This window comes from Cricetulus griseus, chromosome 7 (assembly GCF_003668045.3).
Source record: "Cricetulus griseus strain 17A/GY chromosome 7, alternate assembly CriGri-PICRH-1.0, whole genome shotgun sequence".
Taxonomy (NCBI): domain Eukaryota; kingdom Metazoa; phylum Chordata; class Mammalia; order Rodentia; family Cricetidae; genus Cricetulus; species Cricetulus griseus.
In genome coordinates, this window is record NC_048600.1 from 83,222,088 (window position 1) to 83,466,937 (window position 244,850).

General features: G+C 48.3%; 10 protein-coding genes across 14 annotated transcripts; 2 read left to right on the plus strand and 8 right to left on the minus strand.

Annotated features, from left to right (window-relative positions):
• The first annotated feature begins 327 nt into the window (after positions 1–327).
• Positions 328–28,383, plus strand: LOC103159087 (N-alpha-acetyltransferase 38, NatC auxiliary subunit). Of its 2 annotated transcripts, XM_035447828.1 has the most exons (5): positions 328–433; positions 785–871; positions 27,417–27,679; positions 27,888–28,071; positions 28,223–28,383. In XM_035447828.1, the coding sequence occupies exons 3-5, from the start codon at positions 27,599–27,601 to the stop codon at positions 28,333–28,335; spliced, it is 378 nt and encodes a 125-aa protein (XP_035303719.1). In that variant the 5' UTR covers positions 328–433; positions 785–871; positions 27,417–27,598; the 3' UTR covers positions 28,336–28,383. The 2 variants fall into 2 exon arrangements, with proteins under 2 accessions (XP_035303719.1, XP_027282835.1); XM_027427034.2 differs by lacking the exons at positions 328–433; positions 785–871 and having other exon boundaries at positions 27,247–27,679.
• Positions 23,000–27,151, minus strand: LOC100755925 (cytochrome b5 domain-containing protein 1). Its single transcript, XM_027427032.2, has 4 exons — positions 26,857–27,151; positions 26,696–26,772; positions 26,336–26,554; positions 23,000–25,781 (listed from the first exon to the last, which is right to left on the minus strand). The coding sequence occupies exons 1-4, from the start codon at positions 27,014–27,016 to the stop codon at positions 25,551–25,553; spliced, it is 687 nt and encodes a 228-aa protein (XP_027282833.1). The 5' UTR covers positions 27,017–27,151; the 3' UTR covers positions 23,000–25,550.
• Positions 28,384–28,718: 335 nt separating the features above from the next.
• On the minus strand, positions 28,719–30,069 carry Kdm6b (lysine demethylase 6B). The gene is made up of 2 exons (XM_027427033.2): positions 29,662–30,069; positions 28,719–29,519 (listed from the first exon to the last, which is right to left on the minus strand). The coding sequence occupies exons 1-2, from the start codon at positions 29,869–29,871 to the stop codon at positions 29,250–29,252; spliced, it is 480 nt and encodes a 159-aa protein (XP_027282834.1). The 5' UTR covers positions 29,872–30,069; the 3' UTR covers positions 28,719–29,249.
• An 88-nt stretch (positions 30,070–30,157) lies between these two features.
• Kdm6b (lysine demethylase 6B) lies at positions 30,158–47,395 on the minus strand. The gene is given in 25 exon segments (XM_035447827.1): positions 30,158–31,450; positions 31,550–31,720; positions 31,808–31,934; positions 32,330–32,471; positions 32,624–32,811; positions 32,896–33,010; positions 33,149–33,297; positions 33,392–33,463; positions 33,547–33,611; positions 33,713–33,918; positions 34,781–34,886; positions 34,992–35,118; positions 35,222–37,392; positions 37,479–37,841; positions 37,931–38,089; positions 38,091–38,135; positions 38,219–38,380; positions 38,460–38,552; positions 38,643–38,862; positions 38,960–39,058; positions 39,256–39,397; positions 39,487–39,630; positions 39,898–40,015; positions 44,751–44,862; positions 47,254–47,395. Coding segments are annotated over 21 exon segments (4,941 nt in total). The 5' UTR covers positions 39,393–39,397; positions 39,487–39,630; positions 39,898–40,015; positions 44,751–44,862; positions 47,254–47,395; the 3' UTR covers positions 30,158–31,426.
• A 4,782-nt stretch (positions 47,396–52,177) lies between these two features.
• Positions 52,178–161,917, minus strand: Dnah2 (dynein axonemal heavy chain 2). Its single transcript, XM_035448122.1, has 84 exons — positions 161,729–161,917; positions 149,727–149,897; positions 145,796–146,024; positions 143,077–143,187; positions 142,683–142,921; positions 140,531–140,722; positions 138,787–138,992; positions 137,986–138,115; positions 137,581–137,763; positions 136,511–136,725; positions 124,585–124,731; positions 122,839–122,995; positions 122,040–122,279; positions 121,269–121,457; positions 119,974–120,121; positions 118,627–118,819; positions 116,186–116,386; positions 115,779–115,935; positions 115,237–115,411; positions 114,409–114,572; positions 111,994–112,155; positions 111,789–111,892; positions 109,235–109,391; positions 108,836–108,918; positions 108,550–108,730; positions 107,917–108,055; positions 104,375–104,592; positions 103,815–103,916; positions 103,198–103,323; positions 102,824–102,934; positions 102,342–102,530; positions 101,818–101,921; positions 101,532–101,721; positions 100,889–101,069; positions 99,658–99,785; positions 99,170–99,322; positions 98,822–98,947; positions 91,474–91,692; positions 91,161–91,278; positions 90,813–90,949; positions 89,504–89,641; positions 89,263–89,421; positions 85,739–85,891; positions 85,457–85,548; positions 84,941–85,139; positions 84,580–84,804; positions 83,573–83,677; positions 82,043–82,231; positions 80,652–80,737; positions 80,381–80,511; positions 80,066–80,215; positions 79,441–79,608; positions 79,046–79,206; positions 78,643–78,782; positions 77,287–77,419; positions 77,050–77,189; positions 75,159–75,369; positions 74,919–75,035; positions 74,588–74,729; positions 73,181–73,350; positions 72,924–73,040; positions 68,524–68,688; positions 67,934–68,059; positions 67,671–67,819; positions 67,531–67,597; positions 67,257–67,407; positions 66,913–67,061; positions 66,620–66,753; positions 66,299–66,443; positions 65,979–66,178; positions 63,283–63,409; positions 61,439–61,625; positions 61,138–61,286; positions 60,872–61,055; positions 60,100–60,290; positions 55,578–55,769; positions 55,224–55,408; positions 54,601–54,829; positions 54,374–54,525; positions 54,161–54,275; positions 52,940–53,116; positions 52,782–52,856; positions 52,470–52,620; positions 52,178–52,375 (listed from the first exon to the last, which is right to left on the minus strand). The coding sequence occupies exons 1-84, from the start codon at positions 161,915–161,917 to the stop codon at positions 52,221–52,223; spliced, it is 13,245 nt and encodes a 4,414-aa protein (XP_035304013.1). The 3' UTR covers positions 52,178–52,220.
• A 9,809-nt stretch (positions 161,918–171,726) lies between these two features.
• On the minus strand, positions 171,727–176,513 carry Efnb3 (ephrin B3). Its single transcript, XM_027427028.2, has 5 exons — positions 176,369–176,513; positions 173,973–174,265; positions 173,724–173,816; positions 173,499–173,603; positions 171,727–173,069 (listed from the first exon to the last, which is right to left on the minus strand). Exons 1-5 carry the CDS (start codon positions 176,488–176,490, stop codon positions 172,660–172,662), a joined length of 1,023 nt encoding a protein of 340 aa, XP_027282829.1. The 5' UTR covers positions 176,491–176,513; the 3' UTR covers positions 171,727–172,659.
• A 1,925-nt stretch (positions 176,514–178,438) lies between these two features.
• Positions 178,439–199,562, minus strand: Wrap53 (WD repeat containing antisense to TP53). 2 transcript variants are annotated; one of them, XM_027427026.2, is made up of 11 exons: positions 199,432–199,562; positions 197,811–198,206; positions 197,590–197,688; positions 196,721–196,832; positions 180,648–180,736; positions 180,354–180,444; positions 180,116–180,248; positions 179,318–179,526; positions 179,063–179,166; positions 178,813–178,947; positions 178,439–178,705 (listed from the first exon to the last, which is right to left on the minus strand). In XM_027427026.2, exons 1-11 carry the CDS (start codon positions 199,503–199,505, stop codon positions 178,459–178,461), a joined length of 1,689 nt encoding a protein of 562 aa, XP_027282827.1. In that variant the 5' UTR covers positions 199,506–199,562; the 3' UTR covers positions 178,439–178,458. The 2 variants fall into 2 exon arrangements, with proteins under 2 accessions (XP_027282827.1, XP_027282828.1); XM_027427027.2 differs by having other exon boundaries at positions 178,561–178,705; positions 178,818–178,947.
• On the plus strand, positions 199,546–211,484 carry Tp53 (tumor protein p53). Its single transcript, NM_001243976.1, has 11 exons — positions 199,546–199,636; positions 205,896–205,997; positions 206,278–206,299; positions 206,397–206,675; positions 207,485–207,668; positions 207,750–207,862; positions 208,510–208,619; positions 208,829–208,965; positions 209,056–209,129; positions 210,189–210,295; positions 210,868–211,484. Exons 2-11 carry the CDS (start codon positions 205,924–205,926, stop codon positions 210,947–210,949), a joined length of 1,182 nt encoding a protein of 393 aa, NP_001230905.1. The 5' UTR covers positions 199,546–199,636; positions 205,896–205,923; the 3' UTR covers positions 210,950–211,484.
• A 9,810-nt stretch (positions 211,485–221,294) lies between these two features.
• Atp1b2 (ATPase Na+/K+ transporting subunit beta 2) lies at positions 221,295–225,581 on the minus strand. The gene is made up of 7 exons (XM_027427025.2): positions 225,470–225,581; positions 223,589–223,717; positions 223,134–223,238; positions 222,831–223,036; positions 222,562–222,618; positions 221,616–221,714; positions 221,295–221,506 (listed from the first exon to the last, which is right to left on the minus strand). Exons 1-7 carry the CDS (start codon positions 225,579–225,581, stop codon positions 221,342–221,344), a joined length of 873 nt encoding a protein of 290 aa, XP_027282826.1. The 3' UTR covers positions 221,295–221,341.
• An 11,341-nt stretch (positions 225,582–236,922) lies between these two features.
• Shbg (sex hormone binding globulin) lies at positions 236,923–240,635 on the minus strand. Of its 3 annotated transcripts, none has more exons than XM_035448335.1 (8): positions 240,540–240,635; positions 240,084–240,175; positions 239,541–239,730; positions 239,064–239,225; positions 238,726–238,831; positions 238,464–238,600; positions 237,936–238,143; positions 236,923–237,173 (listed from the first exon to the last, which is right to left on the minus strand). In XM_035448335.1, exons 1-8 carry the CDS (start codon positions 240,633–240,635, stop codon positions 237,025–237,027), a joined length of 1,140 nt encoding a protein of 379 aa, XP_035304226.1. In that variant the 3' UTR covers positions 236,923–237,024. The 3 variants fall into 3 exon arrangements, with proteins under 3 accessions (XP_035304226.1, XP_027281989.1, XP_035304227.1); XM_027426188.2 differs by having other exon boundaries at positions 238,726–238,885; XM_035448336.1 differs by lacking the exons at positions 237,936–238,143; positions 238,464–238,600 and having other exon boundaries at positions 238,726–238,885.
• Between the last annotated feature and the right edge of the window lie 4,215 nt (positions 240,636–244,850).

Here is a 244,850-nt window from a genome sequence, read left to right on the forward strand (position 1 = left end):
TATTGAGAGAGAGGGAGTGTGTGTGTGTGTGTGTGTGTGTGTGTGTGTGTTGGGGGGCATGAAGGATTTCTGCATAAAACAAAAATGGCTGCTGTGACTTAACTCCCCCCTTATAAAAATATTTGGGGGGGGGCATTAATCAGTACTCATGCTCAGTCTGACATCAGCATAAATTGTTAAAGGTTAACTAGTTAGATACTAGTCCAACTAGATTGAATTTTTCTTTTCTTTACTAGTCTTGTTCCTCCCCCCACCTCCCTTCTCTAAAGAAAAGCCTTTTTTTTTTTTTTTCTGAATACTTCAGAAGGGAGTGGTTTGATGTGAAGGTTTTTTTTTTTTCTTTCCCTTCAGGCATTGAAAAGGAAAAAGATGAAATATATGTTTATATATAACTCTCTACATACCTCATTGAAGTCAAAATGCATTTAATTGTGTACGTATCTTTTAAATGAGAAGCAGTACTGGATTTTTTTTTCTTCTTTCTTAAAAAAAAGTGACAGAAATCCTAGTGACTTTTGGGGGAGAGATATGAATAGATACGATGATTGAGTTTTTTCAAAGGAGTCCATGTTTGATTCTCTCCTTCGCCCAGCCTTTGCAGGGTTTTATAATTGTTGTAAATTTTATCTCTACTCTTTCCCTTTTCCCCTCCCCCAGTTGCCTGCTTGTAAAATCGTCTGACTTGAGAAATTAATTTGGGGATAAATAGGACAGATTTTTAGAATAAAGAGGAAAGAGTCAAATCTGGAGATTGTGAAATTCGTTTCTCTTTTCCCTGTTTCAGTGTACGTGTCTTCCTCCACCATCCTCATCACTGATAAAGTGGAAGAAACTGAGGCACTGGGAGAAAGTAGCCGGGAAAAGCAATGAGGTAGGAGGGCAGCCAGGGCTTTCATTGAACTGGCTGACCAGTAATTCCCAACTGGATCCCAATGTTTATCTTAAAGTTGTACCAGGGGTCAGATGGATAGTTGACAAGGAGTCCAGAAGTAAGTTTTGCCTACAGAGGTTTGACAGCGCCTAGAATAAAACTTGCCAAGAAGCAAAGGAAGAAGGGCAGATAGCCTGGTCTGCCTTCTTTTTGTTCTTTGCTCTTTTCTTCCTCTACTTTCCTCCCATTCTTTTGATCTGTCTTGTTGCTTCCCATCCCTGGCCTGGGGGAAAGCATCTCCTGGGTCATTTCTCTACTGCCCCTCAGCTTTGCAAAGCTCACAAGGACCCCAAGGAGAAGGTAGGCAACAGCCAAGAAAGTATTGGTGACAAAGGGATAGTCTACAAATTTTTGTTTACAATGCTAAAATGTTTATTGACGTTCTTCTATTCCCTGCACACACACACACCCCCACATATGCACACTAGCACTTTTTTGAACATTGTTTTCTGTCTTTTTTTTCTTTCTTAATATGGAATTCTCTTGCCTATGGTCCCATATTGTCCCCGTCCATGCTCTCTCTCAATCTCATCACTAGTCTGGGCTCCTCTGTAGGTGCACTTTATTCCTTACTGAGACATCTCTCTCTTACCTTTGGCTCTAAGGGCTTTATCATTTCTTTAGTGACTTCCCATCTCTGGCTTCTGTTGATCTCTCTCTCTTCCTGCCGGTGAGTGCATGGGGCTCTGCCTGCCGTGTGCCTCATCCCCCTTTTTCTGGCCCGAGTACATGTGTGTGCAGCATCCTAAGACTGAGAAAGGTGTCTACACATGTGTGGGCCACATTGCATAGCAAGTGGCAGGGGTCCCTTGTGCCCTCTCCTGTGCTAGGCACCTCTGCCTGCCTGCCAGCCACCTGTGTCGTGTTCTGAGGCAGCAGGTGTCTGAGGCAGCGGGCGATGGGCCTTCCTGTGCAGGCGTACATCATGGGCTGTTTACCTCTGGACTTGTCCATCTGCCCTGCCCTGCCCTGCCCTGCCCCCTTTCCTGCCTCACCACCACCCGCTCTGCCTGTCAGCACTTGCTTTTGCTTCCTGGTGACCTCACCTTGTCCTGCCTGCCTCTCTACCTGCTTGCTTCTGCTATGGTGTCTGCCTGCCTGCCTGCCTGTCTGTCTGTTCCTCCCTCACTGACTGGCAGTTTCTTTCTCTCCCTGGTTGTCTGTCTGCTTCTCTGGCTGTTTGCCCACCACTCTCTCTCTAGCCATCTGTCTGCCCGCCTGCCTGTCTCTGTCACTTTAAAGCCTGAATCTCTTGGTTTGTCTACCTTCCAGGACTTGCCACAATTTCCCATAATGGTTTGCCTCTCATCTTGACCTTGTACTTGTTTCTGCTCCTGCCTCTCCGCTAAGTTCGTCACCTGTCTCCACCTCCTTTTAGCTGTGCCCTCTCGCCTGTCTATCTTGCTGGCTGCTGCGCTCCCACTGCTTAATGTTTGTGTCTTCTCATTCTGCTTGTCAGCTTTGCCTCCCTTGGCTTCCAAGGGTGGTGTCCACAACCCACCAGTGGGGTTAGCTGTCTCCCAGGCCTTGCGGTCCTCCCTTGCCTTAAGGTCTGGCCTCCATTCATAACGCATTCCTTACCCCGCCTGCCTTCACATTTGTCTCCTTTTTAATTACTCTTTCTACCTTGCTGCCTTCATAGGAAGTCTGCCTGCCTTAGTCTTTTTGTTGGCTTCCCAGGCTCTATTTTCATGGCTTTTCACTGTCTGCTTAGCAGGTTCTGGCTGTCCACATCTCTGCTTGCTTTTCTTTCTGTTTGTTTGTTTTAGGTGTTTTCCCCAGTCAACTTTCAAAGTAGACATAAACATGATATGAAATTCTAAAAGTGTGAAACCTATACTATAAAAAGTAGGTCTCAGGGGCTAGAGAGACCACTTAGTAATTAAGAACATTGGTTGCTCTTCCAGAGGACCCAGGTTTTGGTTCCCAGTACTAACACAGTGGCTGACAAATGTCTTTAACTCTAGTTTCAGGGAATACAACACCCTCTTCTGGTGTCTATGGGTACTGCACACATGATATGCATACACTGAGGTAAAATACCAATATACATAACAAATAAAAATTAGGAGAGATGGTTCATCTGTCAAAAGCACTTGTTGCTCTTGCAGAGGACTTGGGTTTGGTTCCCAGCACCCACATGGTAGCTCACACCACCCTTTTGTAACTCGAGTTCCAAGGAATTCAGCACCTCCTTCTGACCACCAAAAGCACTAGGCACACATGTGGAGCGCATACATACATGCAGCAAAATCACTCATACACATCAAATAAATAAATAAATGCTTTTTTGAGATAAAACTAATGAAGAAAAAAAAGTAAGTCTCCTATATACCCTTCTGTACTCCCATTACTTTTTGCTGTTTCTCGCCTCTCTCCCAGGTTTGCTAGGAAGTCTGTCATTTGTCAGTCCTATCTTTACCAGGATCACCACTTCTCTTTCCGATTCTATTTTTTTTAAAAGATTCATATATTTATTTTTTTATTCTTTTTTTTTTTTTTTTTTTGGTTTTTCGAGACAAGGTTTCTCTGTGTAGCTTTGGAGCCTATCCTGGCACTCGCTCTGGAGACCAGACTGGCCTCGAATTCACAGAGATCCTCCTGCCTCTGCCTCCCGAGTGCTGGGATTAAAGGCATGTGCCACCAACGCCCGGCCATATATTTATTATTATGTATACAGTATTCTGCCCTCATGTATGTATGCCTGCGCGCCAGAAGAGAGCACCAGATCTCATTACGGATAGTTGTGAGCCACCAAGCGGGTGCTGGGAATTGAACTCGGAACCTCTGGAAGAGCAGCCAGTGTTCTTAACCTCTGAGCCATCTCTCCAGCCACCTCTGATTATACTTTGTAAGTATGACAGAGACAGATGTCTTTTTAATTGACTCGTTGCTCTTTGCTTGCTTTTTCTACCAAAACAATGCTTAGGAAGGGCTTACTCTCCACTATCTGTTCTATTCACCCTGGTGAGTTATCTGGATGACAGCAGGCCCTTGTCAGTCTGTTCACTACAGTGTGTGTTCTGAAAAGACATGAGCACACTGGAAGTACTGACCTGCTGCGGCAGTGCAGGTGGACTTCGTAAGGGCAGTCAGGGTGTAAACTGTTTTCATGCAGGTAAAGTAGGTGCTTTTCTTGTCTAGACTTACGTCAGTACAATTTTTGTCTTTTCTGCTTTTAGGAAGACAAGTCTAGCTATGTAGCCCAGGCTGGCTTTGACTGGAAGATGTTCCTGAGCCTCCCAAGTGCACATGTGTAGGCATGCACCCGCCATGCCTGGGCCTGTCATGTGTAGGCATGCACCTGCCATGCCTAAGCCTATACTACATGAACTCTTTCAGAGGCCTGTGATTCTGGATCTTTTTGAGTTATTGACTTAGGACCAAGAAATTTGCCTTCTTCCTTATCTAAAACATTTGTTCTTTATTACAACTCCTTTCCCCTACCCTACATCATACCCTTTCTTCTAGCTCCGTTCCATGGGTCTTAGAGTCAAGGACTGGGCGGTAACCAGGTCTGTTTTTGAGAAGACGATAAGACTTCTCCATTCAATGCACACTGTTCTTTCATTTTGCTTCTTAAATGGCCTGTGTTCCTGGATTTAAAACTCTTTTAGCCTCTCTCACTTCTTGGTTCTGTCTTTTCTCTGTCTGTCTGTCTTCCTTTCCTGACCAGCTACCTCCCTGCTTGTATGGCCTACAGCCCTCGTCATCCCTGTTGGATTGTCCATTTGCTGCAGTCATGCATGTCCCATTGCTTGGTAAAGGATGAGGCACTGTGTTTGCAAAAGACATTACTGTCTTCCTCCTTACCTCTTTCTTCCATTATCTTTTTCTTCACTCTCTCTCTCCCTCTCTTTGCTTGACTGCATTTGTCTTAGAAGTATTCCTACTTCTCACAGTCATTTCTTTTTCCTTGCTAGTCTATTTTCCTGCCATCCTCTATCTGCTCAGTTCTCAACTCTCTCCTTCTATGTATCCATGTATGCAGATTCCTCTGTATTTCTTTTCTCTGTTTGTCCTCTCTGTCCTGATGCCTTTTATCTGTGCCTGTATGTTTCACTGTCTCTAGCTGCCTGTCCCCCTGCTATCAATTTCAGTGTGGGCCTCAATGCTCTCTTTCTATACTTCCAAAAATAAGAAGGCTGAAATCCCTTGTAACTAGCTGGTGGAGATTACTTCTTGTTTTTTATTTGTTCAGGTGAGAACAAGGAATGTACAGATATGTAGTTACCAAATGCAAACTAGAAGTTGATGGACCTTCCCATTGTAAAATAATGAACAAGGAAAAGCATTGAGATTCCCAAGCCAATAATAAGATTATTTAAAGCAAAATCAAGAAATGTATCTAAAGCAATAGTTACAAACCTTTCAGATTATAAAAAGTTATAAAGTATTTTTCTAGAAAAATGACAGGTACTCTTTTAAAGGGAAGAGAAAATCCAGCTCTTTGCAAACAAACTTCATCACAGGCCTCCCTGTGCGGCGCTGGGGAGATAGCTCAGGCAGAAAACTACTCGCCGAACAAACATGAGGACACTAGTTCCATCTCCAGCACTCACTTAAAAACCTGTGTGTGTGTGTGTGTGTGTGTGTGTGTGTGTGTGTGTGTACATAAAATATCATGTATGCATTCATAGTGTTAGGGAGACTTCCAGACCTGTGACCCCAAGTTAAAAGCCTGATACAAGAGACAGACAAGCCTGTGGATGTGCACAATGGACATTTTTGCATCTATGATTTTCAATCCAAGAAAATATTAAAGAGATACATAATTACCTTCTGAAGTAAATCTTACAGATAACAGTGAAAGACAGGCAGATGCACAGGGTATTCTAGACCTAATCATTGAGTTTTAGTGATGAAAGGTCATCTAAGTCATTGATTCCTAAATTGTACTTCCCTGGAAAAGTTTTTCCTTACTCTGAGACTTTATATATATTAAAAATATATTTATACAAAATATATAAGATATATGTATATTACATACACACACATTAGGCTGGCTTCACAAAGATCCACCAGCCTCTGAGTCCTAAGTGCTGGGATTAATGGTGAATGCCACCACATCTGGCCTAATTTGGTCATCCATATGTAGTATAGCAAAGAAAAATCACACAAATTTTCACAAATGCAAGCAAAAATTGAACATGCTTGTTTGTCTGATGCAGCAGGGGAGAACCCTGCATAGAAATTTAGTTTCTCCTGCCCTTCTGACTAAGTCAGGTACTTGATGCATGAGCAGACTTGTGTTCTCAGCTCTGGGACAGGGAGTGGGAAGAACCCTAGCACCTGACAGCTAGCTACCTTAGTCTAGTTAGCAAGTCCCAGGTCCTAGTGAGAAACCCTACCTCAAAACCTTGGTAGGCAGAAAACCTTGGCCTCTGGCCTCCACACACACCAGCATACATGTGTGTGCATAATTTTACACAATACACATATACAATAGTCATAATATTTTTATTTAAAACAGTAAATGATAATATTAAAATGAACATTTATCTATCATTCAACATATTAAATATTACTGATAACTTTAAAACTTCATGTAGGGGCTGGCGAAATAGCTTGGCAGTTAATACCACTTACTGCTCTTGCAAAGGACCTGGATTCATTTACTAGTACATAACGTGGCACATCATAGCTATCTATGACTCCAGTTCCAGCAGATCCAATGCCCTCTTCTAGCCTCCCCGGTCTCCTGCATAGAAGTGGTGCTTATACGAGCATGCAAACATACATACACATAAATAAAAAAATAATAAATAAAATTGAAAAACCTCATTGGTACTTAACTGTTTCTACACATCCCCATCCTTCACTGCCACCAGAATTTTGTTCTTAAAATTTTCTTGTTTGGGGGGCTGGAGAGATGGCTCAGAGGTTAAGAGCACTGACTGCTCTTCCAGAGGTCCTGAGTTCAATTCCCAGCAACCATGTGGTGGCTCATGACCATCCGTTATGAGATCTGGTGCCCTTTTCTAGTGTGCAGATATACATGGAAACAGAATATTGTATACATAACAAATAAATAAAATCTTAAAAAAAAATTTTGTTTGGAGGCTAGAAAGGTGGCTCAGTGGTTAAGAGCACTGGCTGTGCTTCCAGAGGCCCTGGGTTCATTTCCCAGCACCCACATGGTAACTAACAACCATCTGCAACTCCAGTTCAAGGGGACCAGCACCCTCTTCTGGCCTCTATGAAAACCAGGCATACACATGGAACACAGACATACATTCAGGCAAACACCTTACACATAAAATAATTTTAAAAATTAAAATTTTTTCCTTCACATCTGTAACTTTAAAAAAAAATTATTATTTAGTGGGGGGGTGCGCATGCACACACACATGCATGTACCCCTCATGCTCTAGCACATATGTGTAACCCAGAAGACAACTTGCAGAATTCAGTTTTCTTTCCACCATGAGTGGTCCTGGGATTGAACTTACAGTTCATCAGGCCTGGCAACAAGCCCTACTGAACCATCTCATAGTCCATTGTAACTTCTTAACTTTTAAAAATTTCTAGTCTGACCAGGCGTTGGTGGCACAGGCCTTTAATCCCAGCACTCAGGAGACAGAGGCAGGCCGATCTTTGTGAGTTCGAGGCCAGCCTGGTCTCCAGAGCGAGTACCTGGATAGGCTCCAAAGCTACACAGAGAAACCCTGTCTAGAAAAAAAAAAAAAATTCTAGTCTAAAGGAAAGTCTGAAAGAATACAGTATTCATGTACCCCCTCAGATAGACTTAACTGATTGCTAATATTCTGTACTTTGGCGATGGGTGTGCTGGCTAATTTTATACCAGCTTGACACAGGCTAGAGTCATTTGATAAAAGCAAACCTCAGCTGAGAAAACACCCTCACCAGACCGGCCTGTGAGCAAGGATGTGGTGCATTTTCTCAATTAGTGATTGACGTGTGGGCCCAGCTCACAGTGGGCTGTGCCATCCCTGGCCTGGAAGGAGTAAGCCATGGCCTCTCCGTCAGTTCCTGCCTCACATTCCTGCCCTGTTTGGGTTCCTCTCTTTCTTCCCTGAGTGATGGACTGTCATGTGGAAATGTAAGCTGAAAGTTCTCAAGTTCTCCAGGCCTTTTTATCACAGCCCTGGGAAACTGGTGTCGAAGCCCTAAGACAATGGACAGGTTCTTGTGATCCAATCTTAAGTGACTAAATACTAAATTGTACATGTAATATAATTCCAACCATGTAGTAAAATGTTACAATAATTAAAGGGTTAATAATGATTTTCACAGACATATGCATTATTTTTGTTTTCTTTTTTATTTAATTTGCATTAGTATTTTGTCTGTATGTATGTCTGTATGAAGGTGTCAGATCTTGGAGTTACAGACAGTTAGTTGTTAGCTGCCATGTGGGTGCTGGGAATTGAACCAGAGACCTTTGGAAGAATACTCAGTGCTCTTAACTGCTGAGCCATCTCTCCAGCCCCCTATTTTTGTTTTCTAGATACTTATATGTCTCTCCTTAGAATTTTCTCTAGAGTATATATTCTTTTTTTAAAAAAAAAAAGATTTTATTTATTTATTATGTATACAGCATTCTGCTTCCATGTATATCTGCACACCAGAAGAGGGCACCTGATCTCATAACGGATGGTTGTGAGCCACCATGTGGTTGCTGGGAATTGAACTGAGGACCTTTGGAAGAGCAGTCAGTGCTCTTAACCTCTGAGCCATCTCTCTAGCCCTGGAGTATATATTCTATGATGAAAAATAAAATTATGTTTGCGGGGGGAGTGGGTGGGATTTGGAAGATCTGGCACAAGCTCAGTGCTAGAGTACTGGATTCAATACCTGAACCAGATCATATATCTGAGGGAAGTTTTTATGTGTGCTAGCCAGTGACTACACTGAGCTACAGCCCCATCCTAGGAGAATATAATTTTAGATCCAGGGTTCTTTCCAAATTCCCTATTAAAATTCTTGTATTAAAAACCTGCATTCCTTGAAGGCTCCCGAAGCCTTGCTCAGATCCCCAACTTCTCTCCCTTTGAGGTTAGTTTTGAGGCCAGTGGGATTGCTCAGTGGGTACTTGCAGCCTCAAGGCCTCAGTTGTTGCCATGGTGTATGCACCCACAGTATGCACACACACATTTACAAATGAAACACATAAATAACTATAATTCTAAATGAGAAAGACAATTCATTTTCATAATCTCCCTATTACCAAGTTTTTACCTCTTGATCACTCCCTGTATTCCCTGGATATTGAACCCTGGCCCCATGCTGCCATTGCCTCGTCACCTGACTTTGTAGACCCTGATTTCATGGCTTCTGGGGACCTTCCTCTGTCACACTCAGGGTGCTCCCAATCTTCTGCAGTATGAAAGAGAGGACACCCACTTTAGTCACGCTTTCTGCCCTGCTTTCTCATGTACTTACCCCCCATTGTTCTTTGACCCATGAAATTGTCCTTTGCTTTAATTCCAAATTTTCTCCTGACTTCACCTTTGTCTACCAGCCTGAATTCCCATGGTGAATCTCTTAGCCACTCTTTACCCTGCCAGTGTGCCAGGCTTCTCATTTATCTTCCTGCAAACCACTATCCTTGGATCCTTGGTTGTTTACCATTAAGGTGCAAAGTGCTGCAGTCCACCCGTGATGTCAGACTAAGTCCCTCAGGAATGTTTTCCTAACCAGCTTCCTTTGTGAGTCAATGTGCACCATGGTAGCTTTTTAGATTTTTATTTTCAAAATATTTTAGTTTTGATAATATCTATGTCTGTGTGCACATTAGTGCAGGTGCCTGCAGAGGCCAGAGGCATTATAGCCTCTGGAGCTGGAGTTGAGGTGATTGTGAGCCACCCACTGTGGGTGCTGGGAATGGAGCAGAGTCCTCTGTGACAGCAGTATGTGTTACTGATCACTCAGCCACAAGGGCACCTTAAAACCATCCTCAAATCCGCATTCCTTAAGTAAGTCTGTCCACTTCCAGAGGGCAGAGTGAAGGAGAAAGACAGGTCTAGGCAGAGTGGTGCACATCTGTAGTCCCTGTACTTGGGAAGTGAAAGCAGGAAGATCAAGAATGAAAGGCCATCCAGAGCTACCCAGAAAAACTGAGGCCAACCTGGTTAAGACCCTGCCCTAAAACAGAAGAGGAGGGGGGAAGCATAGGTAGGGAGAGTGTTAAAAGTGGAAAATTAAAGTCTGAGGGTTCTAAATTCAAGACCAGTCTAAATTACAGAACAAAACCCTGCTTCAAAAAAGGAGCCTTTTCTGATTAATCTGCTATTATTAGTAATTAAAAATGTTAAATGAGCCGGGAGTTTGTGGCACACGCCTTTAGTCCCAGCACTCAGGAGGCAGAGGCAGGAGGATCTCTGTGAGTTCGAGGCTAGCATGGTCTACAGAGAAAGTTCCAGGACAAGTTCCAAAGCAATACAGAGAGACCCTGTCTCAAAAAACAAAAACAAACAAACAAACAAAAAATGTTTAAATGAGCCAGGCATGGTGACACACACCTTTAATCCTAGTACTCAGGAAGCAGAGGTAGACAGATCTCAGAGAGTTTGAGGCCAGCCAGGTCTACATGGCTACTTGCAGGCCAGCCAAGGTTGCAAAGTGAGAATCTGTCTGAAAAAAAAAAAAATTTAAGTAGAAATTTAGAGAATGGAGAGAGAGGTGGCTCTGCGGTTGGGAGCAAGTCCTTCCAGAGGAGTTGATTCCATTCCAAGAACCCACTTTGTAACTTCCAGCCCCCATGGACACTGCACAGACATACATGTAGGCAAAACACATATATACATAAATAAATACAATTTAAAAAAATAATTTTAAATGAACAAAAATGAAATACAGCAAGTAGTTTTTCTGACCTTGAGTATGAAAAAGCATTTAGATACAATGAGCAAAGCCATAGAGGAGCATCTTATACATTTAACTTAATAAAACCAAAATTTACAGTGATCATGCCTGCCTTTTATCCCAGCACTGGGGAGGCAGAGGCAGGCAGATCTATGAGTTCAAGGCCAGCCTGGTCTACAGAATGAGTTCCAGGACAGCCAGGGCTACACACAGTGAGACACTGTCTGGGGGGGAAGAAATAGACTTTGCCCAGGAAATGATGAAATTGCAAAAATTGTTTCAAGGGCCAGAGAAGCACCATAGTAGCAATTTGTAGAGAAAGCAGCATATTGCAGAACTGGCCCAGCAAAGCTCTTCCTATCTCTACAGTGGCCAGGAAGCTGTAGGGTCAGCAGCTGGTTTCAGAATCCCTCTTAACAGTATAAAGTGACAGGATTCAATAAGTGGAAAGGACAGTTATGAGGGAAGTAGTGAGCTAATGTCTGCTTGCTTAGAAATGGGGCCTCACTGTACTGCCTAGGGTGTTCTAAACTTGAGAGTTGCGGTGAGCCTCCTGCCTCAGCTTCCTAAATAGCTGGGAACTATAGGGGTACACCATCACACCTGGCTTCCTTCCTTCTTTGAGATAGGGTCTCACTATTGTAAACCCTGATTGGCCAGCCTTGAACTCTCAGAGATCCATCTGCCTCTGCCTCCATTGAACTTCATGTCCAGCTGTTGCCTTGACCTCTGCCAGCAATGGGATGGATGGACCAAAAGGTTAAGACACAATCCTCATGACCCATTCAGTAGAAGGGGAAAACCAATACCCTACAAATGCATGCTTTGGCAATGCTCCCCTCCACACAAATTAATAAATGAAATATGATTTTAAAAATTCAAGACCTCATAGAAATCTATAACAACAAAAATATCATTAGAAAAGTTCAAGAATATGTTCTATAGATGAAATGAGATTAGTTACACTTTGTGTTCAGGCTCGTCCCTAAGTAAGTCTTAGGGTGTACCTCACTACTTCCAGTACCTTACACAGCAGTAACCCTCACAATCTTCATTTTACAGATAAGGAAACTGAGGCCAAAGTAAAGTCCAAGGTCACAGGCTAGAACTATTTAGAGGTAAAGCAGGCTTTTCTATAGCCAAACTCAAGGGCCTCTCTCCAGATCTGAATTGCCTGACTACCAGCATAGAAACTGATGCCAGCTGGGCGGTGGTAATGCATGCCTTTAATCCCAGCACTGCAGAGGCAGAGGCAGGTGGATCTCTGTGAGTTTGAGGCCAGCCTGGTCTACAGAGCGAGTTCCAGGACAGCTGGTGCTGTTACACAGAGAAACCCTGTCTCAAAAAACCAAAAAGAAAGAAAGAAAGAAACTAATTATCCCTATACAAAATTGAGTTGTACTTTATGTACAAATATTTTATTAATAAAATAATTTATTATACAGATTAGGCATCTCTAATATGATAATTAAGATATTTCAAAATCTAAGACTTGAATATCAACATGATACCCTCAGCAAAAATGTTGACACTCTATGAATGTTGCATTAAATTACCTTCAGGCTATGTCTGTAAGAAATATGAAACATAAGTGTCTTTTGAGTTTGGATGATTCCATACCCAAGATCTTTCATAATATATATGCAAATATCCCACAATCTAAAAACATCCCTAATCTCACAGTTTGTCCCAAGCTTTTGGGAAAAGGGATATCCTGCAGTTTGCTGTTGCCTGGCTGTCTGGAAATGCCTGGCTTCTGTTGTCGGGTCCCTCTGTCCCAGCAGAATTGCCTGGCACCTTTCCCAGCTGGTCAGCTACCCTGCAGTGTAGACTCCAGATGTGTCCCAATACTTGCTAATGCCAGCTGGCTTCCTCCTACTTCTGCAATTGCTCTTAGCCCTTTTTACTATCTAGCTTGCTGTATTGGAGAAGCAAGTTAATGCCAGATTAAAGTAGATATATTTTGTTTGTTTGGTTGGTTGTTTTTTGTTTTGTTTTGTTTTGTTTTTCAAGACAGGGTTTCTCTGTGTAGCTTTGGAGCCTATCCTGGCACTCGCTCTGGAGACCAGGCTGGCCTCGAACTCACAGAAATCCACCTGCCTCTGCCTCCCGAGTGCTGGGATTAAAGGCGTGCACCACCAACGCCCGGCTAAAGTAGATATATTTTATATAGTTTATATTTTTAAAAACTAGTTTTTTAAGATTCTATATTCAGGGCTGGAGAGATGGCTCAGAGGTTAAGAGCACTGACTGCTCTTCCAGAGGTCCTGAGTTCAATTCCCAGCAACCACATGGTGGCTCACAACCACCTCTTATGAGATCTGGTGCCCTCTTCTGCTGTTCACATATACATGGAAGCAGAATGTTGTATATATAATAAATAAATTTTTAAAAAATCTTAAAAAAGATTCTATATTCAAAAACTCTATAACCCCTGAAATCCATCACAGAGTCAGTAATGTAGTTACCCTGTACTCGTAAGGAGAGAGCGTCAGAGCCAGAAAGGTAGACAAACCCTGCCACTTACTAACTTTACCCCCTCCCCCAACAGGCTCCTTAGTCCTCCAGTGTCATCTCTTCTGTCTGAAGGCCAGCCTGCCTCACCCTGTAGTGAGCTGACTGACAAAAAGCACCACCTGGAGGAGTAGACACTAGAATTGGTAGTTGTTCTAAATAATCCAATTCACTAGAAGACAGTGCCCACTTCAGAGGGATTCCTTTTAAAGGATTCCAGGGTGAGAGGATTCGTGACTGTGAATGAAACAAAAACACCCTAATTTAAGGTGCAAGAGATGAACTTCAGTTACTATTATTCCCAGGAATTGGTCCATTTCCTTGCTCTGCTTCATTTTGCATAAAACCCAACTCTGACAGGACATGAAATAACCATATTTAACTTGACTCAGTAATTCTCAGACACAAATACTGTTTGGTTGGAAATAGAAAGTTAGTTACAGATATGCTCTACTAATTCCCTAATCATGACAGATGTTCCTGGATGCTAGATATTGCCAAATCTCGGGAATTTCCAAGAGACACATTTGTTACAGAAGAATGACTAGCATAAAGAACTACAAAGAAACTGGAGATGGCCGAATGTTTTCAAGGACCTTCAGGATGATGGGCGTCTGTCTCTCCATAACTTATTTGACCTCAGCTGCATATAAGGAGCTATATGCAGCTAGTCCAGGCCATGCTAGGGTTATGCCTGTAGCCCTGGCTGTCACTGTCTGTTGTCCCTCCCTTGTGGCTGAAGAAATGGCTTTTAAGGAGAGTATTGTGTACATAGTTATTAAGCAAAAGCATTTCTCCCGGGTTGGAGAAATGGCTCAGCCCTTAAAAGCGCTGACTGCTCTTTCAGAGGTCCTGAGTTCAATTCCCAGCAACCACATGGTGTCTCACAACCATCTATAGTGAAACCTGGTGCCCTCTTCTGGCCAGCAGGCATACATGCAGGCAGAAGACTATACAAAAATAAATAAATAAATAAATAAGCATTCCTCCCTTCTAAGAAGTAGCTGGATGTTTTCTAACACCCTGTGCTTTCCCATGCAGCTGCAGTCTGGCTTCTGTAACAGACACTATCCAGGTGCTGCTTGCTAAATCCACAGATACCTCAGTCATCTTATCACTGGACCTCTGCCCAACCTTTGACACTCCTGCCTCAAGTGCACTCCAGCGTCCATGGTACCCTCCACCCAGCTCTTTCTCCTCCCTGGCTCTGCTCTGTGAGTGTCCTTTTCATCCTCCTGGCTTAGGCACTGATCCTGCCAGGATCTCTGCTCAGATCTCTTTACTCACCAGGTGACTCATCCTGTAGCTTGGCTACAGCTACTGCTGGCCAGGAATTCCTGGCTGAACTGACCCAGAGCTCCAGTCCCAAATATTTTCATGTCACAAAGTTACCACAGACAGTTAACTAACCCTCCTCTTCCAGCCCTCCTCCTCTTGCCACTGGATTCACCATCGTCCCGGCCTCTCAGGCCACACAGACCCTTGGGTGTCATTCATGGCTCTTCCTTACCTCTGACATCTACCAGGTAAATTGCTCTAACTTTAGTCCTCCTCTGGTCTCCACAGTCCTGGTGCTGGCTGCCCTCATTTCTTTCCAAGTTGTTTAGGCTCCCAGTCTCTCCCACTGTCCCCTACTCTATTCTATTCTCTATTGACATTGTAGCCATTTACAAATGCTTATCTGACTGTATTTGGTGTTGCAAACCTTTAACCCCAGCATTGGTAAGGCAATCAGTCCAGTCTCTGAGTTTGAGGCCAGCCTAGTCTACATCAGAATTCCAGGCTATATAGTGAGATTATCTCAAAACCAAACAAACAACCCCCCTCAAATAAATGTGGGGCCTGCAGATGGCTTAGCAGGTAATGTAAAAAATAATTGTAATGAAAATCTAAAAATGTCCTTCCCCTTATAAAGCTCTTAACTCTGAATTGTATACTTTAAAGGGATAAATTTTGTTATTTATATATTTCATGTCAGTTGTTTATAAAAAGCAAAATAGAACTGGGCGTTGGTGGCGCACGCCTTTCATCCTAGCACTTGGGAGGTAGAGGCAGGCAGATCTCTGTGAGTTTGAGGCCAGCCTGGTCTCCAGAGCAAGTTCTAGGACAGCCAGGGCCACACAGAGGAAACCCTGTCTTAAAATAAATAAAGTAAAAGCAAACTGAAACCCTCGCCTGATTTAGGAAACCTCCCATGACCTGGCCTGGCTTCGCTTTGCCCTCCCTCCACTGCACTGCCTATGCTCTTGACCATCTACCCTCTCACCGCTGCAGTTTGTACTCCTCTCCACCTGCCCGCTTACCCTCTCCCTAGGCAAACACCTCCTTGTCCTTCAGGTCTCAGCTTGGGATGACATTTCTCCAGAAAGCCTCCCCTGGTCCCCACAGAAAGTGATCGGTATTGCTGCCGTATGTCTCTTGTGTAGCATTGATTACATATTTGTTCATTCTTGTGGGTATTTGTTGAATACCTGCTCTGGACTAGGTACTGGGTGAGGTGCTGAGCGTTTGGTGATAAGTGAGAGATATGCTCTCTATTCTTTTAAGTTCTAAGAAGGGAGAAAGGTAGACAGGAAACTACATTATGGGGGCTGGTGATGTAGCTCAGTTGATAGAGCATTTACTTAGCATGGGCAAAGCCCTGAGTTCAAATCCCATGCACTGCATAAAACCCTGGTATTTTGGTACATACTTGTAATCCAACACTGGGAGGTAGAGACAGGAGGACCAGAAGTTCAAGGTCAGGGCCTTTATGATGATGGCTCAACAGGTAAAAGTAGCTACTAAGCAAGCCTGTGACCTAGATCCAGTCTCCCAATCCTCTGATCTCCACATATCCCTTAACCCATATACATACCCTGATACACACCAATAATAATCATTATATAGTTTTTCACAAACACCCTAATCCCAACACTCAAGAAGTAGAAGCAGGTGGATCTCTATGAGCTCAAGGCCAGCCTGGTATATAGAGTGGGTTCCAGGACAGCCAGGGCTACACAGAGAAAGCCTGTCCAAAAAACCAAAAGGAAAAAATAAATATCAGTTATCTAACTGGGCTACACTGAGACTTTATCTAACAAACAAACAACCAGTGTAATAGAGGCTAAAGAAATGGCTTCAGTGGTAAACGGACTGCTGTGCACACATGAAGACCTGCATTTGGATCCTTAATGCCTACACTAAAAGTCAGGCATGGCATCCTGTGCCTGTAATCCCAGCAATGAGAAGGTAGATCCTGGAGCTCACTGGTATAGGCAAATCATGAGCTCCAGTTTCAGAGAGAGACACTATCCCAAAAAATAGGGGAAAGGAGCTGGAGAGAGGGATGGTTCAGGAGTTGAGAGCACTTGTTACTCTTCCAGAGGACCTGAGTTTGATTCCCAGCACCAACATGACAACTCATAACCATCTGTAGCTCCAGTTCCAGGGAATCTGACTCCTTCTAGACACCTCCTTCTGGCCTTTGAGGACACTGAACACATGTAGCCATTAACAGACATGTGGGTACTGAGAATTGAACCTTGTCCTCTGGCAGAGCAGCCAGTGTCCTTAACTGCTGAGCCATCTCTCCTACTTCTAAAAGCAGTAGGAAGCCTCTGAAAACTCTAAAAAGGAGGAGTTTAAACTCTTCCTAACTACTGCAAAGTGGAAGTATGATGGCAAGTTTAAAAGGTCCCAAACTTCTCTGAATCCCCTAAGAAATTTCTTTTTCAAGACAAGGTCTCACTATGTAGACAAGACTGGCCTCAAACTCTCAGAGGTCTGCCTGCCTCTGTCTCCTGAGTTCACCATGCCTGGCTCCTACTAAACCCTTAACTCTTCAGCTCCTCAAGGGTAGGAATTGGGTCTTTGGTATCCATAATCCAGTGCTCTCTATGCCTGGCTCATCAAGTTGTCATTTTAATGAATTAATTAAGTAAACAATGCAGACAAGATTCAAAATGAGGTTTTCAAGAAAAGTCCAAGTCAGTTATCAACACTCTACTTTCCCCACACTGCTCTCCAGAGATGACCTCTCTGCCCCCCCCCCCAAGGCTGGGTCAGATGCTTTAACCCTTTGCTCTAATAAACATATGGTGGTTTGTATTTTCTTTTCTTTTTCTTTCTTTCGTTTGTTTTTTATTTTTTGTTGTTTTGTTTTGTTGTGTAGCCTTGACTGTCCTGGAACCTGCTCTGTAGACCAGGATGGCCTTGAACTCAAGAAATTTGCCTGCCTCTGCCTCCCAAGTGCTAGAATTAGAGACATTTGCCAACATTGCCTGGCCCTGTTTTCCAAAAACAGCCATAATAATTGTGGTGGTTTGAATGAAAATGATCTCCCATAGGCCCATAAGGAGTTGTACTAGTAGGAGGTATGGCCTAGTAGAAGTAAGTGTGGCTTTGTTGGAGGAATTATGCCACTGGGGTAGGTTTGAGGTTTCAGAAGCTCAACCAGGCCCAGTGTCACTCTTCCTGCTACTTGCAAATACTGATGTAGTTCTCTTGGCTAACTCTCCAGCACCATGTCTGCCTGCATGCTGCCATATGCCTTGACAATAATGGATTAAGCCTCAGAACTGTAAGCCAGCCCTAATTAAATGTTTTCCTATATAAGAGTTGCCATGGGTGCTGGAGAGATGGCTCAGCAGTTAAGTGCACTGACTGCTCTTCCAGAGGACCTGGGTTCAATTTCCAGCACCCACATGACAGCTCACAACTGTCTAACTCCAGTTCCAGAGGATCTGACCCTCACACCAATGCACATAAAATTCAAACAAAGAGTTGTCGTGGTCCAGGTATCTCTTCACAGCAGTAGAAACTCTAAGACAGTCTTATCTCATACCCAATGTGTTCTTCTGTTGGTTTTAATTTTTGAGACAGAGTCTCATGTAGTTCAGGCTGACTTTGTACTCACTAGCTGTGCTTAGCCTTAACCTCCTTATCCTCCTGACTCCACTTCCCGAGTTCCAGGGTAACAAGTCTGCACATCATGCCCAGTTCACATGTTCTTACAATGTCATATAGACACTCCCCACCGAAAGATAAGGTCCTCTTTCCTCCCCTTGAATTTGAATCTGAAGAAATATGATCCATCTTCACTATGATTCTTTGGAGGCTCACTCACTCCTGGAACCCAGCTATGATGCAGTGAGGTAGCCCAGGCTTCCCTGTGTAGAAGTGTATGAGGAAGAAAGAGGTCCTTTCTCCAGGGCTGGGATGTAGCTCAGTGGAAGAGCATTTGCCTAGAATATTGGAAGTCCTGTATTCGATGCCACAGCACTGAATAAAAAACAATTAAGAAAATGGAACCTCCAGCTTCCAGAAATCCACCCAGCTCACACATTTGGATGTAGAAATGAGCTGTCTTACTTCATTCTGCCTGAGTTGCAGACCTACTAGCAAAGTAAGTGATGGAGATTGTTAAGGTGCTCCACCTAGGGATGGTTTGTTAAAAGCCTCAGGTAAGTGGGCAGCACCCTGTGTTTGCCCTGCAGTTGGGGGGGTTACTCAGTGTCTAGGGATTGGACTACAACTGTTTTGGCTCAAAGCCCAGCTCTGCCAGTCAGTTAGTTGTATGACACCTCAGTGCTTCCATGTCCTTTCATCAGTATAAATTTAAAAAGTTGGAACGTGTGATTGCACACACCTTATCAGCCTTTACCATAGAGCGTTCCAAGCCAGCCAGGGCTACAAAGTGAGATTCTGTTTCAAGAAAACAAATGAAAAAAGTCATGCCTACCTCTTAAGTTTATTGAAAGCATGCTATTAAATGCAGAGACAAATGCATAAGTAAATCATTCTCATGTTTTGTGTACATATAATATATATGTATATATAATAACTTTAGTTCTGTCTCCAATGATTGTGCTGGGTTCAGTGGCTTACACCTATAATTCTAGCCCTGAGTGGGGTGAATGCCAAAGGATCAGGGGGTTAAGCCCTGCTTCAGTTGCACAGTAAGTTTCAAGGCCTGCTGGACTACATAAGATTATCTTTAAAAAACCAGAAACTATGCAATGATCTTTTGTGGGCTGGTGAAGTGGCTTACCAGACAAAGGCACATGCTGCCAAGTCGGAGAACCTGCTGTGATCTCCAGGACCCACATGCAGGTTGTCCTCTGTCCTGCACATTTGTGTTGTTACATGTCCAAACCCATGTCTATAGCTAGGCATTACACATAAATAAGAATGTAATACAACCTTTAAAAAGACAAATGATCTCTTCCACTTATTCACCCCACTAGAGTGTAAACCCAAGTAAAGTGGGAATGTTTTCTCATTCATCGTTACAACCCCAATACCTGGAACAGACATAGAGTACAAGTTATCTTTGTTAACAAATGGATGCGTAGTACATTTTATACTGTTGGTAAATGGAAGATTTCATTGGTTCCTATTCAGTGTCCATTCTTTTGTTTAGGGTATCATAAAATACTGTCCCAGATTCCTTTGTACCTCTGCAATGTAATTCACTTCCCATAAATAAAACCTAGTCCCATGGCTGGGCTAGGATGGCTGATGACTTTAATTCCAACACCCAGGAAGCATAGTTGAGAGGGGCTTGTGAGTCAAGGCCAGCCTGATCTATATGGAGAGCTCCAGTCAGTCAGAGCTACACAGTGAGACCCTGTCTCAAAAACAATAACAACAAAATTCCAAAGCATAGGTTTGCTAAAAATGTTGAAATCTTGCCTTCTTGATATAGGCACTGTCCTTTCTTCTGTCCCACATTGCCTGAAATACAGGCTAGAAACAGTGTAGCCAAAACGTTGATGGGATGGGGATTAAAAGGGGAGAGAAGACACTTATGACTCTGATGATCTGGTAGAATCATGGTTTCACTAACTGCAGACCTCTGGTTATGTGGATAAATAAAATCTTTGTAGTTAACTTGAACAGCCAGCTTTGATACGGACAAGTCTAAGCAGTCATCCTCCCCACTGCCCAGTAAAAGGGCCAGGTTGGTCTAATAGTGCACAAGTTACTTACCACACAAATTTCAGTGGTGGTGATTAGGTAGGAAGGGACACTTGACTTGGGCTCACATGGACTTAAAAGTGGGAGTTGTGTGTAATTTCATTCTTTTTTAAAATTTTCAAATTTTTTACTTGTATGTATGAGTGTTTTGCCTACATGTATGCATGTACACCACCTGTGTGCCTTGTCCCCTCAGAGGCCAGAAGAGAGCATCATGTCTCCCGGAACTGGAGTTATAGATGCTTGTAAACTACCATGCAGCTACTGGGAATTAAGCCTGGGTCCTCTGCAAGATCAATAAGTTCTCTAAACTGCTGAGCCATCTCTTCATCCCCATACTGTTCATTCTTGAAATAAGCATTTATTTGTTAAAATTCTATGTCAGGCATTATGTGGTTACTGGGGATACAGGTGACAGCTGAGTTCCCACTAAACAATAGCTCTCAGGGGGCACTAGATGGCACCGCTCTGGGCAAGAAAGAGACATGATTCTGGCAGACTAAAACCTTGTTCCTTATCTGTCTGCTTTATTCCTATCCCCACTTTAGTGGTCTCCTCTCACTCACTCCACACATCAGCTTTGTTTTATAGTGTTTCCCGTGTGCCTAAAATGTCCATATCCGATGCTTTTCCTATCTGTTTGTACTTTGAAGTTTTCATCTCCAAGACAAGGGTTTCAAACAATGCTTTCTGGTCGACCTATCATAAAGTGGCTGTTCTCCTAATAACAACACAACGGTGTACACTCTGCAGATGCAGCTCTAGAGCTGGAGCATCAAAGTTACCCAGATGTCACAACTGAGGCTGTATAGTCTCCAGCAAAAAAAGAGCTAGACACCCCCTGCAGCTACAAGGCACAGCCAGGTCAAAAAAGCTCCAGGACAGCAGTGAAATACTTCAGACCTGTCATTAATGCCAAAGATTAACACTTTGAAATTTCTGCCAGGGGAACACAGTAAATATGATATGGATTGACATAAATCATGAAGACTGGTGCCAGGCTGCCCGTTTGCTAGTTACATTTGAGGCTTTTAAAGTTTTGTTATTTTTGTATGAGTGTAACTACTATTTTAGGCAGGTGCTTGGAATCTTTGGGGAATCTGTTGGAAATTACACACACACACACACACACACACACACACACGTATTCAGAAAGTTTCAAGATATCCAGGTGACTTACCATGAGGTATGGAACCCTTTTCTATACAATACTTGGTATTTTAACTACAAGGAATATATGCTTATTATCCCCAGTGAAGTGTATCACAAGCAGCTTGTAGAAAAGTGCCAGCTGAGTCCTTTGAAGCTGATGGAGGTGACTGAGGTCGGCCACTCTTAGCATTCTGTCTCTCACCCCATCTACTTTCAGCAGACACAATCCGTCACCACAAAAGGACTTGTACCCTACACCCATGTTCTGTTTGCTTCCTACCTCTCAGCTTACAGTCACATATTCCTCACGTCAAGTATGTAGTCTTAGAACAAGACAGCAGCTACTGGAAAGCCTGTAACAAGCTAAGTAACAGGTCTTAACAGATGAGCAAAACTCATGTGTCTTCATTGTCCCTGTTGCCGCTCTCACAGTCTCCCCTCTTTCACCACCATCTTCTTTAGTAAAAACTCCTTTTGAGCTATGTGTCCTGGTTGTTTTACCATCTTGACACAAGCTAGAACTATCTAGGAAGAGAAGCCTGAGTTTAGAAAACACAACAGGCAAGTCTGTAGGATATTGTTTAATGAATGACTGACGTTGGAAGCCCCAGTCCCCTGGGAGTGCCACTCCTGGGCCAGCAGTCCTGAGATGCATATATATATAAAAAAAAAAAAAAGCAGGCTTGTGGGTGATAGTGGAGCACGCCTTTAATCCCAGCAGCTGCTCAAGTCCACTATTCATGTCATCCCACGATGACTTCGAGATTCGTGTGTGTGTGTGTGTGTGTGTGTGTGTGTGTGTGTGTGTGTGTGTGTTCGCTGAAGAAAAGGTGTCAGAGCCTTAGAGCTAGAGTTACAGACGGCTGTTAGTCACTATGTGAGTCCTGGGAATGGAACCCTGATCTCTAGAAGAGCAGTCAGCATTCTTAACCAGTCATCTGCCTCATTAGTGGCTTTTATTTTTTTCTAATTAAAAAGCTTTTTTTGAGACAGGGTTTCTCTGTGTAATAGCCTTGGCTGTAGACCAGGCTGGCCTCGTCGAACTCTGAGAGATCCACCTGCTCTGCCTCCTGAGTGCTGGGATTAAAGGCGTGTGTCCATTACCACTTCTTTGAAGTTGGGTTTCACGTTCCTCTCTCCCTGACTCTTTAGTCATTAGAGCCACCTGGTGGCCACAGGGGAAATCACAGGTGTATTACCCCCAACTATCTCTGGTGCCAGAGTCTGCAGAGTAATCTGGAGTCTTGACTCTGTGGAAGAAAAAAACAAACGACAATAACAACAAAAAAATCTACGGGTGGATCCAGGTGATGGTGGCGCACACCTTTAATCCCAGCACTGGAGAGGCAGAGGCAGGTGGATCTCTGAGTTCAACCAGCCTAGTCTACAAGAGCTAGTTCCAGGACAGCCTCCAAAGCCAGAGAAACCCTGTCTTGGAAAAAAAAAAAGAAAGAAAGAAAAAAGAAAAGAAAGCAAAAGAAAAGAAAAAAGAAAAATTTAAGGGTGGAGATCTAGGCACAGGGCTGGGCATCCTACTATCTCCTAGTCCCACTTTGCCTTCAGGACACAATGTTACACCCACTAGTTATTACAGACAGATGAATTCCTTGATACCTGAGTTCATTTGGTCACATTTATTGGGCAGCAGCTATGTGCTCAGTAATGAGAATACAGCAGTGAATGAGACCTGCCCTTACGAGCTTACATTCTAGCAGCCAGGCATTGGAGTCCACTCACATCATCCTATAGTGATAATAAGAACACTGGAAAGTAGAAGGGTGCAGTGGAAAGCTGGGAGAACACTTTCTGTTTTAAGTGATGCAATAAGAGACTTCATGATCAGAAGGCCACCCAGGATGTACAGGTCACGGGACAAAGAGGACTGCTAGGGAAGGACATTTGCAAGGAAGGCAGGGCCTGACTTATGCAAGGCTTCTTGAATTTAGAGCTTTATTCCAAAATTGTGAAAACCCTACTGAAGATCTGAGGCAGAAAGTAAAACGTTTACATTCGTCAAGGCAGAAGTCGAAATGGAAAAATACTGAGACAAAGGTTATTTTATTACACAAAAACAGATTCCAAAGATTTTAGGGACAGAATTGATGAGAGCTTAGGCATGTAGGGAAAGGAGTGTGTTTCTAACAAGTTCTGAAGTAGGCAGGTGGATCTCTATGAGTTCCAACAGAGTAAGACCCCGCCTCCCCATAAAAGGATGCTTTGGAAGAGAGACAAGTTTGGGCAAAATAAGTGCATCCCAGAAGTGCATGTCCTGAGGATGCCATGAGAGGAACATGCCTTTGGTGCTCAAATAGTTTAGGACTTAGAAGAATAAAAAAGAATACACCGAAGGTTGCCAGGTGGTGGTGGCGCATGCCTTTAATCCCAGCACTTGGAGACAGAGGCAGGCGGATCTCTGTGAGTTTGAGGCCAGCCTGGTCTACAGAGCAGTTCCAGGATAGGCTCCAAAGCCACAGAGAAACCCTGTCTTGGAAACAACAGCAAAAAAAAATACACATAAGGTCATTTCAGAGACGACTAAACATCGTGATTGGCTGATCCAAACAATGTATGGATTTTTAGGTTGCAGGAGACTATGTGAAAGTCCTTAGCATTAGTGGATTCAGAAACCGCTGAAATCAACAGGGTTGGTCCCACAGTTACCCTCAGGAAACAATGCAGCCCACCCAGTGTCTCATGGAAATCACATTACCCTCCACTGGAGCCTGAGGCCACAGCTGGGAAGAGGTATTCCTTGATTTGTGTTCGCCGCTGCTGCTGCTGCTGCTGCTGCAGCAGGGAAGTCAACATCACTTATTCTGGGTCTGTCCATCAGTCCATCTGTGTGTCGTCACCACCTCACCTCCCACCCCCACCCCAGCCAAGGTTTCTGTGTGTAACAGCTCTGGCTATCCTAGAACTAACTTTGTTGACGAGGCTGGTCTCGAACTCCTGGAGATCTGCCTGCCTCTGCCTCCCCAGTGCTGGGATTCAAGTCACCATGCCTGGCTCAATTTATCCGTTATTCTTAATTCCCCTCCCCTGCTAAGGATTAAGGGAACCAAATCTAGCCAACAAGCCTGCTCTTTAGAGTCAACCATCTTTTCAAGTCAACCCTGTTTTCCTTGCTTCTGTAAATGTGAGAGAAAAGGAAAAAGAAAGTACCCCCTTTTGGGTCCCTCACTACAGTGTCCTGATCTACAGGCCCTTTCCTATTCTGGCTTTTCCTGGAGTCAGTAAATATCTATCTTGTTGCCCCCAGTCAGAAATCTTACTGTAACATTAACAAAGAAGCGGCCTCGTAGCTAATGCTTGGCTGAAATCCAGCCTCCCTGCCTCTGTCCCTAGAGCTCTGCTAATTAACTCCCTTCAATAGAGTAAATGTTGACAACACAATAGGTTACATTCCCCATTGTGTAGCAAGCCTAGGACAAGCTCACATACCAAAAACATGGTTTGAGAGCAGCCATCAGAAATGTTAGCATTGGGTGAAACTACTGAGGATGTCCCTTTACACTGAAAAGAGCCTGACTTTCAAAGTTGGGCAGGCTTGTGGATTTGCATTGTGGCTCTTAGGTTTCTAATGTGCTTTTGTGCTACTGAACCTCTCTAGACTCCTAAGGAACTGTCTGTGAAACAGCATTACCAGCATTCATTCACCTATAGGATGCATAAAACTCTCAGCATAATTTCTATCCTGAATTGACTGATAGCCATTCACTTTTCCTGCCAACCACCTTTAGAAAGGGAATTGACCAACCAACCATAGTTGGTGATAGGAATTTCTGGATCCTGTCTTTGTAAACCCCATCTTCCTGCAAACATCTCAAAAAGCTCTTCCATCCCTTCATTCCCATGTGTCTTTCTCTTACTATTAAAGAGTTCTGCCTGAAATCTACCTCCTCTACACAATCCAACTGAAATACCCTAGGTCTCTTCCTATCATTTATAGGGATTAATTCTCTCCTAGTATCCCCACTAATATTCTCTGAGCAAATCATAGAGGCGCTAGGGATAAGGGTCCTTACATTTCAGAAGGGTACAAGAACCATAGGCCAGTTTCCAGAGGGCAATAGAGGTCTAGGCCAGGCCCTACAGACCCATGCCTCTTTACCTCAAGGCACAGAAAGAGGCAAACCCAAATATGTCTACATGCACATCTCCTTTGCTAAAGCTCTGTGAGGTCATCATTGAAGTAGAGCAGTACTGCAGGGATATGAAGTGTGCTATCCAAATTAAGATAGTCAAACTCTTCTGCTTCGTCTCGGATCCCATTTTCTTCCAGGTTTTGATCCATGTTCAGATTCTTCCCATCATATTTCCACGTATAGCTGGCAGCATGTGCATTATAGGGGAGGTATCGGTGTAGGATTTCCCACATTGATTCCAGAGCCCCCACCTAAAGAACACACAAGCATTCACCTCTAGAATTCTGTATGGAACATACACACACACTCCCCAAAGGCCAGGAGAAGGGCCCTGTGCCTAGCTTCTTTAGGATTTTCTCTAAGGAAACTGGGGGGAATACCAGAAGTGAATCAGTTCCCCTAAACCGCAGAGCTTGAATCAGAGTGCCCCATTAGCAGATAGTACCCTTCAGGCACCCCATAGTCCCAGAGAAGTAAAGTTGAGGCTCCAGCACACAATAAAGACACCAGAGTCCTACCACTTCTAACAAACAAATGGCTCAACAGAGTCAAAGCCAGTCACCTGCAGTTCACTAAACTAAGAGTCCCGCTGCTGTCTGTAACAGCATAGATGCCCTTCCAAGATGTGCTGGCCTGGACCTATGAAGGAGACTGGTAGCTGTGATCCAAACATACTTCTAGAATTTCCAACCCTGGGAACCTGGGTCATTTGCTTTCCTCTGTCATGACAATGTGAAAGGAAGAAACACAGCTTCCAGAGTGATTTCGGGTTCCCACTAGCCTGTCCCCAGACACCAGATCTCACCTTCAGTGTGTGCTCCTGCGACGTAAGAGTGTTAATAATACGGATGTTCCGGGTCCTGGCAGACAGCCGCCCCACCTGGTAATTCGGCCCCTTCCACCAGGGCTTCCCGAAGTCATTGGCCCAGTCTGAGCGAGGCAGCGGAGGTGGGACGTGCACGAAGCGGCCCCGCGGGGTGCGGTATCTCAAGCAACCCGTCAACGGATCTATGTGCTTGCGAATCTTTAAAAGCGAGTGTTTAGAGCGGGGAGGCGGGGGGCAATCACTACGCCGGGTTCTGGTTATTTATTCCTCCCCGCCGTCCCTACCCTATCGCTGCTCTCCCGCGCCGCTCCCCCAGCCCCACATTCCAACAGAACTTACGTCTTTGGTCTTCGGATCGAACCAGTGACTAATGTCCTGGCCTGCAACTTCCAGAATGGGTTTCAGCAGGAGGTCTCCTGCAGAGGGGGAGCGGCCGTTTAACCCGGGCGCCCAAGAGCCAAAACCAGCTCCCCCGCCCCTCGCCCACGCGCGCCCCCTACCTTTGAACTCCTGCACCAGCGGCGTCAGATCGTACACAAAGCCCAGGTAAGACACCCAGAGGTCCTCGGGCTGGTTGTGCTCCGCTACTTCGGACGGCGTGTAATACCGACGCTGAAAATAGTCAAAGTCTGGCCCCGCCACTAGGCCCCGGCGCATCATGGCTCCTGTTCTACAAGGCTGCTTTGGCTACTTGCTTGCTCCACGGCAGTCTGAAAACTACCAGGTTCAGGAGCTTCCCAGAGTGCGTTTGCGGCTAACATGGAAACCATTGTCCTTTTCCGGCCACCGTCCGCCGAGGTTAACCTGCGTCAGCAGGGCGGGGTTCGGGTTGCTTGTGTCCACCGGAAACACATTCTTGGTTCCGGCACCGAGCATAGTGTTGTTGAACTCCTTCCTACAGAAAGTGAAGACGATCCGGTTGGGAGTGGAGTCTAGGCTACACGAGTCATTTAGGAGTAACAGGAAACCAGGATGGAAGGTTTTCAAATTTCAGGCATTTCTAAAGGCCGTGTAAGAAAGTTCAGGTAAAGTTCTCGCGATATTCTTGTAATTACCCTAGTAGGCATCCATGAACCTGGGCTGAAAAAATAAAGTCTCGCGAGATCTCTGAAGTGGCGGACCCGGAGACGCGGAGGAGTTGTGATCTCACGAAAGGGAAGAGCCTGGGAGCACTCGCGAGATCTGAACACCCGACCCAAAACGCTCTTAGGAAGTTTAAGGCCCGAGGAGGTCCCAGGGCCAATGGCCGGAGCTGGGCCGACCATGCTGCTACGAGAGGAGAACGGCTGTTGCAGTCGGCGTCAGAGCAGCTCCAGCGCCGGGGTCAGCGTGGGCTTGGGTTCTGGAGGAGCAGTCGGGGAGCGACCTTGGGCGGGGAGGGGCGGGGCGGGGTGGAGAGGATGGAAAAGAAAACTACAATTCCCAGCGGCCCTCGCGGCACCGCCCGCAGCCCGGGGGCTGCTGGGAGTTGTGGTTCGACGGGCGTGCAGCCGAGACTGTGCACGCCTCAAATCGTGTCCGGCCCTAGCAGGACTCTGACGGGGAACAGGAGGACTCGCCGGCTGCGCGTGCCCGGCAGCAGCTAGAGGCGTTGCTCAACAAGACCATGCGCATCCGTATGACAGATGGAAGGACACTAGTCGGCTGCTTCCTGTGCACCGATCGCGACTGTAATGTCATCCTGGGCTCTGCGCAGGAATTCCTCAAGCCGTCTGGTCAGTGTCCCGGGAAAACGCGCCTCCTCGGGAATGCGGCGTACACTCACCGCAGGGCACTTCCTCTTGCGGGCCTTACCGTGCACCCCTTATTTTCCGGGGCGAGACTGATGATTACCTGCCGTTCTGATGCTCTGACCCTTTTTTCCAGATTCATTTTCTGCGGGAGAACCCCGTGTGCTGGGTCTGGCCATGGTACCAGGACATCACATCGTTTCTATTGAAGTCCAAAGGGAGAGCCTGGCGGCAGCCCCGTATCTCTGACCACAATCGCACTTCCCTTTGAGACCATTAAACCCTATGACCAAAGCGGCCCGTGTCTGTGTGTGGGTCCGATGTCAGGGCAGGGATAGCACACCACCCCCTTACCCTGAGAGAAAGAAGGTTTATCTGAGTTCAGATGCTTCCTCAACCCGCCCCCTCAGCAGGCCATAGGGTGGGCCCCTGCATCTTCCCTCCCACGCCGCTGCTCCGCATTGTAGCGGGAGGGGTGTCATCCTGCTCCGGAAGACCCATTGTTTCCCACCCCGGCCTGGCAACACTCAGTTCCTTTAAGCTGGGGTCAGAGAACGGGCTCGGGTCCCCAAGGGGAGCTGGGTAGGCAGCTGAAGCAAGGCCCCCTCTGTGCTATTAATGGAGAAGTGACTTCGGGGTCAGGGTCAGAACTCTGGGGTCTAACCAGGAAGAACGGGCTAACGCGATAAGGGAGAGGCAGGATGCTCTGGTCTGCCCATTTGTAGTCTCCGGGATTTGTTCCCTGCTCCTGAGCCCTGGGCAAGAACGATTATATATACGTATCGCCCCTGTATTCACAGAGCACATTCATTCCACACATTTTTTATTATTTGTGATGTCTTCTCTAGCCCTGTCCCTCAGTCCCGTAAATTAATTAGAGGAACTGCACCAGCAAAGGAAGGCACTTAGTCCAGCTCTCCTATTTACGCTGGGGAGGGAAAGAAGATGTGCAGGGTCCAGCCCAAACCTTCAGGATTCAAATGAGATTTTCTGGGGCATTTTCGCCAGCACTGGGTCCACAGGTGATGCTGTTCCATCAAAGGGATGCCAAGACCTGACTCAGGCAGTGGTAAGGAGCAGCACAGGGCAGAATATCCCTGGGCTGGCTTCAAGTCCTTTCGCGACCAGGAGAACAATCGACAGAATTCTTGATTCAACGCACCTCAAACCCAGACCTTTCCCGGTGTGGGAACTGCCCGGGACCCTGGTGAGGCCGGGATTTGCTTCGGCTGTGGGATGCGCCGGCGCCTGTAGAGGGCTCGGCTGTAGGGTACTAGGCAGTCGGCCAGGCGGAGGCGCAGGCAGAGGCGGCGGTAGGTGGCCAAGGCAAGCACAAGTAGCGGCACCAGCAGCAGGAATCCAGTGACCAACAGGGCCGTGAAGCCTGGGTCCCGCAGATGGGCGGTGCAAGGGGGTGCCTGGGAACGCAGGAACTGTGCAGATATGAGACATCAGACTCTAGCCCAGCGAGCCACACTGCCCCGGAGGGACACAGCCCAGGTCGGGAGGTTGTGGCTCAAAGACACCACACCACCACCATACATGCATGCATACCCCTTGGGGCCCCATGCTTACCTGGGAATGGCAGAGAAAGCCGAAGCCCAACATGGTGACAGCGGGTAGCAAGATGGTCCCCAGGACTAGTGCCAACAGGAGAAGATTGAAGACAGCCACCAGTAGATTCTGGGCCGTTACGAGTACTGCACAGGCCCAGCAATCCAGGGGGTCCCGGGGTTCTGGGCCGCCAGTGAGAACCGAACGTTGGGCTCCGGGGACCTCCGCCATGGCCTGGCTGGTTCCCGCCCCGCATGGCTGCAGCCCTTATAGCCCTCTTTCCTGCCCCTCCCCCGGTACAGCCTCTCCCCACCCCACCCCCAACTACCTTATCCTGGAATGCAGCTCTAGGATTAGGCATCCTCATCCCAAGGAGCAGACCGTGGCTCTGGACATTCCACAGGCGCCTCCGGGGAGGGGCTCGCCACCACCAGGTCTGCGCTGCCCTGCCCTCCCATCAATCAGTTTCCCGACTCTTCAACTGATACGCTTTACAACCATCATCAAAACACAAGGCTTTTTTTTTTCCTGCTTTTATTTTTAATATTAATATTCTCACACAAAAATCACCGAAAATAGGGTAGGGTTGGGAAGACCTCTCTGCCCCTGGGGCAGAGAGACAGTGCAGTGCGAGGGGGGCGGGACTGCAAACCCCCCACCCCTCCGCAGCCCCAGCAGGAGAAAACGAACTAAGAAAATGAAAATAAAGCCCCAGAGAAACTCACCCCAGGGTGTCCCTGCCCCATCGAGGCCCTGCCCTGGGCTGTTTCACGCCTTTAAAAAAAGGGGGGTGAGGGTAGAGGTGTCCAACGCTTTTTAAATTGGCCGAGGCTGGGGAGGACAGGGTTCCTTTTCCTCATAGTTCTTTCTTTAAAACTTTTATTTTTTATTTTATTTATTTATTTTTTTACAAAATACCATTTCAGTTCCCACTTCTTCCCCTACAGTACAGGAGTCGCTCACCCTCAGGTGGGGTTGGGGTCGGGTTGGGAGTGGGGGTACTGGTCCAAGAAAGTGCAGGACGTAGGGGAGGGGAGCGGGTTTGAGCACCATGAGAGCCCGGCTGGAGCCGCGGGCGGGCGGAGACGGACGGGCCAAGCCCGGACATATACTGGGGCGCAAGGAGAGCCCAGGAGCGGGCCTCCCAGAGGCAGGAGGGATGGCTTGGGGGTGCAGGAGGTCGGGTTTTCCCCCAAAAAAATGAATAAATAGAGGTGAGTGGGACTGTTATAAATTAAAAACAAAAAAAGAACAAAAATACAAATCATAACCAAGTGAATAAACAGAGACATATACAGGGATCACAGCTAGCATTGGAAGTAAAAAAAGGAGGTCCCGGGGGAGGGGTAAAGCCCATAGAAAGAATCTCATTAAAAACCTCGGCTGCCAACGTCTATGTACACAACGAGCCGCGAACGTCTGCGCCGGCGGGCGGCGGGCGGGCGGGCGCGCGGCGGGCAGGCTTGAGGGAACCCGTATGTGACCCCCGCCGCCGCCGCCGGAGCCTGGTCCTTGTGTCTGTTGCTAGAAAGGCCAAAGTCGGTGAGGGGAGGCGCTGGTGGGCGAGGGGCTGCCAGCCCCCTCCCCGTCTCCCATTTTTTTTCCTTTTTTTCCTCGTATTTGTTAAAAAATTTTCTTAATAAATTAAGTGAGGGGAGCTGCCAATAAGGGTGGAAGGGCTGTGCCCGACCCCCTTCCCGGCCAGAGGCGGGACCTAGGTCCAGCCCAGGCGTGTGCTGGTGGCCCCGCCGCGCCCTGCGTGGGCGGGCGAGCGGGGCGTCCGGCCTCATCGCGACGTGCTGGCGGGAGCCTGCGGGAAGAAGCCAAGCGGGTGCCTTCAGTGGTGGGCGGGTGGGAGTGGCCGGCCGCTCCCGAGCCCCCTCCGGAGGAACCCCGTGCTCTCTCTCACCAGCGTGAAGGCATCGTAGGCCTGCGCCAGCTCCTCGGTGCGGTACTGCTCTAGCACCACCACGCCCTGTAGGCCCGCGCTGCGGCGGCGCGCACAGCCCTCGCAGTGCACCAGGTACGTGTTTCGGCTGCCGTTCTCACTCGTAACGAACAGGATGTTGAACACCTCCACCTAGCCAGGAAGAAGGGGGCCGTCACCTGGAAGGAGGCCCACCCTAGGCACCTTCAGGACGCGGTAGAGCCCACACTTAATACTTACATCACATTCGTTGCAGTAGTAGGCAGGTTCGTCCTTGACGCGGCCTTGGTAGGCGATTTTCTTCCCTGCCCGCACCAGGCTCTCCCGTTGCACCTGGCAGTGCTTCATTGACTGCAGGAGGCAGAACCTGGGGAAGAGCCAAAGATAGTAAGTAGTATTGAGACAGCCTCCAGAGGAGATGATGTGCCAAGGCTGCTGGGGCAGATGGGCGGGGGCTGGGCTCCCAACTCCTTAGCCCATGCACTTCCTTCCCTCTGCAGCCCTCCCTTTTCATTTGAGTTGCATTTCCTGTCTTGAATATGTCACATTTGACTGAGCGCGCGTGTGTACACGTGCGTGCGCTTGCACCACAGAAACAAAGGCTATGAGATGAGAATAGGGGTTTTGTCAACCTCCTCAGCACAGTAGCTTCTGTGAACACATTACAGACATGGATGAAGACACAGGGGAAGAGGGAGGGAGAGTCAGGAAGAACGCGGGTAGGAAGGAGGAGATGGGGTGCTAACCAAACAGGGGCCTCACTTGATCATCTTGAACAAGTCAGGATCGCTGATTTTGACCGTTCGAGCTACGTTCCAGGACACATGAATCATGGGCACGATGGATTTGACGTTCTTCACCTCGTTCCATTCGTATCGCTCTAGGGCTAGCTGGTACTGATAAGCTGCAGGCCAGAGGAAGTCACTAAGGATTTTCAGACAGCCCCTGGCCCCTTCTTCCGGCAGGCCTTGTGACTGTCCAGACCCACCTCTCCCCAACAGGGCTCACTCCTCATGCCCTTCCCTATACCATGATGACTCAACCCCACCCTCTTACCAGTGAGGGGCCCCACGTTCCAGGCAATGTTGTTGCACCAGCCAGTAGCCTGCACCCAGTGCACAGTCCCTGCATTAATCCACACAAGGTCTCCAGGGCGCTGCACGAAGCGGTAAACAGGAATATTGGACGCATAGAGGTCATCCAAGATTGGCCACCAGGAACCAGTCAAGTAGTCCACACCATGCCTGTAGAGTGGGCAGCCACAGGGTCAGGTGAGAGACCCAAGGACCCGATGGGATGGGGCGACTGACAAAAAGGGTGGTGCGCACCGATCGCAGAAGGCGCTGATAGTCTCCCAGTAGTGCTCATGCACTGCAAACCACTCACAGTCCCCGGGGCCAATGTTGATGTTGACAGAGCAGAAATTGTTATTCTCTTGGTGGCCTGTAGAGGGAGACAGAACGTCACGGATCTGTCTGATGCAAGCCTGCACCCACGATAACCCTGCCCTTTGCCCTCACTGGCTAACAGCTAAGCACTGAGTGCGCACTTCCCGCACCGTGCTCAGGGTGAGAAGCACACCTGGCGTTCGGCTGCCAGGGACCTTCATGTATAGCTGCACAGTGTTCATGCCCAGGATGGTGTGGCCCACATGGCTGAGCATATTGCCTGTGGATGTTACCCGCATGAAGGCGGGCAGCTTCAGCAGCTCCTGTAGCTGGGGCTTCCACCTGTGAACACAGAAATGCCAACAGAGTGAGAGGGTATCCCAGACCAGTACCTAGCAGGGTTTCATCCCAACTTCACTGGTGTAGCCTCACTGACCTTTTGGCATCAGACAGGTCGATGTTAGTGCCAAACTTGATGATATGATGGTTCTTGGGGTCTGGTGCACTGCTGCTGGGGCAAAAGCAGAGAGCTTGTTGGCGAACCAAAGGAGCAAAAGAGCAAAGCCAGAAGGGTCAACATTTATACTTTACCTAGGAGGGGTTCCTGTAGTGCTGTCTGGTTCCTCTGACTCCTCGTCCTCACTCTCCTTCTCTTCCTGCTTGGTCGGACAGGTAGACAGGTCTAGGTCAGTGACTTCCTGATGCCCACTGAAGTCAGACCCCAGCACCCTTGTTACTACTTGGGCATGACCCTCACCTGCAGTGACTCCTGGAAGGATGAAGCCTGGTACTGTGCGTACTTGGCGATGGTGGTGTGTGAACGGGAGCTCTCACAGGGCCAGATCTGCCTTGTACCTGTCAGGTCCCAGTTCTCATCTGAGGGCTGCTGCACTTGGGTGCGGACCTCCACTGTATGTTCCCCACTTGCTTCCACCAGTGTCTTGGTGGAGAAAAGGCCTAAGTCTGTAAGGGAGAGCCAAACAGAATGTCATTCAGGAAAGTTGGCCCAACTCATCCTTTCCCTTCCAACTGGCCAGGCCTCTGATGAAGTGGACATAGATGGGGCAGAACGCAGCACCAAGAATCCCAGCCCCAGGAAGCTGTCAAGGCTGCCTTCTTTGGGTCCTCCCCAGCCCCATTCTTCAACTTCAGGCCTCTGTCTCTCAACTAGAACTCTCAGACTGCAATCAATGAAGGGCAAGTGGCCACTGCAGCAAATGAAAGATGCAGCAGTAGAGCTTGAAATGTCCCTCAAATCACTCAACGGGAGGAGAGAAAGATGCAAGGGTATAAAGGAAACAAGCAATGACCTTTACATTTCTACATAGTCTCCCCTAGTTTTATGCTGTTTAAATTTTTGTACAGTAAAAGATGGAAAAAGAAAAAAGCCAAACCATGGATCAGAAGTCGTCTATGATCCATTCTTTTCATACATTTTGGTTTTTGGAGGCAGGGTTTCTCTGTGTAGCCCTGACTGTCCTGGAACTCACTCTATAGACCAGGTTGGCCTTGAACTCAGAGACCTGCCTGCCTCTGTCTCCAGAGTGCTGGGATTAAAGGTGTGTGCCTGACTCATTCTTTTCATTCTTAAACTCCAGCCACTCCTGAGATCCATCTTCCCATGTGTCACTTCTGGGAACAGAAATGACAGATGAGAAAATCTTAAGGCTGGCTGGCACACCACTCAGAGAGAGCCCTTCTCAAACATGGCCTGTGCATGATTCTGCGGCAAGTCTGAAAGCATTGGTGTGGGGGGGGGGATCTCAAAGGGCTCCACATATCACAACCCTTACAGTCTTGTGCATCCGCCTCCCCCCAGACTCACTGAGCCGAAGTGAACCAGCCAGGCCCCTGATCACGGTGATGGGGTTTCGAGGGTCTGTACAGAATTGTAGCAGCACTGGTGAGAAGGCATCCCGTTTGCTCTCCAACTAAGACAACCAGGAGATACTGGGTCAGAGCCTTTTCCCAGGCTCTAAGTACCCCAATGCAACCCTTCTGGGAAGGGTGGTTCTGGGGACAGACGACATACGTACATAGATGCTGGGTGTAGGGGGGTTGAGTTTTTCCCGGGGCAGCTTCTCCTCAGTGTTGATCTTCGGTTTCACAGACTGGGCAGGGGAAAGGTAGGACTCCCTAAATTTCCCTTTCACCTTGGCATTCCTGTGAGAAGACCACAGAAGAAGGTCAGAAACATGGGGTAATGAGCAGGAGCCTATCCCCCAAAACAAGTGGGCAGCTTTGTGTATTATAGCCCCCAACTCACTTGCTGGCACGCATGACATCAGCAGCACAGTGGCTGATGGTGAGGTCTGCCATGCGAAGCCGCCGCTCTTCCACCTCAGAGGCAATAAAGGTTTCCTTGTCACCACTCTCTACCTTGATGAGCCTGATCTTCAGCTCCTTGGGAGGCCCCTCACTAAGTGACCGGAGCTTCAGCATATCTGCCCGGCTCACACCTGGGGGCCCTGGAGCTTCCTCGCGAGTCTTCTTCCCAGGGACAGGGGCTGATGGGGGTGTTGGCTGAGCAGAGGGTGCAGGAGCAGGTGGGGGCGTTGGAGCTGTGGGGGTCTTGACTTTGGAAGCCCCACCTGGATCAGACCGGGCTTTCTCCCGGCCCTGGATTTCTTCACTCTGCAAGTCCAGGTTCCCCAGCACCCTTCGGCTCTTTTCTTTGGGAGCCTTGGCCTTGGCCTTGGCCCTCCCCTCACGGGGCCGACGACCCACACTGTCCCTACAGGCCCGTCTGTGGCGCCGATGCTCCTTCTGCCGACGCTTGCCACTACCTGCACCTGCTCCTGCCACCCCGCCACTCTCCTCCTTAGCCTGTGCAGGAGGCAGTAGTGGCTCAGTCCCACTGTCCACTGGGTCTGCTATGTCCACTGGGTCTACAGGATTGGCAGCACTCCGGCCCACTCGCTCTACAAGGGTCTCACAAGCCCTACTGATCTCTTCTAGCACCTCAGACTCAGAACGAGCAGGGGGCAGCGGCAGAGGTGGGGGCAGCTGGGCAGGGGTCACAGGGCCTGGTGCTGACTCTTCACCTGCCCTGCGCTCCCGGGCCCAAGGCCCGCCTGAGGTAGAGAACTGAGATGACGAGGAAACAGAGGGCTTGGGGGAGCCCTGGGCGCTAGGGGCCATTGAAGTGGGTGGTGGGGCGGTAGCACCTGATGCAGGACTAGGGGAATACTGAGTGGTGGGCAAGGACCCGGGCCTGCTCGAAACAGCTGCTCCAGTCCCCCGGTAACAGTACTTTTGTCCCTCGAGAACAGAGGCCAATGATTTGAGCAGGCTGGCTGGGCTGGCTGGTGGAGGTGGTGGGGGCTGTGACTGGGGAGGTGGAGGAAACTTGGCTAGAGGCGGAGGTGGTGGTAGGGCTGGTGGTGGCTTCTTCTCCTCTTCTTGGATGGTGGTTGTGGTGGTAGTGGTGGTGGCGGTGGCGGTGGTGGCAGCAGCAGTGGTGGTTGGGGCTGTGTCACTGGGAAATGGAGGCTGTAGAGATGCAAAGGGCTCTTTGAGTGGGGGTGGGGGAACCACGCCTGCCTCCTGTTGCTGCTGTTCCTCCTCCTTTCGAATGGATTCATCCAGCATCTTCATGATGTTAGCTAGCCCATCAGGTAGGATCTTGAATTCAGCTGGCTCTTCAAACTGGTCCTCCAATGGAGTTGGTGGAAAATCAAAGAGCCTCGGGCCTCGGGCAGGCAGCTCTCCAACCCCAGGTGGCACAGGCTGGGGGGCTTTACTCAGAGAGCCTGGGGGTGGCCCCTGCCCCACCTCGGGGGTCTTTGGGAAGGAGACCCTGGGCCGGGGGCTCTCCGAGCGCCTGAAGCTTCCTGAGGTATTTTGGTGGCAAGAGGAGGGAGGGGCTGGAGGCAGGGCAAGAGTCAGTGGTGGAAGAGGTGGGTCCTGGGAGCTCAGTGTCGGGCTAGAAGGCCTGGGAAGGGGGTCTATACTTCTGGACAGATAGGGGGGTGGAGGGAAGGGCACAGGCCCAGTAGGACTACTGCTATGGTTGCTGCTGCTGCTGCTGCTGGTGGTGGTGGTGGTGGTGGTGGTGGTTGGGGGCGTGGAGGGGGTATGCGAATCCTGAGTGCCCACAGAAAAGCGGGGGGTTGGAGGCCCCAAGAAGCCATCACGGTGGGGAAGGGGAGGACGGGGTGGTCCCTCAGCACCAAAGAAGAGCTCCCCTAAGATCTCTCCATCCTCTCGGGCTGAGCGGCAGGCTGAGCCTTTCATCCAAGCAGGGGGTGGTGGAGGGCGTAAGAGGCGAGGACAGGAGAGTGGAGGGGATGATGGGGTCCCAGGTGGTAGGGATAAGTGGGGAGTGGCAGCAGGGGCTGTCAAAAATGGTTTCCGACTGCTGTGAGCCGAGGGCCCCAGGCGGGCCTGGTGAGGGGAAATCTCCAGCGCAGGAGTTTGGTAATGGTCAGCGCCAGGCTGGAAGTATAGAGTGAGAAGATCAGAGTACTGTTCTAGCCCCTTCAGACACCTCCACCCACCTTCAGCCCAAGGTCATCACATACAATGCCTGGGCTCGGCTCCACACCCCGAAGACCAGTGTTGTTACTGCTGCTGCTGCTGCTGCTGCTGCTACTGCTGCTGCTGCTGGTGCCGAGGAGGCCAGGGGGCCGGGAAGGGGCGTAAGGCACGCAGGCGGTAGATGCTGCTGGTGAAACGCTGGAGTCCATCCGCGACCTCTGAACTCTGCTCTCTCTAAGGTCACTTCCGGGGGGACGGGTGGCAGGCAGGCAGCCATGGCTCTCTGCTCCTGGGGGTCGGGGACCTGGACCAAGGGGTGTGGCTGGGACCAACCGGTGGCTGGGTGGATGAGCAGTGTAGGCAGGAGCTGGGTATGGATATGGGTGAGGCAGCGAGTGCCGCTGCTCCTATAGGAGATAAGTGAGGTCAAAGTGAGGAATGGGAGAGAGAGAACTTACAGGAGGTCAAAGGTGACAGGTATTAGAGAGGGGCTCACCTGGCGCTCTGGGGGTGCTGAACCCTTGCGCTCGGGGCCCCAAGCATCTCCATGCAGGGTATTCCACAGCCCTGGCTTAGTCAGCTGAAATGGAGGGCTAATAGCCAGGCCAGGCAGCGGTGGTGGGGGGTGGGGTGGCGGTGGTGGTGCGGTGGTGGTGTGGTAATGGTGGTGGGGGGAGTGGCAGACCTGGAGGAAGGCCAGCCTAGAAGAGAAGAGAGTGTGACAATCCTACTCCTGGCCCCAGTCCTGCATCCTCTCTGCCCGCTGACCCACCTACAATCACACCTGTTCAGAGCTGCAGCCTCTCCTCCGCTTGCCTCCAGGGCTAAGGCCCTCCTCTCCTGAGGGGCCTGAGAGTGCTGCAGGAGGCATAGGCTGTACCACGGGGGGTTCAGCAGATCGCTTCACTGGAGGACCCCCTCGCTTAGCCCCATAGTTCCGTTTGTGCTGAAAACAAACAGAGAGATGATGATGAGCCCCAGCCCACCACGACTCCCTTCCCTGATGCACTGAGCTTCAGCCTCACCTCAAGGTGCAGCAAATTCCATACTTGCTCCAGGGGGGGCAGGACCTTGGCTCGGTGCTGACAGGAGCCAGCATGAAAATTCCAGAGCTGGGCCTAAGGGCATCAAAAGACAGAATTAAGATGAACTGGGAACACTGGGCTAGAAAGCACAATCTCAGCCACCTGTAACCCGCCTCATCCCACCTGCTGCAGTCGGCCAATTCGGGGCCCCAGCTCAGCGAAGCTTCCTCCATATCGAAGGGCCCTGTGGTAGCAGCATATGGCCTCCTCACTGTCATGCTCTGACTCATACAATTGTCCAAGCTGTTCCCATAACCCTGGCTGGGCTGGCTCCCGGAGCAATGCCTGCACACAGCCATGCAGGGATTCCAACTTCCCATGGAGGGGTCTTGGGGCGGGTGTCCTACAAAGTAGAAGGAGTTGGGAGTGATCAGGCTTAGGGGAACATTTCAAGGCCCCAGTTTTACCTCCAATCCCACAACTTTGAATCCCCCACTTACCCAGGAGCATAATAGGGTTTGTTTGGGTGCCCGGAGCTACTGCCATGTGAAGGGGGTAAAGGAGCAGGGAGTGGGGGCTGCCCAATGCTGGCAGAGCATCTATAAAGAGAAAAGGTCTGTTATGTATTGCCAGAAGTAATCTTGCTCCCTAGAAAGGAGGAGTCAGAGAGAATAAGAGCAGGTGAGGCTGGTGTCTGGGCCCACAACATAATAGACACTTGTGGAAAAGGTCAGAAATGGATAGAGACGACCAGGAGAGAAATGCCTGGAGATAGGACTCATGGCCCGATTCTCACCTGCCTCCAGGCAGCCATGAGCTTCGAGGAGGAGGATGGGGTGGGCAGGAGCTCCAAGCCCCAGCACAGCTCAAGCCCCCAAGGGCAAAGGCTTCCCGTGCAGAGCGGGCCCCTGGAGGGTCCACTGCCCGATGCATCCAGCCTAAGTCAGGGACAAGAGATCTTGCTGTAACAGGAAGACAAAACTTCCAGCTGTATATTCAGCTAAACCAGCCCCAATCTTTTCCTTACCAGGTCAGCAGTGGCCCCAGGAGCCCTGGAGATGGGGCACACCCCCCTGCCCCAGCTCTCTGGCACGATGGTCCAGCTCCAATTGCTCTTAACAAGAGTGCACACTGTTTCCAGGTGGCAGCCTCTGGCCTTCCACAACCAATTCTACAGAAAGAAGAAAAGTACACTGAGCTTGCCAGCAGAGTCAGGGCCCAAAGGCTGGTCTGAATTGTTTGAGCAGGAAGACAGAGGGCAGGGAGCCGGCGCAGACACCGGCATAAGGAACCCCTAGAAGCCCGCAAACGGAGAACACAGGAATATGGGACAGGTAGCGGGGAAGGAGTCAGCAATAGGTACAACCCAGACTCTGCACTGTCTGTCAGGCTTCCAATCCTGAGCCACTAGGGCAAACTACCGCGCGCGGCTGCTTACCCAGCCTCCGTGGGAGCCTCCTCTCACAGCTTCAAAAGCTTCAGAGATTCAACCAATCACAAGACGTCTCTCTCCCCAGAAAGCCAATCATCACCCTTGTCTCCGCCTCAGTAACAGCCTGGCAGGAACCAATAGGAGAGAGGTGAGCCGAGCACTCGGCGGCCACCGGAGGAGGGGCGGCAGGGCCGGTCAGACAGGCTCGCCCTAGGGTGACCCCGATGTGACCCCAAGGTCTCACCTAGGGTCCACATCTCAGATCAGAAACCAGTGGCCCGCAGGGCAGTAACCTCAAGCTGGCTAAGACCCACGCTAGTGAGGATGGGGAAATCATTCACTAGCCGGCCTGAGGACAAGTCTCACACATCCACCCAACTGGCAATGGTCCTCAGCAGACTGTTCAAGTCGTCCTCTGTCTATCCACCCCAAGGACGGACCGCAGACCAATGCAAATCCCAGACAAAGGCAACGCTCCCCCTCCTCACTCCTATTACCCAGCGACAGACTCTCCACTCGATCAGCCCGGTAGAACTGCTTAGGTCTAGCAATCACAGCAAATCCGGCACCCAGGCCCGCCCGCGCTCCTCTCTCAGAAAGGTCCACTTACAGCGGCGGACCCAGTCCTAAATCATGGTCAAGTCCCCAGTCTCATACCAAGTTCCTCCAGCTCCTCCACTCTCCCTGGGTCTGAGTCTTCAACACCGGTCGGCCCCCTAAGCCAGTACCCCCTAGCCTTCCAACTTCTGGGAAGCCGCGCACCGTGGAGCGGCCCTCTCGCGTGGCTCCTGTATCCTCTGTGCCCTTTCCCCGCCGGGGCCACGCGGTTCCCCACGGCCCACGTGGCCCCCACCCCCCCAAGGGAGGGGGGATTTCGGGGGTTGCCCGTGACGTGGCTACTTGCGCAGCGGAAGCGATGTGTGTAAGGGGGGGTCCTTCGGGAGGGAGAGAAGAGGGCGGGGCCCAACAGGCAGTGACATCACCCCTGTCCCACTCTCACCGCCTACTCCCTTAAAGAACCCAGAACCCGTTTCACTTCCTCCTTCACGCCACCCCCCCTTACTCCTTCCCGTCGAGGCTGACTGGACTCACAACGGACACAGTCCTCCCCTCTGCTAGGCACATTCCCTTAAGTCCCAGCTTTCCCTTCTCGACTCTGAGAGCCCAGAAGCTGCTTCCCTGTGCATACCCCAGGTCCCGGCAGGTAGAGACCAGGCTCCGCTCCCGGGATCGGCCCATTGAGAGTCTAGAGTACAAAGAGCGGCGAGAGGCGAGTGTCGAGTACAAAGCCGCGGGGGCGGGGCTAGCGCTCCAGCTGGAGAAAGCGCCGGGCAGGAAGCCGGGGGAGAGCGAGCGCGCGGCGAGGGGTTGGGGGCGGCTGGAAAGTTCGCCTCGGCCGAGAAGTCTGCACTGTGGGGAAATTTCCACCCAGCCCACAAAGGCAGAAGGGTTTCTGGCGAAAACAATCTTCCCTCCCGCTGGGGCAAGGTCATCAGTTCGTGAAAAGTGTTTGGACCCTACAGAATCCCGCAGGCTACTCGGTCCGAGACCTGGTGGGAGCTTGCGCTCCGCGGACTCCACAGTTCACGCGGAGCTCCAGTCAGAACTCTCCTGAGGCTTCAGCCCGTCAGTTACCAAGCTCTGAGACACATACAACGCCAGTGTGGTCAAGTGAAGCCCAAACTGGCTGCCCTAGTCAAGCCCTGAGGGGGGCCAAGGGACCAGACGTGGACAAACGGCAGCTCGGGATACCAGATGTCAGAGAAGCAGACACCCTGCGAAGGAAGCGGTGCCCAGAACGCTGCTAGTTACCAGGAAATGCAGCTTCCCCTTCTGCGATGATGACACTTCCCCTCTGCCACTTCCCCTTTCCCACGGGGAACTGACTCAGCTTTCCCTAAACTAGCGAGTTCCGTCCCTCCAGCCCTTCTCATCTTCAGCCTTTATCCACAACCACCCACGACGACACCGTGGACTGCAGAGCGCTCCAGAACAAAACTTCCTGTACCCTAAGCATAATCTTCGCCAACCACTACGGATCTGTGTCCCCACCAGGGACGCAGGCGCCTGACTTCCCATCCGCCCCACGAACAAAGCCTTTCTCAGGGTCTGAATCAGGCTTGGGGTGGGGGAGAGTGAGTCACTCAGAAAACCATCCCCTGTTCCCACTGACTCAGCCCCCGCCTCCCTCAACTCACACAGACAGACAGTCAGAGGCAGACACAACTCCTCAGCCCACACACTGCTCACCACCGGTCCCGCGGAATTTCCCCTCTGTCTCCCTCAGGACGGCCCCACCCCGCGCAGGGCAGCCCAGCCGCCACACTCACACCTGTTCCTCAGTCGCCACCGCGGCCGCCGGCTGGCTCGCCGTCCACTCTCACCTACACTCTCGCTTTGAGGCAGGAATGGCCCTCCCCGACTCCCAGCGCTCGTACTAACCAAGGGGAGGGGGCAACCAGGGACAAGCACAAAGACAGACACCCATAGACTCCTCGAAGACAGACGGAAGGTAGACGCACACGTCCACGGCCAGCCTGGGAGGCCGACACACTTCAGAGGCTGACAATCCAGCCTCCCCAACCCGACCTACAGCCCCAAAAGCCGGCCGCCCAGAAAGGGTTAATTCCACTTGGGTCTAAACCACGCCCTCTCCATCCGGGCACTCCCGGCAAAGCCAAGCTCCGCCTCCTGCATCCGGGATCTGGACCCTAGGACTTTAACCGACCCCCTCCCCCTTAAGTCCCAGGAGAGAAGCACTCCATCAATCACACCCACTTAACTCTCTCTGGGCTTGGGGCAGGAGAGCCCCTCCGCGCAGCTCCCGGGACGCGGGGTATAGGAGGGACGCTTGGCACGAGGCCTGCGATCCGCAAGCAGACACTGGACGGCCAAAGACACCAGACCCCGCAGACCGGTTTTTCCTGAGCATGCTTTTAGCCGGCACGCACCGGCTGGAAGGTGGGGCCGATCCAGGACCGACCCCCGGGGTTCCCATTCTTTTGCTGTCTTCTTTCGGCGTGGCGGAAGCTATGAAGTTACCGGCTCGCTTCTCACCTGGGAGAGCCGGAGGGAGAGGGAGGGCCGCGGGCTGAGGCTCCGCAGTGACTCAGCCACCCGGGCAGGCCGCCCGCCCGGGATTCCCTTCCCCAGCCTTCCCCAGCCTTCCCCCGCCGCCAGCCCCTCCCCGCCCCCATCGAGAAGTGACAGTGCTGGCCCCGGCGCGCTGGCCCGCTATGTGTCACTGCAGGCGTTGTGTCTGCCTCTGACTGGGCGCTGTGTTCACCAGTCAGTCTAACAGTGTCGGCTGTGTGTGGGTCCCGGTGTCTGTGTGCACCTGCATTATCTGCTTATCTTGTCTCCCTCGGTGCCTGTGTCTGGCGCGTTCCTGTCATTATCCCTGTCTACATGACTCCGCGAGGCTGTCTCTGTCTGTGTGTCTGGTTGGCTCCTGTCTCAGTCTTTTGTCTGGGTCTGCCTCTGCATCACTGTGGTGATCACGTGTGTCTGTGCACATGCCCTTCTGTGTTTGCCTTCACGTTCTCGAACAGAGCCAGGGAAACAGTGGAGGCAGGCTTGAGGGGCTCTCTTAACTCCCCTGAATCCCGACTTCCTACTGGGTCAGCGATCCTTCTGTTTAGTCAATTATTTGGGGGTCAGTCTGCCTTCAATCAAGTTCAGTCCCATTCCTCAGCATCCTCACTTAATCTTAACAGTTTCCTGCAGCGACCATGATGGAAACTGCTAGCATTTATTAAATGTTAGACACTATGCTAAACCCTTTACATGCATCTTTTAACTCTTCCCCAAAACCTGGCATGGGAGGTACTTAGTTACCCTATGTTGCAAATGAGGGAACTTAACCAAGGTCATTCTGCAAGTGAGGGGACAAGCGGGGCTTATTTCGTTCTCCCTTGATTTTTATCCTCACAGGCTGCCTCCTAGATCAGCCTTCCACTCTGTTACTCTCCCAAATGTCTCATATCCTCTAGAGAAGGTGTGGGCAGGAGGCTCTACAACAGATCTCGGCCGTAGGTTTCTTGGCAGGGAAGCAGTACATTCACTTAAAACATTCATTCAACACAAGTCTACAAAGGCACCCCAATGTGCAAACCATCATACTAAACAGGACAGATAGGAAAAAACAGTCCTATTCAAGAAATTCAATGAGTAATGGGGGAAAGCAATGAAGAATTGGGGAACTCAAGTTTCCAACTTAGGGAAAACTCCGTTCTACTGGGGAGGAAAGAAAGACAAAGAAGAACCTCAGAAAGAGAACTGGTGGCGGCAGAAGGTCTGGGGAGAGCACAAGAGTTGAGTTAGGTATGCAAAGCAATCTACGGTGTGTCATGGTGAGGATGGGTCAAGGAAGATCAGAGAGGTGAGATTCCAAGATGGTCATGACAAGCACGAGCTAGCTGTATGGTAGTGGTCCCAACATCTCCCCACATTAATTCCCAAGCACTTCTTATAAGCATGGCAATTCCCTCCTATGGAAGAAAAGCCTTCCCTTTCATAGGAAGAAATTTCACTGGGGGATCTCACATCTACTTTCAGTCTGTAAACCCTAGCTTCCTTCAGTTAGCAAATGAGTTGTAGCACTGGGGGTCTCGGGTAAGAGATTTCCAGGTAATAGAGAGGCTGCTGAAGTACAGGGATAAACCATTCCTAGGAGATAGAGGGGAGCTCCATAAACCCGGAGGGCTGAACCATTCAAGCATGGCATGTTGGGGGAGGCTCAGAGTTGGACTGGACCATTCTGATGAGTGGGCATGAACCAAATCATAGCAAAGATCTTCAAACATGCAGTGAAGAGTTGGACTTGGGGGAAGGAGGTGACACTCAGCAGCCAAGCTTACCAGATGGAGTTTGAAGTGTTCAGTCACATTGGAACAATCACCCCAGCAGTGGGGTGCAGCAGAAGTCGTGGAGTGGGTAGTGCTATGGGGCTGGCATGGTGCCTGGGGGAACCTAAAAGAGAAAATTTCAGTTAGAGGTGGGGTCTCCCATGATGGAGGAGTTCCCTTGTGTTCCTCGCCCCCTCACTGAGGAGAAACCTGGCTCTAGAGGTCAGATGAGATGAGAGAACCAGTTTCCATGGCAACCTGGAAAAAAGCCATCCTCCAACCTTCCCCTCAAGAGGCAGCCTGGTTCAGGTGGTAAAGGGGGGCATGCTGTGGCACCTGAGTAAGTCTACAATGGACACCAATCCATGATCCTGCTTCTGACTGGACCCAGAGTAGGCTCAGTTACAGCAGACACCCACAGCCAAGCCAGCCTTAGTTCTGACCCCAGGGCATTGGACCCTAGGCCTTCAGCTCTGCTTCCTTCCACCCAGGAGTTCCTCCCCAACCTTAACTAGACACCAGATAGTCAACCCCACCCTTTGGACTCTGACCCTTCCTGTTCCCTTAGGCTGGTATAGGCAGGTCCTGGCAAGTGGCACAGGTGGCCAGACAAGATGAACGGGCCCAACAGGGAGGAGCCTTCCTTGCAACAACTGTGACTCTGGGCCTGAGCGGGGGAAGTAGCCTCTGCAGCAGGCTCCCTCCATGTCACCTCCAATGCCATATCCTGTTTCCCCATCACCTCCTTCCTCTGTGTGGCCCAAGAAGGTGACAGGGACCCACCCCCTCCCTTTCCAGTCCTTAGATACAAAGAGCTAGGTCTATTGATACAAGTCTAGGGACAAGAATCAGGTGTTGATACAGGGGTCAGATCTCAGTCAACCCTCACCTCAGACTCACTCCTCAAGGACCTATGTTTTCCATTCTCCTGGCCCCAAGACCCAGACACTTGGGCTCTCTGCCTGGCCTCTCCATTTCCTGGCATTCCAGCCCCCATCTTTCCCCCTGCTCCAGAGACTTAGGCCTCTGGCCCCCAGTCTCCATGATGCAATGTGCTGCAAGCTTTTGTAGCTGCTGATGACACCGCCCCCAGGGAGGTGTTATTTCTGACCTAAGCAAGGCCCTTAAGGGGCAGTGGTCAGCTGCAGGCTGAGAAAGCCAGATTGCCAAGGTCCTTCTGCTGGAGAAAAATGCTAGAGGCTGCAACCCTTCAGGACAGGGAGGCAAATTCAGGACTAAGGTGCTTCCTCAGCAGTTGACAGCATTTGTGGAGGTGGGGTGTGCTGGAAAGGGTCTAACCTAGTGGGGAGAAGGGAGGCCTCAGGCAGCCAAGAGGGTCAGAAGGGTGGGTCTATGATGGGTGTCTGGACACCAGAGGGGGGGAGGGCCAACAGCCATTTAAAGGGCCAGCCTCAGAACTTTAATCCCTTACCAGCCTTGGCCCCAAGCAGGAGGCTGTAATTCATCTGTCCAACAGCTGGGGTGGGGGTAGGGGGGCATGTGGATGAGAAGGAGGGGCTGAGGCCTACTTGTGCAGATAACCAAACAACAAAAGGGAAGCTGAAAGGCCAACTCCAAAGTGCTCAGGTCACCCTGCTGGCCTGCAGATCTGCCAGTGGCCCCCACCTGGTGGCCCACAGATTCTGTGGTTTGGACTCAAAGATTCTTGGTCATAGAGTCAAAGGACTCAAAGATGGGGTTCTGGAGAAAGCCCAGACTCAGCACCCTCAGGGCAGGCTGTCAAGCCCTTCTTGCACCTTTCCAGCCACAGCCTCTGTACTGCAGACCTGCAGGCCCAGTACCAGACAGCCTCAAATGCCCTGCTCACCAGCCAAGCGTCTGTAGACACAGCCTGCCAGCACAGAGTGGCAGTGGCCACACCAAGGCTGTCCCTTTAAATCATTACCACCCCTGACGGTGTGGACAAATCAAGGGCCCTGCCCCCCAGGCAGGCAGCTAGCCACCTCCCCACCCCACCCCCCAGTCCCCAGAAATGTAAGGGCCATTTAAAGGGACATCAGAGAGGCAGCCTGGTCTCTAAGAGATCCCTACCCCCTCCTCACACACACACACAGCCCCTGTCTCCAGCAACACATAACCCCCCTTCCTCTCCAGAGGGCCCCCCAAATTCCGGTTTTCTCTCACCCCTAGAGACAGCTACAAGGAGAATGGGGCAAGGGAGCCTGGGGGGAGCCATTAGAGGGTAAGGACTCCCTCCTCCCTTAGAGCCCCTGGAGACAGGTCGGAAGAAGCCAGCCTGAGAAACAGCGAGACAGAACCCCAAAAGGTGCCTCGGGCAGAACAGGGGAGCACACACTGTGGGGTTGGGGGAAGGGAGTCAGGCTGCACGAGACAGAGGGTGGCGGAGCCAGCAGGCGACAAGCCCAACTCGGGGAAATGGAACAAGGAGGGCTAGGGGAAAAGGCAAGGCCGGGAGAATCGGGGAGACAGAAAGGGGTCCTGGAGGGTGTAGAAGAAAATACGACAAGGGGAGGGAGAGCCAGGCTGGGGTTACCTGCTGGGTGTCTGTCCCCCGGCGGTGCCCCCAGAGTCCGGGTAGGGAGGGGGGAAGCAGCAGGGGGGGAGTGGGGCTGGGGGGCGGGGGAGACGGTCCCTCCTCTGCCTCCTAGGCCTGCCCCGGCGCTTGCAGCCTCTGCCTCCCTCCCTCCTCCTCCCCGTCCCTGAGTCCCGGAGTCAAACAAAGAACTGTAGCAGGCTCTCCCCAACCCCTCCCTCCCTCCTCCTCCTCCTCGTCCTCCTCCTCCTCCTCCACCTCCTCCTCCCCCCTCCCTCCCCACCAGCAGGCTCCCTCCTCCTCCCTTCCGGTCTCTTCCTTTAACTACCCGCTCCCCCAGCCTCCCCCCACTAGTCTCTCTCCACCCACCCACCCCAACCCTTTACACACCCCTTTGGCCTAGCCATGTCCCCGCTAGGGAAACTGTGGAGTCCCTTTGCAAAATGAAAGGCTCCAGAGAGCAACATGGGAAGGAAACAGGGTATGGCTTGAAAATCATAAGCCACAACATAATTATTTTAACAGCCAAAGGAATAGTCTTAGCTATTTTTTAGGAGGGGAAAAATAAACCTAAAAAAAAAAAAATACAAATCTGACTAAAGCCCACGTCAAATAAGGTACATAAAGTAGTCGAGGCTAATTCCTAACACTCCCCCCACACACACAAACACACACACCCCACACACACACAACAGTTAGCAAAACTCTCCACGCTTCTCTACACAATCCCTAGTGATGGCTACTTAGAATAGGTCCCCCCCCACTATAATAACTAATATCATTTAATAATGTATTTCATGACACTCATTCAGTATTAATTTTATGCCAATCACTGTGCTTAAGTGCTTTGCATAAATTATTTCAACAACTCCCTCCCATCGGCTAAAAGATAGGAATTGATATTTAAATGTCCCAGATTAAGGATAGGAGGCTCTGAGAGGTAATGACCTTTCCAAGTCTCATTTATCCGCAGAGCTGAGATTAGAATCCAGGTTTGAGCTGACAGTCCAAGTTCTAAGGCATATGAAAGGAGACACTAATACCATCCATCACCAACTCCAAGACTTAATAGAGAAGGGCAGCCATAGATATCACTCAATTCCTCTCTCAAAAGGGGGCAATGCCAGAAGCTGATCCACCTACCTACACAGATAAAGAGCTTGACTTTTCAGCCTAACACTTTCCTCAGTTTGATGAGAGAAGATGAAGCGAGTGTCAGGGATGGGCTGGTGTGTATCCCCCCCGGCCCCCCCTCGTACAGCTCTCCTCTTAGGGGCAGCTGTCTTGCAACTACACCCACTTCAACTAAAGATGGGAAAGGGGCAACATGACACTGGGCCATGCAGCAGGTGGGAAAGTAAAAAGACTTCTAGGAGACTCTTCCAAGGGCGCGTGCGGGGGTGGGGAGGGAAAGAAAATTTAAGAGGAACTTTTTCTCTGGCAATCTAGAAAAAAAAAAAAAATGACCCAGAATTCTCTCAACCCAGGAAAGGAGCAAAGTCTTTTAAACCACACCACACCCGCGCCCCTCCCCCTCACAAAACTCCAGGCCAGGGTTTCCCACCTGCAGGATGCTAATGCCAAGGGAAAGGGAAAGGGGAAAGAGATGGCACGGGAATGGAACGGGACTCCGGGCCGAGGTGGGAGGGAATGGAAAGGGGAGGAGATCGAATTGCCTGGCAACCGTCCCGGGGCACGTGCACTGGTGACATCATCCCAGGCCACCTCTAACACAGACCTTTGACTCCTACCAGGGCGAAGAAGCCGCTGACTGGCTAAGTTTCCTGGGAAAATAACTATAGGAATTCTGGGAACCCCAAAAGGAGACGAAGGAGGGAACCCAGGAGTCCTGCCTTTATCTATATTAACCCCAGCAGGACTAATCCTAGGGAATCCGGTCATTCGCCTGCCTCCTCCTCTCCGCCTCCAGCCTTGACCTCCCAACCCACATTTCTGACTGTCCCGACACGCCCCTTAGAGATACTGTGCCTTCTTTCTTCTGGACTTGATCCCTGGTTAGGGGCAGGAGACTAGGGACAGGGCACTCGGTCCCGAGGGACTCCGTCTGCTATCTGCGGGATCCCCTGTGCCCCAGCTGGCCGCCAGCCGGAATCTGTCTGGGTCCCCAACTCTCCCGCCCCTCCCGTGCTGTTCCAGGGCGGAGTCTGTGGAGTTGAAATCAGGACACGCCGAGAGGAAGTTATATAACCCTCTGGAGAAGCAGAGAAGGACAAGTGGAGACAGGGACAGACAAGACAGTCCGAAAGGAGCCAAGGGAGGTGCAAAGAACACAAGAGCGAGCTAGAAGGAAATGTTAGGGAATGGGAGGGAAAGATTTCGTTTGCCTCTCAAAAAGCAGGAATTCACAAGAAAAAAAAATGGACATGACGACCCTCTGGCCAAGAAAGTCATCTGGATCACCAGGGGCTTCTCACAGTGTCCTGCCGGGTCACTAACCGCAGCTAGGCCTAGGCGGGTGAAGCCTCGGAAATGGGTGCTTGTACCCACCTCCCTCTTTTCTTTTGTGGAAACAACTAAGCTAGAGCTCGGGAAAGCCGCGACTGAGCCTAGGGGGCCCGGAAACCACAGCTCCGCCCAGCCCACCTGGGAGCTTTGGGGCGCCAGCTGGGGTGGCGGTTGGGAACACAGGTAGCCGGCCTTCCCACAAGAGACTGACATAAAACAGTCGACTCTCGGCTAAAGAGCGCAGACCCACCCAGACGTCTGGGCCCGCAGGGGTTGAGATACGCAGCACTGGACTAGTTTGCAAACACAGACAGAAGACCAAAGGCGAGGGGAGGGGGGAAAACGACACGCCGCGCAGGCGCAAGGGACAGCCTGGGCGCGTGCGGTGAAGAGGGTGTACTGGGAGCGATGCGTGTGGGAGTGCACGTGCAGATCCTGGGTAGCCACCGCCTCCCCTCCTTCCACCTACTCTCTCTCCCTCTTCCGAGGCTCTCTATAATGCCAGCTCCCCATTGGTCACTAGAGCCCTGACGTAGGCGACGTCCGCTACAGTGGATTGGGCAGGACAGAGAGTTTGGGAATCTGGCGGTGGACGCTCGTTGGCCTGTTACTCTGGCAACTGAGCAAACAACGCAGACAAGCGACCGAGATCCGACCTGAGCTAGTTTCTGGGTCCTGCCTTACTCTGGATGACTAAGGAGTCGCTTCTGTAGCATCTCGGTTCGTTGCGTCTCTTTCTTTGTCTCGGGTTCTCATCGCCCGGAGGCTAGGTGTTCTGCTTTCGACCTTCCCCACACTCCAGCCCCCACCTCAAGACACGGTCACCAGCCACAACAGGCCGGAATGGATCTGCAGCTTAGGGGCCCACCGCATGCCCCTTTACCACTGTTTATTCTAGGCCGAAAAAGCGTAGACCGAGAATCTAGCCCTGTCCCCAGCTTCTGCCCTTTACCTATATGCTTACAATTTCCTGGGACGGGGGTGGGGATGGGGGTGGGTGCCAGACGGGCGACAGGAAATCAAAGAACCTCAGCGCACCTTTCTTACAGGCTGGGTCACAACTCCATCCCCCAACCGGCAAGTCGGGTGGGCGTCTCATCTTCGCCATCTCGTGGTTACGTGGAAAAGGTTCAGCCCGGAAACAAGGCCAGAGCCCAGCGAAGGCTAGGGAACTGAACACGGAGAAGTGGGGACAGCACAGGGGACTAGGGGAACCAACCAGACGAGGCCGAGAGCAGAGGGTCTGGTGGGGTGGGGTGAGCTGGGAAACGCTACCGCTCCTGGTAGGATAGTGAAGGTTGAAAATACACACACATCTCACCAGGGAAAGAGCTGGAAGGAGCCTTCAAGTAGCCCGTAACTGGAGGCTCACTGTGCCTGATCGCGTCTGATTTCAATGGGCCTTCGCCTAGCCTTAGACCTAACTGTAAACTGCCCTGGAGTCCTGTTCCACAGGATTGCTGAGCCCCGCCCTAGTGTAAGTCCCCATCCCAAAGGGGACTGGGAGTACTTTCAGGCCCTCTTGACCTTTGGAACCAAGACCAGTTTTTCTGATACCTTTGCCTTATTCAATTCTGGGAGACCTGGATGTCCTACGCCCCAACTTTGCCCAAATGCCCATCCCTAGCCAGGCCCCTCCAGGGTCTGACGTCCCGCCCCCTGCACGGAGATGGCTTCCTTCTTTGCAAAAGCTCCTGCGGGTCCCCATTACCTGGTTCTGGGGGTCCCAGATATTCAAGATCCGCAAGACCTCCTGGGGGTCGAGCGGGCCCCCCCTCTCCCAGATAGGGACTGGGGGGGCCGCTCCACCCCGTGGCGCAGTTTGATTTTCCAACACAAACACCCGTACCCGCCCCCCTTCCCCAACCCCGCCCCCGAATCATGGCCCCGCCCCTTCGCGCTGAACTCCCTCTCTCCTGCTCCGCTCCGCCCCGCCCTCAGTCCTGCTCGCCTCGGCTCTGGTGTCAGACAAGGATTCCGAGTCACGATTGCAAGGCTTCCGGTGCAGTGTAAAGAGCCCATTTCGGACCTTTGCCTGACAAATCTCTATTCCGTTTGGATCCCCCGCCCTTCCAAAGAAAGCTCCTCCCCGCCTGCTCAAGCCCTTCCCCCGAGACTTAGTCACACCCCTTTAGGTCAAGTGGGCGAGTAGTTCAAGGCCACGCCTCCCGCCCTCTAGAGGCCACCCACTTCCCTGTCTCCCTTCTTGCTGTAGCAGCTCCTACCCACAAGTAAATCCCAGCTTCTCTCCTCCGGTTTCCTCCACCCCCAACACACACAAAATCACCACCATTCCATTGAGAGACTTTGGATCTTGGGTTTGCACGTGTTTTACTGTGCTGAGCTCCAATACTTAGTCTTACACCTTTACGGCTAGCGCCACTGGGTACCTTCAGGGCGCCATTATATGCTAGATTCAGCTAAGATTAAAGCCGGAGATCCAGCTTTAGGTCAAAGTCTTAGGGCTCCCGACCCTCTACGGCAGGAAGCGGGGATGCTCATCAGTTGTCCAGACTCATCAGTAGAGCAGTGCCCCTCTTAATCCAGTGATCAGATGTCATGGCTCCAGATCGGAGATCGATGCCTATGACAAAGGAGGCCCGATCTGTGCTGCCTGCCCGGTTGGGATAGTAATAGCAGGGACAGGAGTACATGCCTAGGGTAAAGGAAAGGACCGTCAGATTCTGGAACCCGGAAGATCAAGGCAGGTGCATTTGAAAACTGGACAAGGGATGGGGACAGTTTCCCACCCTTGGCACTTTTCTTGCGGCTCTCTGCTGGACGGAAGTGGATGGTGGGCATGAGGAAGACCAGTTGCATGGGCTCTGCCTCCACTAGACAAGAATTCTTCCGGTCCCAGCCAGCACCCTCTAGGTACAGGCCCCGAACCCAGACACCATCCTGGGGAGAGATACAGATTTAGCGGAAATGTAGATCCAACGTTGTCAGTTAGTTGTTGACCTAACTCCCCTATTCTCTAACGCCGTTCTCTTCCCACTTTTTCTTCCATTTTCCTCCTCCACCTGACTTTTTGCTCAGATGCCCAAGCTTCTGACTCCCACCTTAGGTGGATACACCAGGTTGCTGTCATCCACAGTGGAAACTATGAACTCCCAAGAGAGACAGTCCACCGAAATCTGCGAGGTGAAGGTGACAATGAGAGATGCCCCCCCCCCAAGGACAAAAAACACATCCCCATCCCACCATACAGACTGCTCACATTGTTTTGGCGAGCAGAAGCCTGCAGCACAGCAGTGAGGAAGCCAGTGGGGAAAGTGAAGCCAGACAGCCAGAAGATAACAGGAGGGTGGGCTCGACTGGCCCACAGCTCAAACTGTTCCACACGCACAGCCAGGTCCCGGGTCCATGAAGCCAAAGGCTTTTGGGAGGGATATGCCTGAGAGAGGATGGGTTTGCTTGTTCCGTGATGTTTTCACGTCCTCATTAAGAACACCTAGGGCCAGCTCTACAAGGACCATGCAGAATCAGCTCCTGCTGGTACCAAAAATTAACTCCCAAGAGAAAAGCATACAATAACGACTACTCGTTAATAACAATACCATCAGCCAGGCGTTGGTGGCGCATGCCTTTAATCCCAGCACTCGGGAGGCAGAGGCAGGCAGATCTCTGTGAGTTCGAGGCTAGCCTGGTCTCCAGAGTGAGTGCCAGGATAAGGCTCCAAAGCTACACAGAGAAATCCTATCTCAAAAAACCAAAAAAAAAAAAAAAAAATACTATCACTACAGATTATCCTTTACCCAAAATGCTTAGGGCCAGAGGTGTCTCAGATTTCTCATTGGTTTCTGGGGTGTGTGTGGAATATTTATTTGCCTACAACTACTGGATCGGCGCCTACTCACCACCTACATCAATGATTATTTCTGTGACCAGAGTCTATCTAACAACTCCCATGTACCGGTGAGGGAGGTAGCACTGAGGAAGGGGTAGAGGAATATAAACAGACTAGGGGACTGGATCGAGTGGGGTGTGTGTGTGTGTGTGTGTGAGTGTGAATGTGTGGTGTGTGTGTGTGTGTGTGTGTGTGTGTGTGTGTGTGTGTGTGTGAGTTGCAGAACTTGAAGGGCTTCGGTGTCAAGCCCAGACCCCAATCTCAGTTTCGGTTGATAACTGAAACCTATTGAGCATCATGTTTGCCACTCAGAATGTTCCAGATTTCAGATGTTTGGATTAGGGATGCTTGCTCTGTAATAAGCGGGTACCTATTGAGTACTATGTACAGTCCTGGGGGCGGGGGGAGGTCTTTGAAATAGAAGTTAATGTGAATGCATTTTATACATTAATAAGTTCCGCAGAGCCAGATGTCAACACCTTGAACCTGTCTAGATTGGAACCCCGGGTTCTCTAAAGGCTGCTATATGCCTCTTGAGAACGAAGTGAAGAAAGAGGTTCCAGGTTAGGATTGACGGTGGCAGGATCTTGCCTTTCCCCAGAGTGGAGGAACATGGGCATCAAAGATGCAGTTGAAAATCTCTTCCAGGCTTGTTGACATGACGATGAGCCCCTGGATGCCCTTCTCTAAGTCTGTCAGGGATAACCTGGGTGGAATGAATTGGTTAAAGAGGTTTTGGTCTAGGAGAACCACCCCAGCCTTTCTCCTTCCCTCCCACATTCTACAGTGCTCCTTTCATCTTACAGGATGGTCCTCATCAGCTTGTTGTATCTCTGGATCTCCTGCAGGAGGACCACATTGAGTGGGGAGGGGTCAAGAGCCAACAACTTTCGGGTCCCCTCATAGTCGATCATCTCAGGGATCTTCTGCTTCACGTCAGCAGCTAACTCAAGGACCTGAGGAGACAGGAGCTTGGTGTCGGCTGCCCTTCCTCAGCATCCTCCATCCCACAGGGCAACCTCTGTTCCTACCTTCTCTTCTCGGCTCTGGCCACCAACTCTGGTGGGTGTGATTTGGGGTTGCAAGGAAAGCAGAGTCTCAAAGAGGGTCCGAGCCTCAGTGATCTGGGAGGCCACATCAGCATTGGGGTGCTGCCCAAAGGCCTCGGGGGGATCCATGCTGGGCAGCAAGCTGATATATTCTTTGTAAGCGGCCATACCCCCATCCTTCGGGATGAAATAAGTGTCCAGTACAGACAACCTGGGCAGCCATAGCAGAGAATTACCACATTGCAGAACTTGAAGGGCTTCAGTGTCAAGCCCAGACCCCAATCTCAATGCTTTCCCATTTGTCTAAGTCATGGCTCTTGCTCTCCCTCCCAATTCCACAATTTCCATCTTCTCCCAACCTCCTAGTCTCTACAACACACACACACACACACACACACACACACACACACACACACACACACACACACACACACACACACACACACACACACACACCACACACACACACCACACACACACACACACACACACCACACACACACACACCACACACACACACCCCCCCACACACACACACACCACTCGATCCAGTCCCCTAGTCTGTTTATATTCCTCTACCCCTTCCTCAATGCTACCTCCCTCACCGGTACATGGGAGTTGTTAGACTCTGGTCACAGAAATAATCATTGATGTAGGTGGTGAGTAGACGCCGATCCCAGTCATCTGTGACATGCCCACCATAGTTGACGCCGGCAATGAGGTACTTCAGTGCGTCCCAGGGTGTCTCCTCATACTCATCCAAATAGAGGCTCAGGAGGTTCTCTGACACCTGTGTGTGGTCCCAACCCAAGCCCCCAGCCCCATACAGTTATGGCAAGAACTCTCCCAATGGGGCTTTAACATCAGCTTTCTGGCAGCCAACATTCCCTCAAAAGAGCCAAGGAGAAAGAAGTATGAGAAGAAAGGGCTGCCATGGGAGACCCCTGGTTAGCACAAACCTCGAAGTCAGAGTCATTGAAGCCATAGATGATATTCCAGCCAAGCTGTAAAAACTTTTTGCGCTCAAGTAATATAGAGTGGAAGAAACAGAGGCCAAAAAGCAGCTTCTTATACTTGGCAGGTTTGGAGCAGCGAGTAAACTGTGCTTCCGTCAACAGTTGATACAGACGTGTCATGTTGGCCTTTAGACCCTGAGGACAACGCAGTACAGGGCGACATTTGTCGTGCTTGACTCTGCTGCCAGCAGCATTGTGGAGGGGCAGTTGTGGAAGGGGCCCTGGCTGAAGGAGTGAGTGGAAGCCCAGTACTAGACTCTGATCTGCATGCCAATATTATACTCATTCACAGGGTGGGTACCTCTCGGTAGCTACTGCATATGCTACTGGTAATCCTTCTCCCACACACCATTTATTATTTATTTTGGTGGGTAGTACTGGACATTGAACCTTGAGCCTTAACATGTGAGGCAATCATTCTGCCACTGGGCTATATCCTCAGCCACTCCCTCCCATGTCTGGAGACAAGTTCTCATTGTGTAGCTCTGGCTGGCCTGGAATTCCTATGTAGATTAGGTGGACCTGGAATGCACAGATCTCCTCCTGCCTCCTCCTCTATAGTGATAGGATTACAGATATATGCCATAGCACCCAACCCTGTCTCCATGTTTGAGTCTCTCAACCATGATGCCCTCCAGGAATGGACCAATTCAATTTGCAAGTGCCAGAAAATATGAATGAAGACAGAAGTATATACCTATAGTTAGTTTCTCATTGACATTTGTTTTGTTTTATTTCAATGCGGGGCAATGAACGTCAAAGCCTTGTTCAAGCCAGGAAAATATTCTACCATTGACCTATACTGTCAGTCCACAGAAACTGAGAATTTTTTTTCTTTGAAATGTATGGAATTGCAAGTCTGTGGGTACACTTGGGAGACCAAGGTAGGAGGAGAAAAGAAGGAAAAGAAAAAAAAAGACACCCCAAAAACATGTCACTAGATAGATTAGTGAGAAAAGACACTTTAAAGAAATGTTTCCAGGGTTGGAGAGATTGCTCAGAGGTTAAGAGCACTGACTGCTCTTCCAGAGGTCCTGAGTTCAATTCCCAGCAACTACATGGTGGCTCACAACCATCCGTTATGAGACCTGATGCCCTCTTCTGGTGTGCAGATATACATGGAAGCAGAATGTTGTATACATAATAAATAAATAAATAAAAAGAAATGTTTCCAAAAAAGCTAATGTTCTCTTTCTCCCTCTCTTTATATTTTTAAAAGCTTTATTTCATTTCATATGTGAATGCTTTGTCTGCATGAATATATGCACACCACATGCCTTCGTGGTGCCTATGGAGGTCAGAAGTGGTATCAGGTCTCCTGGCACTGGAGTTAGGATGGTTGTGAGCCACCACGTAGGTGATGGGAACTGAACCCAAGTCCTCTGCAAGAGCAACAAGTGTCCTTAACTGCCGAGTCATTTCTACAGTCCCCTAGGTTCCCTTCTTGTTTTATTTTTGCTTTTTAAGACAGAACCTTTTTTTCTTTTGTTTTGGACTTTTGGGATTTTTTTGTTTTTGTCTTGGTTTTTGGTTTTTCGAGTCAGGGTTTCTGTGTGTAGCCCTGGCTATCCTAGAAATCATTCTATAGACTAGGCTGTCCTCAAACTCAGATTCACCTGCTTCTGCCTCTCGAATGCAATGGATTAAAGGCGTGCACCGCCACCGCCTAGCTAAGACCTCTTCTGTCACTTAGGCTGGCCTTGAATTTACAGAAATCCTTTGTCTGTTTCCTGAGTACTAAGATTATAGGTATTCTCCAGCACGGCATAGACTGGGAGGTGTTGGTACTCTAGGCCTGTAACCCCAGCATTCAGTAAGTAGAGGCAGGAAGATGGGGAGTTCAAAGTCATTTCAGAGACAGGGGTGTCTGAGGTGTGGATGTCAGAGGACAGTTTAAGGGAGTTTATTTTCTCCATCCATCATGTTGGTCCAGGGGATTAAATTTAAGTGACCAGGTCTGGCAGCAAAATGCCTTTCCCCACGGAGCCATCGCACATGTCAAGAAATCACCTTGAACTATTCTCATTAGGTTTAGCAGATGTCGGGGAGGACCAACATCTGCAGCAAGGAGGCTTTCTTGGAAACTTCTCATAGGCACTTATGAGCACTGATGCTGGCCCAAGAAATGAGTTTTCAAAGAAAAGAGAATGAAAGATGGTTCAGTGGGTAAAGATACTTAGCACCAAGCTAATGACCTGAATTCAAAATTAGAACCCACATGGTGGAGCCAGGCAGTGGAGGCACTCGCCTTTAATCCCAGCACTCGAGAGGCAGAGGTAGGTGAATCTCTGTGAGTTTGAGGCCAGCCTGGTCTACAGAGTGAGTTCCAGTACAGCCTCCAGAGCTACAGAGAAACCCTGTGTTGGGGGGTACCCACATAGTGGAAGATAAAACTGACTTTTGCACTGTCATTATCTTATGGCATTAAAATTCATGCCACACCACAGCATAAGCATTCTCCCCCATACACACAAAATAAATAAACAAATGTTTAAAAATAAAAGATACTGAAGTGGACAGCTCAATGGTAGAGTGTGCATCTAGCATGTTCTGGTTCTGAGTTCAATTCCCAGTCTTGTTCAAAAAGGGAGGGCAGTATTTTTATTATATGGGTGACAGATTTATAAAATATTTGACATTTAAAAAATATGTACAAGCCAGGCAGTGGTGTTGCACGCCTTTAATCCCAGCACTTGAGAGGCAGAGGAAGGCAGATCTCAGTGAGACCAGCCTGGTCTACAAAGTGAGTTCCAGGACAGCTAGGGCTACACAAAGAAACGCTGTCTCAAAGATACGGAAAAAAGCTGGGCGTTGGTGGCACACGCCTTTAATCCCAGCACTGGGGATAATCCCAGCACTGGGGAGGCAGAGGCAGGCGGATCTCTGTGAGTTCAAGGCCAGCCTGGTCTCCAGAGCAAGAGCCAGGATGAGAGAGATAGAGATAGAGATAGAGAGAGAGAGAGAGAGAGAGAGAGAGAGAGAGAGAGAGAGAGAGAAAATACTTTTGATGGCAGAAAAAAATGAGCCTAAAACACTCCTGGCCACACACCTAGGGGAGCACATTTGGGGGGTAGAGGCAGGAGGATCAGGAATTCATTGTTATCTTTAGTTATATAGTGAGTTCAAGATCAGTCTAAACTACATGAGACCCCTCCCCCCAAGGACCAGGCTGGCCTCGAACTCAGCAAGATCCAATTGCTTCTGCCTCCCAAGTACTGGGATTAAAGGCGTGTGCCACCACCTGGCTGACCCTGTCTCATTTTTAAATAAACGTCAACTTTTTATTTCTTCCCTGGCCTAGGGGTGGAATCCCCCACCCCACCCAGGAAGCTGGGATCAAAGGTATGTACCACCACCCGCCAGTGCCTTATTTTTATTTTATGTGTATGTATGCCTACATGTATGTATGTGTGCCACATGCATGCAGTGCCTATGCAAGCCAGAAGAGGGTGTTGGGTCCCCTAGGACTGGTTGTGAGCCACCATGTGAGTGCTGGGAATGAAGCAGTCAATGTTCTTAACCACTGAGCCATTTCTTCAGCCGTGTCTCTATGGGGTTTTGTTTTGTTTTGTTTTGTTTTTTGTTTTATATACATTGGCAAAAAAAAAAAAAAAGAATCTTGATCTCAAACTAAGAGCAATAAAAAAGCTACCAAAATAAGCAAACCAGGCATGGCAGTAGCTTCACCCACCTGAAATCCCAGTACCTATGCGTCTGAGGCAATATGATAGCAAGTTTGAGGCCAGCCTGGGCTACACAGCAAAACCCAGTCTCAACCAACCAACAGCTGGGCATGTATCTCAGTAGCTCAATAGCACAGCAATTTCCTTGCGAGGCCCCGAGTCCTATCATAACAAACAACACACCCTTCCAAGTAGCTTACGTGGGGGTCTGTGGGTATGAGAATGCTGTGACAAGAACAGATCTTAAAGGGTCAGTGTTGCTATATTCAGTTATCACTGGATTCAGCCATGAACCCGTGAAATTAGAGATGAGACTCTCAAGAGAGCTGGAAGAAAGGAGGGAGAATGAGGCTGAGGAACTATGTGGTATGAACTTGAGAAGACAAAGCTATCCCAGGAGGCAGGAGTTTCCTTGATGTGATAGGATGGATACAGGAATTCACACCCAGAGTGTGCCTCTGGGTGCTGACTTATTCTTTGGGGCTCAGTGTCCTGCCTGGAAAGTAAGAGTAGCAGCTCTTACCTGATGGGTGAGTGTGAAATGAGTTGATAATGGTGTTAGACTGGAGGTTGGCATATAGCAATCACTCAGAAATGTTATTTACGTTGCCACACAGAAGAGAGGTGGAGGGTTTTTGTTTTTTGTTTTTTTCTTTACAAAAACAACCAAAGTCAACAAAAGGTGTGTTATCATTAAGGCTGGGGCCTGCCTTCGGTACCAAGGAGAAGAAAGGCAAGCTGAGCTGCCACCACAAGTAACGCTGGCTCTGTGGCCACCGTACCTTTGGTGGCTCTGTGGTCATCTTGATGCTGGCCTGCAGGATGGAGATTGGGAAGTCTGGGTGAGGACTAGAGCTGAGCCAGAGACGGAAGGAAGGGTGAGGGTCCTCCACCTGCAGTTGCTCCACCAGCTTGTCCAGATTCGGCATCCACGACAGTGACAGGTGGCAGTTTGCCAGGAACACCCAGTGTCCTGCAAGGAGGTGCCAGGGACAACGGGAATAGTTCCTCAAGCTTTCTGACCCACACACTTTGTACTTGGTGGCAACGGGGTTGGTGTCATATGTCAAGTGTTACTTCTGGGGTTTCTGAAAAACTGGAACCGCAATCCCAGTAATGGGGTTGAGGTTGGAGGTTCTGGGGAAGGTGACTGGGGCTGAGTAGTGGAAGGAGATGGATGCTGTGCTGGCTAGTTTTATGTCAACTTGACACAAGCTAGAATCATCAGAGAGAAGGGAGCCTCAGTTGTGAAAATAAAATCAGGCTGTAAGCAAGCCTGTGGGGAATTTTCTTAAATATTGATGGGGGAGGGCCGAGTGGGACTACCTCTGGGCTGGTGGTCCTGGGTTCTGAGCAAGCCAGTAAGCAGCACCCCAGATGGCCTCTGCATCAGCTCCTGCCTCCAGGTTCCTGCCCTGTATGAGTTCCTGCCCTCGATGCTTTTGATGATAAACTTGTTGTATGGAACTGTGAGTGACATAAACCCTTTCCTCCCCAAGTTGCTTTTGGACATGGTGTTTCATCACTGCAACAGTAGCTAAGACAGTTACTAACCCTGTTTCACACCATCTCGTAGGAGACGAGCAGCAATGGGAGCCTGGCCCTGGCCCAGGGACAGGGCATGGAAGCGCTGGGCCATGCCTGTGTTTTCTGCCAGCTGAAGCAGAGCACTGGTGGGGTCCACGCCGGGAGACAGGATGAATACCAGTGGGGACCGTGGGGTAGAATCCTCCATCACCTGGAAGCACAAGGATTGGTCTCAGAACAGGGGGTGGGGGAGGCTACAGCAGGGCGTTGCGCAAAAAGGCAGAGCCACTGACCAATTTCATGTTTAGCACAGGCGGTTCAATGAATCGAGAGCCAAGGTTGGAGACAATGAAAGAAGTAACACAGAAGGACACACGGTCCTGGCGCAGGGAGCGGACGATCAGCATCCTCTGCATCTCATTGCAGGCATTTTCCCACTCACCTGGAGACACGCAAACAACTGCCCTCAGAGTGAGCCTGGAGAAAATCTGAGCCCAGGGAGACCTCCAGGGCTGCCTTTGTGAGGGGAGCTGGGGTAGGGGCAGGGTATAAAGGGAAGGACAGACAGGCTGTAGGGAGGCAGAGGCTGGGCACCTGGCAGCATGGCCTTCTCAGGGCCAGAGTTGGTATACCACAGGTGCCAGTCCCGAGGGTACTGCTCAAAGGAGTTCATGAGTCCGTGGAAGTTGGTCAGTTTGTCCAGCTCTGTGATGTTATCCCAGTAGGCATCTGCTAGCCAACTAGTACATGGGTTGTCCATTTGGCCTTCCCGATCCAGAACCTTGGGAAAAGAAGAGAGAAGAAAGATGCCTGGATCCTCGAAAGAAAGAAGAGTTACTGAACTGGGCATGGTGGCCCACGACTTCAGTCCCAGCACTTGGGAGGCACAGGCAGGTGGATCTCTGTGAGTTCGAGGTCAGCCTGATCTACACCAGACAGCCAGGGCTACACCAGAGAAACCCTGTCTCAAAAACAAAACAACAACAAAAGAGTTACTGATTCTAAACATTCCTAAAACAAAACGACAACAAAAAAAAAATGACAGATGTTTGTTGTAACAGCTATGCCAACTACCCCGATATTATCATTTTACACACACACACACACACACACACACACACGCACGCACACGCACACGCACACGCACACGCACACGCATGCACGCTCGCGTGCGTATTTAAATGCCTCATAGTAAGCCAGACATGGTGCCCGTCACCAAAGTACCCAGGCTGAGACAAAAGAACTACCAGGAATTCAAGGCTAGCCTGAACTATAGAATGAGTTTTAGGCTAGCCTGAGCTATAAAGAGTCTTAAATTTTTAGATTAAAAAAAAGTCACACTATAGCCAAAATAACTGTATAATTGCTATGTTTTAATTAAAAATAAAACATGATATTTTAAGTCATCTCCCCCACCTGTCTGTGTGTGTGTGTGTGTGTGTGTGTGTGTGTGTGTGTGTGTGTGTGCGCGCGCGCGCATGCCTGCGTGTATCTCCAGTGTTGGTCTTGTATGAAACAGAATGAATGCTGAATAAAGAGATGGATACAGGAATCCAAGATGGATGCGAAGCCACCTTTCCTGAGGCCTAGATAGGGATGGGGGTGGTGTATTACTGAGCCCATAATAGTTGAAGTTTAGGAAGCTGGTGCCCTCTGGTGGTTTAGTGGCAGAAACAGCTCCAAAGCTACTCAAGGTAGACTCCTTACTTAACTGCTCCACTCTGTTCATATAGTCATTCTTTTAAATCACAACTTGGAACTTTTTTCCTTGGTATGTGTGCACAGGTATGTGTGTGGTATGTGTGTCTGTGGTGCATGCATGTGAGCGTGCAAGCATAAGGGAGACCAGAGAATGATGTTGGGTGTCTCCCTCTAGCATTCTCTTGAGACAATTATCTCTCCCTGTGGGAAGCTTGCCAATTAGGCTAGGACAGCTGGATAGTAAACTCCCAGGACCCCATCTGTCCTTCACCCCCATGCTGGAGTTACAAGTACAGGTGGCCTCACCTGACTTTTTTTTTTTTTCCTTGTCTGTTTTTTGAGACAGAGTTTCTTTATGTAGCCTGGGCAGTACTAGACCAGGCTGGCTTCAAACTCACAGAGCTCCACCTGCCTCTGTTTCCCAAGTACTGGGATTGAAGGCACTACTACTGGGTAGTGTGCCACTACCACCTGGCTCTCAGCTGACTTTTTCTTTATTTCTTTTCTTTTCTTTTTGTGAGAGAACCAAGTATTCGTGGGTCATAGGTAAGAGGTGTGCCAATGACCAGGAATCAGACAGTGAGCCAGCCCCACACCCCCCAGGGTGCTAACTGTAACCTGTTCCTAGCATGGTTTTTCCTCAGATCACTTAGCGAAGCCTTAGAGGCACTGCTGAATCTGGAGTCCTCATCACAACTGCTTCCATCCACCTTTGACTGCCATGCTGACCAACTCACCACACCCCCACGAAGAAAGAAGTTGTATTCGTCCATGTTGAGCTTTCCAGAAGTTTCCAGGATTTTGGCACACATGTGAAAACTGAACAGTAGTTTGTGGCGCTCAAAGAGGGTACGGCAGGTATACCTAGGAGAGAAGCACAAAGGAGATGGAGGAATGGGGTGACATGGGGTGAGCTGCCTTACACTCACTGTGTAAAGGTCACACACAGAAGGACTGTAGTCAGCATCTAACCCAAACCTCCTGGAAACGACCAAGGACTCAGGGACCTTGAGAGACTGACATAATTGTCCTGGAGTTCACCGGTAACTAGGCATTCAGTTCCATTAAAAAACAAAGCATTGCTTATTCCCTATCTTGCTGGACACTCAGTAGTCCTGAAGATAAGTAAACTACAGTCTCTGTCCTTGAGGAAGTCATGGCCCAGCAGAAAGGACATATGCTGTGATATGGGGTCCTAGAGGAAGTCAAGATAAGCCACAGTGAGTCCTACACGGAGGTGGGAGTGGCATCGAGGGAATGTGAGGCACACTGTCCTGCTGTGCCTCGTTCCCTTAGAAACATCCTGGGAGGGGCTGGAGAGATGGCTGGCTCGATGGTTAAGCACTCATTGCCCTTTCAAAGGACCCAGGTTTGATTCCCAGCACCCACATGGCAGCTCACAACTTTCTATAAGTCTAGTTCCAGGGGAACCTGACACCCTCACATAGGCACAAATGTAGGCAAAACACCAATGCACATAAAATAAAGATCTTGAGAGCAGGTGCCATGATGTGTGTGGGGACTATCCAAAGGCAGGGAGAAGGGGGAATTGGGTGTTTCAGGGACAACACACAGCATCATGAATGCCAGGGGAAAAGGACTTGGGGTGAAAGTCAACAGTGCTGCCCAGGCAGCTGGCATGAAGCAGGGGCAGGTGGGCTTTGGGGATCATTCAAGATATGACAACCACTTGAAGGGACCAGCTCCCCATTTTGGCAGCCATAACAGCCGAACACGTGCTTTTCTGACCTTGCCTTGGTCACTAGAGGTTAGGTGCCTGCCTCGTGACAAGGGACCAATCAGAAGTTAGCTGGTGGCGCTATGCTTTACGGCTCTGGGTGTGCTTTACAGACAAGTGCACAACAATGACACACAGAGCAAAGCAACCACCCTGGGAGGGCCTATGGGCCATAACAACCAGTTGGCCAATCAACACAGGGCAAGCCCTCCAAGCCTGGAGGCACACCAATCCTGAGCCTGTGCGTACCCCTAGACACTCCCCTTACGCTGCCCTACAAGATCTCTCTGCAGCCAGTTCGAGCTGTCTTTGCTAGCCATCTGCCATGGCGGGTGGGTGAAAGACCTGAGCTAACATGGGGTTAGCTCGTTAAACAATAAAGCCTCATGCAGTTTGCAGCAAGTTTTCAAATCTGCCTGGTGATTAGGGTGACTGCGGTCCTGGGCTGAGACCCAGGAGGCCTGAGTTTTCCGGGGGTCTAACACACTGAAGGGGCAACAAGGTTTATGTCTGGAAGTCTGACACCAGCAACTGGAGAACACACTAGGAGAGACACAGCAGCAGGGGAACCCATGAGGGGAACGTAGAGCCATCCATGTGAAAATATGCACTAAGGCCCAGCCCTGGTGGTCAGGAGACAACGGGGAGGGAGAAGTGATCAGAAATAGACATAAGCAGAACCCAGCAACCAATGGAGCTGGGAGAATAAAGAGTAACTCCAAGTTGCTGATGTGAGTGATGGGGTTAGTGGGTGTGCCATTTAGGGATGAGGGCTCTGGCAGAAGAAGGCAGATCACAAAGTTTATCTGAAATAAGCAGGACTTGAGGGGTCTGTAGGGAAGTCCAGGTAGAGAAGTCAGATGCTAAAGAGAGAGAGAGAGAGAGAGAGAGAGAGAGAGAGAGAGAGAGAGAGAGAGAGAGAGAAGTCAGGTGCTGTTCAAAGTGTGAACCATAGGAATGGCATGATGGCTCAGCAGGTAAAGGAGCTTGCTGCCAAGCCTGGTGGCCCAAATTTGATCCCTGGAGCCCATAAACTGGAAGGAGAGAATGGACTCTTGCAATTTGTCCTCTGATCTTCACAAACTTGCCATGGCACATATGTGAGTGCCACCCACTATAAAGTAATTAATAAATGAATGTAGGTTTTTAAAACAACAAAAGACATTCCATAGATCAGGATCTACAGCTCCCAAGAAGCTTATTAGAGATAGAATCACAGACCCTGACCCAAACCTGAATCCTGATCTCTGTGTGTGTGGCTGTGTGGCTGTGTGTGGCGCTGTGAACATGCTCATATGTGGATGGGTGGATGGCACGTATGCACAATGCATGTGGAGGGTGAATGACTTCCTTCAACTGCTGTCCACTTCATTTTTTGAGGCAGGATCTCTCACTGAACCTAGAACTCCATCAATTCAGCTAGACCTGCTGCCTGGAAAGTTTCAGGGATCTTGTCTTACCTCCATAGTGCTGGGATTACAGGCACACACCACTATACCCAACTTTTGATGTGGGAGCACAGGATCTGAATTCAAGCCTTCCTGCTTGCGCAGCAAGCAATTTACTCACTGAGCAATTTCCCAGCCCACTCCCAATCTGTATTTAACTCCCCCACCAGAGTGGCACTGTGTCTCATGGAACTAGGGAGGTTTCAGCCAGCCACTTGATCCCCTGCCTTGTGCATGGCCATCAGACCTGTAGACAGCATAGGTATGATAGTCGTTCAGATATTCAATGCGGTCCTCCAGCTTAGTGCTTCGATGGCTCTTGTCAATGCTGAGTACAAAGAGGCCGATGTAGGCATCCAGCGAGAACTGGTACATGGGGTCAATGCGACCCATGTCATTGAGCACGAAGAACAGCACTGAAGCCCGCTGGGCACACGGACGGTAAGCCTGTAGGGGTCCATAAGAGTCAGGGCCACAGCTCAGGAAGGAAAGGGTCTCAAGTCAGCATGATCTTACTTGTTTCTTGGTAGCTGGTCAGGGACCAGACTGGAGGGTACAGAAGTTTACCTCTCTGGCCAAGTCAATGTTGATCTCTGTGGTCTCACTGGTCTCTAGTTGCTCTGTCACCTCAGAGGCTGTTATCTTGGATGTCTGAAGGGTGTTCACCAGCTGCACATCATCTAGCAGAGAACCTGTGGCCTCATTCAGCAAACTAGGAGGAAGCCAAGAGACACATGGATTAAGGCGTTTGGAAGACTGGAGGGAAAGGACTCTTGTTGGCTCTGTAGGGTACCAGTTGCACCAGTGAGTAGACTGGTTGGATGCCTATTGGGAGCAGGCCTGGTGGGTGGGGTTGGGGTGGTGTGGGGATGAGGATGACATACTCACCGGAGGATCTCATCCTCAAGTTCTTTGAGCTTTCTCTTCCCAGCGGCAATGTTGATGACCAGCGAATCCTTCTGCTCCTCCAGCTCGGGACGCTCCTTCCGAACCACAATGCCCAGCAGTTGGGCTTCCAGGCCCTGAGAAGGCCCAGACTCAGAGTGAGGGTCCCATGCCTGTGGTCCCTCACCTGCCACCCTTTTAGACCTCCCAACCCCCAGCTCAAGCTTGGCTTTTTCCTTGTGTTTGTTACAGACTGAAGCCTATCCAGCTTCACCCTCACACCAGCCCTTACCTACCTGCTCCTTGACAGCAAAGTTGACAATGGTGGTCTTAGCCGAGGTCTCTGGGCTATAGTGGGGGTTGGAGAGCTTTGTGGTGAGGTAGAAACGGAAATTGGGATTGTATTCCACCTCCTTGTCACCAATGCGCATTAACAACCGGCCACCTGTGCTCACAAAGCATCAAGGGCAAGAGTCTCATATTACAGGTGAGGGCTGACCCAGTCCCCACTAACTCAACCCGCCCTACAGGCTTCACTGAGGCCTAATTCATGGGGACACAGATCAAGAGCTCCCTTTCCACCCTAGTATGCTACTTGGGTAGTCTTCAGGATCAGCCCACAACAAGCCTAGGCTCTGACCAATTCGAGCTACAGATTTGTTGAGCACTGGGTTGAGTGTGGGGTCCAGATATTCCGGCACATTCTGAAGTAGCACTGGAAATCCAAACTGGATGGCATTTTCTAGAATTCGAAGGTAATCGAGCATCTGCAGGTCGATGACCTTAAGGCCCTAGAGAGCAAGGAGATGGATGGAAGCAGCTTGGAGGAACACAATAGCTAAGAACAGGACCTTGAGAAGAAACTAGGCTTGGGAGACTCCAGGGGCAACCCAAACCACTGCCCCACCTAGTACCTGGTTTCCTTCCATGTTCTTAATCCACTTGAGGGCTTGGGCCTGAGGATCAATCATGAGGGCCCACCTGAGAGGGAAAGCCTCAGTCAGAAGACAGGCCCTGCTCCTCTTCTGCCTCTCACACCCCTAACTGTTCTCACCTGTTGCCCCTGGTGACAATGATGCCATTCTCCGTGGAGAAGGCATCTGAGGGCAAGCCCTGGATGTTCCAGTCCCGAACTTTGGTAGGGTTGGACAGAAAGCTATCAATGGCAAAGCGAGGTGAACAGGGAACCTGAAGCGACCGGATCTGGGGGGAGAAGAACCCTCAGACTCAGCAGGAGTTGAGCAGTTCTGCCTCTTGCTTGCACCTCTTCCCGAGCATACCCCTAGTGCTCCCTTTTCACACCTGGGCTCTTCTCACCTTCTTGATCCAGATTTGATTGACAATCTCATCCCGGTAGTTGGTCAAAAAGGGTCCCATGTAGGACAAGAAGGCAGCTGCGATCAGACAGTCACCCACTAGGTAGCCCAGATCCTCCTCCAGGCCCTGGTATACAGTAGGGGGGTGTAAGTGTGAGGGACCCCAGACCTTTGGAGATAGTTGAAATGCTTTGAAAGATAATCTCCTTTGATTCTGGTCTGGATCAAAGCTAGTCTTCCCTTTCTAAAGCCCTGCACTCTGAGACTTCTAATTATCTACTGATAAGATCTAACCCTTTCAGGAGCCAGGAGCTCAGGGAGATAGAGACAAGTTGGCCCCTGTCTGTCATCTTTTAGGAAGACAAACTATAACAAGAGGTTTAGTGTGCCTTCCAGCTCCCTCAAGGAACCCACCGCTAGTGGACAGGATGCTGTTCCTTGTACATTCTCACCAAATCTGACAAGGGGGGAAAGACGCCCACTGTCTACTCTTGGATTTTCGATGACCATTGCCTCTCAGTGGACATGGGGATGGTCTCTTGAATCAGATGGGCTGCTTGAGAGGACAGCCACTGTTAGAGCCCACCTCACCTGCACAGTCTCTTCCCAACGGGCCTTTTCACCAGCTAGCCCAGACACCAACATTCCTGCTCGCTCCAGCTTCAGCTCCATCTCTTCAGATTTCTTGCGAAGCTCCTCCTTCTGTGCCAGCTTCTCATCGTACTGTTTCTTCAGCATCTCCAGTTTCTCTGCTACCTAGGAATGATTGGCACATGGGGGATAGAATACACAGGCCTCAAGGGTAGATTGTTTTAGGTCAAATTCTGACTTTGTCACTTGAAAGTGCCTGCCCTTTGGGTCAATTGATGTCTCTGAGGGCCAGTGACTTGAGTCAGTCCTCTAAAGGCTGTACACATGTACACACACACACAACAAACACACACGCACGCACGCACGCACGCACGCAGGCACGCACGCACGCACGCAGCACACAAAGTGGAGGTGCACATCTGGAATCCCAGAACTACTGGAGAGATGGGAGGTAGAAAGAGGAGAGTCACCCAGAAGCTCTAAAGCCAGCTGCATCACCAGGGTAGGAGAGGAGGCCAGGACCCTAGAAGCCTGTCCTCTGGCCTCTAGACGAAAGCTGTGTACACGCTCACACTCACATATGTCACACAGTTCACGTCTTTTGAGGCTCTGCTTCCTCGTGTATAATATAAGAGTAATCCTACCAGACGGAAGTGAGACAAGGAGTGAGGGATGTATATTATGTCAGACGAGCTTCGTTAACCTTCCTTCCTTCCTTCCTTCCTTCCTTCCTTCCTTCCTTCCTTCCTCCTCTTAGAGCCCAGAATCTACCTACTAATGAAACTCACATCTAGGCAGAAGATAAAGACCTCATGAAACATGATGAGCTACATCAGAGGCTGAGACGTGCAGTAACTCGGTGTTAGAGGGCATGGCCAGGCCTGCCCTGGGTTCAGCCTCCAGTGCAGCGGGAAATCAGGAGCGCGGCTTGGTCTCACAACACTTCTGGACACTGACCAGTGACGCCAACAGCAACTTCCATTTAGAACTCTTGAAAGTAGTTTTCCAGTGGGAAGCCAAGCATGGTGCGATAGCCTGGAAATCTAGCACTTGGGTGGCTGAGGCAGAATGATCACCAGTTCAAGGCCAGCCTGAGATATATATAGATGGTTCTGGGCCAGCCTGGGTTACACAAGTGAGCATGTTCTCAAAAAGAGATGCATGAGATTAGCACCCCTAAAAAGCAGGCTCTGCTATCAATGGTGGCTGCTACTTGTAACTATAGAGCTTAAGAGGAACCAGGCGTTGGTGGCGCACGCCTTTAATCCCAGCACTCGGGAGGCAGAGGCACGTGGATCTCTGTGAGTTCGAGACCAGCCTGGTCTATAAGAGCTAGTTCCAGGTCAGCCTCCAAAGCCACAGAGAAAACCCTGTCTCAAAAAACAAAAAACAAAACAAAACAAAAAAAAAAGAGTTTAAGAGGCAGTGGCAGGAGAATCTCTGAAAGTTCAAGACCAGCCTATTCTACCTAGGGAGCTACAGGCTATAAAGTGGGACTACCTCAAAACAGAAAAATAAGGGTCCGGGAGAGGAGGAGAGAGAAAGAGAAGGAAAAAAAAAAAAGCAATGGCAGCAACAATAGCAGCTTCTTGGCCATCCCAGGCCAGCAAGATGTCTCACTAGGTAAAGGCCCTTGATGACACACTTGACAACTCCAGTTCACTCCCTGAAGCCCATAGGATGGTAGGGAAGGAGCAACTCCTGTGAGCTGTCCTCTGATGTCCACATGTACACACACACACACACACACACACACACACACACACACACACACACACACGACTGGACAAGTGGCTTAGCAGTTAAGAGCACATACTGCTCTTTCAGCATCCATGGCAGGGCAGCTCACCACCCCAGAAAGATCTGACACCTCTGGCCTCTGGCAATGGCATTCCCCTTCAAATACCCACATACATGCACACAAACACTGTTTGTTTGTTTGTTTGTTTGTTTGAATTATTTGAGAGGCTGAGGGAGGAAAACAACAAATTCAAGGATTCAGGTCCGAAGAGTGAGTTTAAGGCCAGCCTGAGCAATGTAATGGAGAACCTATCAAAATAAATAAAAACACTTACCAAGGGCTAGAGGGCTGGGAACACAGCTCATTTGTAGAGTGCTTGCCTAGCATGCACCAAGCCTTAAGTTTGACCCCCAGCACCAAATAAACCAGGCAATGCAGCACCCACCTATATTCAGCATTTGGGAGTTGGAGGTAGGAGGATCAGGAGAGTTCAAGGTTATCCTTGGCTGTACATCAAGTTCAAGGCTGGCCTGGGTCACAGGAGGCTCTGCCTCAATAAATAAAACAAGCAGGCATCTGGCTCTTAAATTTTGCAACCTTGATCAGCAGTAAGGGGAAAATGCTGGTTTTCCCCATCTGTTTACTGTTTTGTTTTGAGACAGGGCCCACATCATGTTGTTCAGGCTAGGCTTGAATATCTGGAACCAAATGATCCTCCTGTCTGAGATGCCGTTGCACACAGCTCTCCTGTCCACTTCCTCTTACCAATTAGTGTTCTTGAGTACATGTGGCTCATCCACTAAGAGTCCTAACATTGTGAACTCTGTTTGTCCATGAAATGAATCATTTGCAGAAAGCTCCAGAGGTTCCATTGTTTAAACATAAAGGAATGACTTAAGTACTTGGCCCAGGATATGACTCATCTGGGAGAGAAACCTTGCCAAGTGGGTTGCCTCACCTATGGCTATGACCTCCTGGAAAAGAGTCAGTAGGAGAGAAGGCTTTGGGAGAGTTAGGAGGGGGTTATGACCACAGAATGGAGTGATGGAGATGTGTGCACAGATGGAAACCTATTCTCCCATCCTGGATGAGTTGTCTGCACAGGCCAAACCACAAGAGAGCTTGGGGACATCTGTACTTCTGACAGTAAAAATGACTGTGATGGGAAAAGACAGAGACCAGCTATGGACAGGGCATCAAAGAGTCACAAACCTGGTGCCTGTCCTAGCTCTGCTGGTAATTAACCTATAGGTAATAAAAATGCCCCAAATAGCATGTGCAATGTAAAAACAATGTGTGTTTGTGTTCTTAGTCACTGTTCTATTGCTGTGAAGAGACACTGTGGCTAAGGCAGCTGAAAGAAGAAAGCATTTAATGGGGAGCTTCCTTGAACTTTTAGAGGGACAATCTGTGATCATCATGGTGAAAAGCAGTGGATGACAGCTGTACATCCTGGTCCATAGGCAGCAGACAGAGAGAAGGAGAGAGAGGCATAGAGGAGAGGAGGAGGGGAGGGGAGGGGAGGGAGGGGAGGAGGGGAGGGGGAGAGGGGGAGAGGGGGAGGGGGAGGGAGAGGAGACTGACTTGCCTGGCATAGGCTTTTGAAACCTCAAAGCCTGCCCACAGTGACACAGTTCCTCCAACATGGCCATACCTCCTAATCCTTCTAATCCTTTCAAAGAGTTCCACTCCCTGGTGACTAAGCATTCAAATATATGAGTCTATGGGGGCCGATCTCATTCAAACCACCACAAGTCAGTATGTACGTGTACTTGTGTCTGTGTGTATGCACACAAGCACTGATATTAACATAGCTAATCTTTGGAAGGATGGAGGAATTTTGTACAGATTGGCTGCTTTCACAGAGGGAAGTTAGATGCTACGGACCAAAAGGTGGGAAGACTTTTTGTTGTGTATTCTTCTGTAACTTTGAATTGCAAATTGATTTCAACGTGAGTATATTATCTAGGGATGAAGTTGTATGTATTATCTTTTTGTTGTTGTTGAGACAGGATCTCTCTGTGTAGCCCTGGTTATCTTGGAACTCACTATGTAGACCAGGCTGGCCTCCAACTCACAGGGATATGCTTGCCTTTTCTCCTGGGTGCTGGCATTAAATACATGTGCTACCACACCTAGAATATTATCTATTAAACCTATGACTTAAAAAAGAATCAAATGAAAGACAAGGAGAATTCTGAATTCTTTTGATAGTGGCACTTGACTGTTCTTCATGGTTTAAAAGTCGTTTAAAAATCCTGTAGGAAGTCGTCTCTCTTGTCTACCCTGCCCTTAGTAACTCACCCCCACGGCTTCTAGAAAGCTCTACCCCCGCCAATTACAGACACCCCTACTGTTCCAGGCCCACACTTGCCATCTTGACCCTACTGACCCATTCCCTCGCTGAAGACTGACTCACTCGCTACCCACATGCCATCAGTCAATATCCCCAAACCTATTCCAAGGCTGTGACAGGGGTAACTTGGACTCTGGGACAAAAGTGCCCTGTGACCCACAAAGACAACAAGCCCTAGGAGCCTTTTGCATCCTACGCAGGGGAGCGAGTTCAATACTGTAAGACAGCAGAGGTGGGCACAGAATGAAGGTGATAGAGTCAGACAGAGGAGGAAGGGCTCCAGAAGACCAGAATGAAGCTCACCTCCCGAAGCTTTTCCTGGGCCTCAGCTAGAGCTGCTTGCTTCTCTTGAAGCTGGGCTATGGCGGCATTCATTCGGATCCGCTTGGGCTCTACCACTCGGTACAGACGCCCATACAACTGTGGGAAGACAGCCAGGCTCCAGGGTCCCCCATCACCCACCCACCCACCAAGCACCTTCCTTCTGATCTTTGTCTGCCACCCCCCAGCTTATCCAGGACTGTCCCCTCGGGTCCCCACCCATTTTGGTCACCACCTACCTCCATGGCCCGCACCCACATGCAGAGGGACTTAGCAGCCAGGGAGACTCTGCCAATAATATCAGGCTGGAAGTCAGGCTGGGCACAGTAGGCTCCGATCTTCTTCAGCACCTTATCTGAGATGTTGTCTTTATCAAAGTGGATCAGCGACTTGATGAAGTTCTGTTCACCTGTGGCATGACATTTTGAGGCCTCAGCCAGAGGGCCAAATCCCGTTCTCCTTGCCCAGCTCCAAAGCCAAGATATGTGATGACCCCTTCTGATCTTGCTCCTTCTACTTGCTGGCACCCTCTTGGCCCCCAGGGCCTTTTCAATCTCCCCTGCCTCATCACCCACTCCTTTCCCTTAATAAACTCAGCTAAATCACTAAACCCAGCATTCTTTCTACGTGCTTTGTACTCTCTTCTGGACAAAAACTGCCAGACTAGCCGGGCATTGGTGGTGCACGCCTTTAATCCCAGCACTCGGGAGGCAGAGGCAGGTGGATCTCTGTGAGTTCGAGACCAGCCTGGTCTACAAGAGCTAGTTCCAGGACAGCCTCCAAAGCCACAGAGAAACCCTGTCTCGAAAAACCAAAAAAAAAAAAAAAAAAAAAAAAACTGCCAGACAGAGAAAGCCACAGAATGAAAATAGTGTCCCGAGGCCAAACAGATGGCTCAGTCAGTAAAGTGCTTGAGACACACTCATGAAGATCTAAGTCTGAGCCCCCAAAACATAAGTAGAAAGGTAGGCATGGTAGCAAGTACCTATAATCCCAGCACTGGGGAGGCAGAGACTGGAAGGTCTCCCGAGTGCCCAGGTCAGTCACTCTAGGTAACCAGAGACCCCAGGTCACTGTCAGATACCCTGTCTCAAAAACAAAACAGGTGAATGGTTCCTGAGGAACAACACCCAAGACTGACTTTTGGACTTTGTAGACACACACACACACACACACACACACACACATACACACATACACACACACACACTGGGAAATATACACAAAGAAAGTGTAAGGAAGTAAGACAGAGAGAGAAAAGAAGAGTCATTTCTCGTTTTCTATTCTTGCCTCTGTGGGGACATAGAGACATTCCTGTCCTTGGCTCTTGCTGTGCATTCTCTTTGCTTCAGAACAATTTTCTTTTGATTGCAGTGAGAGGAGCCAGTTTCTTCTCCTTACTCCCAAAGAATCCTAATGGGTGCTGGGGCTTCTCTTAACCTCTGTGCTCCTGGGGGTGGGGGGGTTCTCTGCGGTACCTCAGGCAACCTTGCAGAAGGCCTGGGTGGGTGTCTCTGTGGTACCTGGGCGGGGGTGGTCTCTGCACTACCTCAGGTGGCCCTTGCAGAAGGCCTGATGAACTGTATATACTTGATCAACAAACACCAGACAAATGGAAGTCTCTTCTCACAGTGCCCTCTGCTTACCAAGCTGCCGCTTTGCCTCTGCCCATGTGGGTTCATTGCCACGCAGAATCATGACTGCCTGCATTACAATCTCCACCTGGGCGGGAGGTCTTCCGTAGGACTTGATCTCACCTATATCCTTCTTGTTCAGAGACTCCAGAGCCTGGGAAGATGAATGGATTAACTGAGAGAACTGGGCAGGAGTCAGCTCAGATAGCAAGATGGGTCTTTCCTGGACACAGAGCCAACTGAGGTGCCACCTCCCCATTTCCCACCTCCCCAGGGACTCTGAGGGCAAAGAAGGCTGGTCCCATTCCCACTCCTGGCACCATCTGGTGCCAGCCTCTGGTACCCGCATGGCTTCTTCAAGGGCTGGCAGTGCCTCCTCTAGATCCTTCTGGGCATTGTCTGCTAGTGCCTGACACTTGACTTCCTCAATAGCAATCTTCTCGCTATGGGCAGTGACAGCCTAGAGATGAAAAGAAGATACAAGGCTTTGTCTTCGTCTTGATCAAAGGTGAGAAGGATGAATGAATAGAAAACCAAGGAGGAGGTGAGAAGAGGAGTGGGTGCAGGGGGCAGGGCCACCGACCTTCTGCTGCTCATCGGCTTCCCGCTTCTGCTGCACGATGATGACCAGATACTCTTCGCACTGTTTCTGGAACTCGGCCACCTTTCTCTTGGCTTCTTCCAGCTCCAGAGACATCACTTCTACTTTTTCCCTAGTTTCATCAATCTTAAACAATCCAGTCCGCAGCTTATTGGTTTGGTCCAGCAGCTCCTGCCGCTTTTCTGCCAGAAGCCTGCAGAGGAGCAGTGGTAAGCTGCAAGTCTGGAGAGGCTCAGAGGAAGGAGGTGTCTTACTCCTTCAGTGTTTCAGTTTCTCTCTTCCGTCGGTGGCCACTGTCTGCGCTCACAGACAGACATACAGCCTGCTTCTTGCCTTTACATAGCCTGGTCAGGTCTTTGTCACTTCCAACAAATTTCCCACAGTCTTCTTACCCCGATTCTCTGTCCTCCACACCATTCTAACACATCACTCCCTCTGCCTGGGTATCTCCCACAGCTCCCACCGTGCAGCAGGCAGCTGGGCCACAATGGTCCGGAAAACACGAATCCACCCAAAGGGGCAAGTGAGTCCTACTCCAGCTTCTTTCTCTCTCTGTGGGAATCAATGGGAACCCAGTCCTCCTACTCTTCTGTTTAAAGAGAAGCTAAAAATCTGGATTTAAAAAAAAAATTGTGGGTATTTCCTGGACTAAAGGGTTTATCAAAATGATTCGTGGGGCTGGAGAGATGACTCAGCAGTTAGGAGCACCGACTGGTCTTCCAGAGGACTCAGGTTCAATTCCCAGCACCCACATGACAGCTCACAGTCATAACTCCAGTTCCACGGCATCTGACACCTCACACCAATGCACATAAAATTAACTTCAAAAACCTGATTGACAAATAGAAAGAAAAAGGCAGAATGTTGGTCTGTATGTCCAGAAAGAAAAGGGCTCACCGGTATATTACTCTAAAATAGTGCCTAGCACATAGTAGGTGCTTAAAAAGAAATACATGGTAAGTGGGTGAGTTGACATTAAGTCATTCTTACAAATTGCTTCCCCCCCCACAACTTTGATCAAAATACTCAATCCTGGTAAGTGTAATGGGTCATATGCTTGTAATTCCAGCATTAGGAAGGTTGAGGCAGAAGGACTGCTATGAATTTGAGGTTATATCCTCTGCTACATAGTGAGTTGAAAGCCAGACTGTGCTATGTATGTGAGAAACTGTCTCAAGAAAAGTCAAATAAGATACAATATCCTTTACAATAAGCCAGCAATATTGTTCCTCTGATTTCTACACCACTTAGCTCAGCTAAGCTGAGGACTGACAAGACACCCAGGTAAAACAGTATGGGGTTCAGTCTCCGCAGCTGGTACCCAAGACCTCAACCTGTAGCATCTGATTCTAACTCCAGGTGGACAGTGTAGGATTGGTTATTTCTGAGACAGGGACCTTGTATGAAGCCACACTGTCCTGGAATTCATAATTTTCCTATGTCAGCCTTCCTAGCGCAGGGAATTTATAAGCATGTATCTCTACACCCAGCTATTTCATAAAAATGGTCAGTCTAAGAGACATTAGAGGGAGAGACAGAAGGGTTACAAATATTAGAGTAAGCTCCCAGCTAACTTTATGTGGTCTGAAAAATATAGAGAAACACCATCCCAGTAAATAAGGACAATCAGGATATAGAGGCATTGGAGCCTCGGGGACATGACTGGGGGCTCTAGAAAAGGCCTTCCCAATAGAAGTCCCTCCTCTCATTAACTTCCAGGGAACAACTAAGACCCTCCGTGACTCTGCCATCCCTCCTTAGTGCCCATGTCCTCCAGCCTGTCCCTCTGGCCAGATACTGGGTATCATTTCACCAGCCAACACCTTTGAAGGATGCCACCCCCATGGCCCTCCTTGTCTCCCAGTTTCCATACTTTTTATATCCAGACACGAGCTCCAGGTAGTTTGTGGGTGTGACATAATTGTATCTCCGAAGTTCCAGCAGCATCTTCTGGGAATACTGAGCCACGGACCAGTGCATGGTGACAAAGATCTGGGCCACCTTCTTGTGGATCTGAAGCCAACAAAACAGAATGCAAGATACAGGGTGTGGACCAGGGAACGGAGGGAAGGTGTGGGCGTGGCAAAAGTGTCAGGAGGGAAGGGCTCACATTCTCATGTGTCCCCAAGTCCACTCCTATGATGTACTTCTCAGCCACTTCTAGCAAGGCCTCCTTGGGCCACTCTGAGAACCAGTTGATGGTTGTGCAGTTCACCAAGGCTGGGTATTGGCGAATCCAGTTCCTAGAGAGAAGGGGAGGACATTAAGTCTCCTCGCAGATGCTCTCAGCTTTCTAACACATGCCCACCCACCTTACAGAAACCGGGGGCCCCATCCTGCTCCTCCTATCTGTTCATGCAGGGTTACCTCCCCACAGACAGCTCAGCACAACATTTGAGAAATGGTCTTGGAAAAGAAACAAAAGAAATGGTCTCAGATCAAAAAGGCCTAGATCCACGTTTTCTAGGTGTTGCTCTAACAAGGATCTAACATGCTCTAACATCAGTTTCCTCCTCTCAAGAGGGGTTCACAGTATGTACTAAGTTTGTTGGGAATTCGGTGGGGTAGCCCAAGAAGAAAGCTTAGCATGGCACCACCGTGATAAATGCACCATATGCCATAAATTAAAAACATAAGCAAAATGGTAACCTGCTTTGCCTCGCCCTCCTCCTAAGTTTATTTTGGTTTGATTTTTAAATTTTTTTATTTATTTTTATTTTATGTGCATTGGTGTTTTGCCTGCATGTATGTCCGTGTGAGAGTGGAACTGGAATTGGAGTCACACAGACAGCAGTGAGCTGTCGTGTGGGGACCGGGAATTGGACCCCGGTCCTCTGGAAGAGCAGACTCTCCAGCCCTAATTTTTTTTTTTTTTTAAAAGACAGGGTCTCACATATAGCTCTGGCTACCCTGAATCTCAGCGTGGTCTCAAATTTGCAGCAATCTTCTTGCTTCAGCCTTCCAAGTTCTGAAATTATAGGTGTGTATTGTCACACCCAACCTGTTCCTTCTAGTTTTGATTGTCTTGAGATACCTAGTCATACCAAGAATGGATAAAAAATTTTGTTATGTATGCATTACTATGTGATTCTGTTCATCCTTTTATCAAAAAGGATAAAATAGTCCTATGATACAATACGGATGAAACCTGAGGACATTATAGAAGTGAAATAATAAGTCACAAAAGGGCAAATACTGCACCATTCCACTTGTATGAGGTCATCAAAAGTCATCAAGTTCACAGAGATGGAATTTGAAGCTGGGAGAGGGGAGTTATGCTCTACGGGGTAAAGACTTTGAGTCTGGGAAAATGAAAAGACTCTAATGGGTTGTTACAGAACAATGTGGGTGCTTAACACTGCTGAACTGTGAAGGGAGTCTCATGGAACACCCTAACTTCCAGAGGAACAGAAGACCAAGAGGCAGGGGAGGCCACTGGGGAGAAGGACGATCCAGGAAGCATTACCTGAAGGGGTCTCCCACTGGACTCAGGCAGAGCACGATGTGCAGGTTGTTCCGCACGCGCTCAATGAGGTATGCGAAGATGCTGTCCGAGGTTTCTGGAATCTGGTCTGCCCGGGCCTGCTCTATGATATGGCTTTGGATCTGGACAAAAGACACACTGAGTCAGGGGAGTGAAGTTCTCACAGCAGTATGAGCCAGACTGAAGGTGAGGTTGGCAGGCTGGGGTGGGATTTAAAGCGACTCTGCCCCGTGAGGCCTCTGGGGGATGACTGGTGAGAAACAGCCCTTCAGCCTCACAGGGCCTGATCTGCTGCATGGGGATGCTACAGAAACAGATTCGGAGTCTGAATTTAGGTGGTTGTTAGGAAAGCCAAAGAACCAACTTAGCACCGAAGGAACTGTACCTCTTCAAATTCGTCCGATTTGTAGAGATTGGGGACTTCGCCTGAGCTGAGGATGTTGTTGATGTCTTCTAGGAAGGACTCATCGGCGATCTGGGTATCCACGAAAAGGAAGGACGTGGCCGTGAGATCCACCCCTGCCTGGCGATACAGACGTTTGATATCTGCCAATCAAGTGAAGGACAAAGGAAAAAACACGTACTTCAGACTCCCCGTCATCGTCCTCAACCCTTCAGGACCCTCCCTCAGTTCATAAGCACCCATTGGACGCACACCACCATCCTACGCCAGCAACAAAGGCCAGAGACCTCTCTGCACCTGGCATGGCAGTCACTCAAGCAGCTCATCTTTCATTCTAAAACCTCTGCCCTCCTCCGGTTCAGGAGCCCCAGCCATACCTTCTCGGAATTCCTGTTTACGATAGTGCTTGGTGACCTCAATCTGGAACGTGTTGTACTCGCAAATGGAAGAGGCCAAGCGGGCCAGACTCTGCCGTCCACTGCCACCAATCCCCACCAAGAGCATGTTGCCTCGAGGCTGTCCAATTACCCGCACAATCCGTGTGACTGGGAAGCAGGGTGAGGGTAATGGACTAGGTGAGCAATTCCAACCAACTTCCAGGCCCTGGGCTTGGGGTCAAAGCCCAGGCTGAAGCCGAGGAACCAAGCAAGAGGGAAGAGGTTGGTACCCAAGGCTCTGAAGGTGATTAACAGTAACCTTCAACTTGCCCACTAAACACCCCTGTGGATAGGTGTGGTAGTGCAGGCCTGAAGTACCAGGGAGAGGCAGACAGGAGGGTCACCACAAGTTTAAGACCAGCTTACTCTAAAAAGCAATTTCCAAGCCAGCTAGGGCTACACAGGAAGACTCTGTCTCAAAACAAAAATGAATAGGTAGACAAACCCCACTGGCACAAGAACGTGTTGGACCAGAAAGGAAACAAATTTGGAATTTGATTTAGGAGTGTCCTTTGAAGGGAAACTTGAGGTGGGAGATGGAAGGGCCGGGAGTGGGAGCACTCACTGTGCTCGATGGCCTCTCGGAAGAGCACTAGCTGCATTGGCACCACAGAAGGGGAAATGTTGTACTCATTTAGGGCTGTCTCCATGGCTGTCTTCAATAATGTCAGATCTACCAGGTCTTCATAGACCTTGGGCTCCTTCATGAAGTCCCCTAGGCCATGGGAGAAGGGCATCAGAGTCCCCAATGCCTGGTCCTCCTAGAGGTTCCTTATGGCCATTAGCATCAGGAAGCCGTGCCCTGACCTTCTGACCCCAACCTCCTAAGTCCCAAAGTCGTGTGTGTCCGTCCCCCCCCCCCCCCCCGCTCCTGGCTCACCAAAGATGGGAGGACGTTTGTTGGGGCAGAGATTATGAAATGTGAGGTCAAAGAAGGAGCCGAGCTTGTCACTTAGGATGCCCATGAAGGCTTCCATGTCTGTTGCATCAACCAGTCTGTCTGAGAATACTCTGTGGGGAAACAGTTGGGGAGGGACTTGGGCTAGAGAGAAGGACAGTCCTAGGAAAGGGAGAGCCAGGCCAGAGGGGAAGGCTGTGGTTGGGAGTGAGGCCAGGGAGGTAGATCTGGCCAGGACACACAGACACATCACCTGAAACATTCATGGATCCAGAGTCTGGTGATGCTGGACTTGGTGTCATGGAAGTCCTTGTTGGCTCTCAGCATGCCCTGGAAAACCTGAAGAGGTTGAAGCAACAACTGGAGGAAGCGGAGGAAAGTGATCCTTGGCAGATCTGGAGGGCAGGGCAGGTGAGGGGCTGCATGGCACTTCAGGATAGGGTGGCTGTAGGCATGTGCTCTGCCATGGAATTGTCTTTTCATTTTTTTTCTAAAGATTTTATTTATGTATTATGTATACAACGTTCTGTTTCCATGTATATCTGCACACCAGAAGAGGGCACCAGATCTCATAATGGATGGTTGTGAGCCACCATGTGGTTGCTGGGAATTGAACTGAGGACCTCTGGCAGAGCAGTCGGTGCTCTTAACCTCTGAGCCATCTGTCCAGCCCCGTCTTTTCATTTTTAAGGATTAAAAAATAATTATGTATATGTATGTACATCTCTCTCTCTCTCTCTCTCTCTGTGTGTGTGTGTGTGTGTTTGTGTGTGTGTTGTGTTGTGTGTGTTGTGTGGTTGGTTGCTCCTGCTCTGCAGGAGACCACAGGGGCCAGAACAAAAACACTGATGGTTGTGAGCCACTCAAGGTGGGTGCCTCGGACCAAACTCATGCCTCTGCAAGAACTGAAAGCACACTGGGCATGGTGGAGCACACTTTTAGTCCCAGCATTCAGGAAGCAGAGGCAGGTGGAACTCTGTGAGTCTGAGGTCAGTCTGGTCCTACAAAATGAGTTTCACGACAGTCAGAGATACATAGTGAAACCCCATCTCAAAAACAAACAAAAAACCCAAAACCAACAACAACAACAAAAGAAACCAAACAGAACAGAAAACTCTCTTAATGGCCGACCCAGTCACCTCCCCAGCCTCTTGCTATGGCATTCTTTTGAAAAAAAAAATTTTATTTTATGTATATTGTATGAGTGTGTGTCTACATGTATGTCTGTATACCACATGCATGCAGTGCCTGCAGAGGCCAGGAGAACCGTAGTTACAGACGGTTGTGAGTCACCATGTGGGTGCTGGGAACTGATCCTAGGTCCTCTGCAAGAGCAGCCAGTGCACCAACCACTGAACCCCTGCTATGGAGTTCTAAGGCTTATTTTAAGAAAAAGAAAAGGCGGTGGGGGCACACGCCTTTAGTCCCAGCACTTGGGATGCAGAGGCAGGTGGATCTCTGTGAATTCAAGGCCATCCTGGTCTACAGAGTGAGTTCCAAGATAGCTAAGGCTACACAGAGAAACCTTGTCTTGAAAAACCAAAAAAAAAAAAAAAAAAAAAAAAAAAAAGAGGAGGAGGAGGAAGAAGCCATTGCTGAGGAGGCTGAGCCAGGTCAAAGTGGGGAGGTCAGACCAGCGCTTACCTTGGAGATGTCTCGGAGGTTGAAGAGGTAATGGATCTTGGCAGGTGTGGGCAGGAAGCGCTGCACCACGGTGTTGTACACATCCAAGGTAGCCTCTGTCACCACGTTCCCAATGGGCTTTACCTCCTCTTCAAAGTCCTGAAGCTTCTGGTTGATCATGGTACCAAATATGCGGGTGATCTGAGATTCCTAGAAACAGACCTCAAACTTATTTTCCAAGGTTCCTGGGCTGGTAGCCAGGGCCAGGGCCAGGGCCGGGGTGAGGCAAACATAGTGCTCTCTCCTCATGGGCAGAATTGAAGAAGCATCACAAAAAAATAAACAAACAAACAAACAAAAAACCCACTGAGGAATATAATCTTAAAAATAAAAACGTGTGGAAAATGTCCATACTAAACACAAACTAAAATTCTAAATAAAGATGGCTCGGTCGGTGCCAGTGGTTGGTTGCTCTGTCGTCTCAGGCCTCACTGTGGCTCAGTGACGCACTGTACTGATCGTACATACAGAATTCTGTTAGCTTGTACACGGAGAACTGTTTACATTAGTTTAATTTTTTTTAATTAATTCTATGTAACTGTATATGGTTCTACCACTCAGGCCCCAGGGATAGGGCTCAGGTCGTAAGGCTTGGTGGCAGGTGCCTTTACCTGCTTGACTTAATTTTAAAGAAAATATTTAATTAAGAACCAAGAGCAGTGATATACACTTGTAAACTTGGCATTTGGGAGGCCGAGGTAGAGTTATGAGGTTTTTTTTTTTTTCTTTTCTTTTCTTATTTATTTATTTATTTATTTAGCAATCATGTGTACAGTGTTCTGCCTTCATGTATAACAGTCCAGAAAAGGGCACCAGATCTCATTACAGATGGTCGTGAGCCACCATGTGGTTGTTGGGAATTGAACTCAGGACCTTTGGAAGAGCAGGCAGTGCTCTTAACCGCTGAGCCATCTCTCCAGTCGGAGTATGAGTTTTAAAGCCACCTGGTATTACGTTTAGTGAGACTTTGTCTCAAAAACTAAAAGAATATTTCTCCTGATGGTGTTTTATTTGGCTTTGCCATTTTTTTTTCTTTTTCTTTTTCTTTTTCTTTTTCTTTTTCTTTTCTTTTCTTTTCTTTTTTTTTTTTTTTTAGCCCCCTTAAATTTGCATTCACCTCTCCCTGACCTTGGTGCTGTTTATGGCTATTAGCTTTGTAAGGTCCACCTCCCTGGGTTTATTTCAACCCCAGGCATTCTCTGTGCATGGAGAGAGACCACAAGCTCCACATTCCAGAGCCAGCAGGCCAAACTTTAACCCTGCAGCTGTCCTGGCTCAGGAGATGCCCAGGGCTTCTACAGAGGGCCCCCACCTCTACGGGTCACAGCTCCCTGGAAGCATATCTGCTCAAGGCTCAGCTGCCTGGCTTGATCTGCTCCCTCAATCCACAGGCCTGGGGTGGTTTTCCCTGTACATGATCTGCTCCCTCAATCCACAGGCCTGGGGTGGTTTTCCCTGTACAATCCCCAGCCCCAGCCCCTGTGGCCTCACAGTGGGGAAGGTCATGTTGATAATGTTGAAGCGACTCTGCAGCCTCGGGGAGATAACAGTCCGTCCTCCCCCTGGAGGGCCCATGGCAGCCATCAGGAACATGTCCTAGAGAGTAAAGACAAAGGGGGGGGAACAGGTGGGGCGATGAGAGGCAGCAAGGGTAAGGATGCTTCACCATAGCTGGGACAGAGGACCCTAAATGTTTCTGACAGAAACGGTACATGTTTTTGTTGTTTGATTTGGGGTTTTTTGTTTGTTTGTTTGTTTGTTTGTTTTATTCAAGACAGGGTTTCTCTGTGTAGCTTTGGAGCCTGTCCTGGAACTCGCTCTGTAGACCAGGCTGGTCGAAATGGTACCTGTTTGAGGTGCTAGACACTTTAGTCGCCCTGACCTGATCATTATGTATCACAGTTGGTGTTTTAAAACATCATGCTGGTTGATCACAGTGGCACATGCCGTGAAACCCTGAACTCGGGAGGCAGAAACAGGAGGATCTCTCTGAGTTCTAGAGACCAGCCTGGTCTACATGGCAAGTTCCAGAACAGTCAGAACTACAACATAGAAAGACCAACCCCCTTTTTAAAAAAAGAGAAAAGAAAGGAAAAGGAAAAACAAAAAAGAAAGAATCCAGTAAGGTACTCATGACCCCATGAGAGGAGGACAGAAGGGAGATGTCTGGGCTGTGAGTGGGGAGTTACTGTTACTCCTCCATGGGACAAGGAGGAGTCTGTGAATGGAGTTAGGACCTGGCTCTGAGGACATATGAGTGAGCAGAGGAGGCCTGGAGGCCGGGTGATGTGAAGAACAAGACTGTCAGGTCACCAAGGATAGGGCAGGCTCAGTGGGGAGAGTCAACAATGGGGATCAGTAGCTTGAGGACCAGACAGATGGGTCCTCAGAAATTAACAGTGCGTTCCTGCCTGGGGAGGAACAGAGGACCTGGCACCCAACGGAGCAGGGACAGAGCCCACCTAGCACAGGCGAGAACAAGGGCTAGGGACGCTTACTCGAATGTGCTTGATGCTCTGCTTCAGTCGATCATACCAGAAGCCATAGTCGATCCAGAGGCGAATAAGCTCCAGGGGTGGTTGGGACCCAAACAAGTCCTTAGCAGGCATGTTTAGGTCATCCATAAAGGTGATCATGCTTTTGCCCCCAAATGGCACATACACACCCTTGGTTCGCTTCTCCACTCTGCTCTCAATGATGCTCTGCACGTTGTTCGACGTAGTCTGCCAGCAGAGCACAGAACAGATGTGAGGGGTCCCAAGGGAAATTAATATGGGACCATGAAGGAGTGGCAGCTGAGCACTTGAGTTCTGGGAGAGAGCAGGTGGCAGAGCTGGTAGCCCAAGCCCTCTGACATACCTGTGCAGACATGTTGACAACGAGCACCGACCACTGGCTGGAGGGCAAGGACTGGAGAACACTCTGGGCTATGGAGGTCTTTCCAGTTCCTACAGGACCCACCAGTAAGACAGGATTCTGGTTGGCCACCAAGGTGCTCACGAGGTAGTTGTAACGGACAGTATCAACAGTAGGTACCATGATCTTATAGAAAGGGGCGCTAGGGAAGAAAAGGATGGTGTCTCAAGGACCAGTGGCCCAGTTCAGTTCTCATTCCCATCTTCCTCCTAGCGTTTATCTTCTTCTGGGGTCACCACGGTCTAATCACCAGGCCCTGACTGCTAGGTCCCCGGGGGGGGGGGGGGTTGACATTCTCCTTGAAGTCCTCTAGATCTTACTTCCCAAACCCAGTCATCTCTTTGCTGGAATTGCTTTCACCTTTCACATTTCACCCTGGCTTCTGGCCCCATCACTCTTGCTCTATCTGCCACCGACTGCAGTGCTAAGCCCTACACAAAGTCCAGGGTCTACTCTCACTTTGGAGGATAACGCCAACTCTTGGGGAGCTGCTCCTCAAACGAGATCCAAGTCCGCATCTTGGGGCTCACGAAGTATTCATACACTGTGTCCTAAGAAAAGTGTGGGAGTCATGTTAGCAGGCCTTCCTTCAGCTCTTACCAGGCAGAGGCAGGGTTTGAAGACTGATAGGGGAAGAAGAGAGTGGCAGAGAGGTGGAGTCTGAAGTCAGAAAGTGTCTGAAGACCAGAGATGTCCTAGAAAAATAGGACATACAGGGCAGGTAGCTTTAAGAGCCCTGACCTTATTGGGAAACGAGCCCTCAATTTCTCGAAGGTAACTGTCAATCTTCTTGCGTCCATCCTCATCCACAGAGGCACACACAGACCAGATCATGCTGAACACAAATGTCATCTCTACCATAGTGGTATAGTTTTCAGTATCAGCTGGGTTCACCTGGGTAGAGAAGAGAAGAGGTTCAGGAGTCCAGAGTGCTGAACTTGCCTTAGAATAAGAAACTTCATTCCTCAAGATACAGGAGCCACACCTGAGAGAGAGAAGGATCTATTGTAGCAGATTGCCTCGAAGGCAAATTAACTACCTTCTTTCCTGGCTCCAGGTGTAAAATCTCATGGCTGTTTTCCAAATGTCATTCAAGTTCATCTACATGGATTTCCATTTACATGTTCTACTCACTGATTTTAGATAAACCTGGGGCTCCTTACATCAATGCAATTGCTCAGAGCTGCCTCTAGGCTAAGTCATAAGAACACAATTGTCATCTGGCCACATCAGGCCTACCCTGGAGCAGCACTCAAGGGTGTGCAAAGAGACAGGTATGTGATGACCTGTTTGTAACTGCCAATGGCCTAACATCTACCGTTAGAGGAAGGGAAAGTGAAATGCAGGGATTTACCATGGAACAGTACACAGAAGCTAAAGCAACCGAGTGCGTCTGCACACAGCAATACACAACTCAACATCATGGTTTTGGTTTGACAAGCATGTTGCATGTACCACAAGCCATTTCTTGGCTTTTTGTTTGTTTTGTTTTGTTTTGTTTTGTTTTTGAGCCCCAGCTGTCCTGGGACTCGGTATGTAGAACACGATGGTCTCAAATTTACAGAGGCTAACCTGTCTCTGTCTCCTAAAAGCTGAGATTTAAGGCATGCACCATTATGCCACACCACAGTCTATTTCCTAAACAGGGCAACATCTATGGATACCTGTGGGGTTTTAACATCAACAAGCATTTTTGTTTGTTTAATTTGGTGTATGCTGTGAATATATGTTTCTCTTATTGGTTGATGAATAAAGCTGTTTCAGTCAATGGACAGGCAGGATTTAGCCAGGTGGGAAATCCAAACAGGGATAGAGAAAGGTAGTAAGCAGGGTCAACAAGACACCATGTAGCTACTGAGAAAACAAGAGGCTCTGGCATCACTGGTAAGCCAAGACTATATAGAGATACATAGATTAATAGAAATGGGTTAATAATTAAGAGAGAGCTAGCCAGTAAGAAGCCTGAGCCATTGGCCAAACAGGGACTAAAAGGCCACTGGCAGGACAGAAACTTCTGTCAAGATCACTGTATAGCCCAAACTGCCTGGGATTCCCTATGAATATCTACCTGGCTTTGAACTCACAGAGGTCTGCCTGCTTCTGCCCCAGAAGTCAGGGGGGAGGCAGAGTCAGGGGGATCCCTGATGCTTGCTGGCTAGGCAGGCAGTCTTGCCAAATAAGGAAGTTCCAGGTTCAGTGAGAGATCTAGTCTCAGAAAAATAAAAATAAGATGGAGAGTGACTAAGGAGACAAAGATACCTGATGTTGACTTCTGGTCTCCACACGCACACATGTACACACATACCCACGAACATGTGCACACACCAAATAACATAACTAACTAAATATTAAGTTTAGCCAGGCATGGTGGCATACACCTTTGGCAGAAGGCTCCAAGCCAGCCAGTGCTACATGATAAGACCCTGTCTCAAAACAAAATTAAGTTTAAAGCATTCCGACTCAGTAGCAGACACATCATATTTAGAGCCTGTGTTCTCTCTTCTCTGCCGGGGGTGGGGGGGTGGGGGGGTTACATGGCAGATGCTGTTGTTCTGGGAGTATTCGTGGAGCCCAGAGGGCTGCCTAGCCGGCTCTTGGTGCTTCACTGGGAAACAGCCCACCAACTCGGCACTTTCCCATCATCTCTGACATACCACAGGGGCACAGCCAAGGGCAGAGCTGGAGAGCCCTTGGTAACAGATTCTGGATAGAGATGCTAATGACTGACAGCAGATAGAGACGCTGATGACTGACAGCAGATAGAGATGCTGATGACTGCAGATAAATCTCAGCACATGGCACATGCTTATATGGGAGGCAGAGGTCTGGGGCTTGTCATGAGTTTGAGACCAGCCAGGACTACACAGAGAATGTAATATAAAGACAGGATTACAGGAATCTTTCCAATGTGGAATGATAGACTTGGTCTTATATCAGTCCTCAATCATCAAAATATAGACTAGAAAGTAGGTTGAGAATCTCTGGCCTGTAAGATGAGCCAGGAATTCATAGGGAGGGGGCTCACCTCTGCTGTCTGAGAGGTCTCAGCATTCCCCCAGGAGCCTGCAGCAGTCAGCTGGCCCCTGCTCCACCACAACAATGTGTGACTGGAAGGCAGTGATAAAAATATTTTGTAGACATGCACTGGACAAGCATAACACTGAAAAAGGTATTGCCAGCCATACCTTTTCCTTTTTTTTTTTTTTTTTTTTTTTTTTTTTTTTTTTTTTTTTTTTTGAGACAGGGTCTTTACAGTCTACATAGCCCTGACTATCCTGATATTCATAATATAGATCAGGCTAGGCTTGACCTCACAAAGATCCAGCTGCTTCTGCCTTCTGAGTGCTGACATTTAAGGCATGTACCAGCATACCTGGCTCAGTTTTCTTTTTTAAGTGGTTTTTGTTCTTTTATTTTGAGGTAGGGTCTCATTGTGTAGCTCGAGCTATTCTTGAACTTAATTTACAAACCAGGCTGGCCTAGAACTCATAATATTCCTACTTATGTCTTTTAAGTGCTATGATTACAGGTGTGTGCCACTATTCCTGGCCATGACGTATAACTCACACTGTCAGAGATCCTAACTGCTGTTCATTATATATTAATAGTTTTGTTACCTGGTAACATCATTAAAAATAATGAAAAATATTTCTAAGGCAACGATTTAATCTCAACAACAACAAAATTATTTTTTCGGTTTTTCCTCCCCAATTCTAAATGGAACAAAATTTTTCTGGAACATCAACTCATCTGGAATTTTCTAGAACTTCTCATCAGAAATGGTATACCAAAAAATATCAGCTGTGTTTTCAAAGTACAAAAAAACAAGGAGTGGAATGTTCTTCCTTCCTTTCCTTTCTGCCCTGTGCATGTAAGGCAGGTCCTCCGCCATTAAGCTACACTACTAGCCTGGATTCTTAGTCTGGACTTTCACCCCAGTAAATGTTCAAGCATGTATATCTTTTCATTCATTCATACTCACACACACACACTCCTCCCGAGCCCTTCTGTCAGGCAGAAGCCACACACACACACACACACACACACACACACACACACACACACACACACACACACACGCACGCGCACGCGCACACACACACGCGCGCGCGCACACCCCTCCCCACCCACACGGTCAAGCTGAAGCCTCTCCATTTGATAAGTTCCCATTGTTCAGATTGAAGGAATTTCAGGTGGGGTTGTGAGCCCTCCCTTTGGCCCCTGCCCCCATTTAGCAGGCCCCCAGCTAAATGCTTTCTTCTTACCCCATTCTCTGGTGTGGCCAGGACTGAGTAGAGCTTACAGAGGGAGATGATGCCGCTGTACTCGGGGACAGGCACGAGCTCGTGGCAGTTATCCTTTTTGAAGTTCAGGATCTTGTTAATGAGCTTGTCAAACATGCGCTGAAGGGGCTCTACTTCCGCCTGAATGTGAGTGAGAAGAAAGGCTTGTCTACTGTTGTTTACTATGGCCACCCTAGTCACTTCTCCTCAGTTCCCTCTTTACCTTTGGCCTCTTGTCCAGCCATGATTGAACATAAGGCTTCCAGCCCAGGTCGACATAGTCAGTATAGACCATTCCACAGCGGGACACCGTGGCTGGAGAGGCCACAGCCAGGTTCTCCACTTCAAACAAGAGAGACACCTAAGGATACAGACTTTTGTCAGAACCTCATCATCTGGACCACATCCATTAATATAAAAACACCCCAGAATTAATGCCTTAAGGTATACTTGTATCAAGGAAAATGAGACAAGAAGAATAATGACCCAAGGTTTATAAATGGTGGTTTGAATAAGAATGGACCCCATGGGTTCATATATTTGAAAGCTCAGTCACCAGAGAGTGACACTGTTTGAGAAGGATTGGAAGATGTGGCCTTGTTGAAACAGGTGTGGTCTCATTGAAGGAAGTTACCACTGAGAGTGGGCTTTGAGGCTTCAAAAGCCCACACCAGACCTGGTGGTCTCTTTGACCCTCTACCACTGGATCAAGATATGGCATTCTCAGTTCCAGCCCAGTGCCTGCCTGTATGCCACCATGCTCTGCCATGATGAAAATGGACTAAACCTCTGAAACTGAGCAGGCCCCCAGCTAAATGCTTTTTCTTATAATAGTTGCCTGGTTCGTGGTGTCTCTTCACAGCAACAGAACAGTGATTCAGACACTGTCTAAAAGAAATTACAGCTTATTCAAATTTATCCTTAGGAAAAAAATCACTCTGGCTTGCACAAAAGAGAAGAGTGGGTAGTGTATACCTATAATATGGCATTTGGGAGGTATAGGCAGAGGTGGGAGGATCAGGAGTCAAGGTTATCCTTAGCTACCTAGCAAATTCAAGGCCAACCTGGGCTAACATGAAATGCTATCTAAAATGAAATAAAGAGAGGGAGGGAAAGGAGACAGGGAAGGATGGAGAGAGGGAGAGGATAAATTAAAAGGAAAAGGTAGGTGTGACATCCCATGAGATCATAACCTTGGCGGAAATGAAACCAAGGACAGCCTGAGTCTATACAGCCTGATTTCTAGGCAGAAAGTTCTTTTCTGTATAGTTTGTTCCATGGTAGCAGTGGTCCCCATGTCTCCTGAGCTGGACATGGAGCCCAGAGCCAAGGCCAGGTAAGTTCTCCCACTGAGCCCACCTTCTGCCTGGGAAAGCTTTTCTTCAAGTACAGAGTTCCCTGAATCCACATCTTCCTCCCTGCTCTCTCTCAGATAATTGGCTCTCAGGATGCAGGCCTATACCTCAGCTTCCCCTCCCATCCCCACACTGCCATCTACAGGGCCCTGAGATTCCTCCACATGGCATCAGCACCTGCTCGGGCATTGAGATGCGTTCTCCATTGATGAGGGTCAGTACTTTGTTGTCATCCATGACAGAGTTCATGCTTTCAATCCACAGTGTGTCCACAGGGCCATCGAAAAGGATCCATTTCTCATCTGGCTTCTCATCTTAGTGGCAGACAGTTGATAAGGAAACCAAGAGACACCCCTCTTCCTTTCTCCCCCTCTCCTCTTTGCCCCCTCCTTCACCCCCTCCCTCCCTCACCAGGCACTTCCTTGTCTTAGGATCTTTCATCCTTGTTTCCTGTTCTCAGAGTCCCCACTCTCTCTCAGGAGTGAGCTGCTCACATCTCGCTCACCCACCCTACCCACTGGATACCTGCACACGCGGCCCTCATGACACTAGACAGGATGCCGTCTGTCCACTCATTGGTGCTGAGGTCATATTCTCCATACAGCTCCCCTAAGGACAATGCCTTTGGGTTCAAAGGGAACTCCTGAAAATGATACCAGAAGGGACTTTTGAGGCTCTGGCAGCCCAAACTCCCACTACCTTTGCCCCATACTCCAACCCTCTCTCTCTCTCAGGTTCTTGCACTAGTTCCTTGCTTGCTCATCAATCCCAGGCCTCCTTGGATTCAGGTCTGGCGCCTCCCAGCACCTGCTAGCCATGCCAGTATCCCACTGCACACCCTGACGATGTTGAAGTTGGGTTCCCCAGCACGGCACAGGCAACTCAGGGAGCTCTGGAGAATTTTCCAGGAGGTGGTCTTGCTGCTGCCCGTGCCACCCACAATCATGGAGGAGTGGCGAGAGTTCTTGGTTTCATACAGCTGGAGAACCTTGGTGAGGGTAAATTGTGTGACCTGCAGGCCCATGTCTCGGATCTCCTGCTCAATGGTGTCCCGTAGCTGAGAAAAGCAGAAGAAAATGTATGAGTCATTCAAGGGACTTTCAGACTCCCTTCAGAGCCTGGGAAGATAGATTTGAACCAGAACATAGGATGCTCTAAGGTCCTTTGCACTCAAACTAATTCACTGAGAACTGGCTAGTGAAAGAGGTAAGATATTGAGGACTAAGGATATAGCTCAGTGGTAGGGTGCTTGTCTATAATATGCAAGGCCCACGGTTTGATCCTAAGTATCAAGGAAGGAGAGAGAGAGAGAGAGAGAGAGAGAGAGAGAGAGAGAGAGAGAGAGAGAGAGAGAGACAGGAGGGAGGGAAGGAGACAGAAAAGGAAGAAAGGAAGGGAAAGGGCACTCAGGCAAGCTGGCTACATTAGAGCTGGGGAGACAGCTCAATGAGTAAGAGCATTTGTTACTCGAGCATGGGGCCCTGAGTTTAGACCCACAGCACCCACATAAAAATCTGGACATGGCTTCACATGGACATGAAACTCCAGTGCTATGGCAGCGTAGAGACAAGAGGACCACTGGGGCTTGCTGATGACCGGCCATGTTCTAGGGTCAGTGAGAGACCCTGTCTCCAAGGAGTAAGGCAAAGAGTGACAGATCAGGCCAGCCTATGTCCTTTTATGAATGTTGTGTATATATACTCATGCACATATACTATACACACATGTATGTGTGAGCATGTATGCACACACACACACACACACACACACATACAAATACACACATGTATACACAGATGCATTCATGTACATACTCATGGGAGAGCAAAGGATGCCGGGCTCTAAAGTCAGACAGCCTGGTTTCCTAGCTTTCAGCTTTATAATTTTGTGTAATTTTTCCTCTGGGAACCCAGTTTCCTCATATTACAATGTCTAGTGTAGGTCTACACATTTTTTCACATTATTCAACAAATATTTATTGAGTCTCTATGGCATCGTGCTAAGTACTAGAGATACAGTTGGGAACAAAATAAATTTACCATGTAGGAAGACCTCACTGTCCTGGGCTGGAGAGATGGCTCAGCTGTTAAGGGTACTGGTGGCTCTTTCAGAGGACCCACATGGCAGCTCACAGCCATCTATAGTTCCAGTTCTGGGAGATTCATTCTCTTCTGGCCTTTTCTTTTCTTTTTTTTTTTTTCTCGAGACAGGGTTTTTCTGTAGCTTTGGAGTCTGTCCTGGAACTAGCTCTTGTAGACCAGGCTGGCCTCGAACTCAAAGAGATCCTCCTGCCTCTGCCTCCAGAGTGCTGGGATTAAAGGCTTTCGCCACCAACACCCGGCATCTTCTTTACTTTTTAATAGTGTTTCTTTCTAAAAGTTTGTTTGCTTTAAGAATGACAAGATTGTGTAGAGGCTAAAGGCATTTGCTGTGCACCATGGTGACCTGAGTTTTTGGTCCCCAGAACACATGTAAATATGGAAGGAGAGAATCAACTCCACAAAGTTGTCCTCTGGCCTCCACACATGTGCTCTGGCATGTATGCCCATCACATACATCACACACACACACACACACACACACACACACACACACACACACACAGACACACACACACACAAAATCATATCATAAAAATTTAAAGCTTGCTTTGTCTGATACTAACAGTTATCACTGTAATCAGAATACTTAGATGAGTAAGTTCCTTCAAAAATTTTGAGGCAGATTCATGGACCTTATTCCATTAGTGTTTCCACGTATTATATGTGTGCTCAAAAGAAATGTCTATTCTTTGATTCATGAGTGAAATTTCTTTAGATATGAATTAATTCAAAGTTGTCCAGTGTGTTGTTGAAATCTTCTGTGACAGTGATTTGTAGTCAGCCTGATCTACTTACGAAGAAGTTGAGATTGTCATGTGACTGTATTTATTTCTCCTTACAATTCAGCTAATTTAGCTTTAGTTCTTTTGAGTCTATCATTAAGTACATCCAAATTAGATCTGTTTTATCTTCCTGGTGAATCGGAAGTTTTATTATCATGAAGTGACCCTCTATTTCCAGTAAAGCTTTTTGCCTTAAAAGCTATGTTGTCATGGTTCCCTCGCTTTCTCTGGATGACAAGTTAGCTGGCCGATGTCTTGGATTCCTCTGGTCTTTGTCTTTAAATCTCAGGTGTATCTCCTGTATTAGCATAAGGATGTGGACTCTTCTTCCAGACTGTTTTGTTTTCCCTAAGGGCTCTAAGTTGCTCACTTGTTTTTTTTCAAGATGCTTATCACTAACCTGACTTCAAACTCTGCTAGGCTAGTTAATCATGTCAAAAAAAAAAAAAAAAAAAAAAAACTGCCATCTCAGTTATCCATTTCTTTTTTATAAGCAGTCCTCCTAAAGTCTCTGGGGGGTTTTGGGTTTGGGTTTTTTTGTTTGTTTGTTTGTTTGTTTGGTGTTTTGTTTTGTTTTTTCGAGACAGGGTTTCTCTGTGTAGCTTTGGAGCTTGTCCTGGAACTCACTCTGTAGACCAGGCTGGCCTCGAACTCACAGAGATCTGCCTGCCCCTGCCTCCTGAGTACAGAGATTAAAGGCATGCGCCACCACCACCCGGCTAGCCTTTGATTTTTTTGTTTTGTTTTGTTTTGTTTTTAGTAGAGGAACGGTTCATTTTCTGTAGTGGTTTGATAGCATTGATCTCAGCTGGATTGCCTTCTCCCTCTGCCCATCATGTGACTGTCACCCTGCCACCCCTCTTCACCATCATCCCTGACGTCAGCTAAGCATGATTCTTGCTTCTTGCATCTGCTTCCCGAGAACCTTTCATGGTGCCTGTGCTTTAACAGCCACATTCTTCTCTTACGGCTTTTGGACACATTAGAGTCTTTGTGTTGGCTTGTTTTTGAATCAGCATTACTGAAGATGTAGCTGAGCTGGCCTCCGATGGCTGGCATAGAATTTGAAGTCAGAAATTGTTTGCCTCCGGAATTTTGAAGGCTGCTCCATTAATAACATACTTATTATTGAGACTCAGAACAGACTGCTTTTTGATGTTGTTGTTGTTTTAGCCTTTTGCCTCTTGACTCTGTCTTTTCCTTTTTGGGAACTTGTGAAATAGTCTCCTTGTTCAGTGTTTTAAAGTTTCACAATGGCAGCCATCATAAGGATTGACCTAGCCCACATTTGTGAGAATTCTCCTTTAGCTGTGGGGACCCCATTCCTTCCATTTTCTCTGTTTCTACTTTTGAAATTACTGGGATGTTATCTTGCCTACATTTTTCTTTAAATCCTATCTCTTTCCCCCTTTGTCTGATGGTTCTCCGACATAGTCCTTTCTTAATGACATTTCACTAGAATTTCATTTTCTGATAATCCTGAGAGTTAGTTGCTCATTTGTTTTAGTCTGGGTGGCGTCTTGGCAGCCCAGGTTGACCTGACTGCATAGACACAAATAGCCATCCTCTCTCAACCTCTTGAGTACTGGTGTCTACAGAGGTGTTCATCACTACCCAGCTGGGACAACTGGTTTTGTTTTTTTTTTCTTTTAAATGTTTGCTATACTTTCCTCCCCCGGGGCTGTCTATTTTCTCCAATTGGCTCATTTTTGTTTGTTTGGGCTTCCTTTGTTAGAGAACTCAGGCCCTCCAGGTACCTAAGTCCTAAGTAGATAGGGCTGCAAGTCAGATAAGGATGCACCCCTCCCCTGTCCCCAGCCCCGCCACCCCCAGTGCTTTTGCAGTGTGTGTGTGTGTGTGTGTGTGTGTGTGTGTGTGTCGGAGAGTAGGGGGATCAGCCTGACTATTGTCACTTTCTCTGAGTCATATATTAACTAAGCTCCAATCTCTTACCCACAAAGTGACTCCTGCTATGTGGCAGGATGTCAGATGCCCACTCCCTTACTTCTGTTGTGGACCATAGGTCACATATTGACTAAGCCTGCTGCCTTGTGATATAAGAGCAACCTTTTACTCAGAGACCCTAAAAAAGTGGCACATGCCTTTAATGCCAGCACTAGGTAAGCAGAGGCAAGCGGATCTCTGTGAATTTCAGGCCAGCCTGGTCTGCAGAGCGAGCTCCAGGACAGGCTCCAAAGCTGTCCCGAAAAACAAACAAACAAAAAAGTGGACACCTTGCTTCTTCTCTCAGAGCTGACACTTCCCTTCAGAACCCTAACCATCCTGTTTTCCTGCATTTAAAAACCTCTTGCCTGAAGAATTTGACTCAGTATCCCCACTCTTTTTCTCTTACCTCCTCCCTCCCAGTACTAACACCTAAGATCTCATATTACAGCCTCCTCTTTCATGTTTATTGAGCTTTGGTTTTCTGCTCCCGTGTGTGTGTGTGTGTGTGTGTGTGTGTGTGTGTGTGTGTGTGTGTGTGTGTGTGTAATAATAATATATAATTACTATATATGTGGGGGTTATTGTACACCCCAGGCTGTCCTCAGATTCCTGATGTAGCCAAGGTTAGCCTTGAATTCCTGATTCTCCTTCCTCTACTCTCCTGAGTTCTGTTTATGACTGGGGAAGATGAAAAAAATGGAAGCTCTGAGTGTTGGCGTGGGGCTTGTAGACTGTGAACAGAGCAGTCCTGCAGGTGATACATCTGAGGCCTTCTTGCCATGGTTTAGTCATTCCTCTCCCCAGAGAGAATTCTCCTGTCTGGATGCCACTGTTGTTTATGCTGAGAGATGAAAGAAAGCAGAAGGTCTGAGCATCCAATCTGCAAATGTTCCCACAGTTAATGCGGCTCACTCCTACCCATACCTGCTGTTGCCTAGGACTGACACATGCTCTTTCATCTTCTAGTCCTGTACCCAGCAGGGGAGGCAGAGTCACCCAGGGTCATTAAGACACCAGATCTTAGAGATACAACTGTTTGCAACTGCTTTTCCCCTCTGAGACAGAGTCTTGTTACACAAATCTGGCTGGCTTCAAACTTCCAAAATAGGATCAGGCTAATCTCAAACTTGTGGTGATCCCCCTACCTCTACCTTCTGATGCCGGAACTACAGGTGTGTACCTCCACATTTGGCGGAGATCTAACTACTGAAACAGTCTGCCTCAAAGGCCCTCCTTACTTCACTGTGCTCCCTGTCCACCCTCACCGAGATGCCACAGATGTCAAACTGGAATCTCCACCCTGCTTGCCCCACTCCCAGATCCCTCAGGGCTGGGCTAAGGGCCTCCTCCTCCTCCCTTCTCATTCAGTTTCCTCTGCCCTCTGGATGTGATGAGCACACCTTAGAAGTTAGCTTTTTTTTTTTTTTTTTTTTTTTTTGAGACAGGGTTTCTCTGTGTGGCTTTGGAGCCTATCCTGGCACTGTGCTCTGTAGACCAGGCTGGCCTCGAACTCACAGAGATCCCCCTGCCTCTGCCTCATGAGTGCTGGGATTAAAGGCTTGTGCTGCCAACGTCAGTTTTTAGCACCGTTGCCATGTGTTACAACTGACTTTCGTTAGCTGGAAGTCCTCTGTCCAAGAGTTTTACTTTTACATTTGAAACAAAGATTTATTGTTTTGATGCGTATGTATGTATCTGCGTGAGTTTATGTACACCATACACATGCAGAAGACTGAGAGAGGGCATAGTGTCCTCTTGAACTTTAGTTACAGGCTTTTGTGAACTGCCACATGGGTGCTGGGAACTGAAGCTGGGTCCTCTGCCAAGGGCAACGAGTACCCTTAACCACTAAGCCATCTCTCCAGCCCTTAAATTCAACATTTCTTAAGAACTGTGGAGATCTGGCTAGTCTGGCACTCATCGTCTTCCTGCACCACCTCCAGAGGGTGTTGAGATTGTTGACGTGCAAAAACATGCCTGGATGTTTCTACAGTTCTAACTCACTCTTCCCGATCCAGTCTGCTTAGTCTCTTGTTCCTGGCTCACAGCTTCTCTCTTATTTCCTTGAGAAAAATATTAAAGAGAGCTATCTGCAAAGTCTTCTCTTAGTGTTCCACTATCGGAAGCCTCCATCAACGGCTGCCGCTCTGCCAGCCCTTGTTTTCCCAGCTTCCATCCTGAATCAGGTTTGCATTGCCATCTGGGCTCTGCTGCCCATTCGCTTTGCCGGTCATCCTTCTGGGCCTGAGCGGAGGCTTAATTCCTCCAGAAATCACTCCTCTCCGCTTCTGCCAGTCACGGAGGGAGGGGGGGCACTGACAACCTACAAACCACCCACGATGTTAAACTTCAGGTCTTAAATTACACAGCAGGATAAATGATAACCGTAAACAGTGTGAGGCTGAGCTGAAGAAATCTCCATGAAGCTTTGCCCTCTCTCCCATCACCAGGGCTCAGACTGTTGACTGAGGGTGAGTCCCTGTGGACTGAGGCTTCCACAGCTTGGGGCTTTCCGTTCCAACTCCAGGCTTGGGCTGCTTTCCTCCTTATCCCTGGTGCCTTAGACTGACAAAGTCTCACGGAAAAAAACAATATTGGAACTTACTTGCCTCTCAAAGTCTCTTCATTCATTGTCCCTGCACCAAGGCCCCTGAAATTCCTGCCATTTTAGCAATGCACAAAGATGATTTTTTTTTAATGTTTTAATCCAGTGTTTTAGCAGTTTCAGCTGAAAAGACAGCTCAGAGCATGAGAACTGACATAACACAGAGAAGGAAGTTCTTGCAGTTTCCTCTGCTCTCACATACCATACAGCTCCCAGGGACTCTCCTCAAAGTTCCTGCCACAAGGACAGGAAAAGCAGGAGAGGGCTAATGGATATAGCCAATATAGCTGAGGTTTCAGTGAATTCAAGGACCTGCTGAGTAGAAGTAACTTGAGCCAGATGTGGTGACCCACACGGAGGCAGAGGCAGGGCAACCTCTGAGAATATAAGGCCAGTCTGATCTATATGGGGAGTACCAGGTCAGCCAGGGATGGGGGAGGGGTGGGGTGAGCAGGTAAGCCTGCAGGATATGAGTCCGAGAGGAAGCTGTTTGTGTGTGTTCAAGGAGGAGCCAACTGTGTCATTCAGTCACACCTAGTGGATGACAGAAGTTCAGGACATCACACTTTCTGTTCCCAGATGCACAGTCACAGGGAGCTTATTAAAGAATAAATACTGGGCCAGTAAGACAGCTCAATGGGTGCCAAGCCTAATGATCTCAGTCTCATCCCCAGGACCCACTTGATGGAAGCAAGAGAACTGCCTCCTAAGTTGTCCACACACACACACACACACACACACACAAAATACCTTGCCATAGTCTATGACTGGCAGCTCAATGTTGGGGAAAAGGTCCTGCACAATGGCATTGAACAATGGAACATCCCCTGATGTCAGCTTGGCAATGTTCATGTCCCTCATGGAGAGCAGGAGAACCTGTGTGGAGGAAAGTGAGACCTAAAAACAGTGGCTATGCCAGAGCTGATCCTCAGCAACACAACAGGGACCACACAGAGGTCGTGGGACACGTAGGGTGTGTGTGTGTTCGTGGAGTATCTCTATCTGAAGAAGGAAGAGTCTGAAAAACTGTCATGAAGACACCATTAGACCAGTGACAACAGAGGAGACAAAGGTCCAAGGGCCATGTGCCTGGCTCACCTCCTCATCGGATAGATCCGGCTGTAGGCGGCGCTTCTTGCCCGCATAGCGTAGAAGGGAGGTGAGGGCACGCAGGCCGAAGTCGTAATGGTCCTGTTTGGAGAGCTGCTGCACAGCCAGTGAGTACAGTGTGTACACCTTCTTGGCCAGGATCTGGGAACCAGGCAAAGAAAACAATGGCTTATCTTCCGTAAGTCCCCTTTTTATTTGGGAACAGTTACAGACACAAGAATTTAGGTCAGGGACTTGAAGCATCTAGAAGGTGCTCTGGACACTGCTAGGAGATCTGTGGATGGGCTATTACGGGTTAGTGACATCGTGGAAGGGAGACCCCACTCCCTCTGTGCTCCTCTGGCTTCACAACCTACTGACAGTAACTCTAAGTTCCTATTGGGATAAATGGATTGTGAGTCCTTTGGGGGCTCCTCTGTCCAGGGAATAATTTTGCAAGGGAAATAATAATTGGAAGGGTTAGATTATCAGAATACCTTGCAGTTGCCAAAGCCCTCGCCAAAGAGAATGATTTCGGCAATAAGTGTAGAATCGGGCACCACCATGGCAATTGGGCGGAACATGGACTTTAGGTTTTCTGGAAGCTCCGTGCGGCCAGCATAGCCTGGGGACAAAGTCCTTTGTTTTGACCACATTTCCCTGTCCTCACTTGGTCTCCCAAGCATCTCACTCTGCCCAACCTTTACTCTACCCCTAACATTCTCTGGGGCTCCAGCTCCAAGCTGCAATCTCTGCTCATTTCTGCCTTGGCTCCCCCCTCCTCACTTTCCATGTGACAGTCTCCAACTGCAACCACAAAACTGTTGAGTTCTGCCCTGTAACGCTCACAACTGTGGCTCTGATCTGATGTTCTCCTGGACCCCTCCCCCAGAGATGTTCCCAGTGGGCCTCGATGAAACTGAAAACCCTACGCCATTGGGGAGTCTTCCATTTTCCAAAAGGGATAGACAGCAAAGCAAGGAGCTAGCCCATTGGGAAGACTTGGGCTCCATTGAGACACATAATGGCGATGGAGCCCTCCTGGGAGAACAGGAAGAGGAAGTGTGTATAGTCCTTCCCTTCTGTTGCTGTCATTTGGATCTGAAATGTTGCCTCAAGGCTTTGTTCCCAATACAAAAGGTTCAGAGGTGGAGCCTTCTACAAGTGATTAGACCAGATCACAGGATTCTGACCTCATCAATGGGCTGTTCTTCACAGATTTATGGCTGATAATGGAAACTTTAGAGAAGGTGTGGTCTACATGAAAGAAGTCAGTCATTGGAGAACAGCCATGAATCAATGGATCTCTCTCTCCTCTGTCTCCTTCCCTTCTTACCTCTCCCTCCCTCCCTCCCTCCCTCCTCCCTCCCTCCCTCCCTCCCTCCCTCCCTCCCTCCCTGTCTGGTCACCTTGGAATGAGCAATCCTGTTCCACCACACACCTTCTTTCATGGCATCCTACCTCACCCTCACCAAATGCTCAGAAATGAAGGTCCATGGGCTGTGACTGTGGAACCAAAACTGACCTTTGGCCTTAAGCTAAATTTTCCTTGGGGGTTTTGTCACAGCAGTGGGAAATGGAAAGCTGACTAATGCAGGTGTCTTTAGTCAAGTATTTCATAGCTAAGCACTTTGGCACAGAGAGGGAAAGTGACACAATACTTTCCCCAGACACCCAGTCCTGTCCCCTGCCGCCCCCTTCCCCATATCATTAGTTCCTGCCACTTACCAGGATTCATGGTGATGAAGATCCCACAAGACCACACCAGATTTATCTCAAAACCTTCAAAATAGAATCGGGTAAGGTTGGCAGTCAAGGCAGATAGGATGGACAGGATCTGCTGGGCCACCACGGACAACACCTCAATATTGATGCGGTTAAATTCATCGAAGCAGCCCCAGGCTCCAGTCTGTGGAAGGACAGAGAGGCAGTCACTGAAGCAAGAGAGATGTCCTGTAGCACTAGACCCACGATAAACACACTCTTCCTGAAAATGTTTTGGTAGGAAAGGTGGCCTCCGAAATAGGGGGAGAAAGGGGACCACAGTAAGAGTGTCACAGCTTCTGGCCAGAGCTCTACATCAGACAACAGCCAAGGGTGTGGCTAGAACACCTATAGGTTGGAACTTGGGTGCATTGAGTAGCGCCTGTGTGTACCGGGCTGTTTCTGTACACACTCTATTAAACCCTTGCATGGGTTGTAAACATGAAATTTGAAACTCTGGGAGTTGAAGGAGCTTTGCTTCTTTACTATGACTGTAAGAATTACCTGAAGCAAGGCTGTCTGGTATGAACCAGAGTTGGTTTCAGTTGGTTTTCAGGTACTAAAATACGTGTAAAGGGCCTTTAGGACGGGGAGGCAGGGTACTGACCTGGGCCAGTCCTGAGTACATTCTGCCCATGGACTTATAGTCCAGGCCCTCGGAGCAGTTGACCACGATGACGTATATACCCATTGCTTTGCCCAAGTCCTTGACTGTTTCTGTCTTTCCAGTGCCTGCTGGGCCTTTAGGGGAGCCCCCTCGATGAAGATGCAGTGCTGTGGTCAATGTCATGTAACATCTGAGGATTTAAGACATGATTCGGGTCAGACCCCTGAAAAGATTCTGTTGTCTCTGCAGCCCCTCCCCCAAACACCTGTTCACCCCCACAGCAGACCTGTCCGTCAGGGGAGTGATGACCAGCCGACCAGAGTTCCCCAAGTACTCATAACCATATTGGAATTGTGTGTTGGTCTGGCGAATTATACAGTCATCAACATCCTGAGAAAACAGGACAGAATGAGGCAGATATGGGTTTAGGGGGGACGAGCAGAGCTGGAAATAGCTACCTGTAGGGTTCAGAGAGGTCAGGGGGGCTGCAGGTAGATTAGGGGCTCTATTTTAAAGGGAGGGATGGCTAAGGGCTTAGACAGAAAATGGGTTCCATATTGCATGTCTTCCCCGACCCCAATCCACAGAAATAGCTGCCTGGGCTCTGAGTCGACAACAAGTGGCAACTATAGAGAGCATTGCTTACAGGAACTTTGCCATTCCTGAATTGGGAGTGAGACAAAGCTAAAACCTGCAAGGAAGAAGCCGTGAAAGAGCAAAGGGCTGGGTTAGATAGACTACAGCCCCTGAATGAAAAGCATTCTGGGTCAGTTTGGGGATAAGAGAAGAGCAAGGTGACCCATCTGACACCTTCTCCCAGTAGAATCGAAGCTGGCTGAGCCAGTCAAAAGCATTGACATCCATGAGGCCACTCTTGTACAGCTTCTCCAGCACATCGCGGGCGTGAATTTCAATCGTCACTAGTGCCACAATTTTAAGCCTCATGATCTTGGTCAAGTTCCCCCTGATGGCTTCTGAATACTTATTTAGTATTGACACCTGAGGAATGGGGCGATAGGCAAAAACAGACAGAGCAATGTGGCCAAGGACGACACCACATCCCGTCTTGATGTCGCCCCCCCCCCAACCCCAAGCCAATCCCCTGTAACTCCTATACCCAACATCTACACAGGAGAGCCTAACTCAGCTGCACACCGGGCAATTCCCGGCACTTCTGTCACTGAGCATCCCTGCTCTGATCTGTTCGGACCAACATGTCTCCAGTTCTGACTTTAGTCACCCCCTACACACCCCCTTCCAACTCCGGTCTGTCCCACACTTGAGCTCCCCACCTGCTTCTTCTTCATGACCTTGAGAATTTTCTTGTCTGACCGCTCCTTAGCTGTCATCAGGCACTTGGTGACATCAGCTGTCCACTGGATCTGACTGGCGGTGATCACCATCTGAGGGGGGGACAGAAGCTGATTCCCAGGCCCTGCCTTTAGCCACTTACACAGCCCCTTCTTGAGTTTCAGCCTCTTCCAGAACCCAATGTTAATATGCCTAGTCCACCCTGAAGGATACGCATGCGCCTTGGGTCAGGAGCCCCCATATGGACCGTAGGGTCTGAGAGCCAAGCCCAGAAGGAGGAGCATGAAACCCTTTTGTGAGGCTCTGGAGTCTGTCTTTAGCTCCACTGTCCCCCATCTGTGTTGCCCCAGCTCACCTGGCCAGCCCAGTCCTTCACCCATTTGTCCCTCTTGTTGAGGAACTTCTTGAGGACCATTCGGCAGTTCCTAAGCAAATCCCTCAGGGTCATCCTCATGGCCCGTTCCACATCACTAAGCCAGGACTAGGGAGAGCGAAATAATACAAGGGCTCAGTCCAAGGGGCAGTGGCTGAGGTTCCCCAAGAGAAGGCACAAGGCAGGGGCTGAGGTCCCAGGAGGAAAAAGTGTAGTCAGGCAGTAGCTAGCATGGGTCTCTAAAAGATATGGTGGCAGAGGTTTGGAGCATCAGATGGAAACTTTAAGTTTAAGGAGGGGTGGCTAATGTAAAGAACACACACAAGGGAGGCAACAGCAACTACAAAGCAAGCTCATCTCCCTTCATGAAATGTTCTCTCCTCGGGGAGCCAGGCAAACTTGCTTTCTTTCTTTGGTGTTTCGAGACAGGGTTTCTCTGTGTAGTCCTGGCCGTCCTGGAACTGGCTCTGTAGACCAGGCTGGGCTTAAAATCAGAGACCCATCTGCCTCTGCCTCCTGAGTGCTGGGATTAAAGTTGTGACACAGCAAACTTTCTAATAGAACGACGGTTTGCTTCTCAGATCTTTGCTACCACTCACCTCCACAGGTCCTTCTAGAAGTACTGGGTGGAGGAAATCAATGTATTCGCCATCTCCTGAAAACATTCCTACTGCTTCCCATTTGCTGCTGGAGGCCCCAACCTGTAGAAGAGACAAGTCATCCATGCCCTAACCTCACTCTTGGTAACCTTCTAGAGCAGTGGTTCTCAACCTTCCTAATGCTGCGACCCTTTAATACAGTTCCTCATGTTGTGGTGACCCCCAACCATAAAATTATTTCTGTTGTTACTTCATAACTGTAATTTTGCTACTGTTATGAATTGTAATGTAAATACCTGATATTCAACCCCCAAGGGGGTTGAGCCCCACGGTTGAGAACAACTGTTCTAGAAGTATTTGTGCCCCTTTAAAGATATTTTTTTTTCTCTTCCCTTCTCTCAGCATTACCAGTTCTGGAAAGTTCTATGTGAGGAGCTACAATGATTAAGTAATGCCACCCTCTTGCTAGGAGAGTATGGTCCCCTCAAAGCCTCAAATAAATACCTTGACATCACCATTCCTTCCCAGCCTCCACTGCCACCGTAGCCCCCTCTATTGACCTTTTGGATTTTCAGCATTTTGATGTTGTCAAAGCATTTTTTGAGGTGTGGTTGCACAGCCTCTGGGTTACGGGACTGGCCCAGAATCTCCAGCAGGTCATCGTTGGACAAGAAGTAGAAGCGAGGAAATGCATGGCGCTTGGTCTCTAAGTACATGTCCAGAGACTTCTGGATGTCCTCCAGGATTGAATTCATTTCTACCAGTGTTTCCAGGAGGTCTGGGGAGAAGGGTGATGAATAACACCGGGCAGCCTTCCCACGGTGGCCCTTGGTAGATCTAGAATCCCCAGCTCTGCCTACAGCTCTTTCGCTTGAGGTGAAGATTGCCATAAGGGCTTTGGAGGCAGAGACATATCTCCAGTCCCTATGCATACTTATCCCACTCTCCTCCTTCATTCATCACACATTACTCCATATGGACAGCTTATACATTATTAATTAGGCTTCATACGAGTTGACTCATTTCTCACTGGTCCTCAGAACAACAGTCCTATTATACTTAAGAACTTGGAGCTTCACTGTTCAACCCCAGTTTCTGAAAATTAAAAATGATTCTGCATTTTACACAGTCCAACAAGCCAAGTCGTTAAAGACATCTCACAGGCACACAATGAAGGCAATTGTGACACAGCACAGAGGGCACTCTTCTAGGAGGCAAAAGGCCACCACTGTGGTAGTCTTTAGCTCACCAGCCCTTTCATTAACATCATTGCATTTTGACCTCCTTGCCTGTGAAACTGCAATAAGATCCAGCACAAAGCCAGGGCTACTCAAGAGACTCCCAAAACATGTAGCCTATTGCTGTTTCCCTTGTCTACCCCTGCCCCCCAGAGGTGGAAGGTAAATTGTTGAAGACATCATGTACTTCAGAAACAGGAGCTAGAGACCTCAAAGCTGGAACTGACCTGAGTAAGCCCTGAGAACTAGCTTTCATGGTACCAGACGGTATGCAAGCTTCCAAAGGAGGGGACAACCGACAGTCCTACCTAGCCCTGATGTCTATGGACCACGTCAATGTCCAGCATGGCATGGTAACCCTAAGGGTGCGGTAGTGGCGCGCATGCCTTGGCGCTAACCAACAACTCTCTAATTAGACTGAAGACCCACTCAACAAAAGGGAAACCATGCCTGGTTCTGGAAACCAAGCTAACTACTACTCATTGCCATGAAGTCGTGGTTACTGGAGGAGAATCTATAACCACTAATTTGCTAAAGCACCATAATCCCTAACAACAGTCTATAAACATTTGTCCTTATACCCTCACAACTCATCAAGGAAACAGATGGAGACCACCACAGAAAAACACAACCAGCTAGAATGCAGAGCTGTGGAGCCCAGCCCCAGTGAGTACCTCCACAAAACACTCCCCCACCTCAGGCTTAGAGAACACTGCAGAAGAGGGGCTGGAAAGACTGTAAGCCCCAGGGTATCATGGAGTTTGCCGTAAGATTGTATGTCTTAGTAATATCGGAAGCTACACCCATAAAGTCTCCCCAACATGACTGCCCAAATATGATCTGAAAAAATGTTTGATGCCAATGAACATGCCAAACTGGATGGAGAAAAGCCCTCGAGGCTTTAACCCCACACAAAGGACTATAGGCAACTGAGGAAAACTGGGTGCGGGAGAGGTGGCCTTCCCCAGGGAAGAGCATAACAATTAGTTGTCCAGAGCCAAATGGTCAGCCCTGAAAACATTATATGGATGGAAAAGGTTATAATTGGGAACATATATACATATACATATACATATACATATACATATACATATACATATACAATTAGTGAAAAAAAGAGATCATGAATTTGAGGAAGAGCAGGCAGGGGTAGGGGGAGGGTCTGGAAGGAAAATAAGAGATATTGTAATTGCAATATCAAGAATAAAAAAAAAAAAAACCAGGGCTGGAGAGATGGCTCAGAGGTTAAGAGCACTGACTGCTCTTCCAGAGGTCCTGAGTTCAATTCCCAGCAACCGCAGGGTGGCTCACAACCATCTATAATGAGATCTGGTGCCCTCTTCTGGCCGACAGAACACTGTATGCATAATAAATAAATAAGTCTAAAAAGATAAAGAAATAAGGTAAAGTGATAGAGGAAGACACCCAGAGTCACTCCCCATCCTCTGGCATACATATGCACACATTCATATGTGTACAAAAAGCACACAATACTACACAAATCCACACACCCACGCATTCACTGAATGTGCAGAGTCCAAACTCAAGATTGTGTTCTTGAAGTAAGCATACCCCTTTGATTATCTGAAAAATAAAAGCTGGGTGGTGGTGGCACACGGCCTTTAATCCCAGCACTCGAGAGGCAGAGGCAGGCAGATTTCCGTGAGTTCGAGGCCAGCCTGGTCTACAGAGTGAGAGCAAAGACAGGCTCCAGGGTGCTGGAGAGATAGCTCAGAGGTTAAGAGCACTGACAGCTCTTCCAGAGGTCCTGAGTTCAATTCCCAGCAACCACATGGTGGCTCACAACCATCTGTAATGAAATCTGGTGCCTTCTTCTAGCACGCAGGGAGAACATTGTATACATAATAAATGAATAAAATCTTTTTAAAAAAAAGAAAAAGACAGGCTCCAAAGCTACAGAGAACCCGGTCTGGAAAAGAAAAAAGAAAAGGAAAGGAAAAGATATACTACAAAGGCCAATTTGAGATTTTAAACAAGATGTGTTCACATCAGTAAGTTCCCAGAAGTCTTAGCTTCCTCCCAGTCTTCATCCCTAGCCCTTGGGGTTTTCCCCATGTCTTCTCAGATTCTGTTCTTTGGAAGAAAGCACCAGTGATTCTGAGTGTGAACCCTGCAACCACTCCCCATGCCTTCAAACATACATAGTGTCTACAGGCTATTTAAGTCTTTGGGTGACCTCAGGTAACCCCTGGAGGTCACAGGAAGACTGGGAAACCATGGGCCAGATGCTTGTTGCTTATATTCAACAATGGGATGGTGGTTTTTGTGGCTTTGTGAGTCAGTCCATTTACCTAGATCACTTCAGGACAGGCAGTCTGCTGTGACTCAGCCTGAGAACAGCAGTTTTCAGTCAGCACTGCTGAGACCAGGGCTGTTACTCCAGCACCCCCTACCGTACTATGAGAGTCACTGCTCCTTTAGGGTCCTTCCAAAAACTCCCAGGACACATGAGGTAACTGCCAAGTGCACACCACCAATAAAGCCTGTGTTGGGTTTTGCACACCACCAATAAAGCCTGTGTTGAGTTTTGCACACCACCAATAAAGCCTGTTGTTGGGTTTTGAACCCAAGGCTAACTCTGAAGTCCATGCGCTCTAAAGTGATATTCACTTAAGTATCAGTTTATCCTGATTTACTGTAAAAATAATTAGTAATAGTTTTTATGACTAGTATTAGCAAATGTTAGTAAGCAGTGGTGATATTACTACTCACAGTAGCAATGGTATTAAACACAACTACTGATAGTGATGTAGTCATTTTTAGTGATGAAACATGTGGCCATGACCTCACAAATGAATAGAAACAGCGGTGGTTGTTGGAGCAATTGCCTGTAGAGCTCTCACCTGGGTAGTGGGTGCTCCGGAGAGCATTATTGTCTTTATTCATCCGGTCCATGATGGTTTTCCAGTTGGTGTTGACCTGGTCAAATAGGGCTGACTCATTGGGCAGCTGCTTTCGAATGTCTTCTCCAATGAAGATATTCTGAGGGACATAGAATTGGGATGAGAGGCCATTTTTCTAATACCCTCCACACTCTGCTCCCAGACAGGGATGGCAACTGAGTAGAAGAGTCAGACCATTAGAAACCATGGCAAGATGCCCAAGGTCTAGAAGCCAAGTTGGGACTGGGAATTCAGGACACAGCTCAAGAGGAAAATGGGCCGGGTGTTGGTGGCTCATGCCTTTAATCCCAGCACTCAGGAGGCAGAGGTCTGTGAGTTCAAGACCAGCCTGGTCTACAGAGCGAGTTCCAGGACAGCCTCCAAAGCTACAGAGAAAAACCAAAAAAAAAAAAAAAAAAAAAAAAAAAGAGGAAAATCTGGAAGAACAAAGGATTGCCCAGGTGGGAATGTAAGATACATAGACAAGAGTCAGAAGGTGAGAAGATGACACCAACAATGGGTCACTTTCTAGGCTCCAAGCATGCAGAAGAGCTGAAGCAGGGGTACGAGAGCCCAGGTACTATGGATTCTGACCTCTAGGTACATCCACTGCCGCTGTACCGTGAGTACCATCTCAATGACTTCTAGAATGAGAGAGAGGCAGCGCTCCCAGTGGTCCACATCCTTCTCAAAGGCCTTCACAAATCGAGAGGCCTTCATGGTTGACAGAGCCACCTGGTTATCTTCCAATGCCTGGAATACTTCTTCTGTACCCCTGAGGCACAAGGGCTACAAGTCACTGTCCATCCCCATCAGCCAATACCTTACCGTCCCTCTGCAGCCCAGGCTGCATGTGCCAACCTCATCTGGAGCTCTCTACCTGAGCCTGTGATGGCCTTTGTCTTTGTAGGGTACTATGTCTAGCTGAGTCACATCCCAAGTTTTGGCAATGTTTTGTAATCCCTGTGAAGAGAAGTTAGAGGACAGAGTAACCATAATATAGTCTACAAAGGTGAGAGGATCCCTCACTTGTGGCACAGCTGTGTGTACACAGGAGGCTGAGGGGCTGTAGATGTCATCATACCACTTCTTTTGTTTTGGTTTGGTTTTTTTTGTTTTGTTTTGGTTTTATCTTTCAAGACAGAATTTCTCTGTGTAACAGTCCTGGCTGTCCTGGAACTCACTTTGCACACCAGGCTGGCCTTGAACTCACCAAGATCCACTTGCCCCTGCCGCCCAAGTTGCGGGATTAAAGGCCACCACCGCCTGGCCATCATACCACTTCTATGGCCAGCTCTTTGGTTGCAGAGGCAGAAATCTCCCCTATTTTCTCCACGTGCTGATCCATCCCCAGTTGTACAATCTGTTCCAAGGTGAAGCTATCCGATTCCTGGTCAAACTCCCGCTGGACTTCTTCTTTGACCTGGTCCCAGTGCCTGCAGCCCAGAACAGGAAGTCTGACCTGGAGGCCAGCTCCAGGGCCTACTAGCAAGTGTCAGTCAATCCCTGGGGTTGTCAGTGTGACTTAGTCAAGCTCCTGCTTAGCTTATGTGTGGCTCAGAATTCTATATCCAGCACTGCTTAATAAAACAAAACAAGCAAACAAACAAACAAACAAACAACAACAACAAAAAAAAAACCCTGCTCCTCTTGCTTCCTCCCATTGGAACATTATAATTCTGGTTATTTGTTAATTCATGATTCAACAGCTCTTACTAAAGAGGCTCTAAGGTACAGTCTTAGGCACCATGGGGAATACAAAGACTGCTGTCACTCTCCAGGAGCAGTTCTCTGGGGAAGGCATTAGAGCAGGTGTGCATACCAACACTCAATACATTAGTGCTGCTCTGTGACTGGTCATGTGCAATTATCTCTGCAATTATCACAAGCACTCCATACTGGGAAGTGCTGTTATCCCATTCATAGACGAGGAAACTTAGGCTAAGGGAGCTTACATAACTTATACATTGAGAGGTTAAGGTTAGATTTACCCACATAACACTTAGGGGTAAAACATGGTCAAAAACACTACATCAGAGGTACACAAAAACAAAAGGTTTTTTACTGAATGCATACTGATCTAAACAGACTTACCGAACTATTTATTCTGTTCCCCCACTGCTCACTGTAACCCCCCACCATCTAATTAATTCTTGGTACACTAAAGAGATTAAACTTGGAAAACTTGGTGTCAGAAGAAAAATGAACAAATGTGCTTGTGACTTTGAAACAGGTCAAGTTTTCTTTTCTTTCTTTTTTTTTTTTCTTTTTCTTTTTTTGGATTTCTGTTGTTTTGAGACAGGGTTTCTCTGTGTAACTTTCCTGGCTGTCCTGGAACTCACTATGTAGAACAGGCTGACCTCGAACTCACTGAGATCCATCTGCCTCTGCTTCCCAAATGCTGGGATTAAAGGTGTGTACCACCACCATTAATTTTACTTTGTGTGCGAGTGTTTTGCTTGGTGACCAAGGGGGTCAGAAAAAGATACTGAATCCTTTGGAAGTGTAATTACAAATGGTTCTGAACTGCCGTGGAGGTGCTGGGAATTGAACCCAGGTCCTCTGCAAGAACCAGTGCTCTTAATTGCTGAGCCATCTCTCCAGCTCCTGACCTAGGTTCTTACACTTATAACTGTTCCTAATAAAAAGGGGACATGATGGAGCTGGTTTCACCTCCACACCCAGCCTAAGAATAAATATTAAGGGTTGGGGAGATGCTCCCTGGATAAAAAGCAGTTCTGTGCAAACAGGAGGCCCTGAATTCAGATTCCAGCACCCCTATATAAAAGGCTAGCCATGACCAAGTGTGCCTGTAACCCCAGTACTAGGGAATCAGGAGTCGGAAACCTTCACACACATATACACAGACACAGGTACAGGCAGAGGCACCCTCCACACATAGATGAACACATACCTCAAAAAGGTAAATCTCAAATATTCTCTCCACAAAAGTAAAAGAAACAAGTATTCGAGCTGATAATAGGCTAACCACTTCAGTGTAGTTCTTCTACAATGTATACATCCTTCAAAACATCATTCTGTACATTATAAATTCATGCCTTTAGTCAATTAAAAAGCAAATTTAGTCAATTAAAAAGCAAGGTGGGTCAGTAGAGAAAGGTACTCTCTACCAACCCCAACAGTTGAAGCTTGATCCCTAGGGCCCAATACAGTGGAGAGAGAACCAACTCACACAAGTTGTCCTCTGACCTCCACACTGGAGCTGAGGAACACACACACACACACACACACACACACACACACACACACACACACACACACTAAATCATAAATAAATTTAATTTAAAAGTTTTAAGTCAAATTGGGCTAGTGCTATGGCTTAGCTGTGTAGTGCCAGCATTCACAAGCCCTGGGTTCGCTTCCTAGAAGTGAAATACACTGGAGCCAGGGAGATGGCACATTGGATAAAACTGCTTGCTGTACAAGAGTGAGGACCAGGGTTCAGATCCATAGAACCCAAGAACGGGCTGGGCAGGTAGGGCAGTTGCCCATAATCTTAGCCCTTAGGAGGCAGGGACAGAGGTTCCACAGGGAAGGGTGGCTAACTAGACTAGCTGGAATTGGGAAGCTCTGGGTTCAGATTCTGCCTCATTAAATAAACTGGAGAGTGATCTAAAAAGACATCCCATCCAATGTTAACTTTAACACATGGGTATACATACCCAAGTAAGCAAGCACGAGCATGCCACACACATGCATACACATGCAAAGAAGGAAAAAAAAATGAAGTGAAATGAATTACTTGGACAAATCGAAAGCTCCAGGAGAGGGTAGAGACTAGAGAGGGCAGAGCTGGGCAGGGGCAGCCTCACCTCTCTCTGAGGGCCGGGTTTCGCAGGTCTGAGATGAGGGGCATGGTCCTCTTGAACTGCTCTATTTTGGAGCGAGTGGTTTCAATAATTTCCCAGTTTCGGTCCTGAACAAAATTGGGAGACATCAGAAGACCCATGGCACTGGAACTGCCCACTTCTCCAAGCTGGGGCAGGGCCATCTTGTCTCCCATCCTGTCCCATGTACCTTATACTCTTTGGCTAGTCTTGTGAGGCGTCGGAACAGTCCATGGGCCATCGTCTCCATGGCCTCTGTCTGCAGGGTCAGGAAGCGACCCGTCTTCCACTGGTTCCAGCTCTCCTCCCAGTCCCGAGTGATCTCCCACACTTGCTGGAGGGCGTCAAGCTCCTGTTGGGAACAGGAAGATGGACAGAGAGCTTTAGGCGTGGCAGCCCCTTCCTCCCCCTCCTGACAGCTCATCCAGGTCCTTCACTTGCCCATCTGACGAGCTCCGCCTCCCACTTCACATTTTCCCTCCATTCTCTTGCCTCAAGGGCTCATCAAATGCTAAGCATATGAGACGATCCTCAACATTGAGTCTCAGGAAAATGCAAATTAAAACCTCAGTGTGATACGGTTTCGCACCCACTAGAGTTAGAGGGAAAAAAAAAAACTGTAAAGGAAAATACGTGTTGGCAAGGACACCAAGAAAAAAAAAAAATAGGAATTCTCATGCTTGTGCTGGTGGGGATGTAAAATGGCATGGCTGCTGTGGAAAAGGTGCTTGGCTGCGCCTCACAAACTTAAACACAGAGTTGCCATATGATCTGGCAATTTTATTGCTGGGCTTACACCCACAACAATTAGGAACAGGTGTCCAAACAAATACAAGAGCATGCACAGTCATAGAAACCCTACTCACTACAGTGAAAGGGCAGAAACAATGAAAACACCCATTAGCTGATGGATGGACCAACAAACAATGGAATAGTAAAGAGTAATAAAAAGGAATGGAATACTGAAACATGCTGCAACATACATGAGCTATGCAAACACTATGGGAATGAAAGGAATCAGAGACAAAAGGTCACATTGTTCCATTGGTCGGAAATACCAGGATGGGCCCAATCTATACACCCGGACAGTAGGTTAGTAGTTGGTGGGGGCTGGGGGAGAGGGAATGGAGGATGTCTGCTGATAGGACCATGACTTCCTCTTGTGGCAAATAAAAATTTTTGGTCAGGTTTTAAAATCATTTTTAGAATATCTTTTTTTTTCTAAAGGCGCGCACACGTGTATGTGTGTGTGTGTGTGTAGTTTTTCGAGATAGGGTTTCTCTGTAGTTTTGGAGGCTGTCCTGGAACTTGCTCTGTAGACCAGGCTGGCCTCGAACACACAGCAATCTGCCTTCCTCTTTTTCCCATGTGCTGGGATTAAAGGTGTGTACCACCACTGCCCAGCTAAAGATTTATTTTTTATGTTATGAGTATAGGTGTCTTGCCTGCATATATGTCTATTCACCGTGTGCATGTAGTGTCATAGGGTCCAGAAAAAAACATTGGATCCCCTGGAACTGGAATTACAGACTATGTGTCTCCGTGTGGATGCTGGCCCAGGCCCTCTGGAAGAGCAGCTGTGACAGTCTGAATAAGAATGGTCCCCATAGACTCATATATTTGAATGTTTATCCATCAGGGAGTGGTACTCCTTGAGAAGGATTAGAAGGTGGTACCAGGAACTGAGGTATTGCTGTGATAGGCCTGAACATGCTTTTATTTGGAGGAATTTGGAAGACTTTGGGACTGTGGACTAGAAAAGCAGTTGGATACTTCAAGTGGAGCTTAATGCACCATTCTAGCAGAAGCATGGAAGACTGGTACTGAGGGAAATGGGGAATGTGGGCACCAGCTGCAGAGGTTTCAGAGGAGAAGAATATTAGTAAGTGGCCTAGAGACTGTGTTTGATATTTTGAACAAGAATGTGTCTGCTTTCTTCCCTTGTCCAAAATATATGCCCAAAGCTAAATTGAAGAGTTTTGGATTAAACTGGTGTTGGCAGAGGATATTTAAAGACAACCTAGTATTGACTCTGTTGTGTGGCTATTAGTGGTCACTTTTATGCAGATCTATAATGAAAGGGAGCAAACTGAGAAAGGAAAAATACAAAATGTACAATTTGAGGAGAAAAGGAGAACCAGGAAGTGTAATAGAGCAGAGCCCAGTGCTCAAAGAGATAAAAACTTTAAAAGCCTGATGCTAAATGGGATAAAATGCCACTAAATTGTTCATTTAAAATAGTTGGTCTAAGCCGGGCGGTGGTGGTGTATGCCTTTAATCTCAGCTCTTGGGAGATAGAGACTGGTGGATCTCTGTGAGTTCGAGGCCAGCCTGGTCTACAGAGTTAGTTCCAGGACAGGTTTCAAAGCTATAGAAAAACTAAAAAAGTGGTCTTATGTGTAAATTTTTACCTCAGTTAAAAAAAAAAAAAAAACACGCTTGTGCACGTGCGCACACGCATGTGCGTGTACACACACACACACACAAATACACAAAGCTGCTAATGAACTCATCTGCCGGCCCCAGTCATTGCCAGGCCCTCAAAAACTTGTCCTGTCCCTGCCACTTATCCCTGGTCTCCATGGGGCCCAGCTCAGCACAGCACCTTCTCTAGATTCTGGAGGTCCTTGGAGATGGGCTGTTCAATCTTGAAGATGCCCAGGTTGGAGCGGAGGTTGTTCTCCTCTTCCCGCATGGCCATCAGCATGGCGCGCACCTGTGCTATCTGTTCCAGCGCAGCCGGGTAGCCCACGTTGCTGGTAAATGGCCCTGTGGGAAGTCAAGGTGTGGCTCAGCCCCCACTGGGATCCATGGCCTCTTGAAAGGCCAGTCTGTGAGTCTGTGGCTCTCTTATCTCAGTGGGCAAATCCCACTGCTGCCCTCACGTGAGAGAACAGGGCAAGAGGAAAGGGCGTACACGGAGAGACTAATGGGTATCTTAGCAAACATCACCAAACTCAACTTCTGCGTCTGAAGGATAGGAAGTCAGTGTAAGAACACCGGAGAGAGCTGGGCGTTGGTGGTACAGGCCTTTAATCCCAGCACTCGGGAGGTAGAGGCAGGCAGATTTCTGTGAGTTCGAGGCCAGTTTGGTCTCCAGAGCGAGTGCCAGGATAGGCTCCAAAGCTACACAGAGAAACCCTGTCTCGAAAAACCAAAAAAAAAAAAAAAAAAAAAAAAAACAAACAAAAACAAAAAAAAAACGAAAAACAAAAAACAGAACACTGGAGAGGTTGCTGGCCCCACGGCTCCAGGCAAGTTCCTCCTCTGTCCCCCAACGCTCCTTTCCTCTCCTGTGCTGCCCATCACTTGTCCCTGCTCCAAACCTCCCTGTGCCACACACTCCAATCTGTTTTCACCTTTAGGACAACATTCTAAATGCTGAGTCTCAAAACCAAGGCTGAAGGAAGGAAAGGGGTAGCGTAAGGAATACCTTTGAGTTCGAAATCTTCTAGAATGTTGTGAGCCTTCTTCTTGAAGTCATCAGCCGCGAGAATAAGGCCCGTCTTGAACTTCTCCTTGTGTTTCTTCAGCATTTGCTCACTGTCCAGCAGTATTTGTTGGAAGGCAATCCACTCGCCACCAAGACTCTCTAGCATCTCCAGGACCTGCGGAGACAGAGCTCAAAATGACCCACATGCAGGATGCCTATCCTTCCCAAGGCTAGGTACCCAGGGTGTCACTTATGCTAGACAACACCCTTCTGATGAGCCACTTCCCCAGATCTCCATCAGTTAGCGGCAGCATGCTTCTGCCCCTCCAGACCAGAGCTCACAAACAGTTCTGATTGATCCCTAAGAAACCAGTCTCCAGTTGCTGGGCCTAAAGAAGTCCACAAACTGAGTTAGCCTTGGTGCTCAGGAGTTCTGAATCTCTCACTTCTCTGCATGGCCCCCTGATGGTACGAGGGACCCTCCAGTCTGTTGCCACTGACATGAGCTTGACTGGGGTGGACCAAACACTGCAGGAACTTACACTGTCTGGAACCGGCACCTCGTACTTCTCCAGAATGGTAAACTGCTCGTGAATGGGAGGGATCTGAGTCTCCAGGCTGGGTAAGTCATGCTGCAGGGTGTCCATGAGCTGCAAACTGACCCCTAGTTCCTCCAGTGTTTGGGGAGGGCGACTGATTCTAAAAGTCAACACAGAGAGTGGTGGTGATGAGAAGCACATCCTAGACACATTCACATGTGCACATGGATACTCACACACATGCATGCGCGCACGCACACACACACACACACACACACACGCATGCGCGCGTGCACACACACTCATGCACACACACACACACACGCACACACACACTCATGCACACACACACACACACACACACACACACACACACACACACACACACGAACGCCCAAGCCAAGCCTTACTTCTCAGCGTTGTCTTTCAGATATGTGTGCAGATCCATCAGGCGCCCAGCAGCCATCTCCTTGAGCAGGGTCGTAAACTTGTTCTGCCACTCATTGCAATGCTGTACCAATGAGAACTTGAGGTGTGAACAGTCCAGCATAACAAACTGAATGTTGAGGACCGTCTCCTCCTTTTGTACGTTGTTAGCCACCTCCGTGTAGCTGCAAGAGCCACAGGTATGCTTAGAGAGTTTTATTCCTTCATGGGTGACCCCCCAACACCTCCCCAACTCTCACTCTCTCATTTCCTTCCACCCAAACCTACAGTTCTAGACAGATCTATTGCCAGGTGTCACCCAGGCCAACCCGTTACTGGTCGACTTCTGTGGTCACATCAACTTCCCAAGTACTACACAGCACAAATCAGTAGTCATAACCTAGGTCCAGGCTGGGCTCACACACACAGCTTCTAGCTCAGTTGCCTCAAGTGGGTATTTGGTTCAGGAGATAGGGTTTTCTTTTCATTTTACCAGGCTGGTCTCAAACTCCTGAACACAAGTGGTCCTCCTGCCTCCAGTTCCTCAGCTGGAACTACTGATGGACCAACCTTGCACGCTGTTCTTTTTGTTTGTTTGCTTTGTTTTTCAAGACAGGGTTTCTCTGTGTAACAGTCCTAGCTGTCCTGGAACTCACTATGCAGACCAGGCTGGCCTCGAACTCACAGAGATCTTCCTGCCAACTGCTGAGATAAAGGTGTGTGCCACCACTGCTGGGCTCCTTGCATGCTTGTTTTCTGGGATTGTTTGACGATCCTGAGCCTTCATTTCCTCATCCATATGTAGTGATGGCCACAGGACAGCCTCAGGGAATATGCTGCTGTGTGGAAGCCCCTTTGCCTCCTTTCCTGTGTCCACACCTTCATCTGGTCTCTTTGCGGGGAACACACTAATGGGCTCCCATGTGTACCTTGCTCTGTGCCGTGTCCTCCTGTGACCCCATCTCTGCCCGATGCAACCCTACCTCTCTTAGAATTCACAGCTCCTGCATAATATGCCATCCTCAGGAAGCCGTTCCTGTTGCCTCTGGCCAGATATCCTTTCTTTCTGTTACTGAGGATTTCAAAATTTCCCAAAGGTCTGTGCAGTAAGTCCCAGTCTGCAGCTTAGCTTTACTGGGAGATGGTGGGAGGAGGCAAACCAAGTAGAAAGTCTTCCCATCTATGGCATTATGCCTTGGAGGAATGGAGACACCCTGCCCGCCCTACTCTGTCTCTCCTTTATTCTACATCATAAGGTTTATGGATTTGCATCCACTCTAGTGTATATCTACAAGCCCAAAGCAATGGAGTCAACTGGTCACAGGCTAAAATGTCCCCCAACTGTGAACCAAAACAAACCTCCCTTCTGGATAGTTTGATTTTTCTTCAAGCATTTTTTATAGTAATGGACACTGCCTGGCACACCTAGTGAGCTGGCTCTGGCAGCTTACATGCATATGCTTAGTACAAATGTGTGGAGCTGGTACAGTCACAGCAAGTGCCTTCCAAGCTTTCAGAGTTCACAGACTGCCCTATTTACATAGAATAGTCTCACAGCATCCTACTGCAGGCTGCCGTATAATTATTTCACAGGAAACTGAGGCCTGGGGTATCAAACCATGCCTGAGACTGCATCGCCAGTCCGAGTTAGAGCTGCCTCAGGCCTTTCTAGCATGCCAAGGCTCCCACGTCTCTCAGCCATGCTCACTCCACTATTGTCCCTGGGGAGAAAGACCTACAGATTTCTTTTCTTTTAAAAAGTCTTCGGGACGGGCTGGAGAGATGGCTCAGAGCTTAAGAGCACTGACTGCTCTTCCAGAGGTCCTGAGTTCAATTCCCAGCAACCACATGGTGGCTCACAACCATCCGTTATGAGATCTGGTGCCCTCTTCTGGTGTGCAGATATACATGGAAGCAGAATGTTGTATACATAATAAATAAATAAAATTATAAAAAAAGAAATAGAAGGTCAATGTTTAAAAAAAAAATTCTTCGGGGCTAGAGAAATGGCTCAGTGGCTAAGAACACTAAGCTGGTCTTCCAGAGGTCCTGAGTTCAATTCCCAGCAACCACATAATGGTTCACAACCATCTGTAATGAGATCGGATGCTCTCTTCTGGCCTGCAGGGATACATGCAGACAGAAAACTGTGTACATAATAAATAAATTAAAAAAAAAAATTCTTCATGGTCCATAGGAGAACCGTGCTGAATAAATGAATGGCCATGGCCAGGACACCATGAAAAGATGGCAGTTATTTTATGGTCAAAACTTAAGAATCTTCTTCCATTTAGCTCCAGCTCATCACCTTAAGAATTGTCAGAGTGAAAGGGTTTTCCCTCTCTGTCCCTCTTCCTTCTCCTCCCTTCCTCCCCCTCTGTTCCCCTCCCCCAACCCTCAGTTCACCCTCATTGCCCTCACTCACCGGGCAATGTCAGCATCAAAGGAAGAAACAGGAGGGTTGAGGCGCTGGTAGCGACGAATAAAGGAGTCCTTGTTGATCTCCCAGATCTCCCGATACATGTCCCAGGTCTTGAGGTAATTCTGCAGCAGGCTTGCATTGTTAGTCATACCACTGCTGATCTGGGCCTGGATCTTCCTGATGTCCTCATCGCGCTCTTCAGAGGGTGAGAAAGATTCTTCTCAGTCCCAGCTCCAGCCTGGCCCCCTGCACTGCCCTGGGCTTTCGGCTCCACCAGTTTCCCCACTAAAATATACTCAAACGTGAGCATTCCAAAACACAGGGGAGGAGCTGGAGAGATGGCGCAGAGGCTGAGAGCACTAGCTGCTTCCAGAGGTCCTGACTTCAATTCCTAGCACATGGTGGCTCACAACAATCTGTAATGGGCTCTGATTACCTCTGCTGGTATGCATGAAGACAGAGCACTCATATACATAAAATAAATAAGTGTATCTTCTTTTGTTGTTTTTTGTTGTTGTTTGTTTGTTTGTTTTTCGAGACAGGGTTTCTCTGTGGCTTTGGAGCCTGTCCTGGAACTCGATCTGTAGACCAGGCTGGTCTCAAACTCACAGGGATCTGCCTGCCTCTGCCTCCCAAGTGCAAGTATGTAAATCTTAAAAGAAAACAGAGGGGAGCTAGAGGGATGGCTCAGTGGTTAAGAGGACCCGGGTTCTCTTCCCAGCACCTATAGGGAGACTCACAACCATCTGCAACTTCAGTTCCAGGAGATACAAGGCCTTCTTCCTGGACTTAGTAGGCACATACATACATTCAAGAAAAATGCCCAAATACATAAAAGAATAAGGAATGAATCTTCAAAAAAGAACAGAAAACAAGCCTGAGCCAGGTAGTGGTGGCACACGCCTTTAATCCCAGCACTCAGGAGGCAGAGGCAGGAGGATCTCTGTGAGTTCGAGACCAGCCTGGTCTACAAGAGCTAGTTCCAGGACAGCCTCCAAAGCCACAGAGAAACCCTGTCTTAAAAAAAAAAAAAAAAAAAAAAAAAAAAAAAAAAGAAAAACAGAGGCAGCAGCCCCCCCCCCCCCCACCTGCCCTGGGAATCAAGGCCTCTTCTAGTCCAACATAAATCTCAAACTTATCCTTGTTCCTCTTCCAGCCCAGTTCTTACAACCCACAGGGATGGGTCACCTAATCACAAGTCCCCTGTTCCTTCTCTAGCCTGACTCCTTGGTGTGGCTTCCCACCAGCCACAGAGATGACTGGCCCAGTGTGACTGAGATGCCCTCACCTCTCCTCCTAGCACCCCCTGGCATAAGTGCCCGCTATGTGCCCTCCCCGCCGCCCACTCACCCACGAGCACATGGATGGGCTCTCGATTCATCTTTCGTTTGATGAGGATATCGGGGAGGTGGCGGAAGATGGAGATGGTGGAGAAGAGGTGGCTGCCGATGTCATTGACCACACTAGCCAGAGTCTGCAGCGTGGGGGAGAATTCCACCTGTGGGGATGCACAGGGCAGCTTTAGGGCACTCCTGGAGAGACACAGGCCTGAAAGCCTCTAAGGTTGAACACCTCAGAGCTGGGCCTGGAGGGAGAAGAGAAAGTCAAGGCCCAGGATGAAGTCTAAGAGAGAAGAGGGCAGGCCTGGAGAGATGGGCTCAGTAGTTAAGAGCACTGGCTGCTCTTCCAGAAGATCTGGGTTTAATACCTAGTCCCCACAGAGTGGCTCACAATGGTCTGTAATTCCAGTTCTAAGGGATTCATTACCCTCTTCTGGTCTCTGCAGACATCAAGCACACATGTGGTACACAGACATACATGCAGCCAAAACACCCGTATATATAAGAAAAAAAATGGGAGAAAATAACAATTGACTGTGGGGTGCCCAGCCAGAATAGATACATCTGCCACACAACTCTTGCAACCTAAATTTTAGGGGACATCACTGAAGAGAGGGCAGGAAGATGAGCAAGTCTGCTGTGAGACTGTCTCTCCTAGAAACGGCAGGGAAGAATCACCCATGACTCCTCAGCAACATGGTTGCCTAAGCAAGACAAGGACAACACTGAGAGACATGTGAAGGTACAAGACTGGGATATCTCATGGGGTCTTACCCCTAGAAAACAAACTACAAACTGCTACAACTGAAGAATGCTGAGAGTTGGAGAATTAGTATTCCCCAAGAAGGGGCCTCCTAGCCAGGTGGTGGTGTCAAACGTCTCTAATCCCAGCACTCAGGAGGCAGAGGCAAGTGGATCTCAGTGAGCTCGAGGCTAGCCTGGTCCACAAAGCAAGTGCCAGGACAGCCAGCACTGTTAGAGAAACCCAGTCTCGAGAAGAAAAAAAAAGGGGGGGTCCCCTAATTGGTTATCCAATGCCAAGTGGTCATTCCCCAAAGCATATGCACATAAGCAGATACATATACACTACCCAGACTCAGGGGGCTGTATTTATATATAAAGAAAGGGGGGCCACAAATCTGAGAGGGAGCAAGGTCGGGGGACATGGACGGTGTTGGAGGAGGAAAGAGAAGTGGGGATATGATGTGATTATACCTTAATTCTTAAAAATTTAAAAGAGAACTGGAAGGAGCTGAGGACAAAGGTGTGATGGTTCTGCTGGGTTGGAGGCTCAAAGGCCCTCACCTGTGCCATGCCTCCATTCACATCACTCTGTAAAATGACAAGGACTCGGAAAAGTGGGTTTGGAGTGGTCTTCCCGTCCCCATTGATGGCCTTGGAAAGTTCCAGCAGAGACCACTTCACATTCATGCGCAGAGCGTCTTCCATCATGCGATCCAGTCGTATGGTGTAGAACAGCCACTGCTGCTGAATCTGAGGGGGGCGGGGGCGGGGGTCACAGACAAGCCAGACAGCTACACAAATGCAGGGTCCTGGGGGCTGGAAACAGCTCAGCTGTTAAGAGCACTGGCTACAGCCGGGCGTTGGTGGCGCATGCCTTTAATCCCAGCACTCGGGAAGCAGAGGCAGGTGGATCTCTATGAGTTCGAGGCCAGCCTGGTCTCCAGAGGAGTGCCAGGATAGGCTCCAAAGCTACACAGAGAAACCCTATCTCGAAAAACAAAACAAAACAAAACAAAAAAAAAAGAGCACTGGCTGCTCTTGCAGAGGACCCTGGTTCAGTTCCCAACAACCACAGGCAGCTCACAGCCCTACGCCTCCAAGCGCAGCAGGCATACATGCAATGTGCATGCTTGCAGGCAAAAAACGACTCATAAACATAAAAACAAATCTTTAAAGAAACAGAGGCAAGGCCCTGAATGCTGCAAGAGGAGACTTCAAACATTGAAAGCGAGCTGCATTTGGGACCAGGGTAGGATATTTGAGAAACACACACTGGTGCGAGTGGGAGCATGTCAGGAGGATATGGGGTTTCCCTACCACAGCCCTAGTCACCTCAGGGCCATCATTCTTGAATACTTCGTAGGAGTTGGTCATGATGTCCACCACATCCTGGTGCAGTTCCACCAATTTCTTTTGTACGGCCATCCGGTGTTCCTTCTGGGACTCCTCAAACTCCAGGTCTCTGTACACCCGTTTGCCCGTGATACGAACCAGCAGCATTTCTGACATTTCCTGAGCCTTCCAGCCAATGGTCAGAGTGGAAGCCTTGAAGTCATTCACAATCATCTGCACCTGGAGTCAGGCCATGCATGGTTCAAAGTGGCACCTTCTGTGACATATGTGCCCTTGACCTGTGCAGGCACCTTGTAAATTCTTCCCTGTGAAGATTGGGTTGAGGCCCTCTGGACCCAATTCTACTCTTCCACTTAGCCTCCTACCAGAATTTCTGACATTAAAAAAAAAAAAGAAATCCTGCTGGGCGTTGGTGGCGCACGCCTTTAATCCCAGCACTGGGGAGGCAGAGGCAGGCAGATCTCTGTGAGTTCGAGGCCAGCCTGGTCTCCAGAGCGAGTGCCAGGATAGGCTCCAAAGGTACATAGAGAAACCCGGTCTCAAAAAAGCAAAAAAAAAAAAAAAAAAAAAATCCTTTCCTTTCTTGCTTAAATAGACATAAGACTTTGGGATTGATTTCCATCGAGGAGGGAATCCTTCCCACAGCATATTTAATTTATTTTATAATGCCTCCCAGGGTCTTCTCCATCACCAAAGGTTCAGGTGTTGATGACCAATGTGTCAGCCTTTCCTTCCAGCAACCTTATAGACCTTTAAGTGTCTAGCAGCTGTGGCCTACCTTGCTGGCATGTATTCGGCACTCTGTGATGAAGAAGGCACTGGCCCCTTTTAGGGCCCAGTGCAGCTTCTTCAGTCCTGGGTGGATCTTCTTATCCAGGAATCGGATCCGCTCTTTGAACAGGGCCTGCTCATCTTGGGACAGCATGGCAATAATCCTGTGTATGAGAGACAGAGAAGGCTGGTAGCTGGCAGAGGAAGCTGTGAAGGCCTCTCCTCCTGCCAGGAAACTTGGCAGTCTCTGAAATTTGCATTATAGCCTAGGGCTCCCAAAAGAAACTGTGATCGTGCAAATGGTGTACACAGGGTGCTGGTGAGGTGGCTCAGTGGTTAGAGGCACCTGGCACAAAGTCTCAAGACCTGAGTTCAATTGTGGGACCCTCACAGTGGAAAGAGAGAAGTTGTCCTCTGATCTCTATGTGCACAGCAGGACTGGAGAGATGGCTCAGAAGTTAAGAGTGCTTGCTTTTTGCTTAGGACTCTGGTTCAATTCTCAGCCCCTAAATGAGGATTTACAACCATTTGTAACTTTAGTCCCAGGGGATCTGACACCCTCTTCTGGCCTCCTCAGGCACCAGGCCTGTTACACAGAGAAAACACCATACACATTAGATAGATAGATAGATAGATAGATAGATAGATAGATAGGTAAATAAAATATAAAATGTCCAATACTAGTCATATGTAGTTTGAAATATGGCCTATGGCAGGGGGGATTTTGTTGTTGTTGTTTTTCGAGAAAGGGTTTCTCTGTGTAAGAGTCCTGGTTGTCCTGAAACTCACTCTGTAGACCAGGCTGGCCTCGAACACACTGAGATCTGCCTGCCTCTACCTCCCGAGTACTGGGATTAAAGATGTGCACCACCAATGCCCGACAGGAATTTTTTAATTAAGTAATTTAAATGGAAATAGGTACATGCAGCTAAAGGCTACCACACTGAATGTATCCTTTCCAGACATAACTATTTGTTCCATCCCCTGGGACTTTCACTGAGGTGAAAAAAGTGTGTTAAGAGTGTGTCTTCCTGAAACCTCTCTGTTAAAACCTTCCCTCCTGCTGTGGTATTACTAGGCCTTGGGAGCTGGTTAGTAATGAAGGGTGAAGCTGTCCTGAGTGGGATTGGCATCTTGAGTAAGAAAGAGACCAAGTACAGCTCCAGTCTCATTCTGCCATGGAAGACACTGCAAGGTGGCCATTTAAAAACCACGAGGTAGCCTGGCGTTGGTGGCCCACGCCTTTAATCTCCAGCACTTGGGAGACAGAGGCAGAGGGATCTCTTTGAGTTCAAGACCAGCCTGGTCTACAAGAACTAGTTTCAGGACAGCCTCCAAAGCCACACAGGGAAACCCTGTCTCGAAGAAAACAAAAACAAAAACAAGCCAGGAGGTAAAGAACTTCACCTGACACTGGGTCTGCCCCTACCTTGGTTGTGAACCTCCCAAGCTTCCAGAACTGTGAGCAATGAATTTGGTTATTTCTAAGCCACCCAAACCGTGATGCTTGTTACTGAAGCCCGAACGGCTCCTAACCATGAACAAATCTCAGGCCAGAGATGGGTTCCGGCAGGTTACTTTTGCTCTCTCCCATTAGGGGGTGGAACTAACTCCAGGGCCATAACAAAGAGTGGGAAATAGGAAATCGTTTTTCAGGATGGAAGCACCGTGATGGATGGGATGCTGGAACAGACCACATGCTCAGGCAGCTCCAGCAAACGCAGGCTGTGACGAGGATGGGGACGGGGCCCACCTATTGTAGTCTCGAGCAACCAGGAGCAGGTTCTCCCGGAGAATGCGCAGGTCCTCGGCGCGTTCTGCCACGTTCATCACGTAGTGGGGCGTCTCAAACAGCAGCCGCTCCCAGTAGTCAATCTCCACAAAGAGGATCAGTAGTGTCCTGGGAGAGAAAGCAAGAGCAGCTGAGGGCACTGCTGGAGGACAGCCACGAGGAGTGCGGGGTGGGAGCACCAAAGGGATGTGTGACACAATCAGGCCTTCCAGGTGACCGAGGCACACAGGCAGCCTTGTATTCTCTACTTCCCCAAACCATGAGAACAGCAGCAGCGGGGATTTCTGGGTGTCTGGGGCAAACACCCACACGGGTACAAGGGGACAACAACAAGTCCTGGAAGTTGAACGGCAGGTGACCTGGGCTTGGGGCAGAAGGGGAATTCTAAGTGGGCAATGGCAACAGCTGGAAACTACCTAGGTCTCTAAGAGCCCCAGGGGCTGCGGCTGCAAGGAAACTTCTACAAGGGGCTTTGAAAGTGAGGCCAGTGGGAAATCCAAGCAGCAGCTTCCCCAGGTGTCTGTCCTTGCCTGACTCTGTAGAGTAGGGGCTCTCCCGTTTGGGCTGAGGCGAGCCTGACTGGAAGGAGAGTGGTATACCGAGTGAGCGAGCCAGCGGCAAGCGGGCACACTCCGTGCAAAGACTGCCTGCGCGCTCACTCACCGGGAAATCCACACTGGCCAAGTGTCAGGACGTGTTGGAGGGCGTACGGCACACAAGGAAAGGCCCCTGTCTGAAAGGGTCTTTTTTGCGGTCTCTGACCAGCGTGGGAGGACGTGTCTAAGAGTGAAGAGCTGCCCTGTTGACCAGCAACAACAGTCACTGTCTCAACCCCGCCCCCAGGCCTTCCATCGGTTTCCAGGTCTTTCCTACAGAGTGAATACAACGGGAGGGAGCTCTTCTATTCTTTTTCTTTCTTTTTTATTTTTGGTTTTTTTCAAGATAGGTTTCTCTGTGTAGCTTTGGAACCTGTCCTGTCACTCGCTGTTGTAGACCAAGCTGGCCTCGAACTCACATCTATTCTTTTTCTAATTTGCAAGGGCTCTTGTTTGTTTGCTTGCGTTGGTATTTTGCTGGCCAAAATACCAGGCTGGCCTTGAACTCACAGAGGCTGACTCTGAACGCCTGTTATTCCTGCCTCCATCTCCCAAGTGCGGATATTACAGCACACACCACTGTGTCCAGCTGTGAGGGTGATGCTCGTGTCCTATTCCTTTTGTGTGTGTGTGGCAGGGGGAGGGGGGGTGTTCTTTATTTCTCTGAGCAAGTCAGTGACTTGTTGTTTTTCATGGTTATGCCAAGCAAACTTTTTTTCTTTTCTGGTTGCTTGCTTGTTTAGACTTTCACCCTTGCTTGGTATTTGCAAAGTTCAAAACGACGGCAGAAGCACTCAAAAATCCAAATAAGGAAAAAGTAAAATTAGCAGAAACCTCTCAGAAAACAGGAAAAGAGGACACAGGTATAAGATGAAGAAGACCTTCTATGAAAAAAATAAATGGAAAATATCCTACTAATAATTTTATCTTATGTTAGAGGGAATGCTGTGTTGAATATAAAATTTAATTTTACTTGTTAATGACATCCCAGAGCATGAGCCTCAGTCCCGCTCGTGTCCTTTGTCTCTGATCTGCGGAGATCCCCCGTCCTATTCTGTCTGCCGTACCCGCCACACCCAGGGACCCTTCACAGCTCCTCTGGAGGCAGCCATCACTGCTGGCCGGCTTCCTCTCTCTCTGCCTCACCAGTGCTTCTTCAAGTTTATCCCGACCACCCACTCTCTGACCTCAGGAAAACCTTCAGACCTCGGCTTTTACTTCCCTCCTTGTTCACTCCATCCACAGACCCTGCTGTCCTTTATTTTTTGTTTTTTAATTGTTGTCTGTGCTGAGAATGGAAGCAACTTTCTAGGGTCTGGTCCATGCTAAGCACGGTCCCTCTCTCAGCTCCACAGAGTTACAGCCTTCAGTCCCAGCCCTTCATCCCAGCCACTCTCTTAGCAGTCCTCACTCTTTTGTCCTTTAGTCTAAACGGCTCACAAAAACTCCAACACAAGCCAGCCATGCTAGTGCATGCCTTTAATCCCAGGCAAAGACAGCATATTGCTGCAAGTTTGAGACTAGCCTGGCCTACATACATTTCAAGTTCGGGGGAGGAGGGTGTGTAGGTGAAATCTGTTATCCTCCAGGCTAAGCTATGTGAACAGTTGAGCAATGCTGATGAAGATCACAGATTAGTCCAGCCTCACTCTGAACAACGCCCCGAGGCCTAGCAGGGCTCTCCGGATTACATACATCCTGTGTCTTTCCCAGTTTGCTCTCTCACTCTCTTCATCCAGATTTCAAGTTGTATTACATAGGACAGTAACAAAAGAACACTGAGGTATTGGCATGAAAGCAGATATTTTGATCAATGAAATAAAATTGAAGACCTGGACATAACTCCAGACATCTAAAGATAGCTTACTTTTTTGCTCGTTTGTTTTTTTGAGACAGGGTTTCTCTGTGTAGCCTTGATTGTCCTGGCCTTAGACTCATAGAGATCCATCAGCCTCTGCCTTCTGGGTGCTGGGATTACAGGAGTGTTGCTGCCATGCCTGACAGCTGATTTTTGATTAGCAAAAAAAAAAAAAAAAACTGGATAAAAGAAAGCATCTTCAGCAAATGGGGTGCTGGTCAAACTGGATAGCCACATGTAGAAGAATGAAAACAGATCCATATCTACCACACTGCACAAAACTCAACTCCAACTGGATCACAGACCTCACTGTAAGACCAGATACGCTGAATCTGGCAGAATAGGGGGATAGGCTTGAAGTCAAGAAAGGCCTTTCTGAACAGGATGCCAACAGTAAAGGCACTGAGATCAACAATTTAATAATTGGAACCTCCTGAAGATGAAAAGTTTCTGTACAGAAAAAGACACCATCATTTGAGCAAAGCTGCAGCCTACAGAACGGGGTAAAATCTCTTAACAATTATCTGTCTCTTCAAGGCACTATCTGAAATCGCACCCTTCCCCAAGCTGGTCTCTCCCCAGGGGAAAGCTCCATCTGCTTCCTGCAGTAGAATGTGTGAAGTCACCTGTCCCATCTAGGCTCCCTGAACATTTATGACTGCAGAGTTCCTTCGCTTTCCGGACTAAAGCTCCCGGGGGCTCTGCAGCCCTGTCATCCTCAGGAGTGACATTCTCCAGCTCGGCTATACCTGCAGCTCCCTCAACATACCAGTTCCTTCCCACCATTGGAATATGGTTAAATTCATCATCTCAAAAGAGAATATATAAGAACAACCCTCATGGGCCAGAGAGATGGCTCAGAGGTTAGAGGTCCTGAGTTCAATTCCCAGCAACCACATGGTGGCTCACAACCATCTGTAATGAGATATGGTGCCCTCTTCTGGTCTGCAGGCATGCATGCAGGCAGAATCCTGTATACATAATAAATAAATAAATAAATAAATAAATAAATAAACAAATCTTTAAAAAATAATTTAAAAAACAACCCTCTCTTGATTCCTATTGTCTCAAAGGCACCACCTTCTGCTGGTCCCTTCAGAGCCTGCCTCCTTTAAGGGATTGTTCTGGAAGGATCCCCTTACTTCCTTTCTTCACCACCACTCCCAGCCCTTGCTCTCTAACCCCACCCACACCTCTCAGAGGACTCACCAAGAATTCCCGAAGCTACACCAAACAAGACTTTGTAGCCTCTTGGTCTTATCTTCCCTGACCTCTGGGTAGGCTTTTTAAAACTATACTTTTATTGTGTGTACATGGCTGTTTTGCCTGCATGTGTATCTATGTAACTGTGGGAGGCCAGAAGAGAGCATTGGATCCCCTAGAACTATAGTTACAGACAGTTGTAACTCCATGTGGGTGCTGGGAGCCGAACCCAGGTTTCTCTGGAAAAGCAGTCAGTGCTCTCAACCATTTATCCAGCCCTTCTCTGTAGCTTTTAACATCATGGCAAATACTCCACTTTCTGAATACTCCACTTTCCTGAGACCCACTCTTTCCCACAGTTCTCCACGGTGATCTTCTCTTCAATTACAATTTGTCCTCTCCATAGACTCGAGGCTCAGTTCACTGGAGCACAGTAAGGAATCTGTTACCTCTCCTGTCCCCTTAAATAGGACCCCCTGAAGGTTCTTCATCTCCAGCAATTCCCCCAGGATGAACTAACCCACTACCAAGACTTCAGTTGCCTCTGAAAGCCGATTGATTCCCAAATCTACTCAGCTGAGCTCTAGATTGTGTCCAGCTGCCTACAGACATCTCTCCCCAGCTTGTCCCAGACATTCAGACTCCATGTGTCCACAGACAGAGTAATCATTGCAAAACTTGGAGCTCCTGTCTGAGGGCTGAGCAGCCTCCAAGGAAGAAGACCACCCCATGAAGAGGACCATCCCAGGAAGAGGACCACCCCATGAAGAGGACCATCCCAGGAAGACTACCCCAGGAAGAGGATCACCTTAGGAAGAGAACCGTCCCAGGAACAGGACCACCCTAGGAAGCGGATCACCCCAGGAAGAGGACCAGGAAGAATAGCACTCGGCAAGATGGCACACAGGAAGAACACCAAGGAGCCCCCACCCACATCCACACATGGGCCAAGCACTGCGTGCATGTGCCCTCCCACAGCCCCACTTCCCAACATCCCACCCATTACTAACTCTTGTTTTTTATAAAGCAAAACTCAGTTCTCTTCAAGGAATATGTAACTCCAAAGCCATGATAAATGGAAATATTTATATCTGAAACTAGAAGACATATTCCATCTAAAGGGCTAGAGCCACACTTGTCACCACATAGGAATATGAACTTCATGTGGCTACATTTTCTGACTTTTCAAGACAGGCCAGCAAAGTCAATTCCTTTTTCTTTCTTTCTTTTTTCTTTCTCTCTTTTTTTCTCTTTCTTATTTTCTTTTTTCTTTTACCTTTTTTTAGGTAGGGTCTTATTATGTAGCTCTGGCTGTCCTGGAACTCACTATATAGACCAGGCTGATCTTGAATTCACAGAGCTCTGCCAGCCTTTGCCTCACCAGTGTTAGGATTAAAGGTGTGTGCCACCATAGCCAACTCAGAAAGTCAATTCTTAAGCAAACCTAAAATTTTTACATCATCACTGACTCTTATTGGATAAACTACTAAGGAGGTGACCTCTAGACTATTAGCAATGTTCTCTTCTCCACTGAAGTAATAGCAGCAAGGGGTGTGTGCTTTATGTAGCTATTTGTTAAACTGAACACACAATTTTTAATTATGTCTCTGTGTATGTGATATATTTTATAGTAAAAACTATTCTTAGGGGTAGAGAGATGGCTCAGGGTTAAGAGCACTGGCTGCTCTTCCAGAGGACCTAGGTTCGATTCCCAGCACCCACATGGCCGCTCACAACAGTCTGTAGCTCCAGTTTTAGGAGATCCAATACTTTCTTCTGACCTCAGGCACATACACACAAACACTTATACACATTAAATAATTTAAAAAGTTAATGCTCTAATACATTTTTAGAAAAGCAAAAGAAAACTATTTTAAACAATAAGATATTTACAAAATTAGATACAGGGTCAGTCAGCTGAAATGGCACCAGAGCTGCAGTGAAGTATCTCTGGGACAGGGCTGCCCTTTGGCTTAGATGCATGCCTGTACACTCACACAACATTTGATATCCTTGCTCCTGACTGGCATTCAGACAGCAGAAGTTACCTCAAAGGGTACTCCTGCTTTTTCTTTTTTAAAAAGATTTATATGTTTATTATGTATACAGTAAATATTTATTATGTATACCTGCATGCCAGAAGAGGGCACCAGATTTCATTACAAACGGTTGTGAGCCATCACATGGTTGCTGGGAATTGAACTCAAGACCTCTGGAAGCTCCTAACCTCTGAGCTATCTCTCCAGCACACTCCTTTTTCAAATTTAAATGTTCTTAACCTCAAGAAGAAGTGGATGAGACCCACAGAAAATCTTAGGGTGCTCTGCCTCTAAGAAATCAGTATTTATAGTAGTGTTGATAGCATGAACTTTGTTGAAAAACAGTGTTTTTGGTTTTATTTTGTGATTTGTTTTTAAAGCAGGGCTTCATGAAGACCCAGCTAGCCTTGAACTCACTATGTAGCCAAAGATGACCTTGAACTCCTGATCCTCCTCCTAAGAGTTAGGATTGCTGGTGTGCCCTTCCACCCCAGCCAAAACCTGGTTTACAATAGAAATAAAATAATTAGTATACACTTTCTCCTTGGATGTTTGAGGCCAGCCTGATCTACAAGAGCTAGTTTCCAGGACAGGCTCCAAAGCCACAGAGAAACCCTGCCTCAAAACCTCCCCCACCCAAAAAAGAGGACTGAGGTGGTAGTTCAGTGTCTCCCAGGCACAAGGTCCTGTGTTTAATCCTCCACATTGAAGAAGAGATTTAAAAATTCAAACAAAGGAACAAAAAGGACACTCAAGGAAGCTCTTGGTGAGTGTTCTGAAACAGACCTGGAGAGAACGCGTTGACTGATAGATCGGCTTGAGGCCCATGGCGTATGTAGCAAGTCAGAGGGTGTGGGAAATATTATTTGAAGGCACTTTATTAGTTGGTTTGTAGGTATAAGTGGCAATGAACAGTGTGCTAACAAAAATAAATAACAATTATTAATTCCAAAATGACAAACTATCATGCAAGCCAGGAAAGAGCTACCTCAGGCCCCTTATGCAGGTGCAACAGTTTCAAAGCTTCTGATGAACACGGGTGGTATTTTTTTCTTATAAATCCATACCTATGAAAAGTTCAGTTTATGAATTAGGCACGGCTGGGTGGTGGCGGCAGACAACTTTAATCCCAGCACTCAGGAGGCAGAGGCAGGTGGATCTCTGTGAGTTCGAGGCCAGCCTGGTCTACAAAACTACACAGAGAAACCCTGTCCCGGGAAAAAAAAAAAAAAAAATTAGGCGCAGCCAGGCTTGGGAGCACAAGACTGTAATCCCAACACTAAGGAGGTTGAGGCAGGAGGATTGCCACCGAGTTCTAGGCCAGCCTAGGCTACAGAGTGAGAGGATGTCTCAAAAGGAAAAAAAGAAGGAATTAAACAAAGTAAGAGATCCACAGAATAGTTATAACTATATACTGTAGTGAAAGCTAAGAGAAGATTCTTTCTCTTTTGAGTCAAAACAAACATTTCTGACGACAGCTGAGGAGAAGCTACTCTATCAACACACAAGGACACGGCTTAGCAGCCAGCAATACAGTCATCAATGCTGAAAATCAGTGACACCAAAAACCGTGCTACAGCTAGGAGGGAGAGTGGAGGGCGTGAATACAAACTGGGACATTTCTGGTAGTCTAAATATATCCTCCTATGCTTCCCAACTGGAGTGCTTGAATTTGCCTCTATTCATAAACATCAGGACAAGCTCACTGGGGCAAGTACACTGGCAAACAGCACACCAAAATAGCTCTTCATTTTTCTCATCTTGACAGGATTAAAAAAAAATAACTTGAAGGTAACTTATCAGATTTTGTCAGTCAGCAGGATGAAATTGGACAATAATTCCTGAGGTTGCACTAATGAGCCTATTAGAACAAAAGCAAAACAAAACAAAACAAAAAAATCCCATTTTTAGAATGATGTTCAGCCTTGACAGAATTTTGTCAATAAACTTCAAGAAACACAAATTTTATTTTATTGGCAAACATAGCTTCTTTCAAAATCCATTTGGGAATGACTTTGTTTTCTGTAACTATTTTGTAATGTATCCCCAAACGTGTGATAGACAGGCAAAGTGGGGCCAGCTAAGGGCAGCGCTGATAGCCCAGAATGACAGACACCCTGAGAATGGGGAGGGGAGGAGAGAGACACACTGGGAAAAAAGGCAGTAGGCAGGCACCCCATCCCATTCAGGTCTGGGGAAGTTCCACCCTCCTGTCCAGAGGGTGGTAACACAGCTCTTTCAACCAGGGCACCAAGGACATCTGGACACATTTGCATTAAGTGCAATCCATGAAGCTCATGTAGCCGTAAAATGTGGCAAAAGCCCATTTGGGTTACAGAGTTCAACATATTTGGGATATAAGGTGGGAAAGGCCCTTGTCGGGTCACATAAATGCTATTTGGGACTGGATGGCTCCCAGGACTTACAGTTAGGTAATTCTGAGGACTGTCAGGGACACTTCAAAAGTATGCTTATTACAAGGCTGGAAGCAGACCTAAACTGAAGGGTAAGCATGATAAGGCTGGCTGCACTCCTGGGGATACTACCAAGTTTGAGAGCTGTAACTGTCTCCAATTTCTTCTTGGGTTAAGTCAGCTCAGACTTTTATTTATTATTTACTGAGTTGAGGCAATTTTATCCTAAAATCACAAAACAAATTGTAAGGCACCTTTTATTTCTCTAGAAAACAACTGAGGAAGAACAGAAACAGACTTCCTCTATTTGCAAGAAATGCTTAGCTGTTGTTTGGGTTTCAGATAAATCTAGATCATAAATAATGTCCCACAGTTTCGGTGTGTGTGTGTGTGTGTGTGTGTGTGTGTGTGTGTGTGTGTGTAACACTAACATAAAGAGAATGCAAAAGGCATTTCTGGTGGGGTCAAGGGAGATGGCTCAGCGGTAAAGAGCTCTGCCACCAAGTCTGACCACAGAGTTAGAGCCCTGAGACCCACAGGATAGAGGAAAGCACCGACTCCATCCCACAAGCTATCCTGACCTCCACACATGCTCCACATACAAACCAACAAATAGAATGCAATGGGGGAACAACTGTTCCAGGCAGATGATTGCAGCAGGCATCTATTCTAACCACAGGGACATCTCATTCCATCTTCTAGAAAGCCAAGCACTGGCTGGGCAATGGTGGTGCATGCCTTTATTACAGCACTTGGGAGGCAGAGGCAAGCAGAGCTCTGAGTTTGAGGCCAGCTTACAGAGTGAGTTCCAGGACACTCGGGGATACACAGAGAAACCCTATCTAGAAAAAAAAAAAAAAAAAAAAAAAAAAAAAAAAAAAAAAACAAGAAAAGAAAGAATGCTGACCATTGAGGAAAGAAGAAACTGACTTCACACTTCACAGCTTGGGATTAAATCTCTGACATGAACTTTTTTTTTTTTGGTTTTTTGAGACAGGGTTTCTCTGTGGCTTTGGAGCCTGTCCTGGAACCAGCTCTTGTAGACCAGCCTGGTCTCGAACTCACAGAGATCTGCCTGCCTCTGCCTCCCAAGTGCTGGGATTAAAGGCGTGCGCCACCAACACCCAGCTTGACATGAAAGATTTAAGATGAGAAAATTTTGTGATTGGACTATAATCCCTTAATTTTTTTTTAAGTTTTGGTAGCATCATGAATGTAATTTTTCAGACTTAGAGATTTATTTATTTATTTATTTATTCATTTATTTAATTATTTAGCCTGTGTGTGTGTGTGTGTGTAGAGGTCAGAGGACAACTTGTGGGAGTTAACCCTCTCTGTCTACCAAGAGATGGAGCTGTGGTCAATATGCTGGCAGCAAGTACCTTTGGCTTCAGGGCCACCTCACTGGCCCTCTGCTCCAATATTTTATGGAAAAAGGACAAGTAGTAGCCAAGTGTGCTCATATCCATATTAGCCCAGAGTTATCCATTAGGGAGACTCTCTAGCATAGCGCCTTTGGGGGTGTCCAGCCTAACAGAGAATAAATCTTGAGATTCAACACTATTATGTGCCTGCAAATGTTATAACCAGTATTAACTGCTTGTCTATATAAATACGTAACTAGTTATAAATTGGTTTATATAGTATGTAGATAGCCAGTTATAATATAACCCTGACCCAATGTTCCTTCTCTTCAGAATCTCAAATTAATTTAAAACTTTAAGTTTTTTTGTGGGGGGGGGTGGTTATTGTTGTTTTGAGACAGGACCTTGCTATATGAGTTGCCTGGCCTGGAACTCCCTACAGAGATCGCGCTGACCAGGAACTCATAGAGATACATCTACTTCTCCCTCGCAGGTGCTGGGAGTAGAGGCAGGCACCACCAAGCCAGGCCAGGTTTATTATTTTATGTATGTGAGTGTCTGCCTGCATGTATGTATTCATATCACGTGAGTGCCTGGTACCAACAGAGATCAGAAGAGGATGTCAGATCCCCTGGAACTGGAGTCACAGATAGTTGTGAGCTATCATGTGGGGGCTGAGAACCAAACCCAGGTCCTCTGCTAAGCCATCACTCCAGCCAGAAGAGGCCTTTTTATGGTGCTTTTTGTCTCTACCTTATGCTAAAGCTACAAAACTGAGAACCTCACCAGAGCAGATGTCCAACACCTATCGCTGGTCAAACTCTTATCCCAAATCTCACTCAGTCTTCTTCCTCCACTGTGCTCCCTAACTGTTCCTCATCTGTGTGGCCTCTAATGTCCCCACCCCACAGCTAACGCCTGCACCTCCCTCCTCATGCTGCCTGTTTAACATGATTCTTTTGCTTTCTATCTGGGTATGGACTCTCCCTGGTCAGACCCCTTCAGTTGTCCAGGTGAGACACGGTCCTGCCTGGCCCTGGACCTCCCTCTCCCTTCTACATTTTTATCCAACAGATATGGATGGTACGCGCGAAAGTCAACACCAGAAGGACAGCCTCGGAGTTCAGGAGTTGGCTCTCACCACAAGACACAGGTGGTGGCAAGAGAGAGCCCAACCAATCAAATCTAAATCTGTTTCCTAATTAGGAAAAAACTGTCACCAATAGGTTCACATTCTCTGAACACAGATACCTCACAGGCTCTGCTTTCTTTTGTTGTTGTTGTTTGTTTTGGGGGTTTGGAAACAGGGTTTCTCAGTGTAGCCCTGGCTGTCCTGGAACTCCATCTGTAGACCAGGCCAGCCTCAAACTCACAGAAATCGGCCTGTCTCTGTCTCCAGGGTGCTGGGATTAGAGGCATGTGCCACCACCACCACCCAGCTGCTTTCTTCTCTGCTCTGGGGTAGAACTGTCAGCTGGCAGAACGACAGTGTGGCTGGCCCCTTGACCGCAGGGACTCCGGACACTTTACACACCCCCTGTGCCTGCCCCAGTTCCTAGCATCAACACGGTGCTCAGTTTGTCTGGTTTGGGGATCTTACAGGGTTTGGTTTTGTTTTTTTTTTTGAGTGCAGCCCAGGCTGGCCTTCAACCTGAGACTCTCCTGCCTCAGCTTCCTGTACTGGGATTGAGCCACCACACCTGGATTCACTGTATATTCTTAACAGTTAATGACTAGTTACTCCCCTCACCCTTTTTTTTTTTAATGACAGTATGAAGATGATGTTGTTTTAAAGCTATAGGAGAGAGCAGGATCTTAGGAAAAGCCAGACTAGGGATCAGGGTTTGGATAACTTAGCTGGGCTGTCACTGCCATCTAGTGGCAGAACATTGACATTGCTAGTTTAGTACATTAGAAAATTGTTAAAATCGTGGTTGGTTGTTGTCTGTTTGCTTCTTACATTAAGTAAGCTGCAAATCCAATTTTTTTTTTCAGTACTGAGGATTGAACCTAAGACCTCAGTCCCAACCTGGTGAAACTAAAATTAAGAAGTGATAGGAAGCCTTTACTCCCAGCACTTGGGAGGCAGAGGCAGCCTGGTCTACATAGAAAGTTCCAGGATAGCCAGAGCTAAGCAAAGAAACCCTGTGGGAGATGGGGGGAGGGGAGAGGGGGGATCGATAGCAGCTGAGTGCTATCGGGTGCTAGGGGTGAGGCACAGCTGTGATCCCAGCACCATGCTGAGGCCAAGGGATCACAGGTTCAAAGCCAGACTAAACTACATAGAGAAAGCCAGTCTCAATAAAACATACAGCAGAAAAGATTTCGATGGGGGAGGGGACCCAAGATAGGAGTTAAGTTCTTGGGAGAAAGAGAGGAGGCCGGCGCCGAGGACACGGGGAAGGTGCTGTACTTGTCAAAGTTGACATCCAGCATGCCTGCTTTCTCCTGGCTGATTCGTAAGAGTGGCGTGTCCAGCCGTCGAATGCAGTCCTTGTCCAGCGTTGCTGTCCATTCTTGGAAGGTTTTTCGAACCATCTCATCAATGGTTTGGACCATCTGCTGATAGGTGTGCACACTCTCCTCTCCAGTCCCAATATGGGGCAGGAAATGGGCGCCAGAAAGGCACTGGGGGGAGGAGGGACAGATGGGAATCCTGTTTATCCAGACCTACTACACGTGTGCATTTACACATGCACACCCCCTCGGCACCCCCAAAGGAGACTGAGGCTGGAGAGCTAGAGGGAGGACAGGACCAAACAGAAACAGAGCAAAGCACACTAGGCCGTAGTGGGTGGCACCTTCCCTGGGCTGCTGGTCCAGGGGTCTATAAGAAGGTAATCTAAGCAGGCCGTGAGGAGCAAGCCAATAAGCAGCAACCCTCCATGGCCTCTGCATCAGCTCCTGCCTCCGGGATCCTTCCCTGTCCTGACTTCCTTCAGTGATGAACAGCAATGCTCGTGTCAAATAAACCCTTTCCTCCCCAACTTGCTTTTTTATGGTCATGGTGTTTCATCACAGCAACAGAAATCCTACCTAAGACACCCCCAAAGTTTGTTTCTAAATAGAAGGGCACAGGTTCTCGCTGTAAAGCTCAGGCTGGACTGGACTCACAGTCTTTCTGCCTCAGCTCCCCAAGTGTTAGGATTACAAGCATATTCTACCATGCCTAAAACCAAAAAAGGTCTGTTTTTTGAAAATCCTTCCCCGCTCGTTGTTGCTTTGTCCCTGTTCTTCCAGAGACAGCAGGTTCTTGCCGCCCAGGACTCTGGGTCACCAGGTGTGTCCCTGTTTTGTTACTCTAACTTCCCAGATGCTGGCCTTATGTCTCCTTCCCACCCTTCATACAGAATGCTAAAATGACCTTTGTTCCACTAGCCACACCTGCCACCTCTGCAAGCCAACCATGGCCCCCCGGGCTGGATACAGCCAGCACACTCTGCCGTCTCACTGAAGGCAGTTTACAAGAAGCCAGACACTTACATTCATAACTCTGTCGATGCGTCGCCGTAGGATCCGCATCCAGTGGGCCTGCCCAGAATACTGAGCCATGTATGGCTCCAGGTATGGCCATTTCTTGTTCAGCTCACGGTTCACCAGGGCTAATTCGCTGTTGAACAGCATGTAGAGGTCGACAGCCTTCTTCTCATAGGTCCGCATGATGGCCTGGGGAACAACATGTCACGCTCCATGGAGGTGGGTTCCCTTAGTCTCTTACCTCAGAGGAGAATGTCTCGGCAGTTGCACACAGAAGCAGAAAGATGGAACAGAAGAAAAATCGGCAACTGAACAAGCGGGGGAAGGACATGTGTCCAGGCAGGACAGAGTCTGGAAGAACTAAAGGCAAGAGGCAGACCCTCGAGGTGGCGGTGCAGGAGGGGGTCGCACCTCCCTCGTAGCCAGCCTGTGGAAGGTGTCCAAAAGCAGCACTCCGTGTTCTACATCCCGAACCAGCTCAAAGGCTGAGGTGATCAAGTTCTGGGTCATCACCTCCAGATCCTTGATGCCAGCACGGAACCTGCAAGGTCAGAGAGACACAAAGACATGTGAGTGCCCAGGCCTGCCTCCCAGCTGTGTCCCAAGTGTTAGAATTTATTTAAAACAGTGGGGGAAAGAAGTCATGCCGTACAACAGGACTCACATAGGAGGTTTTTTTGGAAGGAGAGAGAGAAGGGACAGAGAAGGGGGACAGAGACACCAGTCCCTGGGAAAAGAGTAGTGGAAGAGTAAGGGGGAGAGAGAGGAGGTGGGCAAGGCCCACCTTTAAAAGCGAATGTGCACAGGTGGTGCTCTCAGTGGCTGAAGCTGAGGACAAATCCTGTCAGGACCCTAAGGGCAGGCCAGTACAGATGCCTGAATACTAACACCAAGTGCTATCCATCAGCCCTCAGGTCAGGCACACGACTGTGTGCTTTACGCCACGTAGTTGTTTCACTCTAGACAATACTAGGAGACAGTCCTTAGCCTTCTTTACAGATCAGGAGGCTCAGGCATCTGCCAGTGTGTCCTGAAGGTACACTCTAACCTAGACCCTGACCAACTACCTCTCTCTCCTCTTGCCTTCCCAGCCTTAAGCTGTTCCCACAGTCTTCGGCTTGCCACCCAGATCCTGGGATTTCCATAGTCCCCTTTGCACACCGAGCCTCTCTTCTCCCTCACAGCCCTGGCCTCAGCCTGTGAGCCCCTCACTTATTGTAGTCTTCATGCCAAGAGGTGTTCTTAACATCTAGGATGCCTCCGCGAACGGCTCGCAGTGTCTGCAGATTCTTATGGAAGATGTCCTCAATTTCTAGCAAGTTCCGTGTGATCTGTGGCCCCTGGGCACCAAAGAAGCAGGGAAGGGGACCCTGCTTGCCATCTTCCCACCGGGCAAAGTGGTACTGACATTCGCATACCTAAAAAGAGAAGGGTGTGAGCCTTCTTTCTCTTCTGAACCCAGGCGTCCTGAGTTCTTTGATTTGCCTTCAGCTGCCTCTGAACTAGAGAGGACTATTCAGATGGAAGACACTGGGGTGATTTTTGGCTGGAGGATGAACTATGAGATGCTTAGGCAGTTTTAACAGGCAAAAGTCAAGAAGAAAAGTGGTAGGAGATCACACAATCATGAAGAAAGAGCCAACACGCCAAGTTCCAGGTTTAGACTCTTTTTGTTTGTTTGTTTGTTTGTTTTTCGAGACAGAGTTTCTCTGTGTAGCCATGGATGTCCTGGAACTCACTCTGTAGACCAGGCTGGCCTTGAACTCACAGAGATCCACCTGCCTCTGCCTCCCCAGTGCTGGGATTAAAGGCTTGTGCCACCACCACCCGGCCAGGTTTAGACTCTTAAGTGGAGCCTTGGTCCCACCTGCTTGGCTCCTTGCAGGGGACTCAGGGTCTGCTGTGAGCTTTAATGTCCCCCCACCCTGGCAATCTCCCTACCTCGATAAGGTCCTTGCAGCGCTGCACAAAGGCATCTACCTGAGCAAATATGCTGGTCTGGTCGAGAACCCAGCCCCGGTTGGAGAACCTGTGTGAGGGAGAAGATGGGCTGAATGAGAAGCAGAAACAGGATGGATGAGTCGGTCCATGCAAAACTGGCCTGTGTGAGCTGGGGTTCAGAAAGGAGAGGAGGGAAGGGGCTAGAAGAAGACCTCAGGGGTAGGAGTCAGAACGTCTACACTCAAAACAGAACCTTAGCTGGGCGTGGACGCTTCATAAAAGAGAAGGGCATGAGACGCATTGGTCTTTCTTCTGTGGGAGTGTCAAAGATATACATGGATGTTAGGGGACCCGTCGTACTGGGTGTGCATCTGGACAGCCCGCAGGTAGTGCTCTTTCCACGCATGACAACAGGAAATACAGCCTTGCAGGTCCTCCTTGCTGGAAATGACATAGCCCTCAAAGATGCGGTCCAGAGAGATGGAGTGACAGCACAGGCGGATGATCTCATTGCTCATCTGCAGAGGGAGCCCAACAGCCTCAGTTCTCAGCCTCCTTCCCACTGCTCCCTTTCCTGGCTCTCCATAACTGTGCCTCAGGTCTTGGGCTCCGGGCTCCCGGTTTGGCTCCTGTACATTCTGTGCGTGTTGCACACCTTGCCATAACCTTTGCTCTGCCCTCAGCCCAGCTCTGCAGTTACACTGCTCTGTCCATCTGACTTTAGCAACCCCTCTACCACCCTTTGTCTCCCCCTAAAAACCCTGTCTGAATCATTCCTGCTCAGGAACCAAGTCTCTCCCTGAATCAACCTCCCCAGACCCAACTGCAAACTTGACCTTGTAAAAGGAGACAAGGTCTTCCCTCTGCTGGACTTAGCCCAGAGTCTATCTGCCTTGCCGCCTTTCCTAGGCCCACTGTCACCTCCTCTCAAAGCTCGTCCTGCTTGAACTACTTCATGAGAAGCAGGAGCCAGGCGCATCTCCCTGCTCATCTCCCTCACTTTGCAGCCACACACCTTCCGAAACAGAGAGGTGAGCCTTTCCCGGGTGTTGTAGTGGGGGGAGTTGACCCAGATGATTCGGATGAGACTGATCAGCTTCGGGAGCTTGTCAGAGATGTCCTTGGGCTTCATGAAGGCCAGCTCCTGGTAGGGTTCCCTCAGGATTGACAAGAAAGTCAGGTTTGACTGAGCTTGGCGAGAGCCATCCTGGCAAAAGACAAAGCAGGAGGCCTCTTATCCACACAGGGAAACAGATTAGGGGCCTGGAGAGATGGCTCAGTCGGTAAAGTGCTTGCTGCTGTGCAAACATGAGGATCTGAGTCTAGATTCCCAGCAGCCACGTAAAAGCTGTGCACAGTGGCCTGTAATCCCAGCACTGGCTTGGCAGGTCCCTGGAACTTGCTGGCCAGTTACACTAGCCAACAGGTGAGCTCTATGTCAGTGAGAGGCCTGTCTAAAAAGTAATATGGGGCTGCAGAGACGGCTCAGCAGTTAGGAGCACTTGCTGCTCTTGCGGAGGACCTATAGGTTCTGTTCCCATCACCCACAATGACAGCTAACTCTATCTGTAACTCCAGTTCCAGAAGGTCAAGTGCCCCCTTCTGGCTTCCTAGGGCACTGCATGCACATAGTAGACAGACATACATGCAGGCAAAAATATCCATGCATATAAAAATAATATAAAGGGCTGGAGAGATGACTCGGAGGTCAAGAGCACTGATTGTTCTTCCAGAGGTCCTGAGTTCAATTCCCAGCAACCACATGGTGGCTCACAACCGTTTGTAATGAGACATGATGCCCTCTTCTGGCCTGCAGGCATATACGGAGGCAGATTGTTGTATACATAATAATCTTAAAAAATAAACAAATACAACTTTTAAATAAAAAAATAAAGTGAAGAACAATTGAGGGTTATAGCCAGTGAACCCCTCTGGCCTCCATATGCACAAACACACAAGTGTACACACACACATGAATATTGCCATGGTCATGGTGTGTCTTCACAGCAACAGAAACCCTAAGGGAGCTAGGATTACAGATGTAAACCATCACGCCCAGTTTTTTCGGTGCTGGCCACTGAGCCAGGGATTCATGCATACTAGGCAAGTACTCTGCCCCCTGAGCACTATCCCCAGCCCTTCACGTACTATTTCCTATGAAAACTTCACACTGGGAATTCTCCAAGCCCAAGCCGGGCATTGGTGGCACACACCTTTAATGCCAGCACATGGGAGGCAGAGGCAGGCGGATCTCTGTGAGTTCGAGACCAGCCTGGTCTCCAGAGCGAGTGCCAGGATGGGCTCCAAAACTACACAGAGAAACTCTGTCTTGGGAAAAAAAAAAAAAAAAAAGAACTCTGTACAAAGTAAATGCTCAGAGCTGTTTGTAAGCTGCCTGAGCAGCCACTAAGGTCACCCAGTCCCCTTACTCCTGTTTTCAGTGATTGTCTTAAACTTCTGTTCATTACAGCTCAGCTCAATTCCCTCCATATCTGGTTGCAATTTCACCTGGGAAGAAAGGTCTTCTTCACCCATCACTCAGCTACTGGGAGACCCAGCAAGAACACGACCAGCTTGTCATAGGAAATTTACTTTTTACATGTTTGAACCTCTCATGCCTGAACTACACAGGCTTATCCTTGGATCCATGCTATGTCTGATTCCTCTTGTATGTAAGTCCTATTTTCTCAGCTGCATTGGAATGCTGAGCTCACCGAGGGGGAGCAGCATTTCCTTGCTGACCAACTGGATGTCTTCCTACATAAACAAGTGTGGTGTTGTTTAGGGGATGCTGTCAAAAGGGCACACTCAATACAGACATAGTTTGTGAAAAATTTTAAGGGGCAGGTGAGATGACTCAGTGGGTGAAGGTATTTGCCACTAAGTCTGACAACCCCAGTTCCAGCCTCAGCCCCCCACGGTTGAAGGGGAGAGCCGACTCTTGCAGGTTGATCTCTGATTTCCACAGTCTGAGGACACGTGAGACCCTGTCTAACCGCACTGGTAACAGTCTCCGGGACTTTCATGCTGCTCACGTCTTCTGCAAGTCCACAGTGCTGGGTCAGTCTACGAATTGTGGTTAGTTGCCTGCCTCCTGCTCCTCACCCACCTGCCCCAGATCATCCCAGCCACTGCCCACTAAGCTCCCAGTCTCTGATCCCCTCAACCTGGATCTGCTGGGCCAGTTTCATAAAGGGCTGTAAGTAGGACGACTTCGAGAGGAGCAGGATGGACTCAATGTGTTTCACTCCCTTCTTCACGAGCTGCTTGCTGATGCCAGAAAGGTCCATGCAGCGGTTGTGCCAGAACTCGATCTCTTCCAAAGGGCCTAGATTCTCTCCTGTCTCCACAGACTCCTGAGCACTCAGCACCTCCTTGATCTGCCGGGTCCAGTGAATCATGGAGGCTGCGGGGGGGGGGGGGGACATTTTCTGCTCCTGAGTTGTGCCCTCAGCGCTATACAGCCCTCCTTGTCAGCTCCTCTGTCAGCTGCAGGAGCTGCCTCCCCTTCCCCTCCCCCTTTCCCCCTCACCCCCGACACTGGCAACACCCCCCACTCACTCTCCAGGCGCTGTACCAGCTCTTTGTCCTTTACCACCACCTCAGGGTTCATGTTTATGGCCTCTGCAGGGATGTACAGGACGGTATGACCCTCCAGTTTGTACCGAGTATCTAAAAAAGGACCAGGAAAATTCCAAGGGTGAGCTTCGCTGCCTCTGTATAAATTATGACGGATGATCAATGAGGGGGGGCAGGAAGTACAGCTGATTCCATGTATCCATAGGCTTCATGTCCACAACTCAAAAAGAGCTCCATTGTTATCAGTGTGATTTGACAGGGTCACATGTATCCTAAGGCATGCCACTGTGGAGGTCTGAGGCTGAAACTGGGGTTGTCAGACTTAGTGGCAAATACCTTCACCCACTGAGTCATCTCGCTGGCCACCTCAAATTTTTTACAAACTACATCTGTATTGAGTGTGCCCTTTTGTCATCATCCCCTGAGCAACACACTTATTTACATTGTATTAGATGCCATGAATAATCTAGGGAGTATTTAAAGTGCATGGAAAGATACATGTAGGTTATATACAATTGCCAAACCATTTCCTAAGAGGCTTGAACATCCACAGAATGGAGTATCTAAAAGCAATCCCCTGCAGATACCAAAGACAGCATATGCATTTTAGGAGAACAGACAGGAGTGACTATGACTCAGACTTCTCTGGTATAGGGAGCAGAAGTAACAGAAGCCAGTGGCAAAGCTCCAGGAGGTCTGTTAAGAAATTACCATAAAATAATTTCACTATCTGCACCATGTCCTCCACAATATACACAAGTCCCCAACTGCCCCTCCCATCGCCTATATGTCCCCTTATGCTTCATATACTCAGAGCAATCTCCAGCTCTAGTTCGAGCAGGTCTGAACAAGTCCTATATTAGAAAAGTGTATCTAAATTAGAAGGCAATTTTTGCAACAATGCTATATTCAGCATTGACCAAGGCTTTGTTTAACAGAGCAGAGGATCAAGCCTGAGACCTCAGACATGTCAAACAAACGCTCTACATCTAAGCCCCCCTTTTGTGACTAGCCATTATTATTCAGTGATACTCAAAATGTCCTTTTCTTTATTGTTTTGTTTTGTTTGAGCCTGGCCTGAAACTCACAGAAAGATCGAGATCTGCCCGCCCCCACCTTGGTATCACCACATCTGGCCCTCTGATGAGGTCTTATTAGTAGGAAAGGCTTTACATTATAACATTTACATGAAAAGGAATCTGAGACAGTATTTTGTGTGATACCCCAAACAAAAGAATAGACAGACACTAGGCCAGGCATCGGTGGCACACGCCTTTAATCCCAGCCCTCGGCAGGTAGAGGCGGGTGGATCTCTGTGAGTTTGAGGCCAGCCTGGTCTATAGAATGGGTTCCAGGACAGCCAGGACTAAACACTGAAACCCTGTCTCGAAAAGATAAATAAACAGAACTAACAATCCCCTGAAAAAAAAAAAAAAGAATAGATACTGAAAGAAATAGCTTGTTTTGTTTTTAATACTTTTTAGGCTTATTTATTTAATGTGTGTGAATGCTTTGCTTGCATGTATGTCTGTGTACCATGTATGTGCCTGGTACCCATGGAGGTCACAAGAGGCTATTAGATCCCTGGAACAGGAGTTACAGACAGTTATGAGTAAGTACCATTGAGTGCTGGACATAAAACCTGGGTCTTCTGCAAGACCAACCAGTGTTCTTAATCACTGAGCATCTCTTCAGCTTTCTTTTGTTGTTTTGGTTGGTTGGTTGGTTGGTTGTTTTTTTGAGGCAGGGTCTTACTATGTAGCTCTGACTATCCTAGAACTCACTATGTAGAAAGACTGATCTTACACACCCAAAGATCCACCTGCCTCTGCCTATAGAGTGCTGGGATTAAAGGTGTGCACCACTGTGCCCAGTTTCCTTGTTCTGTTTTTTAAGACAGGGTCTCTCCATGTAACCCACCTTCCCCAGCGTCCCTAGTAGGCCACTGAAACTTTAGTCTTTAAGTCAGATTTGTTTTTGCTTTGAGAAAGGGTCTAATGTGAGCCAATGCCACCTTGGATTTCTGGCCCTTTTTCCTCAGCTTCCCGAGTTCTAGGATTATAGACGTGTGCCAACATGCCTGGCCCCGCTCTGTGCTGCTGTTCTTCTGGACTCGTGTGTCTTAGGCTAGTCTCAAGCTCGCTGTGTAGCTAAGAATGACTTTGGATTCCTGATCCTCCTGACTCTACCTCCCCAGTGCTGGGATGACAAATGTTTGCACCATCCCCAGGTTACAGAATGTGGGGATCACACCCAGGCTTTTGTGCATGCCAGGCAAGCACTCTAGCAACTGAGCTATGTTCCCAGCCCAAGTCAGGATACGTGGAAGCAATGTGCTTGTGCTTTTTGTGTGTGCACGTGTTTAAGCTCTTGGGTACCACATGCATGTGGATAGAATGCACGGTATGATTTCATTTCAAGGAGGCTTTTAAAGACTGGGAATATAACTTTGTGGTACCATCAAGCCCTGGGTTTGGTCCTCAGGGCTGAAAAGACATTCTTTTGATATTGATTTGAATATGAATATTAATAACAGGATCGATGGTAGAGTGTGTGATTAGCACATGTGAGGCCCCCGAGTGTAATCCTTAGCTCCATCACAAAAAAAAAAAAAAAAAAATTAAAAGGCTAATGAGATGAATCCCCCATCTGCCTTGTTACCCCACCATGGAGGATCCAGCTGCTCCAGCCTCTTGCTTACCTGTCAGGCAGGCCAAAAACCTATGCAGATGTGAGACAAAATGATTTCGGATGCTCTCAGGCCAAGTTGAATTCATGAAAATCTGAGGGACATAGACGCCACTGAGAAGCCGAAGCAAAGCTGGGATGTAGGCACCCCGCATTGTCCCAAACTGCACAGTTGCCTCAAAATTCTCTAGGGTGATGGGAACTGGTGCTTGCCGGATGAAGTACACGATCTGAGTCTGTGCCTGCAGGAAAGAGCAGATCGGGGCTCAGGCTCCAGGAGCCACCACCATGTCCAAAGGGATCCGAGGCTCCCCTGGTGAAGGTCAGGCTGAACTCTTTGTCAGTGTCCCTACCTATGCCATGAAGCACCTCCTGTCCTTCCCAGGGGTGTAGATTCCACACCTGAAGGGAGGAAATTAATAAAACTGCCCTGAGGGTACAGATTATTTTGTTCAATTTGAACCAAAGTCTAACACACTATGTCTAGCACATAGTAGATGATTAATAAATGTTTATTGGGTGATGGGTACATGGACAGGATAGAATAGGTATTTTTTTTCAGCGATGGAAAAAGCAGGGAGAAACAAAAGATCAAGAAGGAAGACTGCAAGTAAGAAATAATTATCAGTGGATGGTGGCGCACACCTTGAATCCCAGCATTCATGAGGCAGAGGCAGGCAGATCTCTGAGTTCGAGGTTGGCATGGTCTTCAGGGTGAGTTCTGGGACAGCCAAGGCTACAAAGAGAAAATTAAAAAATAAAAATTTATCTAGGATTTCATGTTTCAGTTGCTTTTTTTTTCTTTTCTGGTTTTAAATTGGCCTGGTGCTTACTACATAGCTGAGGGCAATCTTGAACTGAGGTCCACCTGCCTCCACCTCTCCGGTGCAGGGAATAGGTGTGTGCCTCACACAAGGCTTTTGTTTGCATATTCTTTTCCCCAGTTTTTCCTTTAGCATTCAGTTTTACCTATTTTGAGGTTCTGCTGTGGCCTACATTCAGAAGAATGTAGCTTTTCTTAGTTATAAAACAAAACCAAAAAAAGGTTCGCTCCAGTATTTATCACAGAGATGAAAAAGTTTGACCAACACACACATAAAGAGAGATAAAGTAGAATCCTGTTATTTTTAAAGGTATTATATCTAACTTTGTTTGAATTTGTGATAGAATAAAGAGAAACTGAAGTTGATACAAGGATTGTTAAGCTTCGAATAAATGTCTCTTCACCCAGAGACATCTCACAATGATCCTATTTTTCTAGTTCTGGGAACTGACTGCTGGACTTCACCCATGCTATGCACTCTACACTTAAACTACATTCCTGCCCAATTTCCCCTATCTATTTTATATTATTATTATTATTATTATTATTATTATTATTATTATTATTGTGTGTGTGTGCATGCATGAGAATGGACGAGAGAAAGAGAGAGAGAAAGAGAGAGAGAGAGAGCCCACAGCAAGTGTTTGCATATTCTGTCTATCATGGATTCATGGGATCAGACTGTGGTTATCAGGGTTATGTAGAAACACCATGATCTGCTGGACCATATGGCTGGCCCTCGTGCTCTGGCTGGCCTAGAATTCTGTGGTCAAGGCTAGCCTTGAACTCCTAATACTCCTGTCTTTGTCTACCACACGCTCCTTTCATTTCAACAATTCCCCATCCTTTGCTATCGTGTGTGTGTGTGTGTGTGTGTGTGTGTGTGTGTAGGCAATCTTACTGAACTCTCAATGCTCCGGTTTTAGACTCTCAAGTGATGGGATTAGAAGCATGTGCCATCCTGTCCAGCTTTTTCTTTCTTTTTATGTTGTAAATCAGCCATTCTAAGAGTCAAGCCAGACTTTTTCCAAAATATCCCTTAATTTGGATTTATCTGGTTGCTTGCTATTAGGCTGAAGTTAAATGTTCTTTGTAGAAAACCATAGTTAATGTTTCCAAGGATTTGGTATCCTTAAATTTTAGTGCTGCAAGTGAAATACTCGCTGACATTAAACGTGAGTAACAAACAGTAAACAGTATCAGTGTGTCCTTTTGATTCCCAGGTGCAGTTCCTTTTTTTCATTTCAGGAAAACTCTTTGTGTGCTCTAAATCCACACTGCATTGGCTCCCTCCTCCTCCAGTTTGGTTGTGCCCAACCCTCGAGTCTATTTGCTTCTCTCTAATTGCGGTAATGTCTTCGGCCTTTTCTTTTACATGAACTGCAGATGCCTCAGCCTTCCACTCTGTCGGTGATGGATTTTCAACCACAGCTATTCAGCTGCTCGCCATTTTCATCTTCTGGTTTTGTAACATGCTGCTTTATTCATTCCCTAAAACCCACACTCTCCCTCTGTCTCATTCTCACCTTTATCACTCCGCCTGCTTTTTAAAAAGATTGCATTCATGTTCATATCAAGTTGCACTGTCGTGCAATGCTGTTGTGAGGAGTCTCCTTCTCTTCCTCCTGTACTTGCTTTGTTCTTTTTTTTCCCTTCCCTTTGTCCTTGATATAATATGCTCGCCGTTGCCATGCAATTTCACCCCATTTTGCTCATGCCTGAGCAGCTTTGTCAATTCACTCTTTTGGCTCTAGCACACTGTGGGCGACTTCTTGATGTCCCACTGTGAGAGACCAGTTTATTTTACCTCTTGAAGTTAAAGCAAAAGGATTAGGTATTTTATATTTTATTCACTTTTTTTTTTTTTTTTTTTTTTTTTTTTTTTTTTTTTGTAGCCTGAGAGACCTGTGTGAGGAGGGCGAGTGGTTAAGGCTAATTTAAGGCAATGGCAAATCGTTGTTAAAACACAAAACCTCTTAGGAGGTTCTGGGAATGCTCCAAGGCTCCCTCCATCCAAGTGTGGGCAAGAAGGAACCCTCCCTCAGCGTTCCACTGGTCACCCACTTTAATGTTCACATCTGCTTTTAAAATTCACTACATTTGATTATGCCTTTTTTTTTTTTCTGTATCACACATGGATGGATGATCATGTGTGGCTTTGTTTTCAGGTGTGCAGGTTTTGCTTTCTGCTCCTTTTATCAGATTTTGGGTGACGGATTCGGGTGGTGGTGGTGAAGAAGGGTTTGTCTTGGTTAACAGTAGGAGGACACAGCCCATCACATAGGGACACAGGCGTGGCAGAGGGAGCATGGACAATCACATGGTGTCCAACATCAGGATGCAGGGAGGAATGAATTTTCTTTCCCCTTTCTGTGCTGGGGACTGAATGTAGGACCTCACACGGGCTAAAAAGACTAAGCTATACCCCGGTTTTATTTGGTTTTTTTTTTTTTATTTTTTTGGTTTTTCGAGACAGGGTTTCTCTGAGTAGCTTTGGAACCTATCCTGGCACTCGCTCTGGAGACCAGGCTGGCCTAGAACTCATAAGAGATCCGCCTGCCTCTGCCTCCAGAGTGCTGGGATTAAAGGCTTGAGCCACCAACGCCGGGCCAACATTTTATTTTTAAATGTTTCAAATATACAGAAGGAAATGAAAGTTTCTGATTCTTTCATTTCTTTCATACTGAGTGAGGTGACTCAGTAGTTAAACGTGCCAGCCACCAAGCCTAGAGACCTGCATTCCATTCTGGAAACCCATGTAATGTGAGGAGAGAAATGACCCCCACAAGTTGTCCTCTGACCTCCACAAATATGCCAAGACGTGCACGCGCAAGTGCACGCACGTGCACACAAACACACACACACCACTAAATAAATAAGTGGATGAATAAATAAAGGGAAGATTTTAGTTAAAAGAACTGTACAAGAGTGATACCCACTATTAACTTTTTACTCCACTGCCTCTATTGCCTTTCTCTACCCAGGTCTACCCAACTCATCATCTGCTTTCTGGTAGAGTGTCCCACACACCTGGGGCACAGAAGAAAGCATGACTCGGGATCATGAGGGTGCCCAGCACCTTCAGCTCCCTGGAGGATCACATGGAAAGTGGGGTACCCACCTGCACAGGCATGCCCAGCTCCAGTTTTAACCCAAAAATGGGATCAACAAAGATGGTGAGGGCGGGCTGCGTGGGGTCCTGGACAAAGCGTTCCAGAACGGCGGTATGCTCCTCTGTCCACACCGAATCTTCCAGTCCGGTCAACATAGCTCGTGAGAGGAAAAGTGGCTTCTGCAGGGAGCAGAGAGACACACGCCATCAGCGCTGTGAGGACGAGCCATTCTCCCATCCACAGCTGCACACCTGACTCTGGAGATGAGGGGACATGCCAGGAAGCTGAGGATAACTGAATGACAGGTTTCAAGCATTTGAAAGAAGGAGACAATAGACTCCCTTGCCTCTGGGAATGAAAACAGAATGTGTCACAGAGGGAAGCGATGGGCTATTATCGTCCCAAAATATTTCACTTCTGCCTGTGGTTGTGAAAATGCATTCTCTAGCATTCTCAACCTCAATCAAAGGGAAAGGTGAATTAAGGGAGCAAGGAGGATAGTAGCCTGGATCGAGGAATTGGGAGCAAGGAGATGATGGGGTGGGAAAGGGATGAGGTCCACGGCAGTTTCCTTACGAGGCATTCTTCCGGATGCTGCAGTGGGAGATACCCACTAACAGTCAACAGGCATAGCAGTAAGGAAAAATCAAGGGACACGAAGAAAGAAAAACTGAAAAAACACTAAGGAACAAACTGATTAGGTGGAAAATAAATGATAACTGTTGGGGGAAACAGTAAATCTGTACAACTCTAAGTAAAAAGCTGGGCGATGTGAAGATGCAGCTCTATAGACGGGAAATGCCGCCCCATCCTTCCTCCAGTGTCCCTGGAAGATGAGGAAGAGTCACAAAGTTCCAAAGAAAAGCAAATAATAAACAATTTTCTAAATGCCTTCCTGCACAGGATATGGGTGAATCAATGAGAAAACACCAAGAGCCCAATAAACAAAAGAGCAAAAGACGTTTTTTTAAATGCAATCATGAAAAAAATGTTCTGTTTTACTTGAAATTAAAGAATATAAATAAAAATAACAAAGACATCATTTATTGTATATTTTTGTTAACACCAAACTGGCAATTCTTAGTCTGGAACTAGCTTTATTGCTAATGTCAGGGCATATTACAATCCAGTTGGGAAAACTTCGTCTTGTGTATTAGAAATATAAGCAATGTTCTTTACTCTTTCTTGTTGCTGTTGTTTTTGTTCCGTTTGTTTTTTGAGACAGGGTTTCTCTGTGTAGCTTTGTAGACCAGGCTGGCCTCAACTCACAGAGCTCCACCTGTCTCTGCCTCCTGAGTGCTGGGATTAAATGCATGTGCCACCACTGCCTGGCTGTTCTTCACTCTTATCATTCTTTTTTATTTAATTTCTCATTTTTATTTTTTGTGTATGACTGTTTTGCTTGCATGTATATTTGTGCACCACTTACGTGCCAGTACACAAGGAGGTCAGAAGAGAGTGTCAGATCCCATCAAACTGTAGTTACAGATGGTTGTGAGCCACCATGTAGGTGCTGGGAATCAAACCCTGGTCCTCTGGAAGAGCAGCCAGTGCTCCTAACCACTGAGCCATCTCTCCAGTCTCACTCAGTATTCTTTCTTATTCTTTTTTTAAAGATTTTATTTATTTATTATGTATACAACATTCTGCTTCCATGTATATCTGCACACCAGAAGAGGGCACCAGATCTCATTATAAATGGTTGTGAGCCACCATGTGGTTGCTGGGAATTGAACTCAGGACCTCTGGAAGAACAGTCAGTACTCTGAACCTCTGAGCCATCTCTCCAGCCCCCTTACTTATTCTTATTAATGTTTGGTAACTCCATGTACCGAGATCTAGCTCGCGGAAGTACTGAGTATTTCAAGTGTGAGTTTTATGGTGTTTATCACAGTGTTACTATGAGAACAAAATTTGCAAACAACAATGTGACCAAAAACGATGGTGTAACTAAGGTACATGTACCTAACAGACACCATATGGCTACTAAAAATAGTATTTGGGAGACTGAAGCAAGAGGATTAAAAATTAAAGGCCAACTAAGCTATGTAGTGGGACCTTGTCTCAAAAAGATGAAAACTACAAGCCCTTGGGTGTGGGGCACACTTGTCATCCTAGCCCTTGGGTGTGGGGCACACTTGTCATCCTAGCCCTAGGGTAGGGGGCACAGTTGTCATCCTTGGGAATCAGGCAAGAAGATAGCAAGTATGGATCAGCTGGAACTACATAGTGAGTTTGAGGCTAGCCTCAGCTACAGGCTGTTTCAAACAAACAACCAAAAAAAAAATAATCAAAAAGCAAGGTACAAGGGCTGGAGAGATGGATCAGTAGTTAAGAGCACTGACTGCTCTTTCAGAGGACCTAGGTTCAATTCCCAGCACCCACATGGCACTCACAACTGTCTGTAATTCCAGTTCCAGTGGACCTGACACTATGGCAAAGCACCAATGCAGATAAAATAAAAATAAATTTTAAAAAGTGGTTTAAAAAAAAAGCAAGGTACAGTGCTCCTGTAGAGCCTGGGTTTGGGTCCCAGCACTGGTGAGGAAGGAGATATAATTGGCTGGATTTGTGCATTTGTGCTATTTAGTTTCTCTTTTTTTTAAGATTTTATTTATTTATTATGTATACAACATTCTGCTTCCATGTATATCTGCACACCAGAAGAGGGCACCAGATCTCATTACGGATGGTTGTGAGCCACCATGTGGTTGCTGGGAATTGAACTCAGGACCTCTGGAAGAGCAGTTGGCGCTCTTAACCTCTGAGCCGTCTCTCCAGCCCCTTTAGTTTCTCTTTATCTGTTGGTTTTTCTTTTGCTTTTTGCTCATTAGAAACAGAATCTTGATGTGTAGCCCAGGCTGGTTTTATCTGTATAACTCTCCTGCTTCAGCTCCCCAAGGGCAGAGATTGCAAATGTGTGCTGGACACCTCAGCTGGCATACACTGTTTAGTGGGTAGTTATTAGTCCCCTTTTTCCCTTTTAAAAGAATGTAAGGTCTACACACTATTCATCTCAACTACGTAGCTTGGAAGAAAAGACACCATTTAATGCCCACTTCTCATGGTGTCTAGGGCAGACTCTATCAACTCCTCAGTCTGCAGAAGAGCAAGGAAGAGAATGTCTTAGAAATTACTAGCCAAGTAGGACAATCTCTACCTGCTTGTTCAAGTTCTTTAGATGTTCACTTATAAGGCTGATCACAGTTGACCCATGTGGGGGAACAACAGAGATCAGCTAAGAGACCAGTCCCTTCCTCAAGGCCTTGTCCTAAGGAAGTGGACTCAGATCATCTAGTCCTCTACTCGTGAACTGGCTTTGTGGTGAGCAGGTCGCCAGTGAGGGAAGCTCGAGGACATGGCAGACCAGAAAGAATTCCTCAAATACTGTCCCACCACTAAGGCTTCCATTCCTCCGCTTTTGGGAGGATTATGATCCTTGGGGGAGACGCAAACCTACCACATCCATCGAAGGATCCAAATCTTTACGTACTTGAGGTTCCTTTAGTGCATGCTCTGGAGAGAATGGAGATACAAAAGTGATGTCAGACATAGGAGCCATGTTACCCAGGAATCCCACTCATAGACAGTCCCCAAAAGGCTTCAGAACATGCTGGGCAGTGGTGACTCACACCTTTGATCCTAGCATTCGGGAGGCAGAGGCAGGCGGATCTCTGCGAGTTTGAGGCCAGCCTGGTCTACAGAGCGAGTTCCAGGACAGCCTCCAAAGTTACAGAGATGAACTTGACCAGCCTTGTTAATGTCTTCAGCAATAGCACTGTTTACAATGGGGGAGGGGTTAGAAATGGGCAAGGGCCGTAGCTCAGTAGCCCATCGGTTGTCTAGCACACATGAGGCCCCGGGTTCCACCCCTAGGACTGACAGAGAAGGTAGAAGGAGAAGAGGGAGGGGGGAGGAGGGAACAGTCCAAGTGTCCATTAAAGCATAGCCAAATAAACAAAATATGGTATGCATCTACAGTGGACTATTATTCACTATAAAAAAAATAAAAGTAAGATTCATGCTACAACATAGTCGAACCTTGAAAACTTTATGCTAGGTAAGAGAAGCCAGATATATCAATGTACATTATTGAATGATTCCATTTATATGATATGTTCAGCAAAGAAAATATATAGATACTTGGGTAGTGGTGGCGCATACCTTTAACCCCAGCACTGGGAAGACAGAGGCAGGTGGATCTTCGTGAGTTCAAGGTCAGCCTAGTCTATAGAGGGAGTTCCTGGACAGCCAGGGATACGCAGAGAATCCCTGTCTCAAAAAACTAAAAAAAAAAAAAAAAAAAAAAAAAAGAAAGAAAATCTCTAGAGAGAATATAGATTAGTGACATTCAAGATCTGAGGGAAAGCTGCTAACATTCAGGTTCTGAGGGCAGGGTGAGCTCTTTCCTAGCATGGACAAGGCTCTGCAACCACAAAAGAATGAGCCCATGAGTTAGTCATTCCAGCCAGATGTGGGTGGCTCATGCTGGTAAGCAGGAGAACTGCCCTGAGGTCTGAGCAAATCTGGGCTACACGGAAGTCCCTGTCTCAAAATAAACAAGCAGCAGGGCACAGTGGGTCATGTAATCCAACCCTCGGAAGACAGCCAGGAAGATGGCACCAACTTAACCACTGGTTGAGGCCTTGTCTCAAAACAATTAATTAACTGAGCAAAATAAAGAGGGGAGCAGAGGAGATGGCACAGTGGGTGTTTGTCGTGCCAGCAAGAAGACCTAAATATGAATCTCGAGAACCCACATAAAAGCAGAACGCAGTAGTTCAAGCTTCTGTAATCCCAGCTTTTCTACAGGGAAATGGGACACAGACAGGAACATCCCAGACGCTTGTGGACCAATTAGGCTAGTGTGTGCAGTGGAAAAACAACAACAAGACCTTGTCTCAAACAAGGCAGAAGACAAGGACCAGCACATGAGGTTGTCCTCTGACCATTATACATTCATATACCCAAATGCCTGTACACCCACACGCCCATACATGGACACATACATGCATACACATGCTGCACTGGTTAGGGCTTTGTTGTTGTTGCCAACTTGACAGAAGCAAGAGTCACCTGAGGAGACAGAATCTCAACTGAGAAAATGCCTCCATCAAACTGGCCTGTAGGCAAGTCTGTGAAGGAATTCTCTTGATTAATGATTGATACTGGGAGGGCCAGCACACTGTGTGTGGCCATGCCTGGGCAGGTGCTTCTGGTTGTATTAAAAAAAAAAAAAAGCAAACCAGGTGGCTAGAGTGATAGATAGTTCAGCATTAAGAGCATTGGCTGCTCTCCCCAAGTTTGATTTCCAGCACCCACATTGTGGCTAACATTCATCTGTAAGTCTAGTTCCAGGGTGACACTTTCTTCTGACCCCTGTGTAGTGCACAGACGTACATGCAAGTGAAACCTCCATACACATTTAAAAAAATAATCTAAAGTCATTCCTCCATGGTCTACACTCTGGTTCCTGCCTCCAGATTCCCGCCCTGCTTGAGGTCTCTCAATGATCGATCGTGATCAGGAAGTGTAAGCCAAATGGTCCCGCCCCTCCCTAGGTTGGGTTTGGTCAATGTTTTATCACAGCAATAAAAGTCAAACCAAGACACAAACATATATGTGTATACATAAATAAATGCATACATACACATATGCAATGTGCACAAACATACATACACTCGCAGGAAGAAAAAAAAGAAGTAAAGATTCAGGAATCATCTGGCACCAATTTGTCAAGGTGCTTATAGTGGCTTTCTTTTGGGAGGATGGAAATGTTCTAAAATTGGATACTACTGATGGTTGTACAACTTTTAAATATGTCAAAAAACCAGTGGGTTGTATGCTTTAGGGTCCAGTTTCTTGACCATGGGTTGCATCCCATATGGGGTTGCATAGCAGAACATGGGGCAACAGTAAGAAGTTTCTGATCAAAATTAATCTAAAGGGCCAACAAGAGGGCTCAGTGGGAACAGACACATGTTACCAGCATGGTGCTCTGAGTTTGATCTCTGGGCCCCACATGGTGGAAGGAGAGAACTGACTCCAACAAGTTGTTCTCTGACCTCACTCAAGCACTGTGGCACATGCACACCACATGCCACAAAGAGAATAAATAAATAAAAATATAATATAATAAGTTCCTTTTTAAAAAATTAGAAAATCAAACACATAATGAACCCAAGGTGTGTCTGGCAGCCGTCATCCACCTCCCGTACTGTATCCTGCAATTCACTGCAGCCTTGATACTAAACACACACACACACACATACACACACACACACACACACACACACACAAAACCACGCTGCACGCACCACCAACACACTGCCAACAAACACTGCATGAAACACCTCAGCTCAGATTGGAGACTATTGTACGTTATGAATTGCAGGGTTTTTACTCTACATACCAAGTTTTCTGTTCTCGTAAAAACACAATGGTTTAATTATGGAAAACAAAGCCCTTAATATTTTCCTGGCATCGATCCTCAGCATGTAAGCATCAAATTAGAGTGTCTTTGGCTTGTGTTGTATTAACGTGTGTGATTTTTAAAATTGCTGTTTGAAATCCAGGAATGGTGGTGTACATATTTACATATTCCCAATGGAGAGAAAGCAGAGGTAGGAGAATAGTTCAAGGCCAGCCTGAACTACATAAGATCATCTTATACTCGCACTCAAGAGGCAGGGATAGGTAAGTTTCTATAGGTTCAAGGCCAGCCAGGGCCTCATAGTGAGATCCAGCCTCAAAATAAATAAATAAATAAATAAATGAACATGTACTGCTCGTGCAGAGTTTGAAGTCCAGCACCCATGTCAGATGGCTCACAGCTGCCTGTAGGTCGCCTCAGGCATATGCATGCACATGAATAATACCCATACTCAGACACAGGCGCATTTACATATAAGCCATTAAAAATAAAATAAATCTTAAAGAAAAAAAAAAGTTGATGCTGGCAAGATAACCCAGCAGCTAAAAGCACTTGCCGATGGAGCCTAACAACCTGAGTTCAATCCCAGGAGCCCACACTGGAGGGAGAAGAGAGCAGCCCCTCTATACATGTGCCATGACACACACAGGTACGCAGGCACACATACATACAAATAAATAACAACAACAACACTAATCATAATGTTGCTGGGTGATAGTGGCACAGATCTTTAGTCCCAGCACTATGAGGAGGAGGCAGGCACATCTCTGTGAGTTCAAGGACAGCCTGGTCTACATAGTGAGTTCCAGAACAGCCAAGGCTGTTACACTGAGAAACTCTGTCTCTAAAAACAAACAAACAAACAACAACAACAAAAAAAGAAATTAAATTGTAATGTAGTATGTAACATAGGGGTTGGGGTTGGTAACCATGCAGCAAAATTGGTAAAGGGTCTGCTTCCCATGCATGAAACCTGGGTTTAATCTCCAGTTGGCACATGCCTATATCCCAACATTCAGAAGGTGGAGGAGGCAGGGGGATCAGAAGTTGAAGGTCAACTTTAGCGACACAGGAGGTTAGAGGCAAAGTTGGCCCACATGAGATCCTGTCTCAAAAAACAAATAAAAGTAATCTAACGTTGTTTGGTATGAAATCCCTGACTCCCATTCCAGAGAGCTCTAGAACAATATTTAACAACCCATTTTTTATTACTGTAATTCTGCAGTAAAAATAGTAGAATATCTATACTAAGTGTCTTAAACAGATCATAAATACCTTTGTGTCAGTCTAGGTTAGGTTTCACCACCAAATAAGTTTAGATGCCAGACTTTACAGGGTTGGGAATTGCACGTTAGAGAGCTGAAGTTTTTTTTTTGTTTTTTTTGTTTTTTTTTTTTTTAATACATTATTTGTGTAGGGGAGGAGGCGGGCACAAAGGCGCCACCGTGTGTATATGGCAGTCAGAGGACAGCATGTAGGAGTCGGTTCTTGCCTTCCACCCTGTATGCCCCAAATATGGAACTCAGGTCATCAGGCTTGGAGGTAACACCTTTGACCTCTTAGCCATCTCCCCTGCTCCTGGGTAGAGCTTTTGAGAAAACAGAAAAAGAACTATAAACCTGATTAGAAATTTCCTATTAAGGGTAGGAAGGAAAGGTAAGGAAGGAAACTTGAGGAAAAGGATGTGAGGTAGCGTGTGCTCCTGGCCCAGGGTTCAACTCCAAGTACCCAGAAGAGATAATTTAATTTTTAAATTTTATTCACTGATTATCATCAGTTTATGTATGTGGGCATCTTTCTAGCATGTATGTTTGTGTACCTGGTGCCTATCGAGAAGAGAAGAAGGCATCAGATCCTCTTGAACTGGAGTTACAGTTGTGAGCTACCATGTGGGTGCTGGGAATCAAACTCAGGTCCTCGGGAAGAGCCGTCAGTGCTCTTAACCGCTGAGCCATCTCTCTAGACCAAGGAATTTGTTTGTTTGTTTGTTTTTTGAGACAGGGTTTCTCTGTGGCTTTGGAGGCTGTCCTGGAACTCTCTCTTGTAGACCAGGCTGGTCTCAAACTCATAGAGATCCGCCTGCCTTTGCCTTCCGAGTGCTGGGATTAAAGGCATGTGCCACCACTCGCTCGGCCCAGGAAATTTATTTTTTTAAGATTTATTTTGATTATGTTTTAAGTATGAATGTACGTACGTACGTACGTACGTACGTATGTGCACAGAGTGTCGGTACCCTTGGAGTCCATAAGAGGGCATATGATCCCCTGGAGTCAGAGTTACAGGCAGCTGGGAGCCACCTGACTTAAGTATAAGGAACTGAACCCAGGTCCTCTGCAAGATCAGTATAAGCTCTTAACCTCTGAGCAATCTCTTCAGCCCTGCCCCCCCCACACACACAAAAAAAAAAAAAAATGTAAAAAGGCTGTCTGGGAGCTGGGAGATGGTTCAGTCAGTGAAGTGAGTGCTGGCTTGCAAACCTGTGTTTCGGTCCCCAGCACCCATGTAAAAGGCTGGGTGTGCACACTTACAATCCCACTGCTGGCTGTGCACACTTACAATCCCACTGCTAGGTGTGCACACTTACTTACAATCCCACTGCTGGACTGCTGGGTTTGCACACTTTACAATCTCACTGCTGGGTTTGCACACTTACAATCCCACTGCTGGCTGTGCACACTTTACAATCCCACTGCTGGCTGTGCACACTTACAATCCCACTGCTGGCTGTGCACACTTTACAATCCCACTGCTGGCTGTGCACACTTACAATCCCACTGCTGGCTGTGCACACTTACAATCCCACTGCTGGACTGCTGGGTTTGCACACTTTACAATCTCACTGCTGGGTCTGCACACTTACAATCTCACTGCTGGATGTGCACACTTACAACCCCACTGCTGGGTCTGCACACTTTACAATCCCACTGCTGGGAAAGCAGAGATGAAAGGATCCCTAGGGCTGGCTAGATAGCCAGTCTAGCCAATCAGCAGAGAGATCTTTTAAAAATAATAATAATAGCCAGGTGTTGGTGGCACACGCCTTTAATCCCAGCACTTGGGAGGCAGAGGCAGGTAGATCTCTGTGAATTCCAGGCCAGCCTGGTTTACAAGAGCTAGTTCCAGAACAGCCTGATCTACACAGCATATTCCAGGAATGGCATGACTGTTAATGGAGAAACATTATCTCAGAAAACCAAAAAATGGAATAATAATAATAATAGTAATAGAAGAAGAAGGTGATTGAGCAGGACACCCAATGTTATCAAACTCTGGCCTCCCATGTACACACACACACACACACACACACACACACACACACACACAAGTAAAAACCTTTAAAAAATAAACAATTTTTAACAGGTAAAAGGTTTTAAGAGCAAGGTCTGATGATGCCTCTGATCCCAAGGGGCAGATCTCTGTGAGTTCAAGGCCAACCTAGTCTACACAGCAAGCTCCAGGACAGGCAGGACTACATACAGAGACCTTGTTTCAAAATAAACATTAAAAAGAAAGGAAAAAAGTTTTTTTAAAATAGAGATAAGTTTTCCATGGTTTCTGCAGGCTGATGCATTCATTTTGAAGTATTTTCTCTGTTTCTCAGATTTCTCCAAACCAAACCTTCCCTGCTGACTCCCCTGACTTCCCCTGGTACCAGGCTTCTTGGAATGAGTCAATTTTAAACTGCCTTTAACTGAGCACATGAAACATCAGAGAAAAACATTGCACTTGTCTGCAATGCTAGATCCTAGAGTAAGTTCATGGACCTTTTCCCTAGATCTGTACTTAATCTCATAATCATTAATGTTAATATTAGTAAGGACCTAGGAATGGTGGCTCAGGTCTATAGCCCCAGAATTTGGGTGCCTGAAAAAGAAAGATCAAGAATTCAAAGCACACCTTTAATCCCAGCACTCGGGAGGCAGAGGCAAGTGGATCTCTGGGAGTTCCAGGCCAGCCTGGTCTACAGAGGGAGTTCCAGGACAGACAGAGAAACCCTGTCTCAAAAAACCAAAAATAAATAAATAAAAATAATAATAAAAAATAAATAAAAGTTCAAAGCCTTGCTGGGATATATAAGAAAACCCCTATCTCAGTGTGTGTGTTTGGGGTGGGGGGTATGTGGCTAGCGTGCCCACAGCCCTAAGTCTATTCCCAATACAGGAAGATTCTAGCTCAGTGGCAGAGCACTTGCCTAACATGTATGAGGCCTTGGATTCAGCCCTAAACACCGAAGGAAAAAAGGGGATGAGGAATGGATCAGCAATTAATGCTTAGCACCAAACCTGAGGACTGGAGTTTGATCCTAGAATCCCCATTGTGGAAGGAAAGAATTAACTCTGACCTCAACATATGCACCATGATATGAGCAGGCACACACACAACGCACTAAATATCTTAGTAAATATCTAAAGAGGGGCTGGAGAGATTACTCAAGAGACTACTCTTCCAGAGAACTTAGGTTTCATTTCAGCACCCATGTGGGGGCTCACAATCTGTATTTGAGTTCCAGGTATGAGAGTTCCTCCTCAGGCACCAGACACCCATGTGGTGCTCAGACATGCAGGCAAGATACCCACACATATAATAAAATAAAAATAATTAATAATAATAATCATTAAATAAATAAATGTTAAAAAAAAAAGCAGGAGAAGATTCTATTTTTCTTCATCTTTATAGGACGCTGGCAATAACAGCAAGTCCCATTTTAAAGGTGAGACCTACACCTGGCTCACTGTCTCATGTCCATTGGACACTGATCTAAAGGGAAGATGACTGGCAGCAACCAAGACCTCCCCACACACATGTCCTCCAACCACGCTGGCTCCGGTATCAAATCCACAAGAGGCAGCCTATTTAAGCTCTTTGTTCCCTCCATGTAGGCTTCTTTTCCTGTCACCCTGAACCTGAACCTCCACAATCTACCAAGTCTCTGCCAAGATGAGGAAGAAAACGCAGGAGCTTTCAACAGATGGTGCAAAGCATCAGCCGGGCTTAGGATTCAAAGGGAGGCAAAGCAGGCTGGGTCTCCATGGTGATGGGCTTAATGGAAGAAAAACACTATTTGTTTTGCCACCCAGGGTGAAAATAGGAAAAAGGAAGAGATCAAACCCTCTACAGTGGGGTGGGAACAACCAGGAACACTTGAAATAAGGAAGAGGCTAGAGAAAGCATTGGCTGGTGAACTCCCGGCACACTGATGGGAAATTTTAAGACAGAATAAATAGGAGGCTGGCCAGGAAGAGGACACGTGCGCATATAAAAAGAAAAACAAAAAGCAGAGTAGGACAGAGGTTCTGCTGGAGTCTTGCAGATACCATGTTACATTGTTCCTACTCCTTGGTCTGGCTCCCCAGCCCCAAGACACTCCTGAGTTAGGCATGGTGATGTTCTCACCTTTCCCAGGATTTGTAATGCAAAGGCAGGCAGATCCCTGTTGAGGTCCAGGCCTGCCTGGTCTACAGAGCCAGTTTGAGACCACCCAGAGCTACACAAAAAGAACTTATCTCCAAAAGCAAAAACAAAAACAACCCACTGGAGAAGCCTCTCCAATCTTCCCGGTCCTCCATTTCTAAGTACCTTCTCTTCCAGCAAATACTCACCAGACTCAACCTTGGTGGCCTCAGAATCTGGCTCCTGATCAGGAGAGAGCAGAGAAGCATCAGCAGCTTCTGCAGCCACAGCCGACTGAGCAGCTCGGACACCTCGGCCTGCCCGGGGACCTCCCCGGCCACCCACTTTTCGCTTCTTCTCAGTTTTGCTAGACATCTTGAAGGCAAAACCTGTGGGTACATGGGTATCAGAAGTCTACCACCAGATCCATGCTAACCAGTCTCCCAATACACAGGCGCTTTTGGATTCAGAAACTGAGTGAGATACCCAAGATGCTCACCTTTTCTAGGATACCAACACCCTGCTATTCACTCAGGGCCTGTCCCCAATAGAACCTTGCAGCTGGGGCTTACAGCTCAATGGTAAAGCGCTTGCCTTGTGTGCAAGGCCTGGGTTAGACTCCGAGCACTGAATTCAAAAAGGGAGAGAGAGAAAGGACTCCTCACCCCCCCAAACCCGAATTCTTTAGAGAATCAGATTAAAAGTCAGAGCCTGGGACAGGTAAGATGGCTCAGTGAGTAAGGGTACTTGCCAACAAGATTGATGACCTGAGTTCCCACACACATGTTTGCACGCATATGTGTACACATAAACTAAAATAAATCCTTTGGAGACAGGGTTTCTCTGTGGCTTTGGAGGCTGTCCTGGAACTAGCTCTTGTAGACCAGGCTGGTCTCGAACTCACAGAGATCCACCTGCCTCTGCCTCCGAAGTGCTGGGATTAAAGGTGTGCACCACCACCCGCCCAGCAAAATAAATCCTTTTTAAAAATAACAAAAGCCCCACTACTGAGGAGTATGGGAAATATACAATCAGCCACACTATCCTACAGGATCCTGCATAAGAGAAGGCCCACAAAGGGGAATTCAGTCCCCACGATCCCCAGATCCCCACCCATTGTCACTGACTCAAACCCAGATGACTTCCCTGTGTACCTCCTTCCCTCCCTACTTAAATAGAAAAACACTCCTCCTACCCACACTGAAATCTCAACCTCCTGAAACAAAGAACAACATTTGCACAAGTCACTTGAGTTTTTAATTCCCAGGGGGTGGGGAATCCTGTTTTGTGTGTACTTCAGTTTCTTAGCCCTGTTAAGTCTATGAAAGTACAGAACATCAGGTCTCTAGATTCCAAATGTCCTTGAGAACAACCTGGAACCAAGAAGGACAAAAGCCATCCAACCATGAATTTCAAATTGTGCAGTGGTGACAAGGAACTGAAGAAGACCCCATGGGTCCTTAAAAAAAAAAAAAAAAAAAAAAAAAAAAAAGTAGGTAGCAACCATGGCAGGACACAGAATCTCCAGGAACACACGTTAGAATTCTGGGCACTCCCTCTTCCTTCAGCGAGAGGCTGGCAGCCACCTGTGGCTTTCTCTCCTCATCCCCACAGGCTGCCACAGGCATTGATCACGGGTTATGAATTTCAAACTTGAAGGATTTGTACTTTGCTCCAAGGAAAAACGTTCTGTTAGGCCAACAAATCAATAAAACCAACTACAAGAATGTGGTTTCCTTCATCAGCCTCAAGGGAAACATGTAGCTCTGCTGAGCCTCAAACTGGAGCCTCAGGAGACATCATCGTGGGGCTGGCACTGCAGGCATGAGGAGGAACTGTCCCAGCCCAGGACACCCTGGAGTATGCTAGAAAATACCTCAGGGCCCTCCTGCTCCTGCTCCTCAAACTGGTCACCAGGAGCCAGTATTTCCCTCACAATTTCTTTTCCACACAACTGTCCCATCCTCACTGCACCCTCAACTGCCCCTCTTCCTCTTGCCCCCCCCCAGGTCCCCTTCCACCCCCTCTCCTGCTTCCTCCCCTATACTGCCCCTTCTCCCCAGCGTTCTTTCCTTCCCTCTGCCCGGCACACACCTCACAACGCGGACCCTTTCCTCCCTAGACCGACGGTTGGGTCACACCAACTAAGAAGCTGCCCCACACGCGTGGCCCTCCTGAGCCCGCGCCTGCATGCACGCGTCGCCATGGCAACCCGGGGCAGGGTGAGTAAGTGGCAGGTCTGCGGAACCTGCGGACACTGCGCAGGCGCACTGGCTCTGCGGGCCCCACCCCACGAGAGTCTTTCCCGCGTGGATCTGAGACTAGAGGGCAGGGGGCCTAGGGTTTCGACAGCTACAAAATCTGGGGGGTCCGAGGGTGCGGGATACGGCTCCGGGCTGGATTTGAAGACTAAGCTGGAAGGACTGGGACTGAAAACAATGCGACACCATCCCGCAGGACGTGGAAAAGACGGGGCACCCAAACGCCCGACCCCGGCCCCCAGGTGTATGGGCTCCGGCCTTGCACGGGTCCAGCAGGTGGCGCTCGGGGTCTCGCCTGCGAGGCTCGTTCGCCTTCTAGAAAGCTCTCCAGGATTTCCAGGCAGCCACGGCTGCAGCTGGGTCCAGGGGAAAAACCGGGGCTGGAGCACCCCTGCCCTCCTGCTGCTCCCGCTTCTTAGCCCGGATTGGGGTCTAGGATTGCTGGGAGGCACGGGGCGGGGGAAACGGGTGAAGTCTGGAACTGGAATTTTTTTTTTTTTTTTAAATCTGAGGATTGGCTTTTAAAAGCGTGGCTGGTTTGGGGGGGGGGGCGAATGAGAGGCGGGGACTCCCCGGGGAAGGTGACCCGGCCGGGGAGGAGCTTTGCTCTCCATAGGAACAAAGGCTGCGTCCCAGAGCAGCCTGGGGAGCGCTGGAGGGGCAGACCTGAGCGGGTGCTAGGGGGCGCTACGTGTCCTGGTGGCTGGAAGGCATAAAAAACAGCTGGACCCGGGGTCGCAAGACGCTTTAGGGAGACGTGGGAAATGCCTTGAGGAAGCAGAATCATAGGAATTGGGAGGCGCCCTCCCTGCTTCCATCAATAGTGCCTAATTAAGACAAAGCCAGCAGCGAACCCACTGATTACATTTCCATGAGGAGCTAAATTGATGACATTTTCTTTGCTGGATGGGAAGAGAAGCTGACACCTCAGTTCCCCCAGTTTCACACCTGACAGGTCTTATTTTGCCAGTCTAGTACTGCCGGAAGTGGCAGTCCCTAGTACCCCTGAAGGCCAATGTGTTTACCCACACCCTGACCCAACCCACCATCATTCCGTAATTGACGATTCCTCCCTTACACGCACACACCACTGCCTTCACCATTCGCCATGAAGCTCAAGCTGGCCTCAAACTCTCAAACGTTTAGTCCTGCCTCTGCCTCCTGGGTGCTGGAATTACAGGGGTGTGCCACCACATCTGGCTATCACAATTATCCTGAAGATGAGTTTCTGTCTGGGCTCTGATTTGTGTGGTCTTCCGGTCCAGCCCAAACTCCTGCTGCTGAGAGTAGGGATTGAGGGAAGGAGGCCTTGCCACACCCTAAAACCAGCTGCACAGCACGCGGGCTGAGCAAGAACACATAGGTAATCTTCCAACCACATGGCAGAGAGAGGTGATGTGGCTGGTCAGAATCCCAAGAGAAAATCCCAAAGGACTGAAAATCTGTGGGGAGGCTCAGGGTGGGGATCCTCTAGGGCAGGTTCACAAATCCCTCAGGAAACGGAACTTTGCATAGCCCCCTTTTCTCTTCCTAGTCCGCTCAACTGTGGCTGTGCCTAGGGATCCCAGCCCCCCACATTATGCTAAATAGGTAATCAAACATCGTGCTTTGCTAATTACTGCTCAATCCGATTAAACGATGCAAAAGCTCATCAACAGAGGTGGAGGTGGAGGGAAGGGATGGGGGGGCAGTCACAGCTGCGATGTGGGGCTTGTCCCTAGGGGCTCTAGGGGACAGCTGAGAAACAGCCAGAGCGGCAAGCCTACGCACATCCCGAAGGATAGGGACAGGGATGGACCAGTTGTACCTTGGAGTCCCTTAGCCTGAGTGTATCCTCCCAACTACAGGCTTTTGTCTGTGCCTGGAACCTTCACCACTCTCAGAACCCAGGCATCCGGCCATTCCCACAGCTACCCACACACCCCTGTCCCAGATTTAATAAGGTCTGTTCTCTCACTGTCAATATTTGACTTCTCAGACCCATCTCCACGGAGAAGAGGGGCCTCTTCCCTTCTTCCCCCCTACCTTGGTCCTTTTTGGCCCACTCCTAGTCTCTTTGTGCTCCCAACCTTCTCGGAACTTACTGACTTAATGAAATGATATTAAAGTCTTAAGCAACTCCAAGAAGAATAGTTACTATGGTGAAGGGAGTGGGCAGGACGCCTGGGTCCCTGAGGGGAGTAAGGGCTGACGGGGAGAGGGAGCCAGAGGCTAAGATCTAGAAGCCACAGTCCCTAGTGGGTAATACCAAATTTTGGGTGAAGTGGGGTTTCACACCCCTAGATCTTGGTGGGAAGCAAGGCATAAGGTTTGGGTGCTAGGCTAGGAGAAGTTGGGAAGACATGTTCAGGGAGTCAGGGTCTCCACTGACTGACCAGAGCATCCATCAGAAGACAGAGGCCCTGTCTGGAAGACAGGGCCTCTGTATCAGGAGCCTCCCTGCTGACCATCCCTGGACCAGTCCTGTGAGAGCCAGAGCGGGTTCTTCTGTAACCCTGACTCATCCCTCTTAACCTTTTCTCCACCAGCAGCCCCTCACAGGTGATTTGTAGCTGATGCCCCAACAGTGGCAGGGGGCCAAGAAAGTCATTCCACGACATGAAGAACACAGGCCCATGGATAGAAACCTAAGCCCCACCCCAGCTCCACATACCCATCCCCTTCTCACTCCCCTGGGGACCCTGGCCCAGCCCCAGTCCCCTTGGGGTGGTGGGAATGCAGGGACATTTGGCTGAGGCTGATTGATGAGGGAGGAGGCAGCCCTTGGGCACTAAGGCTGCTGTTTGCTGAGCACACAGATTCCTCCCGACTCACCAGCTGCTGCCCCCTAAGGCTGCTCGTGGGGGCCCCCACCCCACCAGTCAGTGCCATTGGGGGAGAAGAGGGAGAACCAGGAAAGGGACTGCTTCAATGCCCTCCTGAGATTCATGGGTACCTGGAACCTGGCGGCCTCGAACTCCCTCCACACCTCACCTGCCCTGCCACACATGACTCTTGCTACCCAGTCCGTGTCTTTTCTCTAGCAAGCCAGCACCCTGCCTCCAAACCACTGTGCAGCCCCTTTCCCAACCTGCCTGCAGCCCTGGAACCTCTCCCTGGGAAAAGGGAGCCCCATGTCTCTGAGTGCCCACTTTCCCTTTAGGAGAACCACCCCTTTTTTTCATTCTAGCTTAAATCTCAGCTGTAACATTAAACATTCTCCACCAGATATTTCTATTGCAGCAAAGGCACCTGCTGCAAAGCCTAGAATTCCATCCTGGGGACCCAAATGACAGGAGGAAAGAACCTACTCCCACAATGTGGCCTCTGTTCCCCCCCACACACACACACCATGGCATGCATGCTCCCTACAACACACACACACACACACACACACACACACACACACACACTATGGCATGCATGCTCCCTACAACACACACACACACACACACACCATGGCATGCATGCTCCCTACAACACACACACACACACACACACACACACACACACACCATGGCATGCATGCTCCCTACAACACACACACAACACACACACACACACACACACACACACACCATGGCATGGCATGCATGTTCCCTAACACACACACACACACACACACACACACACACACACACTTTAAAAAAGAAATTTCTATTGCAACTCCTCACCCCATTTCCATATTGTTAGCACTCCCCAAAGCAAGCCACGATCCAAATGGGTGGAAGTTGTATCCCTTAAGCTGCAAAGGATGGAAAAGCTTGCACCTCTGCAGCTCAGCCCCCAGGATAGCCTTGATCTTAGGCTGTTGAGAAAGGCAGCTTTAACATCGAGGTCCCTAGCCTACTCACATCTTTTAGTTCTGCTCTACTTGCCCACTCTAGACTCATTTCATTTTTATTTTGTTTTGTTGCTTATCTGAGATAGGGTTTCACTTCATAGGTCACACTGGCCTCAAACTCAAGTCTCCTCCTCCACCTTCCACAGTGCTGGGATTGAAAACTGCTGCTGCCATACTCTGCTTCCTGCTCAGGATTTTGTGTCCTGGTCTGAGCATCATCGTGTCTTCCCAGGACTTCAAAGGTCCTTGAGAACTGGTCCAGACACACAGGAAACAAAGGGGAGGAGATGGGAGACCAAGCTAGATCCACTGTTCTGCTTCCCTTTTGTCTTTTCTGCTTGTTTGTTTGAGACAGGCTCTCACTGTGTAGCCCTGGCTGGCCTGGAACTCACAGACCCGCCTGCCTCTGCCTCCTGAGTGCTGAGATTAAAGGTGTGCACCACCACTCCTGACTAAACCAGCTTCTTGAAGTGACTTTCTGTCCCTCGTGCTGAGGCTATAGAGAGACAGGGACTATCTGGAACAAAAATAAGGAAGATGTCCCTGTTATTACCAAGCACATCAAAATTTTCTCTCCTGCTCTTGCCTCTTCCTGCCTTTCCCATTGCAGTTCCCAGCATCTCACAGGGACCCTCTGGCCTCCAAATCTGAAAGGTTAACCCTGCTACACTGGGTTTTGTTTATTTGTTTGGTCTTTTTTTGTTTGTCATGGTCTCATCCACCCTATAGTCCAGGTTGGCCTTAAACTCTTCCATCTCAGACTGAATATGTTTTCATGAACTGAAATTGTAATATGCTGTTCCCCATCAAAATGTGGACTTCAAGCCAGGTGTGATGGCTTTAGTCCCCGTAGAGGCAGGCAGATCCCTGTGAGTTGGAGGCCAGTCTAGCTTACAAAGTGAGGTCCAGGACAGCCAGGGCTCTGTTATACAGAGAAACCCTATCTCGAACAAAACAAAACAAAACAAAACAAAAGTGGACTTCAAAAGCTAAACACAGGCCAGGTGTGGAGTCAAACCCCTTTAATCCCAGCACTTAGGAAACAAAGGCAGGCAGACCTCGGAGTTCCAGGCCATCCTGATCTATAATAAAACCCTGTTGTGTGAGAGGATTTCTTTGTTTTGTTTTTAAGGTTTTTCAAGACAGGGCTTCTCTGTGTGGCCCTAGCAGTCCTGGAACTCACTCCAGGCTGGGCTCAAACTCACAGAGATCCATTTGCCTCTCGGTCTCAAGTGCTGGGATTAATGGCATGTGCTACCATCACCTGACTAAGACCCTGTCTTAAAAAAAACATAGTTCTAGACCAACTTAAGCTAGAGTGAGATGCTATCTCAAATAAAGGTAGAAGGGAGGCTAGAGAGATGTCTCCATGATTAAGAGTATTTAATGATCTTGCAGAGGACCCAGGCTTAGTTCCCAGTACCTACACGAGGCTCAACAACTGTCTGTAACTCCAGTTCTAGTGTATCTAATGCCCTCATGACCTCGTTGGGCATGAGACACAAACAGGATGCACATATAGACAGACAGACAAAACCATTCAAATTAAATACATTTTAAACAAAAAAAGTGGACTTCAGGGCTGGGGGTGTGGCTCAATGGTATAGTATATGCCAAGCATATCCAAGGCCCTAGGTTTGACACTAGCACTCTATGGGGAAGGGGCATAAAAACATTACATAAACAAAAACTGTGACTTCATGACTCAGGGACTCTGCCTTAGCACACAGTGCTGAAGTGGCACCTGGAGCACAGTAGACAGGATGTGGGGTGACTGAATGAACAAATGGACGAATGAGTATCTTCCTGGTCTTCTATTCCTGTCATAGTTGTTACCCTGGAGTGTGTTTGTGTACTTGTATCCAGAAAGCCAACAGATGGCATGTGTGGCTCTATGTGGAAGTCACCAGCATTTTCAAATAGCTTAAAAGACACACAAGTCACTGTGCATGTGAAAGGCTGTAGGTGTTGTGAATGTCAGGTGGTTGGCAGGGGGTCTGTGGATGCCAGTGCTCAGAGGGGGTGTGTCCCAGGGCGCTCTGCAGTGTATGCAGTTTCTCTCCCCAGCTGTGCATCTGTCCCAGGTGTCTTCCTGTCTCTCATCGTGTTACGTTGTCTTGGCTGCTTTGGTGAGGTGTTTGTCACAGAGACTGTTTATCTCCACTTCTCTTCCCTCTTGTATCCACCTGTACCTCTGGATGCATCAAGGGGACTCTCAGAGCCCTTGTCCCCTCACACTCAGAGCCCTGCCCCAGTCTTGGACCCCTCCCTTTCTCAGTGGGCCCTGTTGCTGGGCTCTGTGTTGCCATAGTGACGGTTGCCAAGTCCCTGAGGCTGATAGCCAGCGATGGGGCTGTCGGCTCCATCCACGCGGGAGGCTGAGGGGGGCTTCCCATTGTGTAGAGAAGGGGATGTTTCCAAGACAACCAACCCCCACTAAGGGCCAGGGACCAGCCCTTCCAACCCCCTCGAGCCTCCCCACTTTGGGCAGCTCTATTGTGGGCTCAGAAGGCAAGAGGAAATTCCACACAGCCTAGTACCTGGTCTCCCAATTTTCAACTCCCCTCCTTTAATACCTATAACTCAGAGGAGCCAGGCATCTTGCTGAGATGGGGTCTCTGTGGAGAGAGGAGAAGGGGGACCCCTTGACCTCCAGGCAGATGGGAGACAGTGGGAGGGAACCTTAAGTCAGGCCAGGGCAGCCAGGGCAGAGGTTGTGACCCCCGCTGACTCGCTCCAGTGATGCTCCTGACGGAGGCTTTTGTGGTTGGAGAATGGGGTTGAGTCTAGGGGGATGGGCACCTGGGCTTTTGGGGGAGAAGAGTCTGGGGTGTCAGTATATAAGCAGCCACACTTGACGCCTGGGTCTCTGGGGTCTCACAATTTTCTCATCAGCTCTATTCTGTCAGTCATATTAGTTCCCAACAGCATAACTTCCCAAGTCAGAGGGACCCTGGGGAGGGGTGGTAGTTAACAGACCTTCACAGGATCGTTTTGACCAGTGATGCTAGTGGTGACTGGTGTCCTCTCCCCTGTAGCAAGATACTCCTCCCACATGTGACCGGCATTGGCACATACTATTTGAGTGTTCCAGCAGGCCCTCTCCACAGGTGCGTGCCTCCCTCAGCCCTCTGAAGCCATGATTCCCTCTATATAAACTGCCCACTTCACCACTCCAACCACTGTTCTCTTTCCCCAAGCCCCTTGGTTCCACGAGACCAAACCTCTGTGGACCCTTAGCTTGAAAGCCACTCTGACTCCCAGATTCATGCCCAGTCACTCTCCAGCCTTCTCGTCAACTTTTAAAGTTTTTTATTCTTTTTTTTTTCTTGTTTTCAGTTGTTCAAATTTCCCTTTTACAGTAAAACTATTGAGGTGACGGTCATACCCCGCCACCTCCCCCATGGCAATATCAACTTCCTGTTCCCTGGAAGGAGCTGGGAACTACAGCGCCAGAGAGATGACTTGACCTCTGGTGGACAAAGCAACCGTTTTGGTTGGTGATTGAGGTGGCCAGCTTGGTGCCTAAAGGCAGCTTGGATCTAATAAAACTGAGCTGGGAAGAAACTGAGGCAGCAGCCTGTTGTGCACTAAAGAGCAGGAAGAGGTACGTACAGACTTGTCACTATGGAAACAGCAACCAGTGCTAATAATTGCCATCAGCTAGACCAGTCAGTAGACCACCTCTAGGTCACTGAGTAGGGTGCTGTGTTGGGCTTGAAGGGAGGAAGGCATCAACAAGACAGCAATCTGTCTGTCACTGGGGAGAACGTGTGGGTTCTTGGGGTAGTCCTGTTGGTCAACAGAGATTACACTGGGGTACAGTAAGGGGAGAACAAGACAAACGGGGCCTGCCACAGCAGGTGGCATCATCTTAGCTGTCCTAAAAATCGCACAGAGCACAAGGGAAGGGAGACCCTGGGGAGTGCCACTGAATACTAAGAAAGTTCTCAGTCCACATCTGTCCTCTCACAGTGGTAAGTTCCAGCTTCCTCCTCAAACAGGAAGTCCCTCCTTCTCCACAGGGTAAGAACCATCCACCTCCCATACCCCCACCCCCACCCCCATCACTTCCCCAGACTAAGCCACTTGGAATTCCAGCCAGACCACTTCCTATTTCAGGAGTGCGACTTCCTGTCCTGGATGAAGGCACTTCCAGTTCAGTTCCTGCTGTACTGACACCTCCCAGGCCATTTCTGTCCAGGCCTGGTCACTTCTTGTCTGGAGCGAGTCACTTCCCATCTGGTGCCCACCTTCAGGCATCAGATCAAGTCCATAATGTCCCCACTGGTTCATATCTTGCTATCAGCCACTGGACACAACAGGAAACTTCTTCTCATGGTAGTAGTTGTGGCCCAACCACCCCTAATGGCTGGAGTAAGTACACAGAAGGGCAGGGAAAGAGGCCCTCTGCCCATGCCCGGAGCCAGAATCTTCCCCCAAAAGCCCCCAGTTTTGGCGGACTGAGGGGAGCAGTTGATATGAAAAGTTGGGAAGGGCCAAGAGCCGAGGGGAGAGATGCTTTGATGCCCCCAACCCAGGACACATGTGAGAGGCACAGGACAAGAAGCCAAGAGGGTAAAGGAGATGAAAGGGGGGGGGTGCTAGGGAAAAGGGAGAGAACAGACCTAGAGACAGGAGAGAGAGAATAAGAGATAGAGAAAGAGAAAAACTGTGAGAGGCAGAAAGAGGTGTCAACCAAAAGACAGACTGTCTCACCCCTACCCTGGGTGGGTGAGGAAACAAGGACACCTGTGTTGTGATTGAAGGAGGCTGAGCCTGGCCCCCTTCCCCAAGAGGCAGAGACTAGAGGAGTGCCCACAGCCAAACGAGGGTGGAGGAGGGCAGGAAGAGGTGTAGTCAAGTCTTAAGGGATCCTAAAATTGCAGACGAGGGCTATAGCCAGGAGGAGCCAAGGAGCTGGTGGGGCAAAGGGGGCCAAGGTTATGGCGCAGGTGTCCCTTAACCATGAATTAAACTGGAGGAGCACCCCGTGGAGGGCTGGATTGAGGAAAGCCAAGAGGGAGGAACCCTCAGACCTTGTAGTAGATGTTTGGAGGGCTCTGGGGAGGGCCATCCTGCACAATGTATACAGGGTGCCCATAGTCACCACTCACCTTCTCATAGTGGGGGCAGAAGGGGGGATCTGCAGCCCCACCACCCCGCAGGGCTATTCCTAGCTCCCCAGGCTCAGCCTCCCTAGGCCCCATCCCCGCTCCACCACCCAGGCCCAGAGACCCTCCCCTCCCAAAGGAGCCAGGACCAGGGTGGCGACTCTCCGAAGGCTTGGCCCGCCGTCTCCGCCAACACATGGCACCCCCAGCCCCTGCCACGCCCAGCAAGAGCAGCGCCAGCCCCCCTGCTGCCCCAGCCACTGCGGGCATGCTGGGAGGGGGCAGGGGGCCTTCAGCACCCCTGGAGGTTGCATTGCTGTTGGGGTCACCTGGCAGGGAAGGGGTGAAGGAGGAAAGAGGGGGAGGGGCTGAAGGAACCATCTGGATATTTGGATACACCCAGCCCTAGGGGTCCCCATGATGGGCTTCCCCAGCAGTGCCCAGGCCCTTTAGGTATCCCACATTCCCTCCCCCCCAGGCCCAGATCAAAATCCAGGTGTCCAGCCTACAGCTCCCTGCCATGTAGTCCCCCCCCCACTTCTCTGACAGCACTGATTGAAGCACTGACTTGGCTAATTAGTTCTAATTGAGTCTTTTCCTCATTTGGCTTCCACTTCCCTCCCGCCCTCCCATCCTCTCTTCTGCTCTTTCCTGTATCACCGCCCCCAAAACGGGAGAGGGAGGGCGGAAGGGGGTGACTTGGCAGGGCAGCTGGGGTCTGAGACTACAGGAGGCAGTGACTGGCTCCCGGTTCCTACCTGGTAGGCTGTCCTTCCCAGGCTCCAGGCTGTGGGCTGCCCCTCCGTCTCTCTCCATTGGCATTTCAGACACAGGTTTTCGGGGTGCAGCTCCTCCTCGGGGACCTGAAGATAGGGAAGACAAAAGAGGGAGGCTGAGATAATGTCCCTTGACTTGCATGTACTACCAAAACCTCCTTCAGGTCCTAGCAGGTGTCCCTGTCCCTGTCCCCAAGCCTCACTCACTTTGTCCCACTCGAAGAAGCACCTTCATGCCTCTGGTCAGGCACACACCTCCCTGCAAACTCTCCAGGCCTTCCCGGGTCCCATCTGATGTGGCTGGAAACAAGAACAGGGCAAGAAGTCAACACTCCAGGTCTAGCCCCTCCTCTGTTCCCATGCCCTGGGGGAATACTACTGAGTGCACAGAGGTGGGATTCCAACGGTCCTCCCTTCCAGGGACTCTCTATTGTCCTGCCCTCTGCCTGGCAGTACCAATTATGTAGTAATCGTGGTGGGATCGGAACTCGTGGCCCCAGAGGTTAGGGCTGTATTCCTGGAACTTGATGGTGAAGCGGAGGTCCAGGTCTGGCCGGTCACATGTGAGAAGAAGGTTTGGGGCAGGGGGTGCCTCACATCGCCGGCCCTGGGCACCCCCTACCAGGTACAGCTTGTAGAACTCATAACTGGGAGAGGAGTGGGGGCCAGGAGGCCGGGCCCGGGGGCAAAGTAGATCTAGCCGGTCCCCAATCTGAGGGTAAAGCACGTAACCACCCTCTGCCTGGAACCTATAGAGAAGACAAGGTAGACAAGGAGGAAATGTCAGGGGTGTGGTGCCCAAAGCTTTTCCTTTCTCACTTCCAACCCTCCAGGACAATTCTCAGCTCCCACCCATTGCCTTTGTCTGAGTCCTGTGTTCAGTGAGTGTGGGCACCAAGGGCTCTGCTAGCTCACATCAGAAGCAGCAGGAGGCCAGGCTCAGAGGTCTCCTGCCCCTTGGTGTGCCCAAATGCACTCTTCAGCCCGCCCTCACCACATGCACACTGCCATCTCCCGCTCCATCACCGGTGCCGTTGCCATGGCAACGGGATGCCAGTTACCAAGGAGCTGGCCTCTCTGGAACCACACAGCCCACCCCTCCCAGGTGATTTCACTATTCCATGGCAGTCAACCATGGGGGTAGAACCTCCCCCTCCTCCAGGCCACCACCGAATTTCAGGGCAAAAGGGGCAAGGTAGAGGTTGGGGGTGGGGGGTGATCTGGACCAGTTTCCCAAGTTAGCCAGTTAATGAAACATGAAGCAAATGCTAGTTTTGGCATTGATCAAAATGGGGCTGATGAGAGCTAACATACAGGGGCCGGGCCGACCACCCAGATCATTCTCCTTCTTGCATCCCACTTTGGGGCTTAAACTTTCTGAGGAGAGTGCTCTCCTGCTTTGGAGTTGAAGTAGTTGACTTCTGTAACCACAACTGACACAACCCAGCATATACCCTTGGCCAGGAAGTCAGGGAACCCATGGGCCCAGCACAGCCACAACTTGCCTGCCACTGCAAGCCCTGCCCATGCATCCAGAGAAGAAACTGAGTCCCAGGAGACTATTACCCAGAGTCTTTGCAGACTCCAAATGACCGGCTCCCACCCAACCTCCGAAAGAGTCTCAGAACACCCTAATGCCTTTTCTCAACACTATCAGGATAGTCCAATTTATACCCTTAAGCTACACCTGCTACTCAAAACTGCAGCCAGGAATTGCTGGCAGGTGGGAGATACTAGAGGAAGAGGGGTACCAGGATTGGAACAGGACAGGAGGCCAAAAAGCAAAAACACACAATAAAAATAATCCTATCTCTCCTTTCATGAGCATATAATACGTAAAATACCTTGCCTCCAATCCTCAAACAGCTGTAAGGACTGAAGATAACAAACTCAGAAAGGTTAAGTAAGTGGCTAAGGCTACACAGCTGCAAACAGCAGAGCTAGGATTAAGTCCAAGTACCTGGTGAACTCCGAAGTCCACTCCCTCCCATGGCCTCTCACGGCCTCCCCAGGGAAGTAGGAAGTTTCTGAAACATAGAACTCTTGGGCTGATGGTAATAGAAAATGCCAGGGAGGCAAAAATCACTTAGATGGCCTCCCATAGGTTCTGTCTGCCCTGTGTGACTGACCCCTGGTCTCTTTTTAACCCAAAACAAGCATGCCAGGGAAGAATCCCTGATGGGAGAGTTTGCAGCCAAGAGAACAAGAGAGGGCAATGGAATCCTCAGTACTCCAGTGGCAAGAGGAAAGGAAGGAGGCTTGAGGGGCTCAAAGCTCACTCTAGAAAGAATCTGTCAAACCAGGAAGACAGGAATATATATTCTAGCTGGCAAGTTGTTCAGCCAAAGGTTCACTAGTGCTCTAGCTGTGAACACAAGTTGGGGGTGAGCTGTTCCTCACCCCCAAACTGAACCCACTTTGCTCTCATCTCCAACACCGAGTGCCTCCTGGGAGCTGGGCATCTCTGCCCTTCCCCTCAGTGCCTCAGCAGCACCTAGTCAGCACCTCTCTCCTGAGAGCTGACATTAACCAGGCTCCCTTCAACCCAGATGACACAGGTCTCCTACAGATCCAAATAGCCACTCCACTGCCCTCTCGCTGCCCGTGAACTTTTTATCTTTGCCCCTTTAAGGTCTCCAAACTCCTGACACATGGCATCACCACCCACATCCAGCTATGTGAGACTCAGAGTCTGGCTCCTAAGATCATTGCTGTCTTGTAACCTGTCACCTCACCCTGCTACAGCACCCCTTGCCAGCCTCCTCCCAGCCCAGAATCCAAACCCTGAAGTCTCAAAGCTTCCATATCCCTTACCCACGGGACTGGAGTCTCCCCAGTCCCAGGCCACTCACCTCTTATTCGCCGAGTTCCAGTAGACAGGCTCCAGGCTGAGTCCAGACACCAGCCCCGCAAAACCTAGCAGTAGTAGGGCCCCGATTTGCACACCCCCTGGCCCAAAGTGGGGGGCCCCCATGACCCTACCAAGGCCTGGGGGCGGGGCACCAACTCCCCCAAAGTCTCTCACCCCCCAGGGGTGGCTACCGCGCTGTGGAGCCCCAGTCACCCTGGTGGGTGGCTAATCACCCCCAGCTCCCACAAGGACCCTTTTTTCTGCTGTGCCTGCTCCCCGGCTCCAGAGCGTTCAGCTCCACAAGAACCCTTGCAGGGGCCGTCTGCAGGCGCCCTACGCGCCCCCGGCCCACGCGCCAGCACCTCGGGATTTGTGCGCCCGGCTACGTGGGGGACATGGGGAGCCGAGGACCGGGCGGGGGCAGCATGGGGCGCGGGGCAAGGCAGCGAGGAAGGGGACACCGAGCCGGAGCCCCAGCCTCGCCGGGATTGAGGGCAGCAGGCTAAGGGAGGAAACCAGTCCCGAGCCCAGGAGGGGGGAGTTAAAGGAGAGGCGGGGAGGGGGAGAGCATGGTGGAGGGAAAAACCGGAGCTGGAGCTCAGTCGGAGCGGGCGTCGCATCCCGCGGCCCACGCCCCCCACACCTCCCTCACCTCGCGCACCTCCCGTCCGCCACCCCGCCTCGCTGCCCGGCGCGGTCTCTCACGGCCCCTTTGTCTCTCGCAGTGTCCGTCTCTGGCTGAGTTTCTGCTTGCCTCCCTTCCTGCCCTCCGACTGCCCGAGCGGGTGGAATCTTCCTCGCTAGCATCTAGAAAGGCTCTTGCCCTATCCGCCCCGAAAAACCTTCCCCCTTTGCTCCCGCAGCCATCCCAAAACAACCCCGCTGCCGGGAGAGGGTAATGATAACCTTGAAGGCGAGGCACTTCACAAGAGTGTGGCTAAGTTGATGGTCTACCTGTGCGAAGTGGGAGGGGGCAGAGCTACCCTGGTTGAGAGGACCCCGTGACTTGCCCAAGGTCACACGGGGAGTTTAGGAAAAAAAGCGAAAATACAACCTAGGCTGCTGAACTCCCCTTTCATGGGGTCCCTTTTGTCACAGCTTCTCTGACCCTTTGCTGTTTTCTGTGGATTAGGTGGGGGCTATGGAGTAAAATTTGACCCTTCTTAGGGTTACATGGAAAGAAGTGGGCCTGAGGGATGAAAAGGGGGTACCTATAACCCCCAAAGCTGCACTCCACAGGAAGGGCTGTTTCCAATTATCCTGGGGGAAGGGAGGAGCTGCCTTCTTGGGTGTAAGAAGCAAGGCTTTCAGCACCTCCCGGCAGGGGCGGCATTCCTCTCCTTCCTGCCCAATCCTCACAGGCAGCTCCTTTCCTTTGACTGAGGTCCCCACCAAGGCCCCGTTGACAGCATCTCTTCAAAGACTCCCATCTGGGTGTTTGACAAGGTGTGTGAGGAGGGGGGGTTGAGAGGACAGATGGAGAAGCACGAACAGCACCGCTGCTGAAGGAGGGAGCAAGCCCCTTGCCCTGGCGCTGCATTCTAGAGACCAACATAAAGAACTGTTTCTCCGATTACTCCTCCCGTGTGTCCTTGACTCTGCCTACTGGGGTGCAGGGGAGCACAGTGTTCTTGCACCCTTCCCCTCTGCAGTTGGATGAAGGTAAACAGTGCGGTGTGTGTGCAGCCATCAGCGCTGACTTGTCTGTCACTGTCTGCTTAGTCTCACACAGTCACACTCAACAGTCTGCCACTGAGCTCCTGACACCCCTGTTTAGGCCAACTCACCCTGACCCCTAATGCAGCCACCACAGGAGTGAGATTTCAAACAGGTTTGCTCCTCAGTTTACCAAGTTGCCTAGCAACCATCTAGTCAATGGCATGAGGCCCCACCCCCACCTGCTTGACTTCACACCATGCTCAGTACCTCATTGGCTCCTGCCTGGTCCCACCTCTCAACCCCTGGTTTTGGGAACAATATGCCAGACCCCACAGATGCTGGACAAAGGAATCTACTAATACCCCCACCAAGCTCCTACCAGTCACGTGCCACCCCAAACAGACACAATGACTCCAGTATTATACAAAATCTTTATATTAACTCATCCCCACAGCCCTCTGTCCTTCCTTGTCCCTTCTCATCTTGGTGGTCATTAGGGCTGCTGGGGTCTGGTCCCCCTCCACACCACCAGAGCTGAAGCCGCCATTCAGGATGGGCGTGGCATAGGGAGAGCAGGGGAAGATCCCCCTCCGGCTCGCCTTCATCTCCACTGTTGGTGGGCTCTGGAAACATGCGCTGGCCGGAAGCAGTAGCCAGTAGAGGCAAGCTAGGGTGAAGGCTGGAGGAGAGAACAGGCTGTCAGCACCTAGGTCAGGATGTCACCTGGAAGATCCACCTTCCTCCCCAACCCCCCCCTCCCCCAAGCCCCTTCAGTGAAGTGAGGACCTCACTCCATTGGTGCAGTCCTTCTGGGGCAGAAAAGTCATCACAGGTCCCAGCTTGCTGTCACTGACAGCTCCATTGATGTCCCACACAGAGACCATTCCATTGGTGTTGCCACTCACTAAGAACTGCCCACTCCTGGAAAAGAAGGGAAACTTGTGGGCAGATAGGCATCACTCTGGGGGTAGAAGCCATTCCTATCCAGGGGCTGAGGATGAACCTGGAAAGGGAAGAGGGGGGGACGGCCACTTACGGGTCCAGATCAAAGTAGATGCGCTGATTGGTGGTCACTTCCCGACTCAAAGACCACAGGAGGTGGCCAGGCTGCCGGAGATCCCAGCACAGAAGTTCGGCATCCTGAAGACAAGTACAGGAGTCTGAAGTGCGCCCCCCCCCCCAATTCTCTGTCTCCACCTCAGCACCCCCAAGTCCTCCAAACTTGGTTTCATCCCATTACAGACGACATCCCCAATCCTGCCGCCCACATACTCTGGGCTCTGACCAGTACCTTTCGGGCTCCTGAGAAGAAGAGGTTGCCATCGGGGTGAAAGCAAAGGTGGGTGATACCCCCTTGATGGCCTCCCAGCAAGGCGAGAGGAGAACCATCATCCCAGGCATACAGGCCTAGTGTACGGCCATAGGAGCCACAGGCGTAAAGGGGCTGGGATGGACTAAAGGCTATACAGGAGATGATGCCGCTCTGGCCCTGCTTCTTTGCTGGAGATGAAACAGGAGAACAATTAGCACAGGACAGTAACTAGCCTCAGCCCTCTGTACCCTGTCCTAGTACTGACATGCAGGGACTCATTCCCCACCATTTGTCACAAGCAATCTGAAGTTCTGATACTTCCCAAGTCATTTCACTCTCCTAAAGTCTCCCTCTCCCCGCTCATACCCCAGTTTTTCCTGGAAGGGATGGAGAGCTACAGGCCTACAGGAAACGGACTCCCTTTCCCTTCAATTTCATAAAGTTCAGTGGCACAGTGCTTGCCTAACAAGACCTTGGGTTCAATCCCAGGCACTGTAAGAAAGAGTAAAATAAAAACAATTTCTAGCTATTAACAAGGTTTTGAGAGACCACAAAGTACACATTTGACAGGCATGGATGGGTTAGGAGTTAACCTGGCTTTCTAGTCAACTGGTTGACCTTGGGGGCTTCCTCCAAGCTGAGTCGGTGTCTCTTCTGCAGCTGGCAAGTGCCACCCAGGCTTGTACTAAGGATGATGAGAAACCCACAGGTGGCCCAGCTCACACAAGGCCCCTTTGCAGGTGCTGTTCTTTCATCTCCTCCCCCTCGGAGGCTTACCAAATGTGGCTCGCACCTCGCAGTCTCTACCAGGCCTGGATGTGGAAAAGACACGCACAGTCCGGTTGAAGCCACAGAAGAGTTGGGAACCATCCGGGGAGAAGCAGAGAGAGTGAGCCGCTGTCAATTCGTCCTAGGGGCAGGAGAAGGCTGGAAACAGGCCTGCAAAGCTTCAGCTGTCTTCCAAAAAGGAGGGCTAGGCCACAGTGAGCACAGGGCTGGACAGGGAAGTCAGTACCAGGTGGTTGTAAGCGCGGAAGGAAGCCCGGAGCTCTCCAGTGAATGCATCCCAGATGTGAACTGGGTTCTCCCGGCTGCTGCTGGCCACACTGAGAGAAACACGGACGCTGAGGCCTGGCACTGACTGTCAAAGGAGGGAAGGAAGCCAAGTGCCAGCCCTCGCAGCTTCCATCAGAAGGGCCCACTGAACACCCTCTCCCTGCCGCCTTGAGAGCTAGTGTGTGGGCTGGGTAAGGAGATGATGGGGAACACATGATGAAGGGCACAGGGAAGGACATCGCTTATCACTTACTAGGAGGTGTCTGGCTGGCTGGAGGACATCAGAGAATACCAGCAGTAATCATAGATGGTGTCACCCTCCACCATTCGAAGAACAGGAACCTGGACAGAGATGTGGGAATGCTGGGGTCACTGGCAGCGGAAAACAGGTGAGAACTTGCCCCCCTGCCCTGCCCCCTGCCAGGGTGTTATGACACAGTGGGAGACAAACCAGGGAGAAGAAAGCAGACAGGATATAAACAACAGAGCCGTCACTGTTCAAGCATTTAACTCCAGCTCTAATGTCAAACTCAGGCCAAATGCAGTAGAGACTCAATCTTTTGTTTTTTGTTTGTTTTTCTTTTTTCAAGACAGGGTTTCTCTGTGTAACCCTGGCTGTCCAGGAACCCTCCCTGTAGACCAGGCTGGCCTCGGAGCTCGGAGATCCACCTGCCTGCCTCTCAAGTGCTGGGATTAAAGGTGTGTGCACCACCACCCAGCCACAATTCTTTTAAACACTTACAGAAGAACCTAATCTAGAGACAAAGAACCAAACAGGTTGTACCCTTTAAAAAGATTATCAGGCCTTAGGGATTTAGCTCAGTGGCAAAGTTGACTGTCTGCCATTTGCAAGCCCCCGAGTTTGATCCCCGGCAATGCAAAAATGAATAAAGTCCAAAACTGCAAAGACTTCTTAAAATACTGTGTATGTGTATGCTGACACATCGAACTGAACACATGTGCAAGTCAGAAGACAACGGGAAGCGAACAGGTTCTCTCCTTCCCACATGCGGGTCCTAGAAATCTAATTCAGGTCTTTACCTACAGAGCCATACAGGATTTTTGCCCCACCCCCACAGGGTTTCATCACGGAACCCAGACTGGCCTTTAACTTCTGATCTTCCTGCTTCAACTTCCAGAGGGCAGGGTTGCAGGTGTGTTATCACACCTGCTTCTGGCCTGCTGGGGAAGGAACCCAGGGCTTTATGCATGTACTCTACCAACCAGCCTACCTTCTCAGACAAATATAAACAGCAAAGTAAGGGCTATGGACATACCTCAGCGGCAGAACACTTGCCTGGCAGGCGTGAGGCCCTGGGTTCAAGCTTTGCTATCACAAACCTGTGACCTTTCTATCCAGCTGAAGAGAAAGTCAGAGTGTAGTGTCTCTTGCCTGTAACTCAAGCACTTGAACTGAGACAGGAGGAGTTGTTGTGAGTTCAAGGCCAACCTGGAATACTTAAAGAATTCCAGGCCAGGACTGGCAAGGTGGCTTAGTGGATAAAGGCACTTGCTGAGGATCAAGGCCAGCCTTGGGCTATGGCCTTCTTTCCTTTCTTTTCCTTAGAGACAGAGTTTCTGTGTAGCTTCAGAGCCTGTTCTGGAACTGGCTCTGTAGACCAGACTGGTCTCTGCCTCCGAGTGCCAGGATGAAAGGTGTGTGCCATCATGCCTAGCAAAAATAATAAGTTAAAAAAAGAAAAGTAAAAGTTCTGGAGAGATGACTTAGTAGTTAAGAGCACTGACTGCTCTTCAGGTTCAACTCCAGCACCCACAAGGCAGCTAACAACTTTTTCTGACTCCAAGATCTGACATCCTCACACAGACATACACCAGGCAAAATACCAATGCAAATGAAATAAAAAGCAAAGAAATTATTTTTTTAAAAAGTTACAGACCAGGAGGCTAAGCTGAATAGGAAGACACTGCCTCAAAAGCTGAAATGCAAGGAGCCAGCACCATGGCTGAGTTGGTAAGGTGCTTGCCCAGCTTTCACAAAACCCTTGGCTTGAACCAGGCATAAATGGCTCGTGCCTGGAATCTTGGAATCTCAATACTACAGGGATACTCAAAAGCCTGTCTCCAAAAACCAAAGAAAAACAGCGGTGGGACGCCTGAGTGGGGAAAGGTGTGGGCTGTGCAAACCTGGAAACCTTAGTTTGATCTCTGGAGCCCATGCAAAGATGCAAGGAGAGAACACAAACCTATCACCTGATTTCCACGAGGGCCACAGCGCACCTGCACCCATACCCACACATCATACACACGCTAACGAAACAACAGCAATACAAAAAAAAAAAAACAGTTTTGACAGTATGTTGGAGTGTAGCTCCAAGCCCTGGCTTTGATCCTCACTAGTACAAAAACAAAACGGATACAGGAGATGCCAGGAAGATGAGGAGCGCCAGGCACTCAGATGCTGCTGCTGAGAGTGAACAGAGCTGAGTGCTCTGGGGAAAAACTGACATCTCACAAAGCAGGAGGCGGGTCATGCTCTGGGCTCAGCCTCCCAAGCAGAGGAGGGATCACAAGCAGGTATCACCCAGGTCTGGCTAAAATTGTTTGTTTGCTGGCTGTGACATGGTGTTTTGTTATGGAATAACTTGGCATTTCCATCCATACTGTAAAGTTGTGAAATGAAGATAAGACAATTTGCCCTGTTATTTTTTGGTTTTGCTTGATATAGGGTTTCATTTAGTCCAGGCTGGCCTCAGACTCATTATGTAGCTCTCAGGTTGTTTCCCAAGCTCTGGATTTACAGACATGTGTTTAATTTTGTCTGTATTTAGGCACATCGTTGCATAATTTTTGCCCTTTTTCTTACTAAGTTGTTCTGTTCTTCACAGTTTATAGAACATTTAAACAGTATGGATACCAATGCTTTGTAAGCTATTGGACATCACCAACCATGACTTCATTTTCTACCCCATCTGCCTAAATCCTAGAGCTGACTACCTGGGGGACAGCTCCACTTAGATCCCTGCAGGCACCTCAGACTCTACTGATCCGTGAGGGACGCAGCACCTTCTGCTCCTGGCCCCACACTGGTTTGGAAATCTAGTTTGTGCACCTATCATGGTTGCTTCAGCTACCAACCTTACAGAAATCTAGGGCCACCAAGGAAGAGGGGACCTCAATCGAGGGATTACATAGATCAGATTGCCCTATAGGTATGTCTGTGGAGCATTTTCTTGATGCTGGTTTATGTAGAAGAGTCCAGCCTACTGTAGTTGGTGCCATCCCTGGGCAGGTGAGCCTAGACTGAGTAAGACAGATGACCATGAGCTTGGGAACAGCCAGGAAGTAGTCAGTGTTGCTCTTTGGTCTCTAATCATAGCAGAAAAGCAAACTAGGACAAAACCCCATCCTCAACCATCACCCTTTCTACTCCTAGTATGGCCCCACACCCAGGGTTCCCTGAAATCTGTCTCCTCCGCTCTGTCCCTCTCCTGATAGGAAGCCACTGTCTCCTTGGCAGCCAACATCCCGAGTGTTCTCCCCCCAGACCTCCCTCCACCACCAATCTCAAACCCACCCATCCGTTCTCACACTGGGCCCAAGACCTTAGTAAGGTGGGATTCTACACAGTATCATTCTCCTGCTAAAATATTTTAGAGGCTCCACGAAGACTTTTCCTTATGAAGACTTCTCCTAAATGCTCCAACTGCAACTCAGCTATCAAGGCTCATCTGTACCCACTTCCTTAAAAATCACAATTTCCACCACTTTGGTTCTCAGGCCCCTTGAGACAGCAACTCCACATATTCCCAGCTGTGGGCTTTCCAGAAATGGTCTCTGTTTGGAATAGTATTCCTTCCCCTCCCCTGTAACTTCCCCTGGTAGACTCTAAATCACTCCAGTCCGAGGTGCTTCCTCCCCTGAAAAGCGTTCCAGACCCCCCTGCCCTCCCTGCTTCACGTTCCCACGCCCTCTATGCTCCCCAATGTCATTTCTAAGAGCACGAGAGTCCTATCTGCTCATCACTGTCCTCTCGACATCTAGGGCAAGATCATAGGCAAAGGATTTACTCTTTTGTTTGTTTTCATCTTACATGTATGAATGTCATGCCTGCATGTGTATATGTGCACCACATATGTGCCTAGTGCCCTCAGAGGTCAAGAGAGGTTGTCAGACCCCCTGGAGCTGGACTTACAGGTAAGGTGAGGAGCCACCATGTGTGTGCTGAGAACTGAACCTGCATCCTCTGCAAGATCAAGTGCCCTTGGCCACCGAGTGACCTCTCCGGTCCCTAAGTAAAGTTTCCATGAACAAATGGACACAGTGACACTGTTGCAGGAGCATAACACCCAAAATAATTAGATCTTGAATTAAAGTCAAACGACTGATGGGGGTGATTAGTAAGCTTAGACAGGCTTAGTGAGAGCTGGCATTTAATGATGTAGAGCGTTAGCAAGGAGATTACGGGATGAGACCCTGGCTTCTGGCTTGGATACCTGAGGCCACAAAGATGGCAGAGGACTTAAGAGACACAGAAAGGCTATGAGGAGCCAACATCCTCAGAAGTAGAACAGAAAAGACTTTGCAAGGGTAAAAGAAGGATTGCCTAGCTCTGGCACTGGGGGATGTGACACCTCCCTCCCCATCTGCAAAGGGGTGTGAAAGATGCAAATTCGCTGGAGAGGGTCAGAGTGGCAGCAAGAACCACATGATATAACAACAAGCCAGGAAACAGGCTGGGGAACTGAGTTCTAGAAAGCTCTGTGAAAAGATGGAGAAGGGCAGGGTGGTGGTGGCGCATGCCTTTTATTCCAGCACTGGGGAGGCAGAGGCAGGCAGATCTCTGTGAGTTTGAGACCAGCCTGGTCTACATTAGCTAGGGAAACTTCTTCTTAGGGAGGAGGACCTAGTCCCACAAGTATATGGGAATTCAGCCATCTCTTAATACCCAAGAGGCATTGATTCCAGGACATACCACAATCTGCTGATGGTCAGTCTCATATTTTATTACATAAAATGCTGTAGTGTCTGCACAGAGCTTATATACACCTTCTCATATGCTTCCATCCCTAGCTTACTTTTAATTACTGCTATAATATAAATGTCACATAGACAGCTGCTACACTGTATGGTCTAGGAAATGTAATAATAAGGGAAGAAACGCTCCAAACATGGGGCTGGAGATATGGCTCAGAGGTTAAGAGCAGTGGCTGCTCTTCCAGAGGTCCTGAGTTCAATTCCCAGCAAACACATGGTGGCTCACAACCATCTGTAATGAGATCTGGTGCCCTCTTCTGGTGTGCAGATATACATGGAAGCAGAATGTTGTATGAATAATAAATAAATGAAATCTTAAAAAAAAAAAGCTCCAAACATGTTCAGTACAGACTCCCTGTTTTTTTTATTTATTCATCTATTTATTTTACATCCTACCCCAGACTCCCTGTTTTTATCAAATACTTTGGACCTGCAGTTGTACAGATGCTAGAAGCATGGACAGAGGACCAACTATATCCAAATCTGTTTTCATATACTACGCAAGCATGCTACCCCAGAGCTACATTCCTAGTTATGTGGACTTCATCATTTTCAAACACTGAGTTCTCAGACATGAAAAGTGAGATCACTTAGCTAGAACTAATGGCACACCCCTGTACTCCCACACTTGGGAGGCTGAGGCAGAGTGATCACAACTTCAAGGTCAGTTTGTGATACTAAGACTCAGCCTAAAAAAGGGGGGAGGTGGTGAAGACATAGCTCTCCTAACAAGCATGTATAAGGCCAAGGATTTAAACCCCAAAACTGGGGTGGGAGGAAAAAGTCAAAGAGAACACTTAAGAAGTGAAGTTTCATGGAACAAGTTCACCCATATATTGCTAAAAGTAAGGGGAAAAAGCGTAAGAAATATTTGAAAACAATTCTCTATATCAGAAAACTACGATACACAGAAATACCTATATAGAGACATATGTCCACATGCACAGAGACTGCTGCATTGAAGGTATTTCTCATGTATATCTCTGCTGGGCATGACAGATCTCTCTCTCTCTCTCTCTCTCATTTTTTTTAAATTTTTTTTTCTCTCTCTCATTTTTTGAGACAGGGTTTCTCTGTGTAGTCCTAGCTGTCCTGGAACTTGCTCTGTAGACCAGGCTGGCCTCGAACTCACAAAAATCCACCTGCTTCTCCACCTGCTAGGATTAAAAGTGGGCATCACCACTTCCCAGCTGCATGACAGATCATTTATTACGGGGCTGGAGAGATGGCTCAGAGGTTAAGAGCATTGACTGCTCTTCCAGAGGTCCTGAGTTCAATTCCCAGCAACCACATGGTGGCTCACAACCATCTGTTATAAGATCTGGTGCCCTCATCTGGTGTGCAGATATACATGGAAGCAGAGTGTTGTATACATAATAAATAAATAAAATCTTAAAAAAAAAAAAAAGATATTTATTACATATACAGTGTTCTGCCTACCTGCCAGAAGAGGGCACCAGAGTGAAATGTAGATTGTTGTGAGCCACCATGTGGTTGCTGGGAATTGAACTCAGGACCCCTGGAAGAGCAGTGCTCTTAACCTCTCAGCCATCTCTCCAGCCCTGCATGACAGATCTTGTCTTTTATTCTAACACTAGTGAGGCAGAGGCAGAGGCAGGCCCTTCTCTGAGTTCCATGCCAGCCAGTGTTACAAAGTGAGACCCTTTGTAACACCCCACAGAAAACAGACAAGGGGAGAGGAGAGGAAAACAAAGGGGCTTTCCAGAAACAGAACAGAAAGAGGAGGGAAGGGGGAAGACCCAGGTACTTAACACACAACTGTTTATTTGGAAACAGCGGCCATGCAGGCCAGGGTGCTCTGACCTCTCAATCCTCCTGCCTCAGCCTCCTGGATGCTTAGACTACACAGGCCATTAGCCACCACACCCAGCTGGCTATCTGTAGAACGACATATGTTACTAAAATTCTGGAAATGCAAATGTCTAAAAGGGAAGAAAGGGTTTTTGTTTTGTTTTTTAAACAAAACCTATCAAAAGCACTCAACACAAACCATTAGACACAGGAACTAGGAAGCCTGGGCCACTGTGAAAAAACATTTAGCATATAATTGTTGAAAAGGAAAAAGCAGGAAACAAAACCATGTACTACAGGGTTACAAGCATATAAATGGCCCTCATACTTGGACACAGCTTTTAGAAACAACGGAAATAAATTTCAAGTGCTGAGTTTTGTAAAGTGGAAGGCAACAATGGCTTTCTCTTTGTTTTGAGGCAAGGTCTCATTCTACAGCTCGGAATGGCCTAACGCTAACTACACAGCCCAGGCTGGCCTGGATCTCACACTGATCCTTCTGTCCCGGTCTCCCAAGCACTGAGATTTTAGGCATGAGCTACCACACTAGGATCTATTCTCTCATATCCTCTCTCTCCTCCCCGTCTCTGTATGTGTGCACACAAGGCCTCAAGTGTGATAGGCAAGCACTCGGCTACGGAGCTACATTCCCAGTGAGTTGTGGCGGCTAATATTTTCAAATATGTATTATTGTGTGTGAGTGCCTAGGCACACATGTCACAGTGTGCACATGGCAGTCAGAGGACAAATCTGTGGAGCTGGTTAGCTCCTCATGTGAATTCTGGGGGTCAAACTCAGGCCACCAGGCTGGCACACCAACTGCCTCTACTATGATAGTTACTGTCAGCTACGAGATGAACCTGTTGTGTCTACGAGGGGGTTTCTGGACTGGGTTACCTGATGTCATGGGACCCACCCTAAATGTGAGAGACCCTAAATGTGTGGGTCCTCCTGGCTGAATAAAAAAGAAAAAAGTAGGTGGAGTACCAGCTTCCCACACCTCTGTGCTCCCTGACTGAGGACAGGGGACCGCTGCCGTGACTTCCCTGCAATGACGGGCTGTACCCTCAAACTGTGACCAAAAGTAACTCTTCCTTCAGTTGCTCTGTAAGATACTCTGTTGTAGCAATTAGAAAAATAACCACACTACAGTGTCCTTGTTTCTCCATAATCCAGTCCCTACAACCCTAGTATCTTCTAGCCATCCCTGCCAGACGCAACCTCTATAATATACCACAGCCCGGTCTTGAGACCTCTGCAGTGTCTGTCTGAGAACCAGGGCTCTTGACCTTCTCCCCGAATTCACATATCTGCAACCTCTGATCTAGGTGGCCATTTAGGACCAGGCCACCCTTCTTTCTAGAAGCCATGAAGACTCACAGAAACATTAGCCAGTCAAGATGTCACATGTACTGCAATCTTAGCACATGTGAGGCAAAACGGGACCACCAGACGACTGCCACCTCTGCCCGATCTGGTACACCTTAAGTTCCAGGCTAGCCAAGGACACATAGAGACTGCCTCCAAACAAACACACCAACACTCCACAGGGCTGACAGACGGCTGAGCAGTTAGGAACACGTACTGCTTGCTCTCCTGCAAATGACCTAAGCTCCATTCCTGTACCCGTGTCAGGCAGCTCAGCTCCCAGGGATCCAACATCATCTCCTGCCCTCTATAGCCGCCACACTCACATGCACAGACATAGACAAGGATACACACGATGCAAATGAAAAATAAATCTAAAACAATAAAAAAATCTTTAAAAAGCTGGGCGTGGTAGTGCCAGCCTTTAGTCTCAGCACTCAGGAAGCAGAGGCAGGCGCATCTCTGTGAGTTCAAGGCCAGCCTGGTCTACACAGAGAGAGTTCCAAGACAGGGTCTCACAGAGAAACTCTTGTCTCAGAAAAAAAAAGTACCTGGGTACATTTTTGGGTCTTTTTTTTGGGGGGGGGGGCTGCACGTATGCCTTTGTACCACAAGTGTACCTGGTACCCACAAAGGAAGGCCAGAAAAGGGCTTCGGATCCCCTCAAATTGGAGTGCTTAGACTAGTATGAGCTGCTGTGTAAGTTTGGGGAATTGAACCTGGGTCCCCCAGAAGACCAGTGGTCTTAACTGCTGAGCCATCTCTCCAGCACCGGCTTCACTCATTCTTGGACTTCCATATCCAGAAGAACTATGAACTTACTGTCCTCTGTCTGCTTCCAGATACCACTGTCACTCACCCCCAGCCTCCGCTTAAGTGCCACCTTCAACGGTGAGGTCTTCCTCAAAAACTCTTTTTATTGTTTTGTTTTTCAAAACAGGGTTTCTTTGTGTTTTTATTGTGTTTCAAACAGAGCTTCACTGTGTAGCCCTGGCTGACCTTGGACTCAGAGATCCACCTGCTTCTGCCTTCTGTGCTGGGATCAAACGAAAGCCCTGGGGCTGCAGAGGTGGCTGGGCAGTTAAGAGCACTTGCTGCTCCCTTCCAGAGGACCTGATGTCCTCTTCCGGCCTCTGTGAGCACCAGACATGCAAACGATGGACACACACACACACACACACACACACACACACACACACACACACACACACATCACACACACACACACACACACACACACACACACACACACACACACACACACACACACACACACACACACACACACACACACGATGGACACACACACACACACGCACGCACGCACGCGCGCACGCGCGCGCTTGAGAGCTGTAGCTGAGGCTCCCAGACGCTCTTCCCTGCTTTGTCTTTCCTGTGACATCTGTCAGGTAATATTTTACTTTGCTGCCTCTGTAATGCCTATTTCTTCCCACAAAACACAAGCTTCACAAGGGCAGGGACTTACGCCTGTTTTGTGCCTGACTACTCCTCAGGACAAAAAAATAAGGCCTGTTTACAGAATGTTCAACAAAAATGCACTGGGCCAGCTAAGCACAGTGACACACGCCTACAGCCATAGTCACCGAGGAGACTGAAGCAGGGTTTTGTTTGTTTGGTTTTTCCTTTTTTTTTTTCTCTTCCCAAGACAGGGTTTTTCTGTGTAATAGCCTTGGCTGTCCTGGAACTCGATTTATAGACCAGGCTGTGCTGGAACTCAGAGATCTGCCTCTGCCTCTCAGAAGAGTGCTGGGGTTGAGTTGAGACACTGCCACAAAGCGAAGTCCCTGTGCCTCACCACAAGCTTCTGTCCAGCCTGAGTCAGGACTGAGAATGATGAGACTTTCCCTTTCTTCTGCTCTGTCTTTTAGAACCTGGCCAGACCCTTTGCGTGAAAGGTCCCCTGAGCCTTTTCACTCTCTAAGGTCTTCCCCCGACCATGTGGCTAACATCAGGTACAACTCAAATGTCTCTAAAACTGAAAAACAAAATAACCACAACAAAAACCATGAACATGAGGACCAGGGCTGCACTTCTACTATTAAGTGCCTACCTAACATGCACCAGACAGACAGACAGACAGACAGACAGACAGACAGACAAACAAACAAAAGCACTGAGCAAACTGTTGCTGAAAAGAAGCAACGGGTTCATCCCCCACGTGGGCCTGACTCACACCATTTACTCCCTCAGCAACTAGATAGATCCATCCGCCTCAGCTGTAACCGCCACTTGCTCCCACAGTCACCAAATGGGTATTGCTATCTCTCACCATCAAGTTCACTTACTCTATTTCCACAGTTATTCAGTTTCATCACGAACATAGTTATAGGGTGGGGAGATGGCTTGGGCAAAGGTCCTACTGCACTAGGGTGAACAACTTAGTTCGAACTCCCACAACCCAATTACTCAGATGCAGTAGCTCCTGCCTGTAATCTCAGAACTAATACAAGAGACAAAGTAGAAACAAGACAATGGCCAGAAGCCTGGAGGCTACATGTGGTAGTGAATAAGAGACCCTGTCTCAAACCACTTGAAAAAGCAAGGACCAATGTCCACAGTTGTTTTCTGACCTCTGCATGCCCCCAAATGCACATAAAACACACACACACACACACACACACACACACACACACACACAGAGGTTTTTTTTCCCTCCCTTTCTTTTTTTATGTGCATTGGTGTTTACCTGCATGATGCCTCTGTGAAGGTGTCAGATCCCCTGGAACTGGAGTTGTAGACAGTTCTGAGCTGCTGTGTGGGTTCTGGGAATTGAACCTGAGTCCTCTGAAAGAGCAGTCAATCAGTCAATGCTCTTAACCAATGAGCCATCTCTTCAGCCCCCACAAAGGTTTTTTTTTTTCTTTTTTAATTTTATTTATTTATTATATGTACAGTGTTGGGCTTGCATGTATGCCTGCAGGCCAGAAGAGGGCACCAAATCTCATTACAGATGGTCGTGAGCCACCATGTGGTTGCTGGGAATTGAACTCAGGACCTTTGGAAGAGCAGGCAGTTCTCTTAACCGCTGAGCCATCTCTCCAGCCCTTTTTTTTTTTTTAACCCACATTTACAAGCAAGGTATAAATATGAAGATAAGAAGTTCAGGGTCATTCTTGGCTACTTATGGAAGTTCAAGGCCAGTCTAGGGATAGGACCTTATGGAGGGGTGGGAGCTGACAATCTAGAGGCAGACATAGGCAGATCTCTGTGAGTTTGAGGCCAATCTGGTCTACATATGAGTTCTAGCCAGGGCTCCATAATAAGACCCTGTATCAAAAATATAAAGAAGGGGGGGCTGGGACTGGAGAGATGGCTCAGAGGTTAAGAGCACGACTGTTCCTCCAGAGGTCCTGAGTTCAATTCCCAGCAACCACATGGTGGCTTACGACCATCTGTAATGAGATCTGGTGCCCTCTTCTGGTGTGCAGATATACATGGAAGCAGAATGTTGTATACATAATAAAATCTTTAAAAAAAAAAAGGGGGGGGGCTGGAGGGATGACTCAACAGCTGAGAGTGCTGACTGCACTTCCAGAGGAACCAAGTTCAGTTCCCAGCACCCACATGGTGGCTCACAACTGTCTGTAACTCCAGGATCTGACACCCTCACACAGACATACATATGCAGGCAAAACACTAAAAACACTGAAGTACATAAAATTAGTATACACACACACACACACACACACACACACACACACACACATATACATATATGGGATGAGCTACAGAGACAGCTGAGTGATCAAGAGCACTGTCTGCTCTTCTAGAGGGCTGAGATTCCCAGTACCCACATGGCAGATCACAAGCATCTGTAACCAATTCCAATGCCCTCTTCTGGCATGCACAGGCACCAGTCACAATTGTGGTACATAGACATACATATAGGCAAAACATCTATACACATTTCATGGTCTACATGGAGAGTTTCAGGCTAACCAGGGCTAAATATTAAGACCCTGTCTCCAAAAAGAAAAGAAAAAAACAAAAAACCAAAAAGGATTAAATGAGGTCACGAGTTTGGGGTACCCTAATAAGACTGTGGCTATATAGTACAAGGAAGGGGCTAGAAGTCTAGCTTAGTGGTAGAAGCTTGACAAGGGGGATGGGGGTGGAGGAGACTGTTTCTACCATCCTGCTACGCCATGCCTCAATCTTAGACTTTCAGCTCTAAAACTGTGAGAAGAGAATGCAGTTTTCCTGACAGCACTGGGAGTCCGTGTGCACTAGGCAAGAGCTACCACTATCGAGCTACACTACACTGTCCTCGGTTGTGCGACAGGGTCTTGGCATAGAACCTATGCCACCCTGAACTCCCAATTCTCCTCCCTCAGCCTCCCAAATGTTGGGATTACAGGTGCACACAACAGCCAGGAAGAAATCTTCCTTCTTTCAGTTGTTTGGGACAGGGTATTAGTTAAGGGAAGACAACCCAGAACTTAGTATATGTGACTAGTCTAGGGAGGCTTCCCTAACACTGAGATTACAAAACATGGGCCAGCGTGTCCAGCTAAATCTTTTCTTTATAAATGACGGATTCCGTTGTTCCTCCCTCTCTGCTGGGTCACCCCTGATACATACCACTCCCTAACAAGCCCTTCCTTGGCTTCACATTCCCCTCACCACTGAGCAGTTTCTTGGCTTGGAGATGTAGACCAGTGATTAAAAACATTTCATGGCTCCCTTTTCACAGCACAATTCTTTTTCCCTTATCCATTTTAACCGACTTCTGTCTCCATCTCTCTGAAAGTGCTATTGTCTGGGCCACTTGTGTTCTCTGTGGTCACACTCCAAAGCCACCTAACTCCATCTTGAAGTACCATTAGCCACGACTCTTCACCTGTGTATCAGACACTGCTCCCTCAGGGCTGGAGAGAAGTCTCAGCAGCAAAGAGCAGACAGAGCAGGTAGGTGGCTGGGAGGTGGCTGTGCTCACCTTTAATCCCAGCACTCAAGAGGCAGGGGCAGCCAGGTCAGCCTGATCTACAGAGAGTCCTAGGACAGCCAGAGCTACACAGGGAAAGCCAATCAAAAAAACAAAAACAAAGAGCATATAGGTACTAGGTACTGCTCTTCCAGAGGACCAAATTCCTTTTTTTTTTTTTTGGGGGGGGGGTATTGTTGTTGCTGGGTTTTAGAGACAGGTTCTCACTTTGTAGCCCTAGCTGTCCTGGAACTCACTACATAGACCAGGCTGGCACCAAACTCCTGAGTACTGGGATTAAAGGCATGTGCCACCAGAGGACAGAAGTTTGAGCTCCAGGGATCCATCCAATGCCCTCTTCTAACCTCCAAGGGTAGTCAACACACGTTATATACACACATACACATACAAACTTAAAAATAAATCTTCTTAACTTTTTTTTAAAAAGATTTATTATATATACAGTGGTCTGCCTGCATGCCAGGCAGATCTCATTATAGATGGTTCTGAGTTACCGTGAGGTTGCTGGCAATTGAACTCAGGACCTCTGGAAGAACAGCCAGTGTTCTTAACCTCTGAGCCATCTCTCCAGCCCTTAAAAATAAATCTTTAAAAAAAGATCCTGCCTCACCGGGAGTTGGCGGCGCATGCCTTTAATCCCAGCACTCAGGAGGCAGAGGCAGGTGGATCTCTCTGAGTTCGAGGCCAGCCTGGTCTCCAGAGCAAGTGCCAGGATAGGCTCCAAAGCTACACAGAGAAACCCTGTCTCAAAAAAAAAAAAAAAAAAAAGATCCTGCCTCAAAAGACACACACACACACACCTTTGGAGTCACTCTTGTACTTTTGCTCACTACTGTTTTGAAACTCTCAAATAGACTCCGAAAGGCCTTCCCATAAGATCTGACAGTGTATGGTCACCAGACACCTTTCCAACTCCAAGTCCACTTTACCCACACCTGCACTTTCCATCCTGTGAACACATAAAGCTTCCCCAGCTCAGGGTCTCTGTATTACTATCACCTCTTCCTGAAAGTTTTCCCACATCATTTAGCCATTATCACTCTTCAAGTCTCACAAAAAAAGGGGGGGGTTCTCCTTTTTTATTGGCCCCTCCCTGACCTGTACTTCTCAAGTGCTATCTTCTGCAAGACTGTTTTTGCTTTGTGTCTTGAGACACACTTGTAGCCCTGGCTAGCCTGGAGCTCACTTTGTAGACCGGTCTGGCCTCACACTCACAAGAGATTCATCGACCCTGCCTCCTGAGTGCTGGAACGAAAGGAGTGTTCCGTGACACCCCCCACTTCTGTAGGGGTTTTGTTGTTTTCTGCAGTGTTGGGAATTGAACCAAGGGCCCCTCGAATACTAGGTAAGTATAACAGCAGACCTAGATCCCCAGCGTGCAGCGCTATCTCCTGCTTACCCTCTCCTTTTCCCATTTTTATCTTCAAAACAGTTATTTTTCTACTTCTTAAAGAGATGAGGCTTCAGACAAACATGGTAACACATTACCTGCAACCTCGGCACTTACAGATTCAGTCAGCAGATCAGGGATGCGAGGCTATCCTCGGCTACATAGCTACTTTGAGTTTAAGGCCAGCCCTCTCTACATAAGATCTTGTCTCAAAGGAGTGGGTGGGGGGTGGAGCAACTCCACAGTTAAGAGCTCTTCTAAAGGAGCTGGGGTTCAATCCCCAGAACCCACATGCCAACTAACAATTGTCTGTAACTCTAGTCCCAGGGGATCTAACCTCTTCTGACTTCCATAGACACTGCATGCATGTAGTACACATAGATCCAGGCAAAACACTCACACACATTTTAAAAAAAAAATTGTTTTTTGAATCTCAAGAAGAAAAAAAAAAAAAAAAACCTTTACTTGGGTTTGACAACAAATGCCTGAAGTTCCAACAACTGAAAAGAGGGAGGAAAACCAGGAGTTCAAGGCTAGCCTCAGCTATGTAATGAGTTAGAAGCCAGAATGAGACCTGTCTCAAAATAAAGAGAGGTAGCTGGAAAGACAGCTTAGAGGTTAAGAGTGCTTGCTGTTCTTGCAGAGGATCCATGCTCGGTTCCCAGCACCTATGACAGATGGCTCACATCTACCTGTAATTCCAGCTTGGCTGTGCTGGGAGCACAAAGGTCCCTGCTTCCACACATTTTCCAGAGAAACCTGGAATGTTAAGCACATAGGATGTTCTTCCATCCAGAAAGCAGGAACTGGAGGTGATGAGTAACCTAGTGATTGGCCATCTGTGTTACCTGTTGGGCCAGGCCATCTCAAGTTCCTACAACCAGAACTGAAGATACCTAGTAGTCTAAATGACCCTTAATAGCCAGGGGCTCCCCAACCTCCCACAAGGACCAGAGAGATCTTATAGTTTACAGGACCCGTACATTCATGATCTGTGCCAGTGGTGGCACACACCTTTAAACCCAGCACTTAGGAGGCAGAGGCAGGCGGATCTCTGTGAGTTCGAGGCCAGCCTGGTCTACAGAGCGAGTTCCAGGACAGGCTCCAAAGCCACAGGGAAACCCTGTCTCAAAAAACCAAAACAAACAAACATAAATTAAAAACAAATCTTAAAATGAGAGAAAGGAGGAGAAAGCAAACAGGCAGACATGAAGTCTCACAATGCTGCCCAGGGTGCAAGTTCCAGCGTGCAATGACCATGTGTACTGATATGCATTTACACACTACACAAAAAGTACAACCAACTCTTTATCTACCATTCACGTCCCTAAGAGCCCAGCCCAAACATAGAACCCACTACGCAGTTAAGTATGGCCTTGAGTTTATCCCCCTGCCTCCACCTCCAGAGTGCTGAGATGACAAGAGGAAGCCAACACAACCTAGTTTACGAAGCGTGGGGGCGTGAACATGGGTTTGTTCCTGACACTAGGCAAATATCTACGAACTGAGCCACCTCCCCAGCACATGTGGAAAGTCATCTGATAAACACTTAGACATACGCTGTCACAGATATCCATTACTTGAACACAGAAAACAGACTTCTGACTAAGGAAGGAACTGATTTCTCTCTAAATGACTTTAGAATTCAAGGCAGAAAATGATACATGCGGGACATCTATGGCTGAAGGAACATCCTGCCTGTGAACAGGTTACCGGTGGACACACTCTCCTCATTTGCAGGAAGGGCTCTCATGTGTAGGCCCGGCAAAGGGACAGAGTCAGCAACTCCCCTTACCATTTCTGCATAGTCCACCTGCTCTGCCTCACTGTACAGCTCTGGGGGCAGGTTGTAAATCCGCAGAGTGTTATCAGCACTATTGGTCAAGATACAGGAACCATCAGGAGCCCTAAAAACATAGGGAAATTAGAAAACTGAACAGACCTATGATTTCCAGGTGTAGGTCTAGAACTATCTTAGTACATATGCCCTTGAGAAGACACCAATCAGTCCTAGGTAAAACTTCAGCTCATGCGGAGAGTGGTGGCACACAGCTACTGAGAGACTGAGGCAGAGGACCTCAAGTTCCAGGCCAGTCTGGACAACTTGGCAGGGCCGTATCTCAAAACAAAGCAAAAAAAAAAAAAAAAGTCTAGGATGTAGCCTACTGGTGAGGGTCAGGCGAGCATGATGGACACCCTAGGCTAAATCCACAGTACTAGAAATGGAAGGAAAGATCGACAGGACAATGAAAAGAAAAAACCCTTAACCTGGGTACTAACCAGTATTCTTATTCCTTAACCACCTCCAGATAAGTATGTTTGTTTGTGTTTTTGTTTTTTGTTTTTTTTTTTTTTTCTGAGACAGGGTTTTCTGTGTAGCCCTGGCTACACAGAACTCGCTCTGTAGACCAGGCTGGCCTCTGAACTCAGAGATCCTCCTGCCTCTCTGCCGAGTGGCATGTGCCACCACCACCCAGACTAGTTTTTGTTCTTATTTTAAGACAGGGTCTCTCACTCTATGGACAAGGCAGACCTCCAACCCCCAATCCTCCCTGTTTCCAAGATGTTGAGATTACAGGGCTGTCCAACTACGACGGGTCAAATACGGGTGGGCTTTAAGATGAAAACCCTGAAGGTGGTCATCTCCCTGCCCGTTGTACTTACCACTTACAACCTTTTAAGAAGTTCTCAGAGTGGGTGCTGAACTCGGACCAGGAACCGCTGAGGTATCGGGGTACCTGTGAAAAGCTGTAGGTCCAAAAGCTAGAAAAGAGATGGAGAACAACAAACGGGTAAGTTACAGCAAAATGGGCCTGGGGCGGAGCTGAGGACTGGAGGCTGTCGTTTTCCTATGTCCAGGCTCCTCGGACTCCAGAGTCACTTACGTGTCTCCCTCATCCACTTGACCGGGTTCTTCAGACACATCTTCCACGGCTTCTCCTGACTCCAACTCAGGCCGATTCGTTTCTGTCACAGGAAGGCTCGCATTTTCAGAAAGTTCTTGCTCCTCGATTCGAGGGCTCGACTCACCGGGAGTATTAAACCCTACTTCCAGGGGAGCGGAGGGAGGAACTAGATCCCCTTGTTGCGGATCCTGGAACACAACCGAGCCAGCCACAGAATCTGTGGCTACCTGGGGTCGGTCATCTCCACCGCATGGCGGTGGCACCGGTTCAGAGTCTGTATTTTCATCCACAGGGGTCCCTTGGGGCACTGGAGCTGGGGCCTGGTCAGAAGAGAGACTGTCCGGGACTAAGAGTCGCTCCTCCGACGTCTTCATTCTGTAGAGCAAGCTAGGAGGTCAGGGGCCGGGCAAGCCTCGTTGCACCGGCTGCCAGCTGCTGAGGCCACACTGCATTAAAGTCCCCAGGAATCCGGGTGCAGAACTGCACAGCCCCAACGTGCCTGCCTTACTCTTCCGGGAAGAGTAAGCCGAAGCCAGCAACAGTGAGCAAACACCGGGAAACCAAAGCAGAGAGCAAAGCACCTGGGGTCGCTACGCGCCGCCAGCGCTTCTTGCTCTCGCGGGAGTCGGGCCACCTTCCAATTGGTTCTCTGCATCCTAATTAGCGTCTGAGCGGTGAGGCGGGAAGGAACGAGGGGGCCCAGCCCTCAAGCGCTAGAGAATTCTTAGAGGATTCTGGGAGTTGTAGTCTTCTCTTTGACTTGGAGAAGAGTACACGCGTTCCCCCTACCGTCCGCTGGGGTGATTCTTAAGGTACCTTCCCTCCATGACCTGCAGAGGGCGCTGAATTTCTACAGTTTTGCCCTTCTTGAATCTCGTTTTGAGTCGGGCAACCTCAAAAGATTTCCTTTCTCCCTCTCTCCCTCTTCTCCCACTCTCCCTCCCTTCATTCTCCCATCCTGTCCATCCCACCTCCCTTCCTTCCCCCCTCCCTCCCTTCTTCCTTTCAACATTTATTATCACGCTCTTACTTCCTACCCAGCAGCATACGAGGAACTAGAGAAAACAATTTGCAAATTCTCTATGCCCATAAAATTGTCGTGGCTGTGCAATTGAAGGCTGTGAAAACACTCTCCACAGATAGTGATAAGGACTGTACAGGAAATTAAACAAGATGGTGTGATATGAAGTATCTTGGAGAACACGTTAGATTGAGATATTAAGAAAAGCCTTTCTAAAGTGACATTTTAGCTGGTGAGAAAAAAAAAAAAAAAAAAAAACCGCTGCCCGCGTTGGCTCATCCCTATACGTGGGAGGCTAAAGCAGTTGGGCTGCCGCGAGTTCGAGGCCAGCCTGGCTATAAAGACACTGTTTCAAAAAGCCAAAAAGAAGACGACTCCAACTATACAGCTAGATCGGAAAGAGCAGTGTTCAGCGCTCTTCCGAAGCGGTTTCCACCAGTTTTGCCCTCACAGCTCCGTCTTAGAGTACTTCTCACAAAGCGATCGAATGGATGGCAACAACGCAGAAAGAATCCCGGCTGTGTAACTGCCCCTCCCCTCCGCTTCTTGCCCTCCACCCACAGAATGGCTTGCCCTTACTTGTCATGGCGACTATCCAGCTTTGTGCCAGCAGTCTCGCGAGGAATGCTGGGATAGGGACTTTCCCCTCCCATGTGCTCCTGAAAAGTTTTGTGCTGGAGTCTACCATCCTGGCTGCAGGTAGCTATTGGGATCAGGGGGTCCCTGGCATCCGGGTCCGGAATCTACTTCCCAGCGGGGTAACACGCTCCCCCCTGAAGACCTGGTAAGTTACCGGGTGAGCCTGATGAGTCCTCTCTGAGTCACCGGCTCTCGGTTCGCATAATTGGAGGCTAGAGAGAATCGCGGGGTTTGGGGGGTGGGGCAGTGGGGGACTCAGCAGGTTGGGCGAGGTGGGGTGAATGGAAACTTGGCGGGCGAGATGACCATGAATACAATCTTGAGCATGATGTAGATGAATGTAGATGGTGGGGATGCTAGGACCAAGCAGCCGAACACCTGAGAAGAAGTACATAGAGAATTTGGGGACCACTGAGCCGGCGCTTTTCTCCCCGCCACACACTTATCGACTAGCTGCTGGGTGGTGGAAGCCCCAGGAATAACATGCACAAAGCACTGTGATGTGAGATCTTTCAAGATTCACAGCTTAAGACTTTAGAGCCCCTAGCATCCTAATGAAATCTCGGGCTCCATTCCTTAATTAAATCGGGGTGATCCGGGAAGTCCTGCTGTTAAGGTCTCCAACTTCCGGACCTTTGTTCCTGGAGTGATTTTTTTTTTCCAGCCCCACCCCAACCCTGCTAGTCGAAGAAAGTCCAAAGAAAAACTGTCAGTCTCGCTAGTGAGAAGTGTTTGCATTTGTGGCCCGAACTAATTGTCTGGATCTGAAAGGCCCGCCGACCCTGTTATTGTTTGCATTTCTGCCGCTTGCAGGAGCATTTCCGGTTTTTCCGGAGCAGCTCATCGATCACTCGACCAGAGGGGAGTAGGAATGGGAAAAAAAAATGTATTCCTGGCTGGTGCTTGAGGAAGGGAAACTGCCACCCTCGATCATCGCATTTTCCTGGATTACTTCGTTATTACTTTTGCAGAGGAGGAGGTGTTTATTTAATAGAGTGTGGGAATAGGTCGTTTGTTCGTGCCGGAAAAACAAATTACCGAGTATCCGGTCTTGGGGTGAGCCATTCCCTTGCTGAACGCATTCCTCACGTCCTGAGAGCGGAAGGGGCGGGCCTTGGCCAGGGGCGCCCAGAGGTCCTAAGTGCAGTCGGCCAGTACAGGACGATTCTTATAATGGCAAGGCTGCCACGATATACATATTGCCTGCTACTGCATCTTCAGTCTGAAGAGCAGGTCATTGTATTGCAGTTTCTTGTTGAGCACCAGAAATTGTGCATGTCTTTTTCTTTTCTTTTTTGTAAAAGTACTATTTCCACACAGCACTTGGGAAGGGGAATAAATTTCTTTCCCTCTGAAGGTTTAGTGATTTTAGTCTAAAGAATAAGTGAACAATAGATAGGAAATTTTCTTTTCGTGGCTTCAGGTAAACTCACAGGAAGACTAGAAATTCAGGTTTACAGAGAAATGTACAAATGACTACCCTTAAAGTTTTAGACTGGAAGGGAACATAAGCAGGTGAAGGTGAGACCGGCCAGTTCCCCGGTAGTCAGGGATTGTTTTGTTATGCAGATACCCACCCAGCCCCTGTAATCTCTAAGGCAAAGCAAGGTGCCCTGCCCCCTGTTTACAAATGGAGATATATGTAAATGTTGTTTGCCTTTTTACAAAAAGACTACTTTGAAAACATCCTTTATTTATTTACAAAGGTCTTTGGTTTCTCTGAATAATTTAGTGCTGGGGGTTCGGAGTGGAGGATGGATAGTATATGCCTATAATCTATTCTTAAATCATCTGTAGTTTGCTTATAACCATGCAATATAAATACTATTCCAATAACTGTTACAGTGTTGGCTTAAAAAAGGAGCCAGGGTGCTGCTAACCTTTAATCCCGGCACTAGGGAGACATAGGCAGGCAGGTATCTGTGAGTTTGAGGTCATCCTGGTCTCTATAGTGAGTTCCAGGACAGCTGGGGCTATGCAGTGAGATGCTATCTCAAAAAGAAGAGCTGAATGTGTTGATATTCAGCACAGACGGGGACTACATTACATGTCAGCAGCAATTTAGCAACATGAGAAAACGGGAAGCAGTTGGATCTCAAGTTCCAGACCAGCCTCTGACACAGGGATCAGCCTGAGCGATACAGTGAGACCCTGTCTTTAAAAAAAGAAAACAAAAAACAAAACACTTGAGAAGTAGAGAAGAGGGAACTGAAGTTCAAGTTCATCCATGGTTCTGTAGTTCTAGACCAACTTGGGATCAATTAGACAATGTCTCAAAAAAAACTAGCAAAAATTAGCATATGTTAGCAAACCAGACCTAAGGGGTATTTATTCTGAAAGGGTAACTGAAGACAGGTATGATGGCATGTGGCTGTAGTTCTAGAATTCCCAGGGTGCAGAGGCAAGAGGCTTGCCATGAGTTGAAAATCATCCTGAGCTACATGACAAGACCTCCCTGTCTCAAGGGAAAGAAAAGAAAAGAAAAAACAGCTAGAGATGTGGTAGAGTATATCACCTAACATACCTAGGTTTAAACCCCCGAACCACAAAAACAAAGGATGAATCAATCCATCTTGACCAAATGCGATTTTGTCCAAGGACTGCTATATTGGAATCAAACAGTAATCTTTGTCACTCACGTTAAAGTTCTGTGAGCTCCTCAACAAGAGAAATGGTACTTGACTATACTCTGGCCTTTTTATTCCTTTATATGTTATGTTCATGATGTGGAACAAGCCTCACTGAAAACTGAGCGCTAGAATCCAGCACCCTTCGATACACTGTGAGACTATCTCAAGAAAGGAACAGGGCCGAATAAATTCCAAAAGTGATGACTCATTAGAGGAAGTCTCATTGGAAGGAACAAAAGTAACTTTGATTCCTTCCAGACCTAATGGTGGTTAGTAAACTTTGGGGACGGAAGGTAACAGCAGACACCTATCTTTACATTGTGTTGGTTTGGTTTTGGTTTGTTCTTTTGTTTTCTTATTTTTTGCCTTTGGCTGATAGAGTGAACCAAACACTTAACATTTTCTCTTGTTTCCGCATTTTAGTTACAAACAATGTATGAACTCTCTCTACTCCCACCCTCTTGTTTAATGAAGCTAAAGCTTTCTCTGGTGGTCAGCCATAAACTCTCCTTATGAGACTTTCACAGGTCTTGTGAATTTTTTCTTGTCTTTGTGGACAGTAGTGATGCATGCCTTTAATCCCAGCACTTGGAAGGCAGAGGCAGGCGGTTCTCTGAATTCCAGTTCAGCCTGATCTAAAAGTGAATTTTAGGACAGCAAAGGTAACAGAGAAACCCTGTCTTGAAAAAGAGAGAGAAGAAAGAAACCTAAACCAGATGCAAATTTCAGGACAGCAAAGGTTACACAGAGAAACCCAGTCTTGAAAAACAAGAAAGGAAGAAAGAATCCTAAACCAGAGGCTCACACCTATAATCTCAACACTTAGGAAACTACAAGAAAAGAATTGCCATGTAGCCAGGCTACAGAGACTGTCTCAAATAGAAAATAAAAGTAAATAAAAAATAATGGTCTGCTTTTATTATTATATTCAGCTGGGGTGTGTATGTGTGTGTGTGTGTGTGTGTGTGTGTGTGTACGAGTTTGGGGAGTAATTGGGCTTGGCAGCAAGTGCCTTTTCCGGCCACAGACCCTATATTTTCTGATTTATATAAACTGTTTTTGCATTTTTCCAAACATGTTTTGTTTGTGCATTTCCCCACCAATGGACTACATTGTGATTTCTCCTAGCTCCACAGCCAGAATAATGCTGACAGCGCTTTTGGTGCAAGCCTCCTGCTGTCCGTGTCAACTCTTCTAGGAAGTGTACCTCGAAGTGGTTTTGCTGAGTAGTGAGATCTGTGCTTTAAGCCATCCCAGACTCTGCCTTGTTACTTTTTAGAACCAACGATATGTTCCCACCCTTCTTTTTTTTTTTTTTTTTTTTTCCAGCACTGGGAGTTGAACCCGGGGCCTTGGACACAGTAGACAAGGACTCTGCCACCCAGCTACACTGCCAGCTCCAGAAGATTTTTATACTAAACTCTGAACAAAACATTAGGATGATTTTGTTCAGAGCAGGGTGTGGCTTCTGACTTCCCTGGTTCCCCTCCTTTGGTGGCAGTGGTGCTAGTGGGGTTTGTTTGCTTTGGTTTGGAAGGTTGCCATAGAGTCTTGAATCCTTCCTACCTTCCTACCTCAGGTGTGTGTCGGTACAAGCTTGAAGATCCTGGATAAGTGATTTAATTCCCTTAGCACTTCCTCCATCTGTTAATAGCTATCTGCCTAGCTTTCTCAGAGGGTCAAGTGAGACGAGTCCAGGAAAGTAGCAGGCCTCTTCCTTCTGGGTTTGTTACCTCCCCACCCAACATTTTCTTAAGCATCCAACCTCCCTGACCATTTGGCTTGTTAAAATCTTAATTTCCTGGCCTTCTCATGAGTGCCTGCTCTAAGGGGTCCATATTGGCAACTCTTTTTGTTTGTTTCGTTGTTTTTTTGGGTTTTGTTTTGTTTTGTTTTTGTATTTTTTCAATACAGTTTCTCGCTGTAACAGTCCTGGCTGTCCTGGAACTCGATTTGTAGACCAGGCTGGCCTCAAATTTCACAAAGGTCCACCTGCCTCTGTCTCCCAAGTGCTGGGACTAAAGGCATGTGCCGCCGCCACCACCAGGTGGCAACTGCTCTTTTTAAGGACTTATGAAACTTAAATAATTACTACTAATGACCTGGGTGATGGAACAGGGAGACCTCCTATATCTATGTGACAATCTCCAAGGAAGACTGAGATGTTGGGCAAACTTCCAATTGAGGCAGTCACATTAACATTGCTGAGCTCTCACTAAACCAGGCACTTGTCTCCATTTACATGTGTTTGTGTGGGCACACGTGTGTTACTGGGGGAAGGGGTGAGGGAGTGCTGAACCTAGGGCTTCACAAGCTAGGTAAATAGTCTACCACTGAGCTCCCCCCCCCCCCCCCGCCAAGGCCAAAAAGACCAAAATGTAGCCATTTCAGATAGGTGGGGTCTTATAGTAAATATAAGAGTGAAATGTCGGTCTCCAGGACCTTTGGCTTCTGAACACCCTCCCATAAGTGTCTGTAGTTTTAGTTATTAATCTGAAGAGGCCCTGGGCCCTTCCTCACCCCTTTCCATGGCTACCTCAGTACTCAGGATGAAGGGACAATAATGTCCTGCCGTTTGCTTTCATCAGCTAAGGCCAGCCTTAACTGACTGCAAGACGGCTGTGCAGAAGATCCTGTGTTGATGTAGGTTGTTTGGGAGACCATCTTTGATAAAAGCTCACTCATCTGCCTTCTGTGTGTCCTTGGCAGGTCACCAGTCAAGACAAATAGGATAAAGCATATGAAGAGATTTCTCAAAATCCTAAATAAATGAGGAAGTAATCAGTATTAACAGCCAAGAAAGGAAATGTGTGATATCTCAAGGGGCCTACACCTGGATTTAATCCCCAGAACCCACATTGTGGAAGGGAAGACCTAAATCCTGCAAGTTGTCTTCCGATCTCCACACTCATGAGTTGGCACACAAAAGTACACAAATAACTAAAGTTTACATGAGGACATAATTTTTCTGTTTTTTAAGGCTAGCCTAGTGGGGCCATTTGAAAGCCAGTCTGGGATAGAGTAAGATAATAGCTACATGGCTAATAACAATAGTAGACAAAAAATGCCTTACAGCTTAATGCTATAAAGAATACAATGGTATTGGTGGTGCACGCCTTAAATCCCAGCACTCGGGAGGCAGAGGCCTGCCTGGTCTCCAGAGCGAGTGCCAGAATAGGCTCCAAAGCTACACAGAGAAACCCTGTCTCGAAAAACCAAAAAAAAAAAATACAGTGGTGTGGCTTGATGGAGAGTGGCTGGTACAACTGAACTGAGGGGCTATGGTACACAAGATAAAGAAGAGCCTACCTCGTAGCCACAGAGAGAATAGAAACAGGAACCTTGCTCTTCTAGAAGGAACCGCCACTGAGCTGAGGAAGTGCTAGCTAGAGTCCAGAGAGAAGACTGTAGGGAAATTGCTGAATCTTTAGGAATTTCTAAGGGGTTGGGGACCTGTCCCAAGGGAACAGGTGGAACACTGATGATCGTTCTTGGAGATTTGCCATAAAGAGGATTTGAGAAATGGAACTGTGTGTGATGAGTGACGAGGAGTCAGGGAGGTGTCGTTCTCCAAAGGGAAAGAGTCGAGTTGTGGGCGCGGGAGGGCCTGTGCGGTGGGAAGTGCCTCTGGTTATCTTTTCTTTAAAGTGCTATATGGTTAGAGGCGCTGCTAAGAGGCTGGACAAACAGAAGAGCTGCCCGATTCCTGCGCCCCTGGAAGTGGTGTTCCCTCACAGACTGTCTCATGCCCAGTCCTCACTTTTCTCCTCACAGAAGCCTGGCTGACTTCTTGGGTGCTGCCATGGAGGAGCCACAGTCAGACCTCAGCATCGAGCTCCCTCTGAGCCAGGAGACATTTTCAGACCTGTGGAAACTGTGAGTGCATCTTATGGGGCCCCTAAGGTATACCCCTCCATGCATCCTCCCCCAATCCTAGCACCCTGTCCGATAGCAGGGGCTTATGAGAAGCAAAAACAGTAGTTAGGTGTCTGTGATCCCTGTATTTGGGAGGTGTGAAGGCAGGGGGATGCAAAGTTTGAGATCATCCTCAACTACATAGCAAGTTCCAGGTCAGCCTGGCGTAAGGGAGATCCTGTGTACAAAAATGGAAATCAGTAGTGCTAACTCTGCTCTCTACTCTTGTCTTGTTTTACAGACTTCCTCCAAACAATGTTCTGGTAAGGACCAGGGCAGAAAGGGACTGAGGGTTTGCTGGGCTGCTCTGGTGGGATACTGAGAACACAGCATTGAGGTCCTTCTTTGGTCCCTTCACAGTCCACCTTGCCGTCATCCGATTCCATTGAAGAGCTGTTCCTGTCAGAGAATGTTACAGGCTGGTTAGAAGACTCAGGTGGAGCGCTCCAAGGGGTGGCAGCAGCAGCAGCTTCTACAGCAGAAGACCCTGTAACTGAGACTCCTGCACCGGTGGCCTCTGCACCAGCCACTCCCTGGCCCCTCTCATCTTCTGTCCCATCCTATAAAACCTACCAGGGTGACTATGGCTTCCGTCTGGGCTTCCTGCACTCAGGGACGGCCAAATCTGTCACGTGCACGGTCAGTGTCCGTGAGGTGTTGACTTTCATGTGACCTTTCAATATCTGTTGTTTTCTGTCTAGATTTTGGGGGTTCCTCTTTAGCCCATGGACTTTGATGTATGTCTCAGAGTTTAATTTCCCCCTGAACCTTTGCCTTTTATCCTTCTCTCCTATTCTCTGCATCTCTCCAGGGGACATGGAACTTTCTTTCCTCACATTCCTTTCTTGGCTTTTGAAAATAATCTTCTGAAGCCAGGCACAGTGGCATACGATGTAGTCCCAGCTGTTTGGGAGGTTGAGGCAGGATTGCTTAATGCCAGCCTGGGCAGCATAACAAGACCTGATTCTCACACACACACACACAAAAATACAGCCCAGTGGGGTGACACACACCTATAACTTCAGCACTGGGGCGCCTAAAACAGGACGAACAAAAGTTCAAGGCCATCCTTGGCTACACAGTAAGATTTCTGAGAGGGAGAGGTGGGGGGGGGGAGAGAAAGGTGTGGGAGAGAGGGGGAGGGAGGGGCAGGCCAGTGCAGGCTTTTAATCCTAGCACTTGGGAGGCAGGCAGATCTCTGAGTTCAAGGACAGCCTGGTTTACAGAGAGAATTGCAGGACAGCCAAGGCTACATAGAGAAATCCTGTCTTGAAAAACCAAAAGAAATTAAACCTTCTGGTGTGTAGATGCCAATCCTGTTGTTGCTGGCTGCCCTCTCCCATAATACTTGGCATCCAGAGCTGGTGTTTTTCCTCAGACCCCCACTCTGACCCTGGTTCACTAGTTGGCTTGCCCTCTGACCTTAGATTCTTTTTCCTCTCTTACAGTACTCCCCTTCCCTAAATAAGCTATTTTGCCAGCTGGCAAAAACATGCCCTGTGCAGCTGTGGGTCAACTCCACCCCTCCACCTGGCACCCGTGTCCGTGCCATGGCCATCTACAAGAAGCTACAATACATGACAGAAGTTGTAAGACGCTGCCCTCACCACGAGCGCTCCTCCGAAGGCGATAGTGAGCACTGGGGGCTGGCTGTGGGATTAGAACTGGTTGCCTAGGGTCTCCCCAGCCTCTGACATTCCTGATTGCTCTTAGGTTTGGCTCCTCCTCAGCATCTTATCCGAGTGGAAGGAAATTTGCATGCCGAGTACCTGGATGACAAGCAAACATTTCGGCACAGTGTGGTGGTACCATATGAGCCACCTGAGGTCTGTTCTTTTGGTTTGGTTTGGTTTGGTTTGGTTTGAAGACAGGGTTTGATTTGCTCTAACCCAGCCTGATGTTGACCTTACAGCAACTCTCTTGCCTCATGCTCCTGAGTACTGGGCTTATAAGGTGTGAACTACTGTGCCCAGCGTGAGGGTTTGTTTTGTTTTGTTTTTAAAGATTTTATTTATTATGTATATAGTGTTCTTCCTGCATGCACTAGGTCTCCTTACAGATGGTTGTGAGCCACCATGTGGTTGCTGGGAATTGAACTCAGGACCTCTGGAAGAGCAGTCAGTACTCTTAACCTCTGAGCCATCTCTCCAGGCCCCCCGCGTGAGGTTTACTTTAACAAGAGGATCTCTGGGAGAAGAGAGCTGGGAGGGGGAGGCAGGGAGGCTGAGTCCTGTCCCCTTACCATCACCGTGCTTGGGATACAACCCAGAGCTAAAGAAGTGTCGTTCCCTCTCTCCAGCCTATGGCTTGTCATCTAGCACCCCACTTCTCCAGGAGGTGTGCAAAACGGGTGCATATCCCTATTCTACAACTAAAACTAAGGCTTTCCGGGGGGCTATAGACCTTCCTGCCTGCTACCGGCTCCCTGTGCTGGGATTGGGAGTGGCTTCACTGGGTCCTGTGTCCACCCCAGGTTGGCTCTGACTGTACCACCATCCATTACAACTACATGTGCAATAGTTCCTGCATGGGGGGCATGAACCGGCGGCCCATCCTTACCATCATCACACTGGAAGACCCCAGGTAGGAAGCCACCTGTTATGTATGTCGTGTTAGCGTGTTCATCCCCAGCCCCTGCCTGTCTCTGTTCCATGGGCCCCACCCACTGCCACATGCCTAGCCCTCTCTAGCTCTTGCCCTGTTTGCATACGTGAAGTCTCTGGTTTACTAACATTTGGAATAGGACCAGCTTTCCTACTGTCTTATGCTTCCCCTCTTCTCACCCCGGGTAGTGGTAACCTGCTGGGACGGAACAGCTTTGAGGTTCGTATTTGTGCCTGTCCTGGGAGAGACCGTCGTACCGAGGAAAAAAATTTCCAGAAAAAAGGAGAACCTTGCCCAGAGCTGCCCCCAAAGAGTGCTAAACGAGGTAAGCAGGCCGGGACAAAGAAGGTGGAGGAGGGGGAGGTTCAGCTTCACCCCAAATTTACTCTCTTGCCTCTGCTTTCCTTTTTCACAGCATTGCCTACCAACACAAGCTCCTCTCCCCCGCCAAAGAAAAAAACACTTGATGGAGAATATTTCACCCTTAAGGTACCAAGGTTGGGAGAGTCGCGTATCGAAGACAGGATGTGTCCGTTATTACGTTTATTGATGTCTTTTGCATGTATCAAGCTAGTATTGTTGCCATGTTAAAGTTCTAAGTACACAAAACGCTACTTCTCTTTTAGCTGCTTTGTCTCTAGCTGTGGCATTAGCATAAGAGCACATGCTCAGTAGGCAGTGCATGCCTCAGAGACAGCTGCTTTTGGTTGTACCTAACTAGAGAACAACCAACTTAGACCGTAATACAGGTGCTCCTCTACTTAAAATGGGAACATGTCCCAGCAAACTCATCATAAGTTAAAAATACCATATGTCAAAAATGCATGTAGAGCTGGGCGTTGGTGGCGCACGCCTTTAATCCCAGCACTCATTTGGGAGGCAGAGGCAGGCGGATCTCTGTGAGTTCGAGACCAGCCTGGTCTACAGAGTAAGTTCCAGGACAGGCTCCAAAGCTACACAGAGAAGCCCTATCTCAAAAAACCAAAACCAAAACAAACAAACAAAAAAAAAAAAAATTGGATGTAGAGCCAGGCATGGTTGGCACATAACCTCAGAACTGGGGAAGGTGGCTGCAGATTTGAAGCTTGCAAGAAAGGGTAATCAAAAAGAGGGCATTTGGGTTGAAGGATACAGCTCAGTTTCAGAATACTTGCCTAGCATGCACCAGGCCCTGGGTTCCCGGTGGTACACATGTTGCATTTGACCCACCTAACCTACCAGAGTGCAGCTCAGCAACACAGTGCATCTCCCAGATTGAATTTCCCCTCATGATCAGCACGTGCTGTTGAGAGCTGTGGCTTGCTGTCTGTCGCCAGCATCAACAGAGCACCCTACTCTGTTATCGCTAACTGGAAAAGACCCAAATTGGATGCACACTTTCTACTGAATGCCTGTTCCTTTCACACCATCATAAAGTCCCCCCAAAAATTGTAAGTCATGCCATCTTAAGTTGGGGACCAACTTTCAGAAAGAAAGTGGTTAAAAGCACGAACATGGTTCTGTGACTTTGCCCAATAATCCTGTTCCCTCCCCCCACCCTTGTTGCAGATCCGAGGTCATGAGCGCTTCAAGATGTTTCAAGAGCTGAATGAGGCCTTGGAATTGAAGGATGCTCAGGCTTCAAAGGGGTCAGAGGACAATGGTGCTCACTCCAGGTGAGTGACCTGGGGCAGCTCCCAGCTGTGGTGCCCCTACCCTGACCTTTCTCCAACTTGTGGGAGAAACCAGGAGACCCATTCAGTTGGATGAGAGTGACACTTTGGGGTACTGAGGTTAATATATACCCTGCCAAGTGCTGATGGGCCCCATGAGGTCTGCTCTCCCCACCCCCACCCCGGTTCCTCATAAAATGGGATGAGGGACCACAAGGTATATTGTCACAATCCTGTAATCTCATCAGTAAGGAAGGCAGAAACAGGAAGATTATTGGAAGTTTGAAGCCTTCACCAAATAAATGTTTGTTTGAAGGCTTCATATATATAATTCCGGGCCAGCTAGGGCTCCAGATAGCAATCCCTATCTCAGGGGATGGAGGTGACGGGAGAGATAAACTGATTCCCAGAAAGAAGTACTTCAACCCTTTCTGTGACTACATGTACCCATGGTAGAGACCATCTTAAATTCCCATTTTTTCCAGCCGCCATCCTAGAGCCTTCCAGACTTGATCAAGAAGAAAAGTCCAAACTGCTGGCTCCTATCATACCATCTCTCCCCTGTCTTCCTACAGCTACCTGAAGTCCAAGAAGGGCCAGTCTGCCTCCCGTCTTAAAAAACTAATGATCAAGAGAGAGGGGCCTGACTCGGACTGACTTCCTTCCTCTGCCTCCTGTCCCCCACCAGCAACTTCCCATCCCCCTCCTCCTTTCCTGACATTTTGTCACTTGGGTGCTTGAACCCCGGCTTGGGTGGATCTGTCATCTCTGATATCTGGGGAGGGTGGTGGGATACACCAATACACCATCTTAGCTTTTAGGATTCTGGCCATGAGGAAAGGAAGAAAATTCTCAATAGGTGGTGTTGGAATTTACAATTGGCCATGTGCAATGTGAGGCCCCACCCAATTCTCTAAGAAAGCCATCTGAGTTTACTTTCTCCTGACTTGAAAGCCACATCTATAAAATGCAGATGAGCATACCTGCTTCTCAGGGTTTCTTGTGATACTTGTGATACTTGTCCCTTCCGCACCATTTATTACCTTGTGGCCTGGACTCTGCCCCCTCTGTGAGTGCTGGTTCCTGGCCCCTATTGGGGGATGGGTTGGTAGCTGCCAGGTCTCTGCTGGCCCAGCGAAATCCTATCCAGCCACTTGTTGGACCCTGGCACCTAAAATGAAATTTCACCCCACCCTACACCCTGTAAGATTCTATCTTGGGCTCTCATAGGGTCCATATCCACCAAGACCCATTTTCTTTCCACCCTGCACTCAGGATCAGTTTCTTTGAACTCTGCCTAGCCTTTCTGCATTTACCATCCCCCTCTCTTTTTATACCATATCCCCTTTTATATACCAATTACTTATTTTACAATAAAATTTTGTTATCACTTGTATGATTTTTAAGGGTTTGATACCAGCCTAGGCTGCCTGGGTCCCCCCGGGTTACAGGGATGAATTTGGGAGGCCGCCACCTGAGTCCAGACACTGTTGGAGTCAGGGATGGAGTTCTGGGGTTCCAGAAGAGGAACAAAGCTGGGGACTGGGTCAGTCTGTGGGCTGCATGACAACAAGGGAGAGGGGTGACTCCATTCATAACTTGGGAACCAACTGTCCCTCCTCCCTCCTGCCAAGGCTGGCGCACAGTCTTCACCCACCCCTACTTCTAGGGTTGGGCAGCTGCTGTCCTCTGGGCAGCCTCTCACCGAGGATTACGGGATTTAAATGTCTGATTTAGCAAACCTGAGCCTCTGGAGTGGCCATCTGCTCCCCGGGGAAGGATTGGGGTGCCTGGGTACCACAGGGAAGGGGGTGGCTGCTCCTGGATGAAGAGACCAGTGGGAGGCCTGCCAGCTGGGGTCCCAGGAAACTGGGGGCAGTTAAGGTGAGGTTTGGGGCCTTCCCAGCATCCCCACATCCTGGGCCTCGGGCCAAGCAATTGAATGAATTGAAGCTTTGCACTTTGCCAGGAAATCCTTTGAAAGGGTTTCTTGGGGTAGGAGGAGAGTCAGAGTTGGGGAGCCCAACACCCTCTTACCCACCCTGTCTGTCCTCAGTGCTGCTGGCTCCCAGGGAGGGGGGCTAGGCCAAGCTCTCCACATAGCCTGCTGTTGCCTGAGCCAATGCCAGTAGGGAGAGCCAGTTGGTGAGCACGTGGCTTGGCCTTGTCTCTTGGTAATGGAGAAAGGGGTACTGAGGTCCAGAGGAACTTTGGGGCCACTGTCCTTTGCCTGCCCAAGGGTCTTGTATAGCTTGGAAGGGATAGCCTTCTACTTCATGACCACTTTATTAGTGGGTACCAAATGTTCTCACATCAAACTAGGGCCCACCTTTTCACTTTTAATTTTGTGTGTATGTGTGATACCAATCAAAGCCAAAACTTGATTTTGGGTTTTGGTTGGTTGGTTGGTTGGGTTTTTTTTTGGGGGGGGGGTGTTTTGTTTTCTTGAGATGGGGTTTCTCTGTCTTGTCTGCCCCTGAACTTGCTCTATAAACTAGGCTGGCCTTGAACTCAAAGATCCACCTGTTTCTACTTCCCAAGTGCTGGAATTAAAGGCATAGTCCACCACCCACCGGGCTCAGTAGTTACTGCTTCTAATCACAGATCCTTCATGTGGCCATTGGCCCCAGCTACCAGGCAAGCTTGAGATCTTTCTTTCAACTCAGTCCCTCTCCCTCTTATATGCAAGACACAAAAAAAGGGCTTCCCACCATTCCCCTTTTTCTCTCACTTTGTTCCACAGCTTGACTGAGCTATAACTAAATTGAAAGAACTGTGTTCAAAGGTCACAAATTTGAACCCCTTATCTCAAAGGGGAAAAAAAAAAGGTAGAATCATTGCCAAACTAAGAGTTATCTCTACAGTTACCGTTTGTGTGGGGGAGGTAATAGTTAGGCTCTCCCAAAGAGTTCTGCTAAACAGGAGAGCTGCAGCAACACTGCTGCCCCACACCTAAGTAGCCAGGCTGGCCTCAATATTCTCCTCTTTACTTAATCCTTCCAAGGGCAGGCATGGGAGCCATGGCCCTCACACTCAGCCAAACCAGTGTCTAACACTCCCTCACCATCCACATTACCCTATATTGTCCTTAATTTTGTTCAATACCCTGTATCCTCAGAAGGAAGATCCATTTTTATGCCTCCAGTTCCTTCTTTGAGAGCTGATCTCTGTGGACGGAGAATACTGAGGTCTGGGGTTTCTGGCCAGCTTTTCTCATGTCAATTACTAACCTCTTGGTTCTATTCACTGTTTTCCTTGATTGCAACCATCATCTAGTAGTTGATGTTCAGAGACCCTGTGGCAGGTACGACCTCTGCCAGGAGGTCAACACCCAAGGCCTTATTCCACTGAGGTCTAAAATCCAATCTCCTTGTAACTCTAACCTACTTTACAACATTTTAGATCAATATAGTCTTTATTTTTTGTTTTTGGAGAAATGGTGAGGTACCGGACCTGGGACTTAAGCATGCTAAGCATGAATTATACCTTGAGCTAAATTCCCAACCCCTATTCTGGCTTGATTTTGTGATTTTGTTGTTATTTTTGTTAGTTTTTGAGATGATAGGGTCTCATGCAACACAGCTAGCTTCCAGATTGCCATATAATATAGAATGGCCTTGAACTCCTGATCCTCCTACCTCTACCTCCTCCAAAGTTCTGAGATTATAAACAAGTGTCACCCCTCCCAGTGTGTATTTAGAAATTTAAGAAGCATATTGGACCTCTGAATTTGAGACGAGCCTGATCTACAGTGAAAGTTCCAGGATATCTACGGCAGACAGGTGTCTGAGTTCCAGCCAGCCTGATATATATAATGAATTCCAGATATTAAGGAAAATACATAGCCCTAAGTGCTTTCATTATTTTATGTATGTATGTATGTATGTATGTATGTATTGAGGCAGGGTTTCCCTGTGTAGCTTTGGTGCCTGTCCTGGAACTCGTTCAGTGGACTAGACTGGCTTTGAACTCACAGAGATCTGCCTGCCTCTGCCTCCTGAGTGCTGGGATTAAAGGCATGTGCCACTGCTACCTGGCTAGTGCCTTCATTTTTTTTTTATTTTATTTATTTATTTATTTATTTGGTTTTTCGAGACAGGGTTTCTCTGTGTAGCTTTGGAGCCTATCCTGGTACTCGTTCTGGAGACCAGGCTGGCCTCGAACTCACAGAGATCGGCCTGCCTCTGCCTCCCGAGTGCTGGTATTAAAGGCGTGCGCCACCAATGCCCGGCATGCCTTCATTATTTAAAAGAGAAAAAAATAAGGAACCTAGGGGCTGGAGAAATGGCTCAATGGTTGAAAGCACATTCTGCTCTTCCAGAGGACCAGGGTTCTATTCCCAGGACTTATGTCAGGAGACTCACAAATATGTATCTCCAGGGGATTCAATTCTTCTCCAAAGGTACCTGCACACACATGGTACAAATACACAAACTTAGACAAACACACACACAAATAAAAGAACTAAATCTTTAAAAGGAGACAGAGAGAAACCTAGTACTCAACCTAAAATTAAAGCTATAAATTACTAACATGATTGAAAGAATAAAATCCAAAGCAGGAACTTTCAAATGTATATTTACAATGTATGTATACACTGAAAAGTTAAAAGTTGTAGTTCAGCAGAGACTCAACATGTGCAAAGCCCTGGGTCCTGTCACCCAAAGAAAGGGAAGGGGGTAGGAGAGAAGAGGAAGGGAAGGGGGACGGGAAGAGAAGGGGAAGGAAAAGGAAGATCTGGCAAGGTGACACATACCTGAGTCCTTCCAGCTGCCCAGAGACTGAGGCAGGGGATCATTTGAGCTTAGAGCTTTGAGGTCAGTTTGGGCACAATCCTGAAAGAAGGAGAGGAGGAGGAAGGCACCTAGAGGCTGGAAGTGTAACTCCTTGTTAGAGCATGTGCCCATCCTGAAGTCTTCGCTTTGATTCCCCACATCAAAAAGTAAAGTATCTGGGTGTGATGACACCTGCCTTTAACCCCAGTGCCAGGAAAGCAGAGGCAGGAAGGTCTCCATTAGTTTTAGACCAGGCTAGTCTCCATAGCCATTCTAGGCCAGCTAGCGCTTCTTAGTGAGACTGTGTAGGAAGACACTGTAGCCCCGCCACTGTCTCAAATAGATAAATAAACACACAAACATAAACCTCAGGTGAGGAAGGCTGAAGGCGTGTGAAGGCTAGGTAGCTTGGCCAACATCAGGAGATCCTATCTCAAAACAAAATTGAGCTAGTCTGGAAGGAAAAATACAGATAATCAAATGGCCCACTGTTAATTCTGGGACATAGGAAAAGAGTAAACATCTCTGGCTTATTGTCACAAGCCTTTTAGTCCCAGCCCTCACTATGGAAGCACAGGAAGGTGGATATGCTTCAGTTAGACTCCAGCCTAATCTACATAGCAAGCTCCAGGCCAGCTAGAACTGTATAGTGAGACCCTGTCTCTAATAACAACATTACACTAAGGGTTAAGAGCGCAGTTCAGGGGAGCATGTGCCTACCATGCTAGAGACCCTTCGCTTCATCCAGAATGAAAGAAAGCTGGGGATGAAACTCAGTTGGTAGAGCATTTGTCTCATATGCATGAAGCCCTGGGTGTAATAGTCATGATGAGTCAGGGACCCGGCATGCCCAAAACTGAGGAAGTAGAGGCAGGGGGATAAGAACTACAAGAGATTTTGTATTATAAAAACTTTTAAAATGCTAAAAAGCTAGGAACAAGGTAATTTATAAGTATTTGTGCAAAATGACCCAAATATTATCAGAATTCACTGTTGACTTTGAGATATACTACGCTCTAGCCAGTCCAGGGTCTCTTTAGTAGCATAAAATCTGTCAACATAATTCATAATAGTAACAAAATAAAGGAAAAGATTATATGATCATATCAACAGGTGCTGAAAAGTATTTGTTTGCACTGCCAACTGCCATTCTTTAAAAATATATTTTAAAGGTGGGGGGAGAGGGAGAAGGGAGTGGCATGTGAAATTATAATTTTGTAAAAATTAAAAAAAAAATCTTCCCTCAAAAAATATGTTTTAATTAGAGCAGTAATAGACTGGTAACGGAATGATGATAAGTTGATTTGTTTGTTGAACTGAGGGCCTTGCACACACTTCACAAGCACTGTGCTACCTTGCTGTGTGACCAGCAGATCAAAACTACAAACACCAAGTGTTAAGACCATCTTCAGGGGAGCTGGAGAGATGGCTCAATGGTTAAGAGCACTGACTGATCTTTCAGAGGACCTGGGTTCAATTCCCAGCACCCACAAGGCAGATCACAACTGTCTGTATTCTAGTTCCAGAGGACCTGACACCCATGGCAAAACACCAATGCATATGAAATAAAAATTAAAAAGAGAGACCGAGCCGGGTGGTGGTGGCGCACGCCTTTAATCCCAGCACTCGGGAGGCAGAGGCAGGCGGATCTCTGTGAGTTCGAGACCAGCCTGGTCTACACCAAAGCCACAGAGAAACCCTGTCTCAGAGAGAGAGAGAGAGAGAGAGAGAAGAGAGAGAGAGAGAGAGAGAGAGAGAGAGACCAAGATGGGTGTTGGTGGTGGCAGGCAGATCTCTGTGAGTTCTAGGCTAGCCTGGTCTCCAGAGCGAGTACCAGGATAGGCTCCAAAGCTACACAGAGAAACCCTGTCTCAACCCCCCACCCCCAAAAAAAGAGCACTGGCTGCTGCTCTTCCAGAGGACTGGGGTTCAATCCCTAGCACCACATGGTGGCTCACAACCATCTGTAACTCCAGTCCCAGGAGGTTCAATGCCCTCTTCTGGCCTCCTTGGTGCACAGATGTACATACAAAACACTCATACACATAAAATAAAAGTAAATCTTAGAGATTAAATTGATTATCTCTCAAATAAAGAAAAGCCCATACCTGTCATCCTAGTACCTGGGAGGCTAATGCAGGAAGACGGAAGCAAGTTGAGGGCTAGCCTAGACTACATGCATCCTTATTTCAAAAGAGGAGTAGGAAGCTTTACTTTTTTAGATAAAGTCTGTTGCTCAGGATGATTTGTTGTTGTTGTTGCTGGTTTTTGTTTTTCGAGACATGGTTTCTCTGCAGCTTTGGAGGCTGTCCTGGAACTAGTTCTTGTAGACCAGGCTGGTCTCGAACTCACAGAGATCCACCTGCCTCTGCCTCCCAAGTGCTGGGATTAAGGCGTGCGCCACCACTACCCGGCTCAGGCTGATTTTTTTTAATGTTTATTTTTTAGTAATTTATTATTTTTATGTGTATTGGTGTAAGTCTGTGTGATGCTGTCAGATCTGGGGAGTTACAGACAGTTGTGAGTTGCCACGAGTGCTGGGAATTGAACCCTGGACCTCTGGAAGAGCAGTCAGTGCCCTTAACCACTGAGCCGTCTCTCCAGGCCCTCAGGCTGATTTCAAGTTCCCACTGAAGGGGATGATGACCTAGAACCTCTAGTCATTCTAGTAGGCTTGTCTCCACAGCTTTGAGTACTACTAAGTTTTTTGGATTTTTTTGGTTTTGGTTTTTTAAGACAAGGTTTCTCTGTGTAGCCTTGGCTATCCTGGAATTCATTATGTAGACCAGGCTGGTCTTGAACTCATAGAGACTTGCCTGCCTCTGGGGTGCTAGGATAAAAGGTGTGCTCAGGAGTACCAGTCTTATGTAGTGGAAATTAACCCCAGGGGCCTCATGTATGCTGGACAAGCACTCTGGGGATGAGCTACACCCCCAGGGCTTCTGGGATGGGAGAAGTGGTGAGCACTGGAGTTAAATTGGGGGGGGCGGCTTCACACGTGCTAAGTAGGTTCTCTACCACAGAGCTGCACTTCCAGTCAAGATTATCACAAATTTATAGGCAGGTTAGGTACCCAGGCATAGCCAATAGTGGTTTAAAACACATGGCTCTATAGTATAGCATATTATCATGTAAAAGGTCTTGGGTTCAATTCCCAGCACTGAAAATTGAAGGAGGAAAAAAAAAAGGTGGGGGGATAGGAAATTCTGTTTGCTCTTGTCAAATATCAGAAACCATTCTCTAAAAATTGAAGTTAGGGTGGATCTGGAGAGATGGCTCAGAGGTTAAGAGTGAATACTGTTCTTACAGAGGACCTGTGCTGGGTTCCCAGAGCCGTGTCAGATGGTTCACAACTGCCTGGAACTCCAACTCCAGGGAATCCAAAGCCTCTGGCATCCTCAGGCATTCAGGCATTCAGCCATGTGCACAGACCCACACTCAGACACACATGCAAATGCATAATTTATTTATTTTTCCTTATTTGATAGCCCTAGTTATCCAAGAGCCAGGCTGGCCTTGAACTCACAGAGATCCACCTGCCTCTGCCTCCTGAGTGCTGGCATTAAAGGTGTGGTGTACACCACCACTGCCTGACTCATAATTTATATTTTTTAAAATAAAAATTCAAGTTAGGAGCTGGCACACATATCCCAGTATTCAGGAAGTATAAGTTGGAGGAATCCGGAGTTCGAGGCCAGCTTGTTTTGGCATTGAATTGGGCTTAGTATTTGCTTAGAAAAACAACTTGTACAGATGCATGCACAACACCATGAATGCCAAAACAAATGGTAAGATCCATGCCCTAAGAGGAAAATTATTAGCTATCAATACATTTACTCCCCTGTATAGTACATCAAATATATATATCCACCCATCTTTTTTTTTATGTTTCTGTGTATTTTCACACAAAATTAGGATCCTAGCTTGATATGATAATGCACACCAACACTCAGAAGGCCAAAGCAGAAAAACTGCCATAAATAATTTCAAATACAAATGACAAAAATTAGAATCCTACAGTTTCTAGTTTCCTTATTAGAATCCTACAGTTTCTAGTTTCCTTATTTTGGAATGGGCTTCATCTGGTCAACTAATTTTCTCTCTTTTTTTTTTTTTTTTTTTTTTTTGGTTCTTTTGGAGACAGGGTTTCTCTCTGCAGCTTTGGAGCCTATCCTAGCACTCTCTCTGGAGACCAGGCTGGCCTCGAACTCACAGAGATCTGCCTGCCTCTGCCTCCCAAGTGCTAGGATTAAAGGCATGCGCCACCAACACCCGGCCTCTAGTCAACTAATCTATCTCTAATCACTGATGAATGTTCTTGTCTCCTGAACTGAAGTCCCAGTTTGTGTGATGTTTCCTCTAAGAGAACTTCCCTCTGGAGCCTCTGACAATAGACCACTCTAAATTGTCATCTCTGGCTCACTTTCCTTCCTTGAAGCTTGTGTCTATCTTGTATGACAATTTCTATTGTGCTTCTTATGCGTCTATTAACTGGGGCCAAGGGCTCTACCGTATTCATAAGTGTGTACTCATACTCACGGTGCCTAAGATCCACACAGAGGCACTTTATAAAGCTCAACATAGTGTGCATTAATTTAATGACAGTGAAAGAAGGGAACTGACACTTGGCCGCTGGAAGGCAAAAGTCAAAATGGAAGTCCATGCTCAAGGCTTGGGTAACCCCAGTATCACCTAAATTCATCCTCCAGTCATTTTTGAGAAAAGGACAAGCACACACAGGGCTCTGTGTATGATATATATTTATATATATAATCACTCTCATTTTATTGTACTTTATCCTCTTTTTACAGTAGATCTGACACAGGCATTAAATAACTGCAGGGGGAGACCACTGGGAAGATGGAGGAGAGGAAAACCCGGGCACTCAATGGAGGAAGACACAGATCCAGTGGGAGGAAGAAGGGAAGGATCCATTTGAGTGTGGGATGTGGGGGCCTCAGTGTTAAGGAAGAAGGGGATTGGTTAGGAAGAATAGACAAGCAGGGAAGCCAGAGGAAAATGCCTCTACAGCTGAGAAAACTCGGAACAGGAGACTCTTATTTAACATTCTAGGGGCATTATAGGGGTTTGTTTGTTTGTTTGTTTGTTTTTTAAAGGCAAAAGAGTCTGAAAGAGATGGAGCCAAGAAATTCGGAGCTGAGCCGAAGGGAGTATCTGAAACTTTCAGGCTGGCATGCAGAAAGGGAAGAAGTTAGTGATCAGTTAGTAACTTGGAAGGAGAAGCCAGAGAGAACATGGGGTGGGCAGATCTGGACTCAGGGAGTCCCCCCAGCCGGCTGACGTTTCCAAGGTGGCCACTGGGGAGAGAGCCAAGAGAGCGGCCCCTCCCCCAGAGCTCCCTGGGAAGTAGAACTTGAAAGATATTCTGGGAAGGCCAGTGGGGGAAGGGAGTCAACAGTTAAAAAACAAAGTGGATATTCAGCCCAGGTCAAGCCCGACTGTGTAGGAGCTGTTTGGATGACAGGGGGGAACCAGGAAGAAGTTAAAGTCTAGGCCTACTGGAGAATTTTCGAGAATTAAAAACTTCTCTTCCAGTCCTCCTTTCCCAGAACATGGACTCATAATTGGGGGAGAAGGAGGATGTACCAGGAAGGAAGGAAAAGGCCATGGAACCAACTTGTACTCAGTTACAAATGGCTGCTTTTCCAAGGGGATAGGAATGGGGGAGAGGAGAGGAGAGGACAGACCTGCTGGAAGAACCAGAAGTCAAAGCCACCAAGATACTGGCTGTGGTGACAGAAGTGTGAAGAGAAAAAAGGAAAGTGGCTAGAGCTTCTCTGGGAAGCAAAGGGCTGTCATGGCAGGGGTATGCGGAGGTGGGGGGATAAGTGGCTGGGTTCATGCCATTTTCTATAGATCTCAGGGGATGAGAGTAGGAATGGAAGCAAGAGCTGTAACGGCATCTCACTCATAAACAAGCAGAAAGACTCCAACAGTGCTGAGGCCCTTGTGCATGCTAGGCACATCCTCTATCTCTGAGTAACAGTTCCAGCTCCCGACTAGAAAACCCCTAACTCCTCTGTGGCCGTCTTGACAGCCCATCTCTCTGTCTCTGGCTAAGCTAAGGTTGGAAGATGTTGGAAATTGTGTGGACATCAGGCTAGGTTGAGAAGTTGAGGAAAGGGGTGTGAGGCTCAGACAAGTCATAGCTCTGTTATAAAAAATACCTTTGGGAAGGGGGGTGAGGGAGGGATCAGGCAGGGTCAAGGACATTCCAGAAGCATCCACGGGAAAGTGAGGGGGAGGGGAAGCCTCAGGTTTTGTTGATTCGAAGTTTGAAGGCCACGCGGCCAGCAAACTTGTCTCGCTCATCATCTGTGGCGATATTGGCAGCGTTAATGCGGCATTCTACATTCACCTCCACGTTGGGGGTCACATTCAGGAACTTCACAGCCACCAAGGGCTGTGTATAGTTCACCTAGGCCAGAAGAAGACAAAGACTTAAGCCCCTGGTGCTGTGGCCTCTTTCCCAAGACCCCCATTTTGCCCTTCAGGAGCCACCATCAATGACCTTCCGTGGGACTTACATGGAACTTTTTGCCATAGTAGGGAAAGTACATGAGGTCAATGTTGCCATTGGCAGGGAACATGACGAAATGGCCAAGATTCTCAGCATCTTCATCTCTCTGTGGGGGGTGCAGGAAGGTTAAAGAGAGAGGACGTTAGGGACAGCAGGCACCTGGAAGAGCTCACAGACTTCCCTTGCACCTCCTTCCCCCCAAATTACTCCTCTCAAATGTGTTTTCCTTGAGCTGTGCATCTGCTCTGTAGGGGTGTGTGTGTGTGTGTGTGTGAGTGTTGTGTGTCCATGCACACATGTTCTTATCTGCATGTCTACAGAAAGGGGGTGGCCTGTCTCCCATCAGATTAGATTTCCTAAGGGTGCTAACAACACAGTGGAGGCCTTCTACTCCACTATCAACCCCAAGCTCTTACCCCATCCTTGGGAATCGGTCTCTGGAGCAGAGCCAAGAAAGAACAACAGATAAACAGTAAGGACTCAGTAGGGAGGAGGAGGAGGGTCAATGTGGGGAGAGGACAGCAAATTTCTAGAGAGGACAGAGTCGGGTGCAGGGTTCCAAGGACAACTTAGTTGTAGCAAATGGTGCTAACCGATCAGCAGCTATCAGACATCTAAAGGGAACAGGGAAACAAGGCGAGAAGGAAGGAAGAGTGGAAGAAACACAGACAACCTGGGTAAAAAAGAAGGCAGACAGGGAAGGAGCCAGAGGCCAGGGATTTGGTGCAGGAGGGGGTGGGTCTGTCTCCAGGAGAGCAGGCTTCTGTATCCTAGAGAGAAGCAACAGGGCTAAGGGCCCCTTATAGCTACAGCTGTGCAGTGCCCACTCTTACCCCCTTGTCCCTATAGTGTTGGGGCCTCTGAAAGCAAAAACAGACAGGGAATACAGATGAAGCACTCAGAAACCATGAAGTACAGACAGAGGAGCAGCTAGGGAGGGCTCACACACTCACCTTCCCAACACAGGTAACATTCATACTCTGATTTGCTCCTGCATAAAAGTTGATGACCTGGAGAAAGAAAAGAGGGTGGAGTTAGAAGTTGCCATATCTTGACGTCCAGCCCTCCAGCTCCTGAACTTAGCTTCCACTAGCTCCACCTCTTAGTACAAACAACCAAAAATCTTTAATGCCCATTAACCCCAACAAAAGGGCACATTAGTTAACAGATGGTGGCCCCAGTTCCCTCCTCCATGCTCCCTAGGGACCAAGTTCATGGGTACCCGGTTCATTTTGATGAAGACACAGGGCTGCCCAGTGCTGTAACCGTAGTGGGTAGGGTCCCCAATGCCAGAGCAATTGCCCAGCTGTGTCCGGTTGAATTGGCAGGCTCGTTTTGGGTAGTTGAGAACCCCATTATCTGGTTGCTCATAATATCGACCAGGGCGGCAGACATCGTTCTTTTGGGCTTGGATGGAGTCGTTGTAAGCTAGGAGGCAGGAGGGAGAAAGAGAGTCAGAAGCCTGACAGTCCACTTGGAGGGTCCCCAGTTCCCCATCAAGGTCCTGGACTAGCCCCGCACTCACGCTCTAAGAACTTGTTGAGCTTCTGAACATGCTGATCCCAGCTTTCAGTGTCACTGATATTGACAATGACATCAAGGTTCTCAGTCTTGGGGCGAATCATCAAGCCTAGAGTCAACACGAGTAAAGGTTGGGTCATATAAGAGGACAAGCACAACGAGGAAAGGAAACAGAAGTGAAGAACACCAGGATAAGGGATGGGGTAAAGACCTGGGATTGCCTTCCTGGGATAGCAATCTCCTGTGGCATTTGCCATGTCTCCAGATCATATAACTCACAGCTGCAGGGCATGGGAAGAGAGTGAGGAAGGAAGGGAGGGAGGGAAGGAGGGAGGGAGGGAGGGAGGGAGGGAGGCAGGACAGCAGGGGAAGTTCAAGAACTTCCTGTCAAACTCCTGGAAAGAACCAAGTTCCTTGTGAGACACAACAGAGTGTCTGGAAAGGGACCTCTTCGCTCACCTGGTGTGGCCAATCGATCTTGGTACTTGGGAGTATGGTCGGAGACAGTCTGCAGCATCACCCACATGGTGAGGGTGAACATGGCCGTGAGGAAGCCATAGAAGACGAGGTAGAAGAGGAGGATGAAGGCTAGGGTGGAGAGACTAGAGTCAGCAGGTTCCACACCTCCTTCATACCCTCACCTAGCCCACCACCCCCGCTCATCTTTCTTTCCTCTCAAGCTGTGCACTGGGGTAGCAAGGAGCGACAGGATATCTTAGGGCCTTCCCCTGGGAGCCAAAGGAAACAAGCTGGAAACAGGCAGAGCCCAGCTCCAGCCCGGACTCCCAGCCTCCTCCTGGGGCACAGTGAAGCCCGACCCTTTGGAGGCCACAAGAGACCTAAACTGTAGTTGTTGTGACAATTCCAAGAATAGGCCACTGTCGTTCTGCCTCTGATTACATTCCCAAGTTCTCAACCTGTGCATGGTCCTTAAAAGGCACAACTGTTCCTGCTGCATTGGAACTCATGCTTAGAGATACACTAGCCCAAGGACTGAGAGCCAGCAATTCTCAGCCAAATTCTTACCACCTCAGAGCCTAGGCTCCTAAGACTCAAATAGCAAGCACTCTATCTCTGTCTGTCTCTCTCTGTCTCTGTCTCTGTCTCTCACACACACACACACCCTGTGGGAAGCCAAACTTTTGGAAGCAGCTCTGAAATGAGGGGCTAACAGTGGCCCAACTACAAAGACGCTAAGCTCCTGGCCAGAGTCAAGGAGAAGACAGTCTAGACTAGAAGCCTTCCCTGGACATCTTTATCTCATGGCTCCTCTGCTAGGCCTCGTGTGAGGAGGTCATGCTGTTCCAACCACCCTGAGCTGTCTATCAGTCTGCCTAAGAAGACACATTTCCTCTGTGGAGGCTTCTGATTGTTCAAGCAGTCATTCATTTATCCTTCACATCTCGGAGGGTCTCTGGTTTCTTGAGGAAAGGGGCTTCAGTGATCTCCTTTTGTGGTCCCCTAAGTCCTAGGTGGGTGGTCTGATGAAATTGTGGCCAATCATTGTGGATATATTGTAAATTATGTCACACAGGATCCCTTGTGCTTTAAGTCTCCACCTTAGCACTCACTGTCTTTTGCAAGAACATCACCCTCACCTCACCTGTGCCCTGGCTACAGACCCTGGCTACATAAAAGTCCTTGTACACCCCTAAGGTAAGGATAGACCGTTCCCCCAAGGCATCAGAGTCCCACGGAAACACCCAGTCTGAGGTTGTATCCATCTCAGCACAGTGACCATTTCTCCCTAAGCCTCTAACATGTGAAAACATCTAGCCTGAAAAAGTGTCATACCTCTTGGCAGCCCCCGACCCACAAAACCGCCACAGAAGGCTCCAATGGTGGAATATGGACAAACAACTTCCGCTGTCAAGAACGCCCCCCCCCCAAGACCCCCTTGCCAGATCCGCCCCCTCATGAATGTTCCCAGGGTCCAAGGGGGTGGGTGAGAGCTAAAAATAGACGAGATTGGCTAGCTAGTGAAAGCTGAAGGGAGAGTTAGGGCACTCTTCGGGGAGGGGGAAGACCGTGTGCAGCCAGCAGGGCCTGAGCCGGAGCGGGAGGGCCGCTGCACGGACACGCGCGCAGAACCCGCGACCCCCCGCCCGAGGGGGCTCCGCGGGGGGCGGGCAGGCGGCAGTGACCTACTTTCTCCGCCTCCGCAGCGGCCAGCCAGAGAGATTAGACCGCTGATTCGGCCCCTCCCGGTCCACAGCCCGGCAGTGGGGGCTGGACGCCAGGGACCCGGCAGGGGAGCTGGGGCGACGCCCGCGGGACCCTGTGCCCCAAAGGCGTCGCCGGGCAGTCAGCCACCATCTTTCCCGCGCCAGCCCCGCGTACCCCAGCTGGTCCCGGTGCGCCCCATGAACTGGTGCGTCCGCGGGTTCCACACGAACTCCTTCCACTCCTCAACCACCTGCCCGCAGCTCTTCTTCTCTTTCTGGATGACCATCTTGGCGGCCCGGGGCGAGTCCCGGCGCGCTGCGGGGGGCTGCGGAGAAGCGGGGGCGTCGCGCGCTGAAGCCCTCCACGCAACGGGGAGACGCGCAAGGAGCGAGGCGAGGGAGACTCCACTCAGATATGCAGCTGCTGCAAATTCCGGGGTGCACAGCCACTCGCTGTGGTCTGATGGCAGCGTAGCGGAGGTGCGCTGAGGCTAGCCCCCCCCCCCGACTGCGATAGAAAGGGGGGCTGTCAAAACAGGGAAAGATAACCAGGGGAAGGGATGCCAAGGCAGCTTCGCCCCACACACCGCCTAGAAGCAAAACAAAAAGGGGTGCAAAAAACAGACGGTGCTACAAAACCCGGACGAAACGCAGAAAAAGCGGGGTGCAAAGAAGCAGAGAAAGATGGGGGAGGGAACCGCCCCGAAATCCGAGATGCAAAGAGGCTGTGGAACGCGGCAGGTGGCCGATTAAGGCTCCTCCGACAAACGGCGACAGCCACACCACAGTTGGCCCAGCCAGTGGTAGCTGGGGCAGGGACGGGTAGTTGGGGAAAACAGGCAAAAACGGGGGACCCCCAGGCGGAGGCTCCGCTCCTCAGCAGTGCGGGGAGCGCGGTCCCTGCGCACGGTCTTTATACTCTGTGACTCTGAGGGTGTCCGCCCCCTTCCCACCCACTCCCCAGGAACCCCGCCTCTTCGATGCTCGCTCCAGAGACCTCATGCATATGCAAATAGAGGGATTGGACCCGCCCCCTACTGCGTCTTTTGGTCCTAGAGGGTTCTCTCTTACCCCCGACCCCAGGTACTGTAATGAAACATGGTGGGACAAGAGGACAGAGCGTGTATCTGGGTGGAATAGAGGAGAAGACCACCCCCAGAGAGGCTCAGACCGAGAGACAAGGTGATACTCAAAAGTGGGGGCACGGGGCAGGGAATTTAAAAGGAGACTAAGAGAGTTACTTCGAAAGCCTCCGGAACAGAGGGCAGAATGTGAGAGGAATAAAGAAAAGCGCCAGACACCAAGAAAGAGCCAAGAAACTAGAACACACAGGGAGGAGTAGAAGCCAGCACAGGATGCCCTGCCTCTCAGAGCCTCCACATTTGCCTGTTTGGGCAACTATCTGAGGAAGCCAAACAAGCCACTTAGACTGAAGTTACAGCTCCTACTTGCCTCCACTTGTGTCTGCAGCAGGAACACCACACCACAACCCACTTGTGGAGGTCTGAGGATAACTTGTAGGACTTGGGTCTCTTCTTCCACCATATGGATCCCAGGAAACTCGCTCTGTACATTAGGCTGGCCTTGAAGTGATGCCTCCCAAATTCTGGATTTAATAAAAATATTGCTAGTGGTGGTAGTGGTGGTAGTCCTGGTTTTGTTTTATTTTGTTCTTGAGACAGAGTCTCGTTTTTCCCAGGCTGGCCTGAGCCTGATCCTCCTGCTAACACTCTGGAATACTGGGATTGCAGGTGTGCACCATGCAGGTGTGCACTATCCAGCTCCAGGTTGGCCGTGAGTTCATGTTCCTCCTTCCTGTGCCTTCTGAATGCTGAAACTACAGGTGTGCATGACTATGTCAGATTGCAATTTCAAGTTTAATCTAAGTATCATGGAAGTAATTCTAGCATTTTAAACTGTGAAATGGCATGATTAAATTCAATAAACGTACCTGGCATGGTGACAACATCTGGATTCAGCTATTGGAAAACTGGGGTAAAAGGATTGATTGAGGTCAGGAGTTCACGGTCAGTCAGGATAACACAACTAGACCTTAACTCAGGAAAAATAAAAAAGCCAACTATTCTAATCCATCCTGATAACGTTTGAGGCCAACCTGGGCTACATAGAGAGATCTTGTCTCAAAAACAAAACCAGGGGGCTGGAGAGATGGCTTGGTGGTTAAGAGCATTGGCTGCTCTTCAGAGGACCTGGGTTCAATTCCCAGTACCCACATGGAAGCTCACAACTGTCTATAGCTCCAAGATCTGACACCTTCACACAGACATACACACAGGCAAAACACCAATGCACATAAAATAAAAACAAATAATTAAAACCAATGTGTATGTGTATGTGTGTGTGTGTGGGGTCATCCTGAAGGAGTTGGAGAAGAAAGTGTGAGTAAATAGTATCAAAATACAATGTATATGTGGAAGAGAGTCTCAAAGAATAAATAAAATATTCTATTAAAAGCCAGGAGGTGGTGGTGGACACCTTTAATCACAGCACTCAGGAGGCAGAGGCAGACCAATCTCTGTGAGTTCAAGGCCAGCCTGGTCTACAAAGCTACACAGAGAAACCCTGTCTCAGAAAAAAAAAATTATTAAATATATTACCCTCACATCCACATAATTGCATGTATGTGTGTGTGTGTGCTCGTGTGCACACGAACACAACACGAAACAGGAACACACCTGTGTGTGTGTGTATTAAGGCCATGAGAAGCAAAGCCAGCTAGGAGACTTTACAACATATAAGTATTCTAGGTAAGAGAGGTTTGAACACGGATATCAAGGTGGAAAATGGAAACAAGAATGAGAGTAAGGGAGAGTAAACAATGGGGATAAAGCAAAGAAAGGAATCCAGGCCAGCACCTGAATTTCTCTACTGAGCAAATGAATCATGAACTTACGTTGTTTCTCTAAGCAACTACATCGTAAAACTTCCCCTCCCCCCACCCCAGTGCTGAGGATTGAAACCCAGGGTCCTAAATAGAATAGGTAAATACTCAACCCTAGACTCTACACTTCTTGAGACTAGGCCTTTATCTTAGCAAGATAATGCTGGTTGCTGAATTCAGTTTAAATATGGAATGGCTTCTTCTGCAAGAAACCCCAGGACAGCAGCTTGCACTCTCCAGTAGGAGAGGAGCACTAAGATGAAACACACACACACACACCGTGGCAAATACAACAGCCTATGGTGGCCTCCAGCTTCTTGGCTGAGTCTGTACACTGGGCACCAGGCTTACTTTCTTAGAAAAGAAAGGGTGAATGCCTCCTGGGCACTAGAGATAGGTCACTGAGTAAGATGACTGTCACTCCCTTCTTAGTCTTCTGTAGGGAAGGAGCTGTAGATGAGAGGGAGGAGGGACATCCATACCAAATACGTGACCTATGCTCAAAGGGAGACAAGCTGAGAAAGGGGAAATCCAGAAAAGCCTGGGGTGGACCTGGGGGGGAGGGGGAAAGAACCATTAACAAACAATCCTCCAACCTTAAGGCTGGGGCTATAGCTCAGCTTTCCTCTATGTACAGAGCCCTGGGTTCAAACCCAAGCAAACAAGGAGCAAGAGGAGGGGAAGCTCCTTTTCTGGAACCTACCTCCGTCCAGGATCTCAAGAAAGGAAGAAGGGGCTAGGCGGCTGGCCCGCCTCACTGTCCGGGAGGCAGAGCCAATCTTCAAAGGACAATGCTCCCCCCACATGCTCATAATTCCAGTATTTAACCTTTTTTTCCATTATTTATTCATGTGTGTGTGTAAAAGTCGGAGAACGACTTGTGAGAGTCAGTTCTCTCCACCCCCTTTTTTATGTAATCTCTAGGAAGGAAACTCAGGTAGTCTTGTTTGGGAGCAGTTTGGTGCCTGCTGAGCCATCCAGCCCTAATTCCAGGATTTAGATGGCAAAGAGCAGGAAAGCTCAGTTTTTACAGGCTGAAAACACTCTTCTCATACAGCTCAGAGGTAGAGCACTTACCTTGCAAGTGTGAGATACCAAGATCTAACCTGAGCACTGAAAAAAAAAAATTCTGTGGATGGATAGTGGTGATGTTTGTGCAACATGTAAATGCCCTTTATGCTACTGAAATGAATACTTGACAATGGTTAGGATGGTAGTTTTTATGTTGCTTGCATTTTATCACAATTAAAACAAAACAAAACAGTAAGATAAAACAAATGTTCCTGCACTGACCAGATGGAGCCCAGAATCTCAGCAGGACACCCCAGGCCTTTCATCACATGACCTAAGGAGCCTCCCCAACCTACCTTCTTTCCATCTGAGTCTGCCCAAGGTGCAACCACATGACATGCCCTTTGCCCTTCTCTACATCCAGCAGCCTCAGATTTACTCATAAAAAAAACAAAATATGTGACATTAGTAGAAACAACAATATACTCACATTTTGAACACTTTTCTTTCTTTCTTTCTTTCTTTCTTTCTTTCTTTTTTTTTTTCTTTTTTTGGTTTTTCGAGACAGGGTTTCCCTGTGGCTTTGGAGGCTGTCCTGGAACTAGCTCTTGTAGACCAAGCTGGTCTCGAACTCACAGAGATCCGCCTGCCTCTGCCTCCCGAGTGCTGAGACTAAAGGCGTGCATCACCACCACCCGGCTTGAGCACTTTTCATAAGCTAACCACTGTGGTAGATACATTTACCTACATGATTCCGTCAGATTTTTAGAACACCCCCAGAGACAGAGTAAAGCAGACTGCTGAGAGTTTGAGAGCAGCCTGCTCTACCTAGTGAGTTCTAGGCTAGCCAGAGCTACAAAGTGAAACTATGTAAAAATAATAATAATAATAATAATAATGGTGGGAGCTGAGATTTAAAGTCATTTGTTCAACTTCATACATCTAACAGCCTTTGATATTCCTTGATGAAATAAATATCTAGGTTCCCTGGCACCCCATAGCTATCACTGATTTGTGGAGTTCTATTTTTCTCTTTATTCATCTGTTTGTTTATTTACTTTGGTTTTTCCAGTCAGGGTTTCTCTGTGTACCTGGCAGTCCTACAACTCAATTTGTAGACTGTTAGACCCCCAGAAAACTCAGGTATCCGGGGTCCCAGGCCACGACTTCGGTCACCCCAATCACCAGGCGGATTCGAGAGCTTGCTGAAAACTGCATGAGGCTTTATTGTAATTTAACGAGCTAACCCCATGTTAGCTCGGGTCTTTCACTCACCCGCTATGGTGGATGGCTTGCAAAAGACAGCTCCTAAGGCCTCCCAAGAGATCTTATAGGAAAACGTAAGGGGAGTGTCTAGGGGTACGCACAGGCTCACGATTGGTGTGCCTCCAGGCTTGGAGGGCTTGCCCTGTGTTGATTGATCAACTGGTTGTTATGGCCCATAGGCCCTCTCAGGGTGGTTGCTATGCTTTGTGCGTCATTGCTGTGTGCTTGTCGGTAAAGCACACCCAGGGTCGTAAAGCATAGCGCCACCAGCTAACTTCTGATTGGTTCCTTGTCACGAGGCAGGCATCTGACTTTCTAGTGTCTAGGACAAGGTCATAGAAGCACGTGTTCCACTGTTATGGCTGCCAAAAGGGAAGCTGGTCCATTCATAGACCAGGTTGGACTTGAATTTAGAGACCAGCCTGCCTCTGCCTCCTGAATGCTGGAACCAAGGGAGACCGCCACCATCCCTGGTGCTTGTCGAGACAGGGTTTCTCTGTAGCTTTGGAGATTGGGAACTCACTTTGTAGAACAGGCTGGCCTCAAACTCACTGAGATCCACCTACCTCTACCTCCTGAGTGCAGGGATTAAAGCCGACACTGCCTGGCAGTTTTTTGTTTGTTTGTTTGTTTGTTTGTTTGTTTGAGATATCCCTACTAGGGGCTGGGAATATAGCTCAACGTTAGAGTATTCTCTCAGCATATCTATGGTTCTAGATAAAAGAGAGGTATGATGGTCTATATAGCGAGTCCAGGCCAGACAGAACTATATAATGAAACCTTACCTGGGGGAGGGGGAAGCAGATACATAAATAAAGTATATTACAGCCTAGAAATGTAATTCAGTTGGTAGAGTACTTGCCAAGTATGCACAGAGTCCCAGCACTCGATAAATCTAGCATGGTGGTGCACAACTGTAATTCCAGCACTCAAGAGGTGGAGGCAGGACAGTCAGAGAGGGATTCATAGACCTTCTTCAGCTACAGAGTTTAAAGCCAGCTTGGGCAACATGAAACACTGTCTCAAAAAAAGTATGGCTTTGTTTGTTTTTAATAATATTTTATATATGTATCTCTCAACACTCAGGGTCTCCAGGGACATTGCCAAGCCTTCTTCATCCTTAGAATCCCTGTCCACGACCTAACCCAGTGCTTGGCATCCTGTCAGCAGCCAATAAATGTTAGCTGAAAGAAAGAGAGAGAGGACAGAGGGCAGACGGGGTGGGGGTGGAGGGAGGGAGAGAGAGGCAGTGGATAGGGTGGAGTGAGTAGAGTAGGCCAGGCCTTGAGGCTTCAGGGTGTACTGCCAAATCTGGAAAGTTTTTATTTTTTTGGAGAGGATGAGTGTTGGAGGAGGCAAGGGATGGTGAGCAGCACAGTAGATGCCCTTGGTGGGGGCTTGGCAAAGTCTGTGTCAAAGCAAAGTCAGTCTTAATGAAAGAGTGTAGACAGCTTTGGACGGCGGTCAGGAATCCTGGAATCTAGGGCATGCTGGAGAAGAAAGGTTGGGGGCATAGTGTCCTGGAGAGCACAGGGTAGAGGCAGAGGAGAAAAACTAGCCCCTGAGACATTCTGAGCACATAAAGTCAGGAAGTTACGTTACCACCCAGAACACAGCCCTCCTTGATGGATGCCCACATGCACACAGACTTCAACTGACTTCCCGCTGGCTCACACCTGAGGTGTGACTTCGGGTGTCTTCGCACACGGGTGACTTCACACTTTTCAGGTCTCTATTCCAGTGACACTACCCCAGAGACCTTTCCTGACCACCTGACGACCCACCCCACAATGCCCTCTCTCTGCTCTAGTCTTGGCTTTTACTCCCTCTTACAAATATTAGGAGGCTTTTTCAGTTACTTCTTTTTTTAAAGATTTTATTTATTTATTATTATGTATATAGTCTATACAGTTTTCTGCCTCCATGCCAGCAGAGGGCACCAGATCTCATTCAAAGTGATGTGAGTCACCCTTTGGTTGCTGGCAATTGAACTGAGGACCTCTGGAAGAACAGTCAGTGCTCTTAACCGCTGAGCCATCTCTCCAGCCCCGATGCTTTCTTTCTTTCTTTTTTTTTTTTTTGTAAGACTTATTTATTTATTTATTTATTTATTTATTTATTTTTGGTTTTTCGAGACAGGGTTTCTCTGTGTAGCTTTGGAGTCTGTCCTGGCACTCGCTCTGTAGACCAGGCTGGCCTCGAACTCACAGAGATCCGCCTGCCTCTGCCTCCCGAGTGCTGGTATTAAAGGCGTGCGCCACCAACGCCTGGCAAGATTTATTTACTTATCATTTATAGTGTTCTACCTGCATGTCTGCCTGCAGCCCAGGAGAGGGCCACAGATCTCATTACAGATGGTTGTGAGTCGCCATGTGGCTGCTGGGAACTGAACTCACGACTTTTGGAAGTTCAGGTAGTGCTCTTAACCATTGAGCCATCTCTCCAGCCCCCGATATGATGCTTTTTAGGAGAGTTATTTTATTAGTTTTTGTTTTGAGATAGGGTGTCACTACGTAGCCCAGGCTATCTTGGAACTCACTATGTAGCCCGGGCTGTCCTTGAATTCAAAGAGATCCTCTTGCCTCTGCCTCCCAAGTTTTGGGCTTAAAGAACACAATACACCAAGCCTGATTTTTTTTTTTTTTTTTTTTATTTGGGTGTTTTGCCTGTAAATGTCTAAGCACCAAGTGTGTGCAGTGCCCAAAGAGGCCAGAAGAGGGTGTTGGATCCTTTGGAACTGGAGTTACAGACAGCTGTGAGCCCCCATGTGGGTGTTGAAAAATGAGTCCCAATCCTCTGGAAGAACAGCAAACACTCTTAACTTGTGAGCCATCTCTTCAGCCCCTTGTTTGATTTTTGAGATACGGTCTCATATAATCCAGGTTAGCCTTGAGTCTGTATAATGAAGGATGAGCCTTGAAATCCTTGCTCTTTCGACCTACACCCCCACCTCCCACCCCAAGGACTGAGACCATAGATTGAGCTACCAACCTAACTTTTGCTTTGAGTTTTTAGGTTGGGTCTCCGTAGCCCAGGCTGTCTGTCCTTCCCTTAATCCTCTTGCCTTAGCCTCCCAAATACTGAGATTGCAGGAACCAGCCACCTACTATAACCTGGCATTATTTATTATTTGTTTCCTTCATTTGGTTAACTGTTCCCCTCTTACCACAACAAAACAGACTGTGTATGTCCTTTTCACAGTGTTGCTTCAGTGTCCAGAACGGTGGTAGATACACAGTATATAATAGTTGAATGAACATGCTCAGGTGACCAAAGTTGGCCCTGAACATAAACCAGGGATCAGAATTGAATTTGTAGCTGGGCGTTGATGGCGCAAGCCTTTAATCCCAGCACTCAGGAGGCAGAGGCAGGCGGATCTCTGTGAGTTCGAGACCAGCTTGGTCTACAAGAGCTAGTTTCAGGACAGCCTCCAAAGCCACAGAGAAACCCTGTCTCGAAAAACCAAAAAAAAAAAAAAAAAAAAAAAAAGAATTGAATTTGTAGCCGAGTGGTGGTGGCACATGCCTTCCCTGCCTGATCTCTGCAGAAGGGAACAGTAGTTCCAGAAGGTGAGATACTAAGGCTTGGGTTACTTGGTGGCTGGGGCTGAGGATATAGCTTGGTGATTGGTCAAGTGCTTGCCTACTATTCATGAAACCCCATGCTCCTCTCCAGTACCCATGAAACCAACCTAGTAACCCACACCTATAATTGTAATTACAGCACTCAAGAGGTAAAGGCAGAAGGAGCAGATGTTCAAGGTCTTCCTTGACTATATATCAAGTTTGAAGCCTGCCTGGAATACTCGGTCTGGAGAGATGGCTTAGTAGCTAAGAGCATTTTCTGCCCTTGTAGAGCACCCAGGTTTGGTTTGCTGCACACATACTGGCTGACTCACAATTGCCTAAAATTGTAGCTGCAGACCATAGGACACCCTCTCTTCTGGCCTCCTCAGGCAGCTACATGCGCATGCGCGTGGTGTACATCCACATACTCAAGCACACACAACACACATACACATAAATTTTTTTTAATATTAAAAAATATTTTTTTTGCTTTTTTTTTGAGACAGGATTGTTCTGCATAGCCCTGGCTGTCCTGGAATTCACTATGTAGATCAGGCTAGCCTCAAACTCACAGAGATTCCCCTGCCTCTGCCTTCCAAGTGCTGGAAATAAAGGCATGCACAACCACACCGGCCCTTAATATACATGTATGCATATATACATATTTTTTAAAGAAAAAAAGTTTTTGAGTGTCAGTCCTATTCCTGCTCCCTAGCCCACTCCCACTCGTGGGAGCCTCTCTCTTATTTCAGTAAACTGACTCTAATCCTTAATAGACTGTTCCTAAGGTGGGCATGATGTGGCACATGCTATTTATCCCAACACTTGGGAGACAGAGGCAGAAGGATCTCTGTGAGTCTGAGACCAGCTCACTCTACATAGTAAGTTTCAGACCATCTAGAGCCACCTACTTAATGAGACTCTGTTTCAAAAAACAAAAATAAATAAGTAAATAAAATAAAACAAACCATTTCTTTACTCCTTACTATAAGAGAAAAGAGAAGAAATAAGTTGGGAGGCTGGAACCTTGGGTTTCTCACTAGAGATGGTTTAAAGTTCTTGAGTAGCCTGGTTGTGGTAGCACACGTCTTTAATACAGCATTTGGGAGGCAGAGGCAAGCAGATCTCTGTGAGTTTCCAGCCCGGTCTACAAAGCTACACAGAGAAACCCTGTCTTGAAAAACAAACAAAAGTTCTTGAATAGATTGGAGCGATGGCTCAGAGGTTAAGTGCACTGGCTGCTCTTCAAGAGGTCCTGAGTTCAGTTCCCAACAACCACATGGTGGCTCACAACTATGTATGGTGGGATCTGATGTCCTCTTCTGGCACAAAGTTATATATGCAGATAGAGTAGTCATATATATATATATATATCATAAAACAGAGAAATCTGAACTCACAGACCAACCAAGCTGGCCTGGAACTCACAGGCCTTTGCCTCCTGAGTGCTGGGATTAAAGACCTCAGCACCACTGTTTGTCTTAAATAAATCTTAAAAAAAAAAAAAGTTCTTGAGGTAAGGCAGAGGAGGTGGTACACACACTGGAGTGGTAGGACAATCTCTATGAATTTGAATGAGGCCAGGTTGGTCTACACAGCAAGTTCCAGGCCAGCCAGGGCTGCATGGTGAGTCTGGGAGACAGAACTGAGGGCTGGAGCCTTCTGAGGACTCCTTGGCAGCGAGGATGCAAGGATTCTGAAAGGAGCTGAAACATGAAGGTTCCCATGGAGAGTGAAGGTCACCAGTGTTCTCCAGAGGCTGGACAAATGGAGACAGGGTCATCGTTTTCTGTTTTTATCTTCAGACAGGGTCTCAGACTGGAGATGTGGAGTGTTTGTCTAGTGTGCACAGACCCTGATTCCACCCCCAGCACAACAAATCAAACAGACAGACGGACCTGACCGGTCTCATAGTCCAGGCTGGCCTCCGCCTCATCAGATGCAGAAGGATAAGCCTGAACCCCCGAAATCCTGCCCATCTACGGAGTGGTGGGATTTTAGTCACCACTGTCTGCAATGTTGCACATCCCACCCGGGCTTCCCGCATGCTAGGCAAGCACTCCACCAAGGGAACAACATCTCTGTCCCTCTCTAAATTCTTTAGTGTCAGAAATTTTCTTGAAGCTGACTTTTCTTTCCAGTTGGTACAAACTAGCTTTTGTTTAATGGAAAAAGACTGAGCTCCTGCTTCAGCCCCTCTGCCCTCCTCTTTTTCTCTCCTTTTTCCAAGTGTTGGGGACAGAACCCTGGGCCTCCCACCGACAATGAAAGCTTTTCACTCCAAGCTCTTTTTACTCCTTCCCTGGCTTTTCCAGAATCTCTGTCCCATCTCTCTGTGACACTCTTACGCCCCCTGCTGCCCCTTCCCTGGACAGCAATGGTCACGCCAAAGACCAGAATGACCAGGACAACAAATTCCTACGCTGACATGAGAGATAGGAAGCTGGGTTCTCAGAATGTGGATGTTGGGGAAGAGGGAAGGCTCCAGGTTTCCAGAGCAAAGCGTGTCGATGGTCCCTTTTCCTGGGGCCCAGCCTAAGTCACGACATCCTCGGGGAAGCCCTCTCTCTGCCTTCCAGACGGTTATAGCCTCATTGTTTATGCACTTGTGCAACTCTCTAAATGCATTTTTGCAGAGTATATAATTTCTAGTTGTCCTTCTGTGTGTTGCCATTTGAAGCAAACCCACCTCTCCTATGGGTGTGTGAGCATCAAAAGGAAGCACAGTTGTTTTTACTCTTCAATACATCTCAGTGCTTGCCATACTGCCTGGTCCACTGCCAGAGCACAGTAAATATTTGTTGAATAAATGAGTGAGTTGCATGCAAAGCTCCTTTTTATTTTTCACAACAGGGTGTCACATAAGCCCAAGCTGGCCTCAAACATGTTATGTAGCCAAGGATGACACTGAGGTCCTGATTCTCCCAACTCTACCAGTCCTGGATTTACAGGCATGTACCACCACGCCTTCTTCTCAAAGGGGGTTTAGTAGGAAGTGTGAGAGACATTGTTTGGGCTCTGAGGGCAGCTGTGAGTCCAGATGTTCTGGCTTCTGTTCAGGGCCTGGTCTATGTCCAGTCTCTGTCCTTGTACCCAAAGATCACTCAGGCAAAAGGAAGCAGAAGAGTCGTCTCCTAGAGGAAGGTGGCATAGACGTGGCATCAGCGCGGCTCAGACCCAGTCCCTCCAGCTCCACAATCTGAATATCCACAATCACTTCCTCTTCCTTTAGAGATTTTTTTATTTGGTTTTTCTGGACAGGGTTTCTCTGTGTAACAGCCCTGGCTATCCTGGAACAAACTTCATAGACCAGGCTGGCCTTGAACTCATAGAAATCCACCTGCCTCTGCCTCCTGAGTGCTGGGATTAAAGGTGTTTGCTACCACCATCCAGTTTAAAGATTTTTTTCTTTTCTTTTCTTTTTTTCCTTCCTTTCTTTCTTTCTTTCTTTCTTTTCTTTTTTTTAGAACTAAGTCTTGTTATGTAGCCCAACCTGGCCTTGAACATTCAACTCTTCCTGCCTAAACCTCCCCAGTGTTGACTGTAAACACACACACACACACACACACACACACACACACACACACACACACACACCACCATCACCACCATGCCTAGCTCCCCCTTTTTATTACAGTTTTCCTTTCTAGTTATAAAACCATGGGCCTCAGATCTCTGTGAGTTCAGCCTGGTCTACAAAGCTAGTTCCAGGACTACACAGAGAAAATCTGTCTTGGAAACAAACAAATAAATCATGGGCCTCATGCATGCTAGGTTTGCACTCTATGCCTGAGCAACACCCCATAACTCATCTCTTTCTTCTCTCCCTGAGGTTTCCTTCCCTAGAATGTACTTTCTCTCCTTGTAGCTAACATACTTAAATAACATTCTCTTACCTGCTAAAGCCCCAAGGGAAAGAAGGCCCTGAGGGCAAGACCAGAGTCTCTGGAGGGCAACAAGTCTCGAAACAGACACAGCAAGGACCTCCATCTTTGATCCTTGGCTCAAGATCACTTTGAATATATCCAGCTTCAGCTGAAGAGGCAGTTCCATCTCCAAGGGTAAAACTAGTTTTGGTTCTACTCCAGAAGACAGCACCACCTTCTGCAGTGGGCAGGGCAGAGAAGACATTAAGAGAGGAAAGAATGAGCCATATCTACATCTTGCTGCCCCCCTAGCTGCTTTAACTCAGCCTCTGAGATATATTTCCATGCAGTTTTCCGGTTTGATCTTCAATGAAACCATCCCTAGCCCCAAATAAACATGCAGTCTAGGTAAAAGCAGTTTGCATTCTGGGATATGTCTCTGGCTCTCCACCCTTATCTGAATGCCCACTTAAGCCTTTCCACTATTAAAAGCCCCCCTTTGCCTCATTTTCCCAAGAATTCACTAAATATAGCCAGCATCCCACCCTCTTCCTTTACTTGATCTTGGAGGTGAAGGGTAAGCCAAGAAGAATTTGTTCTTGTCCCAAGAGCAAGGAGGCGTCCTGAGCCATCCACCAGCTTAAATCCCAGTTCCAGAGAAAAGCTCCAGGGGTCTGTGTGAGGCTGGGGAATGTCTAGGGGGAGAAACGATTCTCCTGAGGCCTTAAGACTTGGGTTTTGTGGAGAGATAGGCAGTGTTAAAGAGAGACAGCAGAAGGCAGAACTGGGGCATGGAGGGGATAGATTTTAAAAGGTCTACCTTGGAGACTGAATTCTGCATGGGTCCCTGGAGGGAAGAACAGTCCAGGTTGCAAGTCCACATCACAGTTTCCAAGGTTACTAGGGGCAGAGGTCGATAGCGGGGCCTGGTGGCCCAGCCAGATATCTCGTCGAATACAGCCATCCAGGGCAGGAACCAGCTGAAGGGGGTGGGAGGGGAGGGGAGGAGAGGGGACATGTTGGTATGGTGGAATCTGGGCATCTGAATCCTATCTGCTGGCATATCCACTTAGAAGGGTAAGTGTTTAGCTTTCTCCATGCAGCTCCCCTTAACATCTGAACTTAGGTTTCCATAGCTTGGCCCTAGGATGTAGTCACCGGGAACCGAAGACTGGAGGTGGGGAGGAGGAGTCCCCCTAGCGCAATCCTCATGCTGGGCTGGGAATTGTCAGCCAGGCTTCCAGAGACCTGTCTCAGGCACAGCAGCTCCTTTCCATCCACCCTCAGCTGCAGTGAGTCCCCGTACATCTTCAGCTCCACCTGCAGGAAGTGGTCAGAAGCAGAAAGAAGCCCAAGCAGAGGGCCCTGAGCCTGTCGCCTCCACTTTCTTCAGAGGCAGCCTAGTACAGCTGACAGAAGATGCACCTGAAGACATCCTTGGCTCACTCAGACTATGCCACTTACACACTGACACAGCCTTGGAATTCCCATCTGACAAAGCGGACACAGATAGCTACTTTACAGGGACTGTGTATTGCTAAGAAGAGATGACCATGGCGAAGGGATGCTCCTGCTCTCCTTCCTCATCAGATCAAGGTGACCTCTCCCCACAGAGGCAGAGGTGCCCGCTCTTACCTGGTGCCATCTCCCATCATTCAGCTGAGGGCCAAAGCCTACTGTAAGCCGAGCCCAGAAATTGTGCAGCTGGGTTTCAAGCTGGCCATCCCGAAGTCCCAGCATGAACCAATCATCTTTGGTGTTGGTGTCCCCATAAAAAATCACTCCCTCTGGATCCAAGGTTCGAAACTCAAAGGAGGAATAGGGTCTGGAAGGACACAAAAGGAGAGACTGTATATGGGGTGTGTGGGGTTTCAGGGTTGGGGGAAGAGGAACTCATGGAGATATAGGGGAAGAGCAGATGTGGGGAAAGGGGAGGTCAAAGGGCTGGGTCGAGGCCAAGTGACAGGGCTGAAGAGATGCTCAGCAGTTGAGAGCACTGGCTGCTCTTCCAGAGGACCCAGGTTCAATTCCCAGCACCCACAAGGCAGCTCACAGCTGTCTATAACTCCAGTTCCAGAGGATCTGACAGCCTCACACAGACATGCATGCAGGACAAGCATCAATGCACATGAAAATAAATTAAAAAAAATAGAAAAAAGAGTCAAGTAACTCCCATACTTGCTGATTTTGGTGCGATCGATGGTTATAACAGCGACAGGCTCTTGTCCTGGGCCATTGCTGAGGTACCTAGCCGGAGAGTTCTGAGCACTCTGTCAGGAAAAGAAAATAAGCTGGAGTCTGGAGAGTTGGCTCAGTGGCTAAGAGCACTGGCTGCTATTCTGAATGACCCAGGTTCAATTCCCAGCTCCCGCATGGCAGCTCACAACTATCTGTAACTCCAGTTCCATGCAATCTGACACCCTCACATAGAAATACATGTAGGCAAAGCACCAATGCACATTAAATAAAGAAATCTTAAAAAAAGAAAGAAAGAAACCAAGCTGACTAAAGACATTTTAGAGACAGAAAGAAAGGCACAGCTACAGGGTTAGAGGAGGAGAGGAGGGAGAAGACAGAGCCAAAATACAGCTCATTTAAACACATAGGGTCTGAGAACCCTATCCCGTTCTGCACCTGGGTAGGAGCAATGTGTCCCTGGTGGGTGTGAAGTGGTAGCAGCAGCAGCAATAGCAGAAGTAGCAAGGAGACCACAGAGTCTCGGTTCTCCATAGTTCGCAGCTGTCCACTGGGTGGCTCAGACAATCTGAGGAGAATGAGTGGAGGTAGGTAGCCTTGCATGGGTGGTGGAGGGTTAAAGGTTGCTCCGGCGGAAGGAGGGGAGGCAGGAGATAGGGACGCCGGCCCTCTGAAGGCAGATGAGGTGAGGGACAGAGTCCCTCCGCTACTATCCCCTGCAGCCAAGAAATCTATGGGAAAACATCTCATCTCTTATCCTCCTCAGTTGTCCAGTGTGGCTCCTCCAGGCATTCCTCCCACAAGGGGAGGCTGCCTGGGCCAACTTGAGATGTGGAAACAGTTCTCCCTGATTAACTAGCATCCTCTACCAGGACTAAAGCTGAGGCGTGGAATCCAGATATCTTGCTGACTGACCTTGGGAGACACACTTCACCTTTGTGCTTCAGTAACATTGTCTGTCAAAGGAGGACCACAATCCTTCTGTGGAACTGCTGTGACTGGAGATTGAAATAATGCAGGCAGAATGCCCAGTGTCTGATATGAATGCCTCCCGTAGCTTTCCCAGATCTAAGATGCTGCTCTTACAAGAAGGTATTGTCTCTGTGTGTTTTAATGGATACTAAGAAGAAATCTGCCTATAGCCCAAGCACAAGAGTTCAAAGCTAGTCTGGACTACAGAAAGACTATTCTTTTTTTCTTTTTCTTTTTTTTCTTTTTCTTTTCTTTTTTTTTTTTTTTTTTTTGAGACACGGTTTCTTGAGACAGGGTTTCTTTGTGCAACAGTCCTGGCTGTCCTGGAACTCACTTTGTAGACCAAGTTGGCCTCAAACTCCATGATCTACCTGCCTCTCTGCCTTCCAAGTGCTGTGGTTAAAGGCGTGTGCCTCCACTGCCTGACTCAGAAAGACTATTCTAAAAAGTGGTGGGAGTATAGATGGCTCAGTGGGTGAGAGCACCTGCTGCCAAGCCTGATGGCTTGAGTTTATGCCACAGGATCCACAGGATGGAAGGAGAGAACTGACTCCTGAAAGTTGTCTTCTGGCCTCCACACACACACACACACACATGCACATGTGTGTATAGGCATAAGTTACACACACGCACACACATATACACACTAAACAAATGTTTAAAATACGGAAGAAGGAGAAAAAAAGCAATAAATATTTCTAGCTGGGCATAGTTGAACCTCTGTGAGTTTGAAGTCAACGTGGTCTACATTTCAAGTTCTAGGTCAACCATAGAGAGACAGGTTACATAGCCCTGTCTCAAAAAGAAAAAAGAAAAGAAAGAAAAGAAGCCAGGCAGTGGTGGTGCACACCTTTAATCCCAGCACTCGGGAGGCAGAGGCAGGTGGATCTCTGTGAGTTCCAGGCCAGCCTGGTCTACAGAGTGAATTCCAGGACAGCCTCTAAAGCTACAGAGAAACCCTGTCTCAAAAATCTAGAAGAAGAAAAGAGAGAGAGAGAGAGAGAGAGAGAGAGAGAGAGAGAGAGAGAGAGAAGAAAAGAAAAGTGGGGGTGGAGGCAGCACTAGAGAGATGTCTGAGTGGTTAAGAGCATTGGCTGCTCTTCTAGAGGACCTAGCTTCAATTCTCATCATTCATAACCACTTACAAGGACTGTAACTCGCCGGGCGTTGGTGGCACACCCCTTTAATCCTAGCACTAGGGAGGCAGAGGCAGGCGGATTGCTGTGAGTTTGAGGCCAGCCTGGTCTCCAGAGCGCATGCCAGGATAGGCACCAAAGCTACACAGAGAAACCCTGTCTCGAAAAAACAAAAAAACAAAACAAAAGGACTGTAACTCTAGGTCCAAGGGATCCAACACACTTTTTTGGCCTCTGTAGGTCATGTAAGTAGTCACAGATACACATGCAAGCAAATACCCACACACATAAAATAAAATTTAAAAATTAGCAATTATATATTAAAAAGAAAGTTATGCTGGGCATAGTGGCAAACACCTGCCTTTAATCCCAGCATTTGGGAGGCAGAGACAGGCTAATCTCTGTGAGTTTGAGGCCAGCCTGGTCTACAAAGTGAGTTCTAGGATAACCAGAGCTACATAGAGAGACCCTGCCTTGGGAAAAAGAAAAAGAAATGTATAAAAAGAACCCAACACCCAGCTGGGCAGTGGTGGCACATGCCTTTAATCCCAGCACTCGGGCAGCAGAGGCAGGCAGATCTCTGTGAATTCGAGACCAGCCTGGTCTACAAGAGCTAGTTCCATGACAGCTTCCAAAGCCACAGAGAAACCTGTCTCGAACCTCCCCCTCCACCCCCCGCAAAAGAAACAACAAACAAACAAAAAAACCCTCAACACCCAACTCAGGTCCTCTGGAAGAGCAGTAATTGCTCTCTCTTAATTACTGAGCCATCTCTCCAGCCCAGGAAAAAAATATGACATGGGGCTAGAAAGGTGGCTCAGTGGTCAAGAGCACTGACAGCTCTTCCAGAGGACCCATGTTGACTTCTCAGCACCCACCTGGCAGCTCGTAACTGTCAGTAACTCCACTTCCAGGCATCTAACACCCTCACAGAGACATACATGAAAGCAAAACACCAATGCATATACAATAAAAAATAAATAAAATAAATTTTACACTGCCAGGCATGTGGCTTTAATCCCAGAACTGAGGAAGCAGAGGCAGATGGATCTTTGTAAATTCAAGTCCATCCTGGTCAACAGATTGAGTTCCAGCACAGGCTCCAAAACTACATAGAGAGATCCTGTCTCAAAAAACAATAAATAAATAAACAAAAAATTTAAAAGATACTTGGAGAGATGACTCAGTCGTTAAGAGCACTGGCTGCTCTTACAGAAGACCTGGGTTTGAATCTCAGCACCCTCAAGGTAGCTCATAACCATCCATAACTTCAATTCTAGGGAATCCAACATCTTCCTCTAACTTCTGAGGGCACTGGAAACAAATATGGTGTAGATATATACATGCAGACAAAACAATACTCACGCATATAAATACAAACAAAACAGGTGCAGGGAGGGAAAAACTGGCTGAGACGCTGAGTTTAACACTGGACTGAGGAGGCTGGAGAGATGGCTCAGAGGTTAAGAGCACCGGCTGCTCTTCCAGAGGTCCTGAGTTCAATTCCCAGCAACCACATGGTGGCTCACAACCATCCGTTATGAGATCTGGTGCCCTCTTCTGGTGTGCAGATATATGTGGAAGCAGAATGTTGTATACATAATAAATAAATAAAATCTTAAAGACTGGACTGAGGAAAGGATCCAAGAGGTGAAGTACTTGCTGAACAAACATGAAGGCATGGGTTTAGATTGGTGAGCTCCAGGTCCACTGAAACGGCTCTGTCTCAAAATTAAGGCCGAGAGCAACTGAAGAAGACAAAACATTGACATCTTGCTCTGCACAGTCACATGCACAGGGGCACACATAGCACACTCACCAAATATACAATAAAAAGTTCAAGGTGCCGGGCGGTGGTGGCGCATGCCTTTAATCCTAGCACTTGGGAGACAGAGGCAGGCAGGTCTCTGTCAATTCCAGACCAGCCTGGTCTACAAGAGCTATTTCCAGGACAGCCTCCAAAGCCACAGAGAAACCCTGTCTCGAACCTCTCCCCCTCCCCCACCAAAATCAATAAAAAATAAAAAGTTCAAGTCTAAGCTGGATGTGGTGGCTCACACCTAGAATCCAAACACTTGGAAGGTTGAGGCAAGAGGACTGCTTTGAGTTTGAGGTGAGCCTGGACTACATAATGAGTTTCAGGTTAGCCTGAGCGTCAGAGTGAGACTCTGTCTCAAAATAAAACAAAGAAAACTGGCGCAAGGCGGTAGTTCCAGCTTCTACTGGGGAACGAGGTATGCTGAGCCCAAAGCATCAAAGGTTTGAGGCTGAATCAGACATGGGAGGTAGGGGCAGGAAAATCTGGAGTTCTAGGTCATTCTTGGCTACACAGTGAATTTGAGGCCAGCCTGGACTGCAGACCCAGGAAAAACTCCCACTCCCTGAAGACCCTATCAGAAATAAAGGAGAAAAAAAGAAAGAACCTGTTATTACTCTTAATTACAGGGGTTTGTTTATTCTAGGACCTAATGTGGAAAGTTTAAAACACTATGTGCCACCAAAACAGCCATAGGAAGCAATGGTAGGGTTTCTTCAGCATGTCCAGAGGTACTGGATTTAATGCCCAGAACCAAAGAAAGGGGGCAGGAGGGAAAGCTGTAAGGGGTAGAGCACAGGCTTCCACTATCAAAGCCAGCTACAG

Bases quoted from the DNA above. Each gene is read 5' to 3' on its own strand.
- Atp1b2 (XM_027427025.2), bottom strand. From the start codon at position 225,581: ATGGTCATCCAGAAAGAGAAGAAGAGCTGCGGGCAGGTGGTTGAGGAG. The intron at 223,718-225,469 runs GTACGCGGGGCT...TCTCCACCCTAG, and splicing joins GCGCACCGGGACCAGCTGGG to CCTTCATCCTCCTCTTCTAC. The intron at 221,715-222,561 runs GTGAGTGTGTGA...CACCCCCCACAG, and splicing joins ATGTTACCTGTGTTGGGAAG to AGAGATGAAGATGCTGAGAA.
- Shbg (XM_027426188.2), bottom strand. From the start codon at position 240,635: ATGGAGAACCGAGACTCTGTGGTCTCCTTGCTACTTCTGCTATTGCTG. The intron at 240,176-240,539 runs GTGCAGAACGGG...TTTTCCTGACAG, and splicing joins GACACATTGCTCCTACCCAG to AGTGCTCAGAACTCTCCGGC. The intron at 238,144-238,463 runs GTAAAGGAAGAG...TGCCCACTGCAG, and splicing joins CCCTTCACCTCCAAGATCAA to AAGGTGGTGCTGTCTTCTGG.
- Wrap53 (XM_027427026.2), bottom strand. From the start codon at position 199,505: ATGGGAGGGGAAAGTCCCTATCCCAGCATTCCTCGCGAGACTGCTGGC. The intron at 197,689-197,810 runs GTAAGTGACTCT...TCTCTTTTCTAG, and splicing joins CAAGTGGATGAGGGAGACAC to CTTTTGGACCTACAGCTTTT. The intron at 179,167-179,317 runs GTACTGGTCAGA...ACTTGTCTTCAG, and splicing joins TCTTCTCAGGAGCCCGAAAG to GATGCCGAACTTCTGTGCTG.
- LOC103159087 (XM_035447828.1), top strand. From the start codon at position 27,599: ATGGCCGGAGCTGGGCCGACCATGCTGCTACGAGAGGAGAACGGCTGT. The intron at 27,680-27,887 runs GTCAGCGTGGGC...CGGCCCTAGCAG, and splicing joins AGAGCAGCTCCAGCGCCGGG to GACTCTGACGGGGAACAGGA. The intron at 28,072-28,222 runs GTCAGTGTCCCG...CCTTTTTTCCAG, and splicing joins GGAATTCCTCAAGCCGTCTG to ATTCATTTTCTGCGGGAGAA.
- LOC100755925 (XM_027427032.2), bottom strand. From the start codon at position 27,016: ATGATGCGCCGGGGCCTAGTGGCGGGGCCAGACTTTGACTATTTTCAG. The intron at 26,555-26,695 runs GTAAGTTCTGTT...TCGCTTTTAAAG, and splicing joins TCGATCCGAAGACCAAAGAC to ATTCGCAAGCACATAGATCC. The intron at 25,782-26,335 runs GTGAGATCTGGT...TGTGTTCTTTAG, and splicing joins CGCAGGAGCACACACTGAAG to GTGGGGGCTCTGGAATCAAT.
- Kdm6b (XM_027427033.2), bottom strand. From the start codon at position 29,871: ATGGCGGAGGTCCCCGGAGCCCAACGTTCGGTTCTCACTGGCGGCCCA. The intron at 29,520-29,661 runs GTAAGCATGGGG...ATATCTGCACAG, and splicing joins GCTTTCTCTGCCATTCCCAG to TTCCTGCGTTCCCAGGCACC.
- Efnb3 (XM_027427028.2), bottom strand. From the start codon at position 176,490: ATGGGGGCCCCCCACTTTGGGCCAGGGGGTGTGCAAATCGGGGCCCTA. The intron at 173,604-173,723 runs GTGAGTGAGGCT...CCCTATCTTCAG, and splicing joins GCTTCTTCGAGTGGGACAAA to GTCCCCGAGGAGGAGCTGCA. The intron at 173,070-173,498 runs GTAGGAACCGGG...CTTCCCTGCCAG, and splicing joins TGGGAAGGACAGCCTACCAG to GTGACCCCAACAGCAATGCA.
- Dnah2 (XM_035448122.1), bottom strand. From the start codon at position 161,917: ATGTCTAGCAAAACTGAGAAGAAGCGAAAAGTGGGTGGCCGGGGAGGT. The intron at 124,732-136,510 runs GTACAGCACCTT...TTTCTCTCCCAG, and splicing joins CTGGATGTCAACTTTGACAA to GACACTACTGATCCTCTTTG. The intron at 61,287-61,438 runs GTGCCCAGCCTC...GCGTGTCTCCAG, and splicing joins TGAGAAGGCCATGCTGCCAG to GTGAGTGGGAAAATGCCTGC.
- Tp53 (NM_001243976.1), top strand. From the start codon at position 205,924: ATGGAGGAGCCACAGTCAGACCTCAGCATCGAGCTCCCTCTGAGCCAG. The intron at 206,300-206,396 runs GTAAGGACCAGG...GTCCCTTCACAG, and splicing joins TTCCTCCAAACAATGTTCTG to TCCACCTTGCCGTCATCCGA. The intron at 208,966-209,055 runs GTAAGCAGGCCG...CCTTTTTCACAG, and splicing joins CCCAAAGAGTGCTAAACGAG to CATTGCCTACCAACACAAGC.